The sequence below is a fragment of the Colias eurytheme genome, chromosome 9, assembly GCF_061535395.1.
Source record: "Colias eurytheme isolate Ceu_HAF_F1 chromosome 9, ilColEury1 Martin Lab GWU primary, whole genome shotgun sequence".
In the NCBI taxonomy this organism is placed as follows: domain Eukaryota; kingdom Metazoa; phylum Arthropoda; class Insecta; order Lepidoptera; family Pieridae; genus Colias; species Colias eurytheme.
Window position 1 is genome coordinate 3989253 of NC_142988.1, and position 288358 is coordinate 4277610.

At 34.1% G+C, this 288358-nt stretch overlaps 8 protein-coding genes across 10 annotated transcripts; 3 read left to right on the top strand and 5 right to left on the bottom strand.

Moving 5' to 3' along the window:
• Positions 1–2379: 2379 nt before the first annotated feature.
• LOC149905729 (uncharacterized) lies at positions 2380–4997 on the bottom strand. Of its 2 annotated transcripts, XM_090105608.1 has the most exons (6): positions 4396–4997; positions 4139–4231; positions 3737–3802; positions 3466–3534; positions 2786–2916; positions 2380–2710 (listed from the first exon to the last, which is right to left on the bottom strand). In XM_090105608.1, exons 1-6 carry the CDS (start codon positions 4688–4690, stop codon positions 2687–2689), a joined length of 678 nt encoding a protein of 225 aa, XP_089961734.1. In that variant the 5' UTR covers positions 4691–4997; the 3' UTR covers positions 2380–2686. The 2 variants fall into 2 exon arrangements, with proteins under 2 accessions (XP_089961734.1, XP_089961735.1); XM_090105609.1 differs by lacking the exons at positions 2380–2710; positions 2786–2916 and adding an exon at positions 2956–3121.
• A 2154-nt stretch (positions 4998–7151) lies between these two features.
• On the top strand, positions 7152–9035 carry LOC149905730 (uncharacterized). 2 transcript variants are annotated; one of them, XM_090105723.1, is made up of 5 exons: positions 7160–7217; positions 7281–7346; positions 7438–7548; positions 7718–7854; positions 7937–9035. In XM_090105723.1, exons 2-5 carry the CDS (start codon positions 7292–7294, stop codon positions 8441–8443), a joined length of 810 nt encoding a protein of 269 aa, XP_089961849.1. In that variant the 5' UTR covers positions 7160–7217; positions 7281–7291; the 3' UTR covers positions 8444–9035. The 2 variants fall into 2 exon arrangements, with proteins under 2 accessions (XP_089961848.1, XP_089961849.1); XM_090105722.1 differs by having other exon boundaries at positions 7152–7346.
• Positions 9036–11002: 1967 nt separating this feature from the next.
• Positions 11003–13760, top strand: E2f2 (E2F transcription factor 2). Its single transcript, XM_090105667.1, has 7 exons — positions 11003–11217; positions 11300–11409; positions 11499–11600; positions 11981–12152; positions 13025–13105; positions 13319–13394; positions 13509–13760. Exons 1-7 carry the CDS (start codon positions 11101–11103, stop codon positions 13607–13609), a joined length of 759 nt encoding a protein of 252 aa, XP_089961793.1. The 5' UTR covers positions 11003–11100; the 3' UTR covers positions 13610–13760.
• Positions 13761–13764: 4 nt separating this feature from the next.
• Positions 13765–17791, bottom strand: LOC149905732 (WD repeat-containing protein 46). The gene is made up of 11 exons (XM_090105666.1): positions 17675–17791; positions 17498–17596; positions 17075–17310; positions 16658–16909; positions 16277–16427; positions 15904–16139; positions 15452–15616; positions 15156–15295; positions 14257–14447; positions 14032–14130; positions 13765–13906 (listed from the first exon to the last, which is right to left on the bottom strand). Exons 1-11 carry the CDS (start codon positions 17702–17704, stop codon positions 13784–13786), a joined length of 1722 nt encoding a protein of 573 aa, XP_089961792.1. The 5' UTR covers positions 17705–17791; the 3' UTR covers positions 13765–13783.
• Positions 17792–20150: 2359 nt separating this feature from the next.
• Positions 20151–31740, bottom strand: LOC149905733 (uncharacterized). Its single transcript, XM_090105901.1, has 15 exons — positions 30710–31740; positions 30070–30142; positions 29893–29933; positions 29360–29518; positions 28628–28898; positions 28038–28235; positions 27699–27924; positions 27467–27630; positions 27274–27371; positions 25779–25992; positions 22861–23070; positions 22445–22507; positions 21796–22085; positions 21549–21709; positions 20151–21283 (listed from the first exon to the last, which is right to left on the bottom strand). Exons 1-15 carry the CDS (start codon positions 31728–31730, stop codon positions 20963–20965), a joined length of 3510 nt encoding a protein of 1169 aa, XP_089962027.1. The 5' UTR covers positions 31731–31740; the 3' UTR covers positions 20151–20962.
• A 10280-nt stretch (positions 31741–42020) lies between these two features.
• LOC149905734 (uncharacterized) lies at positions 42021–204886 on the bottom strand. The gene is made up of 5 exons (XM_090105306.1): positions 204785–204886; positions 91496–91535; positions 64605–64611; positions 57723–57759; positions 42021–42101 (listed from the first exon to the last, which is right to left on the bottom strand). The coding sequence occupies exons 1-5, from the start codon at positions 204884–204886 to the stop codon at positions 42021–42023; spliced, it is 267 nt and encodes an 88-aa protein (XP_089961432.1).
• Positions 204887–234573: 29687 nt separating this feature from the next.
• Positions 234574–248137, bottom strand: arm (armadillo). The gene is made up of 14 exons (XM_090105028.1): positions 248074–248137; positions 246774–246898; positions 245348–245453; positions 244890–245100; positions 244026–244608; positions 243599–243745; positions 243296–243418; positions 242501–242671; positions 241997–242167; positions 240952–241149; positions 240512–240626; positions 239725–239879; positions 239071–239137; positions 234574–237679 (listed from the first exon to the last, which is right to left on the bottom strand). Exons 1-14 carry the CDS (start codon positions 248108–248110, stop codon positions 237510–237512), a joined length of 2379 nt encoding a protein of 792 aa, XP_089961154.1. The 5' UTR covers positions 248111–248137; the 3' UTR covers positions 234574–237509.
• A 1942-nt stretch (positions 248138–250079) lies between these two features.
• Positions 250080–262099, top strand: LOC149905736 (uncharacterized). The gene is made up of 9 exons (XM_090105307.1): positions 250080–250424; positions 251639–251794; positions 252335–252458; positions 252911–253014; positions 255627–255776; positions 257212–257292; positions 260041–260199; positions 260967–261309; positions 261771–262099. The coding sequence occupies exons 1-9, from the start codon at positions 250080–250082 to the stop codon at positions 262097–262099; spliced, it is 1791 nt and encodes a 596-aa protein (XP_089961433.1).
• The last annotated feature ends 26259 nt before the right edge of the window (positions 262100–288358 follow it).

Sequence of the window (288358 nt, forward strand, 5' to 3'; positions counted from 1 at the left end):
ATTGGTCAAGTGCGAGTCGGATTCGAGAACCAAGAGTTCCGTACAAACATTTTTATATGTTTTAATATTATGCTCTTTGCAATTTTTCCTTTATCTGTGCTATAATACGTAAGTTTCTATTAAATAAAGATTAAATATCAAGATTCTGTGTTCACGGGAAGTACCCTCTAGGTTTTGATTCCTGGCAATACTTGCGAATGTTGATAAGCATGAAATGTATGTTTTAGCAACTTTTCCTCCATCTGTGCTGACATTGCTTTTAACCAAATTTCAGAACTCTGTGTTCACGGGAAGTAGTACAATACCTATAGATTTTGATTCCCTTGCGATAATGTCGAAATTTGCGATAATTTACAGCATAAAGGTCTGTATCTTTTGATTGCGTTGGCTTATAAATTTGATTTTTTCACAGCTTTAAGGAACCGTAGATTTGAGTATTCGGTATGAATTTCAGATTGATACCTCCACGCGTTCCTGAGAAAAAGGGTCTTCACAGGCAGACAAACTTGAAAAATATATATTTTTTGCAATTATTCCTGTATCTGTACTATAAGATGTTGCTTTGTACCGAATTTCAAGATTCTGAGTTTACGGAAAGTACCCTGTAGGTTTTGAGTTTTGATTCCCTTGCGAATGTCGAAATTTGCGAAATTTTTCGGCATTTTCGGCTGTATCTTCTGATTCGTTGACATAGAAGTTTGATTTTATTCTAGCGTTAAGGTATTATAGACTTGAGTTTTTGGTATGAATATCAAGTTAATACATGCCAGTTAATACAGCGTTCATGAGTAACAGGGTTGTACCTAAGTTAAAAAATTTTAAAAATATTTTTTTATATTATAACTAGCGGTCCGCCCCGGCTTCGCCCGTGGTACATATTTACGTTTTCTCTACATAAAAACCATCCTCGTACTTCAAGTAATATAATAAAAAAAGAATTATCGAAATCGGTTCAGCCGTTCTCGAGTTATGCGCTTACCAACACATTTTGCGATTCATTTTTATATATAAGATCTAAGGAAAAATTCATGCTTTTCGCAATTAGTAAACAAAGTCGTTGTCTCTGTGCCTATGTCCCTATAATGTATGATTAAATCTTTAAAACTACGCAACGAATTTCGATGCAGTTTTTTTTAAAGATAGAGTGATTCAAGGGGAATAGTATATAATTTATAAGGATTTAGAGAAAGCGGGCGAAGCCGCGGGTGGTAAGCTAGTCTGCGTTATAAGACGTTTGATTGTACTAAATTTCATGACTCTGTGTACTCGGGAACTACCCTGTAGGTTTTGATTTCTTAGGGAGTGTCAAATTTTGCGAAAAATTTCAGCATTTACAGCTGCATATTTTGATCACGTTGGCTAAAACGTTTGAATTTTTCACAGCATCAAGGGACAGTAGACCGTAGGATTACGACATTAACAAGGGAATCAATACCTGCAGGGTATTGTCCCTGTCCCGTAAACACAGTCTTGAAATTGAGTAAAAAGTATCGTGTTATAGCACAGATGTAGTAATAACTGCGAAAACCCTAATTATTTAATTAAATTAAATAAAAATATACATTTATTTAATTGATATTCACATCAGAACTCAGGTCTATAATAACTTAAATCTGTTATTTAATTCAAATTCTATGTCAACGCAATCTGAAGAAAAAGCAATTAGAGCCGCATATTCTGTAATTCGCAACTATACTTGCAAGGGAATCATCAAACAAAACCTACACTACCTACCTACCTACTTTAAACAAAATTGTAAGATACAACATAATGAAAAAATATGTTTGCTCGGAGTCCTCGGTGCGCGAGTCCGACGCGCATTTGGCCGATTTTTTGTTGTAATTTGACTGTATTTTCTATTGTTCATTTAAAAAAAATTTTGCTATTTTATGTCTTATCCACGAACTGGGATATTTCGATATTTGAGGTTTTGTGTGAAGTGTAACAGCAAAAGTTGTAGAAAAAAAATTAATTACATACAACTTTACCATTACACTTTATTCCGCAGTTATAGATTTTTTCAAAAATCGAAAAACCTGTATTTTGTCCTTTAATTACGACCACAGGTCGACCCTAATAAATTTTTTCTATAATTTTTGTTATATTCTCTTCCATTACCGTTTGTAATTGATTTCATTGTTCTATATTACTTTTATGTCTCAAAATTCAATAAAAACATCATTTTGAACAGTATTAATTTGTTAATTTAAAAAAGTTAATATTAAATTAGTGGTCCACTTAGGTCGTGGACCTAGCCCAGGGGGGGGGTCATGACCCCGTGACCCCCCCCCTGGATCCGCGCTTGGCACAGACTAAGTACTAGATATTAAGTAAGCTCCAAGCGTTATTATTGCGAATAGGTATTAAAAATAAAACAGATTTCGTTTTCAATGTTTATTTATTTAATGCTCTTTTTCTTAATTTATTTGTTTTATATTTCATTAAAGCAATTTTATGGATTCCTGCCATTTTTTGCACATATCTCTCCTCTATAGCTCCCTTTAAAATTGTATTTATAATATTGCTCCAGTTATGGACATGAAGCCTAACAATATATGTTAAAAACATTTTTTTTAAACACATATTGTGTGTTTTCTGACACCCTAACCAGGAAAACTCCAAATCTTGAATTTTTTCTCTTATATTTGCCCCAATTTTGTTTTGGTTACAGTTATCGTTTAAATAATTATGTATTATACAACTTGCTTCCCTGTAAAACACTAGAAGTTTGGAACTTGGATAAACTAAATTACTATTTTTTAAAATAGTAATTTAGTTACAATACTTCATTATTTCCATAGGCAGCAGCCGGTTTAAGATTTTGTGTGGTTGTTTTACCCAAACTATCAGCAGATATTTTGGTTATTTGCTTCATAAATTTTCTTTTCTTTCCAGGGCAATTTTTTTTCATAAAATCTGAAAACAAAATTTATGTTACAATTTATTTTGATGATTCATTGTGGTGGTGTGGTTAATAATAATAATTTTATCACTGAAAGAGATGTGAAAAGCACTTGTAATGTACATTATATTACTAATAATAAATTACCTTTACGCTTTTGTATGATACTCTTATTTTCATGAGTAGTTTTTTCTTCTACTGAGGGTTCAGTTATATTTCCTGAAAATAAAAGTTATTTTAGTATTTGTAGTGAGCCCATCCATACAAAGACAATTCCACAGTTCCTATTCAAATGTTGTAAGCCCCAGATTTAAACAATGGCAGTTTAACTGTGAGATTGATAAGTCACATACAATAAACATATCTAAGTAACCACAAACTTAAAGATAGTGCAAGTGCACACTATACATATTGTGTGATCCTACATGTGTTATATAATTTATGAACACCACATTTTTTAGCATCTGTCAACCTTAAAAAAAAACCTTTTTCTAAATCCCATGTCTCTTGCAATCTGCACTAATAAAATCAAAGTTAACCAGTAAATAAAACCAAATACTAACCTGCATCTTCACAAAGAGTATGAAATTCTATTTCTTTGCTTAAGGAACATGAAGTTTGGTCTGCCATATCTGTAAATCGGTAACAAAACAATTACTTTTAAATATAAAGTACCTACAAACATTACATACATATGAAACTTTGAATCTAATAACAGCTAATGGAATTCTCTTAAAAACAGCTTTATAGTAAAATCTGAGAACATGAATAAAAAACTTACTAAAATTTACAAACATGGATTTATCAACCTATAAACTATCATAAATCATATACCTGTAGGTCTTTTCATAACAACTGGAATAGCTGGAATGCATGATGGATGTTCATGATAATCATCACCTAAAATCAAAGAACTTATATAAATCTATACTATAATATATTATACTAATATTATAAAGCTAAAGAGTTTGTTTGTTTGTTTGAACACGCTAATCTCAGGAACTACTGGTCCAATTTTAAAAATTCTTTCGGTGTTAGATAGCCCATTCATCGAGGAAGATATAGGCTATATATCACCACGCTAAGACCAAAAGGAGCGGAGCCACGCTGGTGAAACCGTGGAGCACAGCTCGTAACTTATAAAATCCTGTCCTGATTACTATATTATAATTTATGTTAAATATAATACCATATTATAGGATAGCTTAAATAAAAATTTGAGTGCATAATACATACCTGCCCTTCCAATGACCAACATATTATCTGTAACATTTTCATTCTCATCTGATTCCACTTTGTGATAATTGTGATCACTCAGAGCATTTTGTACTGTAACAAGTAAATACATATGTAACATTTAAAAATATAATTCAAACACAAATAGAAGGTATGTAAAGTATGTCAAAGTATTTGTTTGGAGCCATGAAACCTGTCTTACCAAGCTATTTACATAATTTTTAATCATGTTATTTATAGCTCCAGGTAGAACTCACCAGTTTCACTGGAAGACAGGGGCACGCCGTGCGCTATTTCGTCATCCGTAAATAGGCATGGGTATGAATGCCTAAGCCTCTTGCCTTCTTCATCGAACTGATATCTATCGAAGTGTTTCTCACAAACGCGTTTGTGTCGAAGTTGATCTTTCGACAATCCGATGAGGGAGGAATTAGTGGGCACCAGAAAGGACATCCACAGGTTCCTCAAATAATCTTTCTGCGGAAAACAAAAAAGCCGATTCGTCGCATTGGTTGCGGTGCAACCACCGACACAGCACTTTAATAGTCCCATGGCAAATTTAGCACTTCTTTACAGTAGAACACTATAAAGACTAGTAGAAGGTATCGTATCAAAAAACTAAGGAGTAATTGGATATTTTGGATCTCAACTCAAGCAAAAAGCGAGGAAATACACAAAACACCAGTACACTCAACTCAGTTATTCGACTGATAATAAACCTGTCCACTTATTAGTTTTATTTCGCGCGTTATTAATAAAACGTAATACATAAGCAGCTGCGCGTTTAAGTCTATTATATTGTGAAAATCGAGAAAAAATAATTAAATTATAGACACAATGGTCGTTTCATTTAAATAAATGTCAATTATTGTCAATTGTCATAACATGGCTTCTCAAAATGGCGCCGTAGCCGGAAACAAGTAGAAAAAAAAATACAGGAAGTAATGCAGCGCCACAACTAGCCATTTTGAAACTAGGCTGTCAGGGCCCTGTTTCTGATTACTTTTTTTTTTTCAATTTAATTGCTGGTTGCGGTCGTAGCGCACAGATAACATGCTTTATTCCTTATCTATGATTGGGAGCAGCCATTCAAGAAGAAGTATATGTTAATTTTAAAAAGGACTTTCTGTGAGATAAAAATAAGGATAAAACCTTGATAAAAAATTTGTTTTAAAAGAAAGAATAAGTTTATCATTACTTATCACTTGTTATCACTACATAAAGTATCAGTAGTAGAAGAACTTGAAAAAAGGGTAAAGTATCAGTAGAAGAAGTTTCACTTTTGACACGTATGCTCGTGCTCGGCACTCACTTTCTTTTTTTTCAAGTTCTTTTCCTACTTATACTATAATTATAAACAGCAACTTAAACAGATTTTACAATAAACGAACAATCTCTCTCTCAACCGTATCCTCGGCACATGCCCTTTTTTTAATGTAGCATTGCGGTAACATTAATCTGTATCCATCATTGAGGTATTATTACTAGAGAGGGCACCACGAACAAAATCTGTGCGACAAGCGCGGTGGCGCGTGGTGGTTAGTGAGTCGTACACATAGATGTAAAGCCGGTTATTAACTATTTTAACCGTGCGGTTAAAAATGCTTTTTTCGTTATTAACGGTTAATTAACCGTTTTTTTTGCTTTTTACGGTTAATAAGCACCATTAGATGGCGCTAGTGGCTTGAAATGCGCGTTGCGTGTTACGCGGTGATGCCAATTGCCAGCTAGCCGATTTCAATCTATAGTGATTTAAAGTTAACTCAAAAATGGAGCATTTTTGTAAATTTTCTTAAAAAATCTTAGAGAAAGTGTAAGAAATGTTATAGTATGCTATATATTCGTGATCTACTCAATAAGATCTTTCATTTGATAGCCCACACGGCATGTTTTGGAAATTTTTATTTTTTTCTTTGTATGCCATATTTACCTAATTACCGGGGTGGGGGGAGGGGGACCACAAAACTGGTTGGCAACATCTGTCTATAGGATGTCTGGGATCTATACAATATATATCAGAAGTCAGATTTAGGTCCGCTATTTTTGCAAACGAAACTCCACTGAGAGTCCGGTCTATTATAGGTATAGGTTTGTAGTATGAATATTTAAGATACTTAAATTGTGTTTAGTTTACGTTAAGTGACTTACAAAAAAACAAAACACAGTACCATTTTTATAGGTCGCAGTCGGATAACTAACCGTTATTTATCGCACTTTATGGGTAGCTAACCAAAAATTTAGTTAAATAACGGTAGCTAACGGGTTTTTTACAACTATAGACTCGTACACTTTGTAGATATTCTGCCTCTTATTATTTATAAATAATTAAAACCAATCAATGTAACAGATAAATATTGTTTATCTTATTAAAAAAAATGTGAATAAACTTATCAATTAAAACCAATCAATGAAACAAATAAATATTGTTTATCTTATTAAAAAAATGTGAATAAACTTATCAATTATTAAAACCAATCAATGTAACAAAAAAAATTGAATTTGAGACGATTGACTCTAGCTCGTGTTAAAAATAGTGTAGTACCTACCGATGTCCTCTCTAATACGTAGTACATATAACTCAATGGTCAGCAGTGGTGGCTCAGTGGTGAGACCTCGGACTTCGAATCGATAAGTCCGGGGTTCGAGACCGGGCGAGCGCGCAGGAAATAAATTGATTTTTCAATTTATCTGCGCATGTTGTAACATCACCACTGCTCGAACGGTGAAGGAAAACATCGTGAGGAAACCGACATGTCGAAGAATCAAAAGTTCGACGATATGTCATCCGCCAACCCGCACTTGGCCAGCGTGGTGGATTATGGCCTGTACCCTCATAGGAGGCCCGTGTCCCAGCAGTGGGAACATATATGGGCTGATGATGATGATGATGATAACCCACAGAGCTTACCACAGAGTATTCATTCTGTATCATTGTGTCATTGTCATCTAAAAACTGTCAGAAGTTAATTGTCAGTCGTGAGCTATATTACTTGCTCTGTGGTCGTGAGTCGACTGTCGACCCGTTTTGTATACAAATCAATGTTTATAAGTTTTAAACATTTTAAACCCTTATAAAATAGTAAGATACAAACAAAATATTGAAGATATTGAAGAATAGCGCCAACATAATTAATAAATACAGTTGTTGCAGAGATGGATGAAAACATAGATAATAACGTTGCGGTATTAGCTATACTCGACAATCAATGTAAGTTGTTAGATAAATAAAAACTATTTCCATTATTTTATTCAAGTTATGTAATAATGAGGATATTAACTATATATTTCTTCATTTTTAGGCGGTGGCACATTAGAATCTCCTTTTAAACAAACTGTAAATATTACAAATTATAGTCATGCACATACTATTAATCAAGAAGAGACTGATTCACATGAAACAAACAAACAAAGTAAGCAAAAATTATCAACCAGAAGTTTATATACCTACTGACTTACTTATATTGCCAGGCATACACTGAATTTTTTCATTAGTATAGGTACTGTAAAATTTCTTATTGTGCAAAAAATGGATGCGTTGAAAAACGTGTTAACACTTTGTTTTTAATGCCTACATTACAGATGTTATTTGGACTAAAAATGCTACATTGATGCTCCTAAATTTATATGAAACCAAATTAAGTACTTTAGATAATCCTAAGAAAAAATCGAAAATGTGGTCAACAATGGCAGAAGAATTAAAATCATTTAACATTGAGGTATAATTCATATGTCTATTTGGAAACATATAAAACAATTTTTAACTAACAATAGATTTAGTAATATTAAAGGCTTTTTTAGGTAACGCCAGACCAAGTAAGATGGAAAATAAATGCTCTAACAAAAAAGTATAAAGATTGTCTTGATAATGGACAAGTCTCAGGATTTAAATATTACAATGAAATGCATCAAATACTCGGAAAATACAATGAAGATAATGACACATATAGGATATCATCTGGTGTACAAGAACAAATGAGTAAGGACAGTTTATTAAGCAGAAAGCTCCCATATAAAAATGGTACGTCATTTAGAAAATTAAAAATGGAGCGCAGAGCTAAAATTGAACTGGACAAGCAATGGCTACAATATTTAAGAAGGCAAGAAGAACAAAAGCAAACAAGAGATGAGAGATACGAAAGATCTTTGCGATTGAGGGAAGAGGAGATTGCATTGAGAAAGAAAGAATTAGATATTAAACAGACTATAGCCTTGAAAAAGTTACAATTAAAGGAGAAACATCAAGAAGAAATGCTCAAAATTGAAAGGGAGAAGTGCTTTTTGTTGCGCAAGTTATTGGGTGAATGACCAAGTAAAAATAGGGTCTATCAATAGAGAAACCAAAGGGATTGCATAATAATAAATGATAGTGCTAAAAGGTTCTAGATATAATGTGATGAAACTTAAACCAAGTTTTATTTAATTATAAACAGACAAAAATGAGGGAATAATAAAGGAAGGGTTTCAAATAAAATGCAAATATGTAAATAAATTAAATGAAGATTATAATAAAGTTAATATTTTTTTATTTCTTAAAGCTAGTTCTACTTGGTAAAAAATAAATGAAAAACTATTTTAACAATTCTTGACTAGTATAAAATTTTATCTTACCAAAAGTTATGTTATTCTTATTTAAGTAGATTTTAGACATTAAAAATCTAAATACATTTAGTTATAATCCAACATCATCTGAGATCTGGAGTTTAGTTTAGTTCTAATTCACCTGTAGTAGTATTGATCTTGTGAATTTATTTTTAAATCACTCTTCTAACTGATCATTTTCATTGACACAATAATTGTGTAATATACATGCTGCTACAATTGTATCAGTTATAAAAGCAATATTTCTGTACACACCAAACAGCTTTATCCTTTTAAACCTAGATTTTAATAAAGCAAATGCCTTTTCACTTATTTTCCTTGCCGATACATGTAGAGAGTTAAACTCTCTCTGTGTCAATGTTAATCTTTTATTTTCCCTATATGGTGGCACCAGCCAAGACAAAGAAGGATATCCCGAATGTCCAATAAGATATACATTGTATGGGAATAACAAGTTTTTATCCTTCAATGTTGTATTGTACAATGGTGATTTCTTCAATGTTCTAAAACAATTCGACGAACCTGGTTCTCCACAGTAAATATTTGTGAACCTTAAATTAGCATCCACTGTTGCTTGAAGAACTATAGAAAAGTACCCTTTTGCATTACAATATTCTCTTGCATTCTTGGGCTTTTCAATTTTCACATGCAGACAGTCAATAACTCCTATCACATTTGAGATTCCAGTTTTTTCGTAAAATGTGTTACTAATGTCTTTTATATTTTCAATCTCTGTTGGCCATTTAATGGTATCATTTAATTTGGTTAACAACCAAGCAACCACTCGTCTGATTACTCGAAAAGTTGATGATATAGATATATCAAACCTAGTTGCAATTGGTGTTAATGATTCAATACTTGAAATAAACGTTAAGAAGATATAAAAACAAAGTTTTGGTTCTAATGGCTTTAGTCCAAATTTGTGGGTAGCTATAAATCCTGATTTTTCCAAGTCATCTGTAAATATTATTATGATTAATTGGTAAAAAATAACATTAAAATTACTAACATAATTCAAATTTATTACCGATAAGTCTATTTGCTGTTTCTCTTGATAATCGTAGGCGATTCTTAAATTCTACATCAGTCCAAGACTCAATACAATGCAAGTAATCATCAACTCTTTTTTTCTTAGATCTTAATAGATACTGCATTAAGGGGAAAAATAATGTATCCTCACTAGTATCATCATCATCGCTTAATTCAGTAATGCTTTGTGTATCACTCCAATCACTAGATTTGCTGCTATAACTCTTGTCTATACATGACTCTGATAAAAATACAGCGAGTGTTCTCTTTTCCATCAGTAGCACTAATTAAATAATATGTAATCTGTATTTATTATTTCGAAATTCCCACACCATAAAAGTTTGTATTGAATTTTTATTCATATGCTATGTTTATACAAATAATACATTTATTATGATGATATCTGCTTGCTTTTGATGATCGAGTATTACACTATATAAAATTAAATGTTTTCAACTTTTTATTCATGGTACCTACATAATTTTTTTGTTTTGTTTTGGAATTTCGGCTCTAAAATTAGGATTCTGAACACCTGTCTGAACACAGAACAAATCCTGACAATTGACATCAGAGTAGTCTCAGAGGAATAAACCTAATAATGCTTCAATGCTTGAGACTTGAGAGCTCACTTGAGAGAGTAGTACAATTGACATTAACTATTTGACGTTTCGTTCACAGAAAGAATACAAAATATAATTAATAAAGCTAAATGAAAAATACACAGTATAAAAAATGTATACGATTTTTTTGAATAAATTTCACACGTTTGAGAAACGTGTTTTGGATGAAGTTTCCTACAAGTTTCCGGATGCTGTCGCTCCCCAACACAGCTCCCCAACTATTTGTTACTTATTAAATATTAAGTATATAATCTGTGCTATTGGGCCTTTATTTGGCTTTGGTTGATGTCTAGGCTTTTTTCTCGTTTTCAGTCTTTTCAGAATATATTATAATATAATGCTCTCTGTGCCTATTTGAGCATTTACCTCTCTATTATTAATTTTATTGTTTAAATTAATATTGTTTTTATCATAGCTTATATTAAATTAATTTATATACATTAATTAATAAAATTATTTGAAAATTATTTTCAATCCCACAGTTCAATCCACATTTCTTGTTTGTGGTCTAAATAACAAAATTCTATTCTGCCTGTGGTATGGAAAGTTTCGTTATTGGTGATCTGTGGCCTAACCATTGACAACAGGTAAAAAAAAGTAACGGTTCTACCAACATTAGAAAAATAATTCTATGGTCCCGCCGCAACGCAAAATTGTGCTTCGTTTGATAAAAAACGATTATTTTATGAAATTTATTTAATAAACACTACAAATATGACCGAAATAGGTGGATACAGTTACAAAAGATATGAGAAATCGTTAGGTTTATTGACTACAAGATTTGTATCACTATTGCAAAAAGCGAAGGACGGTGTTTTGGACCTGAAAGTTGTAAGTAAACGCCTTGTCAAATGGCACCAAAAAACGACGATTTGAAAATATTTTCATACCGTTGTTGAAATTATCGTTACAGGCTACAGAACTATTAGCTGTTCGTCAGAAACGAAGAATCTATGATATTACCAACGTTTTGGAAGGTATTGGTCTCATAGAAAAGCGAAGTAAAAATAGTATACAGTGGATGTAAGTGATAAAAATAAAAAAGTTTGTTTATTTTGCAAGCTTTGAAACTTGTGTTTAAAAATTTTAAATGTTGAAAATAAATATTTCAGAGGAGCATCTCCTGATGGCACTTCAAGTGAATTTTGTGCAAAAGTAAGCACATTGAGAAATCAAGTCCATCGCTTAGAAGAGCATGAAAATTTATTAGATAAGTATGTTTAGTTATCCTCATAATGTTTGTTGTTAATATTCTCTTAATCAAATAAACATATGCTTGAAATTCAAGTTCCCCTTGGCTTTGTAGGTATATTTGGATTTATATGGCATATTAGTTGGAGTTGCATTTGAATAAATTAATGCCATGCCATAATATATACGTGTGCCATATAATAATTAAATTGTATTTAAATAATCACAAATTAATTATTAAACCTTCACTATTACGCTGATTACTCTGACCTGCAATTTCACACACATCATACAATAGCCTATATTTGTTAAATGAATTACAACCAAAAGTAATAATTCAATTTGAGCCAAACATATCTTTATATTATCTTTTTCTATAAACAATTAATTTTTGACATTTCAGACAAATGCATTACATTGAGCAAAGCATTAAAAATGTACTTGACGATAAAGACAATAAGGCACTCTCATATGTTACCGAGAGAGATATCAAGAAGTGCTTTGAACATGAACAAGTATTGGTGTTGGAATGTCAGCTTGGTACCAAGCTGGCCTTTGGTTGTGACCCGTTTGAGGTATGGAGTTTTGTATTTATACTAATATTATAAAGCTTTAAAGTTTGTTTGTTTGAACTCGTTAATCTCAGGAACTACTGGTCCGTTTAGAAAAATTACTTCAGTGTTAGATAGCCCATTTCTCGAGGAAGGCTATAGGCTATATATCAACAGGTACGGAGCTACGGGGGTGAAACCACAAAGCGCAGCTATTTAAAAATACAAGGATATGTTAAGACGTTGAATGAATTGAAATGCGTTTTTTTCTTTGTATTGTACTTACGTCAATTCAAACAAGAATAATATATAGGAATTTGGTTGGTTATAAGACAATTCTGTTTATCGGCAGTTGATGATATGAAATAATATTTATATCCAATATAAATTTTTGTGAAAATGTTTGCAACTCTGTATACATAACTAGTTTCCGCCCACGACTTTGTACGTGCATCCCCGTTTTTCCCTGTTCCCGCAAGAATTTCGGGAAATCCTTTCTTAGCGGATGCCTACGTCCTAACATCTACCTGCATGCCAAATTTCAGCCCGATACGTCCAGTGGTTTGGGCTGTGCATTGATAGATCACTATATCAGTCACCTATGAGTTTTATATATATATAGATTACAAAGAAATAAACTCATTTAGATCTTTAAAGTATTTTAGACCCTAATTCAAATATTTCATTAGACACTTATTCTGGCTTGATGGATTTAAGAAGCCTTATTTTATAAAGATGTAGCATCCTTTTAATACAAACGTAAAATATTAGTAGAAATTTTTATAAACAATGATTGAGAAAGCATATAATCTGTTATTCTTTAGTTTCACATAAACAAAAATATACCAAATCTTTATCTTGTTGTTTTAATGATAATAAATATAATGAAATTTCAGGATGAAAAACACTGCCTCCTTCATTTAAAGTCCCATGATCCAGTGGGAGTCATCCTTTTATGTGACGCTGACAAGGAAAAGGTAATTAAATTGTAAATTAATAAAATAAGTCATAAAAGTGAATGAAAAATTTTGCTGTTAAAATAAGAGTGTGTGTGGACTTCTTTGGCCAGATGCAAAGATACCAAACTTGTGCCTTACTCCATGACGTGACGGTATTGCCATGACGCGACCTTTAAATTATTATAATTTACATAAGATGTTTAAAAATGACTGTGATTTTTATTATTATAGGATATGGATGAAGACAGTACTGACAAAGAAGTTGAGGGTTATACAGAAGGGTCAAGCAATATTACAAATAATTCAAGTAAGTTGTATATATTATTACAATTGTAAAATTTAAAGAAAAAGTATTATCAAATCATAAAGTAAAACAAGGTTTCCTACTGTGATATTCATCTTTTTATATTTCTTGTTTCAGATTATCTTTTAAGATTAAGTCCACCGATAACAAAGCATGATTTTTCGTTTTCATTGCGTGGATCAGAGGGTTTGTGCGATTTATTTGACATACCTTGTTAACTATCAATTTTACAGTATTTTGTGACAATTTTCTTTTAAAGAATGTTTTTACATATTATTTTGTGATCATGTTGACTTTGTAAATAAATCATGTAAATATGAAACAATCAAAAGTATACACTAATAAAGAAAGTTTATTGTGAATAAAAGAAATATTTCTTGTACAAAGTGATTTTATTTCTTTGTTTTTGGTTTTGAAACAAATCTGTCTAATACACCAAATGATTGTTTCGGCGCCTCTTGCTTTTCTGGTTCATTCAGCATCTTCTTTACTTCAATTGCCTGATTAATGAGTTCCTGCAAAGAAAAAAGTGTAAGTTGAGTTCTAAGATTGTAAGATCTTAATATAATAAATTTATAACAATTATACATAAAATAATATAATAAATATACAGACATCCTTGAAACTATATATATCTCACCTTTCTTGCTACTTCCTTGATTATTTTCTTTCTTGCAATATCAGTAATACCTTTCTTTTTATGTCTTGGTTTAATATCAATCTTCTTATTTTTGACATGCTGAAAAAAAATATAAAGAACACTAAAAATTATGATTTAAAGAGATTTATGCTTTAATTGAGAATTTAAAAGTAGTGACTTCAACTCAAACTGAATTTTAATTAAAAAAATTATGAGTAGTTTTACCAGTAATTTAGATTTAGCTTCAATTTTGTCCTTCATAGTTGGTACATCCACTTCGACAACTTCAAACGGATTAAGTGTAATAAGTTCCGCAGGTATTTTCTCAAGTAAAGCTTTAACTTCCGCTTCTTTCCGTTGCGTCTTCGTCTGGTAGGGATTACTTTCATACGCGTCGAAGTTGGGCTCACCACTGCCTATAGAAATTGATTAAAAATTAATTATCTTAATTCTTAATATCTTATATATAAAATTCTTGTGTCACAATGTTAGTCTGCATACTCCTCCGAAACGGGTGGGCCGATTCTCATGAAATTTTCTGTGCATATCGGGTAAGTCTGAGAATCGGCCAACATCTATTTTTCATATGTACCACGGGCGAAGCCGGGGCGGACCGCTAGTTATATTATAAAGGCGAAAGTTTGTAAGTATGGATGTATGGATGTTTGTAACTCTTTCACGTAAAAACTCCTGAATGGATTTGAATGAAACTTTACCACAATATAGCTTATACATCAGAATAACACATAGGATAGGTTTTATCCCGGAAGTCCCACGGGAACGGGAACTATGCGGGTTTTCCTTTGAAAACGCGGGCGAAGCCGCGGGCGGAAATCTAGTATAAAGATAAAAGAGCGTGCGTGCCGAGCACACGTGTCAGAAGTGAAACTTCCTTGGCCAGATTAAAAGATACCAAAATCGTCGCTCTACTCCATGACGTGACGGTGTTGCCATGACTCGACCTTGAAATTTTCTCAACGAACTAAAGAAGTTTCACTTCAAATAAATACTCTATTTTGATTATCATTATATTACTGGATAATTCAATACATAGGTTTTATAGATTATCTCAATAAAATTAACAAAAGAAAAGCACTTAATTCAATATGAAAATCAATTTTTACCTGGTACAATGATGCTAGTGAATCCTTTAGAAGTACCGATTCCTAACACATCTTCATATGGACAAAACTTGAAATTGCTAATTGTTCTGGCCATTTTGTGTCTCATATAAGCTTTATCCGAGGTTTGTGTACAACAATTACTGTAATAAAAATAAAATTAATGGACAATCCAAATATAGTGTCTGAATTTTGAAGAAAAATCACCAAGTATAAACATATTATTTGAAGTGTCATTCATTAAAATGTAAAAAATATTCGGTTATTTCATAAGAAAAGTTCATAAAAAAACTACTTACTCATAAATTTCAACAATATCACCAAGTCCAACAGCTAACATATCTTTCTGGGAGAAATCCAAATCAACTGCTGGTGACATTAATTTGTAATGTTGCAGGGGTCCGTCTAAATTTCGAATGTCCCATATTTTTAAACTTTTGTCTACACCAGTGGTTGCCATATAACTAAAAAAACAGTATTTGATTTATTACTTAAATAGGTATTGCATATTTGTCATTATTAAATAATAAATTAATCTGGAAGAGTTATGGTCATTAGTTAATTACAATAAACAATTTATTTAAAATTCAAATGGATTCTTAAAAAGGCTGTTTCTGTTTGTATAAAATTTCCATTTTGCAATGAACATCTTTGTATTTTACCTTCTTTAACAATGCAATAGCAATGCTTGACTTAATTTATTTCAACATCTAATCTTATAAATTAATATAGATCTAAAAGTTTTATTTACCTTCCCCTTTTATCAACCGCAATAGCTGTCAATGGCGTTTTATGACATAATATTTTCGCTAATGGCTTCTTGACCATGGGCGACCAGAGAGATACAACCCCTTTAGAATTACCTAAACATATTGTTGCATTGTATGGATTCTGTGTCATAACAGCTGTTCTCCCTAACTGATTGTTGTAGTGACCAACTATTTCTCCTATTGATATATCTAGCCATGTCATGAAGCCAAATTCATTCTGTAAAATAAGTTATTAATATTCACTTATAGAAAAAGGTAAAGAAATAAAGAAAATTTGGAGGAAATATTAGTAAAATATGCTATTAGACCTATTTAGTTTTAATAATCTAAATTACATAAAAAAAAATCACTTACCACTGCTGCAAGTAAGAAGTGGTATGGAAGGAATTCCATCCTTAATATTTTATCCATTTTCTTAATACAATGGATTTCTGTCCCTGTATTGTCATAAATATATAGCCATTCCTTTTGTGCTGCTGCTAGCATTGTTTCTACATGTAACCAACTGTAATTTTTATGAGTACAATATGAAAACAATAAAAGAATTATTGAAAAAAAGTGAAAAGAAAAATCAAACCAACTCGCTATATAAGAGGTCTCTTAGGATGTTGAAAATAGATTAGATCAAAAAATTTAACAACTTTGTAACAGTCACAAAAATTATTAATAGCTAATAAGTAACTTTCTAAAGCATAAGCTGAGTTGTAATGTTTTAAAATTAAATTCAGGGATTACCTTATGTCATGAATAGATTCCATAACATTGATTTCACAATGCAATCTCTTAGTAACCCAATCAAACGCAGCCAAGTGACCTTTACTACTCCCCAAAAGGAGATGTCTGCCATTCTTAGAATATTTAGCTCGGTAAGGACCAAAATCCAAATTTAGATCAAATATTTTTGTTGCAGCTGTGATGTCTACATTTTCAGCAATCATTGACTGAGTTATACTTGTAGTTCTGTGGCCTTCATCTACCTCCAAATAACTGAAATTTGTATAAATCAACTGTTATGAATTTTTACTTTTATAGAGTATATATTTGATGAAATAGGGTTGAAAGTTAAAAATTCAATAATATCAGAATAAAAAATGTACTACGTTAAAATCTTTTGAGTTTAAGAACAATAAAATAAAATATAGGTATACATACCCTGCATTTTCTGTGAGTAGGATATCTGCTCTAGCCGCCTGTTCTTGAGCATATTTATACTTATTTTCTTTCTTCTTTAATTTTAATGCATACAGGGGATGCTTAACACCTTTCCCTTCAAAGCCTTCACCACGGGAATGTTTTTCTAATTTTTTTTTATCAATTGGTGCCTTTCCAGATAATGCTTTATTTTTATCACTTTTAAATTTTTTTGTATTATTATTGTAATTCAGTTTCTATAAAAAATAAACATTATATACTTAACTTATAATAATTTAATATAAGTGAATTTTAATAATTATCGCAGTGAAAACAGAGCGGCTAAACTGTACATTATAGGGCGTGGAGTTGAGAGCGAGCGCGAAAACACAAAAATGTTTAATGTTTTTTGTAATATACTTGTATGAAATATATATGTCTTACTTGTATATGATGTTTAGAAAGAGGTTTCATTTTTACATGAAATACTTCCATTTCATTTTTATTTTCTTCATCTTCTCCCGTATTGTGGAAGTAGCGTTTCTGAAAATATGGTTATGTTATTATTTACCTTGCAATAGTAAAATAAAAAGTAAGGCAATGATAAAGTAGTATACATACATTTTTCCCTGTGCCTTCATTCGTGTCCATTTTAGTATACTTAAATCAACGTTGATATTAAAAAACAGCTTTATTTTAAGTTAATTTTGCGATTAACCATGCTGATGATTTACATTTTACAATTGAATTCACTGTCAAGTGTCAAATGTCAATTGTCAAATTATGTCAACAGTCAAAGTCAATCTGTCCCTTAACCCTTCAGTGGGATCAGAAGTTGCTACTAAAAAAAAAGAAGAAGAAGACGCCATGGGGTGCGTTCACATGTGTGTTCAATGCTTAGAAGAATCATGGACGTTATAATTACCTACTTCGTTTATTTGTAAGATTTAAAACTTCTTATCTAAGTGTACCTATATTATAAGGTTATTACACTATTTTCTAATAGCTCGTGGTAAATTATTTTTTATGTATGATATTACCAAAAGACCACGACCTGAAACCAAGCTTATACAGGGTGTAATCGTTATGTGTGCACAGGCGATTATTCCGTAACTATTACAGATATCAAAAAACTTTAAACTGATAACATAACAATATTTTTCAAAATCTGTTCAGTAGCATGATAATTACAGTGCCACAAACTTATCTGACCCGGTGGCAAAAACTGGAACTACGTGCCGCCATTTTGAAATGTCACATTTTCACAGACTTTTCATAGGGCGTATTCAGAAAGAAAGCTTGAAACTTATAAGCGCTTATAAGCGCTTATCGGCGCTTATAAGCGCTGGTAACCCGCGCAGGAAAATATATAAACATGCGCTTATAAGCGCCGACAAGTTTGTTGAAACTTGTTGAAACTTGTCGGCGCCTATCAGCGCTTATAAGCGCATGTTCATATATTTTCCTGCTCGGGTTACCAGCGCTTATAAGCGCCGATAAGCGCTTATAAGCGCTTATAAGTTTCAAGCTTTCTTTCTGAATACGCCCATACGGAATATTTTGTTTATATAAAAGAAAGCGACATCAGTGACACTGTCACCGGGTCAGATAAGTTTGTGGCACTATATATTATAATGGATGTATTCCGTTATGCACTGCGACCACTGTAAGGTGTGACGTCAATTCAGTATACTGTGAAGCCGTTCCTTTATAGCCAGTTATACTGGTTACAATTTAAAACGGAACGCAATCCAGTATACTGTCAGCCGCATTTTTTGACGCAGCATTCAAATGAGTGTATTAAAGTTTTCTAGAACATAAAAATAAACTGTTTTGGAGTACTGTCCAATTAAAAAATTGAATTTATAATATAATAAAAGTAAGTACTTTTTCATAAAAAAGAATAAAAAAGAACTTTCAGCTCGTATTGAACATTTTCAACACAGTCTAATAAAGTTAATTTTTGCAATTCTTCCATTGTTTTATTTATTAATCCAAACTAATTACTTACAGAACTTTAAAATTTTCTGATTATACTGTAGCTTTGTTTATAAGACGTTAGGCACTCGAGTGGTTTTGACTGATCATATTAACTACTTGCTCTGTGGACTGATCACGTGATCAAAGTACTTTCAGATACTAGATAGTAGATCAGAGTACCTTACCTCGAAAACGCCAGTGCTCACAGTAGAATATGGCGGCGATTAATGACGTCATAAATTTCCCTAGGGTACTGCGGCAGTATACTGGCAGTCCATAACGGAACGAATTTTTCTACAGTGATAGCACTGTGCAGTGGTTGCAGTGCATAACGGAAGACACCCAATATAATAATGTCGATTGATATTAAAAAAAAAAGACGTGTGGCACTCGGGGACTGCCGAGTGCCGCGGTAAAAGCTATTACATGTTCTGTGCTATTACACATGCTCTGTGGCTATTACATAGCATGCCTTCAAGCCACACCTCCGTGTCCGTCGGAGTGGGGAGCGTGAGGTTTTTTCGTTACGGAATTTCTCGATTCGGTCCCCGCGCTCAAGGCCTGCGATAGAAGCTATGCAATAGCTTAAAAATAATAAGGCAATTTTACAAATGAAAAAGGAACATTAACTAGGTACTTTTTTTATCAATGCGGCGACGCCTTGCGTTTAATAATAGAGGAATGATAATCAAAACTACGATAATCTCGGTATTTATTATTTTTATTCTCTTTAACAACACATACTCAATATTTTACAGAAACATATATGACGATCAGAGTAGTAACATAGTAATAGGTATTATTTAAATGCGTATAATATTTTACTGTTTTGTCCAATTTTATGGAACTTCTTTCAAATAATTCAATCACATATAATAATTACATAACATAAAAAGTTAGCAGTGCGCTGTTTAAAAGTTAAAACAATAAAACATTTTTGACAAAGCACAATAAATAATATTGCAAAATAACATCAACCCGCCTCAATTTGAACTATCACATTCCGCAAAGGTAACAATAAATAAATAACATTAACATAATCACAGCGAAGTGAACATTGGCTAACAAATATTACCCCTAATTGGTTATCAATTAATGACTGAAATAACTTAGATCTCATTATTATCTAATATAAATAAAATCGTCGAAACGACGCAATAACTATATTTACAACATTTATTTACAAAACTGACTAGTGTCCTCTAAGGAGTTTATTATTTTCGATAGTTTTTACATATCTATACCATAAATTAATTTCTATCACTTTAGAACTTCTGCGCTTGTATTTGGCACAATCCCAGTAAATCCGGTAATTTCAACAAAACGCGAAGAAATCTAGTACTGTCTTATTCTTATAGCCTATTTTCGATGAGACATCTTTATAATTTAGCTAAACGTGAGCACACATGAATCCAAAATCTTCTGATATTGTATAGGTACTTAGTAAGAATTAGATAATACACAATATTTACAAATAACCAATAAAGATGTGTTCATGGGGCTAAAATCGTTCACATTACAAGTATAAACTTCTTCTTATCATTTAGGTACATTAATTTTTAAGCATACATACGAATAACAGTGTTAAAATTCATTTTAGACTAAAATTAAGTTGACCTTAATGATATTAGTCAATCGTTTTGAATGGTAATGTGATGTCTTATAGAATTCACACATCGTATACAACGGTTTATAAAACAGACATCTCTATGTAGAACACAATGTCTTTAACATCTACATTGAACACTGTACACAGTCAGGATCTTTGCAAATCGTTAGATTTGATTACCAACAGTCTTTTTTTATCTTTGGTGAGATTGGTAATATCACTTCACTAGGAATGTCACTCGCACTAGACGCTTAAGCGCCGCCGATCGCAGTCGGTGTAATAGTTCATTGGCGATTACTATCGGCGGTGCTGGGTGAGCCTTAAATCGGCGTCGGGAGCACTGTGAAGTCCTGAAGCGCGTTTTTAACTGTTTCGTAAATTGGCCGGTTTTCATCTGGGCAGTAACCATCGGGCGAGCAGAGGGTCTGTAGTTTCGTCAAGTACGAGTCGAAATTATCATGCGCTGGTTTCTCTCCAACACCAGGAGGAGGCGGGGCTCCAGGTGTCCCGGGTGCAGAGGCGACGTGAGCGGTTCCACCGCCCGGTATTTTTACGTGCTCCAATAACGTAATAACATTATTACGGAGACTCTCATAATATTCATTCAGATTATTATTCCGCTGTGACATCAGTTGGTTCTCCTGTTGACAAAAATAATGGCTTAACAATAAGCAATTTTAACCACGAATATGGGCTCATTTTGAGTAGCTACTGAATTGAATAGTATTTAAGTAGTACTCACTAAGTAATATGATGTTAGGAGCACTCAAAGTTGGATGTTTGGAGCCATGACAGTACCATCTACGTTATGAGACAAAAATATCCACTTTGAGTGTTACAATAGATTCTAAATATTCAATATTTAGTAGTAGTAAGTAGTTTAGTTTAGTAATAATCCCAACTTACCCTTTCACCAGAGCTGAGATGCGATTCCATCGCATTTATATCCGATTTCAGACGCAGCATTTGGGATTCTACGCGTGCATTTTCACGCTGTAATTCGGTAATTTCTTGTTCCAGTGTCATTAGATCCTCTCCATTGCCAGTTTGCATGTTGATATCCATGCCTATGGAAAAATTTAGAAGTTATTAAATATAGCACCAGAATTTTATTTTAATACAAATAATATGTTAACTGTCTTTTAATACTTACTAGAATATGGTTTGGGATAAAGAGGAGTTATATCATCTGGATATTTGGCTTTCTTTGGCTGAGGTGTGGGGGTCGCGGCGCCAGCAACTGGACACCCGGATAGAGAGCGGTGTGTTAGGAAGGATCCATTTATATGTCCAGATCCATCACAACCAGGGGTCGGGCAGTTCACACCGTCGAACTTGATCGCTGACGCTGCTGCAGCAACTGCTGCTTTGTGCTGTTCTACAGTTCCACCACTCTCTAGCACACGCATCTTGTTTCGATTCGCTATTGGACATCCGGATGCACTGATGAGGAAAGATGTATGGTAAGTACTTATTTTATGATGCTTTAATGGAATTATTTTAAATGCAATGCAATAACTTTTGGTGTATGATAATGGTGTCGATACAAGTGTGAATATAGGAAGCTAATCTCTGTTCGAGAGAGTGTCCTGTGTCATTTTTAGTGAGTACATTTACATCTGTAGTATCAAAATTGATTTTTGATACTACAGATGTAATTGATTGATTGATTTGATTCCTCTTTTTAAAACGTAGAAAAATAAAATACATAAAATACACAACCACATTCTAAATTAATTGCTCTAACATGCTTTAAAAGTGGTCAAAACACTCTTAATTTCCATCCTACAACATAGTCTCACCTTCGATGTGACAAAAATTTCCCCGTAGCGTGTCCAGATCCATCACAGCCCGGTATAGGGCATCTAAGCAGCGTGTAACGAACAAACTCATTGCAAAACGTTTACAAAATAAAGAGGTGATTTCGCCATACGAATAGTTCAAGGATACGCACATTGGTTAGTGGTTACGTATTTTGGAATATTTTTACGAGTAATTTATTGTAATATATTTCTTTTAGCGTCATAAGTATACAAATAATTTATAAGCATCCTTTATTTTTGGCATAGGTACAATAAGAGGATGTAAATGAAATTCTTATTATTCCCTATGTTACAAAGATATTAACGTTAGTTTCATAATTATTAAAATACAACACATCGAAGATGTGAGACAATTCCACCACCACATCGATAAAACGTAAAGGTAAAGCAATTACCTGAGAGGTTCCGAGTCCTGTCCGTCCCTTGGTTTGCTCTTCGGCTTGTTCGCTCTCGGACACCCAGAGAGTGACCGGTGCGAGGAGTAGTTGCCGGTGACGTGTCCGGAGCCGTCGCAGCCCGGTGTCGGACACTTCAGCTCCTGAGAGTGCGGTTGCAGCTGCGAGCGGTCGGCGCGCGGACACCCCGACAGACTGCACATATACAAACTGCTTACAATGGTGTGTTACTGTATCTTAGCTTACGAAACTTTGGTTTTCGTAAAAATGTTACGCCGTGTAGGAAATTTGAGCGTTTTTGAAATATTTAAACTATGTTTTTGTAGTACTGACAGTCAAGGTCAAATTAAAATGGACTGGTAAGTTTGATAAAGTTTTATAGCTTTTTTATTCTTCGTTTGTTATATCGTATAAAAGTAACTTGTGGTGTTATGTAAATATTTCAGAAAATTGTAGTAGTTGCTTCTTATGAAAATTCAATATCATAGATTTCGTAGGTATGTAATATTTAAGTTTACAAAGGTGTACCTAACCATAAAATGTCAGTGTACTCTATCTTACTCTATGTTATTTCTATCTTATAGACCCATCTAGATTTTGATAATGGATATAATTTAATAATTAATCCACTTGATTTCTCTATTTGAATGTAATTTACTTAATAAATACTACAACGAATGTTATTCATTAATTAAACAATCACAAATAAAACCATGCAATTTCATAACATTAATTGTAGAGCAACATCTATGAAAACTGCAGCCAAACTTGTTCGGAATATTGGTTAACAATAAGTACTGACGTAATTGTTTTAAAACGTATTGTTTATTTTTAGTACCGTATAAAGCGTAGACTTCGTATAGGAATTCAATTCATTTAATAAACAAAATGATAACGAAAATATTGTATGTATAAGTAATTTCCTCTATAATTTCCTGTAGAGACTAATAATGCCAATAGTAATAAGTACGGTTACGAAAATATGTATGACCTAAATATAATAATAAACCACAATTCTCTACATAGAGCGTATTAAATTCACACATTGTAACTCTTCAATGAATGCGTTTTAGCTATCTTCAGTTTCAAATTTTCAATCTATTTTTGATCGGGATTTTTATAGACTACGAAGATTTAAAATAAGTCGTATGGAAGACGTCTTTAATGTGTTTTAAACAAGAGTGCATCGTGATTCGTGTTATATTCTTTTAATGCGTAAACGCGTCTATTTATGAAACATATAGCAGGCGGCCTAGGTAATTAATTATTAGAAAGCGTGTAACTATTTATGGATTCATTGGAAAAAAATATTTCACTGCTATCAATAGTACGCATGTATAAAGTTTTAAAGTTAACGTATAAAAGGAAACTAAATATTATTGTCATTAGAAAAGTTCCAAGCTCTTCTATGCAATAGAAGCACATCGTAGTCACATCGTTTTATACACAATCATGCGGTTAGTCAAATCAAACACAACGGGATGCGGAAATGCACAACTAGGGCGCCAATTATTATTTTTGTTTAGTTAGACAATGCTGTCGCGAACACGTGTGATAGACTTCCAATTTGACGAATATCTAGTGCATTATAATGCCGCTTGCCTGCGATGAGTGGCGAAATGACCACTTATGTGCCCGGAACCGTCGCAGCTTTCGACCGGGCAATGTATCAGCTCTCTCGATTCTCGTATGCGGTAACCCAGTTTCCCATAAAAGTCGTCACGATGATAGCTATATTAATAACAATTAGACAACCATTCATTATTTAATATAGCCATTACTATTTGCGTACTCAATGCGCAAATATACAACTTACCGCAATACCCCGCCTACATTCCAATTTAACACGTTTTATAATAATTAATGAATATTTTCGTGGGTAAAGTCATGAACCTAGAGTGCTCTAACAAAAAGTAGCGCAAAGTAAATGATTCTCGCACGGTTGTTTACGTAAAATCTTTAAAAGTCTGTTATTGTTATATTATCGTGTTTGTCTTTGCGAGGAATAAAGTGTTATTACAGAGTCGTTATTGCTCGATAGTTTTATCCGTATTGAGTGGAGTCTCACCTGTTTCTTCGCATGTTTTTTGTGTGATATCCGTACATATATCTTATCTCTATTTATCTGGCACGCTCGAAGTGCGCGGTGAACACGCGCTGCGCGGACGCCGGTATATTTAGACTGATCCGTCAAGTGTGACTTACCGACTTATTTCAAATTCTGTATGACGCTACAAGTGTGTCACTATTATAACGTGCCGTTTGCGTGTTTGTTTGCATTTTGTTAACTGTTACATATTTATGTTGTCACTAAGGTCGTTAACTCATTGTTATTATGTAAGAACATTGTTAATAGCAACGTATGTTTATGACTGATGTAGTTTAATGTTTTATAATATTTTAAGCGAATTTAATTGATATGTTTTACGTGAAAATTTATTATTATTTATCTTAAGATCCCCCAGCGCGCTCTGTTCATTTCATTTCATTTAATCAAAATATTTTTCTTAAATGTAACTAAATAACTAGGTCTTATTTGAACAATTTAAATGTTCCTCCTCTATATCCTTGATGATAATATAATATGACCGTGAGAATTAGCCGTGAGATAGGTGCGACTCTTATCGTAACAATAATTATTAATAATGTGATAATAGAACATTTAATTAAATGTGATATAAGATCGAGTTAAATGAGTTGTGCTCTATTTCTCTACACGAATTCATTTAACTGCAGATGAATACAAACCATTGCGTTCTCTACATACCTCATTATCCCATAAATAGACAATTAGTTCAATTGCTTATTTCATATTTGCATATACCTGGCATGGCATATATAGGTACCTTATATATTGACTTGGCATGGGATCTGGGATACAATAAAAATATGTACTTATCATAACATAGAATATTCACCTGCTGTCCTTAGGTTTGTCGTGCGGCGCGTGCGGCGGGGGCATGTAGCACGGCGGCGAGTAGGGCGGCGCGTGCGGCGGGTACGCGGGCGGCGGCGGGTAGGCGCCGCACTGGTACTGGTAGCCGCCGTACCCGGCTGCGGCGGCGGCTGCTGCGTAGTCCGGCTGCGCGAGGCCGTAGCCAGCTACTGGGTGTGGGCTGACGCCGCCGTAGCCTGTGATGGGATTGCGTTTAGTACCTGCTTTATATATTGTTGTAGGTAATAGGTATCCGAAAACTATTTTATAAACCTCAGAACCAGTAGCGTATTTTATTAGAGATTAAGTTTAGGATATCTGCTCTACATATTGACATTTGACGGTATACTCTAATTATAACAAGTTCGCAAAACCAATGTAAATTCGTAATAAGTATGTATTATATTATTGTATGAGTGCACATTCGTAGGATATTGGTATATGGTAGAAATTTGAGGATGAAAGAAAATTGAGTGAAATAAGATAACGATAACTAACATTACAATTAGATAAGTTGATTTAGAAATAGAAAAAAGAGGCTGTAAATAAATCATTGATTCGTAAAATAAAATTTTATGAATGCCCCAGATGAATACGTAAGATGTAATATTAGGTATCAGTTTAATAGTCATACAATATTACAAACATAATTACAAACATAATTACAATGATTTTTTATTTAGAGAAGCCAATTTCCGTTGCAAACGTAGGTATCCATTATGTAGAGTTAACAAAACACGGAGACAAAATACACTTTAAAGTGTAAGCTAGGTCACGGAGACTTTCTATATAGGTACATTTTTGTTTAGAATCAATTCATATTATATTGTAACTTCAATTTCAATACGAATTATGGTATTGTTGGATTTTCTATTTAAATTATCTAATATTAGTTAATTACCTTAAAACAGTCTCCATATATTTCTAGTTTATAGTGTACACATGTATGTATTTTATGTAATGAAGTAGTTCAAACTTAATTAACTCTTTGCTAATGTATTATGTGAAACAGTGTGACCGTATAATTTAAAGACGCCTGCTCAGCAGGATTAGCAATGTAGCGTATGTTCGTGTTGTGGCGACGATGCCAGCAGGGGCGATAGAGTGGTCGTGTTTTAATTTGTACCGTATTTTACGACTCTCCTGGCGAACTTTACACGGTCTTTTGAATTTGGGCTTGTAGATTGCAAAATGTGTTTGCGTGTTAACATAGAAAACAAGCTTTGTTAATTGACGTTTCATGTTAATGCGCGAGTGTATATTTTTTTTATTGAAAATAAAATAGTAAAAAGAAGTATGACGAAACATTATGCATTTTTTAATTAAATTTGAAATAACCTGTTTTTGTTTTTTATAGATAAACTTTGATCTTACTTATCAATGTTCAAATTCAAATTTAACTACGTTTGAGTTAAATACGATGCATGTTATTTTGTTCAAAGACTGTTGAATAATATTATTTTATAAACATAACTTACCCGCTGTATCTCGATGGTATGCTTCTAGGTAAGGATGGCTTCCACCACTATCTGGTGTTGATTCTCGACTGTACGAGACTCCTCCAGGGAAAGCTCTACTGCGGGAAAACAGAACATATTAGTTTACATAAAATTAACTACTACAAGTGAAAGGATTGTTAAACATTCAATGACCTAACAATAAATGCCTCACCTATGTGGTAAACGCGTCACACTAAGGTCGAGGGTCTGGCCCTGCGGACTGGGCACCTGGGGACTGGCTGTCAGCTGGGGCGAAGCGCCCGGCTGCGGGCTGCCTCGGGCTCCGCCCCCGCTGCCACCACCGGCGCTCGTGTAAACCGGTGATGCATATGGACCCTGTCATAACAATGGGTTTTAATTCATAGCCATTAATTAATTTAAGTTCTCGTGTTGCGACTTCTCACCTGTGGACTGCCACTAGATGTGGATAGGTCTATGGCGGGGCGGGGGTCGCGAGGGTCGCGGGGGTCGCGGGGGTCGCGGGGTGTCGGGGTGCGCGGGCGCTGCGCCTGCGCCGCGGCTATCTTCACGGAGAGATTGATCGCGGAGAAGCCGGGCGGCACCCCGGGCGCCATCGCCCCAACCCCTCCCACGCCTACCCCACTCCCGGCCTCGTAGTGGTACATTGGCCTGGATGGATACGAATTTCAGACTTTAGACCGTGACCCAGAACTATCGTAACGTCGAGGCATTTAGGTGAGCGTTTACCACATTTGTTCGGCATTTAAAAGACGTCAACGTACCTAGGGTAAATTGGTCCGGAATTGGTCTCCTGCTCGGACTGGTCGGTTTTCATTGGAGTGGGTAAGTGCGGATCGTGGTAGCGCTCCTCCTCCCAGCTGTACGGCCGCTGCGGACACTGCGCGGGGTCGTACCGCTCGAAGGCTGTCGCGCCCTCGTAGCACCGCGCCTCATAGCCGTACCGCGTTTCGTTCATTTGGCTATGTGTAAAATATCATGTTGAACGAAAGCGGCAACAAATAGACTCTATCAAATATAATTGCTTTGATCGATAACAAGTAGCTGCCAATTCATGCCATGTACGAAATCATCGACTTTTTACTTTGTATCTATTTCTTTACACGTACTTATCAGCGTATGACAAATTGAAGTTTTTTTAATCAATGGTTGATTGTTTTTAAATATTTACAATAAATGCCACTTTAAACAAAACACTAAAGTTACTCTGCAAATTGTCGAAGCTCTACATAAAAATACGAAATTGTTTTAATATTTGAAGCCTCTATCTTATATCTCTTTTAACTATTATTCGAAATCATCAATCTTCACTGGTTTGTACACTAATGAGATGATAAGTAACAGTAGTATTTACCTGTATGAGCGCACGTGGTCGTCCGGCGGGCGCTCGTAGGGCGAGCGCTGGTCTGGCGGCGCGCCGTACCCGGCGTGGCGCGTCTCCATGCCGGGAGACTCGCGCTCGGGCTCGGCGGCCTCTCGCTTTGGCACCAGCAGCTCGGGCGCTTCCCGCTTCACCTCGGGACTCGGCGGCGACGCCGCTTCTGGCTCGCGCTTTTGGGGCGTCACTTCACTGGACGCGCTCGATGGTGGCGGGGCGGATATCGATGCTATTGGTGCTGTTAATACTGAATGGATATTGAACTTGTTAGTATGTGACTATGGTTACTTTGTACGATAAGTGGTTTTAAAATTGATCATAGTTGCGTGAAGTGAAGGTAGAGCAAACACCGAATTTTATGTGCATCAGAGCTTTAAATTCCTTCTGAATTCATTGCGGTTATACCCATTTGCAAAAATTCATTATTTGGAACATAAATAAAGATATTATATGTTTTTTACGATATTTAATCGATCCACGTTATGTAAAAGTATGCAAATACCAAACACTTACTCAAGTTAACAAAAGGTTATAAATTTATGAATACAGGAATGTGCTTCCTAAAGAATAATCTTTATCAACAGACGAATATAACTTGCAACAACCGTGTTTTTCAGTACATAACTCTATAAGACTCTACATTACTAACATGACTAATTTCACTTGAAAAGAAAGGATTCACTAACCCATATAATTAAAATACAATACCTATAGGTCTAGCTCGTTGTGTTCTAGCAGCAGCTTTCCTTGCAGCAGCCGTGGGGCAGCCAGAAAGGGATCTGTGTGTACTTCGGTTGGAACTGACGTGGCCACGACCGTTGCACCCGGGCGTCGGGCACTTTAGGATTGTTTCGTGCAACGCCAAGACTATAATTATATTGAACATGTTAGTTATAAGGCAAGAGCACATTGTTATATGTTAACAACTTCACAACTTAACTTTCAACTTATAACACAAACGGCTACATTAGTGCATGTAATAAAAATAAAGAAGTTGAAATTATATAAAATATTAATTAGATACGAAAAAAACAATCTAAACTATTTAAATGAATTATTTGCTCAGCTTAAACTTAAAAAGAAATCAAATAAACATCTACTGTAAAGAGTACATAAAATAATACAAAACAAATACTGGAAAAGCCTTTGGGCGTCCTCTAATTTCCTGCTATACAAATAAATGCAAATAAAACAATAGGTACGTTGCAATAATAAGCGAATGTAGTTTTTATATTACTCACTCTCTGGTGTAACTTTATCCTTTCTTGGGCATCCTGACAGACTGATGGACAAAGCATAGACGATTTAGTTTAAATGCGATTTCAATAAAATAATATTTACATAACGATTGTTATAAGTGTTTGACTTGTTTTGATCGAGTAGATTGAAGTGATTCAGCTGAAAGACATGGCACTCACCTTCGATGGTGCGAATAAAGGCCGGTGACGTGGCCCTGCCCATTGCAACCAGGAGTTGGACACTTGTTGCCTTCTGTGGACAAATCGATGGATAAATTATTATTTTGTTAATCATTGAGCGGGGGCGTGGGAGAGCGATCGATAGCGACGGGCGTGTCGCTGGGCGTACCTGCGCAGCGCCGCCCATCGCACGAAACCCATCCCCTCACAAACTCAAAAGAAAAAATAAAGAACGCCAGGCGACTGCGCGGTCCGACTATCAATTTTTCTTTTACGTCGAGCGGGGCGGTACTACGACGCCCCGCCCATTACTCTGACCCGTTTTTATTGCATGACGTAAACTCAAATTACGAGGAAAATCTTTATATACATTTTACATGATATCGTAGGTGGAGCTCTCGTGTAGGTTCTAATGTGAAGGTCTTTTGAAGGATAACATTATATATGTACATTGTAAATTGTTATTTATAGTGTGGGTACAATCGAATTTCTATTATCATTGGATCAAACAGTAAAAACTAAAAACATTACGAGAACGTTCAACCGAAAGGCCTACTCTGAGTTATATTCAGTGACTTTGAAACAAAGTTCTCCAAAGTACTGTAGTTAGAAAGTTTGTTAATGGCTGACGTAGGAGTACCTCTGGAGGCCGGCGGCGACAGTGCGTTCAGAGGCCGAGAGTCTCTTGTTGGTTGCGCGGAAGGCACGGCTCGCGCCTCATGCAAAGCTGTGGCAGCTCGTGAGCCTATCCCTGCTGGCTGTAGAATCGTGTATTGCTTGGAAGCCTTGGAGCTCTTGTCATGGTCATTCGAGTAACCACCGAAAGGTTCGCTTGGAAATGATGTAGTATGAATTTTGTGTTTTACTTCAGCAGGTGGCTTAAATGCGGACTGTGTTGAATAAGGTAATGCCGCCGTAGCTGCTTTATATACGTTGTACAAAGTTTGTTTGTTAACCGTCATTATTTCCTTCCGCTTAGATTTTGAATCTCTATCATCGTCGTATTGGTCGTCATTTCTATCTGACATGTCGATTTCAAGATCGTTGGACGAAGAGTCTATGATTTCGTCAAAATGTGTTCCGTCATAATGGTTGGAATTTTTACTTTCTCGGTGTTCTTCATCATTGCTGTCTGGTTCTACTTTTTCAATTACAACATTTTCAACGTTTTCTTGTTCATTTTCATTCATTTCCTGTTCAGTGACTGGGTTATCTATTGAGAAGCTTCTTTGTGAGCCATCCGCACTATCTGATGATTGCGACGGCGAGGATGGCAACATTTTATCCGATCGTTTATCATTGAACATGTTGTCGAAGTCATTATCCTCATTTTCATCACTATGAGTGGATTGTTGATCTCGTGGCCAAGTACTTGAAATCGACTTTAAAGATACTTGTGTCCTTTGAAGATAGCTCTTGTGTTCCTCATTTGTCTGTAGAAATGGGTGAGGTGTAGTGTAAACTCGACAGCGCTGCTCATTTTCTTCTCGTCGTTCATCATCAATGAGTCGCCGTCGTCGTTTTCCCCCACTTTCGTCATCCATTGATTCTTCACCGTTTCCCTGACTGTGCTGTCTGTCAAGTATTCGAAAGGCCTCTACATCTACGCCAAATTCAAATCTTCTCTTGTTTATTTGCGGGAGTGATGAGAACGTATTCATCGGCGACGTCCTGCAAACAAAACCTGCATTTAGACATGAGTTACTTCGTGCAATATCCTAATAAAGACGCATAAAAACAAGTAAAAACATACTTGCGATTCGAATTTCCATCCACAATCAGAATTTTTACGCGGAAATGATTCTCGGCGTTTCCAATCGACGTATTCACATTAAATTCACTTGGCTAATATTTATTGGCACAAAAATCGTTCCCACGTAAAAACCATTTCACTCAAGAGCTTTCAGACCAATTAATGTTTTAAAAAATAGTACCAATAGGGTTCTAAGTATTATAAAATAAATCTTAAGACGAGTGTACAATTGTATATTTGTAGAACGATTTCCGAGTACGGTACCTAAATAAAAAATAAAAATTGTAATAAGTTCAAACGCATTGATTTACTCGTGCCATACAGATAAGCGCTTTTTATCTCAAATTGGCTCTGAAAATACTAACCAGAAAATTATGTACCGAATAGAAAAAGTTTCAGAAAAGTTTTGAGACAAGTTGTTATTGACGTGAACGTTCATTGTCATGAGACGTGACTATTTTTGTCATAAATCGATAAAGAGATTTGTTATATTAATTTCACTTTTTAAATATTCAAAAATTATTCTGTACATTGTATGGTTTATTTTTGCGTAAATTTTTAAATCAATCGTTGTAAACAATAAATGAATACTATAACAATTTTTTACATAAAAGTTCTGCTAAATTGAATAGAAGTTAATTATAAATAGTTGATATCCTATCTATCCGTGTAAAGGAAATATTCCAGAAAGGTTAGAGCGATAGTGGTGCAAACATTTACGTACGTGACGCGCCCGCAGGCAATACCAATGTAAGCCGAGATTACACGAAACGTGGCCAGTTTTCCAATGGCCCCAAAGGGTTGTAACGTGCTACTACGTTTGCGAGAACGTTCGTGTGTTGGCGTACAGTAATTAGATAAACTCCGAGGGTGGGTTTACCGGTTTAAACTAGTAAAAGCGACCTTTATCAACGGGTGGCGAGTGGCGGGTTATCTCGGGCCGCGTTAATTGTAATGCCTGGAGATTAAGCGCGATATAAGATCCTCCGTTACATGCCAAGACGCTGAATACGTGTGGGCTTTGAGATAATGTGTCTGCTTGGAAGTGGTCTTTTCGTTACTTTTATGTTAATATCGCTGCTATGTGGGATTTTCGGAGACATTCGTTTTTTTTAAAGCTATCTTGAAAATTTATATAGCGTATAGTTGGTATTGGTGTATGATTAGATTTTAGTAAAATTATGTTATTACAATCTAAATTATTGTACTACTTCATCAAAACCTAAAATATAAAAGTTTCAAATACCGCAGCGACGCATACATAAATGAAGCTTACAATTTATTCATAGCGGCCGTGATATGAGCCGTAATTTCATAATTTACTGTAATTCCATGAAATTCCAACATAATTCCGGCGAAAATGAAAGGTGAGCCGTTTGTCGCGCGACCCTTTCTCGCCCTTGGCAATAACAAACACGCGGCCTCCCGCGGGTCCCCAGATCGCGTCTTAAATTCAAATTGCACCTTAGAATTCTTAATTATTGAAATCATAAATCAAAACGTGCCGTCTGGGCGCGCGACCATAAAATTGGAGGGAGGTATCTCGAGTGTGGTAGGATTAAGACATTATCACTTTTCTTTCGAGTAGTCGCGCCCTCGTCGGCTCGGCTCGACTGTAAATCAGAGGCTAAATCCTCTGGATTAGATTCATAGAGTTGCCGCGGCCTGCGGATCGGGAGCCTGCGATAATGGCGTCGTGTGCTTGCGTGATTCTGCTTTTAAATCGACTCCCCGAGATAAATACGCTCCCAATTTTGTGAAGCGATATAGAGTTCTCAGTTTAAACGGATTTGTTAAGTTTGCCCAAGAACTGGAGCTGCCTGATAAGTGGCCGGTTTAGAACACGATGTTAACGTTCAATTTATTTCGGGTTGGATTAATTTTATACTTTAGGGACAGTCAAAAGTAGAGTCAAAAATATTCGCGCCTTGTTACCATAGTTATCGTTGGCACGATAACAAAAGAACTGTAGACACAGTACCACAAGTTTGATTTTATTTTGTTGTTTAAGTAATTTGTATATTATTCTTATTTATTTTATCTTTAAGCAAAATTCGTATTTAATTCGTGATAAGTTGTGAAAATAGATCACTTACAAGAGAAAGTTATTAAGTTTTAAAATCCAATTTCAATAAGTTGGTTACAATAGAGCGAAGAAAACAAAAACGTAAAAATAAATAAATAGACATTTACGGAATTTCGTCACGTATTAAGTCAATAAGTCGTTTTTTAATATTCTTTTAAAATTCAGCAATATTTAATCCTTTTAAAGAATAAAAATAATAATTGAATAAAAATGATGCGTAATTTTTCGTGGAAGCCTCGGGTCCTCCTAAAGAAATAGGAAGTCAGTGAGGAAATATAAAATTCTCAATACACTAGTTATTCTGTAATTATTATTGTTTTAAAATAATAAAAAAAATACTATAACATTCCGTCTTCATTTCCCAACACATTGTGGACGTGGCTAATATAAAGGTATTTTTTAAAGAAGCTGGGTTAAATTATTAAATGCGGGTATCGAAATTCTAACGTTCACATTTTTTTTAATATAAAATTAAGAACTAAAAATATATTGATATTTTGCTCTAACTCCTATTCGTATTAATTTTTACTTATTTAACGCTCCTAGTCTAAGCCGATACTAATTTACGGAAATATAAGCAGGGCACTAAATTCAATTGTAATTTTATTCAACTGTTCATAAAAAATAATTTCCGCATATACAAAACGCAAAATGGAAACAATTTTTTGTATTCCCGTTTAAATAAATTTATTTGACCTAAGTTTGTTCATCAATTACCATAGAAACAAAAAAGGGACAGATCATATGATTGCGAAAATCAATATCGCGATAGTTTAACTGAGTTTAAATAAGTGGGGTAATGGTATCGAGCGATGCATTGTAGCTCGCGGTCCTAGGCGCCCTTACCCTTGCATTTCGTTTGGGGTTCATAGGGTTGGCACTTTGGATTTTTTTTCCTTTTAAAAAGATATACAAGATATTTTCCTACAATTAGCAACTATTATAAGTTATGACATATTCTCAGTACCATAACTATTAAAAGTCACTACGTTATTCGATTTATATATTTGTTATTTAGTATTTAGTATTTACACGTACGAAAATTAAATAAAGACATTGTTACTTTGTTGTTACTAAAGGTAAGAATCGTATGATGAATAATGTACCTATATATCTTTTTGAAACGAAGAAGTTTAGTGAAAAAAAAATATTGTAGTTATTCTTTTTTTAACTGTGAAAATTAAAGCCGTCGTGAAAGAAAAGCAAGCTGATTTGACGCTGTTTTTCCGATGTTATTTCAATCAACGGGATTAATAAATTTTTATCATTATACCAAAAATAGTATCAATGAATGTACAAAAATTATAAGCACCATTTTTATATTTAGCTAGAGGTTACGTTTAAGCTAGAGATTGTACAGCACTGCAGATAGAATAAGCACTTAATTATTTACTCCTTTTGGTAAAAATTTTAGTATCCATAAATGACCTTATTTTTTAAATTTAATAAAATTTAATAAATTTAAAACATAAGGTCTTTTATGTTTATTTTTTATTTTAAAAATATAAAAATTCCTGTGTACAACCCTATTCGTAGGGCGCACTTGTAGCGAGGGTTAACGCATAGAGACCCTCGCGTCCCGCCGCCGGTACCTTTGTTTGTGTGTGTTTTACTCGAGCCTTTCGCTTCCTTATTTACAAAATTGTATAAAAAACTTAATTTTCGACATTTCATTTCAATAAGCACTTAATTCTATTGTTTATTGTCTTTAAATATTTTTAATAGAGCGATATATCATGATATTTTCTTGATTAGAATTTTAAAATTGGACGATACGGAAAAGCTTTGTATTGTATGATGTTTTTTATTTGGGTTTCATTTAAATACACTATGATCTTAATATTTTTGTTTTTATTTGAGTGAACTGTAATTTTAAAGAACATTATTTAAATAATAAAATATTTTATCTTAATTAGTTATAGTATCTTTTGCTAGTCACACATGATGCTAAAGTTGATCGTTTTATCGAAGAACAGAAGAACCAGTTATTTCTTCGAAAAAACTTCTTTATTCAATTTGGTCTCGTATCAATTGTGTTTATCGAATTGTTTATAAAACATTGAATGCTTTTACACTTTAATACCTTTTAGTTAAAATATCGACAACAGATACCTACTTTGTATTGTTACTAAAACTACGACCCCGTAGTCGAAGAGCTCCTAGTTTTTAAAATAAAAGTAAAAAAGTGGAACAAGAGAATCGTGTGTTTCTTTTAAAAGATCTAAACTACATTATAGTCTCTGTATCGCGTACTATAAACTCCATATTCATTAAACGATTTATTCCTAAACGATTCATTACACACAAAAAATTAAAACCACATGTAAAATAGCATCTACAATGAACTCAGGCAGGTTGCCCATCAGATAGCTTCAGAGAAACAATTTGATTCCCTTATCTGGATCGGCCCGGGGCGTCACACGTGAAATCCGTTTAGCAACCCTACCTGAACTGTATGTACGGGAATAACGCAAATTTTACCACTGCTAATTGTCTTTAAATGGAAACGGGTATACGTTTTTCGTATCATAATTTCGTTTGGTTTATAGTTTTATTGCCTTTAAATGGATCGGGTGTGTACATTTTTCGTGCCATGATTTTGTTTTGGTGTATGCTAGTAATTGTAGTTAAAGGTACATTTTTGTAGTGTTCTTGTTTTAGTATGGTTTTAAGTAGTTGTTAATTTGTATTGTAGTGTGGTGTTGGGTTAAGTAGGAAATTCGAATATATATTTTAATGATTGGTGTTTTGTTCTTAATTGGCGTTAAGAAATATAACAGTACATTGATTACCTAATAAAAGTTTCATTAAATTTTATTACAAATTTTTCTTAGTATTATGAAATTAAATGCTTTGTTCTTTTATTTAATTTGAGATTATTTTCAGATGAATATTTAAATGTTAATTATTGTTATGTAATTAATATAATAAATATCCCATTAAAATATAATATTGCAAACTTTTTATTGCAATTTATTAGTTAAACTAACTTTAGTTGTTAACAGAACAAGAGACTAAAACATAGCTAACTTATTTTATTTTAATTTCTGACAAATTATACATATTAACAAAAGACTATTACGCAGTTTAGTTTTTTTTATATCCGAAATATTGTATGAATTTTACAACATTTTTTTGTTGAAATTATGTAGAGAAGTTTAAGTGTTAATTTATTATTTCTAAGAAAGTATTTTACGAAAGGATCTTATAAAATGAATGTAATTCTATTATTCAACTTATATTTACAAGATTTGATCTAACTTTAAAATAAAATGAAACTATAAGTTTTTCTTCATGTTATTATCATTTGCTTCGTCTTTTGTAGTGTTGCAAAATAAATAATTTTTTTAAGGATAATTTTTTAAAAACTAAGTTCTTGTATAATAAGTTGTATTCTTATTCTTTGTTTTTGAAAAACTTTTTGCAGAACAAGGTTAATTCCTTTGTTCTGTCTGTCATTAAATTTTAACGGTACCTACTTAATCCGAAAATAATTTATATATCATATAAAACTAATAAAAAAAGAATTTTACTGACAAACGCATCTTAAATGTATTTCTCTATATATTGTTAGATCATAATTTATCGTCATATAATTTGCTAAAAGGTTAAACGGTACGCATTACGTATTCCGTGTGCTGCCTAATGATTCGCGGTACATGACGATTCGCTTAACATAACCGATTTAATTATACGCATATATGTCAACCACGAGCAGAATAATTAATGAGATTAACTTGAATATTGCTTATAAGATAAATATATTCACATATATTCGGAACTAATTAATTCAATTTCAATTCAAGAAAATGTATCGAAAGCATTTCGTGAAATGGTTTTACTAGCGTGGGATTTGTGCGTGAACGATTTTAAACATTTTAAATCTTCTTCACTATAATCCGGCGATAGCACTGCTGAAATAAACCGCAATGAATTTCGGAAACCGTAAAACAACAACGATATAATATGTTCAAAAAGTGACAAAAGTCGACGCGTTAAATTTTCGGAAAAATATTATCGGACTTACCAAACAGGTCGGACGAGGGCCGACATCACTAAACGAAACGCACTATCATAACGTGAAAACAATAGTTTGAAAAGTATTTGAGCACGAGTTCACTGAGGACAACTTAGAGCACAACACAGCGCGGCGGTAAACGCTACGCCGTAGCAGAGCGTAGCCACGGAAAGTTTGTCCGCGCTGCGTCCCGACGAGCCAGGAGCGATATTCGTGACGCGGGTGTTTGTCGAAGCGCGATTCGCGAACTATGCGGAGGCAGAGTGCGGGCCGGCAAAGGACGAGAGAGCCGTAGGCCTGCGCGCGCACGCCGCGCCCACACCGCCCCGCCCCACACACCCGCAACCTATTTATTTCTAGTTACGTAAAATTTACGCGCAATACAATATATGTACCTGCATTTTAACCTATTGTATAATACATAGCCCGAGAAAAACCTGTCAGTTACATAACCCCTACGAGCTATTGCCAACCGAATATATCGTTTATAGATTGTAATTACTAAAAGCTCACACGTTTTAGAAAGTGGATACAATATTATAAAAGCATTTCAGTCAAAATCTGTATCAGTGTAATGAAAGGCGCCACTTTTGATTAAAAGCCAATCAATGCTTGTCTCGTCACTTCGACGGGCCCTCGGCAGGTGAGGCGTAAAATGCAAAAAAAGCCTCCGGTCATTGGGGCTCAAACAAATTTAGCAGACGAGTTTTTCGACCACAGTTGTGCTATCAGTGTCACTTAAATAAATTGAATAAAAGGCGTCGGAGGGCGCCGCCTGATTTTCGATAGCTTTAATGCTTTCAGTCGTGTGGTTTAATTTTTATTTGCAAATGCTTTCGCTATAAATTCTCGGAAGCTTAAATGTAAAATGAGTACCCATAAGGAAATACACATTAAGTTACTATTTATTACTGAAACTTGAAAACATTGTAGAAAATCAATACGAGAAGTAAGATAAAGTGTGACGTCACAATCAGCTGTTCCCGCCGCTAGCGCAACAGACAATACGATTAAGATCTACGCAGGACAACTTTCGCGCGCCGAGCGGCAGTTAGTTGTTATGAAAGAGAGAAATTTGTAAATTGTTGGCGCCCGAGTTCACGAACTCCGTCGAACCGGAGTTTGTTTTAAGAGTTCAACCTTGAAACAAGAAGAAAAGTAGTCCTGTAAAACAAAGTTTTGCGGCCGCCGTCGCCGGCGCAAGCGGTTCAAGGATTGTGCCCGAACTGTCTGTCTGTACAACTTTACCGATTAAAAGCTCAAAAGCTTCCAAAGTCATTTTAAAAGTTTATCTACACGCGGCGAGCGAGGCGGGAGGGAGTGTAGGCGCTTCGTTATCAGCCTCTGCAATACTTTGTTAAACCTAGTTTAACTTATTTATGAATCGGTCGCGGTCGTCGACCGCGCTTCCCGAATTAAACTGTCAAAGTTGCGAAGTAGTGATGGGACGGCGGCGCGGCAGCTCCGGCGGCCCACGTCGCAGGAGGACACGTGTTCCCGAACACTCGCTAACGTACACACTAAGTTCCTAGACCCTTCGCTACTTTGTTTTACAGCTGTTCCACTTAGCGAACTATGCCTAGAGTCGGGCGCGAGTTCTTGCATGTGTATCGGCACACACCCGGATCCGAATAGTTTCATAAACATAACCCAACTTAGTTTTGGACAACTTTTCAAAGTCAATGCATACTAACTTTCGATGTCTGGAAGTGCGATATTACGATTGGATCAGTTTGCGGGTGACTTTAATGCATTCGTTTGTTGGAAACTTTGTTTTATTGGATCAAACTTCGGAACAAGGTTAAGTATCTTCATTTACTTTGTTCGAACGTAGCCTAACTAACTTTTAGGATTATTATAAAGTCAATGGATTATTGTCCTAATAATTGTGTCACACCTTCCAAAGTTTTTAAATATTATTTCGTTGTTAATGTACCTTTATCACGGTATTGCGCCACAAGTAGGTAGAGGTTACTACTGCCACTATCCTGGTATATTATGTTATAAATTCAGTGCTCTAACAATTTTTTTTCAATCAAAAGCATTTTATTATATTTCTAATAATAAACGCTTTAATATAATTAGTACCTACTGTTAAACATAATAAACATCGATCTTAATTCTGCAAGATAATAATAAAATCATTAGTAAAACCTGTTCATAAAAGGAATATGGGTTTTATGGAGTGACAGTTTAGTTTCTTTCACCTTAGAATATTATTTAATCTCATAATTCAATATAATTTCACTTATATAACATTGATTTAAGTTATGTTTTGTTTTATTTACCCACTTAAAGAATATAAGCTTTTTTATTGGTTTAAGGTCATTGGTTACATAGAGACTACATAATAATATAGTACATATGGTTGCACTATATAAAGCGCTAGATATCAAACCGCTTAGGTATTAGATAAATAGCAAAGCTAGGTTAGACTAATCACAAGCTAAATCACGCTAGCTTCCGCTTGTAGCATTGCTACGGGACTGCAAGATTACCGCATAGTCCTTGAGTTATTTCATGATTAACCATGAAGTTTCCGAATACTGCAGTGCAATGATTAATAAACAATGTTCGGAGTTTCGTGAGACATTTATTTATTTATTTTTTACTAGTATTCTGCACGGGTTGCTAATTTTGGAATAACCTGGATTGCGATGTTGAAAGATTGATGATGACGGAATTTAATTTTTTAACTAATTTAGGTTTAAACTATTTTTATGTTTGTCTTTATTATGTTTTAGTTATTTTTCATTTTTGTATTTTAATTTCAATTGTATAGTTGTTTGTTGGTTATGATTTGGTTAATATTATGATTTTGAAAAAAAGTAAATTGTGTATGTTGTAGTTTTTTCACTAAATCAAAACTACGTTTGATTTAGCGTTTTACGGGAAGGTTTGTCTATTTAAAAAGTGTCTTAATGACATCTTATGGAGGTAAAGTAATTTAATCTTAGCATCCATCATTAAATCTAATTATTTGCATTGCGCCATCGCCGCAGGCACTTGAAAAACGGTAAAGCACGATTCGTTCTCAAAACCAGTTTAATTACCCAAATCTCTTTCTGAAAGTCACGATCTCAGGCAAGTAGATAAAGCTGCAAGCCTCCGAGCGATACACCCACCATTATCACATGACCTCCCCCATTAACCTTCATATTTGCAAAGCGAAGAGTTAAGTGAGATTTCAGGGATCATAATAATTTGGTCGCGATTTATGTGTTATCTTCTCTCACCAATAAGTCACGCAATAATTAGCGGGACTCGGAATCACGCTTCCCCACGCATATTTATGCAAGTTACATAAATAAACAACATATGCGACAATTATAGAGGGCGCTGCTGTTTGCTCTGTGGTGTTTACTGTTATAAATTATTGCTTAAGACGTAAAGGTTAAACAATTAAAGTCTGTTTACAAAATTAAACATTTTAAAAGATTACATTTATAAGTAATTAAATATAAATCTCATATTTGATATGTATTGAAATACATAGTACCTATTCGATTATCTTAATTACAACTTATATAGGGTGTCCCACTATTGGTATACTAAGCGCGAAGGGACTTGTAGTTTTGCATACACTGATCACGAAAATAATACTTAAACAACAAAATTACATCAAAAAATTTTTGCTAAATTTTTCCTGAAAATCCATGTTCTCTTCTCTAGCTTCGCGCAGCCGGCATATACCGCTTCGCTAATGTGAGCATTTTGTCTATGAAAACATAATCTTATACGATAGGTCACGTGCTGCTAGCAAATCTGGGCGGGTTGCTTGTTATGGGTGTACACATAGAGTTTTAGAATTCATCTATTTGAAAAATAACTGTGTCTGGAATTTTATAAGTATTTTTAACGTACTCAGAGTATGCAAAACTACAACCTCCTTTGAGCTTAGTATACCAACAGTGGGACACCCTGTATAATAGATTACAACACGTTATTAGTTTCTATTCTTACTTTCTCTCTTACTTAGAATGCGTGATAGAATTTTAGTGGATTATTGGTATTATTAAATGGTAATTGGTCTGAAATCTCTAAGTACCTACTATTTGATATTATGTATAGAAATTTTGTATGGAAATAATTAACTATTTATCGAATACATACGTAGAAGATACAGATGTAGCAGGTCGAAATAGCTTGTGTATCACCAATGGTTCATCTGGATTCTGTAACAAACATACATTTTACTTTAATATGTGATAAAAAATATTTCGTAACATTCTTTAAATCGAAATTCAAATTAATATAGTAAATAAATAAATAAATATTTCAAGACAATTTTCACACACAGCACAATCTGATCCCATACTAAGCTTTCGCTTGTGTTATGGAAACCAGATGGCTGATAAACATACTTATATAATTTTTAAATATATACTTATATAGATAATTAACACCCAGACACACAGCAAACATCTTTGTTCATCACACAAATATTTGCCCCGGGTGGGAATCGAACCCACGACCTCTGGCTTGGAAGGCAGGGCCACTACCAACCAAGCTAACCGGTCAGTCATAGTGTATAACTAAAATGCAAGTTTTACTTAAATATCCATCAACGTAGGTACCATATTTTATAAAACTATGAAGTTAAGGCTCATTCGAGCATTTACCCTTTTGTACTAATTTTCAATCAACTTTAAAGCGTATTGCATAACTATAATTATTTTCAAGGTATAAACATGAAACATCTCTACCTACATATAAGGTACTCTGTACGTATTTTCATAAAGAAACCTACGCATTTGGGTGGAAATATAAGGTGGAAAATGTGATTTTAATTGAGGTTACGCAATGTTTTCCAAACAAAATGAGTAAGGACAGCAGGTGACGAAATATCGTAAAAGTAAATTCGACGCTAATTATATTTCTTACAATTACGTATTTCTCAATGTTGCCAAATAATCGTTTCCAGAGTTGTTTTGTTTCGTATTCTTTCTCGCAAGAAAAGCGACAACTACGCAATTTCTTTAATTGGCTTTTTTGAAGCATGATTCATGATTTAAATTCTAAGTTTTTCATCGTATTTTTTATGGAATGTAATAATGGCTAATATTACGTAATAGTTATATTATATAATAATCAAGTCATATAAAGAAAGAATGATTAAAATTTGTTTTGGTAAAGACGTTTATCAGAAATAGTAGTCTGCAATACATATTATTTATTATATAAAATCTAAGTATAAAATACATTATAGTCCATAAACACGGATAAAATATTTTTTTTTGTTATCTGTACATGTACATGTTACACGTGAAAGTGTGGTGACATTTCCTATCGATGGCCGGGCGATTTACTGAAAGGGGTGTTCCGTAAATTTGATTTTAATATTAAGCGCATAATGCCTGTTTGCTTACCGACAGTAATTGATACAGCACTCTTAGCACGCCTAATACCCGTAATTATTTTCCAATTCATCAGATTTTACCGTCTAATAACGGATTATTCAAATGTTCCGTGTTTGTAAATAGTTTATGATGTTTATAGGCTTTGTTGTATGTTAGCTGGTTGGTATGTGGAAAAGATAAATGTTTAAAACATTAGCATGTCTGCGTAAAAAAGGAAACACAAATATAATTTACAAATGTTTATATAGTTTACTTCGAAGTCGAATGTCATCTAATATCTCATTCAAAGAAAAGTCGCTAAATAATGGAGTATTAAAATATGTTTGTGATACTTTAAATAAATGTTAATGCAAGGGATAATAAGTTGACTTCTTTGTATCAAAATGTACTGGAAATAAAACAACAATAAAAGCTCTACGATTTACAAAAAAAAATAGTTTCAATCCTACGCGATTACACCAATTCGCGCAATTCATTATTTTGCACCTTCAAGATCGCCAAAAATCTTCACAATGACTTATTACATACAGACTTATAATCTCAAGGCATTCACAGAAGAACAATTCATAACCAATGTAGGCGAAGCTCCCCTCACCGCACAGATTATGGCGGGTGCCATCAAATATGCATAAAAGCCGTAAAATGCCACACTTAACCGCTCCCCGTTGTCACCTGCCTCTCCTCGCGGCTCCAGACGGATTCTCAGACGCTACTAATTAAAAATTGCCACTAGAGCATGTGTAATTAAGAATCGTCTTAAGAATTAATGTTAAGTGTGAAATACGTGTGACATAAAATTAGGCATTTTAAATTGTAACAGACATTTTGAAATCTAATGTAATATGTAAATTTTAATCCTTATACGAAACAGGAATATACTAGCAAGTATCTTTAGCACGTTTTGCTATCAGCTCTATGTTGAAAATTTTACACAGTATTTATTTTCAATTTGATAAACCCTTATTTCAAAATCTTTAACTAGCTCTTAATTCCTATAGTTTCCACACAATAACACTCTCATATCAATAGATATTGAGGAATACTTGACTCGTTTCAACAAATACACATATAACAAGATACTTACGACTGCGCGACACGAAATCTACAATCCCATTATAACAATCATCTTCCCGTTCATTACTTGGAGCTAAGATAGTAAATTTAAATTAACAGCCCCTTGTTAGTTAAACTATGTACATCTGCAACGAAATGAATGTTCATTTGGTAAGCGAAAATCGGAATTCAGAACGTTACCCTCTTACTTGCAGTAGTTTCAATTTAATTTGGTTTAATTTTTAATTCGATTTCGTTGCTCACGTACGCAAGCATTAGGAGCGACAAACTTTGATTTTTTTGTCACGTCAATGATGATGTTACACCAATTTACACCAATTTTTTAAACTTGATTAAAAATATTGCCAAATAGATACATACGAGAATCTAGCATTAACTAATCTAGAGATTTGGTAATAAATTATCTACTCTTTAGTCTGGACAATAAGTTAATACTTTTAAGTTTCACCTACCTATATTTACTTTTTTGTTTCTTAATACGCTTAATGAAATAATAGGTATGATTATTACGAACGTCTATTACTATACAATACTACCACAACACAAACTAAAAATGCAAAGCCACCCTTGTAGCCTCTTTAACTATGTCTTAGTTGAACAGTTAAGAGCTTTTCGCATATAATATTTTCATTTGCGAATAGTGTCACCGCATTCCACGATATTCAGAACAGCCAATTTAGCCGGCGTCGTCTCCGCCGTCTTTATAGTATCTCTAATGAACACTCATAAACGTACACTACTTAACGTATTGTCTCGGTTAGATTACCTAGACGCTAAGAGACTGACTTTGGGACGTTTGAAATACCTTTTCGTATTATAATCCTTTGTATGAATCATCGGTTTTTGAACCAAATGGTCTGTGGGTAGAAATTATATCAGAATATTACAAAATACATGTTATATGAAATTTTAATAAAGTACATAATACGGGTAAAACAATTTTATCACTGCTATTTTAATTATAGTCATATTATCAAGTACGTAAAACTACAAATTGAATGAAATTATACATACCGAAAATTTCGTACCTCAATGGCTTTTTAAAAATAAATGAGAAAACTCAGCTTTGCGGGATCTTAGAGGGAAGTCATCTTTGTTAAATTAATCCCTTTGTTTTTATCTAACCATATTGTAAGGAGCGTTTAAATATACTCAATAAAATTATATTTCCAAACCCACGATCATTCATACCCATTGAAGCGTAAGTTACACGAAAAATTTCCATAATGATTTGGAACTAACAAAGAAATTCCCCTGAAACAATGTAGGCCCAGGGTATGGTAATACGCTCGTTCAGTACAAATTGATACTCGATCGTCGCTCATATAAAACACTCTGAGAGATCGCCCCATGAATAATAAAGAATTGTACGACGCGGTGGTGCGAGGTGCTTTAATGTGCTTTTTTTCATGATTTTGTGAGGGAATATTGAGATTTCTTATAGTTTTACGTGGAATATTATTAATGAGTAAGTATTATGACAGTAAGAATGAAAAGTGTAAAAAAATAAAGTGCTGCATCAATCAAAATAAATTAAAATTAAATTACATAATATAATGAATGTAGAGTTATTTAAGTAAAATTATCACTATATTATGTCTTTCTCCATTATCTCTAAACATTTTCTTTAATTTTAAAACTTATGTCATACAAATAATATCTGAAATGAAATTTAAAGATCATAGACTGGCTTAAGATTTGTTATTTTATTCAATAAACGTATGTTTTCATACAAAAAATGTCTCTACTGGTGTGAATATTTCTCTTCTATTTCAAGCAAATATTTCCCCTTCCCATAAAACGCCTCGAAATAGCCATAAAGATCACGACATAACTCGTATGTAGGCTTAAATTTATAGTGTCAGAAGCACGTTGTAAAATCACTGAAATATTTGTAAATCTTCTTTTAAATCTTTTAGTATTTTTAACTTTATTGCGGGAATCATTTTAGTACCTAGTCTAGTAGATTTCGGTTGTAGGTGTCGTATCTTTTCTGTGAAATATATTATGAAAAGATATATTTGTTTACTATTGAATTTACATATCAAACAAATAAGAAATCTAAACATTTCATATATGTACCGTAATATAATTTACAGAACTGTTGCTTTTCACTCTATAAAGGGATTGTAAAATAGCTTTTAAATGTGGTAATTTCGAGGCTTTACGGGTAATAAATATCAGTGAAATTAAATCACTCCATGTCGAATGAGGTTGTACATGATCGACGATTAGTGCGATAGTGCGAGTTGGATCATGGATGACGAATATTAACACATTGGATGCGGTAATATGAATATTGTTATTTGTTAATTTATATTATGTACTTTAAATGGTATTTATATTCTACTTAATAGCTATTTACAGTCATCAGTAATATTTAATCATTTATTTTATTCATCTGACCTGTGACACTATTTATATAAATTCTAAACTGAAGAAATTATACCTCGTAATATTAATTTGTTAAACCTTCTCGAATATTTTTAGTTCTTTAAAATGTATTTATTAAAGAGAGTAATAAAAATCCTTTCGAAAGAAAATTATCGACATAAAAACTGACTGATCGTTGACAAATAAGGTACAATGAGGTTACAAAAGATTAACACTCAACAAAGATCAAAAATTCTAAAACCTATTTTATTATCAAAACCCAGTTAATGTTTCGTCATTCGTAGCTCGCATTTGCGGTGTTGAAATACGCGAGTGTTTACCTGTGGCATCCTACAGACAATTAGCTATTTAAGCGATTTAACCGATCCAACCAGGTGTCACGTTTGTATGATGTACGCGTCACTGAGTGAAACAGCGGTTTAATTTAAAACCGTGTTTAAATTAATCCATCGTTTTGTTTGTTCAAAATAGTTCACCTGGTTTGAACGTTTGGTAGATTAAGCTTCGAATTGTAGGGTTTACTTTAATTTTATTCTTATTTTTATATTTAGAGTTCAAAAGTCGTTATTAATCTGCAAGTACGGAAAAGCTCTAGTACTTACTATAGAGCTTTCCTTTCAGCATCTATCGTATGTCAATTTGCTTACTTGCAGTTTGATAACGAAATATTAAAATTTAATATGAAGATGGACACAATTGTATAAGAATATAAAAGGGCATTTCAAAATATATTGTGCTTTCAACTGGAAATAGCAAGAGACGTCGGGAGGCGAGAGGAAGTGAGAACAAAGCGATGCCTTCGAGGTGTCTCACTGTGACCATAGATAAGTGAAAGATAGACTAAACAGGAATAACGTATAAATAACTATTATTAATATAAAAAAGCCACATGTATTGTGTGATGTCGCTATAAGCTACACATCTAAGATCTAACTAATTCGACGACATTCCCTCTCATTGTCGTGTAACTGAAAACCAATTGAGACTTTTGCAAACAATTTTTATGACACATTCATGAATTTGAAGTTCTAGATCTTCTTTCAGATAAAAATGTTTTGAACTCTTAATATAGGTAATATAAAATATAAACTGCATAAATTATAAGTGAATTTATTTTCAGTGATTATTTCAAATCTTAAATATGTAGCTAAGCTTGCCGAATGCTGCCCAACCCAGACGAATTCTTCTGTTGGCTTCCACCTCGAAGTTGTGTTTGCCTAGCTGGATATTTAAGTCGTCAATCCCTCAGAGTTTAAAAACGCGAGCATTTAACCAGTGCATCCTACCTGTAATGACGTACGGAGCCGAAACGTGGACTCTCACATGCGGATTCATCCATAAGTTCAACGTTGCGCAGCGAGCTATGGAGCGAGCTATGTTAGGAGTTTCTTTGTCTGATAAAATTCGTAACGAGGTTATCCGACAAAGAACCAAAGTAATCGACATAGCTCGCAAAATAAGCACGTTGAAGTGGCGGTGGGCTGGCCATGTCTGTAGGAGAACAGACGGTCGATGGAGTCGGCATGTGCTCGAATGGAGACCACGCACAGGCAAGCGTAGTGTAGGACGCCCTGCGGCGCGATGGACTGACGACTTGAAGAAGGTGGCCGGCATTGGGTGGATGCGGTATGCCGAAGAAAGAGAAAACTGGCGCGATCTGGGAGAGGCCTACGTCCAGCAGTGGACGGGAATAGGCTGATGTGATGATGATGATGATGATGATGTGATGATTTCAAATCTGTATAACAGCAGCTGTATAGCTGCGAAACCCAATAAATATATTGTTGATTAAATAATATTAAATTACTTTGCATTGTCTGTTGCCTAATTATGATTAGTCTATGGTAACCTTAAACGAACCGCAATGGAGTCTGATTATACAAGCGAGTGCATCGGCCTTCAAAAGGAAGCATAAAGATATTGCGCATGTATTGTCACGGCCACATTGTGCTGCCATCAGCTGCGATAACACCACTCGCAACCGGCCCCATTGTACACCTAATTGTTATATTCTAAACAAAGACTTAGAAACGAACGTCTCGATGCTAGCATCCAGGCTACAAGCACGTAATAACATGTCTTCAAACAATTGTTCGATACTTTGATACGAGAGGAAATTGGCTACATTCAAATACGTGGATCGTCTTTGTTTACTCTGTGCATTTCGAATTAAACGTTCGAACCGATCAGAGCAGTCGGGAAAACTGGGGTCGAGTAAAAATTTGAAATTCGATCGAGCAACAATGAATTGGCGAGGTTGGCTCCGCGAATATAGCGCTAATGATGTTCATTTTCAAATTGGCTGTTCGACGTTTATTCGTTTTAAAATGCTTAGTCTTGAGCGACGGTGCGCTGAGCGATCACCCCGGCAGGCGAAGGCATCAATCATTTTTAGAGGGTTTCGCTTATCCAAGTTTTCTTCCTGCCTCCGTCGTGCGCCTCCAACTTTTACATCGAGTGATCTCCGCTAAACCAACAGAGCGCGTTTCGCAACCGCGTTTTGTATTATTTTTTGTGAATAAATAATATTATTTCTCAAGGGAAAAGGGGATTGGATTTCGTTAAATATGGTTTAGTAATTGAATTGAAATCTCTCAATGTCGACGTTCAATTAAGCTTTAGATTTTATGCTTGATGAAGGCACTTTCCTTTGTTTTGGAAATAATACTGTAATTAAATCCCTCTATTTTAAACTAAGTAATCATTAATGTTGACTGTTATGAATCTAATATTACACACCAAAAATAGCGGGTTCTTATACAAAATATTTATCAGAAAAGTGTGTATAGACACTAACGTTTTATCACCACAATATTGATATGTGAATATATTTTGAGAGAAAGAAGAAACGTTCATAAGCATGTCTCACATGCGTCGATACTAATTTTTTTAAGAAGTGTACTAATAATGATAATATAAACAAAGATAACATATTCTAATGTATTGTCAAGTCAGGGTACCCTAAATGAATTAATCCAAAGACACTGCATTTCCCGCATTACCCACTATCCCACTAATTACAATAAAATCCCATTATATACTCTAATTACAGCATATCCATAACAGAGGCTGTCAAAAGTGATTAATGTTAATGTTGGACGCAAGATTTTTAACTAAGTTAAGATTAAAATGGCTTACGGTATAATCGCGAGCTCCGGGCGTCGTTCGTCATCCCCCGGTAAATTACAATGACACATCCGCCGGGAGGTTTTAAGCCAATTCAACTTGAGTCGATACCTTAGGCAAAATCTTAAAGATGTTAAAAATATTCCCTGGGTTGTGCGGGTGACACTTTTGTGCAGGCATCTAGGTATAAAACTTCACGGAAAAGTAATTCTTGGTAGTAAATTAAAGTTTGCAAGCAGTAAATAATCTGTTTTAGATAAAATAACACAGAAGTGTCGGTCAATTCAAAGCTAATAATAATATTGTAAGCAATTTTGGATACCATAAGATAAATTTAACTTTTAATTCTAAGAAATAAGTCTCAGTATTCAGGAAAACAGGTGAATATATCATAATGGATTCAAATACCAGTATAACAGAATGACTTAAAATCAATGAAGCCATTTACAAAACTCGATACCAAGAGTGCGCGGAATGGTCGGAATTAGCATTTGTATATTTTCAATGCGTTTTGTGATTACTTCCGGAGTAAACAATATCGATTCGAGGGCTCCGTTTGGAAACAATTTGTGGAAAAATCCGCATTGATAGACGGCGAGTATGAGCAATGAGGGTGATTTTTATATTTTCACTCGCGGGGGATCGCGGTCTGATCTTTGTTTTATGAGAACGATTAAGAAAAGCATATTTGAAGTGTGTACTTGGGTTTTATTTGCGTCCCAAGAGGGAAGGTGCGCTTCATTGATCTGTAATCGTTTTTTCGCATTTTATTGCTGCCTTATTTATTCGAGGGTTATAAGTGTGTCGGGGATATGAAGCCGATTTGTTTCGTCATAATTAATCGAAGTAAGCTACTTCATTATTTGTGTATGCATCGGCTAATCATGTGTGGTTAATTGCTGCGTTGCAAAGATGTTGATTTCGTGAGCCTTTATAAGTAACAAACAGAAAGGTTTTCATAATCGAGTTCAAAATAAACGTATGTTTCAAAGCGTAAAAGTGTGAAGACATTTAAAAATTTTACGTAAATTGTGTGTTATATTTTACACTCAGTTCCCGTTGTAGAGGCTGTTTTCTCACTTAATTTCGCGGCATAAAGAGTGTGGGCGTGATGCCTCCGTTCACCAAGTGATTTGAATGCTAACCAGGCTCCAGGAAGGGTTGTCTTAATTGTGCGGTGTTCGACCGCGTACAAACCCTGTGGATTTGAAAAGCTCACGTGCGATTGTGTTGTTCTTTTCACCTAGTGGTTAGTGGGAAGCGTGGGTTACCAATGTTCGTCATAGTTTTATTGCTGAACCGAGGGTTACACTAAAACCGACATGATATTTGGAGAGTGGTCTTTTTGTAAAGAATAAATTGTTAGGTGCTCGCATACTCGTCGAAGGGATTATTTAAAATGATTTTTCATATTACTTTTGAATGAAATTATTTGGTATGAGTAATTTGTTGATATATTTATTCCTTTAATACGATTACGAAACCTATTCCTTTTATGTTTACCCTGGATGGTAATATCACTAACTTGTTTCACTGTTTGGCATAAAGTCAATGTTTATTTTCTCTTTCAAATATAAATTTGTTCGAATGGCGTGCCTCCAGTCATCTGACTGGAACGTTTAATAGTCAAAAAATTAATTGCAAGTGGCGTGGCCGTGATTTAGACGACCGAAATGTGGTCGTTAGTGCGAATTGAACGAAGGGGTTGTTCTCCCAACCCCATATAATTAAACTTTACTCGTCGTGATATTTTTGATAATGGCTATCATGTTTTACATTGGAACGATCGTATTTTCTGTGTTCACGGGTCTGTGTAGTTTTTGGAGTGTCTCGAAAGAGGTAAATCTCGATAGTCGGCTTTAGACCGCGTGACACGATCTAGTGAAGTTATGGTTATGCGATGCAATAAACGCAGAGTGTTGATATTTGTTAAGCTTTTACACTTAATTAAAGTTAAAAGCTTTTTACACACTCTACAGAAACAAAAGATTAATAAATAATACCTAATATAATTAACGTTCAGGATATTGAAGTAGGGTGTTATGAAACAATGCCGACTTCTTGTATTTCAATTAATCCAGTAATATAAAAGCAGAACGAATCCAGTTGATTTCAACCGTCACAATTCATAAATTAACACGACACTGCTTTTGTTTCGTTGGAGAATAACGCGAAATAAAGGCGTATTAATTATTCAGCGCCACACTCGACGCAATCAGAATAAGTGCTGATGTTTCTGTCAGCCTCTGCGGCGCTGCGGTATACATGATTAGAATTCTTAAGCCCCGCCAAAGGCTTGATTAGAGGAAATTAAAATCATTATACTGTGCGCCGCAGCCGCGCCACAATACCTCTAACCGTCTGACGTAAAAATAAGGGAAACGTACATAAAGAAGGCGGCCGCCGGAATCGGAAGCGGCACCATCTTGGAGCCGCCGGGCGGGAAAACAATGGATTCGTTAATTAACATTTTCTTACGCCTCGCGGCTGTCGAACGAACGGTTAATCGGACAAAATATTTACGACGCAGACGCTATGAAAATTCCGTGATGGAATTGAACGACTGAAATTGAAGGGGGACGTACGGATTATGAAAATTGCGAGCGATGCGCGAGCGCTAATGACTGAATGTATGCATAATTTTAGTAATTTTATAAGTATCACATTATTATGTACCTGAAAATAAAACAAAAAGCTGAGAAAGCTACTGTCCTACCTGCTCTACACATTCTTTAAAAATGCAAATGTTAATCTTAAATTAAATAATAAATAATTGAAAATATTACGATAGTACAATTTGCGATGCCAATAAAATATTTGTGTGCATCAAGTGATCCATATGTATAAAGCTGCAGGCAGTTGTAACTGAAAAATTACGATCATTAATAACGCGTGATAAGCTGGAACCTAATATCACATGCGTTATCATTTGATTGTGACGAATATAGGTGCATTTGAAAATTGCAAAAATATTGGTTTTCATGTAAAAAATGCTACTTGAATGATTAATTGTAAATGATTATTTCGCTTATAAATCACGTTTATCATGATCATACAAATCCTTACAAAGCTTAACAAGCCTAGTTAAAAATATAGCTAGCAGTCTGCAATTAGCTCATTTTAATGTATCATTTTTCAATTTTCCAACGGATTTTTTAAGTTTCCAATTTGCGACCTAAACAACTGTCCGCCAATGTATTGACGTCAATTTACTAAAACATTGCACCTGTCCCTATCAATTAAAGTGCATTCCCTAAATCGTTCATCTAACAGACAACTATGTATTTTTATTCCACTTACATGGAGATTTTACGAGCGGCCATAACAGCATGTTGACAAATGGCTTCGCCTAGTAGGTATCGGACTTTCATTGACCTATGATGGAGTGGGATCATTTGTTAAGCTGAACGCATCGGATGCAGAGATTGTATTATGTGACGTATTGTGGATGAATAATGGGTACGTTTGAATTTAGGTTGAATTGTTGCGTTTTTTGCGTTGGTATATTTTTGGTTGTAGGACTACCATGTAATAAAAAAATATACCAATATAATTTGTATTTTCGTAATAAGTTAGGTACGAATCACATGACATAATTTCGTTTATTTACTTTACAAATTTATCCATTAATAAAATTGGCTTAATCATATCCATAATCTTTCAGTAATCCCAGAAGAAACTTTCGATCATCATTTAATCGTTCTTTATAAAACTTTCCACTATATATAAAAACATCGTTAATACCCCTATGTGTGTAGTATGTATATTGGCAAGCAGTGGAGTGCAGTAAAACAGTGGATTACCGCCATTAATCGCTATCCGGGCTATAAACCGCGTAATCGCTCCTCCCCGATGTTTTCTGTCCGTCATAATGGACAGCTCGGAACATTGACGTAATTAGTCATTGCGTTTTATTTGCATTTTTACGATTTGTAAGCTCTTATCAACGTCTATGTGGCGATAACGTTAATCGAAACTTTGATATAAAAATGTGGACATACATGATAAGCCATTTCATTGCATTTTTGGTCATCTTCGAAAATCGATTATCCTAGTAAATATAACATTAAGTTTGACAACTGAATAAAGAATTTAAGCCCAAAACAAACAAAATTTATATTAGTTCAAGTCAACTGCAATTCGCGTGTTTGTTTTGAAATTACAAGAATCATGGCAAGACCATAAAAAGACAATATGACAACTTTATAGCTTCCCACAAAGAGAAAAGCGCCTTGCATTAACAGTCACGGCAGTGCAGCGCGGTCTCAATTATTAATTGTAATTTTTGACAGGCACCTGTCAATTTCGTAACGCTCAACCCTTCCCTAATCCTCCCCAAGACGAGAGGTGCTGGAACGTCTCCTTGGATTCCCCCGGAATAAATTAGCTCACTCCCGGCCACATTGGGATATAAAATTTTGAATATGAATGGAAAATTTTGCATTTGTAATAAACCGCTTTTCCCTGTAACGCTGCAGATGTGCTCTCAAGTACTGGATAAAATCCGAATCCCGGCCGTGTCGTTCCTCAGGTGGCTCGCCATAAATATTTATTAATTATTTTTTCAATAATCTCTCCTCTCTTGTATCCTCTAAGGACGGAGGGATATCTCCTCCGTTAATTGCTTTTTGTTTCATTTGAATAAGTATTGTTTTTGACTGCTGGAGCGTGACGGCGAGTTTTATAAAATCTCAGAGATGAATAATTTCCTTCAGTGATTATATAAAGTTAATTGAATTCGTATTATTAACTTAAAATATACTGGAAATTTTATAGAACGCTGTTTTGTATTGATTATAAATAGGTAAAGATCCTGAATACAAATACATATTACTTTATTAATTCATTTTTAAATATTTTTATAACATGACAGAAGACATTCATATTCTATAAATATGAGAAATTTTGATTAAAATCAAAAAGTTATTGGATTTTTTTCAAGAAGATTATCTACACATTAAAGATTTATCGTATCTTAAATCTATTATAGAAGGAACGTTCCTTCAAATAAGTTTCAGTAACATGAATACGTAAGTACATACTTTTATTTAGACCTTATTCTACAAACTATAAATACCCTTGGAAGTATCGTTGACCGATTGGGCCAATTTGTCCACGTAACGTCCACCCTCGTCTCATTAATTTTTTATTTGATCAAGATAGTTACCGAAGACGAATTCTTTTATAATACAGCCAATTTTTTTGATAATACCATATCGTTACGGTTACAGCGTTTTTCTTTATAACCAAGTGGAAAATTATATGAGCAGACGTGTTATTTGGCGAGCAATTTGTGACGTTCAATTCCAATTTATCTCATTTTCGTATTAAAACAATTTAAACGTAGCTCGTGGTGTGTGTGAATTTTATTATAATCGTTTTTTCAGAGTTTTTTATTCTAGGAAATGCTGACTTCGATTGAAGTATTATATGTGTTATGAATGATAATTTTTTTAATACGGTGGACTGTAAATGATACGTATTAATTTTTTTATGTAGAAAGTAGACACCATAAAAATTCCTAATAAGCAATAAATATTAAGTTTTCACCCGATGTTTAACCCACGCCGAGTTTGATGACTGTCATATTCCACCTTGTTCTAAATTTGTCTAAAAGTTATTGTAATCGTCTAATTGATAATCGATGCGGTTACAATAGGCTAACGAGCGTCATATCAATCTTGGCTTAGACATTAATGAGATTGTCACTGAGGTATAGCTGATGAAAGTGACGCACTAGTGAAGGCCACGTAATACTAATAATTAATTAGCTTCTTGGTGATCAGTTGGAAAGAAACCATTTATTTCGACATACACGATATTTCTAAATTTTGTTTATTTTTATTCCAATAATATAGTGATACCAGTTACGAACTGCTATTTTTAATACATTAAAAATAGCATGTAGTTGTGATATTTGGCGTGAACTAAATAGTCATAGATTGAACGAACTCGGATAAACATCACAGTAACAAATTAACCCATTCAGCGTCATACGCGTTTGATAGCAGTTATCTGTACGACATTGATTAAAATGATGCGATTTGTTGCAATATTTTGGGCAAAATAAATATATAGGAAATAATTTTTTTAAACCAACCATCGAGCTCTATATTTTTTTTTTGCGTAGGCATAAATGGTAATGAACAGGTATACCTTCTAGGGAAGCGCGTACCATCTTAGACCACATCTCAGCTTAACAGCAGGCGAGATTGTGATCAAGCCTTTCCCTATCGACATAAAAAAATGGTATATATCTTTAAACTTAAAAGATGCCAAGAAAAAATCGTACGAAAACTTACACTTAAACAAGTACTCCTATAAAAAAAAACATGATGAGAAGCTTTCAGTTTCAGTCTGCTTCTAATTGTCATACATTATAACACAACAACAGCTTAAAATGCACTCAAACATTTGTTCCGTACACGTATCTATTCCACATTAATGTTCGGATTGCGTGAAATTGAACAATATCAGTGCCACGATTGACTCCTGCGAGGAAATGAATAGATTTCATTTTAGTGTCATTTGTAGGGTTAATAGCGCCGCCCGTTAATGTCGCGATGAAAACGGAAGCCATGTAAACACGGGGCTTCGTAACTGCTAAATTACTAGTTGACAGATGTTAATGTTCATTGGCTGAAGTGATTTGCTTACAAGGATTGTATTTAATTTGTATCGAAATTAGGTTGGTGTGGCAGTGCGGTTACGCTTTGATATATTAAGGTTCATATTTATTCAGGTAAATTTATTAGTTTAAATATTAGAAATTGATAGGACGCAAAAATGTAACCAGCTCTTTTTAAAAACAGATTGTCGTCTAAAAGAAGGCTTCTAAAATAGAGACTACTGTCATAGTATAAAGAGACTACTGTGATAATATTTTGTTACTAATTTTGTGTCATCTAGTGTGAGTCATTAAACATATATTATAAAAGTAACGGCAAGGTATGATTATTAAAATTAACATATTCGATACGAAAAAAAAATAAAACGAAACGAATGCATTTTTTTCGAGACAGGCAACGTTCATAATAACTTGATATTATAAAGACATCAAGACATTTAGTTGTCATATGTCAGCAAAACGTTGACGTTTCTTTTAACACGGAAAATCGTCGTCAACCGTGTAGCGTGCCCCGATAAAACGTAGCTCAATTACATCACAATGTCTTCTTTGTATTTTCCCCGAAAAAACACGGCGTAATAAATAATACCGTATGTCATTTCTCAGCACGTATGAAATTTATAACACGGACCGATTTCGATCGGCAATTTATTTGTAATAGAGCACGGTTGTTCCGTTATAATAGCGTACGTATTATTTGTGGAAGTTAATGTGGAACTCATTTGTCTTTAATCAAATGTAACTAATATTTTATACGCGATTCTCTTAATATTTGTTAACTTTTTATGACAGCTATGTATGCAATCGTAGATGTTAACTATATCCTTGGTAATTTTATCTAACCATTTTTGTATAATAATCGTTTTCCAAAGCACTGCCCTAAACACTATTTGTTTCAGATTACGATAAACTCCCACATGTGTAGAACAGAACGAGTATCGCGACGTCGATATATCACGGAGAGAGCAAAGGCGGCGTCGAACCGATTTGCGACTTAATCACTTTATTGGCAGCGGGGGAGTGGGCTTATCACAAAGAAATGTCGCTGTAATTCCACTGATATATGAGTAAACAAGCTTGCACTTTTCCTCGGCGAATTTAGCGGTCACAGAGGCCATAAAGTCGACGCCGAAGTTTGTATTGCGTTTGGGGAGACTCAAGTGGATATGGACGTCGTTTTTTTGGTTAAAACGGTTTTAAAGTTATCTACTTACCTTGTCTGAGCTGTTCTCATCGCAGTCCCGTGCATCTGTAAAGATATAATGCATTTTTAAGAACAAAGTCAGCTGAAAGTTTACATTTTATAACTGTTATAATATAGAGCTATTAACTTGAAATGTGAAAATAATGGTTGTATACTTTGCTTGCATTTAAAAGAAAAGTGCATACGTTACACTATGATATATTAACTAAATTATTTATGAAATTGATTTATTATATATCATGAATATAAAATTGTATCTAGAGTTAATAACCAAAATAAATTTTAAATTTTAGTTTATAGCTCTACATTCTTACGTGTATCTACAACCGGCTAGGGAAACCAAAGCCTCTACGAACACAATTCATATTGGAATTAATAACAATAAGAAAGGGGTATACGGCAATATGTACATAGGCATCTTTACCCGCTCGGTGATTAGCTTCAACGAACACCACGCACCGGACCTAAATATGTTTGTGCTACGGATTTCCCTGTACCCAATATCGGTCCCTACTGAGGATCAGCCATTACGTAGCCTCTTAACGGCGGACGGTTTTAATTAAAAACTTCTTGCATTAGCATGTGTCCGTCCGATCGCGGTACAAAATATTATTTAATTTGCAAAGTTTGCGATTGCAGCTCCAAAAGATCGATCTAATTATAGAGACGTCACTGTCAGTGATTTGGGTTTTGTTGTATGTGAAAGACGCTTAATTGTGGTATGTTATGATTCCATGTGCAAATTAAGATTTTAATTCACTTACATGTACAAGAATTAAGAATCTGTATCCAATGAGAATTGTCCCTTGAAGAAAGATAATAGATTTTGTATGATTGGTAAGAAAAAAACAGTATCTCAAGGAGCGACTGCTATAGTCGTGTAATCTAAAATGATTGTCTAACTACATTAGAATATCTTATGATCTTATACAATTTAAATATAATATCAAGGAAGTCGAAGCAAACATAATCACTCATAAAATATGCATCACCCAGCTTGATTACCTCGTATATATCGATTATAAATCGAATATTATTCGTGTATTCTAAGTGGGTCAGGCTCTCCTAAACAAACAGCGTTCAAGTGGCTCAGTCTTAGTAATAAACATGAGCAGGTGCACCCTCAACCGCTGGTCGGGACTTGGAAAGTATTCGCAAGCGTTCAAACATTCTCTCGTTATGTATGCCTCGGCGATTTTAATCATGGGCCGAAACGCCCCAAGTGCACCTAATGTTTTCACAATGTATTTTTTACGTACCTGTACCGTGGCTGTTGTTCGGTTTGTTATTACGCGTTTTCAAGCATCAAATTATGTATTGAGTGCTTTAATTAATTTTTTAGCTGTGAAATCAAATCAAAGAAACCCTTTGCTTAAAGTTATTCTAGATTGACACATGTAGAGTCGATGCAGAGTTTCTTCCGTCTCTTCTTTCTAAAACGTTTCAATAATAGCTGTTATATAGGCATTAATATCAGACAGTAAACCCGCAGCAGGATTGTACATGTAAACAACTAGTCTACGTACCCACATCCAAATCTTGGGCTATTATGCGACCTGTACAATATTGACACAGTGTCCAATTGTACGGCTGACAGCGGTCCCATGTCACTATTTGTGTCTGTTCATCGCTTTCTATCGAAGATATCTGGGTACAATCGTTTGTATGGCATTCAGACTTACGACTTGGTGTGATCTTAAATTGTAATGCCTTGGAATCAATGCGTATAGTGTTAACAATACAATTAACATGAATTGAACGAGCTCAAACAATTATGAAGTTATACATTATTGTAATTTATGGACACGTGCTGGATTCCCATAGAGGGCCAATGATTGTCCAAAACATTAGAGATACGTTTTTGTTTTTATTAAAAGCAACTATCGTTAAAAACGTGACCAAAAAGCTAATAAATCACACAATATCCAGCAACGTTAGCTAACGTCAAATTTGTTTGACTTGGCGGAAAGTTGTGCGGGCTTATTTATTTTTTATCAATTTCATCCGGCCGGCCTTAAAAGCGTCGCTCCGTTTTATTGTAGGGACGTGAATTAGCAAAAACAGAATGGATTTTGGCTGTGATTATGTCAAAAATAATTAATTATTATCGATTTGGTCGGGGGAGCGGATTGATGGGAGGCACCGAGCGTTGAGCGGCTCTTTAAAATTGGTAAGCTAATTACTTGCTTCTAAAGGCGGCCTGCGACGGGGACACGACGAAGATTAACGAGAAATTTAATTTTCTTTCTTTAAATATAAGATCAACGTCTCATAATCAAGGATAAGAATAAATAGTGTGGCCGCTGTTCAATCTATGTGGGGAGATTTGAAAAGGGGGATGTGTGAAGGGTGGATTGGAATTTCTTCATTCATTAAGACCAGACAGTTTCGTGATCGGCTTGCCCAAGCAGTAACTATATTGTAAACATCTTGTTGATACTAGGCTTTTAATTTAATATCGTAAACCTCATTAAAAAATCTCCACCGTGTAAAGCCTTAACATACTTCAAACGAATATACAAAACATAAACCGCCCTAATGAAAGCGTTTTTGTACCATCAATAAATCAAGAGCTGAAAAGTTCATGGCGAGAAAAATCACAGTCATCGGCCTCTTTTAAATTAACTCCATTAGCTTCAAGATTTCCTCTTCGAAATAAAGTGCAAAGATTACCTCTCTTCGTTCAAACGGACCCAGTAATTAGTAACGCTCGAGTTTTATTTGTTGACGTTCATTATTCGTTGATTTTGAGAGTCGTGTGTGAGCGAGACGGGAAGCTTTTTATTCAGTATAGAAAGGGAGGTCGAAACTTCAATCGTGAAGCTGCACCTGCCACCGCACGAATTTGCAATTTAAATTCCAAACGAATATTGTGAGAGGACCTCCTTAACACGACATCTGTTTAAATCGTCGAAGATAAAGTAACTCTTGTGGTTTCCAACTCTTTACGATTGAGATTTAATTGAAATAAAACAAAACCCTTCGATAGCTGGCAGCGATTTGAAATGATTTCTCGTATTTAAGTTTTAGACCGAGAACATCGCGTCAAAACGGTGTATTTATTGACGTTAGATGTAATATTAAAGGGTTGATAAATTGTGTGTCGGGTTGTAATTTGGTAAATTGATTGATACGATTCTGGATGATATATTGTGTAAGGTAGTGTATCGGACGAGGTCTGCTAATAGGTGTTAGTGGGTAAATAAAGAAGTGCGGGCGGAGCCTTGCGTCATTAATAACTATCACCCTCGGCTACTTCATTTACAATCAATCACATGTGCCTAACTGTTTCGGATAGGCTTATCGCGATTATTTTGCGGCCATATTTAATAAAGGATGGAAGAATAAACAAATATACGATTGTGTTATATGTAGGTATATATTTTTTGTAGGAAATTTTCACGAATTTTCCTTTGCATTGGAGGAATCTTAGGTATTTATCATGTAGAAACTTTTAGTTTCTGTTTTTCTTCCATTTCATCCCTTTCTGTAGAGAAGTTTTTTGCTCATCAATATAAAATTGTATGAAATGAGTTAAAGCCAGTGCTTTTACTGTAAAATGCTGAACGCTAATCCTTTTAATAGCATGTAGTAAAGTAGTTTTAAGTTTGTTGAAGTGTGATAGGTAGTGCCTGCATGTTAATTAAGCGATTTTTATTTATCGAAGTGAAACTTCTTAAGGCGTGTTGAGAGTAAAATTTCAAGGTCGTGTCATGGCAATAGCGTCACATCATGGAATAAGGCGACGATTTTGGTATATTTGAATCTTGCCTTCTAAGTTTCAATTCTCTTGCTTTCTAAGTTTCAATTCTGACACGTGTGCTCGGCACACACGCTCTTTTTATCATCAAACAGCTATAAGATAATTGTCAAAACTATTATATTTCTTCAGTGTCTCATTTATAATATCCGCGAAGCAAACAAACCTAACTACTTACTAATTAGCTAAAACTTTGCTCACACAATCGCTTTTCCACACACGCTGGGAAAGAATGACTTGTCGGAAGGAGTTTATAATCTTATTAATTTGTTAGCGAGTAACCCGCGGCAACCCGCTGGTCTCGACGTTCTTTGTTATTAATGAGAACACCTCATCTATTACATTAGCTGAAGGGCCTGTGAAAATCCTAACATATTATACTCCGCCAGAATATCGTGACACGTTACATGCGTAGGATCTGTATTGAGACAACAGCTCCTTATTAAATGGTCGGATATCTCACGGAGTTAACACAATAAATAAATTGCGCGAGAAGAAAATGAACCAAGATATTTCATTAATCAAATGAGTGTAGCCAAATGATTGATTCGTATTTTAAAAGTAAAAGGCATTCTATTTATTTTTATTTGAAAGATTATCTTTTAATTGATTTGCTTAGCTAATAAATCTCTATATTGGATATCTATTTATTGAATTTGATAAGAAACTAAATTTCAATAGTGTTATTTCATATTTCATGACGAAGGATAATAGCGAATAAATAGGAGGTTATCAAGGAGGCACATAAATTATCGTCAAACTATCCGCTTTGATCAATTAAATTTTATTACATGCGTTAATTAAAGGGTGGGTTAAGTGAAAGATTTATTGGAGGTTTATCCTCATAACCGTAGATTACTCAATACTAGGCCCGGCCAAGTCTTGGACGATTAAGGGACTATTCAGCTTTACGATATTTCACTAATTATACACACGTTTCTGTGTATGCCCTAATATAAGATATTAACAATTTTATCAGTAGGTTTACGCGTTAAAGAGTACTTGAGTGTGGTATTATAATGTAGATGAAGTAAATCATAATTCATTCGGACGTAGCAACAATACAATTTCAAGCTATGATATATGCGCCATTAATTCTAATGCGAATGTCTGACTTGCGAGGCGTCGGGACAAATGTAGTCTCATAATAAAGTATGATTTCTTAGCCCAGGACGCGGCCTACGCGGATAATCACTCCTCAGGCGTACCCATATAATTCCTTAGTGCATAATGAAAGTTGATTAACATTATACCCGTGTCGTATGTGCGTGTGTGTGTCCGCCGCAGATTCCGAGTCCTAATTAAGAGCGAGGGAAGGAGGGTCGCGGCCGGCGGCGGGGAGAAGTATCGATCATCGCCCGCCAAGGAATCGACGCAGGGACCCGCAAAAAGGGGATGCCCTCATCTCAAAATCAGCGGCCGACTAAACCCGCTCTCAGCACATGTGTTTTGATTTAAGCGCACGCTAAGGGTCAGTTTAATTCGCGTGTGCGGAAACGGAACGCTCCGGGCGCGATTTGCAAATCCGATGTGAATAATTACACGGCTTACGAACGCTTACCTACTGCCTTATTGCGATTTGCATATTTTCTCGTGGCTTAACAGCCACGTCCACGTGTCCACTTTGAGTGATGGGAACGTGACAATGTCTCGTTTCAAAATATAATATAACAAAAATAAAGGTTGTATTCTAAATTGTTTGTCAACTGCTTTTTGAAATCTCATTAAGGAAACGCAAACAAATTTGATACAAAATGTTCGAAAACACTTATCACGCTCTCGTGCAAATCGCCGACTGTCACTTCAAATCCCGCCGGCGCCGGGACGAAATCAGAAAAAGTAACAAAAATAACAATCAAATAGAGCATCCGCGGAAATGAGATCTGAAGGAATGATCACGCCCGACCCCGGGGAGCGGTTGCCTCTTCAAAAAGGACTTAATCTCTCAATTCGCTAAGGAGTTAAGCTTTAAAAAATATTTCGACAAGCAACAAAGAACCCTCGCCTCGCGGTGTCTTTGACACGTCACCGCAGGATTTTTTCGCGAGATCTTTTCAGGCGGGATGTCACTCCGTTTGTATCAGCTTTGTTGTGAGAGGTTAAGCGGCGGTTTATTAGGCTCAGCTTTCTATTCGCAAATAGAGGGGTGACGCGACATGATTTTTATTTTAACAGCTTCACAATTGACGCTGAGTTGTGGTGATATGGAAATTATTCGAGAAATAATTATCGCCCAAAGACTACATGTAGGCGAAGCCCTCTTACAATCGATATGAAAATGTGACGAGTGGGGTCGCTTGGCAGCCGGCGGTCCTTAATTAAGAATACGTGACAAAAGACGAGACGTGCACACAAACACAAGTCGCAAAAAGGTCCGGATTACGTAAACGTAACCCTTTACGGCTTTTGATTTTAAACGCGTGAAGTGCCAATGCCGGCCAGTGGAGTCTAATTTGGAAGGAGACTTGTCAAATCTGGCTTCGGTTTCCCCTCATTTAATCGAGCCACTGTTGCACGTGATGTCGATATGAATGTTGATACAATGGAATAATAGCGTAGGCGGTCACTATGGTTACCCGGGGTTGGACGGAAACCGTACTTGAATAGAGCCGTGAAACGGTTTGAGCTGCGTTTGACCATTACGGTCGGGTCAGCGTTTTGTGCGCTGATTCGGCGCAGTTCAGATAATTAGCAGGCAAACACGGAGTCTGAACAACTTTCGCGGACCGTTCAGGTGCTCTGCAAACACTGCTTGCAAGAAGTTTAACAGCAGTTTAATTGCGGTATGAAAACAGAAGTGCACTGAAAACACTTTAGTTTTCTAAAGAACCAGTCGGTTACAGGGGTTAATATAAGCATAATTAAATTTATTGAAAGTTTATAATTATCCGACGGTGATTGTAGCATAATGTGGAAAACCTTCATAATTTTTTGTTCACATACAAAGCACTCATTACTGTTGGTTCAACGTAAGTTGTGTAAGTCCATAAATCTAGGACGTCATCAGCAGAGAGGCGTAAAGGTGCGGACACACGGGGGCCATAAATTAACCGCTGTTGCTACCGTGGTGGTGCTGTGGTCTATACCCAACCACATGTGATTTAAATATACATGAAAATAACATTACAATATTGATCTACTGTCTAAGTATGATATCGTTTGCATAGTTGGTGATAAAGTATTTTTTTTCAAATGCAATAAATTTTTAAAATCATTGGAATTTTTGGAGAACTTTAGTCTATTTGTAAACTGGTCTAATATGAGTATCAATATATTCTGCTCGTTTCTTGGAAATCGTTACATTACTACCAAAACTATAAATTTAATCTGAAGCCATTAACATTTCAGAAAAAGTAAAGCTTAGTATCGACGCACCAATACAATACTTATCTATGTCTCTTGTTTAATATTTGTTGGCTAAAGCCAATGTGGATTTCTTTATATAATTTATTATGGTTTGTGTTCCGTATTTTCTCATATAATTCACGTCGTACCGGTTAATTTCATTAATTTCCCCTTGAACACGCACTAAGAAACCTGTCCCTCTATATTCGGATCCAATAGGGATTTGGTCCCAATTATGTATTAACCAAAACTTGGCTATATCGGATCGCACGCGAGATCGCCAGGGATTATAGACTTTGTTGGAGAAAGATCTACATCTTTGGAATGAAAGCGCAATTTCAGTACGCACTCTCAATAATTATGTGTGGAACAATGAAACATCTATTTACCTTCCCAAAATAGCAACACTTTACAGGAGGCGAAATTTGCTAACTGATTTTGTAATGCGGTCTTCATTTAAACCCATAATGTATTTTTCTAAGCATAACCATAACCATAAGCAATAGTAAACAATATATAATAGGCTGATTCTATTAATGTATAACCAACCACATAATCATTGCATAGATATTTATGATCTGTTAAAGATAATTCTTTTAAAAATATTAAGGAGACAAAAGCCTAAAAAATCATAAATTTATAGATACGATATAAAACAATTATTAGGAAGCAATATATCTGCTACCGAATATCATAAAAGCCAATAATGACATGAGAAATTTCTATTGTTTCCATTTTAACAGGCATATTTTACACCAATGAAAAATCCCCAATTCCCCAGCAATCCGATCTCACATTAACAAACATTAAAAGCCTAACGCCCGTGAACAAATGACATAATAACCCAAATTAACCAGCAACTAGCTGTTGTTCATTACCCAGTATAATTCCCTACCCACCTCGGCGGTATCGATCGTTTGCCCGCGACAGAAACTTTCTAGACAGCTTTTATATGCACCGACTCTTTAATGCTGTATATTAGTATACTGCGCTCGATCAAACACGATGCGTATTGTTGGAACGGGTCATTTGTTACCCAAGTACGTAAGAAATTCGAGTGGTGTATTGGCGGTACTTCATCATCAGATTTGAAGCACGTTAATTGGTTTACGTTTAATGTTTTTATGCACTTTTGCATCTTCGAGAGCTAAAATCGCTTTGATAATGATGCCATCCAAATAATTATACACGTACTGTTGACAAAATTTTACATTAAAAGCTTGAAGGGCTACATCATCTATATGCTTATTTTTAATGTAGTCTGCACATAGTCTGTATCTCTATTACTTTTGTAAAACCTAAAAATATCCTATCCTCTACAATGTAGACTACATAATAGTAGGTACTATTATTATGTAGAGAGTAAGGTATATTATGTAGTGAGTAAGGTGGCGGTTTTAAAAATCGTAGACAAATCTTATATTGATGTTTATTTTTTTTGATTTCGTGGTCACATAATAATTATTTATTCTTATTAAATTTATTTCTTCATATATATTATATTTTATGATTATACTATCAGTTATGCCAAAGTAGAAATCAGGAATGGCTTGGCGTGGAAAATATATTTCAAACTTACATAAAATAACATTTACTAGGTCATAAGACACCCGTAATCCTATTTTGTGTCCGCGAATTCTACGTATCTAACATTTTATTGAGCAACCCTTCACTCGTTAAAGTTTATTTAGATTGATGTCAGAACAAGGGCTGTGACGTAATCATGCGATCCCATGTGGGGTAGTCTAATCAGCTATGAAAATTAGGTTCCGCTCATATCTTCTGCTTTGTACTGAGGAATTTAATTACTATTTGGAAATAACGTTACGTTGCCTCACAAGTTATATTCTTGATGTTTAATTTACATTTGGATGATTAGGATGAGATGGAATCGATAATGATTTGGGTTTTGAGAATTTGCTCGTGTTATTTGCCTTTAAAACAATATTGTATCAGATTGATTGATGCATCATATTTGTTAACAAACTATACGGCAAGTATTAAATGTTAAAAAATATGATACAAAATGTTGTAAGTTTCGTGGAAAGTGGAGGATAGAAAGTAGGATTGAAGGATGAAGTTTAGGTTTGATCATTGTCATGTTTTTTCTGGAATTTTCGTCTTTGTGTGGAAATCAGCGGTTATAAAATTTCTTTTATTTTTTAGTAAGGAAGAAAACTTCCTATCAAAACTTTATCTGTAGATGTTCATGAAATTGCTTATTATTTATATAATCATAATAATAGGAAAAATGTTACAGTACTTCAAAAGAGCAAGAGAAGTACCTACATATGTCATTTCGAAACATAACATACTTTTTAAATAATCGTTTATCAGTCTTAGAAGATGAACTTTCAAACATCACATAATCAGGATATACTAACACCACTAGCAGTACGTTAATCGTACCACAACCTTGAAATTGTACCAAAAATTTCCATCCAAGACACCCATGGCTTACGAGATGTATGTAGTAAACGTTCAGGTCGAACCACACCATCCATCAACCAATTAGAGGTGTGATCAATCATCGGCCCGATCACTCCCTTGGCCGCACCTCGATGATTTTTTCCCACTTTTGTAGCCAAACCGCTGGGGCCTTGTTAATCACGTGTGATGGGCACACAGTACCCTAAGTGAAAATTTAATTTTAGTGTTATTTTTCATTGATTGATATTATATGTGTTTGTGGAAAGAAATATAAGAAGTTAAGTTTTTATCAAATTTTAATTGTCACCAGCACTCACTTATTTTTATAATTGTTTCTGTTAAGTAGCTAAAGGCAAGAGCAGCATAATATTATCAAAATCTGATAATATTACAAATATGGTAAGGAAATATTGCGATAAAAACATTTCAATAAAAACAAATGTGAATCTAAAAACAGTTATTTAAAACAAAATAAAAATCCCTCACACTTTCAATCTTCATAATACGAAATCCAGCAAAACGGCACGCTATAAAAAGATGAACAATAATTCTTTTTTATTACGCGCCAAAGTGGGAATCTCATTGTCGGCGAGGAAATAAATATTATCAGGAAGGAAAAAGAAAAGGAATAACACAACATAAAATATTAAGATTCAGCCGCGATTGGCATCATTGCGGTCGTGGATTTCTTAGGGGAAGTACGTACACGTCTTTGAATCTTAATGGAATTTGCATAGCCGAAGTCATGAAATAAATCAGCCGAGACGGACAACGGGGACGCTGATTCATTATGTTCTCTTTGTCTACGCGACTAGCAATTAATGCAGAAATATCCCCTGTTATTGAATTTCTTTGGGGAACCTCATTTGGATTCAGACATCAATACTATTGTAAGGGAATCAAATTGGAAATATCTGGCTGCTTTAATTTTTATCGTTTTAATTTATACTGAAATGCTAATATGGATTTATGCATGATGCAACAATATTTTTTAGAATAAACTTTTTTGTGAAAGATATTGTATTTATGTAATAATTTTTAAGCTATTGCTTCCACTGGGATTTTTAGTTACCTGGAATATCTAAACTGTTATGAATTACCTGAAAAATATAAGCCTTCAATAAATAAACAGTAAGTAAAGGTATCCAAGATCAGGAAAATAAGCTCCAAATCACTTTTTCGATTTAGAAATGTGTGTCGAAAGGGCTCACCTATGCGGATAATGTCGGGATCTCGCATCAAATTGCACTGTATTGTGCGGCAAATGCGAGAAAAACGAAGAAAGTGTTAGGGCATTTACATAACTTGAGACAGAGGGTCGCTGATACATACAAAAATATTCAGGACCGAGGTGATGAAAGCCCTCGGGGTGACTTGCATGCATGCCTTTATGATAGGGAAAATATTTACAGTCTTCGAAATTTTTCATATTTATACAGAGGATAAGTACGTACAGCCATATGTTGCCCTCTTCAAATATAGTTTACTTAGACCTCCCCAGGAAAAAGTGCATTTACCATACACAACGAGTGACTAGGCCAGTTTTGTTTACAAACGGTCGACGAGTCGATAATGTCATCGACTGTGGTGGCGGGAAAGTTTTTATGAATTAACCGTCAAACAAGTAAAGAAGAACAATGAAAAACAAACTCTTCAAACAAAAATCGATGACAATCTGGGCCAAAAACTTTCTGAAACTTTGCCGGCAAAAAGATTTATATACTTATAAAAAACTGTGGAAGGGAAGTTTTCGAAAAACTTTAAATTGCGACCTTGAACCGGCGAACTTTGTTTCGGATTACTATTAGTAAAGTTCAAGTCGGGAAGTTTTTAATGGAACGGGGTTGATATGCCGCGGAGTTGTGTCATTGGCTTCAAAATTAATAAGGGTCGTTGATGTAGTATTGCAATCCGCGCTCAGAACAGTCCCTCAGTCGAGATTAGTATAATATGTGGCGGGTCATTGACCGGAATAATACGAATATAAAGAGCTATCGGTAATGACGGAAAAATTAAGTTGAAATTATTTGAGTATAAATTGAGAGTTGCAAAATAATCGTAACGTTTTGAAATTGAGAGGAGAAGGAAAATATGGCTTCAAAAAGTGCAATACTACGCAATGCGAATATTTTTAATAAATAGCTGGTATGTAGATAATTAATATAATGTAAATTACATACAACATTGAAAAAGAAGAATTAATTGACTTGGACGAATGTTAATTATTTTTAAAGCAATTTATTTTTAATTCAATGTCACAAAGAAAGACTAAAATGTATCTTGCACGTAATAATCGTAAAAACAAATCGTCCAATCTAATTAAGCCATTCCATCAACAACGGGGACCAACAAAAAAGTGTCTTGTAAAACAATGTATCTCAGCATTTCCATCTAAAAGGCATTTAAGAAACAACAGCGTCAATTGCGACATCGTTTCCTTTATTAACTGTTAACTAGGACCGGGTGTTTATGTAAATTGTTATTGCTTTTTTAAGAAAAATCGCGTTTGACACGTCGCTCGAGAGCCTGCCTCATTATTGCTGGAGATCGTTCGTCCCGTTTGGGCACAATGGGATTTTGAAGGTAAATAAGTCTTTAAAAGAGGAATAAGTAAATTAGAAGCGACAAGATAAGAATCTCCCCTATTTTTTCGAAGGTTGGGGTGAGAAAAATGCGATCGCCTTTGCTGCGGGCGGTAGGTGCAGGTTCGACAAGTGTGGAAACGATGTTGTACCTAGTTGAATAGTTGAAAGTACTTGAAAAATTGTATAAAATTTTTAAGGAAATGTATCTCGTAACATAATTACTCATATAAAACGAGCCTAATATGTCTTAGTTTTAGTATACAGTTGTATCATATTACCTAAAATTTAACTGCTTTATTTGTATCAGTTGTTATAATATGTTTTGTCTGTTCCTGTTAGTATTTTACTTTTGTGAAATGTTTATATAATTTAAGTTAGGATTCATAAATATACTTAATACATTATTCACTATACGAATTAACTAAATTCAGGAAATAGGTACTTTAAGCAAGTCTCACTAGTAAACGAATGAAATGATTAAAAAGAGTGCTCTCCATACTACGAAGCATTTAAAAATCTTTTAAGGGTGAGTGCGGCGACACTCTTGGCCGGTATCATAACAGCTGCTTCCAGTGATACCTTTCCATTAAGCCATCTGATATATATACTTATGCTTATACATAGACATCGTTATACACGCTCATGTTTTTAAATTGTAATTTTAAGACGCTTTGTTGAATAAATTTATAAGTATTTACTTAAGATTCAGGATAGGATCTTTGTATGGTATCTGTTTAATTGTAATTTTGATATTTAATTTGGAGTGGGGTAATTTTGATAGATTCCGAAATTTTGTTTATTAACAGAGTAATCAAGCAATAAAGCAAGTACGTTTAATAAGTAAAAACTGTCATTTCAATTAATTCAATTCCATTATTTAAAAAAAATAGATTCCGTAGTTACTCGTAATTCGTCTTTTAAAAAAGCTTTATACTAAGTAAGATATAGAGTTCTTGTAAAATTAATCATGCCAAATAAATACCAAGTGAATTATTATAAAATATCCCGGGTCCACACAAATCCCCAAACGATTCCTTTATTACCTTACCGTCGAAACGTCAAATTAGCTTCGTTTGCCGAAGGGCACATTGAATCTGACAGACGTCAAAATAGACTTGCTTGGATTAATGTGCTAATTTTTCTCCCATTTATATTTTAAATACGGTTTTTGTTTGGTAGTAGGTATTAAACTAATATTTTCTCAAGTATTTAATTTTTGCTTTTGCTAAACATGATAATTTAATAACAATTTATGCTTCAATTGATCTTCATAAATAATACGCTTTTATGATTGGTACCATTATTGATGATGAAAAGAGAGAATTTGCATTTAAAAACCCATTAAATATTATCAGGAAAACAATAAATATTTTGTTTATACGTTATACAATCCAAAATAGAAGATTTATTTTACACATAATGTTTAAGCCCTGAGGAACACTCACATATCAGTACGTAAAATCAACCACGCACATTCAGTTACCACGCGCTGGCAATTTACAAATTACTCCATTTTACAGTTCCCAAAAGACGAGAGAGTTTCGTAAAGTCTGAAAATGATCTTACAAAGTATAGGCCGCCATTTTCTTTGGCCTCGGGGCTTCGAGGCGTGCTGCGTCGATAGAGTTTTAGAGTTATGCAAATGTTATGGACAACAAAAAAGTTAATGTCAATGATAAGTGTTGTCCCCGGGGGACGATCGCGACGTTCTCTCGCGAAACATTGAGAGTTGCAGTATTTTGCCTCCCTTTTTTCCCGCTTCTTGTTTGTTTAATGATTCCGATAATCATGAAGTTAAACATGATATAAACATTCTATTCTTAACGCTCAGATTGTTATTTGAAAGTAGGTGTGGAGCATATCAAAATGAGCAATAATAAAGCTTTTGTAATGGAAGAACTAATAGGTATATGACATAATCATCAGTATTACAAAATAAATTAAGGAAACTTACTTTAATCACTGTGAATCTAAACCTTATCAGCAGGTAATATTACAAAAGATTCCTTCAGATTTCACCTAAATTCAATAGGGTCCTCTCATCTCTGACAAATTGAAGCTTCCATTTTGCATCCGATTGTCCTCAAGAGGCGCGAAATGACTCTAAAAAGTGCTCCTTGAACGAAGTACGTGGAATTAGTAAGAGGTCTCGGATGAGAGGGGACGGATCCTATTAAAAATACTACGTGGCTTGCAGGTGCGTCTACCAGTGGTTTGTTGAAACTTTTATTCATTATTTCTCCGAGACTGCTTCAGATTATAATATATTAATTATTGTATGCTTTGATTCTGACGAGTCGTGTCGTGATTTATGTTTAGTAAGATGAGGATGATTGATTTAATAATAATATAACTTCATACTTAATTAGCTAGAATGTAACTTATGACTAGCACTGCGACTTTATTACTGAAATTTAAAGACAATTCACACACCGATGATGCTAATATGAAGCAGCGCTTTCATCGATCCTGTCTCACATCTAATCTTAAGACTGCCGTGGGTGAAGTTTTACATGCAAATGAATTAATTCTTCTGAGCAGAGTTTGCGGTGCATCGGCGGAGTACAGCTCGTTGCATTTATAATGTGAGTTCATTACCTAGGTAGGGACTCGTCTACGATCCCACGGTAATGGCTTCGGAAGAACGTTCACTTCAATTATGAGTGGGATATTAAATTCGTAGATATCTATCGGCGGGTATGTAGCGTACACTTGTTTTGGTAGGGAAATTTGAATTCAATTAGCTATCTTTTGCGTATAATTTATACCTTGTTATCATGCTGGTAAGATAATTTTAGAGTTATAGATCTTGGTCATATTATTAGAAAATCAGAATTGGTATGGAATGTTTGTAAATATAAGATTGTAGAGAAAGACAACATAAAATACGTAAGAGCTGTTTCCGTCAATTTCGCTGTTAAAAACTTTTACATTTAAGAGACCGTCTTAAAAATAATGAAATATCAGACTGCTTTTAAGGAAAACTCATTCCGCTTAACATGTTTTCCTTGAGGCATTAACCGCCTCGTGTGCATATTTAATTTTTATACCCACTGTAGATGACGTGATGAATTTTTAGTAAAGTGAGCTCTTTCTATCTTATTAACGGGAGGGTTAATTGGCAAACAAGCTTATTCACGACGGCAGCGTACTCGAGTATTTATTTAATAATAAAGTGGAAAAGTTGGTAACATAAAAACGTGTTGTTTTTATCTCGTTTCGAGCCATAGTTCATTTTAGACAGCATCTAATTCTATCCTAGTTTTGAAGTATAAAGTTCTTGACAAAATAATTAAACAATATAAAACGCTGTTCAAAAAATTTAATATTTTAAATTCAAACACTATATCATGAAATCCGCAGCTATATATCCACCCCCGCGCTGGTAACAATCTACAAATTGGTGCTCACATAGCCTGTCAAAATATTTCCTCGCACGAAATAAAATATCTCAGTTCCAATAAAACATAAACCCTTCCGATGTTTATCGCTGCCCGCTCGTGATTTAGCGTGACAGGCCCATTTCACGGTGTTCCGAGGAGCGATTTCCAAATTGAATTGATATGTTTCCGCTAACGCAGTCGCGGCATTTTTCAGCCCGTATCGCGTATGATGTGCTCGGTAAAGCGTCCGGAAAGAGGTAGGGATAGCAACGAAGGATATATTATGCTACATCATTGTTTTTATGAATAAGATAAAAGGTGTCTGGAAAAAAAATCTGTTAAGCATTAGGGTATGGATACTAAATTTATCTTTAATACTTGATAGTTAACACATAAATATAAGTTTTAATATCGTCATATTAAAACTACGACACAAAATTAACTTTAAAGATACCGATATGATACCTACTGCTACATTATAGTTATCATAATATTTGTATGACTGTGCTATTATAAAAAAAAAACATCGTTAAAAAAGAGGATAAATAATATTGTGAAATGCTTTATTTGCCGACCATTCTTACATGATGTGTGAGAACGGGGGTGTAGTAAAGAGTGCAAACGATCGGGTCGCAGTGTCAGACGCTTCTTCTCGAACACCAAATCTTGCATATTTTACATTTATATACGTGTACTTACTATTATTATACCAGAATCTGTTTTCGTCTAGAATATACTTTTTAACAAAAAAGTTTAATTGATTAAATAGCCTGTACAAAGGAAAAGTATAAATGCAAATCGTTATAATATCGTCAAAGTACAGATTATCCAGACGTATCAAAACTAACCCATCCTTAAAAGCCCAAAGCAAAATAATAAAAAATATGTAATATTAACTCAACACGCTCAAAATTCAAAGCAATATATGACCACCTATTTATACACCACCACAAAAAACAATTTAAATCAAATTTAAAAACCATTTCAAACTGTAAACACCAACGACCAAATCTCGCAAATCTACTAGTGCGACTGTATGGATATGATAAAGATGTAAAGAACCAATAACCATTCATCCATCAAGTGTCAAGATATAATCTGGGCTGGTGCGACTCACTTAGCCCTTCGGGGAGGAATATAAAAATGGCGTAAGATTTACAGGTTCACTTGATATCGCGAGCAGATTTCGGCTGCATTGTGGTCGCTTAACTCGATGATATACAGCCTCCTGGATAAGTCGGATTGTGAACTTTGAGTTGTATTTTGAATGATTTTTATAGCGTTTTGCGATGGAATGTGTTCCCGTGCATCGTTAATATATTAAAAAGGAGATAGATGTAAGCAAAGTAACATATTAAGTTTTAGTCTGAAGGTTGAACTAAATCGAAAATATTATAAATACAAGTGATAACTGCGTTAAAAACAACCGTCTTCAAACTTGTACTTGCAACATTTACAAATACAGACAAAAATGCTCATAAAATAAAAACTACTGGGCCTATCCGAATCAAATTTTTATGGGACCAATTCGACACCATCCCGCATCGAACAAAAAAAGAATCACGTAAATCGATTCAGAAACCTCGGAGTAATCGGTGTACATACATAAAAAAAAAAACATACCGGCCGAATTGATAACCTCCTCCTTTTTTTTGAAGTCGGTTAAAAATATTAAGATCCTTAACTGGTCGAAAGTCCCAGTGTCACTTCTAAGACAAATCTTTTTGTATCCGCCATTCCAGTCGGTTGGGCGATTTAAATCTCTTAAGCTCGGACTACACTCGAAACTCACAAATCTTTTATAATCTTATCAGATCTGGGGTATGTGTCATACACTTGTTTCACGGAATTTGAGAATGGATTTTAATACTATCTGTTAACTCTATATTGTGTGGACAAATAGTTTAAATATTGTTTTTATTTCTGACTAGAGCCTAAATTTTGTTGATTTTTGTTTTATCCGTAGGTTGAAAAAAAATCAAATTAATTAATTTACTGATGATAACCGGCGTAATGTAACCGGTTATAACGGCACAAAAAGAGATGTTCATACTGTTCATCTAAGCAAAAACAAATATTTGATTATTGAAGATTTAAAAAAATGAAAGAAATAATTGTTTTCTGATTTAAAACACGTTCATATTTAAGTGATCGAGTGGTTTCCATGCTACTCCGGAAATATGTCCCTATGTTTCGCACACATAATATTTAGCTATACATCACAATGCGGGCAGGTACGAGCGGTATTCATAAGCAAATACAAGGAGGGACCCCATAATTTTCGGTTTGAATTTTTCCATCGCGACCGCGAACTCGATTTTCACTCCCAAGGGCGAGCGGACGGTCGGCCTCAAAAATATTAATGAAAATTTTTACATAAATTTATTCGACAGAGGGGCCTTATATCGCTCGATGGGCTCCGCTTCTGTTTTTTATTTATTAATTTAATGGTATTTTCGGTCTAATTACCTGCCTGAGGTATAATTCATTGGCTTCGGTTTAACGAGTATTTGTGGTCATGTGTGGACAATGGATTCGTTTTTTGGTTGAGAATAATAAAAATATTTTACTTTTCTCTAGGCCGAACGTTTTATTGCCTATTTTTGTATTTGTTTTTCTTTTTATAAGCAATTATTCATGTGTAAGTAAGTAGGTATATAGAAATAGGTACCTCATCCTGAAATAACATTTAAGTATCAATTGAATGCTTCTAATAAACGGTCTATGTACATGTGTGGTATCTTTCCATCGGATATTTGACTTTCTGTAAAAAGCATTCTTGGTTTAACCCTTCACTGGCGGCTTCAAAAGAACAAACGCAATATATCGGGGTTGGGCTTAATTTGCTCGCTACCAAAATTAAAGCCAGTGGCCCGACCGAATGCTCCAAATTACTCCGCGATATTTTTAACGTGCGGAATGCGTCCGATTTTGGGTTACTCGAGCAATATTAGCTTGATTACCTACCAACTGAACTAATAAAAGATTAACTTTGCTGTTTTGTTTTTCTTGTTTCCGACAAAAGAATGAAACAGTCAATATATCCGCGCAAAAAAGACGTGCTACTGCTTTAAAAACTGTAGCTGCTTCATTTCTAATTTTACTTTGTAATGATATTGCTTTTCGTTTCTATGTTTTGTTTCTAATTAATTTACGGAAACCTCTCTGAGATTCAAATGTTTTTTACAAACAGAGCGGGGGCTGAGGATTCTTAATTTGCCGCGATGCGCTCGGACTTAAATTTTTTCTTCAAATGAATTTCCCATCTTAGGGGACATTGGCTTCTTGCCGTGTTTACAGAGCTGCCGACGAGTCCCACTTTGTTGTTTAATGAAATTATCGGTTTACCGAGCAAATGAACAAAGCCAGATTTCGCTTTCGACGATTCGGTCAAAAAGGGAGGAATCTTGTTTTTGTTTTCCGCGGAGGTGCTCCGAATGGACTCCTTTGTGGTATTCCTTGCCTCGGCGCGGTACTTAATCAATTATGATCGATTCGTTAATTCGAAATGCAAAGGGGATTAATGAGAATTCTTGCAGTATAGTACAACAAATAAATTTTAAAGCGCAGGGCTTTATTAAGCCGGGTTATTATAATGTAATTGGATTTGCTTCAGTTTTTTATTTTGATTTAGGCTAGTGTTCTTTGTAAAGTAAAACCTCTACTTTCATAGATTTTATTCGTTAATTCAGTTTTCGTGGAAATTAATCAATTTATTCGTATTTGTAATGGGGGAGGTAATTTTAAGTATATAATTTAGACTATTGTATGATTAGAAATATCGATGGTTCTTTTTCATGTATCAATCCTAAAATCTACGAGTATATTTTACCTTATTTTTAATATGCATCATAATTCACGGTTTTATTTAGCAAAAAGTCCCAAAAGGGCTGAAAGAAAATAATTATAGAAAACATACTTAAACAAAATAATAAATACAACGTTGGACTGATAGGTAGATAGACTCATCTAGCACTAAATTAAAAGAAACAAAAGATAAAAAACTGGCAAAAGCGTGAACTATTAAAAAATCTCAAACTAGTTTTCTTAATTCCGTTAATTAAAGGGAGCATCAAATATATCACGATACAAACTGAACAACAACCGTTATAAGCACAATTAGAGACAGTCGCAAAGAAACTCGACCCCCGGCGTCAGTAATGGCTGTCCTTAATTATATAAGTGCTTAAGTAAATGATAGCTAATTCCTGTGCTCCCGCTAACACGAGGTGTGAGTCCATTGTCGGCAATCTGTCACTTCCACATCCGGACCTTTTTCCAACAGTCCCGTATTGTTGCCTTTTCAAAGTGAAAAGAATTCTTTCTTTTCGCTTTTTCATCCGGCGCCTGCAATTGTCACCCTCCTAGTGTTTGTTGCGAGTCTGATTAAACACTGCTGTCAAATTAGTTAATTTTTCATCCGTATACTATTTTGGTTTTGTGGGGGAGGTTTTTATTGTTATTCTTTTATTCTTAAGCGTTTTTAAAAAACATTTTCATGTTATGTTACTTAAATCAAATTTCATGAGATATTGTCGAAATTGTGAATCTGAATTTTTTGTCAAAAATTTTCAGAGGAATTATATTCTTAAACATAGCAAAGTCTGCTTGTCGGTATAATGGTCGTTCATTATTTTACCAAAATTCTTAATTTTATTTAAAATACAATAAGGCACGTTGACGAGCCTGTTAAATTTGGATTTTTTCCGTGTCGTCGGCATGTCGAAGTGAATTTACATTTAAATAGAACATCTGTGGGTTGGCTCGACCCTCTCAAGGCCTACATACCATTTTTCTTACCCGCTAATTTGTAAATCGTTCCGTAATATTGAAAAATTAAAATGCTGATGCCATATTTTACTCTCTATTTATATGCTAATAATGTCTTGAAATCGGCGAGGGATGAGTCTTGATTAAAATATCAATAGGTAATTTAGGCGTAGTCATACTAGAAACTGTCTACAAAACGTGTGGGAAATATTAATACGAATAATATTTAGCTGCAGAATGTTAATTCGCGACATTACTATACAAATTGTACAACTGTAATGAGTTTTAATCTCGACGTTTAACCCATTCCTCAAGACGTAACATCACTGCAATTATTTGTAAGAAGGGTTGAGATGAACCTAATGCTGTAATATTCGTAAATTAAGAGCTTCAGCAGCTCCAGTACTGGTAAATATTATTTTTTTATGTTAATTATGACCCGATTGCGTTAATAAACCTTTACATCTCGTAATTATCTTCACCATTGTCTATGGAAGCGTTGGAGTGGAATTTTCTTGATGAATTAAGGTAGCTTCATGAAATTTATTATGAGGAATTAGATAGAGCATTGTTCAATCTATTGCTTGATTAATTATTATCAATAAAAACATATTACTATTTAACGAGGTTATGTAAATTGCAGATGTTTTTTTATGAACATGAAGTACAGTAGGAAATATTGTAGATGTTTTAACGTAAAACGAGACGGAAAACGTGAATAAAAATTCCTCTTCCCAATCATGTTTATGATAATTCATCAACTTTTTAGGTAAAAAAGCTTTGAATATGTATAATGTAAAAAAGTGACAGTTCTGTGTGTATTTTCGCGATGCAATCGTAACGCTCACAAATTTTAAATCCAAATTAAAATCTTATTAATATAACGCTGAGCCGTCATCATCACCGCAACAGCGGGTCCATTAATTAATAAATTAAACAATGCCGTTCTTAATTCTGAAGCGGCTTGCTTGAGCCGCAGTGAAAATATTTGCCATGTATAAATTCTCGCTCCATGATGAAGACAACCCTTCAACGGCGGGCCTGCTTTATAGCTCTATTTGTGTATTTTAATTACTGTCATTATATGCTAATGACTACCATCCCTTTTTCTTATCCTCCTAAATGGGTTATTGCTGAGTTATATCTATATCGCACAGTTACGTCGAGTCGTCGTAAGATTTAAATAATAATAATGGCCCTGGCTCAGAAGGATTATTATATTTTTTTACCGAGGGCCAAATGTTTTGATTAATTGTTACCGTGTTGCACGGAGATCTCTTTGGTAATTTGTTTTGTGTTATTAACTTGACGGGAAGTCGTTTACTGAGCTGGAAAATTTTGCTCGTTTGGTGATAATAATCATGTTAGACATATTTCTTGAATAATACGAATTCTATTTAAATAAAATATAAATAATTGATAAAGGAAGTGAGCATATTTATCAAATACTTATTCATTTTGAAGAATAATAAAGAAACTAATAACAACAAATTGTAAATGCAAAACTTTAAGTCAAAATCACATGCAAATCGCTTCTTAACGACACGCATTTCTTTACCCCATACATTGAAACAGTGGAATTCTTTTACATAATCATGTGTTGAAAATATAGCCTTTTAGCGAGGGGACTCTTAAAGTACTAGTTATGTATGCGCTGTACGTCGTAGAATATAATACCTACAAGTATTTAGCATAATCTTCGGTTGATTTGGAAACGTGTGGAGAAAATACTTTGTCTTGAGTGCATTAAGCTTAATAAAATCACAATGAATAAACAGGGGTACGAAGTATATAAAATGCATACGATTTTCCTTCTTTTGAGGAGGATTTGGAATTTTAATAGAATAAATTGGGAAAATTTTTACATTTGTAATAATGCGTCGCATTTTAAACAATACTAGAAATAAATTATTTTCGGGTAAATGTATATTAAAAATATAGTTGCGTGATTCTACACATTTCAGTAAATTTTAAAATTTTAAATTTACAAAATACGCGCGCTCCAGCAGTACTTAGTGTGTCTCGTAAAAATTAGGTTTTCACAAGTTTCCGTGACGTTAAAAGCATCTTCGCCGTCATTCCATCGAGAACATTGCCTGTCCATATTTACCGGCGTCGTTCCTTTTTACGGAACATAATACCACGGTGTTTATGAGCGCGTCACCGCTTTATTGTTATGTTAGAAGGAACGGGTTAATGTCGTTTTTTATGCCTGGGGAACTCGACTGCTGTAAGTATACAGTTTGTTTCAGCTGATTTATTTACGGTGTTATGGAATTGCTTAAGGTATGCTTGGATCACAGTAAATACATACATATTATATAATACACATTTAAATATGTTGTTAATGATTAGATATTTAATAATTAATTTTCATAACAAATAGTTGTAAATATACCTACTTACCCGCGGATCTATGTAGTACTTACAGTAACACGAATTCTTTTTTATTTTCAAACATGAATTGGAAAACCGTAGCAAATCAAATGATTATGCACAGCCAAAACGTCATAAGAAAGAGCTTGGCTCGGTTTGCTCACATATTTATTGCCATTGAAAATCCAGTTCTGAAAATGTATTCGAGCGTACGAGCATAGCATGTTTCCTTGTCGCATTAGGCATAAGTAGTGCTCTCTCCTCACCCTATTAACTGTGATATATGCGACAATTCTTTTCCCAAATCCTTGAAACAGAAGGGAAGTGGTGTCATATCGCGCGCTCCGCTTACGATCGGCATTTTGCATGTGTGACTCGCTAATTCTGTCTGATAAATGATTTTCGCGGTATTTGGAACGAGTCTTGAGGTATTCGTCACGATTTTACATCTTATCGGGTTGACGCCGGTAATTGTACGTATAATAGAGGATGATTGATGATGAATAGGTGGTGATGTATAAAACGCAGTATAAATGAATTAATTAAACTGGGCTTTGTTTGATGTCTTATAGGTTTGTGTTGACTGTTGTTCTTGATATTATTGAAAAAATAATAATGTAAAATAATAGATCAATCAGTTTATATGTGTTAGCTCAGGTTATTGATGAAAAATAAGTAGCTTAGCTTGCAAATTCCTTTCCTTTCTCGAAAATTTTATGAAAATGTTTAAAGCGGGTCTCCAACGAAAAGCTTTACAAATTTTCGATAAATACGCAAGAAATCAGATAGCCCTGCAGACAAACCATGAACATATACGCAATCCAGACTAATAAGATGATAACACGGGTCTCAAACGCGATTCCCGTGTTCTCCCCTCGAAGACACCGTGTGTGATGTATGCAAAAAGGGAATTGAATAAGGTGATTTCGTTCCGCGGGTCGCTCCCGTAGGAAAAGAATCCGGTAATGGCGAATACAATAAATTTTCATAAACAAATTGCGATTTGATGGCTGCATATCGGCGCGTGTGCGGAACCCAATAAGGATTGATAGGGAAACAATGTCTCCGCACTGATTGAATGTCAATTTTGCGGCGCGTGTTACGGTCGCGCCTTGCTGAGCGGTCGGTGGTACGCTTCGCGAATTATTATTGCTTTGTTTGCGTTCCTTTTTAATACTTTTTAGCCTCTTATACCTATGTTGAAATCTGTAGGAATGGCTACCTGTTTTAGTGAATTTTATTCATGTTACAAAATCTTTGTTCCTACTGTTCAATATTCAAAACTACTTACCTATAAGTTAACTATTTTTGATCTTTGGTGCACAATTTTAAGGGAGACATTTAGCCATTTTTGTATTGTTTTTGATGAAAACCTTCAAAGCTTTCTTCTTTCAAACTACTTATTGTAATGTCTTCTAAATAAATACTTGTCTGAACAAATTTCACTAAAATATTTTAAAGTGAAACTTTTATTACATCATCTCAAACTTTTTGGTCTGTGTAGCGCATGTCGCGTGTATCGCGGCTGCCGAGTAGGTATACCTACTCCGTCACGCGACATGCGCTACACAAAGCAGTGTTCGGAACCGTTCGAACAGTTTCACTTTTACCGTGGTTTCATAAAACCACACAACATTTTTTTTTACTTCATTTTTCTTACTTTCATATAATTTTTATATACATATCCACAAAAAATATTGATAAGTTACAAAACAGTGATCGAATATCAATTTGCGGCACGTTGTGGAAAATCGTTGAATTATTTCGGCGACGTTCCTGCTAATGTGCTCACGTCGACGTGCCGAATCTTCATCATATCGATTTTAGAACATCATTTATCATGGAAAACTTATGACATGACACTCGTAATGCAATTTTGAAATTAAATTTTCTGTAATAATTTCCTTAGAATATAATATAACACAGTTACTAATGTACCTAATAAAAAAAGAAAACTTTGTAGGTGGCAGATTCTCTTTTATACCTACTTGTTTGTCTATACTAATATTATAAAGAGGAAAAGTTTGTAATTATGTAATTATGTATGTATGTATGGTTTTCACGCATAAACCTCTCAACCGATTTTGATGAAATTTGGCACAGACAATCTTTAGACCCTGAGAAAGAACATAGGCTACTTTTTATTGCGAAATATGTACCACGGGCGAAGCCGGGGCGGACCGCTAGTTGTGATTTAAATAATAAAATATATTTTAAAATATAACTTATTAATGATGTAATTATTAAAAAAAAACTTTATTAGTGTTGAGTGATCAATACAATTTTACTTTAAAATATATTTTATTATAAATAATTCAAGATTTACTATAATTGTATACGTAGTATATTATTATTAGTCTGTGCTATAATATAATCGTGATAAATGAAGGAAGCTTTCGCTACACTTGTGTTAAGTTTAACATTACGTATCAAACACATGTGTTACCTTCCGACCCCATGTCATAAACCGATATCATTATTGAAGAAGCACCATGTTAACGGGTTTACCGCTTAATATATTATTTTTCGACCAATTTTTAAGCTTATATAATTTGTGGTTGCAATGTTAATTATTATTGAGAACGGCGTTTATGTTTATGTGAGTTTAATTTTCGACTTTTTATTCTATTGTTTATTAGGTATTACGATGAAAGATTGAATTAGTAAAAAATGATTAATACCGAATTTAACGTAAATTACTCTATACTTGAGAAAAATTGCAATACAAATTGTTGATTGGGATATCTTTCGTCAATAATGAGATTCATCAGAAGGGGTTGAAAGCGCCTACCTAACACGTGATTACAAAGACAATATAAAGACTTCAATCAAAGCTGGAAATAATGAAACCCTTCTTTTCTCAAAGGCGTTTAACATAAACAATTAACTGTTCACAATTTACCCATACATAATGCGAGATCACTTCGACCTTTCACTCAGGCGGTGGGAGTGACACACGTGAAAGATTTTGACTTGCAAAGCAGCCTCCGTGAGATTTTTCAGGAGGGCGGTAATGACTGCTTGATGTGTTCCCTGCCTACATTCCATGGAACCAGACTTTCTTCATATTTAAATACTAATTCAATTTAAGAATTACAAAATAAAGAAGATTAGTGATAGGTAGTTAACAATTAAATACATGAAATATTATAGAAGGAGAAATACGTAATTCACTTTGAAACGTGTTTATAATATACAAACGAGGATGTCTTATTAAACATTCAAATAGAACGTATGCTCATACGAAGGAAATGGGATTGAAACAATCCGTATTGTTCCAGATCTCATAACGCGTTGCCCTTTGACTGTATTTCCATACAGAAAGCTCGTACAAAACGACGTGACATAAAGACCTTTCCACACTTGGCTAGCTCGCAGGCGCGCCACCTTTGATGCGCGTATGATTGCCCGCGCCCGCGACACATTGGTTCTATATTGTTGTCTTTTTCAAGTTTCGTAATAAGGGATGAGGGTGTATTAAAGCCTTTTATCCGGCTCGTCACGCTGCCACGTGGGGTCGGGAAGGGGTTTAAGGTGAGCAAACATTAGCTCTTTTACATTTTTGCAATTTCATCGACGACGCCTGACGGCTGTTTACAGTAGCAACTTTCCAGGGATTGTTGAAGAACGCTTTCGGGGCGTAGCCATTAAAAAGGTTTCGGTTATGTAAACGAGTTCTAACATTCGCTTACGAGTGCGCCGAGTCGTACGGGGAGAGTATAATGTTTAATACGAAGTATCAAGGAGGTCGTAGTAATCCGGCGGTTTAGCTAGGCCCGAGGCCAAGTCTCCGAACCGCAGACTGCCTGCAAATCTTGGCTGCGTTCTCGAACATTCCAGAAGATGTAGCGTGGATTAAACGATGCAGTATATTCAACAATTACAGTACATTCGCCGACTCCCGCAGGTAAGATTGCATATTTCAAGAGCGAGACAATATTAGCCGCAGCACTCGAGTGGAAAATGAGACCGTTTTTGGTGCCTAATTTACAGTGGTTGTTATGTGGGGAACATGTTCATTGTACTAAAGCGCTAGTACATATCGTTTCCTGAATAACGTTGGAGACGTTTTAAAATGTATTAACTGAGCAGTTGGTGAATTTGAATAGACAATGCCGTAGTGTGGAAATGTTTATCTGTATTTGATGTACTTAAGATTTGCTTCGATATTAAATATTCAGTATTTACAAATATTAATTTGTAATCTTACTTAAACTAATTAAATTTATCGCTCTACTGTATAATAATATCTTTCATATTTATGCGATGGCAATATTAATTGATCATAATTCAGGCGTATCTGCAGCACGGCGACGTTGCACCCACAAGATAAGGGCCGATAATTTTCCTTGTTTTGTTTACAAAATTATTAAGCATGTTTTATTTGAATTCAGGAGAATAGGAGAAAAGACAACAAAATAACAAAAATAATATCGTCATGTATTATTTTATAGAAACGTGATCGTAAATTGTATTATAAAAAATATCATACATAATTTGAATAAAATTAAATTATCATTGCTGTTCATATTCACATTGAATATTTTATTCCAAAAACACGCACGTCGATCCCTTAAAATTACACACGATACAGTGCGCTTAGCAACTTTCCCATAAGAGCCCATTATTTACAAAGCCACCGTACCATTAAGATTCTCCACATATCTTCGAAAGGCGCTATGGTAATTACGGGTCCGCCATTTTATCTCGCAACTCTTCGCGATTAGAAGTCGCGCGCTCGCTCCGTTGCACGTAGAAATAACAGGTCCGCGAACTAACTTCGTTTCTGAGAAGCGTTCTGAAATTAATTCGGATGGAAGATATCGGGCTGCGCGATAGCGGGCTCTTCCGCGCCATTTATTGCTCGTGTGGTGCTCGGTATCGGTGAAGGGGTAAAGAATATCAAGATGTAACGAGCGGCAGCCGGAAGGCCCGCAAATGAGCTCACCGACTTATCTACTTTAATGCGAGCGAGGGTTAATTTCGCCTTACATGGGTAATTTGAAGATATCGCCCCGAACTCACGATTGTATCGAGTGTGACCTCGAAAGCGACGAATTATAACTATTTAAATCCGAAGAAATAGTCTAGACAAAAGGAAAATAGTGCGCGTCTAGAGAAAATGAATGCGGTTGAGCGCAAACATGATGGATGGTGAGCAAATACGTGGAGCGTATTAGGAAATGAAATTAAGTCTCAAATGCAATCTCGTCAGTGCACATGTCGGCGTATAATGAATATAATGTGGCTTCACCTACAAAGCGAGTCTGCTAAAGGGTAGACTATGATCTATGTTCGGACAGCCTCCGGCGTTACAGATACCGCGGGGAAACTTGGACAGTTTCTAGATTATTTTCTATTTATGTACTTTATGTTAATGTTGAGTTATAATGTTGCAAGGCGAGCATTTAAAATATATTATTGTAAAAGATTTACATTACCTAGTTGTGTCTTACTTCAGCTGTACATGGGAAAGTTTTTAATTTTAATTCTTAGAGCATTTTCTGTTTCTTGGTATATATTATTTTAATTTAGTAGTAAAGATTATTTTAAGTTAGTAGTATAGTCGAATGAATAGTAAGAAGTATATAATTTTATAAATTCACAATAATTTCTATTTAGTACCTATATTACATTTTGTCGACACATAAAGTAACAGATGTTTGTTTTCGTAATTAAATCTGTATTGTTTTCATAAGATATTCAAAGAACAAGCATCTAAAACTGAAGCCAACGGGAGCAAACATAGCGCGATGTAAGCCAAAGAATTTCCCACGGTGAAATATTAAAGAAATACGTAAAGTTATTCTCATGTAATATGCAGCTCGGAGGCGCCCCGGGCTCGCCGGCCGCACCCACCGCGAGCGTTGCATAATTATTTCGAGAAAAACCGCGCTCCGGATGTAGAGAATTTCAACTTTTCTAGATGCTTCCATTTTTATTGAATTCCGATTTTAAATCTGGGTTAGCGACAAGATGTGCGGTGCGGCAACGTCGCTGGCTTTGTGAAGAGGTTGCGCCTGCTAAAACTTCTCATGACTGCTAAAGACTTCAACATTATTATTTCAAAAACTATTTATTTCTGAAATTGTAACTTAAATGTATTAAAATTGTGTTTATAAGTGATTATAAAAAGTAAATAATCACTCCTTTTAATTAAGACTTTGCTTTATTGCTCTTTCTTTTTTAAACCAGTTTCTCTACTACAATTATTATCCATGAGTACGTAAACATTTGCTGCTGTAACCTGCATTGATATCACAAGCTTCTAAAACCCATAAAACGTCTAGCATTTCCTGGAGTTTTCCGAAATCCCAATATACCCTGTTTACAAACGTTTGCGGTGGAAGGTGCTCAAAGGGCCGGTTCACACGGCACAGGTCGCGTCAAACGGATTGACTGGGACGTGTCTACACTAACCGCAGTCTACATTTAGTAAATGTTTTAGTGTTTGTAGCGCTGGACACGCGATTGCCTCATTAGAATAATTTGATTTATCTTGTCTTGAAAGAGGAAAGATGTAGAGAAAATTTAGGCAACTGATTATTTTAAGAAGAATTTTCAAGGACTATTTCAGTTAATTTTTTAATTTCTGCAATAATTTTTACACGATATTTACAACTACATTTATTTTATACAGTTATAGATGAAAATGATCTCTATGATTCAAGTATACATGAAATACGTCGTAAAGTGTTTAACCTATAGGCCCTAGATTATTTGTTTTATTACGAACATATAAATATCTGAATACAATACAGATGAGCACAACAACACCTCTTAATATATGAAAATAATTTTAGTACAGATTGTCTCTACATATGATATTTCATTTCAAACAATTTCTCTACATTGAAAGTTGTTCGAAAATGTAGCGCAAATTAGATGCTAAAAGACCATGATGTACAACAGTACATTGTACCGTAGACAAGGCCATAAGGACGGAACTATTACACTCGTACAAAAGGAAGTGCAAACCGTTGTGTACGTGAGGGCCCTTAGCAAACACCTGTACGGTCTTGTTTATCCTGCCCTATACCATTGTGCAATTAGCCGCAAACGTCTCACCTGGCTATCAAATGCAGTGCTTTGTGAATGCTCACTAAATGCTTGCTAGTTCGTATTGTTTGAATATTTGCTTACATTGTTTTATTTTAGGTAAGCGGTTTACTATTTTGGGAGTTTTGATTTTAAACGTTCATTTGTATGTTACTCAACATAGCTTAGCTGGCTTAGCTAATTGAATTAAAATTACTTACCTACATGATGTTTAGAATAGTACATAATATTTTAATACAAATCTTTTATACTTCACCATTTGTATTTGGTAGCCATAAAAAGAGCCATGGATAAAAAATAAACGCAGCAACAGACTCGAAAACTCTAAATTCATAATGCATAAAATGAGATTTACCATTTCCATGTTCTTATACTGCCCTCGAAAGTACTCCATCGCGTTCGCAATGTTGACTTCTGGATACGGCACGACTCCACTCGACATGATCATAATACCGCATCTAACAACCCTTCTACATCCATAAACCGCCTACAAATCTTGCCTCGGCATCTTTATATTGCGATAGGGCGATCTTTTAACCCAACCTAATGGCCAGGTTTACTGGAGACCCGTCGTAAAGTGTCCCGTTCCCGCACGGCAGGACCCTTCGAATTTCACGAACTATTTCTCCGCACTAGCCCTCGCTCAGCTTTTTTGTCGACTTTATTGTCCGGATTTTCTGCTCACCTTTATCGTTATTGTGTCCGCTCGACTTCATAAAGGCTTCACTATTAAGACCTCATAACCGTGGGAAAATTTTACTCGGCTACTTGACGTACAAGTTTTCTACACGAATAAAAAGTACCTTTATAGTTGTGGGAATAAAAACTACTGGAGAGCTTTAGATGTTCAGTATTTTAAATATTACCGTATACTATTTTTGCAACCATAATATATTGTAGTTTAAATCTACAGTTTGCAATTAAAACTCAACCTACTAAAAATAGAAACGATGAACGATCAAAAAGACTGGTGTGAACGTGATTGCAAAACAGAGCAATTCCGCAAAGATCGGCACTGGCAATACATCTGTAGTGGCAATCGAGCGGAATGCGATAGGCGTGTTAATTGCCGGGCGTGCTGTGGCTCGGCAGTCCCTGTCCATTGCGTGAATGATAATTGCGAGCGTACATTCAGCCTATCGATGTGGAATTGATGCGGCCCGTTCGTGAAAAACATTGATGTGTGATTCTGGAAGGTATTCATGCTTTATAATGCGGTTTAATAATAAATTCCTTCAAATTATTTAGGACTAGCGGTCCGCCCCGGCTTCGCCCGTGGTACATATTTACGTTTTCTCTACGTAAAAACCATCCTCGTACTTCAAGGAATATAATAAAAAAAGAATTATCGAAATCGGTTCAGCCGTTCTCGAGTTATGCGCTTACCAACACATTTTGCGATTCATTTTTATATATAAGACTAGCGGTCCGCCCCGGCTTCGCCCGTGGTACATATTTACGTTTTCTCTACATAAAAACCATCCTCGTACTTCAAGGAATATAATAAAAAAAGAATTATCGAAATCGGTTCAGCCGTTCTCGAGTTATGCGCTTACCAACACATTTTGCGATTCATTTTTATATATAAGAAGAAGAAGAAGATTTGGGCTGTTTGATTAATGGTCTTTTCAGTGGTTTTAAAAGACTGTCTAAAAAGGCATAGATGGGCTTTATGTCTCGTAGGTTTCGTTCTTTCGCTGTATTTTTCTAATTCCTGAAATAATGCAAACGTAAAGGATATTGTAAAGAATGATGTGAGGAGTAAAGTAAAGTAAAGTATGTTAAGGCATTCACAGGTATAATTATCTATTTAATAGATGTAGGTAACGTATCTTTAAATATAATGAGTAAAACTACTCTTACACACAACAACAGATTCTGTTCCAAATAATAGTTTGCGATATTTCAATATCACTGGCGAGGCTTTCCAACCGAACTATATATCCATGTAACGAGAGGATCCTGCATTCATGGGCCGCAGATAAACGCATACGTTTACGCGCCACAGGTGGCGTATAACATTTTTTAGTCTGGGCCGGAGCAGTGAATGGCTCTGATAGCCGCACGGCTTAATTCGAAGCCATCCGAACGATCGCAGTTTGTTTTTATTGAAAGCCGTGGGAAACGGGACTGCAGATGTTTATTATTTAAACGGTATTTTGGGGCTTTTCTAGATGGGAAATGCTTTTTTGTATGGCTTGCGAACTTGGGGATAAATTCACTTTAGATGATGGAAAAGTATGTGAAATGCATGGTAATAACTTCTGGGTATTTAGTGTTCAAATTTAATAGTAAATTTTTAATGAAAAGTGTGTATGCATCCAGCTCCGCTAGTTACATTTGGGTTATATTCCTTAGAAGTACATATTTTCTCCGTATTACAATATTTCTCAGTTCCAGCCTAAAATTTACATGATAACTGTATCAATTCTCTTGCGAATTTCTATAAACTAAGAGCAAGCATTAAATTATAAATTATTAAATTTTAACATATTCAAAACATAACTAACAATGTCCACAAACGATTGTAGCTGCGTGAATATGAAATCAGATTTTTCCATACGCTCTTTAAAATTCCTAAACGGTGCCTAATTCACAGCAGGGTGGGGCTCAAAATAATTATAGCTCGCTTGACAAATTGTCGGCAAAGCCTACGTGTCGTAACAATTTGATAGAATTTCCACCGCTTTTCACGTACGGCCCGATTTGCATATGCAGGGTGTGCTAATGCAAATATTTTTTTACGAACTGTTTACTCTACAGGAAAAGGAAACATTCGGGGTGAGCGTTTAAAAAGATTTACGCTCTTTGTCGGATCATTAAGTGCGGTACTAATTTGCTTACCTTTGAAATGTGTTAAACCTTCGTACCGGATAATTACTACCGGGTAAATGTCCCCGTAACGTGATATGCAGATTTTTCACGGCTCTTGTTGACTTTCCGTTACATTACTTTGGGGTATTTTGTTTGGGGGGTAAGATTTAGCATATAATTGTTCAGTGTTTATATTAGGCTTGAGAATGTTACTTTTATGTGTTAGGTTTATTGATCACAGTTTATTGGTCAAAATTTTTAGTTTTGCCTATAAAATTTAGCTGGATAATTGGTGAATTAGGAATATGAACAAATTTATTCGAGATTTATTTTTAATTTTCTCTAGCGGGGGAGCTCGTCAGCGATATTGAGCATGTGGGAATCGTCGAAATTAAATTTTCTTTGTTTTCTCTTAGGCTGTGGGATGGCGTTATTAAATTTCCTTGTGTTTTTTAACACAGGCGTAACATTAGATTGAGGGTTTCCGTCAAGAGGATATCGCGGTGAGGGGAGCGAACCGAGCACCTAAACATATTGGAAAAATAAAAATTGTGGCTACTTATTGACTTTGGGTTGAAAGTCACTTCGTTATTAATTTTTTTTTTCAAAATATGCTTTGTTTTTATATTAATTAATATTTACTATCAGGCTATTAATTTTTGAGCACACTGCCATTTTTTTTAGTTGCATACTTTAATTTCATCACTATTTGTACTATTTTCTGTAAAGCAGTTTTCGTTTTGTTTTATTTGTCAAACAATCAGAATGATTGAATTGTTATAAGGTCCAACGAAAACAACGAAGTAGACGGTTAAATAAAATACAAACAAAACATTAATTTATTTATCAAACAAAATAAAACAGATTATGAAAGCCCGCAAAGTCAAAATAAAGTAGAGACACTTCCACCGCAGAAAGATGTTTGAAGTGGCGCATCGGAGTCGCCGCGACAAAATTCGACGGCGGCTTTCCACCTTAAATATACATATTACATTACGTGAAATTGCCCATTTTTTCCACTCTCCACCCTAGCAATTAGGGTTGCTTGTGTATAAATATTGCACGGTGCTCATTAAAGTGCGTGTTCGTTTTATACATTTTTATCGTCGCACGGACGTTTATAAGAACGTCGTGATGTCGTGAATAATTAAGTTATGTTGTACAAGGGAAGTGGCTGTTTATAGGATAAGCCGCGGACTGGATTACTTCATTTTGGGGTTTATTTTGGCCGAGTTAATGTCTAGCTGGAATGGATACTTACTTTGATCAGTCGGCGATGGCACGCGCTGTCGCAGCGAGGCCTGTAACAAATTGTACATTTTATTTATCGAATAATATGTAAAGGTCTCTTAAATATAGCCTTAAATTAAAATCTGAAATTGTTTACTTTGATTTTCTTTACATATTATACTTTTTATTTCTACTCTTCTTTACGGTAGAGCAAGCAAAAGGGCAGGTGGGCCACCTGATGTTAAGTGGTCACAACCGCCTGTGTACAGATGCTTTGCTTATCACCTACATTAATATTTCTACAACAATATTATATCCGAATAATGGAATAATATTATGTAAGACTACTATTGTTATATTGTAAAAATTTGTTCATATATAATTTCCAACACACATTTTGCAACACCAGAAGCATTTTTAATACTTTTTCTAAAACAATTAAAAGCTATTTTAATAAAAAGTTAATAATTAATCAAAGCACCCGGCGTGTTTTCGAAAAATTAATAAAATTAAATGAAAACGAAACATAAATCTGTTGTCACGGCTCAAAAATTCGATTCAATTAAGCTAAAATGAAAGTATGAGACATTCGAATGATTAAGAGCCGTCTTCGAGATTGCATTTCAACAATTAACGCATTAAGGCTCCTCCGCCAATAAAGAGCGACTCTTAATTAACAGTCCCTGTTAAAAATTGAGTACAAATTCAAGTAGCGACCCTCCTAGGGGATCTAGTGAATGGCCCGTAATATTTTAGTTTGCTAGAAACAAACGTCGCAGCGGCCGAGGGTAGGGCTGTCACGTAGACACAATAAGCCTTTTAATTCGATTCGTCAAGACGGACAAGACAAAGGCGCGGAGTTATCATTCAATGGGGCACTCTTACCTTTTCTTATTACTTCACTACGGTTCTATTGAGGTGTGCTACACACGGCCGTTGCGGTTGATCGTGGAAATAAATGGATGTTTACATACTCGATAGAGAATATCGTACATATGAAAATTTATCACCGACAAATAGACATATTGTCTATTAATCATATGTATGAAAAAATAATATGTATGTACCTTCATTAGTTGATAATACATTATGTAATGTGATCCAACGTAGTGTTTGATTTTTGATTCTCAATTAAGATATGATTATTTCAACGTATTTTTTTAGAAATATTTCTACATTAAAATCTGTACGAAATTAGATAGGTAGGTACAGGATTAAAATACAAAAGTTAAAAATTTATTCAAGGGGTTGATTGTATAAAAAATTGGTTTTATAGAGAAGGATCTATGTTTTTCCTATAAAATAAAAACGATTCAGAACGACAACAGCCAATAAACAAACAAGAAAAATCACAATAAACATCGTTTCTTCAAATATATTTCGATCTCTAGCCGTGTGTATCAACCGAAGAGTGCACTTGATCCCCCGCGCCGTGACCCGACTACCGATTGTCAACTAACAGTTTTATTTGTTGCCAGCTTTAAAAATCCCAATGGAAACACCCTTTAAAAGGCTCTATTAATAGAAATAAAGTAAAAGATTTTTCTATGTTTCTTTTCATTGTACGTATTTACACACAATAAAAAGTATTATCATTCTCTTTGTTTACTTCCGAAGTACATCTTCTTTTATCAAAAAAAGGGTGTGTGAGCTGAGCATACATGTCAGAAGTGAAACTTCTTTGGCAAGGTTCAAAGATACCAACATCGTCGCCTTATTTCATGACGTGACGGTATTGCTATGACACGACCATGTTATTTTACTCTCAAAGTTTCAATTAAATAATATAAATGAATACAGATTCTAAATCGAGATTTTATTTATCATAGTTAATATTCTAGCACGTATAGAGTAGCCAAAAATTTTAAACTAATTATTAATAGATAAGTAAATAAGGCGATATACCTAAATTATTTTATACATTCATTATGCATTCAGTGAATATAATCAAATATTCTATAACAATATAAAACATCATATTGGCTAGTAATAAAACAATAAAACGTCACGTCTATGAAATATACCTTCATACAGTCTCAGTAACATTAATATCCACAGTTAATTCAACAAAGCTGTAATCCGAAGTCTCCAAGCCAGTGACAAAAGAGAGCACTTTAATTAAACTAATGGTGTACTAATGTTAATTATGATAGAGATTTACGCCGCGATGACTGCTCACTAAAATTAAGATGAATGATGTATTATGCCTGTTTTATTATGCAATTTGAATATTAAATATTGTTCCGCGATGGGAGTGTGTGCTTAATGTATTAAGTATGTAACTAATATTATGTTTTAATTGTTATTTTTAATTATTATTATAAGTGTAGGTTTATATAATTGTTGCATGTTGTGTTCGCTCTTAGAAGGCCGTCCAACTAAAAGTCACAAAGATTATGATTGTATTTTCACTATTTCTTAATGTTGGAACGTCCAGTTAGCGGACCAAATATAAAAAAAAGTAATGTTGTATTTGAGATAGTACCTAGTAAAGGATAGGTTGTTGTACAAACATTAAAAAAAACACTTTGATTGTAAAAGTGTAGGTTGAGGCGTGTAAAATGTTACTTATATTTTTAGTGAGATGTTTTGTATGCTATGTATGTGTATATTTTTATATAAAATTAAAAGTTTATGTTACATTTTTTATAGAATAATAAAGTCGTTTTTACAGAGTCATGTAACATACTCACAAATCGTCACAACTTTTATATTTATATAAAACAAAATATCACTCTTAAATAACATAAAATAGGGTAACCAAACAATTATAAAATTAATCAAAGTCTTATTAAACGGCCGTTAAATCACGCTAATTGCCCACCCATAGCTCTTTTGTTTTATATTTGCGGCCAAATTTTTTGTTGTTCACAAATGCCTCTCTGTGAATGGAATTCCTTTATTTGCACACAGCCTGTTTACTAACAAACGACAAAGGATGTTTAAAAATTATAACCGCGATAAATTAAAAGAACCGGGAAATATCTAAAGGCGGAAAGGTCTATATTTTTTATTAATTTATCCTTTGTAAAGTTTGTTGAACGGTTATAAAATTGCAATTAAATACACGTTTAAAAAGAGCACAAGCAAACGAATTTTTTGTCATTTTTGCATTAACAATTTGCTATGTTTTAAACAAGAGCAACTAATACACATAATGTTTATAAAAGAGGTTTTTATTATTAGAATAATACTAAAAATGCTAGTCCTTTAATCATTTAATGGCGTATCTAAAAAGCAGCTTTGATACTGCAGGAAGTGACGTCTCAGCGGCATTGTGCGCGTCACACTGTGGTCACCCCACGGCTCATCTTCTTAATTGTTTTCTTTCAAAGCGACAATGGACACTATTTGCTTTGATCTCCATTGCAGTAGCTAATGGGCAAGGATTTAGATTTGTATGAGTCTGGAATGTATTACTTAAATGTACGCTTAGTCGAGTATTCGGAATAAATATTTTCTCCAATAAAGTAATAAAATACTATCGCATAAACACAACTTAGAAATCAGGTTTAAATTGGCCATGCCTATTGATAGCATAAATGAAAATAGAAACTATAAATAGGTTAAAGCAAACATAACAAATGCAAATCTCACAGTCGTCTATTTTGGATACACTAAAATACTATTTTAACCGTACTATTACGTTCATTCATTATGTTACTGTCGTACTAAGATACTACATATTTACTTTAAAAATAGTGTGTTGGCGATCGTTCTCTGAACAGTCGTGACTCAGCGTTTAAAAGGCAATATTTCAAACGCCAGTGTCTGAGCATGTAGAGTTAAAATTGACTCTAAATTGAACAACGTTTTTCAGATTCAGGAAAATTGCCATACTTTCAAAAACGATAACATGTGAGCATCACTGTTCATAGCCAAAATTGTTCATATAAGCAAAATCAGTTTAACTCCTTTGACTTGGTAATTTCCTTGTATTTATTGTTAACACTATGATAATTATGTCCTTGTTATGAGTATAAATTACGCCATAAATATGTAGAAGAATATCCATCTGAAACAAGATAGTAGGTACAACAAAGATTACTCGATATCTGTATTTGTAATTAAACTTGTTATATTATAAATACAGCTATCGAGTAATCTTTTCTGTTATTATTTTTCAAACCGAAAAATAAAATCGATACAAAATGAAGGATGACATTTGAAACAGGTACACATAAATTACAGCTATGTTTGTGTTAAGCTCGCGCGGGTGTGTGCGTGCGCCTGAATTAGACGTGAAACTTTCAAAGTTTTCCCAAATTTCTGCCTCCCGCCTCTCCCACCGGATCGATACGAGTGTTCCTCTGCTCCATGGAAATATCCGACAGGATTCCACGGTGTACCATGACGCTTTGTGGTGCTAATTATGTGGTTTGTGAATATTATTGAGCATTCTGTGTTAGTGTGCTTTTTTGTTGGACTATTAGTGTAGTGATGCATTTTTTATGTGACTGTTGTGAGCTACTGCAATCGGTTGTTTTTGTTGATAACGTGATCGATTACAATTCTGATATTAGGAGTTTGCGAAATATGTATTTGCTATTTGTTTGCGAATTATCCATCTGTTAAAAATTTATTTTTAACGTTTTGGATATCTGCAAGGTGTATATAATTTTATGAAAAAAACAAGGCAACAACCACTTAAAATTGTCGTTAATAAGAATGAATATGACTGAATTATATTAAGGGTTCTGAAAAAAGTCATATATTGTATTTTTAATGTTCTGTGAGATTATATGTGTAACATATCTCGATTTTGATGAAATTACGTTAATGTTTTTTTTGTAATATAATTAACTTCATTGGAAAGCTTTTCCTGTAACAAATAACCAATAAAACGAACCAACTGACCCATACCAACTGTCACAGCTTAAAATGAAAGCGACAACTGAAAATTGGAAGCGAGATAGCCACGGCATTGTTTGTCATTAATTGAGGGCTTTGCGATGATCTTCAGTTGTCTCACAAAGGGCCAGAGGGCGACACTCTTGGGAGATATCGGCTGGTCAATCGCGTTGACAGCGCCCCTCGGCTTCTAGTGGCTCCGCGAGGTGGGAAAAACTACCGGCCGACACTACTTAACGAACGGGAATTTTCTTGAGTGCTTGTTAATGTTTTATGGGCGGAACTTTTTTCAAACTAGCGCGTGAATTGACGCGCTAAGTGTACCTATATAATTCAATAGCGTTCCCTTGACGTGCCGACAATTTTTTCATCATTACCAATAAGTGGCAGTCACTGACACCCGACGATGGACGCTAATTTCATAAAATACATTTCAATTCCGGAGACAGCTATAAAGGGCGAAACGGTAAAAAGTTTCTTGATTTATAACAATTAATATTTGAAATATTGACAATATTAGGGAAACGGCCGGCAGCCGACAAATCACATAAACCGCCCCGGGAAGAGGAAGCACTGGCCCGTTGCTTTGGGACTTTATTTGGAAATGGAAAGTCTAAAAAATAAGCGACAGGCGAGCGGGGGAATGATTTATACCGAGCGACTAGTGCGCGGGCTTCGATTACCGAGATGATATTTCTCGATATTAAAGTGTTGCCAAGAGGACTGTGGACAATATGACCCGGGGAAGATTTATTGGGCAATTCAATGTGACGTCAACGGCCGTTACGATTATTTCATTATATTGTTGGCGCCGTAAAAACGGTTAGCGTTTTATTTTATTGCCGGTTCGCGAATTTTTATTTCGATATTTTATTGGGTTGTTAAATTAGGATGCAGTGGGTTTACCTTCTATTCTATGGATGCAGATCATAACATGAAACTTATAATACAAATTTCTACGACGCCATTTTTAATTTTACTATAAGCAATGTAGGTTATGTATTTAAATTAGCTGCTCTAAAATGAACGATGGGCTTATAATTTATAAGATATTTCGCCTGTGAAGATAAATAATATCAAAAACTATACAAATAAATTTGTAAGATTTATGAAATTCCGAAAGTATTGACTATATAGGATTGCGAGGTGTGTCACATGATTTGTGAGACTCGTCGCCAGCGGGTCTGGGGGTCGAGACCCGTGTCGATAGCACGTGTTATACTCGCACGGGTTAAAAAACAATAAAAAATATTAAAAACCCTTTAATTCATCGTATGAGCCAATTAATAATTGATTCCTGGATCGGTACAAAGACTCAAACACAGCGTTGAGTTTTACGCAGAGGTAAAATCGTTGACAAAAGTGAGACGTTTTTAGCAACCTAGGGTCCACTAAAGTTTCTAATTTCTATATAGCATGAATTAAATATTTATATAGCATCTTTGTAGACATATTATATTGATTTAGAAGTCCATTTATTACACCAGTTTCAAAGTACACTAATAAATAGAATGAAAGCGACTCGGATGCATTTGGTCTTTCACGGTGTTGTAAATCCGGACAAGTAAAGCTGGGTTATTGAATAACTGCGTGACTCAGTGCATGCTTCGCTGCATCCCCCATACGGTTTGACAATCAGTTACCAAACTTATAGCAATAATAACTTCGCACAATTCTACCCCTTACTGCGTTCGCATTAAGATTCAATGTTCCATCACGCATTTGGCTCATAACTGTATCGGTTCGGACAGGATAAGATCGAATATTTCAATGTTGTTACGGTCGGTGGTTTGACTTTTTATCTGATGCGATTGGCGACATGTCCGTGGATGCTTTTGTTATAATTTTTAGAGATATGATATTATTGCTAAAAAAATATGGGAAATGTTTCCTAATAAAATAGGGGTAGGTTTATGTAATGGATGCTTAATTTTTGATATACTCGTTTATAGATAAAAGATTCTTACACTTTTCGACACATATATTACTGTTTATAATACTTTTAATGTAAAGAAAAGTAAAGAATCTCTTTCGATCGACATGTACCTTTAATAATTGATATTGTATTATTTTCAGATTTAAATCATCGTCGTGCTACCTTCGTACACCTTAAACCTCAACAATAGAGCGTAGAATCAACTCATCTCATTGTAAAGTCCTAACGACTTATCACAGTCAGTTGGTCGCACACTGAACAAAACTTATCCGCCATATGAATGGTCCACGTCAGCGCTGAATTTGTAAAGAGTGGACGTGCATAGCATGCATATGGACTTTATCTTACGGTCTTACTGAAGTTTTCATACGTGTAAATTGTGAAACGTAATGGTAGGACGTTATTGTTACTGTTCACAGATTACATGTGCCGTTGTGGCACCTGTTTTGGGAGTCGTTTCCGCTTGTGGTGGATGTATTAGCTGTATGTATGAGATGTTAAAGGCAAGTAATTAGCTGTAAGAACTGATAGATATAAGAGATAATGTAAATGTGTTTTATAACATTTTTAAATTATTCCTATTTAAAACAATAACAACATACAAATTCATTACTTAGAATTTTACATTAAAGTTATGGTTTCAATTTTAACAATCAATCTTATAATAATTTTAGACAGTAAAATACATGTAGAGATATCACCAAAATAAATTCTATATCACATTAATTTCATTTCTACTATTTCCCCCGATTTGACGAGCAAAGATGCGGGCAGAACGTTTTCATAAAATATTTGAGAATTCAAAATATCTATTGTCCATATTAAAGTTGATCAACTTCTACATTAAGGCGAGTGCGAAACAAAGGGACGGATTTAACCCTGCTTATTATTTAATTATCCAGTGGGAATCAAGTGAGGAGTGTAAGTCGGTGCCAACTCCTCGGCGAGGGACGTCTGCTGGCTCAAGGGGTGGCCTGTCTTACCTCGGCCACGTGATGCGCCAATTAATTAGGCATAGATCCGGCCTCGACTTAGAATTTCAATCAGCAATAGATACAGTATACATAGAGGTAATACAGCCACTAGCCCATGCAGACTTTCTCGATATAGTTGAAGTTCTGAAGTAGCGACTTGAATAAAGTTTCGATATTGGTTACGGAAACGTATGCTTCGAATTATGTTCCATGCACTTGTGCGGTATCTTTATAGCTACGAATAAAGAATTCAATACACTTCCTAGAAATACAAATTAAATGTTAAATTCTGAATATGTTGCAGTCGTTATTCTTAACAAATACGTTTCAATTTACTAAGGTCCCAATTAATCATGGGCGCACAAAAGAGGTTCGACTCTAGCGGTACCTCCTGCGAATGTCCGCAAAAACAGGATGGCGAAATAATTTGAATACGTAACGAATCAGAGGGTAACGCACGGTCGGGCCATTCTTTAACTTACTCTCCACCGGATAAAGAGCTAAACTTGTTTTTAAGGGATGACCGATCGTCGGAATTTATGTATCGCCAACACTGCCGCCGGCCGGGCGAACAAAAAGAGGTTTCGCAAGGGTAGATACAGGAAGACGACAGATGGAAGGAAGAATTATGCGTCCCGCAGGCTGATGAGGAAAATCTGATTGTGCGAACTTTTCCGTGCCATGCAAATCGGACAAGGCGGTGTATGGTTCCGTTGGCTTGCCTGATATGTTCATCTGTCCGATTGGGGAACTATCTTTTCGGAAGCGGCGTATATTTATGAGCTTGGTATTGATAGTCTATTTGTTTGGGTATGAATAAAGGAAAGTATATGTAAGTGCAGTTTAAGACTCATGATAAAACCTATATGGAATTAAAGTAATATAGGTTATAATAATGAAAGCTTCAAAGCTTTTATGAATTTAATATTAAACATTTATGCAAATGTGATTTTATCTATTGTATAAATTATTGTATTTTAGCCGTATCATATATTGTTCTATCGTTGTAGAGCGAACCAGCCAATATTTAGATAGGGTTAGTGTTTTATTGAAATACAAATGAGTGTTGGAACAGCGTTGCGACCCGTACGCGAAGTGTGCCTCGAATAAAAGGGCCACATTAGAATAATTTGCCTACGAAACGAACACAATTCTTCACATGGAGAGGCCTTAAATTTCACTATTTTACATACTCGGGATTATCATATCTACGAGTGTCGGCCCCAGGCCGGCAAGCCCCACTTTTTGCTACCCGACCTCTATCGGCCCGTCTCAAATATTTAGTTGTTACTTTTTGTTACGCGCTACGTGAGCGGATTCTTAAATACAGCTTTCTATTTCACTTTTGAGAACTATATTTCTATTTTGAGGCTATTTGAATTTCGTGAAAGAGGTGATAAATATGTATATTTTTTATCACAAAATTCATGAAAATAAAAGAAAACTTGAGATAGTGTTTTTATAAAAAGGACGGATAAAAGCCGTATTTTTTTATTCTTTGAATTGGTTGGTTCATAATAATTGGTTTCTAGTCTAAATTTTTAGTTATTCATTCATATATGTTTTAAGTTTTTTATAAATTTAAATATAAAACGTATATCAAAATAATATTTCCACCCGCAAAAGTTTTTACATGATATATTCCATACAATAATTATAATTTTACAAACCAAAGAAACTTACCTCACACAAGCACATACCGAATTAATCTCCGCATAATCGTTGGAAACAAAACACCTCTACTTAACCTCGGTCCGCAGTTATTGTAGGCAACCGCCAGAAGCCCTTCAGAGGTCTGGGGAGGCAAGACTGATCGGAGGTTCGAATTAGCCTCTGAAACCTCAATTAAGTCTCGTCTCGTGTGCATTCGGAACGGCCACGTCCAATTATCGCAGGTACTATTGTTTCTATCCGTTTCTACCAGTTTCTACCGCTATGTATCGAGTGTTGAAATATCGACAATAGGCGAGGTATAGTTTGTAATTATAGGCGCGTTCAACTGATTCTAATTTTAGTTTTGGGTGGTACACGTGTCTTGAGGTAAGTTCGGTTTTGTAGGAGATATTTAGATTAGAATATTTAGAATTTGTCTCTATTCTAATCTAGAATTATAATATCGTGTTCGTTTTATTATATTTAAATAAACAGTATTAATTCATTCATTAATTCATTCATTCACATACGAAAACTATGGCTACACAGGAAAGAAGGCGAGAAAATCATCATTAAGGGCTTGGTCTAGTAGTGCAAACAAATGCATCCTGTCATCCTATATGTAAATAATACAAATGTACTAAGGGAAAGTTGCTCCACTTAATTTTTAAAAATTAAATCATTCGTATAATTTAATATTCGTAATAAGTACCAAAAATGACAATTTGAAACAATTTTCGTGAAAATTACACCGGGTGATTTTTTTTTATCAGTACACAAAATTTGCGAATACTTTCTATTGATATCTTCAACTTCATGTTTATATAACTGATCAACTTTTACAAAGAAATTTGGACGAAATATAAAAAAAATAAGCTTTCCATACAAAATGCATAACTCTATACATTTTTTTCGACCTAAGTTTCTTAGTGAAAGTTGTTCAGTTTAACTAATAAAACGGATAAACAAATTTTGTTGTATCAAAATGTAATGTTTGTGTTAAAAAATTATAAAATAGAAAAATACGCAAATGAAAACAAAAGATATTTATTTCTGACTAGCTTCCGCCCGCGACTCCGTCCGCGCGGATGTCAGTCTTCGCGTCTTCTATAGATTTATTATATTATGTTTAATATATAGATTTATATTGATAAACCTAATAAATCTTTTGCTAGCATTCTGATGCTTTATCGGTTGCACTGGATTTATCTCTTTTTTTTCAATCGCTTGAATGATATAGGATGGGTCCTTGATGGGCATCGAATGCTGAAGTCTCGAATCAATCAATTCTGACAGTAGGCAATTTATGTAAAATCCAATAATGGTCCATCATTTTATTTTGCATACTTTTACGTTACATACTTTTTTATATATTCTATTTTTAACGAATGATTCACTCCAGTCCAAACAGCAAATAAGCAGACTTCTGCTTCTGCAACGTTTAGTTGTCCCTGAATTTGGAAAAAATAGTCATGATTCTTATCTATGACAAAAGTGTTATTTTTTGCATTGTATTTCAAATATTAAATTTTTTTTTAACCGCATCTTCCGCATTCATGTCTTTTGCCGGAATTAGACATTTAACTTCTACTAGTCCCATTTTCCCTTTTTGATATGGGAGTGTATAAAGTAAATTTTTTAGATATTTCTCGTTATACTTTTAAAAAGTTATTATTGTCATTTTGCTCATTAGGTAAAGTAATTTCGATATCAGTTTTAAGTTTTTTGATACCTGCAATAATAACGTCATAATCGCCTGCACATACTTATCGATTACATTTACACCCTGTATACAATCCACCATCCACATTCATAATGTTTTCCTGTCCTCCTCTCCTTTACGCTGTTCACCGATACATTTTAAATGAGTAAATCTGCTACCACTGAAGGATGTTTCATTGTGATCAGCAAATTTTCACCACTGTTGTCGATTATTTGTTTTTCATTTTTAATCAGCAATTGGGAATCATCAGTTTTGTTTTTTGCAGATTGGTGATGTACCCTAACAATACGTCGAAAAGGGAAAGCATCAACGAATTATCGTTTTCGTCCTCTTTTTTTATTCTTCGCGTCTCTGTTACTTCTGTTTGTTTAGTTCTCAACCCCACTGAATTTTGATGATGTGATGATAATCCATTCGTTTTAATATTGGTACTTAGAGTTTTTTGGTAGTTTTGTAGTTAGACTAAACTAGAAATGGTGGACTAAATTTGTCAGCGCGTCTGTAAGATCAGAATATAAAACCAACATCCTGTATTTAAGTTACAAAATTAATAATCAAACAACATGCCGCTACGTTGAAAATGACTAGAAGAAAAAATTAAAACACCTCGGATCAATTTTGGAGTAAACAAATCATTTTCCCCGTATGGGGATTTCCCCGGATGAACTTGGGAAGTTCAAGTTCTCAATACAAGTTTATATTATATTTCGTATTTCTCAAACGAAAAATAAACATTTTTGGAACTTCAAAAAAATTATATTAAAAGAAAATTTATGAGCTTACTTTAGTTTTAAAGAAATATATATACATCCCTTTACTGACACCCCGTAAAATAAATAAATTGTTGCCAATCACCTTTGCAATCTATTTGGTTTCATTAACTTTATGTTCGAAGATAATTTTTTTTCTAGTAGTTACACGCGTATTTTTTTCGTTTATTTTCCATATCGAAATCAAATGTTTAAAAATACGAATATTTGCACAAAACTAAGATAAAAATAATCAATTAACAAAAATATTAAATTTAATGAAGTAGAGCAACTTTCACTTCGGTATGAAGGAAAATCGAGCGTAGAGCACACGTCAGAACGCTCCGGCCCAAGGAGCGCGACTAAAGAAATTCGCTAGGATTTTTCCTTATTATTTTAAATATTTTTTTAATATTTAAAGAATTATCAAAATTCAAAAAAAAATTTTTTTAAAGGATTAATACTCATTGGTCTTCAACCAACTCGAATAAATTAATGGAAAAAATAACTTTTAGCAGTATTTATCAATCGATTTTGTAAGGCAAAAAATGGGAAATTTAATGAATTTATAACGCTCTAATTAAGAAAATCATAAGTTTTTCGGCAATTGTATTCAGCAGTTTTTAATAACGACTATATAAGGATAATAATGCGCTGATCAGATTATGTAAATTGTAATCGGTTGCAACGTAGTGAGTGCACAAACTTAGCTCGAAATGATTTTGGGGGAAAGAGACTTATCTTGAAGGCCTGATTAAGGTAACATAAAGTAACTTTATAAATGTGAAAAAATTCACGCGCATTGCGTATATAACACTAGTTGATAAACAAGAAAAAAAAATTCAGTTTATCATTTCATTAGCCGGGAAAAAATTGTCAAATAACTTGTTGAAAACGCAATTTTGCTAGACTGCAGCCTTAACACCCAGTACTATTCAATGATTCCAACAGCTTGAATGCTAGGGTTCAAAAATAGCTAGTCATGTCCTCATAATAATTTAACCCTTCTTACAATTACGTCATGAAGACGTGTCGCAACGGTGACTGATGGTACTCATTCAAATTAACACTGCTAAGTGCGGTTGTATGTACGCAATATAATGCGTTTTTGTTTTAGTATAGTGCAATAATTAATGATTGATGAGGAGGATGAGCATTTCATTTTTTTATGAATGGAATGTTTCAATCATCGTATTCATTTGATGCCTGTTTTATGTTATGTTATAAAAACTTTACATGTTCTCGAAAGAAAGAAATAAATTTATTATTTACTAGCTATATTTACGTTTTCTCTACATAAAAACCATCCTCGTACTTCAAGGAATATAATAAAAAAAGAATTATCGAAATCGGTTCAGCCGTTCTCGAGTTATGCGCTTACCAACACATTTTGCGATTTATTTTAATATATATGATTATATCGTAGCCAATTGCATGTGGTACTGTAGAGTTCCTAACTCCTAAGGTTTATTCCTTTTTAAACTATTATTATAGGCATTACCGTTCTTATAGTTAAATGTTGCCAAAAGACATATGTTATGATGTTTTGAATGATTGAAATTCAGTAAATTAAAATAAATTTATTAGCTTTATTCTTATTAGAGTTAATAAATAAGTTGTACATAGAATACAAAACCAAAAAAATACTAATTACTTTCTAGGAAAATTCCAGGCTAAACAACGATAACCTAAAAGTAATTAATTTAATTTGCTTACGAGCAATACTCCCCTGGTGTTGCCATCGGAATTCTCTTAGTAATTGGAAAATTTATTGCAAGGTGTGCACCCAGGGCCGTGATGTTTCACTTTCTCGAATGATTTATTGTCCTCCAAAACAATTTTAATTGCTATCAGTGACACAGTGTAAACAACTATTCGATTAAGTTAATTCCATTATGCTGAACCGGTAATTAATTTAAGAGCATATTTATCTTATTCCGTGGATGTAGCTGGTTTGCGTTGCGAATTATCAGAATTTTCTAATTACAGTAAGGGAAGGATGAGTTTTAATACTTTGGTTTTGTTGGTTGGTACTCGTATTCGTTGTGGGTTACCACTTACCGATTTTGTTAACTTATTTAAAAGGATAGAATTTTAGAGGATAATTTTATAAAAGCATGTAAACATATGTAAAATATATAACCTCCAAAATCACTAAATCTTGTTTTGAATTTCATCAACAGGAAGATACCTTGACATAATATTATAATAATGTATGCTATTTTTTTTATTTCTGAAAAACCACACGGCACCAGGACGATCCACTAGTACATTACCATAACCCATGCACGCAAAAACACCAAAAACATTGGACGCATATTTTGAACAGATTTAATATGCGGACATAGTAAAAACAACTTTGAGCGCACAAGCATTAGTAATTGTAATTAGAGCGACCTCCGGCTATAAGATGTTCTGTGGAGCATGAAATAAGGCCGCACACTAGCTTGAGCTTGTGTGTAATATCGCCCATGCAAATTCAGTCATGCATCACACTTATGAGATTTCATCTAGAGACGTTAACGGTTAATCTCGGCAGTTGTTTTTGCGATAGTTATGTCTCTATATGTGTAAAGTAGTTCTAGTGTAGTATGAATATTGAAAACATTTGTAATCAAGGATAAATATATCTAGTAGGTTAGGTTATTAGAATAAATGATTTGTATTTTAAGACGCCAATTATTAATTTAAAAGTTTCAGTCCTAAATAGTCATACATTTTAAATACTACAGTTTAGTTTATTTTTTTTCGAAATTGCGAGAGCTTTTATAAAGTCGTATACATTTCAATGTTTCAAAAACTTTTTAAATATACTTTCTTGCTGTTTTATTTGTGCATACGCCTCGTGTGCCCCGACTCATGCTTGACCTATTTCTGTAATAACTAGTAGTTGAATTTTTAAATTAAATGAAAAGTGTATAGCTTAATGCATTTAATTTCGTTTTATTACTTTGAAAGTTTTTGACTTAGTTCGCGTGGTATCTACTGCGAGTATCTTACTTATCCATATAATAATGATAATTGGAGGCTCGTTTACCGAAAATTAGCCATATTTTTTAGTCATAGATATTTTCTTATAACTAAACTAATTTTTTTATATACATCGAATCATTCCTGCTACGAAGAGGCTTATTATTGTGTATATTGAAAAAAAAAGCTTTATAAATAGCAAAAAGTGTGATACATAATATTTTATGATTTCAATTATTCATTAATAAACATGGTTATAATCTGTTCGTATGGGTCACGAAATTTTAACATAAAAATACACAATTTTTTCGATACACTAAACAAACATGTGCTCATGTATAAAATATAAAGACCCGAACCAGAAACTTCTAGAGCATTACTGATTATAACATTTACTATCATATAACCATAGAGTATAAAACCAAAATTCACACACGCTTATTAACTGAACGGGTTCGTAAAAGAGCACTGACAAACTATCTCATATCCGCCGGCTCGTGCATTAGTGCCGCGCTCCTGACTTTTGTTGCCCACATTACTGCGTCATCACTTTGAGTGTGCTTTGGCTAAATTAAACATGTGTTCGCTTTGTCTTTAATGTTTGATACAGACTTCGATAGTTATTTAAATTGTATATTATAATATAATATTATTTAATTCTGAAATATCTGAATACAATATTCTTGAAATTTAATTGCTTTTATGATGAAGAGCAATAAATAAATATAAATGACTGCAGAAAAAGTTGATTTAAATAACCAGATATGTATGTTATACCTATGTTAGAAATATTATAATAGTATAACACCACTCCAGACAGTTTTAGTAAAGAGAAGGCGTCACATTCCGATGAGATAGAAAAAAGGCTCAATAACACGGAAAAAACTAGCTATCTTGTCTCACCGTATTAGATTCTGATTTATACGTGAGCGAACTGGGGTGGACGCGATCCGGGGCATTCAACCAGTATCACTTGACCTCCGCTCAACAAACATTCAGGGAAGAAGAGAATGCATCAATAGTGATCTGGGTATCAAACATCGGTAGATAACCTTAGGAAACAAAGATTGCTCCATTCGGCCGATTGAACTCCCTGTACTAACTTCCTTCCCATTTAACGCGAATCCATGCAACAATAGGATCTCCCGCGCGAAATAACAAAACTACCAATCCTTCGATTTCCGATGTACGAATCGAATCTATCGTATAGCCAATATGAATCAGTTCCAAGGATATTTTGTAAACGGAACTTCGACGAAATCGCTGTGATACTGGGAATTCTGTTGTTCGTAATGTTTTTGTTCATACGGAAATTGTGGATCCAATTTTCAAAAATAACTTTCAAATTTCGCATAACCATAGCAAAATTTTCGTAGTTCAAATAACTATAAATATATATCTAGCCAAGGAAATTTCACTTGATTTGGTGGTTCGTTCAATAACAATTTATGCAAATTTAGTTCAATTACTTTATAAAGTACAAAATTATAATTTTGTCAACATATCTTATATATAAAAATGAATCGCAAAATGTGTTGGTAAGCGCATAACTCGAGAACGGCTGACCCGATTTCGATAATTCTTTTTTTATTATATTCCTTGAAGTACGAGGATGGTTCTTACGTAGAGAAAACGTAAATATGTACCACGGGCGAAGCCGGGGCGGACTGCTAGTTATCAATAATTGGGCTATTAAGATGGTCATCATAATTCTCGTGTAAGTAAACTTGTAAGAAAAAATATTGATGATAACATTTATACTTTCGTCTCTTACTTACTTACTTTATATACTCTTCTCCTTTTAAAATAGCCATCTTGTTTCTTGAAAACTAAATAGTATTGAGCAAAAATAAATCACAAAATTAAAAATTCAAGACCATTGACTTCGGGAGTTTCCAAATTGCACAAAATGTCTAATAAAGTTGTCCGAAGCCCTCTATTTGCTGTATTCTTAATAATTACTTCTTCCGATTTGTTTACCTCGACGAGACGAGGGGATGTGAAAAGTGAATTGGGGGTAGAGAGTCAATAAATAATAATGCTAAATGCCCATCGGGTGACCGGGGGCCTACATTTTCAATACTCATGTTTTTCTGTACGAGTTATTCACGCCATGCCTTAGGCTTTACAGGATGTACATAATACGTGATATTTTATGATTTGAAACCGTATCTGTAATGATGAATTATTTCTTCTAAAAGTTAAGAAATAAAAGATACATCCTACTAATTAATATTATGTATAAATGCGAAAGTTTGTGAGGATTGATGTGTATGTGTGTGTGTGTTTGTTTCTTTTTCACGCAAATACTACCGAACTGATGACAATGAAATTTAGCATATATAGAGGGTAACTTGGATTAACACATAGGATAGGTTTTATCCCGGAAATACCATGGAAACGGGAACTTTGCGGGTTTTTCTTTGAAAATGCGGGCGAAGCCGCGGGTGGAAAGCTAGTTTTGTATAATTATATTAGCTGGTAAATAAGAATAAGTAATACTGCACATAATAAGACTCGTAATAGTAACATTTTAAACTTCTAACACATTCTATCAATATATTCCCCTAATGTTGTATTGGGTGGTCACTGGTCATCTCAGATGCTAATTATTTAGGATTTATTTTGTTAGGACGCAGACCCTCACTCTTTAGCGACGGGTCAGTCGATTTCCATTCAATTTGATTTTCATGTTTTATTAGACAACGTTTGGAATACTATTTAAACTAACTTTACATCAACATACTGCCATTCGTGCGTTATCTCTGAATAGGTTAATGATAATTAAATAGTCTTCCTTCTAAAATATGTGAAGTTTTGGTTACATTGTACATATTGAAATAATACTTTTTTTACACTTTGCTCCTTTTCTGTTTAGGGAAATGGCAAATGTATTTAAAATTGTGTCTACTTCTTTTGGAAACACTTAATTCCTTTTATTAAGCGTTTGTCTATAACAAAATAAATCCCACCTTCCATTGCAATGCCATTAACCGCTAGACGCAAACAAAAGAGCATATTCAGTGAAATATAAAAAATTTCAATCAATACTTTCGAATACGGGCATGAAGATGTCCCGTAAAGAATAGGCAGAACTTTTCCCATGGAGGGCATAAATTGGATTCGGAAGCAGATCACGTAACGGTTAAGAGTTCACAAAACTGGGCCATAAATTGAACGTAGAGGTGCGCTTGAGACAAACGGCGCCGGCCAAGGACAGGGGTGTATCTGACATCTATTGAGTTTTTATATTGAACTATCTGAAAGGGTCGTTAATACGTCATATATGGGTACGGTGATTCAGAATTCAGATTAATGTTTGAATTCTGTAATGGTCCCACTGTGTATTTACTTATTTTTATTGGTCAATTGGCCAGAAGATACATTTTAGTCCACAAGTACGCGCGAAAATACTTGTGAACTTCCAATTACAGCTTAAAACGATTTTCTGATTGTATTAACAAACGGTCAATCAGTTCAAGAGTTACCACTTAGGTTACCACTTTGAAATGTATCAAAAAGGTTTTGAAGACATCGAAAATAGCACCTAGACCAGCTAGAAAATGGGACCATACACTATATACGTCTGGCCAGCCTGAAATTGACACTGTCCATACCGCAACTTAAAGAAGACTCAGCAGCTCAAATGCATAATTCTCGGTGTCAATCCTTAATCAGTTTAGAGATTCAATAAAACGTAAGGTATAAAAGCTATCAAAGAGAGCAGAGGCGGTGGAGCGGGTAACGAGCGTATAATTCTCCCGCTGCCAGGTGGCGTCGCTGCGGTTTGTCTCGACGGAGGCATAAATGTCGACTAATTCATGTAAATAGCTTCTGTTACGTTTTGACGTTCGATCTTTGATTAATTTTATTAATGGCTCTGTTTCGTGAGCCGTGTGATTGGCGGTTGAAAGGCTTTAGTGGCTTAGACAACGACAAATTGTAATTTTTGACAATACTATATGTAGAGTCGGCTTGCTTAACTAAACTAGGTGTGAAATGTATGCTTTTAAATTATTTTTTTGTTTATAGAATTAATTGCTTGATCTGATATTATTGTTCCTATTAAATTTTTAATTCAATATTTTTATTGTAAGTTACGAAGTTTTACGTCATAACAATATATAAATAAATTACCTACCTTATCAAATGTAATACCTAACAGCTTTCCATGAATCGTACAGAATATAATCGAGTTGCAATTAGTCAGCCATTGTGAATTTGCAACGTCAATAAATCCACAAGATATAATAATCTGAGGGCAACTCTATTAAGATCCCTAACGTAAGCGTATCGCATGTTATTTGTTGCATTGACGTCAATGTTGTAGCCACTATATGGAAATGTTCGAAATTTATTTAGTTCGTATGGCTACATTTAAATATGAAGTGAGAAGAATATTTTAATGATTATAAAATTCATTGTAATTATTTCTATTTAATGCGAATCAAAGCAATATAAATCAATAAATAGATATTATTAAGTCATCTTTGTTGGTTGAATAATTAATTTTTAGAAGTCAAATTGGCCTATAGCTTGGAAAATGTCAATACGTGTAGAATAATTCCAAACTTATTTATGAAAATCTCAAGAACTACTGGTCCGATTTGAAAATTATTTCGGTGTTGGATAGCTCATTTATCGAGGAAGGCATCATCACGCTAAGACCAACACAAGCGGAGCAACGCGGGTGAAATCGCGGAGCGCAGCTAGTAGTAAATAAAAATATATATTGAAAACTCTTTAATAAATGATATTTAAAAATTCAGTTTAAGATTAAGTTTATTGAAATATACCTAGTTTCATGTTTCATGAAATGCCGTTTCATTTAATATAAATCATGATATCGTATTAACTGTAACATTATCCAAGGAAAATCTAGTCGTCGTCTTATCCTCCTTGTTTGTAAGACTAGCTATATTTAGAAGGTCAGAGGCAACGTCAGAGGCAATCTAAGAGGTATTCAGCCTTCAGTGTATAGGCCACAGTAGCTCCTAGCTTTCTCAAGGGACCGATACGAAGAAAATCGGATAAGGCATGTGCGTACTAATTTATTTATTTTCTGTAAATATTTTTGTTTATAATGTTGCATGAAGCATTAAGAATCTATTTTACTTAAGACAACATCAATGAATACCTACCATATATTAATACCTAGTATAGTATTATTATTTAATCGTGTTAATACTTTTCACAAAGCCAGGTCAACACAGACCGAGCTGTTTCGCGCGCAGAATGTTTCGTGACTTCGTGAGGCTGCTCGCACTGTGTAAACCTGCCTAATGACACGTTAAAACCTAAAATTAAAATGATGAAATAAATAGTGATGTTCCTTTTTCGATTTACATATTTTAAATCACACATTGTTTTATTTCTTTAAAATTGTCTATGTCATCTCCACATGACATTGTAATCAACTTGATTTAAGATTTAAGATATACAAAAATAATAGCGGTCCGCCCTGGCTTCGCCCGTGGTAATCAATCTCTCATCAATCAATAATCAATCCTATCTCTCAAGTTGGATCGAACCATGGTGTGCGAATCTAATCTAATTATCTAATATCTAATATATATTATAAAGGCGAAAGTTTGTATGGATGTATGGATGTTTGTTACTCTTTCACGTAAAAACTACTGAACCGATTACAATGAAATTTAGCACACATATAGAGGGTAACTTGGATTAACACATAGGATAGTTTTTATCCCGGAAATCCCACGGGAACGGGAACTATGCGGGTATTCCTTTGCAAACGCGGGCGAAGCCGCGGGCGGAAATCTAGTTTTATTATAATCGGTTAAGTGGTTTAGGAGTCCATTGAGGACAAACATTGTGACACGAGATTTATATATTATATATTAAGATAGTTATTACTGTCAGTAATAATACATACCTTATCCATTCCTTATCACATCTCGCGTGACCCTCTCATTATTTACGAAGGGCCGATGGGTTGAAGTGTGTGACGAGGCACGTACGGTCACTAACGAGACGTTTGTGACCATCTCCACTGTTCAAGTGTGGTCACTTGTATTTTTTAATGGACAAATTATATACGAAATCTCTAGAGATCGCGTGCTTAAAGCGGTTAGCCTTAGCAAGGGGTGTTACGAGTTGGGAATCGAAGGTCCTTTTGGAGAGCTTTGAAAGTTTTAAAGACGCGACTCGTAATAGTGTTAGCGTAGTGGAAAATGTTTGGCCATTCTTTTGTGGATGCAAGATTGTTGTTATGCGTCTTACCTTGTGTAGCGATGGTGATGCATAATAATTGGGAAAGTGACTGTATAGCGTTTGAGATTTCATGCCTCAATTGCTACATGGAAGTCGAAAAATAAAGATATTATGCTGACTCTATAATAATAGATTAAAATAGATTACCTAATTTGAACCAAAACAAACATTATAAGACATTCCAGCTGTTTTATATAATTTTGCATTATAGTTAAAAAATTTATTCCGCGATGTACCTAAAACCGAAAACTAATTTCTTAAGCACAGAGCAGTAAGAACATACTAACAAAAATAAACCTGAAAGCACTTCATAAACAAATATTTTGCAGCCATAAATCTCGAGAGCACAAATGCACTATCTATTGTCGGAATACTAAATATCGTAGACGGCAAGGAACCATTTATAGCACGGTTTACTCTCACAATAGCTCATTTGTTATAACCAACCTGATATATTACCAACCGTTATTACCAAACAAATTGAGTCGAGCCTTCGCCACCTCAGACTAATGTAATTCCACAGAGCGTGCACCCAAGAATAGATATTTAGAGTGGATTGTTTTCGACAGACCGTAATGAAACTCTGATGCCGAAATCGGTTTCGGAGGCACCGCGCCGCAGGGGAGGCCGGCTACATTGTAATAAGACGAGGAATAACGTAAAATAAACCGAACGAACGTACAAAGATGGACACGGTGCCGGCCCCTTACTGCTTAATTTGCCTACCGTAATTACTGTCCTCTCGGGTTTGAGAAAGACCCGGGGGCCGACCTCGTCTTGCTATATTGCGTGCGGGCGCCTCGTGTGTGCTTAGCAAATACTACCCCAGTCGTTAAGTATGAATACGGGTGTGGACAAAATGTATTAGCTTAGGCTGAGATTCGGACCGTGTTTGCTCAGCGATGATAGATTTATAGTAATTGTGTTATTAACGTTATGGGATAAGGGTTTTACGGACTTAAGTAATGAAGGCTTTTACCTAATACTTGGATTTATAGTTAGTTTGCACACGTGGTGCGTTTATGAGTTTATTTGAATATTAGTTCCTATTTCAGTCTTTACCTTTAGTTATTTCATACATATTATTCCGTTGCTCGCTGTCGCAGATGAGAGTATCGCTACGATTTTAGCTTTGCTTATTCCATATGAGGCAGTCATAGGATTCTGTCCTAGACTATTTATAATGTTCGATGAAGATTATTAATTTAAGAAAGTTCTTTCCATGCAAAACTGTGATTAACTTTATGTTTCACAGCAGTTTTGTAACTATATTTTAATGCATAAAAATTTACTTTTATTAAATTAAAAATTAAAATATAGTACTTTATGTGGCACTATGGTAAATTTACTCGTATTTTTACAACCTACAGAAATATTGATATTATTTAAATATTGATAAAATCATTTCATTTTGAACTGAATTCAAACAATGTTTTTGTTGTGGTGGTAATTTGATTTGAATAAAACATTTTACCAAGGATAACATTAGGATTCTTCGTCGATTCAAACTTTTATATTGTCTGCGTTTGCTAACTCTATACCTATAGTCTACAGTCTAGATGTTTTATTGTAAATATATTATTTGGTTATATATCTAATATAGGTTTTATTGGTGATAAAAATAGCTGTTCACAAAACGTGATTAACACTTTTCCAGCGGCGGTTGGTCCGGCTGATCCCATAATAACCTTGTTAACCCTGGCGCGCTGAGTGAGTCGGCTAGCCTTTTAACGTCCCTGTACATGGTCCTTAATCCGAAAGCTATCGGCCTTTGTCCTCTTCCCGCTACGGTGTAACACGGCTTTATTTCTCACGTCTCCACGGGGACCGGTGCCTTTTAGTGTGAGGTTTTCGCTCGCCTTAACGAAGGGAAGAGCAAAGGTCGTCATTAGGGCAAGCGTGGTGTAAACAAGGTCCGAAGCGCCCGCTAATGGCTAATTCGTGCGTCCTTCTCGAGGTGACCCCAGGTCCGTCTCGGGTTGTCGTAAATGGGCTTTTAATTGCAATTTTGATAGAGCCCGCCCGGATTAGTTTTGCCATGGCTTTAGTTTACACGTGTTATTTGTAATGCGTAAGTATTATGATGGACAGTACTAGCAATATCAAGGATCGATTCTCAATCGACTGCAGCGATGGATGGAGACCTCATAAATATGAATTATAGCGTTATAATTATTATCCAATATGCTCAGTTTTTTAGTGTATTATGTTCTTAAACATGAACGCTTGAAAGCGATGCTATTATAACTCACAAATACATATACAATGATTCAAACAAGTTTCCATGCAGCTTGTAGACACTGTCTTTTTCAAGTGTTAAGCGTTGTCCCTCCATATTATGCTCGTACTCTTACCATCATGGGCATGGTTTGTTTTCCTATCAATCTGTATAGGGCACGCGTCGACCGCGCCGCGGCACCGCAACATGTCGCGCGTTGTCGCGGCGCGGCTCTCTTGTTCGGATGTGAAATTTAATTTCCGCTATGCGGGAATCTGTCAGTGGGGCGCGGGGTGGCGGGCGCCCGCGAAGAAATATGCCCCGCTCTAAACTTTGTCAATTTGTTTGTGGAGCGAAATTAACTTGATCCAATCTGCGGGCGTGTCACGACAAACCGCGAGCCGATACCGTATTGGAACTCGTCATATTTCCTTTTCACGAAAATAATAGCTGGAGGTGAGCTGTCAACTCTTTATGAACGAATCGGAATGTTAAAGGTAAATATTTATAAAAATTTCTAAAAATAACGAACAACAGCACTTCATCCTTTGCTAAAAGTGATCCTGGTAGCTACGTATATTTTTTACGTATAATTATAAACATAATTCGACATTTTAACTGAAAAATAAGCTAAATAGAAGGTATCCAGAAGCTGTTGAACTGGACCCAATACTTTTATTTTTTAGTAACGCAACGATATTCCCTTAACAATAACCGTCCTTAAATTTATTTTCACAATAAGCATGAAACTTGTTTAATATATTTATATTAAAAATTTCCTTTATAAATTAGAGAGGTAACGCGTGGAAAAGTAAAAACGCGTATCCAACTTCGCATGGATGTGCGGGGCGAGTCTCCCGAGAGTGCGTTATTAAAATATATTGTGCACGCACCTTCATTTTCGCATATTCTGCCCGCGGAATAAGAGCAAATAAATTAGTTATGCCCAATATTTTCACCCTAAATGTTATTCGAAGGCGTGTGTATGAACACGAGGAAATTGGTAGGGCGCATTATCAGATGAACGGTATCAAGGAATCAAATATTTTCTTATTCTTATAATAAGGTGCAGACGTGAACCATGATCTATTTGCGTAAGGTGGCGTCGAACCAACAACCGTTAAATTTGATTCCTAATTCGTTCAAGTACATGACATGGCAATTTATTTTTAAAAACAGGTAGAAGTTTATTTACCTTCTCTTTTGTAAGATTTTATTAGTCAATAAAGTTAAACGTTTTACCACGCTAGTACTTATCAAATTATCTTAAAATCTAATTTATGCTAACAATTAACCTTAGAAAGGACTTTCAATATAACATCTCATATAATAATGCCAAACAGCCTTCATCGTGGAATCTGTAATACTAATTCTTACATAAACCGTCTCTTAATTATGTAACATCAAAATACCCGAGTGAGTATCAAAGGATGTCTAATAAGTTTTCACGTAAATTTATTAGAAGCAAATATTGACTGTCAAATTAATAAATACAGCAGCTTCTTTTGAGGACGCGAACGCAGTCGTATCTTTAATTACGTCTTATACAAATAACGAAAGGCGTGTTTAATCATGAACGTATCTTAGCATGCGACTAAATGAAAGCTGAAGAAGTCTTTTAGATAGCTTTATATACTTGCTGTTTGTTTGTGCGAGAATTAGACGGAGATCTCGAGGGCTCTTTTAAAATGTAGTGTCGGTGAGTACATCGCGTTATTAGATGTGTTTGGTTAATCGTATGCATTGAAATGAAACTAAAGCTGGTTTGAAATTCATTAAAAGGAATATAAAAAAAATACTGTTCGAATCTAAAAACTGACCCTGTCCAATAACTGTTTACTTTTTTACCTGTAAATTTTACAATACACTTTAATTATTATTCTTTACTTTATAGTTCAGTAGCACACGTGTGAGAACCAAATAACTATTGGTAATGGAACCTATTGTTAATTATTTCTAGATTGTATAATAGCGGTACCACAGAGCGGTACAGTCTTGAACCCTGAAATGCTTGATGAAAAACTGGAATTTGAATGTTTGATGCTACTCGTTTTCAAAGATTCTGCTACTGTTATCCTATGTGGTTATATGCTATGGTCTGTCTTAACTGTGTCCTTATTCAACTGTCTACTCTATAAATTTAGATACGTTGTTATTCTATATCGGAGATGAACCGCTTGCGGCCGGCACACGCTCTACGTCACTTCTAGTTACCGCCTTAAGAGTTGCAAAGTTGTCTTGACAAAGGCCTGGAGAGGAAGCCATTATGGCACTCGACGTCAGCCGCGACTTCATTAGTCTCGCGTACTCGCTTCCTTGCGTAATGATAACCTTAATGAATACAAATAATTGTGATGATTTAGCTCAAGATGTTAATGCATTCGGTTATTCCAAAATTGGTTATGATATTTCAAGGATTTTTTTTGAGGTTTTGAGGCATCTGAATCCAACGTGTAACTTATATATTTTCTAATAATTATTGAAAATAAATCAGTTGTAAAATTAGATAACCAAATGAAATTATTTGATACTACATCTCCGTAGCAGTTGCGTAGACTGCAAGTGCTACGAAGTGCGTAGCACCCCAGGCAACGTTTTTTTTTCAAAAATAAATATGAATTCTTATAATACATTAAACTATGATTTTTAACGCTTAAGATAAAAGTGATATAATGAGCATAGTGATCATGTGACTATAAGGCACCCTCCAGACGGATGTGCGGCGCGACGTTAATTGCGCCGCGTTTGGCAATGAGCGGCCACAGAGCGTCTTATTAGTCACGTAGCGGGGCGTGCCTCCGGTTAGCGTCTTGTCGTCAAATGTGAGCAGACGTGGGAATTACCAAGACGTGGATAAAAGTTAGCTTTGTACGAATACTGACATAAATTAGCCACATAATTAATACGATTCGTTAGTCTACTTTGTTGGAAGCGTTCTGCACAGGTGAATGTGGGAGCTTGGTTTGTTATGCAATTGTTTATTGTGTTATTTTCCTAAAACTATGTAATTACTTTACATTAGAAGTTATTATTTATGGATTAATTTTCAAGTAAGTAGGGTAAAAGTGGGATAGATGCCCCACTTTTTGAAATAGCCTCATAATTTAAAAAACATGAATCTTATACGAACACTTTGTATGAATATAGCTAGGTTAATTATCTGTTTTGAATTACTATATATATTTTTAATCCTATCATTTATAGATAATGTGTAATAAATATTTTTGTAGAACACCTTTTTTGAGGATAGATGCCTACCTAGTTGGATAGTTGCCCCACCATGAAAATACTAAGGAGGATAGATGCCTGCAGAGTGGGATAGATGCCTGACATACTCTATAAACGCGAAATCTAATAAAATTAATATGATAAACCAGCAAATGTCAAGTTCACATAGTTGTTCTGTTGTCCAAGAATATACTTGCGCTCGCACTCCTTCTTTTCTTTTGTATTTTCGTGGCGTGGTTCTCCTACAATCAGTATAAGGGCAGATCATTAATAAGTAAGTAAACATAACAAAAAAAAAGCAAATTAAACGAGTAAAATCGGTTAACATAGAGAAAACCTCTGACGCAATCAGGTAAAAATATAAACAGTACCTGTGATTATCGATACTAACATGTACATATGTATTGAGGGATAGATGCCCTTAGAGGCCCCTAAGGGCATCTATCCCTCGAAAAAAAAGGGGCAACTATCCTTTTTGATAAGGATAGCTGCCCCAGTAGTTTTTTTATTAAATAAAAACAAAAGAGCCACTATTTTCACTTAGATTTGTACTTAATGAACCAGTGTATAGACATAATAAGAAATATAGTGAAATTTATTAATACTTATAAAGTTATGCAAAGGCAAATATCAACCTTTTTAAATTTTAACGTGTTCGTGAAGTTCGCCGCCGATATTATAACACGCACTAGCGAAACACGTCTTTACCAAACAACAGCTCATGCGTACACGAGGTGCGGGGTGATAGGAGCTCCTATTTAAATCATTAATTCGTAGTCAGGACTCTGGGAAGTGAGGTTTTTTGAAAATGGGGCATCTATCCTAGTGCGGCATCTATCCCACTTTTACCCTAATTAAACGCATCTGCATAACAAAAATTTATGTATCTTATCCATATTATTGACAAGAATATCTTGAAATGTAGAGAGTAAATCGATGTCATAATGACAGATGATCCTTTATAGACATGTGCTGATTGGCTTTGTTAGCGATGCCCTTTCTCTGCCTCTAAGGGTACTCAGATACAAGCGACTAATTTGATAGATCGATGGTCAGGCACCGATATCGGATTGTGTGAAATGACCTTAATAATACGACTTGGAAGCTTCAGTGCTTTGGAAACTATAGCTGACTCTGTTTTTAATATTCATCGATAAATAGAATATATTATATGATTTATGAAAATAAAAATAGATCCAAATTTTCTGTAAAAGGTGCTGCATTTTTTTATTTGTCTATTTTACCAAAAAAGAGTGCAGTTTTTACAAGGTTCAAAATGGTAGGTAACTTTTTATCTCTACTTATGGTCTTGGTCCGTTTTTTTTTGTACTTTTAGAAATATTTAGAACAAAATTACTATTACTACGAAGCGAAGCGCAGGCGTGAGACTACAACATACTACAGAGTACAGGGGACCTCAACGCATGCTCTTTCGTAACGAGTATGCAAATTAAACGTGTTTCATCTTGGCATTTGCACCGGAGCCTGTCACTGTCAAGCTCGTGTGTCTGTTTATTAACTTTTTGCTAATTAGACAGGCCCCGGGCCCGCCTGAGCATGTTGGCATTTTTAATTACGCGTGATAATTTGTGACGTACGCCGTGTGTATGCCAATTGCTACATGCTCTTCAAGCTAGCGTTTTTTATGTTATAGTATCTACTCAGGTGCATTTAGGATGTTAGGAGTAGTGGAACTACGTTACGATAGAATGAACAACTATAGTTACGATAATATCGTATGAATGACTGAATAATATACCTGAATATAAACACTGAAGTTTTCTTATATTTTCATGTAGAGTAAATCTTTACTAGTCTGCCTTCACTGTGAGCAAGACGACGTACGTTTTTCGTTCAAATAAATACGTATAATTAATTATTCTTACTCTATACCAAAACAACCAGTAACCACATTGTTTCACGCTCCCGCGAAAAATGTCACGGATCGAATTGAGCCGAATCAAATGCAAAACGCGGCACAATGTAATCACTTGGACTGTCAAACACACGGCCAGGTAAGCTCACGAGCGCATTTAACTTAAAATTTTCACTCCCCAGTAGCTTTTTACTAATTCGCCAAGTGAAAAGGGTTCGACGAAGTAATACAGTTTACTGCTTATTCAGTATTTATGTGGAGGGGCTGCCACTCGCTTCTAGACGTCGGATGTAAGGAAAATTTGTAAAATTTGCACCAATTAGTAACGTTTGCTCGGGCTAATAAATAAAGCACTCGTAACGGAGGCTGGGTATAAGTCGAATTGGTTTTATGATCGATACGATATACTGGGCAAATGTTTGTTATTTTTTGTTTGAAATTATGAACAATGTCATTTACAAAAAAATATGATATTTAAAAACACGTTTACAAAATAACGTTTCCCAAACGATGCGAACAGTTAGTGTATATTAATCTTTTTATTTTTCTCTGAAATAAATAACCATATTATTTCTACTAAGTAGTAAATCAGTGTATATTCGAGTCCATCAAAGTTAGATAGGCAATAAAAAACTGTAAGTACACTTGGTGACGTAGAAATTTGATCATCTGCCAGATATATCAGAGCAAATTGAATCTTAAATCAATAGACGTAAGCGATACAGTTGCTTGTTATATATTTTTATCAGCGAGATCCTGGCAGCTAGGTGCGTTGTTTACGAACTGGCTCACATACCCAATCGGGCGTAATGTATTTATGATTATTGTTTGTAGCTGGTGTAAGAAAGTAAAATAGAGTACGGTTTAGGTGCCTCGTAACTACGGGAGTTGAAAGGATTTAGTATCAATTTACTTTGAAAGTAATGTACGTTACAAAAAATAAACGTTGAAATGTCTTGAATACAAAGGTGCGTCTGATATTTTTGAGTTTTTAATAATGAAACACAAGTATTAAGTAATTATATATTCCTATACAATTAAGGAAGTTATTTATAGCCGTTTTTACATCTCATAATGAACGAGCACACCACGTAGCGGCCACGTTCAGCCATAAATACGGGAAGAAATCGAGACCATCCTCATAAATTCGTATCGTAAAAGGCTCTGCGATTATGTTAGGGGGTGGTATTAGCAAAGTTTGTCCGATCGTGGGGTGTACTCCCTCTAATACATTTTTCGTTGATGTAACGCGATTTCTCGACGGTTCCCGGTTACGTGACGGATTAAGAGCCTCGGTCGCACCAGAGGATTATGAAGAGCTAATGCTTAAGGTATTGGTGTAACGTTTACTTGTCAATGCTTTTAGCTGAATAACCGTAGATAGCGTGTAGCCAAGCTCTTATACTAATGTTATTGCAGCGGCCGGCGAGTTAGGCAAAGTATTACATTTATTTGTATTTTAGTTCGTCCCTATGGCTATATCAATTTTTATAAGTACATATCTTTTTATATACTATAAGTACGTGATGATTTCAATAATATTATTTATGTAATAAGAACGTAATAAACCGAAAACTTTAGCAATACTGGAAATATCAAATTACATATATTACATGAAAGTTCTTCTAAAAGCTTCAATAATAATGGAATATGTATTATTATCTTGATTCCATATAAAATTATAACGAGTTTTATAATTGTTCAGTCTTAATAATACTAATATCTATGATGTTCGCTTTATTTTATCTGCCTTTATTAATTCTGTAAGTAATTAGTTTCTAGATTTTGATGAATTTATATTATCGATTAAAAATAATATAAATATTTCACGCTTTATAAAAACCTTTTTAATACAACTTTAATATGAAAATTAATAAAATATACAGCCATGAAAATATATGCTACGAGAATTGATAGCGATCTACGATAAATATGGGCTTTGGAAATTGATTAATATTCTTGAAGGTAAAACCATAAATCTATTGTTTGTGAATCTCAACTGTAGCCTCCCCTGGCACCCATATATTGCAATACTGCGGTCGCATCCACTGAGATTTCTCACATCTTGCCTTCTATTTAAATTAAAACCTTTAGTTGTGATATATAGAAGACAATGACCTTTGTAGAATTTAAGTATAATTTCTTGAAGTTTTAATGATACCACGTACAATGTATATCTTACTAGTCATAAATAAGTCATAGTGAGTAAATGAACTCATAAACAAACCTTAAAAATCCTACGCAACACAGCACTACAGAATAAATAACAAAGGAGTCAGTCTTAAAAAGATTCAAATTAAATAATAAATCCACAGTTTAATCGATATTCAAAACCAGTTAATGTAAAGACACATTCATTATTTCATTTATTTATTATATTTAATTCAGGTAACAGACAATAAATTGTACAGACCCATAGAATAAATACCTTACAGACTAACATACATATAATAATTTTAAACTAAAACTAAGAATATATTAAGCATTAATAGCACATATAAGTACTGACTTGACAATAGCCACGAAATTTTTCAAAACCAGTTAATGAAAAGACACAATTATTAATAGCACATAATATAATTACTGACTTGACAATAGCCACGAAATTCTGAGTCTTCTCTACCCGTGTTCACACCCCGTTTTACGCTCACTAATTTTCTTGTTCGGACACAATTTCCTTGCGGACCCCTCACAACAATAATATAGGGAAACTATAATAGTCGATCCTCAGCCAGTAATTAATTTTCCTATAAACTGGATCAATTGAAGCGTAATGATTTCGTGTAGGCCTCGCCTCTAAGACTTTTGTGAATGATAATTAAATTCCAATTAACTCTTGTATTTTTAACGGAAACTTGCTCTTGAAGTTTGAAACGCGAAAATATTATGAAGTATTTCTGGAGAAGTATGAGTTGTTCTAAGAAGTTTCTAGAATGTATTTTCATAAGATTTTGGTTGAATAATTAAGAAACTGTGTGTAAAAATAGTACATTAGTAGTAGTTGATATGTTTACAGTGTAAAGGATTATTATTTTTTACTCAAGGTGCGGTATAACAAATCATTTTAAAGATCAGGTGTACATTTTTATGCGTATCAAAAGCTAGCATCTTATAAACTAGGCAGAGGTTTGAGCCGCAAAGAATTAAGTATGAAATATGCGCACCTCGGGTGCACTTTGATTTATGGAGCGGCGATCTTCTTTAAATATTGTTTTGTGAGACTTAGAAGATGTTCGTGGTACAGGAAAATGTAAATATGGGGAGATATTGTAATGCCGAGACTACATTAAGGAGACAAATTATGAAATATGGCTGGAGACACTGTGATTAGATATAAATTGTATATTTTTTTCGAAATTGCTTTTCTATTGCGTCTATATTGAACGTATTATTTGTGCTTTGATTTGAAAAAAACTAAACAAGTATTTATTTATTTATTTATTTATTTATTTTGAAAACTACACAGCTTACAGTTTGACTTACTCTACTTATATCTATGATACAATACGCCAATTACGAGTTTAATTTAATTACTAAAAATCAACATTAAACAGGCAAACTGTGTTGGAATTATTATTATTTAAGCTTAAATTACTATGTATTATTTACAAATTACAGTTTACATTTGGTTATTATTAAGAAAAATTTCTAATTATTTTCTGTATCAATGGTTCATGAAAGATAGCGACTACGTATAAATTACATTAAATCAAGTCAAGTGACCCATTTACTGAGTATATTAAAATTACGTAAAATAATTTGGCTATGTGGTAAGCGCGGTTTTTGTGGAGCGACAACGCCAGACCGCACAAAGCAACTGGCGCAGCGGAACCGTAGCCACGATGCTGAAATTTATATAGTACATTATATTCCCTTTTATCCTCCAAATATTTTGACACAAGAGTAGAAAATTGTGTATCTCATAGATGTAGAAATGTTAAGTAAATACTACTTGTTTTGTAGACTAAGAAACGTATCTGATAACTGGATTAGGGCGATAGTTTCACCACATAGTTTCTACACTCATTAGATAGTTATATCTTTAGTTAGAGACTGCAATCTCGTGATGTCAGTATAAATCAAGCAAACAATAAAACTAGCAACAAAATCCGCGTTCTCGTTGCATAAGTTAATTTCGGTATCTTACCGCTCGAATAACGGCCGGCAGTAAATCCCAGCAGACAATGCCGGCTCACCTGCACTCATTATATTTACGCCGCAATAATAAAACTTTCCGACTCTCTCTGAATATTGAATTCGTTGCGCAGAGTGAGGTCGCCTTAGTTATTGCCGTCAGTTATGCAATATGCTCCGTAGGTTTTAATAAAGGCCTGAGCAGGGTATTTCGAAAAGTTTTCGTTCCGCGAAGGCGGCTATTGCGCCGACAATGAGCGCCTCCAAAACTTCACTCGGAGCATTTTTGCTTTGGTTACAGGCTACAGCTGCATGTAATAACTGCCATTTGAGAATATTCGACTACACATAGAAAGTGTGGGGTGATATTGCCTGACTGTGCGTGAAATAGTTTTAGCTCTAGAACTCTATGCTCTAATACATAAAATTAAATTATTCGATTTTTCACGCAACGTCATCATCATCATGTAGGTATAACAACATGATGTTTGTGATACTATTTAGATGAATTATTAAGACTGTTGACTGCACGACCATAGAAACTAATCTCATAAAACTTGTACCCTAATTACATTTCTATTACATACACACGTCACATATTTGACCAAATATATTCAATACAAAGGCTTTCAACCCTTTCACGCTACGCTAGACTCAGCACTTACAAATTACCTTCAAAATCCTGTACGTATTAAGTTATTGATTAGACAAAGCCCTTCATGATGTAGATTGCAAAGTGAAAAGTTACTCCGCCGTGTTCGAGTCAAAATGCTCCCGTCTAGCGCTTGTCAGACAAATAGGATATAGAGTCCGCGCACCCAGGTTTCTATTAAAATAAAGCTTGTATTATCTCATATTTCTAGAGAGAATATGAATATCGCAAGAAGTACATAGAAATTAATATATTGTAATATTTTGAATAGCTCTATATTTAGTACCAGGCATTACCTCTTATCAAAAACTAGATAGTGTGTCGTATTTTTTATTGTTTTATATGTAATTAATTGAAAAATCATTCCTACTACTCGTTTCAGACCGCGTCACTAGCGGCGTAGTCGTAAGTGCTAAATTAAATGATTTCAAATCCATCCAACCTAACATACTTTTGCATTTATCCGAACTATCAATTATTTAGCGCGAGCTTATCAAGCGCTCAAGAAATATATAATGAATGCAATGACGCGTGCACATTAGCGTACACCTGTGGCGGAAATTGCATTAGATGCAGCCACCGTACACTCCCCAACCTCTTCTATTTGTTCGTATAACATCCGTGCTGTGTAGACGAGCGGTTTTATCACGGTTATAATGAGACTAAGAATATATTTAACAAGTTCTAAGAAAATAAAACGAAGTTACTCCCTGTTTTTGTTGTTTTATAAAAGTTACAAGAATGGTCAGTAAAATATTTTTAGTAAATTATTGATACGTGTTTCAGAGCCAGGCTATACAGTGTGTCCGGACATGACATACCGATATTTGAAGGGGCTATTCTCCAGGTATTTTTATCGACAATTCAACCCCTCTACAGTCCCCTACCTCACCCCCCTCAAAATGGCAAACCTATCAATTCGGATAGTGAATTTATGAAAATTGTAATAACTTCGAAAGTGAGTGTCACAAAATACTAAATTTGGTTTTATTTGAACAATAACAAGTTATTCTAGGGACCACTAAACAAATTTAATTGATAAGAGTGATGAAACATACTTTAAAAAATTCGAAAATCATTTTGAAGGGGGTGAGGTAGGGGACTGTAGAGGGGTTGAATTGTCGATAAAAATACCTGGAGAATAGCCCCTTCAAATATCGGTATGTCATGTCCGGACACACTGTATATAGCTTTGTCGTATACTCGTTTGTTTAGATATAAATAACATGAAAAGAATGCGTCCGACTTACAGCGTATGTATAAATAGGTTCTAGATATAGAAGATCTAAAGTAGCCCATACAAATAAGAAAAGTTTCAAACTCAAACTCAAACTCAAACATTTATTTATTCAATTAGACTTCTTCCAGAAGCACTTTTGAATCGTCATTACATTCTTTAAATTTACCACCGATTCGGAAAGCAGTATCTATGGAGAAGAACCGGCAAGAAACTCCATAGTTGCTCTTTTAAAGTCATGTCCATATACAATATAATTTTACATTACATGTTACTTACATCTAACTACATAATATTATATATTATCATAATATGCCAAAGAACTGTCCTGTTATTCTTACGCGACAACCCTCCATGGATTTTCATCTTCCATATATTCCTTAATGCTGTAGTAGGCTCTTTGAACTAATACATTTTTTAAATAAGTTTTAAATTTAACACTACTAAACTCTTTAATACTATGAGGAATTCTATTGTAAAAACGTATACCTTGGCCCATAAATGAATTTTTAACTTTAGCTAACCTATAAAATGGCATTTCAATTTTATTTCTATTCCTTGTGCCATAACAGTGTCTATCTCCTACTTTTGTGTGTAAGTCCGCGTTTTTGTGTACATGTAAAACATTATTAAATATATACTGTGATGGTACAGTGAGGATACCAATATTCTTAAAGAGATCTCTTAGTGAGTCCCGAGCACGTAAATTATATATAGAGCGTATGGCTCTTTTCTGTAATATAAATATAGTTTCTATATCTGCAGCCCTGCCCCATAGTAGAATTCCATAGGACATAATGCTATGAAAGTAACTAAAATAAACCAATCTAGCCGTATCTTCATCGGTGAGATGCCTTATTCTTCGAACTGCATATGCAGCTGAGCTGAGCTTAGCAGCGGTGGTGGCAACATGGGTCCCCCATTGTAGCTTCTCATCTAGTGTCAAACCAAGAAAAACAGTAGACTCGACAGGGTATAATACCTCCCCGTTTAAAATGATATCCCTTTTGACCTTTTTTACATTTGGAAGGATGAACTCTACACAATTTGTTTTTTTTGCATTCAATAATAAATTATTAGCATTAAACCAATTAGATATGCGTAAAAGAGCAGAGTTTACTTCGTCAACATTTGTGTCATATCTATCCACATTAAATATTAATGAGGTATCATCTGCAAACAGTACTATTTCACACATATCCTGCAAATAATAAGGTAGGTCATTAATATACACTAAGAACAAAAACGGTCCTAAGATAGATCCCTGCGGAACACCAACGTTAATCGGCGCACCGCAAGATTTCTCTCCATTAACAACAACGGTCTGTACCCTGTTCTGAAGATATGAAGCTATGAGGTCCTGAGATAAACCTTTGATACCATAAAAATTTAGTTTCCGTAATAGAGTGGAATGTTCTACACAGTCGAAAGCCTTAGAAAGGTCGCAGAATATCCCCAAAGCATTCTTTGAATTTTCCCATGCTTTATATATATGTGACAAAAGAGCTATTCCAGCATCAGTGGTAGAGCGCCCCCTTGTAAAACCAAACTGTTTGGCGTGCAGTAAACCATTTGAAACAAAATGACTACATAATTGGTTTAAAATCAATTTCTCGAAGACTTTGCTCAAAGTTGGTAAAATAGAAATAGGCCTATAGTTATTACAGTCTTCTTGGTCACCGCTTTTGAATAAAGGAATAACTTTACTAAACTTTAAGTTAGTTAGTTACTTTAACTTTAACTTAGTTTTTATAGTATTTGTAGCAATCTATAACTGCCTTAAAATATCAGATAAGAAATGATCACATTTTGAACCTTTTCACCGCGCGCTTGCAACGGCACAAAACGATAGCCTATTTACTTACGAGCGTGTAAGTACAAAGGTGCATAGGTGCATCGGAATCCATGACGAGCTACAGCCTTCAAAAGTTTCGCGTTTGACGCCGGGGCCGCGGAAGCTACGCCGCTCTCAGGAAATTGAAGTCACTCCTTGCATTCAACGTACAATGCTTTGTTAAAGAACATCTAATTTATCTGTTCCACTTGTTTTGCGGATACCGTTTTAAATTGAATATCGATTTTTCATATTCGTTTGTGTACGCAAATAGAGTTGTAACAAACTATCGCTACGTCCAACATAGTTGTGTTTTTTTTGGGACATCGATGCGGATCAATTTGTTAAAACTTTTATAACTGGTATAGTCAAACAATCGGATTCGGGCGATACAATTTTGATGTAAAAGTTGAAATATTTTTCTGTATACATATAGTAATCACACAATACATCTGAATAATACAAAAAAGTTAAGCATCAATAAACCTGTAATACATTTTAGCGAAGCCTACCTTTTATCTTATCAAACACGTGGACTATCTTAAGATGTAAAAACACAGGTTCCTTGACCTGAAAATCATTATTAATTACGTCGAAAATAATTTTAATTATAACTTCCCAAATTCAATATAAACAAAGAGCATGTGAGTAACAAGCGACGTATGAAACCGCGTCAGGTACTGTCGACGTGCGCTATTGTAAATATTAGTTCGAAACTCATCAATTCCACGTTCAAACTTAATAAAATACTTGGCGCTTAATTGAAAATGAATACTGGCTGGATCGGATCGATAAAATATTCCACAGCCTTAATCCACGATAATGAAGCGCCGCGAAGGGTTACTTCGAGAGCCCCACTAATAAATGTTCCGTCCCAAATTTAAAATCAAAGTGCGGAATAAATTTTGATTAAGCGATTAGCCAGGCCCTATAAGGTGTTTGTGTTACTTGGAACTTGTATTATGTTGGGCGGAGTGGTGGGAGATATAATTGAGTCGCAGTGTTTACGCACTTACTGGAATTTAATTCGAATTTTTCGTAATCAAATCATACTTGAAACAAAAATGGAATATATTTTCTGGAAATTTCTAATATATTTATAAAAAAAAATTGAAATTAAAATTATTTGAAACATTTATAATACTTTCAGTAAGCGTTTTCGTAGTACAATACTTTTAAGTGGGAGCGTTCACAGCTCTAATGCTCAAGTCGTCTTAAAAAACATAGGTACAGTTTCTTATTTGAATTTTCAGTACATATGCTATAATGGAATAGAAATTTAAATGAAATGATTTATATTTTATTCCAAATTGAAATGTAAAATGTATAATTTTTAAACCAGATTGAAGGAATATCATTTGGCATGCAATAAAACTTGTTACACTAATAATTCACACACGAGAACGGAACTCAAATCAAAGTTATAGTAAGTGCAGTTAAAATGAATAATTCCTTCCAGACTTCCTTTCAGCTCTGAGCATGCATATGCAACGCCACGTTTCATTTACGTAGCGATAACGATCTAATGAATTTCATTATTTGCCTTTTGCTGAATTGAAATCGATGACATGTTTCAGAATAGTCTAATTTTAGAATGAGTTCTTGTTATATGCATACTAGTTTCATTTCATAGAATGGAATAAACATGTTGATATTAGTAAATGTTGATCTGGGTGAGATTATACAAAAGCAAGACTTTCATGAGAAATATAATACCTTTTAATATTTCCGTAAGACTAAAAAGCTTCCATGTGGTTTTTTATTATTATTTTTTACATTGATTAATACAATTGTGGTGATACTGTTGTGGAGGTTTAGTTGTATTGATATTTTTTAGAAATTAATACAAAAATGGAGCAAATAGATATTCCTAGAGCTTCACTTATCACTGATATACAGAGTAGAACATAACTATACATTTTAGCTCTCGCGGAGACAATTTACGATGAAATACGAATTATCTCCGTGCTAAGGAAGTGAACACGGTTAATTGCGCGACGATTGTATGATCAACGACGTCTGCCTGGAGACGGGATGGTGTTAACTAAACAATGCATGGAGTGACTGATAAGGGTGTGGTAGTTGGTATCTGTAAGGGTAACTTGAAATTTTTAGATTGTACAAAGAATAAAATTATTTTTCCCAGTAGTGTAGTAAATCTCTCTGCCTGTGAATTCACTCATGGATTCAGTGACTAATTATTCTCGGTATCATAACTCTTGAACAAATTATTATTTATTAGTACTCATGTTTAATATCTTTCCTTATTACGTAAGCGTAAGTGGTGAGAAAAATACGGTTGATTTTAAATTCAAGTGCAATCTCAGTGTATTTTAAAAATGTTTGTAGAGTTGCTGATTAACAATAGTATGGAAATTGATATTATTTTAAGAGGGAAGACCTAGTTCTGGTTCTTCAGTTTGATATGCTAATTTAGTAATAAGCATGCTGCAACATTTTTTTATATGCAATTCACAGAATTTCTTGGTTAAAATATTCGGCACATCACAAGTGACGGCTCCACTAATAAGCTCCTGCACTCCAGTTAATGAGTTTACTGAATCCAGCGCAAGTTTTTAAAAGTGTTAAAGTTCTCGCCCGCTTACCTTTGCAACTCGGCAATTAAGTTACTTGCATTCGACTAGCAGTAATTAAATATTTTTATTTATTTTACCATTACATCGCTACGCTTTGCCGTGATTTGAAATACTGACAGCGGTATTTATTGAAAGTATATTTAAATGAAGATACGAGTCGCAGCCAACTCTTGTAGAAATACTTAAGTATGCTCGCTTATACTGTCCAAGCTTATACAATTCTCTTCTCAATATCCTTATCAAGGTAAGTATTAAGATGCAATGTAGCAATCGAAGGGAGCATTTACCTTATATACTTATTTATCATTGCCGTTTCTTATCTACATAAAAAAGCAAGAACCAATAAATTCCACGCATTGGATCGAAAAAACAAAACATTTTTCATTCAACCCGATCGCTCAGTAATCCGGTGGCACAAGAGGGTTGTAACAATGTTAACCGGTCCATTTCTCAATTTTCCCCGGTACAACAGGCCCCTTACAAGATGGACGCACAAAAGATACACCTAACCCTTCAACGGCCTCCGGCTAGAAGTCATGCCATCGGTGTACGCTATTGCTATTCTGATCTTATAGGTGAATGCAAATTTGTGATGTATTTCAATCTTGAGAAGAATTTTATACGAGTATCCTGAACATCCTAGAATAAAACAACATTAGGTAGGTAGGTACATGTAGAAAAATAAATTTGACAACAATTTAAGAAGCAGTAAGTACATTAAGTTAGAATCAAATACAGAGAAATAATAAATGTGTATTTCTATGACATAATATTTGCATTTGCGTTAGTTATGGTAAAGTTTATCACGTTCGTATAATACGTGGAATAAAATAACACCGCATAATATCCACAGATGATAAAACATAGCATATAATATAAGAAACTTATTTTAAATGTAACCCCGAGGCTGATTGGCGCGTACGCTGGATTCTCAGCCATTGTGGCCGCATCCGTTTCCTCGCGGCATTATATTAAATTTTATTATCGCCCTGGACTAAGTAATGGGAATATCGTGTAAGGAGCGGTCGTCCAGGCCCCAGGCGTTAGGAGGCGGGCGGGGGTTGGGTGATTAAAATTTCGGCTACCGTTGATGACACAACAGTACTGCAGAGTGGAAGGATTAATAGAGGTTTTATGAGTGGATTACATTACTTTGTGTCGCTCCAGCGGAGTGAATATTGTGATTTTATTTGTAACGTTCACAATAAAGATGCTTAAGAGCGCTTTTAGTGCTGTTATTGGGGTTATAGTTGCGTTGTGTTTATTAATTTTGTCCATTTCTTTTTTGTACACTGATATCTATACCTAGTAGAAATATTACAAAAATAAGATAACTAAATTCCTTTTTATTTTTATGTCAGATCTCAGAGATTGGGATATTATGATAATTTTGGACGCTAAAGCTTCTAAACAATAAAGATGCCACCGCAAATACTGAAATTATTGCCATAACAATAAACATACAACGGTCTTATTGAAAAAAGCGAAAAAGTTTCGCCAATAAAAAGCTAAGAAGCTTTCAAGGAGAGATAAAGCTGAAAAACGAAGATATTAACCGTAACGAGCGCAAATAGTTCGTTGGGAACGCTATAAACACAACTAATGGGTATAAAAACAATGTTGGACTTTATTTATGGTAGAATTTTGTATTGGAGAAAGATACATAGTTGTTGAAATAAATATAAAATAGTTTAAGTTAACTAAACGATTTGATTGGCGAGGTGTTTAGTGACCACATTTTTTTTCAGACAATTACTGTATTTTTAGTACTATATCTACCTTTAACGATTCCTCAATTAATATTGGGATCCCAAAACCAACAAGCATTAACAACAACTACTTACCAAACTTAAGCGCACATCTTTAATTACAATTTTAAGGAGCATAATAATTTCCCGATAAATCTTGTACGCGCCAGTTGTCGCGTTGATCTTTCAAGTGTGAAGGTTTATTTAAGGGCAGCGATATTTTTTCTCCCCCGAGCGGTTCACTTCGTTATATTTATTAAAACATCGCCCGAGATTACAAAGAACACGATATTTTTTACACTAGAAGATGTGAAAACCAATTAAGGAGATAAAAAGGGAATCCAGTGAGGTGCCTGCATTAATTTCTTTTTTGCGCGGATTATTTTAAAATTGCATTATATTCTTGTTAAGACGGCGGCGTTCTTGGTTAATGATAGCACTACCCCTTCCTTTTTAATTGCCCGGGGCTATTGCGAAATGAGTAATCCGGAGGTGCTCGGCCGTTCCTCTGATAAAACTTTCGACAATCCTGAAATCTTAAGCGCATTCCGTACCATTAATTGGAATTCAGAAAAATAAAATTTGAATACCTTTAATTAATTTACGTTTATACAGTAAGCATTTAGCGAGATATCACTGAGGCATGTGGAATGATTATTTATTACTTTAATACAATTCAAATTAAATATCCAAATAGTAGAGGACTGTTTGAAAACTTTTTTGAAGCCTAGTTTCCTTGGAATGTATCATTTATTTCCACAAATTATCATAATTATTATTGTAATGACAAATGAATTTCATTTTTCATGCTACATTGTGATATATTGAAAGACAACAAATAAATAAAATTATTGAATCGTAGCCCCAAAATGAAGAAATCATTATCACGCACAAATAAATTGCGACTCGATAGTGCATGTAAATTTTGACAGGGACCGCTCAATTCGTGGGTGGAACCATAGTTTAAGTGTCTGATAGAAGTGGAAGCCATTACGGCTGAAACCAATTTCCTTTCACAGTATCACACGAAAATTATCCCTAATCCTCTTATCTTACGATATAAATCGGACGCATTTATAACTTCGAAGAAAAAGGTCACGATTACATTTTCATAATTGTTGTTGGGGGGTTTTGGGCTTTATTTCTAGGGAGTAAGTGTGGTTTTGCTGTGAGTCAATTTGGTTAGATATAGTTTCAGTTTATTAGTCATCGATGGTGGTGCGATAGGCCGGTGCCAGGCGCGAGCGGCGCGCACGCATGTTCTGTCAACACTACCCTAATGAACGGCAGTTATACAACGCACGTGATTCTTGTCGCTTTGCTTCCTGCTGTAATTTTACTGTAATTTGTGCGTATTTATCATGTGAGAAGAATTATTGCTCTATCATGGCAAGGAATCACTTGCATGTTGTTTTGAACGCCTTTAAATTTCTATAATTTACGTTCATGCTTGCCCGTTAATAATAATCTTTTAATTATTGTGAATACGAATGTTGCAAATAAATCACAGAAAATCTTTAAATTTTCAAATTTTTGTATTAACATTGCAAAGTTGAAGGTTTTTGATGCGCAGTTAAAACAGATTTTTCTATATTTAAAACGTTACACATACAATATTTATTGCAATTTTATCGCAAACATTAAAACAGTATTCTGTTTAAATGTATAACATAGTAAACTATCTCGAATGCAATAAAAATTATTAACTTTATCAAACACACACACACACTCCCATTTTGCTGATGTCCGTTATTACCTTTAAGCTAACTTACAATTAGCCACTGTTTCCGTCTTTACCTGAAAGAAAAAAATTGTTAAGTTAGACAATTAGTATCTATCTACCTAAATGTGGTAAATAAAAATGCATCGTCATCGTCCGTACAAAAATTTACAGATCAATTTTCCAAATAATTTACACTTTTTCAAGTTTTGGGAGAAGTAGGTGTTTACAAATTGCATCGATAATTTAAGTAGGTAGAGCTTAAAATAATAAAAGACAGTCTGTAATTTACAAATAATAACAACCAAAGCGCAGCTTACAATAAATTATGCTACAAACGCTCTACATAAAAATAGGTAAAAGCCCTCAACACACTCGATTACGGCTCTAGAAGCCGTGGCACATCCGTGCCGGCCCGTACCTACCGGCAAGCCCCATTAATTGATTCCCAGATAAACCAGGAATGTCACTATCGTACTAGCATTTTGTTAATTATGTAATTTTCCGCTAAATTACCGGGTTGCGTGCGCGGGAATGCATGTCGCGACTTGTAGAATTGTTTTAAAGTATATAGAGTAATGCGGTATTATTTATTTGGGGGTAGATTTGAGACAGTGTAATCAAGGCGAAATCGTTTTATAATATCACGATTGAGAAAGTAGGTAAGGTATGTTTTTATCGAGACTTGATTATGTGTACCGTCTCTAAGTTTGAAAAATCATAACCTTAATAATCTTCATGAATGTTTTAAAGCGCATATTATAACGCATTTCTAAAATATTTATTTTGGACAGTAATTTATAATACAAATACATCTGTTACAAGAAAATCGTACCGAAGGCGTTACGTGTAAATCATTATAATTTTAATATTCCCGCCCTCAAAAGCAATTCATGTAATGAGAGTATAAAACAATGGCCGGATAATTTACGAGTTACGCCACGAAGGAAAGTCGGACCTCTTGCAATTTAACATCGACTTCTATTTGATAATGCCAGAGCTTTTAAAATGAGAATAAAGATTAGGGATAAAATGGTGAGATAATATAAATGGAACATTACTTAATACTTTCCGGTAGTCCTCTCTGTTGCACAATAACGCCGCTTTTAAATAAAGTGCCCGTTTCGTTTGAAATTATTTTAATAAAATATTTACTGCGTTTTTTGCAATAGAGTAAAACTTATTTGAAAATATATATAACTAAAACAACAAATAAGAAAAAAATGAATATTTGCCTTCAAAGTATTCTCCGTTCGTTCTGAACTTGAATATAAATAGAGCAATAAAATTGCATCTACTTATTTCAAAACTTTTGTACAGCGCTCGTAAAACAATAAAAAGTGTACGAAGCCAGATTCAATTTTCCAATACTCCATACAAAATATAAATTAAAATTTGAATGGGCGCGTAATTCGACAATAAAACGCAGCTGAGTCGCGCCCCAATCAAACGGCGATCTTGATAAACGACCACCGTGAGACTGCACTCTGCCCTTCACCAGCTCCAAGAAACGCCAGAACGCTGCTGTGCGAAATTTATTACCTGCCAAGATGTGGAACAAAAAACGTATTAACCATTATCTACAAACCTTTATCTATACATTCATACAAACCAGTATTTTAGAACCAATGTTACTCATCATCGCTAGATGTTTTACAGATTAAAAACATCACGCTCATTTTTGTCGGACATTGTCCCCAAAATTTTGCTACAAAAATGACTATCAGAACTGCAATTGCGTTGAGTTATTATGTTTTACTTGTTTCATGCATTCATTGACGCGAAATTTTGGCCGAATTGTGACGTACGGGATGAAGACATAAAAAATACAGCAATGACAAAATACAAATAATTACTCTCAGTATCCCGGGCAAGCCATGTTTAGCTGAAGGCTCATGTCGTAAAAAACATGTCTGTCCCTTTCTGTGTGGTACAACACTTGATGGCGTAGAAAGAGACGGTTTATCGCAGCCTAAATAAAACATAACGGCTGAGAACACGAGCCATATTGCCTCGCTGGAAAAGTTTTAAAAAGTTTTCTTTGCGGACCCATTACAAGTACGTCGACTTTGTATGTGTGCGACGCTCGATACATCCGCTCGATACCATGATGTCAGAACACAAAACCAGTATTTTTGCTTATAAACAAAGAAAAGTTACTTCCATATTCCATACAGGCTCTAACATAACATAATACATTTAACGTAGCAATGAGGAGATGCTCATTTTTTTCATGGACCAAGTTCTATTAAATTGTTTATTGACTGATATAATATTTGATGAACAGTTTACGACTTCGACTTCGAAATATGTAGTTGTGATCGCATGCTTTTCTTTTTTAACAAGAAACGCTTCAAATAAGCTGACTGTTTTAAATAAAAATGACATTTTTATGCACATGCGCCAAAAAGAAAAGGTAGAATATTCTGCATTTCATAATTATTTCATAACGAATTTTGTAAATTAACAACACATTATAATGACGTCGCATGACCTCAATTGTATTTGTGCGAGTGAGCCCATCACGCTCACAGCAACGAACCACGAACACAAGGAAAGTAGGTTTATTTCCATGAAAAAGTTTTGAAAATCGATGGCTTTAGCTCCGACGCTCGAAAACTTTTCCGTCATATAGCCATAAATACCGCTACCGTCCATGTTTTGCTCGCTTCCACGGCTACAGCGCGAGTTGCGAAATTTTCTCTCGTATTTTTCGTATTTTGTTAATAAAAATCGTAAAAATACCGCGTATGTAATGCAATACAAGGGTTTCTCTTTTTATACATTGAATATACGGTTTAAATTTTATATATTTATTGCCTGCACCTTTTTAATTTCGTGGTTATTAAAACTGAATTGTTCTGATTCGTTATTATATATTTCGCTAGTAACGTAGGTACATTACCTTGTGGAAGACTAATTAAATAACTTACAATGCGCTGCTGTAACTATCAATATAAATTATTATATCTTCTAGTTCTTTACAAACTTATTCTATTCATTTTTATTTCCTCAAGAAATTAATTGTTGAAGATTAAGATATCACAGAATGTATTGCAGGTACATTCTAAGCACCGGTTGGTTTGCGGTGCGCGCCATCTTGAAAATATCTGTTTGATATATTATTGTTTATAAATAATGACTTCTCGACCCTCCCAATTTAATTGTGGCGTATCCTCGAGAATGGCTTATTAAGCGGCCGGTTAATATTTCCTTATTGGGCTGTAATTAATTTTGTTAGTCAGGTGCTACGCCCACGGCGGTTGTTAGGTCGCTGTCTAAACGGCTATTATCTCCCGCATTATTTTGTCGTGGCCAATTTGTTTGAAGCCTTTGACGGCTAGATGGAGATTGAGTTAATTAACTCCTCTCGATACGGCACCGGCCCGCGGATGATACGATTTCGTTCTTGTTTTCCGCGGCTATAAATTGTGCTTAAATATTAATTAAATCTCATAATGATGATGTCAAGGTAATATAGCCATTTAAGGGATATTTGAAATTGATAAATAGAGATGGCAAATAAAAGCTCATAACATGGTAGGTATGTTATAATTCCCCAATTAGACCCAAAGTTCGCGAACAGAGCCGTGCAGAAGTTGTAGGCAAGGTCGAATTGGCGCCATGACCTTCCAACTGCAGCCCTCTGCCCGTTGGTCCAAGTAGTTTGCAAACAACTGCCATAACTCCGTAGGTACTCTGAAACTGGGTGACGGTCTAACCGGCCGTTGACTCCGAGAAAAAGTTCTCTTTAAATATCCACAACTTTAGTATAACAACTCAAATTTAGTTAGTTGCTAACAAACAGTAACAACAAGTCGCGAAAGTGGCGCGCGAGTCGTTCAAGTTCAGCTTTGTTTCGTGACGCTGCTGTCGGCGACGGTGACTGACGTGTGGCGTAAATAAACACCAGACATGAGCATGTCACTCTACATTTAAATATAGTTTTTTGTTAAAATAATCATGATTATTTGTAATTTTCTGTTACAAATATCTGACTGACACAATACTACAAAAATTGTTATGAATTTTACGATTATGTGGTACCTTTATATTCATGTTTATTTATTTGTTCGATCTTTATCAAACAGATAATATTAAATAAGCTATAAGAAAGAAAAACTTAATAGAACTTTAAAGAGTGTTATTGTTAACGATGGTATGCTTAATGAAATCTTTCTAATAATAAAACGAATAAACCGAAAGGAAGGTATTACAGTTTGTAGTAAAATTTAGTTATAGATAGTGCAGGCTGTGCACCGTGATATCGATTAAGTAGTTCAACTTTGTCCTAGATTTGACCTGAGATCGTATAAAGAGCCTCAATATTATAAAGCTAATGAAATCTCGCTTTCATGATAATCAGTATAATCAGGATTTTTCATCTATCAAATAAAATTAATCGCTGTTTCATAAATAATCATTTATGCCATAGATTTAAGCAAACTTTCTCAATATACCTACAATATTTATGAACCCAGCCCGCAGTAAATAGTTGCAGAACAATGCATTCGATTACGTAAATTGCGCAATTTCGTAAAATAAACGAGTAAACCCCTGCGTCGGTTGTAAAGTCCTGTATAGGACTGTCACGTCAGCTCTGCGGCGGATAAGAGGCGCATGCGTCCCCCTCCCCCCTTCTACCCGCAACACGGAAAACTTTTCCCCGACATAGGTATAAATACAAGCGCTCACCCGTCGGCAACACTTTTTGCCCCCCTCTGTGGGGTGGGATGGCAAAAGTTTTGCCAGCCCGCCTCGGTACTACGTACACAGTGCTCTTCCACTTTTTCCTGTATATTGAAATGGAGGTGCGGAGAAAAGAGTAGAATTTAGAAGCTGTCGTACAAATTTTAATGAGGATTGAGAATGTGACTGCCATGCCGTAACGAGCATGCAGGTTTTACAATCGACGCTTATAATTGCGCACAATAATGAAGCCCTTTTTTGTTATGATCCAATATTCAAACGAGATGTTTAACATTGTTATCCTCTAGTCTATAGTGAATTGTGGTCACTTCTAATTAAATTTTGTGAAGGTCCGCTCGTACTTGCATTATAAATGACTGGTCAGCGAGGTCAACACCTTGTTAGCGATAATCACGATTAGGCAAACCACTACTTCATCACGGTCCTGCTATTTAATAAGATCTATGTAGTGAATGATTAATTTAGGCTTGTTTACATTTCCTAGAGTTCCGCTGAATTAATGAATAAATAGAGGATGCTAACATTCTATTCCAATTAACCAATGCATATTATACAATAAATTAATTAGTAAATGGCATTTAGATTTTAAACATGGTAGGCAAGAAAAGATACGTGATTCTAATAAAAGAGTTGAGAGCATATAAATCATCTCGAAACCTCTTTATTTGGTCTGCAAATATTCGCTCAAGTAAGGATTTTGTTTAACGATACGGGTTAGTCAAACACTTAGCCGGGTGCTGTCATCGGGGGCATATTTGAGGTCTGTTAAGGGTACATTCATCACGGCTACGGGTATTTAGTGCAGTCTGACCCTACCTTATCTTCTCGGCGCAGTGACACGGCTTCGGTCCGTCTAGTGACTGATGACTTGCCTTAATTAAATTTAATGAAACTTAATAATTGCGAGGTAAACATTAGTTTGAATTTCTCTGCTAATTACTTATTCGATTACACGGCTGCTTGAACTTAAGACTTAACTGATAACCATAATTTTACTACTTCTTCAGCTGATTTTACGCGTATACTACTCAGATAAAATTTTCTGTAAAGCACAACAACTGTTTTGCAACACAAATCTCTATATTTATGTGTTCTTTGTCACACAAATAATGTGTTATTATTTTATGCATTTTATATCAATACTACTTAATAACTACTCATTTTATATTCTCCATCATTCTGCGTACCAAAAAATGCCTTAAATACCTAGACTGGTGGACAAAATTAGACACAAATGCGATATCAGTCATTCAAAGGACGGTTAGCATTATCTAAAGCAACTCCGCTGTAATGTAGTTGCTGTCCAACTTAAGCCGGCTAACTCCGACGTTCATCCAAAATTCAAGGAATAAAGACAAGCAGGAAATCAGCGTGTCAGACGAATGTAGTGTGGAGTTTAACGGATTGAGTTCTGAAATTATACGGAATTAAAATAGCTAAGTAGATTTGAATTTTTGATGTTTTAGGGATTGAAATATTTATTATACTTATTATTTTTAGGTGGAGTGATCTTATTCGCGCTGGAATGCTTATAGTTTGAACTATTTAACTGTAATTTTGTTTAGGATTTATTGAAATTTTCAATTTATTTTATGTTCAGGTCATAAATTAATACTGTCCTAAATTGATATTGTTTACGTTACAAAAAATCCTATACGAATTAATATATCTAAAATGTCCGAATTATTTACTTTGGCTGGAAAGGTCTTCGAACAGGTACAGGAAGTTATATTATTTTACCATTTTACGACACATACTAGACAGAAAAAACTAAAAAGACTCCATTATTAATTAGGTTTTAAATAAACTTTTTCTAAAAAATCCCAATTTCAACACCATTCAAAACTTGATTTAGCACTGAGACCGAGTATAGTCTACGGTTTTAACTTTGCACTCAGCCGGTCGGAGTGAAAAGCCATTTGTTAGAAAGATAGAGTGGAACCGAAGCGCGGCAATAAAATTATTTTAATCGATGTTTTCGATTGGATTCTAATTAAAATTTATAGTACGCCAACTTTGCTCACATGGCATTTTTAATGTATAGACATGGGATTGCTTTTATTGTCTATTTAGATCCTTTCCTTTTATTCAAGCGGTACATACTGCTATGTCGGTTACCTATTTTTTTATCTCAAAAAGCGGCATTTAAGCTTTTAAACTTGGAAGGTAGGTACTTGCTAGCATTTCAAACATTAATATCCTGCATTCTATTTAACAATTATCGAGCCTGATAGCTTACCTTAAACCCAGAGGAAGGGAAAAGCTATATTTATAGAGGTATATAGAACAAAGTTTGGACTAATTATAAACAGTTTCGACGCGTGGTCTATAATTTGAGGCCTGGGCAGCCTGGGCGGGACTTCCGTGAACTTCTTCATTTATTCAGAACTTCCAATTCTGATGTCAAATAATTACTGTTGAATTGTCAACACGTGTTTTGTGTTAATTATCGTATCCATGATTTATAATTACAGTTATGTTAAATTCGTTTATGGAAATATTATAGGTAATTTAAAACGATTGAATCATATTTAATATCAAGTAGGTACCAGGAGGTAAAAATTAAGGGACGTTTCCTTGCAAGTAAAATTTTTGAAATATTATTTTGTCGCTGATACTATTCGTCCGTTAAGTTTAATTTATAAGATGTTGATTTAACACTATCTAACAAACTTTTATAATTCCTTTTTATGGTGTTGCATGTACTTGTACGATAAGGTTACGTTAGTCCTAATTGAAGTAACGTTTCAATTTATACTTTTATCAGTGACATATCTCACAAGGATCACAATTTGTTACACACTCCGCACCTCTGTTAAGCCATCCATCGCTTTGATTTCTCACCGTGTAATACATAAATCTGAGTAAAAACAAAAGAATGTCGCGACGTTTAATACAAGACAGGAGCTATAACTCAGCGAACGCAGTGGCCCGCACAGATTTATTGGAGCAATTGACAAAGTGGCAAATGGGCCATTAGAAATTAGGAGTTTCAAGACGCTACGGAAAAATGTACCGCAATATTTTCCGGTGTGAGCGAAATTGTGAGTCGTAAATAATAACGTTTGGAAGTTACTGATCTTGTGCTGTTTTGGTTATACGCTATGCTAAATAACTGAATGCAAAGTTGGTTTTGGACGATAAGTTTGTGATAAAGTATCACGAATATTATATTGTTTAGTGGTAAATTGTGTGAGATACACGCAAAGTTTTTGAGCAAAATATTCCGCACATTTTCAATATAATAAACCGCCTAAAATAAAATCAAAACACGCAAAATATCGCATACATATTCTTAGGTATAACATTAGTTTCGTATAAAGCAATAATCGTAATAATCGAATGGAATAAGATAGGGAACTAATTCTATAAATGTTTTCAGTCGATAGCTTACGACATGTTTATTATCATTGGGCAATAAAAATGCGCCTAATGACTCGGGAAACGGTAAATATACGGGATTCGCTCACTACTTCATATGGCTCTATAAAATTTTATGATTTGTTAAACTTAGTTAAACGCTTCCTATTTTCGGAAGGAATAAGACGCGATTGGATATATTACCTGAGGAAAATAATATTGTTTTAAATGAGAAACATGAAAAAAAATACCTATTTTTTCTAGTTCTTCGTTTTTAAAGGGCCTTAAGGATGTTTTTAGGTACATATAAAAGTATAGAAAAGTTAAATATTTTTAAATAACTATAGGCTATGTACCTAGATATATAAAACTAGATCGATCAATGGATTGATCGATACAAATGGAATCAACCCTTTCTAAAAATCAGTCACAAGACATTAACAAAAACAAAAACATCTATATAAAATAAGTAAAACAATAGATTTTCCTTAAAAATCTCTTTTTGTGCACTAACACAGCTGTCCCGCGGGTGCAATGCGTCTTACCCCCCGCCCCCTCCCCGCGCACTCGTGCGTACAGATAAAAAATAATTGCTTCCGTCACCCAGGATTGGGAAAATAAATATTCCAAGAAACATTGAGTGGGTGTAAAGATTTTAAGACGATAAAGCGGTATTTCTTCATTACACTTTTTTGTTGGTATACTTTTCAGAATTTCTAAGAATAAATATTAGCACGTTTTTTAACACAGCTATTTATAGATACGTTACCACATTAATATTGAGTAACATGACTAAAATTAAGAATTCTGTTCACGAATATAACTAAAATTATATTTAATTAGCTGTGCCCTCGATTTTACCAGCTCTATTCCTTGCTGTGATATATACAGATAAATCTCGATAAATGAACCATCTAATACTGTTAATTTATCAAATGAATCCCATAGTTCCTGATATTAGCCCGTTCAACCAAACAAACAAACTCTTCAGCTTTATTATAGTGTAGTTCAATTTGGGTAAAGGTACCAAGCTTGTATCCAAACTTTTAATTTCACTGGCAGACAATAGATAGCGCCCATTCTGAACTGCATTGTTCTGTTCCTAGACATAGTAAAATCTATTCTCCAAAATGAATGGTAGCAGTTAGACGTATCGATACCAACATCTTAAAGCGAGTTTCCAATTGTTAATCTTCATTGTCGATTTGCTTCCAGTGCGCTGAATATCTGAATTTCCACAATATGTGCATTCGATTGAGACCAATTTGATGTTGTAATATTCATGCGCACTTTGCGATAATATTGTCGGTTCAGCTTAATATTATAGTACCTACAGAGTACTCCATGTTTTCACAGCATTTACTTACGTTATATATAATATTTTTTATTTATAATATATTGTTTTTGTGTTTTTAGCAGGTATAAAATTATACAATACATAGTTTCATGATTTTAATTTCTTGTAACGGTGTAAATACAAAATTACACGCTAATTTCCATGCCCATTCTATATAGATTAATTACTCCGGTCCATACAGTCTATCATTTTAATCACTCATTAATACGAATCGCGCGTTTTCATCATCTAAATGCTCTCGCAAAACTCGAAGTAATCATCTAAAGTGTTAGTACAAAGTTTGTAACAAATAAGGGAGTGCACACGTGAGGGCTCCATTCAACAAGTCAAGTAAACGTATTGTGTGAAAGCACGATCGATCATAATCACGGCCTCTTTCACCTCAACTAATGGCCCACGAAATGGCGGCATGCGTTTAAAATCTGCGAGAGAACGTGCATTGGGAGGCAACCGTTCGGAAATTGTGCACAATGCGACCCGCGCTGACAGATCCATCATGTGTCTGTCTGTGGCCGCGCGGTTACACTATTCCCGCTTTTGACGTTCTATTTTCAAATTTGAAATAATGTCTTTGGTTTTTTTTTGCTGGTGTTATTTTCTTTGAAAGAACATTCCAGATGTAATAAACGATTTGAGTTAAAAAATAGATATGATATCAAAATATTGTCACTCCTGTACACTTTAAAAAATAATTTGGAAAATCCAAAAGTGCACGCCTCATAATTTTTTTTTAATAAATATTTATTAATTATTATTTTTGTTTATTTAATAACAATTAAACCACATCGAATCAGACCCTGAAAAATGAAAGGGTTCTATTCCTGAGCATACTCAAGCGTAAGAGAAAAAAAAAAGACTCAATTAGTAAAGTATTTCGGTCGCTATCGTGTTAACAAGAAAAAGGATCCGCACATACAGACACACGGACGTCCAAGACAGAACTTTTTTAAACTGTTTTTTAACTAGTTTAAATAACAAAAAATGACATCAAAAATATCATGAACGTTAAAAATAGTGTTTTTTCTTAATATGTGTGTGTATGCATTATCTTACAAGTGCAATGTATGATACATAAAGACATTTTAAGTTTGAAAAATCAGATGTTTTGCGCGTGACAGTAGTACCCACCTCAACGCTTCGCTTATGAGGCGTGCAATATGAACCATACATAGGTAATGTTAATATTAAATAAGAATGTGCATTAAAATTCAAATGTCCCTGAAGAATTTTTTAATTTGATCATCTTCAGTATACGCACAGCGCATGTGAGTAGGAATCATCCCACGCCATCAGCGGTTCCATTGTTGTTATTTTAATTTTTTCCCCTGGAATGTCTTTGAGACTGTTCAAATGACGCGTGTAATATCAAGGTTTGGTATCGTTTGATGTAGAAGATTAGGGTATTTTGTGATGAACGTTGTATTTTTCACGTAAATAATAAAAGGGAACAATAAAGAGTCGATTCACCTCTCTGATCCCTTTGCGGTGTACCGAATCGGTCGGTTTGTTGGCAAATGTTAGATTATTGTTTTATTTATTTACATTTTATTATTTAAACGAAGGAAGTCCGAAAGCTTATAAGTCTCTTAATTAGAAATAATATTACGCCTACTACTAAATATTATTTCCATATATTAATATTTCCAACATTTTAAACTAAAAATCGTTTAAAATTCTAAATTAATAGCAGCTCATGAAGTAATTCAAGATTCTTGGGCCAACGTAGAGCTGTCCGCAGCAATAGTCGGACGTTAAGCAGAAAATTCCATTCTGGGAAAGTTTTGATTGTCCAACGCAGATGGCATTCTTGGCCAACACATCCCAAATGCTGAAGATTGCCGCGTTTTATTGTGTTCATATCACCAAGTTTATACTCGTAAACTCATTGGCAACTATTGTTTGGGATACGTTATATCATTAGCGTTGTTTTGTATTATATTGTAAAAGTATTACGAAAAAATTGTGCATAGGAAGAACTCATAATAATTTTATTTTCCCAAATAGTATAAGTATTACTTATGTTCATTCTATAGGATGACGTCAGATAAGATTAGTATATGCTCTATCATAATTAAACTGTTTCAATCCCCATAACAAATACATTCTCAACATTATTAAACGAATAAAATATCAAAGGCAACGCGAACATAATTTCCATATCCCGTTAGTAAACAAGCAAATGCAACTTCCGACCCCATCCATTTTTATCCCCGCACTAATTGTAATTTCATTGATAACACAGTTTACAGTTGACCGGTCCATTAGTGCGAAACAAGGTGGCGTCCGCTCGGGCCTTTCAGGGGTATTTATAACCTTTACTATAGTTGTGGCAATAATTTCATTAGCAGGGCACAACTAGAGGCCGGACAAGACAAATGGTAGCCATTAGGAGCCTAACGACGGCCCTCGTCAGCTCCCTAAACTTTTAACGATGAGAATCAAAGTAAATACGGAGCATTATCTTGCGAAATCGGCACAATCATAGTGCTAGAAGGGTTGCTGAGGTGGGCAGGTGGACCGAATTAATGCAGGTTGCATAGTGACCGGTGGATAAAGGTTAATTAAATGAGATTGGTCAGCGTTTTAAGTATTGATGAAATATATGGTAAGTCGTTTGGAAGGCCGATGTTGTTGTGATGTTTAATAATAAATAACTGAGTTAATTGGCTGGGATCTTAACGCAACGTTTTAGTTATATTGTGATTAATATTAATTAATATGGTAAGCTTATCTAATATCAGGAATATTTTTATACACAAGTACACAACTCATTTTTCCAGAATTAATATGAAACTATACACACTTCATTCATGCCTTTTTAATATTTTAGAACAATGTTAATATGACTTATATACAGACACATTATATAAGAACATCTTAAATCCAATCCCAGCTTGAAGGACCTAAAAGTACATAACTTCATATAAAACGTGTTGGCCATACAGTCTCTCGGGAAATGCGAATCAGTCGCATATTCTAGTGCTGTTGGCTCGCTCATTAAGCCCCATTCGTGGCTAGTAACTTCTTTCGACCCTTCTCTGTGGGCAGACAAAGACGATGTATGTGGCTTTGACAAATAAATGGAGGGAATGTTTAAAATCGATCTCGCGTTGTTTTATTTAAAATCGTGTTTGGGTAAACACAATAAAAAAATAATTACCTAATAAAAATTAGGTAATTATTTTTTTTATATAATTGAAATTCTAATACAATTTTAAACTTGGATGTAAATATTTATTATCTACTAGCGGTCCGCCCCGGCTTCGCCCGTGGTACATGTTTACGTTTTCTCTACATAAGAACCATCCTCGTACTTCAAGGAATATAATAAAAAAAGAATTATCGAAATCGGTTCAGCCGTTCTCGAGTTATGCGCTTACCAACACATTTTGCGATTCATTTTTAGGGTTCCGTAGCCAAAATGGCAAAAACGGAACCCTTATAGTTTCGTCATGTCCGTCTGTCCGTCTGTCCGTCTGTCCGTCTGTCACAGCCGATTTACTCGGAAACTATAAGTACTACAGTGATGAAATTTGATGGGAATATGTGTTGTATGAACCGCTACAAAAATATGACACTAAATAGTAAAAAAAAGAATTGGGGGTGGGGCCCCCCATACATGTAACTGAGGGATGAAATTTTTTTTTTCGATGTACATACCCGTGTGGGGTATCAATGGAAAGGTCTTTTAAAATGATATAAAGTTTTCTAAAAAACATTTTTCTTAAAGTGAACGGTTTTTGAGATATCAGCTCTCAAAGTCGTAAAAAGTATGTCCCCCCCCCTCTATTTTTATAACTACGGGGTATAAAATTCTAAAAAAAATAGAGGTGATGCATGCTAATTAACTCTTTCAACGATTTTTGGTTTGATCAAAGTATCTCTTATAGTTTTTGAGATAGGTTGATTTAACTGTAATTTATTATATTTGCTGCTACGGAACCCTTTGTGCGCGAGCCCGACTCGCACTTGGCCGGTTTTTATATATAAGAAGATTAGGTATTAATTAGAACGAGTTGGATTTTCATGTTATTTTTTTTAGACTGCAAATTAAATAAACTGAATTGATTAAACAGCTCGATTGACATAGCTTTTAAAATGCACTGAATTTCAACATACATAAAGAACAAGAAGAGAATTCCTCACATGAAGATTAACTAATAAACTAGATGCCCGACGTTATATATTTTAATAAATAGTAAGTAATATTCCACTTTAACATGGAGCAAAGTTACTAATCCCGAGATTACACACGAGGACTGACGCTTGAGATATTTGAACTCATTACGCTTATTGCATCAAGACGCTGCGAAGGGTGCCGAAGTTATGACTTATACAAACAAAAATACAGAAAAAACATAATTATTGTATGAATTAATTAGGTAGTTTTATAAAACCAAAAATTTATTTTACTTAATATATTTAACATGAATTTTACTCATATAGAAATAAAGGAAAGTATTTGTAACTTCAACTTTACTAAAGGCGAGAAACAAGACGTAGGCGAACCGTACTCATTGAAAAAAATGTAAGAACTAGCAATGCCTAGTGGTTTTACCCGCATTGCTCTGGTCTTAGAGTGATGCTACGAATAGCACCTATTGCTTTTTCGATAATTGGTCTATCTAACAGAATTTTGCAAATCGGACCCGTTGTTCCTTATTTTAGCGCGGTCAACCAAACTCTTCAGCTTTATGCTATCAAGTCAAGTCTATCTGCAAAAATAATATGTGAGATGAAAATTTTCATACAAAACATCGGCTTTGCCGTACCAACAATAACGTATTAAGTTAATGAGAGCGTCGCTTCACTCAAGTGTGGGGGAAATATTGGACGAGTGTTAGTTCATACACGGAATACCAATTTATTGTTTCATTAACACGGATTACATGACATGTGTGTACCAGGGGCGTGCACAGAGTTTTTGGACAGGGTAGGCAGAAATATTGTAATGATATTAAGTCATAAAAACTAATATTTCATATTGCAGTACTGATATTTGATTGGAGATACATAGTATTTCCGCAAAATAATGGAAAACATATCACGAACATAGGTCATATTATCTACTAGCTGCTCCGCGCGGTTTCACCCCCGTGGCTCCACCCCTGTTGGTCGTAGCGTGATGATATAAAGCCTATAACCTTCCTCGATAAATGGGCTATCTAACACCGAAAGAATTTTTCAAATCGGACCAGTAGTTCCCGAGATTAGCGCGTTCAAACAAACAAACAAACTCTTCAGCTTTATAATATTAGTATAGAATAGTATAGTATAAGAAAAAAAAAAGCGAGGCCGGTTTAAATATTAGTTTTGAATGTAATAAGAATGTACTGCGATTCTACACAGCTACCTAATTGATGTAGGTAGTTGATAACAAAACGCAGCTAGTCAACGACTATTAGTAAAGTGAGGGTAGTTGGGTCGAACGTCGTATAAACAACGTCCGAGCCCCTAGGCACGATTCGTACGAATGCGCGCCGAGTCAAAGGAAAGCGGCAATTTATAGTATTCGACAGCTAAGCATGTTCGGACAGGAAACAGTGACAACTATATTGACAACTATTTATCCACAAAAATATTAAATCAAAAGTGACGTCTAACACGGCCATACTGACAATCGTACGTCCTCGTACGCCTATTCTCGTATTACAACACTACGGTAGTTCATCTCGGGATTACACAACCATCCTGCCTCGGCCAGACTGACCTGACAGAACAATAACCACGTCCACATGACATAGGCACTCCGTTCGCGTATCTTGGTATATCTACGCTCGTACGACTAGTGAAATACATCACTACGATACGTCAGCGACTAGACAATACCTCAACGCCAGAGTTCAACTAGCGATTTGGATCACTACACACAATTCCTTCGATGAACTACATTCCCGTTACAATAATCCACGTAACAAACTTTTACTTCACACAACGAACGAAAAAACACAAACGCCAGTATGCCGTTACAAAACTCAAAACAATTAACAAGTGTAGGCTTGAATTCTATCCCGCTTCTGATATAAGAAAAAAAAAAGCGAGGCCGGTTTAAATATTAGTTTTGAATGTAATAAGAATGTACTGCGATTCTACACAGCTACCTAATTGATGTAGGTAGTTGATAACAAAACGCAGCTAGTCAACGACTATTAGTAAAGTGAGGGTAGTTGGGTCGAACGTCGTATAAACAACGTCCGAGCCCCTAGGCACGATTCGTACGAATGCGCGCCGAGTCAAAGGAAAGCGGCAATTTATAGTATTCGACAGCTAAGCATGTTCGGACAGGAAACAGTGACAACTATATTGACAACTATTTATCCACAAAAATATTAAATCAAAAGTGACGTCTAACAATAGATAAAATAATTGTCAAAGTAGGTATTCTATATTATGTAATTAATGATTAACTTTACCTTTGTGTATTACAAATTCCGGTATAGATCCATTTATAGATCGGCCTTTTTCCTATCACTCTCTGTTTGATAAAAGTTTATTCATAAAACAAAAATAAGAATTTTTTGTTAAATTTGGTATGCCTTATTATCTTACAAAATACACTGATGATATACATAATCTATTTAGTTACTCTCAAAACACTTCACTTGCAAATTGTCGTAGTAAACATTATTAATTTTCTCAAAAAACAAATTTAACCTCAAAGTAAACGTTTGTTATTTCCAAAACAAAACAAACGAATAATGATACTATTTGCAGATGGTCTTTACCGCTACAAAATTGTATACATTATCACACTTCTTAAATTGGTCGCATATTCAACTTCAGTTTCGACTTTCGATGTAGTTCCGAATTCGGTTCGTACCTAATTCGTATATCTTCGTAAAAAGACACTGCCTACCTTGTGTGTTTGTGTGCGTGGTTTTATTACATCAGTGTGCCGTGTTTATAGGCACGCACACATATAAAATATGCGTAGACACGCAGAGCACACATATAAAAACTTAGACACGGATAGTTTGTGTCTTTGCCGTCCCGTGACGTACTGGGTTCTGTGGCGGCGCTAGTGCAGCGCATGAATAGTGACTTGAGCCGAGCCGGTGTTATAGAAATTAGATAATAATGCTACCAAAATACCGATAGATGGATCTAAAATATATTTGAAATATATTTTTATTTCATAACTACATTGCGCAATTAATAAAATTTAATGACGCTGTGAATTTCATTTATGCATATTAAATATTGATCAGAGTTTGGTAAATGGTAGGGTAGGCAGTGTCTTTATGTCTTTATGGAATGCACGCCACTGGTGTGTACATATTCTGTCACGTGTCACGGCTCGTCTGTGGTGATGGAGTCATTTTGCGGAAGATAATTTATTGAGTTAATTTAGCGATTTTGTTTATTGTTTGCGCACTACTAGTTTGAAATTATCTTGTATTTTAAATCCTTCTCTTTTTGATGAAATAAATAATAAAGGCATATAAGTACCTATACTATGATGACATGCGAAATTTATCAGTATAAAAGGAGATACAAAAATATTTATAGAACTTTCCAGAACTTTCCATATCTGATATAAAAACATTCAATTGTTAATTTCAGTTAAAATTTCAAAACAAACGAAGAATGAAACATCCGTGTATCATTGACGTTAATATCACTTGAAAGGGAACTGGGGTGAAATGTAACACACGGCTCGCTACTTTTTATTAATTTACGAAATAAAGTTATAATCTTGTTAGCGGCCCGACTCCATTGTGACGTCACGTTACCTGGACATTGTAATAGGATCAACTTATTAAATACTAAGTACGCAGACATCAAACGTTTCCATACAATGAAAGATTTTTCTCTGTTAAGAGGCTTTTAATTTTTTTGTTTCTATTATTCAGTTTAACAGCGAAACATTGTTAAGATCAATCGTGTATAAGTTCGTGAGTTTTGTTTGAATAAATAATTTCTGTATTGAAATATAATATTTATCACTACATAGTATAAAACAAAGTCGCTTTCCCTGTCCCTATGTCCCTATGTCCCTATGTCCCTTTGTACGCTTAAATCTTTGAAACTACGCAACGGATTTTGATGCGGTTTTTTTTAATAGATAGAGTGATTCAAGAGGAAGGTTTATATGTATAATAACATCCATTAAATAGTGGAGAAGTACTGTTATTTTTGAGGTTTCTAATGTGATGTCGTAAAAAATTACATTGTTTCCGCTTATATTGCAAACGCAGGCTGAACCCTACGAGTCTTATCAAAATAATGTACTAAGTATTATACACATTGAAAAGGTCTACAGAAAAGTCCGCGATGGTATATGTCTATCTCTTATGGATAACCCACAATAACATTTTTTTGTCATTTACTTTTTACGACAAATAATAGCTAATTTTCGAAGCGATTTTCACCAATACAGCATTAATCCTTAACCAATTAAATACCTTGAATACATTGTTCATTTAATATAGATCTATATGGCACTTTACACCGTATGATTTAAGTGAATATTTTCGAAGATATGACAGATTTAAAAATTGCGGGACGTAGCGTTTGCGGCGGTACCGGCCGGCCGGCCGCTATGTTTTTAACTTTTTAGTTTTTATATACAACGTTCACAGTTTTTCTGTAGTGTATAGAGTATCAGCATTGCACCCGTGCGAAGCCGGGGCGGGTCGCTAGTAAAATTCTAATTTAAGCATGTTGTAGTAGGTATATGCGCAAGTATATGGGAGATGAGATTAAGATGAGAGATTATATGAAAGTTGATTAATCGAAAATTATACATGGTGTCACTAAGAACGTGCGTATGTAGTCTATAAGGTGTATTATAGTTGATAAGTATTAATCGTAATAAATATATTAATATAAATTGAATAGAAATAATTCATCCATCATTTTTCCATTAATTAGAAAGGTGTGTTTAATTTTGATTTAGAAAATAATAAACGAAGATAAGATATTGTTAATCATAATTATAATGTTTTGTTCGTAAATAAAAGCAATGACAAAATGCTTATTATGTAGGACAAATGTTCAATAATACATAAACCAATTTCTATAATCGAAAATCATCTTATAAAAGCACTCAGACAGATAGTTTTGATATTGCGCAGAGCTTATTTAATAAATCCCGGCGAACATCTTGATAGTGTACCGGAAAGCAATAAACATGATATCGTTTGCCCCAACGGTTATGAGACAAAATATTTGAGATCCATTTACCAAGGATATTAGCAGTTAAAGAGGTGCTTGAAAAGCCTTTACCTCCGGACCCTTTGGGAGGCGTTTTCTCAAGGAGCCAAAGGTGTTGTACCCCGTCCTAAATACGATCTAATTACGAAATAGTTTCTGTTCTTGATTTATAGATTAAGTTTATCCGAGGCCGGGTCGCACACGCGGTGCTACGGTACACCGCCGACATATTAAAATCCTTTCTTGGCTCTGAATCGATATAAAGCCTTAACCATGTGCTTGAATTTGTGTGTTTTATGTAGTACATGGTGACTAATGGAGTGTTGATGGTCCAGTTACTATGTGGTACTGTATCAATTGAATGATTACTTATATATAACTGATAACAAATACTGAGCCTATTTAAAAATTCATTAATTAATTGAATAATATTAATTTCGATTTACGCAAGTGATAGCAGATATTTTAAAAATAATTTTAAAAAATATTTTAACTTACGTAGTACTTACGTAATATTAAAAATAAGTTTAGTTTGTGTCTTTTTTCTATGCATTGTAGCTGACAAGTAATATACTACAAATATTTCAATAAACACAATGGAAAACTTTGTATACGAATTGTATTAAAATTTTTAAATTTCTGGACACATTGATATTATCGATAGTATATACCTGAGCTTCTTCGCAAAATTATCAATACAAGCTCACTGAATAAATCAGTCGGGAGAGGTGTTAAAGCAAAGACGGTACAATCTCCAGGCATTATCGGATTCTAAGGGTATCCAGCCCACAATAGATGTTCCTGGCCGAACACAGCTTACGACGTGGGCCCAGTGCTTTGTACCAAATCACTTCCCGTAGATTTATTGCCAAGTGTCCCCATTACCCCACTCTCCCTTGATATAAATCGTGGAATAAGTGTTGCCATATTTACGGTGACGTATCGCTAATCACGGACGCCTTCTGCGCTCGCCAGTTGCGAATAGTAATTATTAATCTGGGAATCTGGTGACGAATCTGAATAATTTATATTACAAATTTATTGCTCTGAGGTCCGCGAGTCAAGTTGGCGCGGTTGCCACATGTGGCTGAAGTTTTAGTGTAATTACTGGATCGTTTTATCTATGCCGCTCCGCTAAGTCCGCGAAGGGACTGTCCGCGACATCGTCAGAGTGGATAAGGGGAAGTATACATATTTCTTATTAAAGAATTTTACATGAAAGACTTGCCGATGGATAGCCGCATTTAACAAAATTTTAAGTGACCGGTGTAGAATTATTGTACAACATAATATCTATAATGTAAGTTGGTTAGAAATTATAGATATGTACTTGGAATATATCAAAAATGACTTTTGACAGTTGACACTTCTACAATTAGTCTCCGTATTTTTTTAATTTAAAAATAGAATACCTAAGTTTTGTTGAAGCACAAGTGCGAAATATAGTAAAATAGTCAGCAATTAACAAGTGTAAACGTTATCTTAACGCTACGTACAGTCTATCGATCATAAAGTGATTGGAAATAATCGTCTTTAGTGTTGAACATATGTTCCGTAAACAAGTAACATAAAGAAGATTAAAGTGATTGTTGAAGTGTTTTAAGTGAATTTGGTTTCCATTGTTATAACTAGGAACCAATATTAATAATTTTTAACGTGATGAAATAGTGTTTTGTGATTAAACTTTTGATATCGTAAAGAAAAAATTATCACGGGGGTAATACAAAAACTTTGTTTCGTTACTTCGATCGATCGTCGAATAAGACTAATAATTTCGCAGAAGTGTGTAACCGTGCTCGTAGCTATTAGAAGTAACTGTCCAATAGATGCTGGTTCAAACCCTAGCCGTACTCGATATATTTTTTTTTTTTTGTGTTTTCATTATTATATTTTTTTTTAATTAACCTATACACTTATTAGTTAATTTTCCAGACTAAGTATTACAATTAATTTTATACAAGAAATTAAAACTTTTTTTTTTTTTTTTTAACAATGTCTAACGTTTGTGCTGGGTGTCATAATACTGTTAAGGGTACGCATTCACTGAGATGTTCTCTATGTTCCTCGGTCTACGACTTACAATGTGCAGGGACCAGTGATAAAAGGTTTATTGCTATGCTACCCGAAAAAAAGTCCTCATGGAAATGTCCTGCGTGTCTTAATCTACGACCCAAGCTTGACAATACAAATACGCCTATCAGGAATATACTAAAAGAGCCAGTTTGCGACGATTTGAGCTCACACGTAGCTGATAGCAATATAACGCTTAGAAATAAAATGGGAGGCTCAAGCCGGTCGCGACCTAACGCTAGTGATGATTCCAACCCTGTGACTGAAGCGAGCTTGCAAAAAATACTGGATTCCTTTAAAAGCGACATGACCGAAGTGATACAAAATGCTGTCACCAAAGCAGTGTGTGACAAGTTTAGTACGTTAACAAAACAAATTTCGGACTTTCATGAATCACTTACTTTTTTAAACGACCAGTACGAAGCTCTTAAACTGCACGTAAAGGAAAATGATAACATAATGACTAATCTAACGAAAGAAAATGCTACCTTAGTGATTACTGTTAAAGATCTCACAAGTCGTCTAGCCTACACTGAGCAACATCTACGTGAAAGTAATTTGGAAATTAATGGCATTCCTGAAAACCGTAGTGAAAATCTTTCGAATTGTTTGAACCAACTGGCTAAAGTAGTGAATGCCGATATTAAGGACGATGATATAATGCAAGTAACTCGCATAGCCAAAATAAATAAAGATGATGGTCGGCCGCGTGCTGTTGTTGCCAAATTAAGAAGCCCCCGCCATCGCGACATCCTACTTGCAGCTGTGCAAAAATATAATAAATGTAATAGTGATGATAAATTAAGTACACATCATCTGGGGATTGGTGGTACTAATAAGCCAGTTTATGTTGCTGAGCATTTAACTCCTGCTAACAAAATTCTTCATGCTACTGCTAGATTAAAGGCAAAAGAAACGAACTATAAATTTGTTTGGGTCCGAAATGGAAAAATATTTGTGCGCAAAAATGAAACCAGTCAGGCATTGCAGATCCGTTGCTTAGATAGTATTAAGAAAATGGTTTAACTTTGTATTAATATTATTGTTTAATGTATGAATGTGACGGTTTTTATTATCTTCCTAATGGTTAACATATACTATCAAAATGTTAGAGGACTTAGGACAAAAACTAACGAAGTATTTAAGAATATAGCATTAAGCTCATATGATATAATTGTTTTTTGTGAAACGTGGCTGAAATGTAATATTTCTAGCAGTGAGATATTTGATTCCCGGTACACTGTATATCGTAGAGATCGCAATTGTAATAGGAATGCTAAGTTGGATGGAGGTGGAGTTCTAATCGCTGTTTCCCGAAAATTTCAGTCTTCTAGACTATTGAAATACGAAACCGAATACGAGGATCTTTGGGTAAATGTTAAAATCGAAATTGACGGTGTTGTAAAAAATGTTCCTATCTGTACTATTTACCTCCCACCTCCAACCAATCACAAAGCTCTTCAAAGATTTATTTTAAATGCTAATAATGTTATAGAGGAAATGGGAAACGTAATAATTCTTGGTGATTTTAATTTGGGTAATATAAAATGGGTCAATATCTGTACTAATCGTAAAGTAATGGTTCCAGTTGAGTATCACGGTAATGTGGAATGTGCTCTTGTTGATTTTATAAACATTAATAATCTTGATCAAATTAATAATGTTCTTAATCACAATGATAAAATGTTGGACTTAGCCCTGACAAATATCTCTTGTTGTAACGTATCCTCGGCGATTGATATATTGACTAAGCCAGATCCTCATCATCCTAGTCTTTTGTTGTGTGTCGAATCTAACGTACCTTCTACTTTGCGATGTAATAACTTTGTTAGCTATAACTTTTTTAAGGCTAATTATGATGATATTGTGCGAGAGCTGGAAAATATTGATTGGTACTCTAAATTCCTACATGTTAATGATATCAATAAGAAGGTGGAGCTGTTTTATGATGTTTTGCGAGGCGTAATTGATCATCATGTACCGAAAAGTTACATTAAAAAAAGCAAATATCCTCCCTGGTTTTCTCCCGCTTTAATTCGTATCATTAAAGAGAAGGATAAAATAAGGCGTAAGTATAAACAGTTCCAAAACCCCCGCGATCTGTTTGAGTTTAATGTATTGCGAGAAAGATGCAAAAAAATAAGTTCACGTTGTCATCAAAACTACAAACAAAAAATTGAAGAAGCCATCAAAAGGGATAGTAAAGCATTTTGGAAATATGTTAATAGTAAGCGAAATAATTGCCTATCATCAATACCGTCTGTTATGTGTCTCAACAATCTTACCGCAGAAAGCGGTCCTGACATTGCGAACCTCTTTGCCTCTCATTTTTCATCCATATATTCTAATCCAATAATAAAAGCGCTTCCAATTTGTTCGAGTAAAATGACTTGCTATAATGATTCTTGTTCCAAATTCAATGTTACCAAAAAAGAGGTTCTTGCAAAGTTAAAACAACTCGATGTTAACAAAGGTGCTGGTCCGGATCTTATCCCACCCATTTTTCTTAAGCGTGTAGCCGTCACGATAGCTTCTCCTCTAGCTAATATTTTCAATGAGTCTCTCGAACAAGGTATATTCCCCGAGCGTTGGAAGTTTTCCAAGATTGTGCCAGTATATAAAAAGGGTGACCAAACCATTGTTAGTAATTATAGACCTATCACTATTTTATCAACCTTATCAAAGGTTTTTGAATCTCTTGTTTGTCCTATAGTTACTCGTTACTTGGATAAATTTATATCACCACATCAACATGGTTTTCGTAAAGGTCATTCTATCCAAACAAATCTTGTGAAATTCTTGTCTGACATAACGAATGTACTGGATAACGGAGGCCAAGTTGACGCGATCTACACGGACTTCAGCAGCGCTTTTGATAAGGTTGATCATGAAACACTGCTCATAAAATTAAAGAATTACGGTGTATCAGGTTCCATTTTGAAATGGTTCGCATCTTACCTTTATAATTGATCGCAGGAAGTGGTTGTGAGGGGTTTTAAGTCGAGTATGTTTACTGCAACATCTGGAGTCCCACAGGGGTCCCACTTGGGTCCACTGCTATTTCTTACTTATATTAATGATATTTCTGACTGCATCAAACATTGCCACTATGCTCTCTTTGCTGACGACTTAAAAATCTATAAATCGATCGAAAATTTATCAGACGTAAATGCTATTCAGGATGATTTAGACAACATAGCAATCTGGTGTAAAGCTAACTATATGATTTCGTTACGTGACCGTCGCAAATTACACGATTTACTATTTCTCCATAAATGTGTAAACGGTGCTATTGTCTGCGAGGACATTATTTCTAACATCGCTTTTCAGATACCGTATCGCCTTCCCAGAAAACCGATAAAACACCTTTTTTGTGTTCCAGTTTGCAAAACTAACCTAGGCAAACATGCTCCATTATCGAGAATATGTGCTACTTATAACCAACAAATAATGCTCTTACCAGATCTTGATATATTTTTCGGATCCCTCGCACAGTATAAGCATCAAATTATTCACAGTTTTTCCAGTAGCGTTTAGTATATTGATTATGTTTTTCTTTCTATTATGTTTAATTGTATAAGTGTTATTAATGTGAATGTTGTGTACACCTATAATTGATAATTACATAAGATACAATTAGGTAATTAGATAATGTCATCCTATATATAATGTAATGTGTATTTATTGTTGTGTGTTCCATAAATAAATAAATAAATAAATAAATATAAATATTTTGTTTGTAATTGCAAACAAATGATATTGTGTTCTAACTTCTAAAGAACTTAAGAGTTAACAACATTTTATGTTCCCATAATTATGATGTAAACTGATCTAATTACATTAGATATATACTTCCATATGTCACCTTCCAATAATACATCTTCAACAAACAAGTTAACATAATAACGCGTGCGACGATTACCCAATCAAGTAATGTTCCCATATCCTTTGTCCTAACATAAAATTAATCATATTCGGGATTCAATTTACATAACGAAATTTGCACAAAACCCAATTTTGATGATCAAATTAAAACGGACGGAGCGAGATGGCGGAACAGATAAGAAAATTACATAAAAGATCCTTATTAGAGTGTTTAATGTGTTGAGTGTTAAGTAAATTTGAGTGTAATCGCTCTAAGCCTTTTCCGGGTCGGGAATGCCGGGGCTGAGAAAAATGTGCACGGATTTATTGGCTTGTTACCGGGATTTAAAAAAGGAGGCCCGGGACGCGGCGGAATGCGACCCCGCTGTCGGCGCGTTTGATGCTCGGCACGGAAGGGCCACTCTAGACGATGTTCATTTTTGTAATCGGCCCGATTTTTAAATTGACTTCATAGGTTTTATGGAAATGATATTTAGAGGGAGCCTTCGGATATGATTTTAAATGGATCAACGGTGACGGATTTTCGTGCTATGACATTATTGTAGTAGGTAAATAGATGTTATTCCACTGAAAATATTTATACTTACCTAATAAGAAATTAATTTATAACATTGTTAAAGCAAATAAAACATAAATTAAATATTACGATTTTTTCATTGATGATGAATCATGGAATTTTGATACAACAGTAGGTATTTATTTCTCTATCCAATAAATTATAGCAAATAAGTATTTGATTGCTACCACGACCTCACTAACTTGATTGCTCATCAGGCATTTTAAGTGACTCTTACTGGCCCCTTGAGACTCGATGCTTGAATATTCAAAGATCTCGATCGCATCTTTCCGTTTCTAGAAATTTCTTAAATTGGACCTTTAATATCATTAGTTGATTTGATTGAATGTTTGAAGATATGTCTCGTATGTTTAATATTAATATTAGTCATAATAATATATTAGTTGGGTTCTGCGTTGTGATTTGCTTCTAGTTGCGTTAAAAACGTTGCTAAATAGATATCCCGTGAAATTTCTTGATTTTACCGGAGTTAAATGAGATTTCTTATACTATACTACTTTATTAAAATTTTATCTAGTTACCTCTGTGTCAGTGTTTTGGAGACAAACGTGACAAACATATTATTATTATACTCCTTTATAAACTGTTCACAATCTTTGTTAGTTAATAATTAATAATACTTATGTAAGTATTATGAAGGGTTAAATTTATAAATAAACATCAATAAATCTACAAGTGATCTTCAACACGTTTTAATTTAAAACAATTAAAAAATATTTCTCCAATCCTTCTCACTTCAGCAAAGCAAATTCGCAGTATCATGAATATTTTAAGGCTTTTTTTGTAGCGTGACGTGAAGGGAATGACAGGAATAAACGAGGTAAATTAATAAAGGGGGCGGTTAGTTACAATTACGTTTTTAAATGTAAGCAAGCCGGTTCCTTGTTACGCTTTGATTTTTCTTTTGCGACACGCCATTTGTCGGCTTCGGTTGTGAAACAGTTGTACGTAAGTGAAATTTTTTTGAACAGGAAGCTTTTGGGCGGAAAGTTTGTGAGGTTGGTGTGTTTTGTAAGATGTTTATAAATTATTTTTAAATATTTATTTGTAAAGAGTACTTACAATAACATCTATAAATACATTTTGTGGAAAGTGAAGTTTACTTTAAAGTAGAATCATGTCATTGTTGAAGACAACTTCCAGGTGCACATTCATTAGAAATTAAAGCATGATAATTTCATACAATAGGTTACGAATACGTAAAGTAAATGTTCTCATTCTTAAATTCCAAACAGTTTAAATAGAACAAAAAATTCAGAAGCAACAGTTTCCCAGTCACTCGTCATTAAGCTTTGATTCCGCGGAGAAGCAAAGGGTTTGTAAAAAATCTCCCCGAGAAAAAACCAAGAAGGGTCGGGAAAATATCTAGCCGTTGTTTTCAAAAGACGAGGGTAGCCAGGTAGAGGCAAATGAATTGCAAACAACATTATTATTTCCTCCAGGAAGTCGTATATATTCGCGGCCGCTTTTATTTTAACGTTTTCCGTTTTGCTCATTTTTTCTTACCCCTTTTTATTGCTGTACTCGTAATGTATTGATGTACAGCGGTGATGTAAACAACTATTACAAGTTTATAAAGGGTTTTCTACACTTAATGTGTGAATTAATCACCGTTTGAAAATATTTCTTTTTGTGTTCATTTATTTATTGAAAACGTCTAAAAAAATCTTAAAATGTTTAAAAGCAAGCTGTTAAAAAATTATGCATGTGATGGTATCTAATAAATGACTTAAGGCATAAGTAGTTATTGTATAAATCCATACTTAATATTATAAATGCGAAAGTAACTCTGTCTGTCTGTCTGTTACTCAATCACGCCTTAACTACTGAACCAATTTGCATGAAATTTGGTATAGAGATATTTTGATACCCGAGAAAGGACATAGGATAGGTTTTATCCCGGAAATCCTACGGGAACGGGTTTTTCTTTGAAAACGCGGGCGAAGCCGCGGGCGGAAAGCTAGTTATTAATAACTCACTATAACAGTTAAATGATTAAACTGCTATCAACAGCTATCAGTTCAATAGCAAATCACTATTATCATCATAATACAAGCAACCAGCAGTGATTAGCTCTCACAAAGGTTATAATAGGATAAGAACAAGTATATTTCTTGGGTGAATAGTTTAGATCGTAAAATCCGCTATAAAAGGGCGATAACTGCCGATTATGACCGTCTTAACTGCTCTCTAATAATGAATTGTCTTTAGTATAATGGTTGATCGTGATTACATTCTATACTTACAATAAACATACTAAATTTGAATGTACTTCCGTGTTAACGCCTTGTTTTCATCTTGAGTTTAACACTTTTGGCAAGCTTTATAGTTATGTAGTTACAAATTGGATTGAGAGATCATAACAACAAGTAAAGTAGTTATAATAACACTATGTCGTCGGCCATTTATTAGTGTTATAGTGTAAGAGAAGTCTTTTCTTCCTCGTATCGTCGTCGTCGTCGTAGTATCGTCGTACGATAATAAGCAATTATACATCCAATTAAAACGCCTTTTTCTTAAAATCTGATCATCACCATTGCATTGCAACCATTCTAACCTTTCCTTTTACAAAAACAAAGCGTATACTCCCAACGAGTAACGATATATTTGCAGAGTAATAAAGCAGCGAACGAAGCCAATAAACGTAGATTATCGGGAGTTATGATGCGACTCATTAATGCGACATGACAATGGGCCGCGGGCGGAACGTGTGCAACTAACTGTGGAGACAGATTTTTGTATCATATATTTTTTGTATCGGTATTATTTATGAAAAAAAAAAACGTTATTGTAGACATTTAAAAAAGGTTTACAGATCTTGTGAAAATAAAAACGTTATTGTAGACATTTAAAGAAAGATTTACAGAACACTGAAGAAGAAGAAAAGATATACAGATCAATTTTATAACCCATTAAGCTCATCCACACCACATTCTTATGTAGATTTTAATTAAAATTCTTTTAAATTATGAACATGCTCAACTTTTCAAGATGAAGCAAAAGTAAAGGTATGTCAATCTAACTCTATATTAAACTCTGTAAATCTAAATTACATTTACTCTATTAAAAACAGTCTTCCCAATTTGAATATAATATTTTGTACGTCATTAAGTTGGTTAACTTGATCATTTTCACATCAACAATAAATTACTGAAAACCTATCAAGGTAGCCTATAAAACACTCTTTCCTTATAACCAACCGTGTACCGCGCATCGCTCAAAGCGCACAGACAAAAACTGATCTGCTTCATGTTATGGAGTCGATTTATCATCAGCAAACCGAATAATTGTCCGGGAATGCTTTGATCGTTACGATATTACGTTTGATGTTCGGATCACTTCCATGATTTAGCGTTAGCCCGCCCTCCGTTTAAATACTGCAAAATAAAAACGAGATGTAGATTTTTCCGATTGAATTTGATTAACTTTACATGGCTAGAAATGGTTAAATGGTATAAAATCCAATATTGACATTACTATACAGTATATTTATTGGGAACGACAAAGAAACAAATACGATGCAATGTACTAATCATGTCTAATAGAACTAGAACCATAATATTATATTCGTATAATTTCTCCTATAGTTTTATTAAGAAAATAACAAAAGAGAACAAGAAATAAGATCAGAAACTAGGCGCCCTCCGATTTACACGTGTTATTTGTCAGGTAAATCCCACCATATTTTTAATTTACTTCAATCTATCTATGAGCCAATAAAATTTAATCTTAATATATCAAGCTTTTGACCGAGCGAACAAACGAATTCAATTTGTTTTGTACAACTGATGCTCAGCAATGAACCGCAAATTACAGTAGGAAATAGTCTCAGTAGGTAAACATTTTTATAGCGTTTGTAAAGAACATACCATGGAGCCGATACTGTGCAAACACTTCGACGAGTCAATGTTTGCGCGACCTCCCCCCGGTGAAGCGACAATAATTCGTATAAATAAATTATTACCCTTGTCAATCTCTTATGATCTTTTGGTTGATGCTATTGCGATTCTTTGTTTTGCGTCTATTTTCTTATCTTTTAAATATTTTCTAACCTGCCTTGAACATCTTTGAATAAAATGTGTGAATGAGAACTGAAGAAAACTTCCATAGCTGAAGTGAAAGATTTTTGCTTAATATAGGAATAATCTAGATATAAATATCAAGAACATAACGTATAATAAACCTATCGCATACCAAAGGAAAATTAATTCTAGTTTCGCGGTAGGGGAGTAAAGATATCGGACGCAAACAAAACGATATGTCGGATCCGTGTCGTAAAAAACACGTTAACATCCATATACATTTATATGTCCCCTATTTGCGGACACAGACCACTGCTCGATGCAGAGTAACTGATTGTTATACAAACTGCCTTTTTATCTACTGGTACAAGTTTTGTGCTCTGTGGTAGCGAGTTTACGTAAGGCTGGATTAAAGAATTGGTTATGGAATTGTATCTTAATGTTCACAAGTTATTATAAAATAGTATACTGTTGATTGCCTTCTATTGAAAATCATACCTGATTTTATAGCATAAAAGCTTATTATATTTTACTTAAAATACAAATATATCAATAAATTTAAAATTATCACAAAGGCCGACACGATTTCTATTGGCATAAAACATTAGAATTACTCAAATAACAGTAAATAACTTTCATTCTAATCTCATATTTATTCCATTCGGGCCGTAATATGCCGCTTTTGTTGCAATTTTCAGGCTGGGAAGGTGCTCAAAACAAAAGTTTTGGACAAAGTTTTATCAGGGCATCCCCCTGGGCGAGGGGGTCCCTTGACCTATTTATTCCAGGATGATCCAAGGAGCTGAGGAAAGATTATTCCTTAGATTATTGTTTGGATTAGATATGACGTTGTATAGGGAACAGAGTTAGATATTTGTAAAATAACAACAGTAGACGTTGTATATGTATGTAAATATATTGGTAACTTTATTTTAACACATTAGATATGAGCAATTTTCAAGTAAATATTCTAAAAAGGTACAATCACTTAAAACATCCTTTTAAATATAAACTAAAACATTAATTATTATGCATAATTATAAATGAACATACGTCTAATAAATAGCGAAGCAAGTTCGTAAATACACAATCCACAGCTAGACTAGAACGTTATTGAGTTATCAGTACATTCGAACTTAGCAACTATCGATTTGACTCCGTCTTCAATGAAAATATGAGGCGATGTATGAATATTATTAGTGTACTTAATAAGAGAATAAATGTTTATATTAAATCTATAATTTCGTTCACTTAATTGGTGTTTGGCTGTGTTGTGATAAGTATATTATGATTATGATCTAATTCAAATTGATTAAACAAAAAATTATTAGCAACAGTAGCCCCCCTAGTCAAGTGGCTTTCTGTTAGCGTAGCGTTCAATAGAATAGAGTTTTGTTTATCTATGTATATATTCCTTATTAAAACAAACTCATTACATTAATATTTTTTGTGTTTTGCACAAGACAAACGTACCAATGTAAACACAATACAAATTTTCAGTTGGATTACTTATCTATCCTTTTCGATCGGTTCAATGTTTATTCCATTATATTTCGCCGTTCAACTTTCGAATAATATATATATAACTCGTTACTTCTATTAAGTAATTAGTCAGTATAAAGCGATGCTTAAGTAATGGGGCATAATTATAAGAGAGGACACGTCTTAGAGAAGAATAACACGACTCGACAAAAAAATTTTCGTTCTTTGTCCTAAAGTTTATACTATTATTTTCCAGTTAGTTATGCACAAAAACGAAAAGAAAATACCTTTTTTCGGTGTAAAGTTTGCTTTTGTGATAGTTATAATAATAATACTAATTTTTCAATTTTTTCATAAATTTTAATCGATTTTAATATTTTTAAAAAGACCGCGCGGTGAGAGTGGGATATTAACGTTTACACTGTGCCGCTAGATGGCACCCGAGTGGTAAACAACCATCAGGTATTATTTACAAGCCCAGAATAACTTAAAATGTCGTCACGAAAGTGCAAATACGATGCTGATGCATTTTGTTTTATATGTGGTCAATTTATTAAAGTTCGAGACGTGAAATATGAACTAAAGACATCTCACGTTCTCTGTGAAGCCTATGAAGCATATTTTGACTGTCCTGTACGGAATCAAGATAAGCCATGGGCTCCACATGTTGCTTGTAGATATTGTAAAAGGTGTTTGGAAGGTAAGGCAAATTCCAATTACAAATTTTAAGGCCATGGGCTGCAGGATGTCATTAAAAGTACATATGCTGCATGCTCATTTGGATAAATTTAAAAACAATATGGGAGCCTATTCCGAAGAGCAAGGAGTACGTTTCCATCAGGACATCATGAATTTTGAACAACGCTATCAAGGCCAATACAATGAAAACATGATGGGCGACTATATTTGGGGTTTATTGAGAGAAAGTAGCTATGAACATAAAAGAAAAAGTAAAAGTGTGCACTTTTAAGTTATTTTCCACTTTTCTGTAAGCTAATTTGATAGTAAAACTTAATAAAAATAATAAACATTTTTATTTCAATAGTTTTATTTTCAATCAAAAATTAAAATCCGAGATTTTTAAAAATTTCCTTCAATCAGTCTTCTAAGCACAAAAGCAAAGTTTTTCATGCCATATATTTTTTTTCCGTCTAATTACGACCTAAACTACGAAATTTAATGCTTTGCAATCAAAGTCAAATTTCATGGTGACCCGTTGTAATTAAATCAATCATCCCTTTCCCCGTGGTGTATAATCTTTTCAGTGAAATTAACTTTAAATTGAGTACTCAGAATTTGGACGATTTTACTTACGCTCCGGGGTAGGCGATGGCTAATGACTATAAATAATTAATCGTGTTTCACGAATCATTTATTGTATTGACTGATATTAATAAAGAAATGTGTATTTAAATGTATAACATATACTTAAGTTCTATTAATTTATTGAAGCACAGATAATAATATTATGATTAAAGATACTAAGGACTCAGAAATGAAACTCAAAAAATTTTCTTCATTCAGCTGTTAATTTTTTCATACTTTTGGGCTTACTATATTATTATGAAAGCATAGTTAAAGATATAAGAAAAGTCTATACATGTAGACTTTTCTTATATCTTTAACTATGCTTTATTACTATACTTAATATTATATAATACCATTTTAATCCTTAAAATGATAATCACATAAACTCAACCAATCTATATCCAAAAAGACAAACGTAATACATTTGATTGGAAACAAATTTTAAGAGATCGGTACACCCCCGGGACGAGGGGTGCGGGTGGCAAACTTTTAAAGATATTATCCGCGAAGGGTTGAAGCCGTGCGTTCTACGTGATCTCGCTCGCCATCTGTCTTCGGCGGACTGAAATTTGTTTATCTCTCCAGTGTCTGTATAAATCAATCTGGTTTGTTGTATTTGAGGAAAAATGTCTAGTGTGGTGACTACAATCAATAAAACGTGTAGAATAGATTAGATACTGGAAAAAATAGGAATTTATTTTGACTCTACAATCTACAATTTAAACAGTAAGAAAAAGAGAAGAAAAGAGATGCGTTAGTACACTATATTGAACATTACATCACATTAAAATATAAAAGAAAAACCTAAGTAAGTATACATTGATATAGTTAGGAACTGACAAAATTCATCACGGGTCGCAAGGCAACAACACATAAAATTTGGCATTCATTCATCTCATTCCTTTTTACACCTTCACAATGCCCTTTTTTATTGGACTTCTTTAATTAATACTCGCGATATAAAAGACGCAACAAATAATCCTTAACCTCATTCCTTAGGAAAGCGGTAAAAAGTCATGACAATACCTCCTTTGTTACGAAAAAAACTGAGAACGATAAATTATGCAAACGTGCCGCAGTAACCATAAAAAATCAAGACTTTCTCCTCGGGAGACGTTGAAATGTATTGAAACAGGAACTGGACGCCTATAAATTTATCATTTTCCACTGCATAAAGCATAAATTCGAATCATTGGTCCTTCCTTGAGTTGTGGAGACAACATTCTTGAAGATGTGATTGTATTTCCTGGGAATAAACAAGTTTGGGTTTTTTTATAAGCAAAAAACCCTGTGAATTATAATTTAAACTGGCTATTGATATATATAATTTAAAGTTGCCTTAATACCGCATAATTTGCATACAACTATTAAATCTGTGTACCTTCTTCACTCCTCAAAAATTCTTTTCAAAAGGTGAGTTCACATTCACCTACTTATTGGTTTTATGAAAAGAAAAGGAATGAATGGGCACACTATTTGATCACAATGGAGCCCACATCGCCTCTCTTGTCAGCCGCATAGCCCGAGGGGAATCTACATGAAATATCCATATTTTTAAATTTGATTGAAAACTTACTGGACAAATGTTTGCCATTGAAAATTGTAGGGGGCTGTGACGTGACGAAAATTTCTTGGCTTGTCAATGACCCTCCATAAAAAGAACCACTGAACTCGATTTTTGTACAAAATTGCATTTGTACTCTTTCACAACTATATTCAGATTCTATAATTTTTGGAAGATAATCTTTTCTTCATAGCGTGATCAATTTTAATCTAAACCTTATTTCAACTTCTGCAGTTTGTACCTGAACTGTATATCTAAATCCTTACGTTTAAAATTATCATCCAAAACGTTCAAAAATAGCCAAAGCCCCAGAGGCCTGTAGGGGCGTTTGATAAGTAAATAGTCGTGTCTGAATAGCCACTAATAATTTCGAGATAGGCGCCTTTCGCCTAAAGCACTTTTCCACGCCCGCACTGAACTTTGATCTCGAAGCGTCATGTAGTCCTAGTACAAGTTTAAGATTATTGTATGGAATTGTAGATTACTGGGTGACGTAGTGAAATAGTTTAGTATAATTATTAGATATTATTAATAAGTTATCGGTCACTATAACTTGATAAAATTGGCTTAAACACTTTATATTAATTCTCTTCTAAGCTAACACTTAAATTTGATATTTAGTTTTTATATGTTTAATTAACACCTCTACCTACTGCATATTTAATACAGAAAATGCGGTTTGTGAATCCCCTGTTTTTATGAAAAAATCTACCTACTTATTATTTAATAACCACTATATCCCACAAAATCCATGACCAAGCACACTCATAGAACGGTCGCAATACATTTAATCTATCGCATATCCTGCCACATATCTGCAAAGCAAATAACAGAAACGGAACATATTCAGCGGCATTCCCGATACTCCTCAAAGGAGCTATGTGTTTGATTTGGCCTCGCTGCGGACCGCTAACAAATTGCGTTCTCAACTTCATCGTTTCTAAAAACTTGTTATGCCAAAGTAAATTTGTTAACGGGGTTTTTGTTATTTTGCACGAATTGAAATGGAAACGGATATGTATTTTATAAGAATACATAATTTGAGTTCAACATCAAAAAAAATGTTTGTAAGTGTGTCGCTAGATTTTTAAGAAGTAGGTATGCGATTTTTTTTCTTATTAAATTCACAATTCGCGTGGTTTGCTTTCTGCTGTGTACTAATAAAATTATATATTATATTCTTATCTTAAACTTTAATTCGCCTGATAACTGAATTATATTAGTATTTAATAAATAGGTCTATTCAGACTACAAAGAGCGCCCTTTGAGAAACTTTTCATTACGAACATAATTGCTTATTTCATATAAAACGCAAAAACTTAATTAAAATGAAATCGATCATAAAATAAAGTAATGAGATTTGCAATTACACATGTGAATATAAATTCTCTCGTTCTGAAATCTAGGTTACATCTGGTTTCCACAAACATGTAATGAGTTCCAACTGCGCATTTTCTATTCATTTCGCAATGTACATAGAGCTTGCTGTCGTCCCTGCAATGTTATAGTTTTAATATTATATTGCTATCCTTCAAACATACTATAAGCTGTAGCTAATTGTAATTTGTTTGGAAAATAATGTGAAAATAAAGTAGAGTTTTGATGCAAATAATTTGTAGTTAGTGTATTTTTGTGGTTTATTTTAATACAATTATTTATGTAGAGCAGAATCATACAACATATTATCAAGATTTTAAATTATTGTAGAACATTAGGTATTGTATCCATTTGTTATATAGATCATAGATATATTATGTATCATTATGAAGGTGAAACTAAGAAGCTATAAATAGCTTGAACCATGTGTTAAAACACAAACACCTTCTTTTTAAGCAACTCATTGAAAATTTAAAACCGTCTTCCGTAAAATCCAACATGCATCTAGCAAAAACAAAGTTCTAACCTTTAAATTCTATAATGCGATTTATTGTTCTCCCGGCGATAGCGCCTGATTCCATTAAAATCCATCCCCTGCCACCCTGCATCTTCACTGGAACTAAAGTATCTCTTAATCTCAGTCGGACATCACGATAACGGTATTATAAACCATTGCATTCGACTACAATTCGCTTTTAGAGGGACATCCGAACCCGTCTTGTGAGTGCGTTGTATTAATATATGGTACACTAGTTGGCTATTTAATTGTATTTACTGCTACATTTTCAGAAGATTATTAGATGGTAGAGATATATTTACAGTTAAATGATCAAATTGAGAACATGAAGTGTTATTTTTATAACATACTAGCGATCCGCCCCGGTACATATTTCCGTTTTCTCGCCATAAGAACTATCCTCGTACTTCAAGGAATATAATAAAAAAAGAATTATCGAAATCGGTCCACCCGTTCACGCGTGATGCCGTGACAACGCGAAACGGGTTTCATTTATATATATATATATATATATATATATATATATATATATATATATATATATATATATATATATATATATATATAGAACTAGCGGTCCGCCCCGGCTTCGCCCGTGGTACATATGAAAAATAGATGTTGGCCGATTCTCAGACTTACCCGATATGCACAGAAAATTTCATGAGAATCGGTCCACCCGTTTCGGAGGAGTATGCAGACTAACATTGTGACACGAGAATTTTATATATAAGATATAGATAGGGATAGAGATTGGTGACTTGTGTTTTATATTGTATTTCATTCACTTTTATCTATCAGTAGGAGTATTAATGCTGATAATATACATTTATCATGTAAATATCTAAGGGTATAATAGGTATGAAGAGGGACGTTGGACCGCGGCTTTATAAAGCAATTAATGCTTTACTGTGGTCGCTTTAAAATGTATCCAGGAACATTACACACATTGAACTACCATCTATCTCCCTTACTCTCATGTAGTGTGAGAGAGAAAGAGAAATATATTCAGAAAACATTCACCTAAGAGTTTGTAAGACGTTGTAAGGCGTTGTAAGCTACATTCCTTGACAGACCACTGGAGGCAACCCCGCATTTTGTGAAATCCTGTGAAATATTCAACTTAATAGCAAAGCAAATTCTTCTTGAAGTGAAGGCTTGAATAAATACTTTATATCTTTAGATATATGACCGACGCTGGACAGCGATTTGCTTAGCCATAAGGAGAATATGTACCTATGTAGCATATTTTACTCAACTTCGGCTAATCAAATAGGTACTAATAAGTAATAGTAGTAGGTACGAGATCCCACAGATTAGTAATTATTTATTTGAAAATGCTTGCGGCCAAATTTTTACTGGCAACCTAGTCGATACCTATATATTCTCCTATTTATAAAATATATACCTGTGGGATCTTAGACTATAGGTAATTGTAAATATTGTGATGTCAAAATTGCATATTTTCTAGTTTGGATTTTGTTTACATTATACGAAATAGAAAATTAGTTATTTAAATTAGTTTTATTGCATGAATAAACTCAAAATACTGCAAAATACACAATATTCACTTGGACAGCGTCCCAAGCGCCAACCTATAGTTCCAAATAAGATGAATAAATTAATTATAACACAGCATCGTTTACAAACTACCCACCTCAAGACGATAATTCCTATAGGTATGGATAATTTATTGGATCATTAAACCACTAGACCGTCACTGGAAGCTTATTATTGAGAAGGCACTTCCGTTTCCGTCGATTTCTACCAGTTTCGTACCATATTCCCCTCCATTTTCCATCTATAGTGGCGACACCTGGCGGCCGCGCGCCTTTTTTGTGTTTACGATTTGAGCACCGCGCCATTTTACCTCATTGGCGTTTCGTTTTCCGTCGAGGCAACTTGTGAGCAGAAACTGAGGACTACTCCCAACTGAATCTGCAAAGGTTGCCTTAATAGTATTACTTATAAAGTGTGGTGTTAACAAGTGTTAAATACGAAAAACTGTAAGTAATTTTACACTTTCTTTGTTCAAAGGATATATATTTAACGGTTTTACCGTTCGTATCCTTAGATTGAACGATAATATGGTCATAATATATAAAGATATCCAGTATCCTACTAATATTATAAATGCGTAGTTTTTTTACCTTTCCTTTGTTCAAGGTGTATTTAACGTATTTACCGATTTAACGGATTTACCGTTCGTATTGCTTAGAATAAACAATAATCTGTTCATAATATACAAAGATATTGCTTTATAATAACATTTTTAAAGAAGCACATGCTTAATTATATCTAGTTTAAGATTGAGTTATAAATAGGTCAAGTTATGTCTACCTACATCGAATTAATAAAAATAATATGTTCTTAACCGACCTTTTCTAAGATATTATGAACTTTTAAGTAGTTAGTTATGACCATTATTAATTTGGATTGAAAATTCTACCAGAATAAAATGTACAATAACAGTTTATAGCGGGATAATTTATAAATATTAGATAATTTATATTTATAAATTTGCTTTCTTAGAATGGACAATATTTCGGCTCTGGATTCCGAGCCGCAAGCGGTTGCTGGGCCGAGCAAGCGTAGGCGGAGTGATTCATCGAGCTGCAGCTCTTCAAGCAGCGGCGCAAGCGGTAAACAGCGATCACGCCGTCATCGCCGTAAGAAATCACGGCGTTCCCACCATCACGATCCTAGGATGGATAAGCTAGTTGAGGATATGGGTGAGCTACAAAATATCGTTTCCAATTTTATCAACGAAAGGGGTAATTTTGGTACAACTGGCCGCGATGACGTATCTATTTTCTCTGGAGTTAGTGGAGATCTCTATAACAATCAACCTAAAACCGAAGACGTAGTTTCTGATTGCGGAATTCTGAATCCACGTGGGGATTTTACTTTTAACATTGAAACTAAATTAAAGGACCCAGTTTTACCAAATACACCCGATAATTTTTTGAAAATGTTGGTCGATGTCCAGCAACTAGGTAATACCACGTGGTCGGATGTAAGATATTCTGACACACAAAAGGCATATAATACTACTCCAGGTTTCATAGACCTCGAAACAAATGACGAGGTCAAAAGGTACGATACCTTACGTCACCTAGCCCACTCTGAAAAAGCTTTTGCTGCGGTAACACATTGTGTGTTGAAGCAGAAAGAAACCCTTCAAGAAAGCATCCGTTGCCTTCTGTCCTGGGCTAAGGAGACAGAGGTTAATTTTGTTAATCTGAACTTAAAGATTGAGGAACTTTTTCACAAGGGTGAGTTTCATAAAATATCCTCCGATATCTTACAATTAGTCTGTGGCCATCGAGCTGAGGCTCTTGAAATGCGACGCGAAGCAGTAACGAGTCATGTCCGAGATCCTTTAGTCAAAGCCTCCCTTAATCGGATTCCACCTTCAGTTACACACATCTTCGAGGCTGAGCGCTTTACGTCTACTTTGGAGAGAGCAGGAGGAGTTCAAAAGGTTTTCTGGCCTCCAAAAACTGAGGGCTACTCCCAAAGTAGATCCGACCGTTTTAACAGCCGCCCCTCGCGGGGGCTCGGCATGCGGAAGCAAGCAGTTCCATCGCGTGGAACTCAAAATACCTTTCGAGAATCCGGTGTACCAACAGCCAGAAATGTTGGTAACAACCCACCCTCGCGGGGTGGATATAATCATGCCTACTTTTCAAGTAGAGGACAGTCCACAAATGTGCAACAGCCTTCTAGAGCAAGGAATTCGTTTCACAGCCGAGGCTCGCGGCCGGATCGTGCAGGATACCAAGGACGCACAAAGGCTCCTAAGAATACGAAGTCCCATCAAAAACGGTACAGGCAATGACTCGAAACATTTCCAGGCGGGTCAATTAGCGCACTACCAATCAAAGTGGAAACAAATGGGAGCACCAGAAATAGTTTTAAAGTTAATTCAGGGGTATCGCATACCATTTTTTCGAAAGCCACCCCTTTGCTATCCAAATGTAAACGGAGGCCCATTTCACACTCCGACCTCGAAGGAAATGTCTTTTATCATAAAAAAACATGAAAAAGCAAGGAATTTTAAAAGTAGCGACAAAATCAAAAAGCTTCATATCTCATCTATTTCTGGTGCCAAAGCAGGACGGGTCAGTTCGTCCCATTTTCAACTTGAAGGCGCTAAACGAATATGTATTAACAGAACCGTTCCGATTAATAAATATGAACAAAATATCAGATTTTTTGCAACCCCACGACTGGCTTTGCAAAATAGACTTGTCCCAGGCCTATTTTCATCTGAGCATAAAGAAGTCTCATCGGCGCTTCCTTCGCCTAATATACAACCAAGAGCTACTAGAAATGACATGCCTACCGTTTGGGTTAAGCACAGCTCCCAAAACCTTCGCGACACTTACAAATTGGGTGGCACAAATGTTGCGAGACAGATGGAAGATACGGATAGTAGTGTATCTCGACGATTACCTTCTGGCAAATCAAAACTTAGACGTGCTGCGCGAGCATGTCGATCTCACAGTGGAAGTCTTAAGGAATCTAGGATGGCTAGTAAACTTCAAGAAGTCTGTCTTGAACCCCCAGAAAAGCATAAAATATTTAGGGGTACTATGGGATCCCTGGGACAACTTAAAATCTTTGCCAAGAGAAAAAGCGATCGGAATAATGGGAAAAGTAACCCGGATGCTCGAACAGCGAACCGCGACCCTGAAGGAACTTCAGAAACTGATAGGATTACTAAACTTTGCCAGTTTTGTTGTAACAAGGGGTCGGCTCATGCATCGTCAGCTGTTACAATTCATGAATTCTCTACAGAACCTAACGGCGAAGCCCTATCCACTTCCTCTGGAGGTATTGAAAGAGTTAGAATGGTGGATGGAGAATTGTCATTCTGCAAGCCCGCTACATTACCCTCCTCCGATGCACTTCTTAGTCACAGATGCATCCGATCAAGCTTGGGGAGCACAAATGAACAATGTAACGGTCTCGGGAACCTGGTCGCAGAGGGAACAAAGCCTGCACTGCAACCAGAAGGAAATGTTAGCGATATTATATGCTCTCCAAAGTCAGGTTCAGGTGCTGTATTGCAGTTCGGTTCTCATAAAATGCGACAGCAAGACAACTGTTGCTTACTTACGCAAGGAAGGAGGCATGAGATCAAGAGCGTTGATGGAAATAACGTACAAGATTTTCAATATCTTGGACCAGCACCAGATACACATGAGCATTCACTATATCCCAGGCAAATTCAACAGTCAGGCCGATCATCTGTCCCGTCATCGGTGTCTTCCAGAATGGCACCTCTTGCCAGCCTGTACAAACAAAGTATTTGCCAAGTGGGGGATTCCAATCGTAGACCTGTTTGCATCGGAGACGGCGCATGTAGTCTACAATTATGTGTCTCGAGATTTGAAGGATCAAAAGGCTTGTTTTCACGACGCCTTCAGTGCCCCGTGGAACTTTCCACTCGCATGGGTCTTTCCTCCACCTTTCCTTATGCCAAAAGTCTTGACTCACCTAAACCAGTCGACGGGAATATACTTATTGATAACACCTCGGTGGAAACAGGTGTTTTGGCGCGCAGACCTGAAGGCGCGAGCCTTAGCGCCACCGTTGACTCTAACAGACCTACAGAAGTATCTAGTCGACACGTCGACAGGGCTTCCACCACCGCGAGTAGGGGAAATAATTTTGGAGGTTTGGAAATGTGGGGGTGGACCGAGGAAGTAGAAAATTGGACCACAGATCAAATATCGTTGCTTAAAGGCTCCTGGCGAAAATCCACAATTAAGACTTACGAGGCTGCTTGGAAACGTTGGGTTTCATGGTCTAATTCGAAACAGATTGATTCTAAAAATCCCACGGGGTCACAACTAGCCCAATTTCTATCAGATTTATGTTTGATTCACAAATTATCATATAATACGATTCTTTTACACAAATCGGTAGTCTCAACACTCTGTAACCCTGATTCATCCAGTCATTTAAGTTCGCACAGTCTAGTTAAACATATTTTAAAATCAATTTCACTTAGGGCTACAAAGCCCATCAGACCGCCAGTTTGGGACGTTAGTACACTCTTGAATTACCTAAAGAACTACGAAATAGACTTTAATAGTACATTTCAAATAGCGCGTCATACAGCTATTTTATTATTATTATGTTCAGGCAGGCGCATACATGATTTAACTCTTCTTACAATAGATGCTGATCACTATATTAGATCCCAGGATAGTGTAATATTCTGGCCACAGTTTGGTTCAAAAACAGACAGCTGTAATTATACTCAATCCGGTTGGAGAATATTTTTGAATAACGAAAATCATAAGCTTAATCCAATTTTTTGGATTGAACAGACTATAACAGCTTTGCAGGATAGACGCTCAGCTGCAAAAACAGATAATTTATTTATTACTACTCGGGGGCAAGCGAAACCTGCATCACGCACCGTGATAGCCGGCTGGGTAAAAACTTTGTTTAAGGAAGCGAAGATTATAGCTAGCCCAGGAAGCGTACGAGCCGCTGTTGCTTCAAAAAGTTGGCTGGACAATAATTCCCTGGAGGATATCTTAGCCAGAGGTAATTGGCGATCGGCTAATACATTCCAAAAGTTTTATAGACGGGAAGTAATGAAAAATTCTAATTCTGAAAATATTACACAATTATTTGTTCCTATTAATTAAATAGCAGAGTATGTTTACCTTAAATTGTTTAAATGTTTATGTTATCCAATATGTTAATTAGTATACGGTCAAGTGTTGATTTCTTTTTCTTATGTTTATAACAAACATTCATGTGATTATTATATTAACCTACTTTGTTAAAATTATGAAATAAATTTATTTCTTTATTGAAATAGTTTTTTTCATTGAATCACATTGGCGTTGGTCTTTTTTTTATGTCTTCCCCTTTTTAGTGGCAACACCAGGCGATAACAAACACATCTCAATAATAAGCTTCCAGTGACGGTCTAGTGGTTTAATAGCGGCGTTTTACCTGAAATAAAACGCATATTAAACTACTTACCTCACTGGAAGCTTAGTTTTTACTCCTGCCTGGTGAAATAGAGCCAATGAGGTAAAATGGCGCGGTGCTCAAATCGTAAACACAAAAAAGGCGCGCGGCCGCCAGGTGTCGCCACTATAGATGGAAAATGGAGGGGAATATGGTACGAAACTGGTAGAAATCGACGGAAACGGAAGTGCCTTCTCAATAATAAGCTTCCAGTGAGGTAAGTAGTTTAATATGCGTTTTATTTCAGGTAAAACGCCGCTAATATTGCTTAAGGTCTACCGGCTATAATGGTTATCGGTTTAATTACGCTCTCGATTCAAGACAATGGTTAATAAGAACCGATGCCTCAGCAGTAAACGGTGATTTATCGTCGCATATTCGCAAGTTTCTAGAGATTAGATGAATTACTACCAAACAGTATTTAGCGTAGGAAATTAAACGATTATCAATACTTTTATGATCACAAATAATTATGCATTTATAACTCATGATGAATGTACCTAGTGGTTAATAGTTTTCAATTAAGTAGTAGGTATAAGATTGTATTTTATATTATTTCTGATTCTTTATGTTTAATTTTACACGCGATTATTTGTAATTGTTCAATCACGGTTATGACCAATATTTTATTCCATTTTAAGATCGAATAATTTTGTAGAATAATATTTAAGTATTTTTTCAAATTCAAATTGAAAATTACAAGACAAAAAATATTTGAATTTGAATGTATTTTTTATCAATCTAGAATTTTATTTTCAAATTAGGATGTCTGAAATTAAAATAACATCAAGAATGTTATACCTAGGCGTAGAGTGTAGGTACAAAACAGTAGGTAACTAGTAGGTAATAATTAGTAACGTAAAATTACTATAATTTAAATATAAAAATCATATTACACTAACATTTAGGTACAAACTACTAAATAATGAGCAGACGTTGCATAAATGAATAGTTTTAAATTTGTATAAACTTTGTCAACAAGACGCCAAGAATTCATGAAACACATCAAAGATGTCTATTGAATATTCAAAGAGATCGGACGGTATTATGTTGAAGCCGCAAAGCCCTTGTAATTGATTGAAATTTATTCATACTAATAATTTAAGACGTAAATTGTACAGTACTGACCACGTTGTTAGGACAACTAATTTTCCTTGGGTAGTATGAAACATTTGTGGTAACTTTTCCTCTCATAAGTTAATTGAAAGGATAGCATAAATTTTTACACGTAAACGCATCTTATAATTCGACCAAAAAATTGTTTCCTGGGTTGACATGGGATACAAACAAAAAAAATAAGTACTTACACCTTTCTAATGTTGAAAAAATTAGTATTGAAGTTTTTGAGTAGGTAGGCTGTATTTCTTACAAAAAGAAAAGAAGTTCTTTTGTTATTTTATTTTATTAACTCGGAAAAAGTTTGTAAAAAAAACGAGTGGGGAAATAATTAAAGTATAATTTTCTTTAGGAAAATCCGTTTGAAAAATACCACAACAATTCTACCATACAAAACACACGTCTCTGCTATTCATTTATAAAATTAATCAACTCCACAAACTCTGATAGATGTTTCCAGAAAAAGTTCCCCAATCAAGGCTCTAATGGCACACAATATCACATCACAACATGTGACAGCGTTATGTGGACAGCTGACGCAGACTTGCCTTATCTTGTAGGGATGCACTTGGCCATTATTGGTTATGGCCCTTCAGAGGAAAACGCTTAGTGGCTTATCTGTGGCTTGTTTTTGAAACTTATTTTTTTGATAAAAAGTTTTCTATTTGAGGTAATAATGATTTTATCTCCAAATAAGATAAAGAATGCATGGTATACAAAGTACAAACTTAAACTCAAATACATATTTAAAAATTAAGTCTTTATACGTAAGTGAACTTTTCAATCACCATCTATATGAGATGATGATTCATCGTAATAAGATATCATCGGTTCGAAAAGTAGTTTCTACAGTAAAAAAGTAACTACTTTAAATAATGAGATCTCTTTTTGACTAGGAAATAACAAGACAACCATGTAAAAACAAGCCGTTTACTCCCTCTAATAAAATCGTCTTTAAACTTAGTTAAATCACATTTTTATGGTACAGACTATTTCATTTGTTTACTTGAAAACGTCATTTAAGTGCTTAATTTGCACATCTCTATCTTAAATCCATAATAGTTTAATGACGTCGTTTCCAACGTTAACTATTATTACTGTTGTAAGATTTTTATCAAACTTCTTCTGTGATATTGCACCCTATGCCCTCAGTGATGACATTATTGATAAGTCTAGCTACTTCAAATAAGTGAACAGTAAAAAATCACATATTTGTTTTTATCTGTCCAGAGTTTCACGTGTTCAATCGCAATAATAACAACTTCATCTATTTTTGAAGGAAAATGCAGTGTCTGACTTTAAGTGATTGATAGCGCATAGAGCAGTGAGCAGTCACATTACGTTAATATGAAGATAACAAGATAAGATAAGATAAGATACCTATATTAAAAACGATGAAACGAATATGAGATCTGCTTCAGTAAATAACTTATTCCTTGAAATAGGAAACAGTTTTCCATTAGTTCGTGTTATACGAAAATCTTTTCGCAATTTCCAATGTCTTGCATTGATGAATTTAGGTTTAATGTAGAGAGAGATAGATTTATATTTTTCATCAGTTATTATAGATACTCACAAGAATTTGTTTGGATTCCAGATTATTCTCAACATTATGATTGCATGTTCTATGTTTACTGCTCACCAAAATATTCGTCAGACGCAGTAGCGTCCCTTCTCGTATAAATTTGGTTATTAACCCCGCAAACTTTGATCGTCGGAGTTGACCCCGGCCGGAGTTCATCGATCCGCAGCGACTTTCACCCGGATCATAAACTGAGCCACCCACTTTCAAAACTGAAAAAACAGTTCCCGACTCACTTCAGAACTAAGTCTTCCTAATCACGCGGCGCGAACAAACTTCCTTAAGTTTTTTTCAAGTTCAGTTAAACTTCATCGATGCTAGACCATTCATCCCGGTAAGGACACTTGCATACGATTAAACCTGTTCATGCAGCCATCGAAACAAAATGTGGAGCAAGGTTGGGAGAGAATACCCTCGCAACTTTTTGTAGATCGATACAGAAGTTTCCACTTCGTTACCGCGAAGACTTTACTAAGCGACTGCACGGCCACAGAAATTTTTAATTAACATAGCCCTAAAGGACTTGTGCATGAGTCGTTGACAAGATACCAGATATATTTACCTACGAAAGGCTTCATTATCCGGACACCCCGTAAAGAACCTTTATTTACTTTACATATCAACGTCGGTAACTAACGAGAGAGGATACCTGCTCAGCATTCGTATTCACAAAGGTTCTTCTACCTACGGCGGGCGTAAAATAGGAGGCGAGTCGAGAAGGAGGCATAAGGAGAAAATAAAATAAAGACGGCGCCAGCGAACGGATGCGAGGTCCGCGAAAAAAGTATGAGGAAAGCGGGTTTAAGCGGGCGCAGGTGAGGTGGGCGGGGCGAGTGGGTGGCTCGCGGGGATTGGTCGACGCCGCCCAGCCGCGAGCACGCCCCGCGCCCCCACCCCCTCCCCGCGGCCACCGGCTATCGCCTGGCGACCACCTACCAGCCACCCGACGCCAAGCTATGCCTGTGTCGTGAATTAGTTTGCCAACTTTCTGTCTATGGCGGAGGCTTCGGAGCTGTAAGTATGGACGACGGACTGAATAATCGATAAAGGTGTTTATTGAAAATGGGTAAGGACGAGGCTGTTTATTGCTTCTTTATTATTAATTCAACCCCAATTTATTGATTACGCTATATTTAGTCCTTGTGTTTTCAAACGTACTATTGTCTATGTGGAACTAACCCGTGACCGGTCATATTAACTTACGCTTACAGACATTAAAGTATTTGCTGGAGTTGATAAATATTAGGCTTAATTATGCTTAGATATTAGACTGATAAAGGATACTTATTTATGAAATTTAATTTGAAAATAGAAGTTCAATATAAATGTACTTACGACACCGTTTAAACATTGATGTTATTCTTTTATCCATGGGTAACTTCTGAGGTAGGAAGTAAAGTTAGTAGAGCCGCAGCCCTCATGTAATAAAACATCATATTACCTATAGGTATAAAGAATAACAAAGTTAAACTTTGAAAACGTGAATTGGAAATGCAACTGATTTTATCTCACACCCAACAAATCCAGCAAAACCGGCGCTTGACAAGCCACGTATCAGTTATACAAAACGAAATGAATACGAACACGACTCACGGAAAAGAGCAAAAATCGAAACAAAGAAAAAAATAAACAAATTTACCCGTCTATTGTTCGACAGTCACAATGCCTTTGCGACACCGGGCAAATAGCGTTTGGCAAAATGTAAAAAAAGCACAGTTTGCGGGTTCCGGGTAAACACGTCACCGTGGCCTTATTGAGTTGATCTGGCCATTTGAGCGGCCCCTCGCCCTTTGCAGTGCGAAAAAAAGAAGCCCAGCTTCAATTCAATTCCCGATATCCATTTTTGACGTTTCGTGATTAGAACGCAGCTTTGTCGTTAGCGAGGACGGGGACGTATCGTGTGGACGTCACTTGATTTGCGATCGTTATTGCTTCGAGTGCAAATTCGCTTAGGTACGTGTTGCTAGTGGATTTATGTTGATGTGGATTTACAGCGCTTTCATTGGCTTCACTTTGATAGTGAAATAAGGAATATTATTTGATATGATTTGTCAACACATATACAATATGTTTCCTCGTGTTGGGTAGCATTTTCTTGCTTCTAATTCTACTTCAAATGATTTCAATACTCAGTAATTTATTAAACAATACGCAAATATAAGTAACACAAGTAACCATTGGTAACTAAAGACATCAAGACTTTAAAATTTGACTTTATTTTAAAATTGGAAATTTTTATACATCGTAGTTATATTATTTATTTTTATACATAGTATTTATTTTATACTAAATCCTTCGGTGTGGTACAGTGGTAATATGTACTTTATAATACCAAGTGTTTTTATACTGTACACTACAGAGACAAATATCTAAAAAAGTTATAACTAGGTACACATTAAACACGTAATAGTAATAATATCAAATAAACATTAATGCAATAATACATCTCGTGGGTATCTCCGAATTGTCTTACAGTAATAATAAATATATCATAGTTATCCTCAAGGGGCGAATACAAGGGAAATAAAGCAAATCGGACCCACGGCGGGGTCGTGAAAGAAAAACGATTAATATTAACTGAAATTGTTATAGCCCCTTTATTGCGTCATTTCATATTTTTACTGCCTCTACGAAAGAGTTAGATTTCGGATTCAGTTCTCGTGATAGTTATTGAAATGATATTGGTAGTAGGCTGTTATCGTCGTAGGACAACACGATCATAATATTTATATAGAGTCTAAGTGATTTCATGTATGTGCATAAATTTGTAGATGAAGAATTTCAGGGAATGAGTAATATGGATTTTTTGACTTATTTATTCCACAACGTGGAAGATTATGGCAACACTATTGAGTTATTTATTGTTATTGGAATGACTTTTTCTAGATATTTCCAAAATTATTTTGTGTTTCCAAGGCGGACTGAAGTTTTTAACAAATTGTGGAACACAATTTATTTTGATAATTATAAAATCTCTACCTGAATATGTATCACACAAATTTATTACAATACTAAATTTCGTGTCAAATAATATTTTCTCCAAAAAATGTACCAGGTACTTAATAAATATTAAATGTAAAAAGAGTCATTTAATCAGGTTTTAGAAATTATTCCCTCAAGAAGGGTAGCCCGTAGTACGTATCTTCCATTAAAATGTAAACATACCCCTTCTCGCGGAGTACTTGAACAACCGAATCGTAATTTGTCTGTCACGTTTTATGTGTACAGACGGACGTTTTTTTTCAAGTATTTTAAAATGAAAAATTTAACCTTGTTGTGGATTATTTTACATGTAGGTAGATATTAACTGAATTAATTATTATTTTATGGTAGATTGGGCTTATATCAATCATTATTTAATATTTTCATATATCATTATTTTAGCTCTTTTGCTATTTAAAACATAAACTTAAAAATACGTAGATCGTTTAAATGCAAATGAAATTACGCATATCTATCCTGTAATAATTGTTCCAATCGGTATGCATTTATAATTAGTTGGCAGATTTATTTTGCAGTGCATGAATCTTAAATTGTTTGCGACATTCATATTATTTCATTTATTTAGTAACTCTAAAAATCGCGGCGTTCCAACCGCTTGTCCGCTCAGGATTTGCATTTTCATCCCAACGTTACTACCTCAAGTGCGGTCATCTCTGTCGAAATTAGTCCCTTGGGTCTTGGACCTTAGAAATTTGGATTTATTCCGTTTGAATAATGTCGCGTCAATGACACCTTTGTGATGCAAAGTTTTATAAAGGTACAGCTATAAAACAATTCATGAAATGGCTTTATTAACACTTATATATGGAAACTGTATCTTAAATTAAATTTTAGAACAGAACGTATTGCAAGCACATGTAGGTATGTAACAAAAACAAATGCTCCATAATGGTTCCATATCGTAATCCTACGTTCATTGGGCCTTTCAACACATTGAAAATCATCATGTAGCATCATTGTTTTTGATCTGCTGTGGATTTGAAAAAAATCGCATATATTAAATACTGGGTGTCATCTTGGGTGCAGCTAATATTTTCTTTGTCGCTGCTTAGAATTAGAAAAATAATGAATGCTGATATATTTTTTTTTATTATTGCGTCTGACTAGGTAAAATCTTAGATCATTAAGTAATGATCTAAGGGTAAAATGAAGTAGTGCTACAAAGCATTTAACCATTATTTACCTTCAAATAAAGACTTACAAAATATACATTTTATAACACTATTCATGCACCCAACGTAACGGTAGCGTTATTAAAGAATTTGCATATAAACAGGCCCTTATAACACGTCTAGCCAAATCTTAATAATACGTAGAAGTTGCTAATAGTTTATCGTCTTAGAAGGAAACTATTATTGACAATTTGGGGACCTGGGGTCGTGTTCTTAGAGATATGTAATAGACTGATGTATAACTAATAGACGAATATGTATTTCATTGTATTGTTTGGATTTTTCAGTTCGTATTTTGCGATATGTGGTTGATCATCTATTAAAATTATAATAATATTTACGCTGGATAGCTTATAAGAAGAAAAGCTTCTGGAATTAATCTTATAATAATTTCATTTTTACAAAACTAATGCACATTTTTTTTAGAATACAACGCTTTTTATTTTCACCTCTATGCTCTCTCAATTTGATCTATTGATTCTAAAATTCCAGTAATAATCACACCGCATTATTTGATCTTATTCGTCAAAAGTCCAGTTATAATATTTATTACCGATCTATTTGCATATTTAGAACAGTTACATGGCATAACCATCTACGTAACAACACCAAAACAAGCACGAGGCTCGCGCTATTTATCGATTTTAAACTTTTTTAATTACTCCTAAACTTACAAGCTCCTCTTTACTAGCTAAATCAAAATGACGCAGTTAGCGAGCGGTTTCTTAATACCGTCTAACGACTGAAGACGGTCGAATTCTTTAATTATTTAGCTCTAATGGCAGCCGAGGTTGTCCTTTGACGTCGCCCGCTTTAATTTGAGATTCCTCCCCCAAATTAAAAATATAATGAGACTCAACTGTGCCACTGTTAATTGGAAACCGATACGATATCAGGGACACTGGATTAAAATTCTTTAATGTTTTTGTTTTTTGTTCGCACCTAGCACTGTATGATTATGGTATTAGGGTGGGTGAGATTTTTTGTTCTATTATTATATTATATTTTAAATTTAAGAGAACCTAATTCCACCTATCTATCTTAAAAATCGTGGAGAACTAAAACTTTCAAATACGTTTACGTGAAATGCAACTTGAGCCGTGGTAGGAAGCTTGCATTAAGATATAATATATCTATATTATGTTATATTATGTTTATTCTATTGTCACTGTTACATTATATATCATTCTATTTAACACGAAAAACGTTGAAAAGCGGAATACACTACTGTAATAATAAGTAACCGTCTGACTTAGAACTTCGATATTGAAGATCTTTCAGTTCGTTGTTTGTACAAAAGCTGATTACTAGCAGCTTGAGAATAACTACTTAAAGAACATTTAACGGACAATAAAGGTTTGAAGTTTGATTAATTATAATTTGTTAAATTACAATTTCTTGTAGATATATAACTTTGTCAGTTCAAAAGTGCTTTTTAAATGATAATTTATAGTTCAGTATAATGAATTACGTCTTGTTCAATTAATATTTGTATTTGTTTGAGGTACTTAGATATATCATTTAATTGGGTATTTGAGTTTTTTTACTGTACTAGCTCAGTCTAGGTAATAGTTTCACCCGTGGACAAAAACTGTTATTCTTTATTTGAACCCTTTAGGTTATCTATTTGACGCTAGGTCTTAAACTTTCATGACAAGTTGAAAGTCATGGAATGGTGGAGTATATGCTCTTTTAAATTTAAAAAAGTAAACTCTAGTCTCCAGCATTGCTAGATTCTTAAAAATAACATTTTCACTTTTTATAAAAACATACACTACTTTTAGAGTGAGTATATAGATATTATCTCACATGTGATACATTTCTTTGTGATAGATACGCCTATCCCAATATCTATGTAAATACACTTCTATTTGAGCAATGCGAGTCATTTATATTCATGGCTGGTCACATTGTTAGAGGACGGGACAAATAAAAAACAGTAATAGATTCTAGAACAAAATCCATCAGACTGACATCGCATGACGTTTCACGCATATGGCGGTTATTCGCCTGTATACATGGTGTTCTGGTTATTTTTACAAAATAAATCTAGTTATTTTACAAGAACTAGAAAAATTAACATTTTAGATTGAAAGTTCAAACGAAATACAATTCTAAGAAAAGGTTGGACTTCGTTGTTTGTTGGTTGTTGTCAGTTTGACGTCAACTACCAGAGAAAAATTTCAAAAAATTATCAGTATAATACATGTAGGTTGTACCACGTGACGTCGAATGGTGCAATTCTATTGGTCGATTTTTGGGTCCGAAAAATAATCAGTCTAATACAAAATGATGTGATTATTTTTAATAATCTGTTCAATTATGCCCTTAACAAAAAAATTGAATTCTAAACTAAATTGAATAATGCATTTCTCCACATTAGTAATTTAATAAAATTTGTTCTGTTTTATTTTTTTACATACAATGTATAACAATAAAATAAAACACGCTATGTACACGGCACGGGCCACTGCAATATTTTGCCCACCTTCGGGAACCAACATTATGCATAACAGATAAGGGTCGATTCTGTATGCATGCGATCCTTAGTCTCCGCCATAATGACATGGACGCCCTTGAGAATTGCCGTTTTTACCCCGTCCTGCCATCTTAACGAGCGTGCTATTTAAAATATGTATACTTTTGGTTAATCTACTTTATTAGTTGTGGAAATGATAAAATTTACGTGTGGTAACACTTCAGAATAACAATTTATAAAAGTCTAAAAAAGGGTAAAATAAATAAAATGCTATCAATAGTTGCAATTCTCAATTCAAAACTATGATCCACTATAAATTTAACTGTATTTTCCAATCACAGTAATCAGGTGGCCATCTTTTTTTTTTAAATAAAACTGAATATCGTATTTAACAGCGCTAGTTAAATTACATTTGTTATCCAATCCGAACCAGCACCACAAACCAATTATTCATACTCCAAAAAGGTTACAGCAAAACTATACACGAAGCACGCCAATCAAAGCTGACATGTCCGGATATTCAATTCCCAAACATGTCTGAAGTGACGCGAAACAAATATTTATCAAAACCTGTAAGGAATACGTAAAATGATATAAAACATGTCCGAGCTGCGGCCGGGACAAACAAATAACCAGCCGTGATGGATTATTGCGAGTGACCGCCGTTATTTCCTATTGGAATAAGAAATTACCATATGCGCCTCTTGGACTCGGACCTCGGTGTACAAAGAGTGACCAAATGTGGAGGAGGTATTTTTAAAACATGGTATGTTTATTATATTTCTTGGTATGTAACGAGTAAATTTATTTAAAAACGTGGGTGTAAAGTTTTTTAGTACCTTATAGTTTTATAATATATTCAGAAAAAAATATTTAACGTTACAGCAGATTTAAAATGGTTTTTATATTTAGCTATATTCAATTTATTGAGCTTCTTTTACTAAAGATATAAACTAAAAGGATAGAATGAAATTATATGAAACAAATTGATTTATTTTTGTAGCATTTTAAAATAAATTCGTAATCAACATATATAGTTTAAACGGTAACCTATTAAAAACTCGAATTTCTATTACCCGAATCTTAAAACCCCGAAAACGGTTGTTAGAACTTTTAAAAGACAGATGTAATGAATGACAAATTTTTTAAATTCCTTTTTTAATTTCCCAGATGAATCAATTTCCAGATGCACCAAAACCAGATTTTTAAAAAGTATTTTTTTGTTTCCCGTATTCTCATAATACAGATCTCATTATACCAGATTCTCAGAAAACTTTTTTTTGTTTCCCATCGTACCATTTTCCAAATAAACTATTGCCAAATTTTCATAATCTTTTTATTTGTTTCCCATATAATCGTATAACAGATAAACTATTGCCAGATTTTCATAATCTTTTTATTTGATATCCATACAATCGTGATTATACCTTTACTATCGACTGAAAATAAACATTGTCAGTAAGGAAATTTATTGTTTTACTTGTCCGTTACAGACCGGTTTTAGTGTCAAAGTCGAATCAGTAGGTTAGGTTTGAACTACGACCCCCACGCTAGAACTGACTCGCTATTGTTTTACTTGCCCATTACAGAAAGGTTTAAGTGTCAAATTCGACTCAGTAGGTTAGGTTAGGTTTGAACTGTGACCCCCCATGCACGAGCCGAGCGAGCGAAGCGAGCGTGCCGCGGCAGCGGCCGGCGAGTGCCAGAACCGACTCGCTATTGTTTTACTTGCCCATTACAGAAAGGTTAAAGTGTTAAAATCTATTCAGTAGGTTAGGTTAGGTTCGTGCTGCGACCCCCTGGAAGGATTTCGTTTCGCTGGATATCGTTTATTTGAATTTCAAAAATCTGGACATTGTTTGTCTGGATATCAATTAACTGTATTTCAAAAATTTTTTTCTTAAAAATCTGGCTTTCGTGCATATGGATTACGGTCATCTGGATTTTGTGCATTTAGATTTCGTATGTCTGGGACTCATTCGTCTGGATTGTAAAACGTCGTACAAATAAAGAAATGGGCAAATGAAATTCGGAGTTGCGATTATATGGCAAACAAAACATCGAAATTTTAAAATTCGGGGTTATGAAAAAATGTCCAAACGTTTTCTGGATTATGATATTCGGAATATTAAAATTCGAGATTAAGATAGGTAACCAGTTTAAACATATTCGTAATCCGAATGCATAGATGCAAAAAAAAGGCGTCTCTACATGAACTATCGTCTCAGTGCGGTTGGCGTCGCGCCGGCGACCGGAGACCCTTCAAAAAGTTTGATAATAACACCACCAGCGTCGGGGAGCGATAATGTGACAGCCGATACGTCGCCAGCAGCCTTGCACCGGACAATTTAAATTTCGAACCTTCATTTGTCCAGCCAGTACAATGGCGTCCAAGTTTTCTTTTTCTATTTTCAAATTATAATGTGCTGTGGATTTATTTTTTATCTATTCCAACTTCCAAGCATTGTTAACACTGGCTGTAATAATATACATTATTAAAAAAAAAAAAAAACGAATTGCCGAATGTCATTTAAAAATTTTCATTGTTTCAATAATTAATGTGTGATAATTTATTTTGTATTAAAATAGTAATGTTTAACGCAACTATATTTTGAGTATATTTTGTTTTAAGTTAATTGTGAAAGGTATGTTATTCTGTTTGTTACTTATTATAGTTGGGGAGGCGAGGTAGCTAAATGGCGTAATTCGACGGCGCCGTCGAGACTTATCAAAATCGAAAGATAAAATAATTTCGAAAAGAAAAGCTTCTATGGTAAAAACCATTTTAGCGGTGGGTTTGGCGTGTACCGTTTTTCAAAAATGTAAAAAAAAACAGTTACTTGGGCATTCTCGAGCGCGTCAGATATTCATACTACGTATGCCCCAAGTGCCTCTGATAACAACGGTATACTAATCTGCCGGTTTGCGTGGTGGGGCTAGGCATATAAATTAGTCAATAATGCACAAAAAAAAATTTACTCGAGCGCGTCAGATTTTCGGAAGGGGTGTTAAGTAGGCCCCAAGGAAGCTCCCCTTAAAAAAACTGACGATTTCGGCGTGACGATAAGTTACGATGAATTTTTGAAAATGCAAAAAAAATAAGTCTTTTTGAAATACTCGAGCGCGTCAGATTTTCATAGGGGAGGTTTATCTCGGTATCCTGAAAGCATATTTTCTTAATCTGACAAAAATGTTGGTGGGTTCTCTTAATCTGACCGAAAAAGGTTTTTGGGTTTCTTTTTTTTAAGCATCGTTATTTCATATCAATTTTTTTAACACCCTCAGTTTTCGAGATATACTCAAAAAACCGGGAGTTTAAGTTTTCATGATGCTTCAAGTCAAAAAGTTTTAACTTTGGACAAAAATGTAAAGAGACATTTTTTGTGTAAAATAAAATTACCTTTTTTGTGCATTTATACTTTTTTTTTTGTAAAATGTATTGTTCGCGACTTATATACTGCAACGCGTTTTTCGGAAGACGAAATGGCTCCTCCAGACTTCCGGTCATGCGGAAACCGGCAGATTTAGTATTTTTAGTAAGTTTTAGATTATATTCTTCAAAATAAAAAATAAAAAATTCGCGCTCGAGAATGCCGGATTAACGTTTTTTTTTTACAAGTTCGCGACCCTATAACTCGGCTGCGTCAAGGACTTATCGTCAGATTAGTTAAATTTAGTCTTATAACACTAAAATCAACCCCCAATATCTTAATCTGACGCGCTCGAGTATTTCAGACTATCGATTTTTTTTACTAATCTGATCGTCTATCCTAGGCGCGCGTCACTACATATAGAGCTAAATAGTTTACAAGGTTGTTCTATTAGGTCTAAGGTATCTCTCATATCTTAAACTGCCACGCTCGAGTATTACCGAAAATTCCCCTATTCGCCTCCCTATCTATTATGAAATAGAAAATATTAATTGAAAAGAAAGAAACAAAATTGAGAAAGCACACTTTGAGTATGTATCATATATTTTATTTTAATGAATTTAAAATATATGATATTACATTTTCACAGTTGAAAAGTTGTAGTTTTGGGAATTTGTTCATATTTACAAAAACAAATTAGTACTTATTTTTATTTTTAATATCCAGTAAGTCTCGCGACTTAAGATTATATTTTGTTAAGAATAAGCTTCTACAACGTACCAGCTTAGGTAGGTTTTATATTATGTCATGGTATATTACAACTCTATATTGAACATTGCAGATCAAGTACTAGGATATCATAAAAACTGAAGGCTGATGATAAATGAGACATTCATGAGGTGTCACAGGCCAGCCGTGTGGGGATTACACGTGTCATTACCGCCGTAATACGACAAAAGCAGGGGGTCTTTTAGGCCCGTCAACATGACAATACTGAATTATTTATCTAGAAGAAAATATCACAATAAGGTATATTGGTGAGAATTATTGCCTGGTTTAAATGTTTCTGGATTACATTTCTTGTAATTATTTTATTAATGTATTTACGCATGTAGTATACGCGGCAATTAGTAGATAAGTATATGTAGTTAAAATTCCATAAGTATAGAGTAAACTGTAAAATGTGATTTTTACTGATAGGTAATATTCTTAAATGAAATTGCGGTAAAATTTGGAAAACTTTCATTAAGTAGGTAAGTAACTACCTATGAATGTCAACTTTATTGTTTATACCTGCTATTATAATAATTATCGATATTATGATAATATTCGTACAGTCGTTCCATGTAACATTGACAATAGTATTCTTATAATAGAGTTCCTTTCCTGTTATCTTAATCTTACAATAGACTCCTAAATGTTTATTATAATAATTAGTTACTACTGTTTCCATTATAGTACAACAACGTTTTGTGATAATAATAATTAATATAAGAATCATCCTTCTTAACTAAACAAAGACAACAATTAATTCTATATCAAAAACATACCAATCATTCATCACCATTACCGAAACAGAAAATTACGTAGCATCGAATAGATGTCATTACGTCAACAACAAAGATGATTCAATGCGTTTTGACAAGGCAGATGCTAATCAGTCAACCCTTTAGGTCGACAAATCGGAAATTAGGGACGCATGAGAGCTCGCGGGTTAGCCTCGCCTGCCGGGGCCTTTCCGACCCCACCAACTTGAAATAACCCTGTCCCGAACTCTGAATATTTAACGGGTTACGGGTACAAGTGACGGTTCACATGGCTACTCGTGAAGACAGTGAAATGTGATGTGTAAATGTCACCGTAATTGAATTCTTTTTTCGGAGGTACAAGGGTTTTTGAATTTGCGAACAGGGCTATTTCATGGTGTCTTAGGAATTCCATGGGGGTGGAAAATTTTTTATGTTGGCAGTTGGAACCTATGTTTCAGTTTTAAAATATTTATAACAAATGTTTATATCTTATTAAATAAGATATTTTGTTAAAAACATGTATGACAAAATTAATCATAGTAAATTATTAGGCACATAGATTCGTCCTAAGACAATAACTTAACCTCAGTAGGCAGAACCATTCACAGTACTATACATTTACGCTCCAAATTAAGCGATATTAAAATGGTCTTCTATATACAACTTTTAGCAGAAAACGACTCAATAATATCAGTTCTCAAACAAGGTCTTCGTCATTTGATTACAGGCGTAGAAATTCTTTGATCATGTTACCGTTGCGTTCGTCCTTCGTTGTACATCTTTGTAATTTGACGCTGCTCAAACTTGGCTTATAGTGGTCTGTGAGTGGAGATAAAGTGGATATTTTAGTTATATAGATTTGAGATTATTTATTCAATCATAATATATTATGTGAGTGTAAAGTTTCGGCAAACCCTTAGGCCCTGCGCAGACGACAGACTATCCGTGACGCACTTTTTAGTCTGTGAAAATAGAACCTATGAAATTATATGCAGTAACGCACACGACGCGCAAAAAGTCCGGCGCACAAAAAATCCGTGTAATTCGGGCAGACCGCACCGCGCCGCTCCGCACAAAAGTGTGTGAAAAGAATTGAACGTTTGCTTCAACGCGCGCTAACGCAGACGGCGCACACTTTACACGATTTCCATAGCGTCTACGTCCCTACAGCTCTGCCGACAAAATGATCGAAGATGTGCGTCGTGTGCGTTGAGTCTGTGAAAAATCCGCGACCGACTTTTTGCGCGCCATGCAGACTTTTTGTGCGCCGCAGACTCGATCGCACAAAAAGTGTGCCGTCTGCGCAGGGCCTTAAAAAATAAATTATAAAATTAATGTTTGTCCTACTAACTGTATCACATTTACCTATGAAATTTAAAAAATAATGATTGAATATTGTCATACTTACTAAGTATATATTTTCTTTAATATTTTTATCTTATAATTTTTCAAAGTAAATCTCACAAGGAATTATACGCTTCATTCTTTGTCAATTTAGGGTGCACTCACACACATCAGTCACCGTCACGGCACGTCACCGGACAGGATTAAAAAAAAATATGTATCAATAGTTCTAGTATGACTCTGTTCCCACACGACAGTCGCCGGCACGAAATCTATCAGTGACGTCCCCGGTCAGGCACGTCAAATAATCTTTCCATACATGTATCATACTTTTATCCCCACTCACCCGGTGCCGTCACGTCTCAGTTCAGTCAGCGTCGTGCTACCGTCAATTGCTACATGTTCTCTAGCGTGACACACGTCTAATCACTCACTAACCTGATGTATGTGTTCAATGATTCAGTCAAACCGGCGACGTGACTGACGGACAACATGACGGTGACTGGTGTTTGTGGATACGTACACAAACCGTCACCGATCAGTCATCGGTGACTTGACGGTGACTGATGTGTGTGAGTGCACCCTTAATGCATATCTTTTCTATTAAATGCTGACCTCGAGCTACAGTGATAACTTTTAATGTATTAATCCAGGTTTTACTCATCTTTGGCAATGGGATCCATATCCTATGTAAGTATATTATATATACATTATACATAATATAGTAAGTTGACTTTACATGTAAACAAGCGCGACCGGGTGCTGCCACTAGTAATAAATAATTAAGGCCTGACCCAAACCACACATTCCTGGCCAGATGACGGTGACGTCTTAAAATATGGCCACCCCTTTCTTCAGCTGACTTCTTCCCCTCCCATATAAAGTTCATTATAATTAATAAATGACTTAGCTCGTCCCTAAACCCACGTTTTACGTAACATTCTGTAAAATCTTGCATCATTAATGTTGTGTGATTATTTAAAAATATTAGATTTGTAAATTCCTCGTGAAGATATTTTTTATATGAATAACAAATATTTTTCGTCTTTGCAATGATTAAAATATGATGATAATATTATAAATATTTCCTGTTTCTACCTCTATGTGATCTGATTATCAATAAATTTTATATTATAGGTATCATTCGCCATATGAGCCAGATTTTTAGGAACTCAATATTATATTAAATGGCAAGGAACAGAACGAAACCCACGATCTCGCGATATTAACATTAAATGACAAAATTAAAGTTGAGCCGCGATCAATACGCCACAATCTTCGCAGCGCGGATCTGGGAACCATCTCAAAGCAATAAAATTACAGATCAAAACTCCATCGACCCGATGGCCTTTATTCAGAGCCACCGAGGCGCGCTATCAAAGAAACTCTTCTTAGGAGTTACCGTCTTAGGGATTGCAAGTTCGGCAAGGGTTATGCGGGTAGGGTTTTTGAATGTAAATACTGGTGCGTGGGTCTCGTATGAATTAAATTTAAGTAATTAATGGGAACGGTACTACGGGTCCGTCTTGGATCTTATCAGCTATTTCGTTTTAATTGCTGCAATGCAATCAAATTGTTTCGTCTGTATCTGTGTTATGTCAAGAATGTAGAACATCTAAAAATGCTTACTAAAACACCGATCTGTTTTATAACAGATAATTTTTTTCCAGACATAAGAAATTTTAATAAAAAAATTTAGCAAATCACGACGGCTATTTTCGACACCAGAAATAAAACTAGTAAATAAAATGCCTGAATATATATAGCAGAAAATAAAACGTAGTCCTTTAAATTCGTGAGACCATGCTTAACAAACATCTGACAAAGCTGCTAAAGTATATTTAAAGGTCGTTCACGAAAAGAGAAAAGGATTAGCCCTTATCATGGTGCACGTAAAGCGGTGATACTTATATGAGTGCCCCTTTTATTGCATTATACGGGGAAGGGTTGATCCCGGCCCTAACGTCTTACGAATACAGGAAGAATTTATAAATAAGTTAAGGGAGCCCGCCTTATTCTTCGTCTCGGCGTCGTTTGTTTTATCATATTTAAATTATTGTAGTCAGATGTGGAACGTGTACCTAATTGCTGTACTTTGTTAAGATAATGTACCTTTGGCGCGACTCCACTTTTGTTTTCTTGTTTTCGGCTGTTATAAATTCAAGGAAGGACGTCGCTGGAACGCCCAACTTTCTTGTTCTGTTTTTGTCGGACGCTGTTTCAGAAGGATTTAATTTGTACGTTCGCGATTGGTAGGCATTTGTTACTACTTAATAGGTACTTATTTATATTTTTTTGCCTTATTATGGAGAGACATAAAATCCTTAAAGCTCGCATGTCATGATTTCACAATCTATTCCTTTGGTATGTAGAATTATCGATATAATTCTCTTTAGAAATGAAGAAATCAGAAAGCAAAACATTTTTAATGCTAATTCATTTCGTATTTGCATTAATCACACGCGCACTTGTACGCGCTATATACAGAACAAACGTTTGTCGAAAGCACACCAACAGTTGATTTAAGATTTTAATTTAAACGCAGCACGTTTCCGTTCAGCCACGAGTTAGTTAAGAAAACAATGACTTATTCATAATACAACAATATTTTCAACCATAAATCACATTTAAGTGTTATTTCATTTCCTACGGAACCCTCGCATGCAGCACACGCATCGAACGAATAAGTAATTGAAATTTGAAACGAACTTTTGATTTTAGGAAAATGTTTTCACCCCATTCCTTGGGAATTATTATGGATCCTTTCCTTTTCGGGATCTTAAATTATTACACATACCCTTCATCTGTCGGTAAATTTTCTTATGATTATAATGGCCTGGAATAATTAGAGTGCGTGAAGGTGTGCGTAAATTTTCATGAAACGTTTACAGAATTATAATTCACTGCATTATACAAAATTTAAATAACACAAATGAGCGAATGTTTTATTATTTTAAAAAGATATGTAAGTAAACGACAATTCACACAGTTTCTAAATTAAGGAAATAGTTCTTAAACGCTGCAATAGTCTGCACTATTTCTTCAATTTTATCGCGGAAAATTTTCCCGGACTTATATCAGTTTAAAAGTTCGCAAACTCGGAAACAATTTTTTATCGCGCACACTAACGACTTTACGAGATACATTGTTTAGGTTTACAAAGTACAAGAAGAGCACACGTGTAAACTAATATTGGATACATGTGGAACAAGAAACAAAATGTCATCTGCATTGTGATTACATCTGCTCCTCAAGGATGGCCCGGGGCGGACAAGACAATGTCAACGCTAACCCGTCGCGAACACGATTTGATACTTGTCAACATTGTATTTATACAATTTCAACTGATAGTTTGTGTCTTTAGATCGTAACTTAGTTGGAGACAAGTTCTATGGAAACGATAATAGTCGGAATTCAATGTGACAAATAATTACTTGGTAGTCAAAAAATACTTATGATATTCCATGTAAGGAAAGTTGAACTTTCATTTGCATAGCACTTTAGACATAATATTTAAGTAACTATAAAAATATAATGTGTACCTATCCAAACTAAAGTACTGATACAAATATTGAGGGGAGTATTTTGCACAATTTGAGTAATATTTACAATTACTTCAAACTCTTTACATCTGGAACACCGGCGATAAAATATCAAAGTAACAGCAACATCACGGAGTTTCGAATAACAAACGATTAGAACATCTTTAAAGATCTTTAATTTGACAATTAAAGCCGCGGCAAGACGTTAGCGACGATAAACAACGGCCGAATACGAGCGCAAACGCCCAAAGTTTGGCGCGCGCGGAGAGTGCAGAAGACTCGTAATGAGGGTTAGAAATTTCGGCACATTGCGGCCCAAACCGCACCCGGCTTCTTGGCTTATTATTAATTCCGTAAGATGTGTCCCCGATGTCCGAGACGTGCGCTGAGATTCGAGACAAAAGTCACGAGGCGGAAGGGCCGCCCGACACCCCGCTACGTGTGCCGCGTCGACAACTTGCAATATACACGAGAGGCTTTACAGGTGGTTTTAATAACGGCAGACACTAATGTCGCGAGATGAATACTTAATGGACGGATCGTCGTTGGATTTGCGGGATTATGAGTGAAGACGGTTGACTTGAGTAATATGGGATACCTGGTAGTTGTTGTTGTAAGTTACATTTACTTATCTTTCAAATTTATTTGAGGCAACTTCACTCTGTGCATTTGAGGGGTATACACGCACTATAAAGAGTGTGACAAATAAGAACGAAATGCGTAGAATGTTCATTCTATTTTGTTAGATTTAAGTTGTGTATTAGCTGTATCTCACCTTTACTTCCAGATGAACTCCGAAGCCGAAGCGATTATATCACAAAGCAGTACAATTTAGTGCAGTTCAAATGCGAGTAAGATGGCTTCCTTGTGTCGCTTTCAAAAACTCGTTAGGAGGTTGGCATTTTGCGGTGGAGGGTCACGTTCCGCGATGCTCTGAGCCGAAACCTCAAGACAACATGTAGCACCCAAGTTTCTTAGATATTGAATTTGTAACTCACAAACTTCCAAATTACATCCTTATTTATTTCGTACAGATCGGTATATAATGTTTAATGAATGCTTCATCATTAACAGCCTATGTTTGTCCACTGCTGGACATAGGCCTCAGTCATGGCAATGAATGCTTAATGAAATTTAATTTTTGTACGTTTCAAAATCATCCCAAAGTCACGGAATACCTAAGTAGATAGTACCTAACAAATAAATCTTCCCTTACTTCTATAGCAGTTTAGAAAATTAAAACGGTGTTAAAAATTGTAAATTTTTTCATTCGTTGCTTTTTGTTCCGTTTCTAAAGATGAAAATAAAATAATTTTCACAAGATTTTTATTCATTTTTATAAATGCAAATGCAAGAAAACCAATTTCATCTATACAAAAACGTCTTTTTCCTATACACCTAAAAATTATTGGCAATCACCTTAACCGTGAGTCGCACAGCAAGCTGCGATTATCGGCAAGTACGCATCGGGGAACAATAAACTGCTAAAATGGCGGATCCTAACTTATTGCAAGACACATTGCACGTTTATATCGGTGTAATTGCCTCTTTTACTTGATTTTCACAAGCTTTTCCGTTACTCGAATGTTTATGGCTGTTTTATCTGAGAGGATAGCTACCTTAATCGATATTTATTTATTTATTTATTTAAGTATCTACTACATAGTGTTGAATTTAAAATTTAAATAATTACGTAATACCATAGAATAAAATTAAGTCCATTTTAATCACTAAAAACATTTAGAAAATCTTATGTACGACTAACCTTATACTCCAAGATCTAGGGCGATTGTAAATAATGCAACATATTGAATACAAAAATAATTAAAACATCAACGTAAAAACTAAATTAATGTCTAAGTTATTAATTTAAACCAGTACCTATTATGAAACCCACCGTAAATTATTTGAACGTGTAACTCATAGACATAATAAATAACAATTAGTCTTTATATTTCAATCTGGGGGCAGCACTTTTCCCGTTTGGCCAGTAAATTATAGAAAGGTCCGGGCTTGTCGAAAAGAAATATTACTGACTCGATATATTTGTTCTGCTAGGGATGTATTTCAAATGAATATCGATAATAGTATATTATTTTTCTAAAAGTTGAATAAATTTCAGTTGAAATAAAACATTAGATTATCAAAGAACTAAGTATTATTATCTATAATAAGTTTAAAGTCATTTAAGTATAAAGTCGGTATAGATGCGATACAATTATGATTAAACAAGAAATTACATAACTAAGTAATAAAAAAATATTTCAAATATAATGTAAGGTTTTTTAAGAAAAATGCGTATGTCAACAAAACCTATATAAGCTAAACAATATAATGCCGGGTCCAGACTGGTGAAACGTAACATGCAATGTAACATGCAATGAAAGAATTCACCGTCCACATTGCTGCAATGTATCATGAAAGGTAACACACTTTGTAACAATTTCTCATAGTTTGGACGTCTTGCGCGCGCGAATTGTGCATTACACGCGCATGCTACGAGCATTACAAGCCGCGCGCGGAGCGATCCGAAATTTGTCGGTTTTTCGACGAACACAAAGGGGCGCGTAGTGTGCGCGGAGCAGCCAATGTGGACGGTCGTTTGAGAACGCAACGAACATGGAGGACGAGACTGCGTGGAATGAGCAAAAGAAAGGGTCTTCGGCGTGTTTTCATGAGTTGATGTATTATTAATAATGAAGTACTGATAATCATCATAGCAAGAACGTGGTCTTCGGACTCCATGCTTCGTGTGATCTACCGGTTTGACGCGCACGAAAAAAACGTGTATCGAAGGGCCGTGTTCGTGGCAGAATGGCGGAAACAGACGAACGCGGGATGTTCGTAGTGAATGCGCGTTATGAGCGCGCTATGCGTCCACACCAGCAGCGAACATGCAATGAAAGGCAGAATGTTACATTGCATGTTACGTTTCACCAGTCTGGACCCGGCGTAATAATATTCGCATAAAAAGCCTTATTTCCCTGCCACCAAAATGCCCTGTATAGAATGTCGATAGTATCCCAACACTAGCAAGTGTAACTGTTTAACAAATCGGCGTGTAAGAGACCGGACCACCCGTTGAGTGCTTAATCACTTAACACTTACAGGATTAACGATAAATTTAGTGCCACAAAATTCCTTTTGCCAATTTTTCCTTTCAACGCGCACTCGACACGGAAATAATGGGAAAAATTAATACCTCTAGGTATTAAACTAACCTATTATTTAAAAAGGTTTTTCTCTTCGTTCTACTATTTTTCAAGACAGAAGATGTTGGTTTTGAGATGATCTGCATAAAACTGAAATTAACTAGACTCTCTTTCCGGTTTATAAACCCTCAGTTTGTATTTTAAATATTTTTGAGATCGACTGAGAACGTTAAATGAGTGATGTACGTGCTTAAAATGTTATTCTAATATTAAAATAAAATAAAAATTGCAAAGTGCATAAAAATATCTAGTAGGTAACTGCTTACAACAACACTGTTTGAATAGGTACATATTGAACTACAAATCGTACTTACACGTGAAAAACATAGGTATTATTTTGTACGGTTTACCCCAAACCTATCAATCGTATAATGTTTGAATGGAGACAAAACGGCGCAAGCTTGGACAAGGGTCCGATCAACAGGGCATCGGCAATCCGTGAAAAGAAACCCTTTTTCTGACTGTACACGAAAGAATTGTGTGGACAGACCATGGTTATTTTGGTTCGTATTTTATTGGGTTCTTAAAATATATATTATGTAATATGATGAAGTGTATATTAAAAAAAGAAACTAAATTTTCATGTGTTTCTTACAGGTAAAAATTCTATCAAATTGGAATGAAACAAAAGCATCATTTTGGTGGAAAAAAATACGCAACAAATTGAAATCTCTTTATGGATGATACACCTACACATACGAGCCTCCGGTTACATCGGCTTAAAACAAATATGACGTCAATAATTTAGTTGTATCCTCTCAATTCTGTCCCGATACTTTAATGGAAGGTCAATAATACGTAAGTAGAAGGTCATTGCAGGATCAAAGCAATCGTCCGACAAATAAATAGTTGATTTCGCTTTGTAAATAAATACTAAAAGGCCAATTCGAATAGTTTCTGCAAGAATGCGAGAAAGGGGAGCTTTGCTATGGCTAACTAACGTTAACAAAACTGATTTTGTTTACAAATGGGAATTTATTTTGGTCCGAATTCTGGATAAATTTGTGTCTCTCAAAGATCTTAAATAAATTTCAAGAGTTGTGTGTAAGATCCCTTATATTTTAAGTCAGATTTTAGATGGTTATTATTTCTTAATAATATTATCGTAAATTATCTCCATGATCGCACACTTGTGGGCTTCTATGTAAAATCATCATAATTCATTCGTAATGCATAAAGGGAGCACATATGCATATTTTGAAAAATAAAGTTTTGTATAATACTTACCCGGACTGATCCAGATTATAAGCTATACCTATGAAGTATGTTATTCAGTAATAAATAATTTTATATAGGTAATTATCTTGTGTTAAAATAAAATATTCATAAAAATTTATATTATTTTATGTTTTACTCACTATAATCACCAACGATAGTTACTTAACAAGTTCAAATTATGAAACACGACGAATGCTACAATATTCTACGGGAATTGCTACGAGCCTTGCTACGAGAACAATTTAATAGTCTTCGCTTCTGCTTCGGACTAAAAATTTATATAATAAATGTAATGAAACATAAATATGACTTTATTACATACTTTTAAACAGCTTAACATACAACACAAATATTTGTTTTATCGCCATCTCAATATTATCACAACAAATACGTAGAGCTACCGTAACTTTATGAGCCAATATATTTTATTTAGAAAAGCGCCATCTATTACAAGTACAAGGAACCAAGAACTAAATCAACCCCTACCGAGCGCACTAGCGACGCACAGGGTGAGCAGAGGGTGAGTTTCTAGGTGAACCCACGGACAAAGAAAATAAAATATATAAATAAAATTAATAACTGTTTTATTAAAAAATATAAATAGGTACTTAAATAAGGTCAAAATCAATATGATTCATTAATATTGTAAACATTATACTCTATCACAACTCTATATAATATACCAGAGTTGGAAAAACCTTGGAATGTTTTATTCACTAGAGGCGCTGTAGTCGAACAACCCTTTTATAGCCCGGATCGCGTGCCTGGTGCAACAGTAGGGAGCTAAACTTTATGGAGAGAGGACGGTTTGTCTATTTCATACGAATGCTACCGATTTCTTATGGATTATGAAGAGATTACGTAACTTTGGAATGCTAAAATAAGTTTAATCGCGCTGCCTTACACACAAAGCAATGTTTTTCGAAATTTGAATCTGTTTGTTGAAATTTTATAAAGTTAACTTTAAACAATTTCCTGTAAAGTTAATTGAATATTGATTCACCGTTATGAACTGGGATTGACGTATTAAACGGAATTCTATATTATTGTAAATTTATTTGCGAGGTGCAAAATGTTTTAGCATTTTGGAAATAGCAGACTTTATTGACGTCACACGTTTAAAAAGATGTATTTAGATGTTTCATGATATAGAAATTATTTCAATGAGTAGTTTACTTACTGTACATATTAAAGGCTACCCTCCAGATTGTAATCATAATAATATTTCAATATCAATCACTAGAAAGCAATTTAAGGCGCGGGTCAAACACAAGCGGTGCGGGCGCGGGCGTGCCATAAGCGCGCCTCTTCAATCTGTTTTGCACCACATCCTTCTTATACATTTTGTATGAAAGAATTTTGGACAGGCGTCGAGGCGGCACGCCACCGTTGCGCCGCGGGCGTACCGCAGGCGCGCTTCCCCCATCGCATCCAAATAGAGGTCAATTCACGGTCATACACAATCAAAAACAAATCGGGTGGTAGGAGACGGTAGCCTGTCAGTCAAAAATGTGTTCTCTCTGTGTGGAATTATATAGAGCTGCTATTACATACCCTTCTTCGTTTTGTTTTTAAAGGTGAATTGAATTAATCGATGAAATGATTTACACAGGTGATGGCAGTAGGGAAAGTGAAAATGAAGAAGAGCATAATGAAAGTTCCCATGTATTTACAATGTCAGAAATAAAGATAATCCTGATTTTGATTGTGTTTTTTATTTATTTGTAATTGTAATAATATTGTGGAATGATCAGTACTGTAAATACTTTTGAACTGAGATTTTAATGATAAGATTTATATGGTTTAAATGTAAACCTGTGTTTGAAAACCATATTTTATCTATACTAATATTATAAAGAGGAAAGGTTTGTATGTATTTATCTATGTATGTATGTATGTATGTATGTATGGTTTTCACGCATAAACTAGGTACTGGACCGATTTTGATGAAATTTGGCACAGATAATCTTTAGACCCTGAGAAAGAACATAGGCTACCTTTTATTGCGAAATATGTACCACGGGCGAAGCCGGGGCGGACCGCTAGTACAATATAAATTTTGTGTTATTTTAACCTTCTTTTCTTCCATCATTACACCAGTACTACTTTAAAATTACTTTAAAAGTACTATAAAATTTTCCAAGTAAATTCCAACATTTCCAACAAAGATATATTTGCAATCGTGGGGTTATCCTCGCTATTTACTTACAAGGAATTATCAAAACAAAATCGTTACTTTCAAATTAACGTTACTTTCAAATCTCTTTTAGCACAAAAAACATAATTTTACTAAATTATGCATGAAGAAAATGCATTTAACCACTCTATATAAATATCATTTTCGGACGCCAACAGCGCGCCCGATGCGCGCCGGCAGCGCGCCCGAGGCGCGCCGGCAGCGCGCCCGAGGCGCGCCGGCTGGCGCGCCCGCGGTGCGCCCGATGCGCGCCGCGCCGCTTGTATATGTCCCGCGCCTTAGAGAGATTAAAGTTTATTTCGCTCACAGATACATATTCAATGTTTATTGTTCAATCGCATGCAAAGAATCATTTTTCACTACATATGAATTTCCATTATGTATAATCATAAAACAAAAGTGAAAGAATATAAAGTAAACCGTATTTCTTATCACTTCGCAAACTGGGCACGTTTTCAAACATCATTTAAGTTGACATTTATATGTGTTTCTTTTTGAAAATGAAACGGAAAATTCCTTTTACTCCATTGTAACTAGTTTCTATTTTAAAGTCTTTTCTATGAACGTTGGATGAATTCGAACAAAAATAAACACATAAAGGATCTCTGTTATTGCTAGTGCTTTATTCTCAACACTATTTTAATTAAATCACTTGTTACTGCGTAGCTCGCTCAGTTGGCTTTAAATTCTAATCATATTATATTATACTTCGTTCGCTGCATAGTAGGAATAAAATAGTTTACATTTATATTATGCTTTAGTAATAGCTGTAATCCTTTTTTAATCTGATAATGAAGCTAAAAATAATATTGTTCTGACCTTTCGCATCCTACACTGATATTGTTTTCATTTTAAAACCCGAGGTTATATTTTCTGTTTAAAACAAACAATCTATATTGTTGTAAACATCCTTTTGTAAACGTCTTAATGAGGAGATACATTTTATTGTAAACAAAAACATCCTCTCTTCAATTAAAAATAACATTTATATAAACATCTGAGAGCACAAAGATTATTCACATAAGATAATTATTTTATTTCTATCTCTTATCCCCCTTGTAACCTTTTTTACAATTTTATTATTTTATATAGTGCATTTATGAATAAGCTGAATTAGTTTAGATTCTACGAAACGAAATAAAGAGATTCTAAGAAAACTAACGTATGTGCTGGAGGTTAAATGTTTGTTTTCAAGAAATAATACACATTAATTAAACTTACTTATCTACATAAAGGTTCATATTTTATAAAAATAATTTTTTGGTTGGTATCCTTTTTCTAAACCTATGATGTTGCTAAGGGCTGTTGCTGTTGCAAATAGAAAACCACGAGGTTTTTATTATATAACATACTTACGCTTACTTACGCATCTATTTTAGATATGCTTCGACTTCAATTGGTTTTATAAACTCACACTAGATTATTTTATGAGAACAAAGCAATGTGGGTGTTGTAAATCCATACAAGCATTTATTAGCATGCAATAAACTACTGTAACCTTCTTTCTATCGTACTTATAAATACATTTTTCAAATAATAATTTTGTAAAACAGCTAATAGGTTTTATAAAGAAACTAAACTAGTAGAGTCATACGAGTCATAACTAAAACTCTATCTTTAAGCGGTACGTACTTCTATTTACTTTCAGTTTTTACAGAATTGACCAATTTTGCGCAACTTTCAGTTATTCAGTTTCTAATAACTTAAGTCTTAATACTTACGATAACTAAAAAAAGAAACAATTTCAGCTGTTAATTAAGTACTTTAAAATTTATCACTTCTCGAAAGTTCAGCAAATAATTCATCACTCATTTGTTGAATTAAAAAAATATTATCTCGAATGACCGAGTTTCATATAAACATGCCTTCACATTGAGTATATTTTCTTCCTTCACATTACCTTCGCTTCGTCAGACTTAACCTTGCATGTCACATGCTAATGGATACGATGCATCTTGTAATTTCTTCAGTAAACAACGCATTATTATCACTTTTACATGCTTTCAAGTTTCATATAATGTTCAGACAGGTGTGTTGACATTTTAACAATGATGTGTTGTGATGTGCTTACGGAAAATGGTGTCATGGTATTATTTTCTTGATCTTTATTAGGTCAATGCGGTCACAACTATTTTAGATAGAAAATTAATCTTGGTAAGCACATCACAACTACTGTATATAGGAATAGCAAAAATAACATAATATATTAAATTTAGACTATAAAGACATTGCGCAAATTAGTTTTATAACAACTTCATAATCTCGATTCTGCATGAACTAATTACTACTAACCCACAAACACACTCATGTTCATGTTTTTTTGTCTCATAGCAGAGTTGTTAATATTACTTTAAATTTTAAAACTACTAAATACTGTAAGATTACCTATTTAACTGAGCAAGATATTCAGAATCAATTTAGTTCGTAAGCATTCATTGGTAGAGACATAATAAAGAAAATCGTTCCGAGATGAGAATTCTTCGTTTTAGCATACGTCAGTTAAAAAGAAGACAGCATAATATATTCTCCGTATGCAATATACAATAAGACCCGAAGGCCTTGTTTGGATAGCAACGCGCTGATAAAAACCAATATCGGGAACAGAATGCAATAGGTGCGAATATCGCATTCCATCTAAAAACAAAACAACAGGTATAGATATTACTATCTATTGATTTGTCCCTTGTTTTGTATCCAATCATGTATAACTCTCATTCTCGCTCTTAGTTACAGACGTCTATTTATAATCTGAACATAAAAGAGCTTTAATCCTGTTTAATACTTAAGTTAGTAATAGGCAAACTTTGAAATTCATAAAATTATTATGGTTTACTTACCTTAATGCTCGGGGCGGGTGGGTTGGGGCCAGGAGAGCTGCGGGCGGCGTTCGGCAGCTGCAGGAGGTGCCGTATGCTGTAGCCTTGCCGGCCGCGTGACATACTGTATATATTGGTTAATTAGTATTGTTATATGTAAATAGATGCAGGGCACAAGAAATCTATGACTACAAATAAAGTGTTAAGTAAAAATATTTGATAAAATAATTATTGTTGTAGTTTATTTTGAAACATGAAATACACATTCTCGAGAGTAAAACATTTTTATTTGGATTTTAACAAGAAAATGGATAGATTTTTTTATTTATGATATAATGCTCTACCTATCAGTTTCGAAATTGTAACATTACTAATAGTAAAACTCTTTTAAGGTGAACACGTCCGTAACAGCTTATTTTAGGATTTCATATGCTTTATCGCATATTTTTTGGCCTCATACCTTCCGCTATTCCTATAGGCTGTTTCATTATTACTTGTCCTCAAAAATATGAAATATATTTATGGTAATTTTTAAAAAGTAACTTAGTACCTACGTAGGTAAATTATTTACAAATTATGTACCCTGTGATTAATATTGGGAATTTCAAAATAAATGGTACTTGTATTATACTCAAACTCAAACTCAAACATTTATTTATTCAATTTGACCTCTTTTAGAAGCACTTTCGAATCGTCATTATTTAAAATGTTATAACTTACTTACTTGTGTAGCTTTATAACATTTTTAAGAAATCAAGTATACATCATAATATACCTACTATTCTATCCTTTATAGCAAGTGTTTTAAAATAATCTGCGAGATATTGTTTATGAAATGAAGATATCATCACAAATAATACTCTATTATTCTGAATACAGAGATAAGTTGAGTTTATCACACTGACAATAAAGTTTAAAATAGCTTGCAGCTTCAGCTATCAGCTTACATCGATCAATTACGGATATTTATTATTCATGCCTTTCATACTTTCCAGGTATAGTCGTGGTATTTTTATTTATTAACTGGTAGCCTATCAAAACGGATTTATTATTTTCTCGTAGGCAATATGTATTCGTGTAACTTAACAGGTATGATCTGTAGCAAAAAATGTGGGTATATTTCAGAATAACTACTTATCGTACTAACTCCTAACTAGGAATTAAGATCCGTAGATCGATTTTTTAGACGAAGATAGTGTAGGTACCATCAGTACATGATACTTTAGAAAAGTTACTAAATAATTTATATTTACTTTATCTAACTAGGTCTAATCTTTATGCTACGATTTTTCCTTACATAGAATAATAATTAGGTACATATATAATAAACCTTAGCAATAAACATATATTTTTGTATAAACATTAGAAACATTGTTAGTGAAATCAAGTTAAAATATAAACAAAACAATCATGCATTCAGCTGCCAACGAATATCGTATAACGAGCCATCACTGCCATCAACCAGCTGTACAAAATGTCGGGTCAACATTTTTATTTAATAATATGAAAACATAACATGTTTATATGTCATTTGTTGTTGATTCAGTATTAACTATTAACTCATCAAATGTTATAAGAAAATATAAAGACGAAAGAGTTGATATTATATACGCGATAGGAATTAGACCAAAGAAATACTAAGAAATAACATGCATGTACTTTGTCTTATCACAGCATACTTTATAACTTACTAAAATAATATAAAACAAGAACTTAAAACTAAAACTACTGCAGTTATATAGTAAAGAAGCCTACTTCGGTAGGTGTGAGAATTTGAAACTTCAGAATTACCTACACGTGTTATAATGGCTGCAAATATTTACATAAGCATGTTTGTGAATTGCATTCAAATTAATACACTATAGAAGTTTCCATAAAACTTCTAGAAGTATGAAAGATTTACTTCTCTTACATACTTCTTCAAATTTTTATAAAAATAATGGTAGGTGAAATCCACACCGGTAAACAAATCTACATCGAAATAGGATCCCTAACGCCACCCAAACCCAAGAAGATACAATATAAGGCCCTCGACTATGAAAATTTATGCAAGAGTGCGTCATTAGCGACCTATTGTAATGAAGACAATGACTATTGCTACCTCGAGAATTTTATAAAAGAACAAATAAAAAATAACAAAATAGACAAAACAAAAATTTTGAATTTACCACAAAAAGATTGGATTAGCCGCGAAATAATAGAATCAATTAATTTACGGAATCAATTATGGCAACAAACTAAATCTCAACCAACTGATTATAACTTAAATGAAAATTTTTTAAAGCAACGTGAAAAAACTAAGGACCTTATTAAGACGAAAAAAGAGACCTATTATCTAAATTTATTTCAAAAGAACTCCAATCAACCGAAGAAAATGTGGGAATTAATAAACAACTTAGCTTTAAATAAAATTAAAGAATCGAGTGCTCCTCCAAAGCTGTTATCGGGTTCCAATTTAATAACGGATGGCAATTCTATATGTGAGTTATTTAATTCTTATTTTTCCTCAATAGGCACAGAATTAGCAAACAAAATACCAAGCAGATACCATACGAATACTGACACTACACTTTATTGTACACAACTTTCACGTGAAGACAAACTAGAAGTACTAAAACCATGCACAACACTCGAGATAATAAAAATAATCGATAGCTTAAATAATAACACTAGCACTGGACTGGACGGTATAAGCACAAAAGCCATCAAATGCTTAAAAAGCTCTATTGCTGATCGCTTAACTCATTGTATTAATAAATGTTTGACCTTTGGTGTATTTCCAGATTCTCTAAAAGTGGCTAGAGTCAGTCCAATTTTCAAATCTGGAAGTAGAACTGACCCAAGTAACTACAGGCCGGTGTCGGTTCTACCCGTTATTTCAAAAATATTTGAAAAAATACTGCATAATCGACTCTATCAATACTTAACCGAAAAAAATATATTAATCGATCAACAGTACGGCTTTCGTCCAAAATCTAGTACTCTTACTGCCACCGTAGATTTAATAACAAAAATTAAAACTCAAATAGACCAAAAGAATTTCGGATTAGGCATTTTCATTGACTTAAAAAAAGCTTTCGACACCGTCAGCCACGAAAAGCTCCTTAAAAAGTTAGAAAACCTAGGGGTGACTGGAAATGCCCACAAAATGTTCACATCATTTTTAGATAACAGAAGACAAGTCGTCAAAATTGATAAGTACACAAGCTCAGTTCAAAACTTAACATATGGCTGTCCTCAAGGCTCGATTTTGAGCCCCTTACTTTTTTTGATTTACATAAATGACATCGATAAAATTGGCCTTAAAGGATACTTGACACTATATGCAGACGACACGTGTCTCTTCTACTTCGATAAATCCCTAAATAACATTACATCGTTAGCTCAACAAGATTTAGACTTACTTTCTACATGGCTTAAATACAATCTTCTCACAATCAACACTAAAAAACTTCATTCATGATATTTGCTGCAAAGAATAAACCCCTGCCAAACACTACCCCAATTCTTACTATAGATAAGGAAATCATCCAATACTCAAACTGTGAAAAATACCTAGGGCTGTGGTTAGATGATAAACTCACTTGGACGGTACATATTAACCATATCAAAAGTAAACTAACATCACTACTAAGATCACTCCATAGAGTAACACAGTGTATTCCAAAAAAAGAACGTTTAATGATCTATAATTCTTTAGTAAAGCCTCATCTAGATTATTTAATTGAGATATGGGGATCAGCCGCCAAAACAAATTTAATTTCACTACAAAGAACTCAGAACAAAATTATAAAAACTCTTTTTAACTATCATTACCTTACTTCCACAAAAACACTATACTCAAAAACAAAATTATTTACACTCTCACAAATTTACGCATATTCCACATGTATCCTTATCAAGAAAATAACAACAAATACAACAAAATCAAATTTACAAATAGATAAAAAATCAACAAAATATAACTTGAGAAATCAAAATGATTTGCAACCTATCTCGACTCGAACTAACTATGGGAAAAAAACTATACTCTTTGAAGGAGCACAGATGTTCAATAGACTACCAAAAAAATTAAAAAATTGTAAGAGTCTTAATGTATTCAAAAAATTACTTAAAAATCATATTCACTGTAATTTAGAATAGAAAAGTAGAATACAACCTAAACTTGTTTTGTATAAAGTATAAAAATATGTAAAATTTGTAATGTATGAGTATTACCTTAAACTAGAGATAAATTTAATTTATATATAAGATAGCATGTAACTCATTTTAAGTGAACTATTGTTTTTATGAGTAATAAAGTCTTTAAACCTAAGCCGCAGAGTTCCCAGGGGGTATGTGAAAAATGTTAACATGATCGAAGAGGGCGCCGCCAGCTAACTCGTAAGGATAACAAAGTAAATAAATCTTTCCGGGCATTACGTCTTTAAAATATCCGAGCATTCTTCCTCCGGGGAAAATATATCCTGCGACTTGGTCCGTATTCAATTTATGATCATGTCGCGTATGAATTCTGTTTGCGCTTTCAATTTAATGAACGTTATGAACTGAGATGTTATACGGAAAATTAAATGGTATGCACGGATGTTCGAATCATCGTTTTATTTGCTTAAAGTTCAAGTGAAAACTTGTATTAGGGCTATCTAGTGATAAAAAAGCACTTCCATGGAAGAATGCGCTAGGTTTTTTAAACTTTTGTGCGTGACAGCATTAACAGTCGTGTTATATCGTAGGTAGCTCTACTTCTCTCTTTGTACAAAAACTACAACAAAGAACAACTAACAGTTGAATCACTTTTATAAAAGGTAATAAAAAGCTTCAGATTTCAAGGAAAATTCCACGTTAAATCTATTTATAGTCAAAAATTGTATAACGTATAATAAATATTATATTTTTGATATTGAGATCACGTATCACCTTATCTTTTGAAGGTGTCCGACGTTCGTCTTTTCGAGTAAACAGGTTACTCAACATATTTTATCAACTAGGTGGATTGGTTTTGGTCTTTCATTGAAATTTATGACTGAGTAAAGTTTTTCATCCTTTTATTAGACGATATTTCATTTTCTATCTACTGGCTAATAAAGAAAACTTATTTCGGTTGCCGCTTCAACTTTTTTATTTATTTATTTGACGTGAGTTTACTGTTTTAATAATTGTCTTTTGTGACACTATTGCATTTTATTATAATAGCTGGCCGGGGAAAGAGATTTCTACGAAAGATTTCCCTCATACAGCCTCTGCTTTTCATAGAAACCTTATTATAATATGTACTCACAAACAAAAAATTATTAAGTGTTTCTCTATTAAAGTACTGTAAAATCGTTTTATAAACAAGATTCTATTATTTGTGTCGAACGCCCCGGAAAAATATTTTTCTTTGCAACATTCTTGTATTTTAGCTTAGCTTTATAAATTTATTTGTTGAAATAATATTACTAATATTGTTATGTAGCTTGCCTATTGACATTGATATTTGCTTGGTACATGAGTTTATAATCAACAAGGTTACCTGTTGGAGGCGTGAACGTGACAAATAGTCAGTTGTGATCAAAGGGATTACGTTTTTGGGCTATAATTTTATGTTAACGGATATTTTACCTATGTTCTCTCTATTGATAAATTTAAAAGAATATCGAGAATTTCACTTCTAATATATGCAATCCGGTTTTTAAATTAACAATTGTTACAAAAAATATTGTAACCTACGCACACTCCCATTTTACCACGTTAATGTAACAGGATATAAAAGCATTAGCACTTATAACTTTTTTTATGGGCAAGTAGATTAGTTGTATATAATATTATTTAACTCCATCACAGATAATAGTATGAAGCTCTGGATTATTCACGCGATAATGAATAGAAGCTTAGTTCAAAAAAATCTCATAATCGTAGATCGTAGTCGTCGATTATTTGTAGGAGGTATAAAATAAATTATTAGAAAATTCCACTCTATATACTTATAATTTTCACCCAAAAACATAGATATAATATGTCATAGCGGATATTATTAAGGCTTAAACGGCTGAAATTAGATGTCATTCCTCGTGGCTGCTCCCGCTCAATCGACGATTGAAATGTCAACCATTAGATATACTTACCTATGAGTGAAGTACAAAGAGCTCATCTCTATATTTTTATTTTCTAACGAATACACTTGTGTTTTCCAAGTAATATAGTTTTCTAGCTACTTCTGTGCGATAAAATATACTGACTTAATTCAAATGTAGTTGATTTTAGAAATAAGTCGTGTAACAAATAAGAATTACCTATTATGTATTTATATTTTCAACATACGTGAGAGACTAGTTATGTTACATACTACACACCAAAGTTTTTCTACTTAGTGACGGTGTAAATGACTATGTTGCAGTATAGATACTGAAACTTAAACATTATTCAGCGATTTCCATCCATTAAGAATACGCAAAAATTACAGACCTAAAAACTGTTAAGTAATTATTTATAAAATAAATATAAACAGACGGAATAAAATCAGATCTAAAGTGCAAGATGTTCTTGGAAACATCCATTAAGTTCTCTTTGACCCAACATAGTGCTTCTCGACCCTATTTCAACTGAACGAAACTTATTTCCTATTCATGATTCGTGTCCAATAAAATTGAAGTCTGTTTATAGAGCTTTGTATTGAGAATCATGCTGGTATTAACGCAGGTTGTGTTGCTATTATATAGAAATAAGCTACAATTGTTATATCAGCATATTATATAAATCTTCTTGAATCATTTTCAGTTGTAGATAGTAAATGTCACGAAAAAACTTTTCTTTTGTTTGTGCTTTTGTTTGCAAATAGAAACTGAAAATATATACGACAAAATATGTGTATAGTATGGTCTCTGACTCGAATTTAAAGATCTACATAAATCGGTTATCTAATACTTTAATGACGTGAATCTATAAGACAAGGTCACAGTATAAAGATTAATCGTTTGCGATGCTAAACTTAATTCCAAATCATTTTTATTAAACTTTGTTAGAATATAATCAGTAAAGGTAAAAATAATAGAAACTAGAAAGTTATTACAAACTAAACAAAACACGGGCTCAGTTGGCAGCCGCCATGTTTCGTAGTCACTTTGTACTTCAGAAGAGTGGAATTCTCTACCATATGTCTGGGGCACAGAATTCAAAGCTACTTGTACATTTTAGTCTTTGTTATTGACTGCGAACTTCTTTAACTGTGAATTATTTAAATTTAAATAGCATTTACAAGTCGAAAGCGCATACGTTTGTGCAATTGTTATTAAGTGGGTACATGGACTTTAAAGACACTAATTATAAGTTATAGATATTCAAAACACTTTTAATATTATTTATTCATTAATTCATTCATTTTCTATTTTGTTTTAACCTACATATTTATATGCTAAACCACTACGAAGGCATTATAATATGTAACTTATTAATCAAATTGTTAATAGCTTTAAATTAAAATAGAGAGTCCTGAACTAATCCTTATTTAAAAATTAATACTATTCACCATTTCATATTATTATTTCTAGTAACTGTACACCACTTACAACTGTATGAATTATATTGAATCGAAATTTGCATACCTCGATTGCACTGGAATAACAGATCAATGTTTCTACGTATTAATAACGTTCACTGGATTTTACGGTCACTTTAATTAGTCTGTTTCAAAAGCTTACAACCAAAAGCCTGCCATTTAAATATCGTGTTTATTTGTGAATTTTGTAGTCGTGTTCTTTATTAAAGATAATATAAAAGAATCCTGCTTCACAAAATTCTCTCGTTAAATTTATTACGATACTGAAGATCATTTATTGTTTAAGCATGTAAAAAGAAAACGGGCTAATACAAAGATACAGCCGTAAAACGTTTCATAGCAATATGTTTAAGCTGTTTTATACTTTATTGTTGCGTAATAGAGTTGAAACTCGTTCGAGGATCTAAACGTACGTAAGGCAATTCAAAGTTGCAAAGTTATTACATGTTATGCAGAATGTTGTGAATTCAGGGCGACCGTGTCGTATAAAGAAGAAGTACGTAATGAAATCACTATTACAATCTATACGTAACATATTTTATTTATTTAGCGAGAAATGCTCTATTTGAACGTACCTACGGATTTAATAACTTTATGTATGTACTTTTACATGTTAATAAAGCGATACTATATTACTACTTTTCAATCCATACTAATATTATAAATGCGAAAGTAACTCTGTCTGTCTCTCTGTCTGTTACTCAATCACGCCTAAACTACTGAACCAATTTGCATGTAATTTGGTATGGAGATATTTTGATACCCGAGAAAGGACATAGGCTACCTTTTATTGCGAAATATGTACCACGGGCGAAGCCGGGGCGGACCTCTAGTAATAAATAAATGAAAATGTACCTACTTAATGTGATAAATACAGATTTTTATAAATTCTATATTTTCTCTACATAGAGCATCAACGGCGTGGCAATATCTACTTAAAATATTATCAATAAGTAAAGTTATAATATATTACAAAAGATACCTTAGATTCAATTGCATATTATAGAGACTTATTCATATATACATATTCAAATATATATCAGTATATATTATCAATGAATAAGTCTCTCAGTATTTGCTGGAACAAAAAACATCAGCATATAGCACTGATTTTCAGTTAGCCAGTGGTCAGCCGTTAGGTTAAATAATATTTCATCGAAGTTTTAATAGCGTTCAATAACCCAAGTCACTTTTATAAAAGGCTTAACTTGGTATCAAAAATTGATATTATACAGAACTTTGATGTAATGTAAAAGTTGTAAAATTATCCATTAAAGAAGAATTTACTTTCGCGAAGAGGTCGGAATTATTAATCCCATCCCAAGGAAACTTGAGCTTTGCAATCGAGCTTTATTAAAATACTCTTCAATTAAGAAGTTTTCTTAGAACGAATATATATAAAGTGCTGTTATTTTAATTTCAAGAGAAACCATTTCAATTAAACTATTTTCGTTCTTGTTTAAATAAGTAATCGGATTAAATATGCTTTCATCCCAAAAGCACACAAATAATATAACTAAAGTGAATAAAGAGCAGGAAACGCTGAAAAACCATCGTATTGAAATTAAGTTTGAATGTAAATTGACTATTTGCAAACATTGCTCAATCGATACACACACCTATTAACACAGCTGCAGGCTTCGCCATTTTGAAGTGCTTATTTCCATTATAACATTGTACTAACTACACTGAAATGTTCTACAAAAGTTCCCGTTTTGCTTCGCGAAGTCCACAACTTCCAACTTAACAAAGTACAGTAACTCCCCAATTGGTATTACGCGAAAACAACATTTATTACAAGCGCGCACAGATTGAATTAGCCCGTGGCGGCATTCCGCTTACAACTTTGTTCAAATACGCCGAGTTGAAGTTATCTGAAAAGTTATTTAACAAAGTTTCATAGCTTTCTTGAGTGTTATGCGAGTTTGCACTTTTAGCGGTTCGGATTGGGTTAATTATTGTTTGAAGGGCGAAGTTTACTTAGGTCATTCGGTATCTGAGCATGTTTTGTGTTATCCCATCGAGAACCGTGACTGTAGAAAGATTTTCCATTTCTACAATAGACTGAGACTGGGACCGGTTACAGAAATGACTTTGTAATGGCGTCTTCAATAAACCGATATTAAATAATCTAACATTCTTTATTTTGAGTTCTAGGTCATTTCAATTTAGAAGGCATATCTGCAATATAGTTTTAAATGAAAATAGTCTTTATTGTAAGAAGGTTAAGATAAAATTCAGATTATTTCTATCAAAGATTCTTTGTTTGTTTTGATGATCGTGAAAACACAGTTTTTATTAAAAAAGGTTTACGATAAGTGTGTAATGACATAGATATAAAAATACGTTACTATGTTAGTAATAAGATTACTTATCAAATTCACTTAGATTACATTGTTACAATGCGAGTTATGCTATAAAATTACATAAGACTTCACAACGCAGAGACAAGGTCACATCCTCATAAATATTATTTTAAAACAGTCTCAGCGGAGGTTCATAGCTTACGTTTTCTTTGATCAATTCCCTGAAACTAAACAGAATAACAATTTCCTCGAGCTGAGTGGCTTTTCTCGATGTAATGAATTATGTTTCATTAATATCGGAATATTCCATCTCTTAATACTTTATACCAGGATCTTTGTATATTATATAATAATGTTTAATATTCCTTCTCTTTCATCTTGATTTTATCAACTCTTAGTCAGTGGGTTCATGCATTATAGAATTAGTAATAACATACATTAATTTTTCTCTACACAAACATGCGTAAAAGTTATTGTTTTGTTAATATTGTTGTTTCTCAATAAAAATTATATAATTTTTATAAAGAAAGGACAAAACATGCTATGAATGCATCCACTAACTACTTGTAAGATACTTTTCCAAAACTTTTTCGAACTCAACTTTTAGGTAGAGTAACTGCTATAAAAAGTAACTTAAATGAGTTTATACCTGTCACTCATGTTTGTAATTTTGCCATAAGCAAATTCGACAAGTGTTCAGCGATCCTGACGCTCGGAGAAGTAAACACAAATCATAAGAGCATCCTCCGGGAAATGTCACAAGTGATACACTTCAAAACAATACATTAAATAATTGAAAACACTCGTTAGTACGGTACGCACAGTCACAACACTAATAAAACACTAGTTCTCAGTCACAGCAGCGTATTTCCTCTCTTAGCATAACCTCAAAACATCTTACTGACACTCCGCGGCCCACAGGAATTAATAAAAAGTTTCTTTATAAAACAAGTGGGTTGTGAGCATGTTCCAAAATGGCGGAACTTTGCGTTAACTTCGGAACGTAGAGCGATGTGAAGTTGTAGGGTGCGCGGATCGCGCCGCCCGCGTTACTTCTGCGCAGCCACCGCTAACTTTTCTCATAACAATTCACACGAAAAAAACTTACTGACAGTTACTTTGTGACATGAAAACTTTTTTAACACATCTAGGAACCGACTCTTGGCGATCACCCACTGAAAAAAGTATTTTTATAGGTTTATTTACAAGTTACAAAGTAAGATAGTCTCGTAGAGCTCTCTAAGCGGGCCGCGAGTCGCGTAGTCGACGGGGGTTCGGTCGGGGAAAATCAATAACTTACGGCCGACTCTCTTCGCCGCTCTCCGCGTTTAATCATACACTTTGTGAGCAAAACATTAAAACTTGTCCGTTTGTTTGGCGGAGGGAGACGGATGTCGATCGCGGAGCGGCGGCGACCCATGAGCGGTGGCGGAAAGCGGCGCGGAGCGAGCGGGCGCTCGGGCGGGCGCTCAGGCGGGCTCGCCGGCGCGGACAGACTCCGCGAGTTTACTTAGACAAAGTTTTGCGAGGTGCTCTTACAGAGAAGTACGATTTTGTACTGCAATGTGAGAAAGATTGGCGACGGCCGCGCCCCTTCCTGACTGCCTTCTAACTTTGCTGCATTGTTATCGACGGCCGCAAGCTCAAATTAAAAGTTTGTTTAATAACTTGTAAGGCTGTTTATTAGGTCTGCGTTCCACTTTTAGATTGCTTTTGCGTTGGAAAACAATACTGGAGTTCTTTGTTTTGTTTATTGTTCGCATCCATTACATTACTTCAAATATATTTTTTTAAGTAAAGTAACTTTACATGGCTATATTTTATATTTGATTTATTATTGCTTATCGTGTATTTTGTAATGTATGTAATGTCCTCATTTGTTCAATGTAATTCGATAAAATACAAATTTGTAAACATACAAATACGTAAAAAAAAATAAGAACAAATTTACAATATTATTTTTTTTGGTCAAAATGTAACAATTATTTGAATACCTACCTACCTATTATTCTAATGATGTTTAAGCTGTATTTTAATTAAAAAAATTAAAATATTCTGTTAAATAAATAAAAGAATAATTGTTTTATTTCAACAACCGTTCACACAAAAATATCGACAGTAGCGATTTAATTCTTTAAGTAGATAGTGTAAACAATTTTTGTCTATAAATGTTTCACCACCCGTCACCCGTTTGACCAGCGAATAATCCGTGAATAAATCTGTAAACTAATCCGGGTTTGGTTAAACAATACAGTTCCTGGGCTAGGATTTTGGCAAAATCGAGCAACAAATCGGTCGACTAGTCGAGCTGATGTGCCCCACCTCCCGGGACTGAGCATTAACAAGTACTTTACGAGATAAATAAAGTTAGCTTATAGCTGTTGACGTTTGTTGAGATTTTTGTGAAAGTTTCAGTCACTTTATTCGTTTCTATTATTACAAGTTATTATTGGGGAACGATACAAGTTGTCGTATGATTGGTATTTTTGTGAGTCGTATCCATTTCTATGTACCTAGGTGTATTACTTTTGTAATTCGTATGATAGTAGAATAATTATTTTCTGTAATTATGTTAATGTTATTTGACTGATAAACTTCGTTATTACAGTTGTAATGCTCAATTGTATACCATCACTATAATTTAATAAAACACAATATTAATTTATTTAAGAGCAGTTGAATAATAGCTCCCTCGAGCTATCAGTTTTTAAATAAAAGTAAATGTAAGGTATTTTGTCTTCATTATATCGTGGAGCTAGATTCCACAACAAGCCCGACTTGGCAACTTTAACGACATCGCATTTACAAAATTGTACAACTATTTGGTTGAAATGCAAACCATTTATTTTTTTCTCGTATCACAAGGCATTGTTAATATTATATAATGTTAATACAGATAAAGTAACAAATAAATGTAAGTTTACTTGAATGTAGAGCCTTTAGGCCTATTTTATGTTGATAATAAAACTAAAATGTTTTATTAATGAATCCCTTCTTGACCATACTTACTAAGACAAACTATGTACTTCATTTCACCAATAGCTAAGATCAAAACTAGATAATATAATTTTTATACTCTTTGAACTTTTTAAAGCTTTCGCTACTTACATCAAAACTTTGTTGCAACGTACAAATTTTAATTTTACAAGTACAACTTCAACTTATATAACTTCCAAAAACAACACAATCCATTAAAGTAATAACTACAAGATTCATAAAAGTAACTAATCAAATAAAAATTTGTAAAATTTGTCCTTTTAAATTACTACAAAGTTTTATCAGTCACAACATAGATTCACAACAGATTATAAATAATAAATGTATTATATCAACTTAACCCTACAATCTACGCCATCAACAGCAAAATATGTCCCTTTAATGCATTGTGTTCATTTTATCCAGTCATGCATAATATATACAAGTTGGCCTGAACAGCTACCGTTATATAATACCCAACTCAAACAATGCCAGGCTCTATTTATATAAATGGCAACACGTGCTAGTATATTTGAAATATATTTTCAATATATCGATTTGTGCTCCCTTCACAATCAGTCTGTTCATTTTTGTTTTTTATTCCGTTCAATGCATTTCTCAAACTAGTTAAGATTTTATTTTTATGGTTCTATGAATGCCTTTGAGTGCTGCGAATATGATTCAAGGTAGCAAACTCCCACACTAAAATCAATGCAAAGGTTTAACAAGGTTCATAAAGCTAATCAAAAATGATTGCAATAAATGCTTCGTTGGAATAATAATATTTTGGTAGAAGATATATGTACCTAGTTACTGTATATGTTATGCATAAAATATTATGTAAAAGGTAGATTATATTACAATGATATTATATAAAGAGTGTCGTCGTATTAATTAGTTGTTCCAGCCTCAAGGTTCTATGGAGACACGTCTTATTTTTCTCTCATTAACGTTAAATTACTGCTTGCAATAAAACGTTATACTCAAACAACATATATTTCAATTACATCCGTAGAGCATGATTATTTTATTCAATTTCGAATTCTATTGAGAGTAATAGTGGAAATATTAACCTGAAAATTCATGCAGCAGTGAAAACTCGTGTGTATGGTGTGCTTTATTTGGTCCAATTTCATTTTCTCTCTTGTTGGCCTTTCGTGCTATTTATGTAATATGAAATGTAGACCTCACTGACAATCCGTTCATTTTCTAGGGCACATTCCATCTATAAGTTATGTTATTATATAATTTTCTATTTCAAGGAATAAGGAATCTCGTATTACTAGATCTCAACCTGCACGAAGCTTAGAATATAGCAAATAGAAATAACATTGAGTATAAAATTTATAAGAACACATTTCTAAGTATTTTAATAAAACTGTAAAGAATATTCTCGAGGAAAATCCCGCTTATTTCGCAGTAATAAATTTAATATCATCGAAGTGAAATCATATCATGGCTGGGCTTCGACGTTTATTTTGTAACTCGGCTGAGGTAATCTCATTACAAATTTGAATTGAGATGCCTCACCGACAAATTACGGACAGAAACTCTTGGGTTTCATTTTATGAACTAGGCAAGTCAATTTATAACGAAAATTATAACTTGCAATTAGTTGGTAGTTTATTTTTTAACAAGCTTCAGTGGGTATTAAGATTAGAATCCTTTGTGTTGTTCCGTCGTTAAATTTTGGCATATATTAGTGCAAAACTTTTTTCTAGGTAGTTATTTAGTATCTTATTAAATCTGTAAGTTAATTTTACGTGATATTCATAATTTAATTTTGATTTATCGTTATATTGTTTTTTATCGTTTCGGTTGGACAATTTCCTCTGAAAAGTCGGATTATATAGCTATTATTCTTTGTAAAAAGTTGCATTGAGGTTCTAGTATTCATTGGAAGTTTCTAGAAACATAATAACCTTCGATAGAGTTTATTTTCTTGAACTCGATTTCTTTGAAGTGAGCTATTCATCTATACTACATGTTTATTAAATGTGGGAGGTATGGAATTGCTCGAACGAGGCTTTTAAGGATTTAATCTCCAATATTTCCTTTAAGCTTTTTCATAAGGACATTTAGTTACTACTTTCAGGCACCAATTATTGCGATTATAAATAACTTTTACTTGCTAAATCAGTAAATCTAATAACTTAATAGTCCTTTATTGATCGTTCAGGCAAAAGCTGCTGATCGAATCTGCATGAAATTTGGCTTAAGTTTGATAGAGAGATTAGGTATAGTCTGATTTAGATTTATAGTAGAATTATTGAATATCAAAAGAACTTTATGTATTTAACTATGCCAATCAAGCTGTGGACTCTTACAAGTCTCTTATAAAGAGATAGAGACATTATATATTTTCAATTCGCGTAAAAAATACACAATAATTTAATTCTGTATTCTTTTGCTGTTGTGAATAAATAATGACTACGACATTAATAATTTATTTAAATTAAAACACGTTTTTGCTTTCGACTTGGTTTTATTTCGTGACAACTGTCAGTCTTTAACCCTTAGTCCCTTTTCTATCCGTTTATTTCCCTCTTTATAATATATTCGTAAAAATGTTAATTATAGATACAATTACTGAATAGGGTTTGCAATATTAATTATGTATCTACAAGTTTTGGTGTACATTTGAATTGTCTGCTTACTTTAGGTTATTCTATTCCATTTGCATTAGGTAGTGTCCAGTTAAAGGTCATTAATATTAGTCACACACGGAAGCAGAGGGGAGCAAAAATTGTGTTTGTAGTAACAATAACTTGGATTATACGGATTTTAAAAATCACATATTTTTGGATTCTTAAAAAAGTAATGGTTTGTTGAGACCCTTATAGATAAAGGTTCAAGTTAAAGACACTTAAGGTTTAAGATAAAGACACTTAAGATTCTTAAGATGTTAGATTTTCAGTAATGAAGAAAATATTAAGAAGAATGGCATTTTTCCTGTAGGTATTTGTTTAAGTATACATTTTCAGACGACGCCCACGTCTTTGGCCGTGTTAAATTACATTTTTTTCTCAACAATTCTCTTAATTATTTTTCAAGATAAAAGTATACTTAATTACTCCTTTTGGCATCGGTCATCTGTTAGAGCTAATTCTTTCAGAGACACAGTTGTGCTTTCTTCATGTAGGTACACTTTCATGGGCATATTAGAACACTTTATAAACAATACTGCTTTAATTATGTTTATAATTAAATTATTATACTGAAATAGCGCCTTTTTAAACGTGTTGTTAATTATACATAGATTAGGTAATGTGAGAATGATCTCACATTAATCTCTAAATTTGTTGACCAGGTGCTGGGTGGTGGTAAAAACTGGTAGGAAAATGTTTATTTATAGACTTAAAAAAAAATTGAACTTTATCCCATCTACATTCAGCATAAACCCGAAAACATCCTTCGCTGTGACACTAATAAGTGTAAATTATTTTAAGTATGAAGAATTTCTTCAAAAAAACTAAAACCCAAGGTTATATGCACATTCTCCCTAAGAAAAACCTAAAACATGTTTATACATACGCCATTAAAAACCTTGACACCGCAGCCACTCGACTTTAAGTTTCATATGGAAATTTCATTGCATGTGCAGATATGATGTGTTCTTCATTAAAGAGCTTCATTTATCGTACGTTAGCTCGTCCGTCGGAATCTATTAAGCGGATTACGATGCAGCACAAGACGAGGGTCGTCTCACGTGACCTCATTTACACCGATGTGTAACAGTCAGATAACTACTAATTGATTTACATATTATTGTGTTTTACGTCGCAAACTAAAAGAATGATTCATTACTGTTTAAGGCAATTTTATTTACATATTTTATACCTACTATTATAATAAAAATAAAATAAGTAGTTACAGAAAAACAAGTAATTATTATGCAAAAAGAAAAGAATGTCAAATGAACTGAACTCAATTACAAGTTCCGGTTATCAACTTACAGTTAAGCGATATCGTATACGTGCATGTGTGCGTGCATGCATTTTTTGGCGCCGTTCCATTATAGATTGATTCCAAAGCTTAATTTTATCAGGTTCTGAATAAAGGAATTTTATTGTAAAAGAATGATGGTTTCAATTATATACAAACCAATTATTACTGTCGAATAAAAAACTAAGTAGGTTTGTAAAATAAAAACTGTTTAACGTGCGATCAGTAATCGCCAACAATTATGTTCCTGGCGATAAAAATAAAATCGTACTATTCATCGTAAAGTTAGAAAGTCTTATTATCTAGTAAAAAGTTTCACAAGAAGCGACAATGTGTATAAAGTTTTGCAAAGTGTGTCTGTCGCTACATAGAGCTGAAAACAGTGTGACTACGAACTTTTTACTTCTTGTTTTCACTAAGCCAACATAAAGTCAGGCCATTTCTGCCGAATTATTTATTTATTAATTTATTTATTTCGACATTAAATTATGTATTCAGGGAATTGACATTAAAGAACTCTATTCATAATAACATTAGAATTATTCATTTAGGTACCTACTTTTTAAAAATATTTTTTGTGATTAATTAATAGTCACAGTGAAATAATAATGTACGTAAGTAGGTACTTACTGATAAAGAAGCAATTTAATATACACAAACAAAACGAAGTATAGTATTCAAAACAAGCTTTCACTAAAAAGTGCCTGTTAATAACCAACACATGAAAAGCTGCTAAAAATATTACGCGACAAAAAATAGCGTGCGATTCCACACTATGACCTATTTCCTTTGAAACATAAAGCGCTTACGGGTCGGTCTAAATAATGAACCTCTTAATCCGCGTCAACTAAATTATTTATGCATTTAAAAGGATTTTCTCTTAATATGAGGTGTAGCCGCGCGGTCACGACTTGTCGGCTTTCCGTTGAAAAGTTAATTAGGCTCGCTGTAATTAATGTTTATTCAAGAGTTTGGCATACATTATACCCAAGTACAGATGCCTGCTGAATTGCAAATTTACATTAAAACTTTCGTACAATGTTATTGGGTTTACCTGTATATTGTTCGATACAATATAATCATATTATGTTGCATTAATAACAATTATAATGGCATAAAGGAAATCGTTTATATTGTTTTATTTCCATCATCCACTATATCATCATCCATAAATCAGTACAGACATAAATGTCAAAGGCACAAATAGACTGGGGTAGAAGCCTTTGAAAATAATGAAAAGATAAAAAAAATCGCAGTCGGATGAAACCCATTAGAAAAGGAGGGGAATATGATAAAAATGTAAGGAAAAATAAATTACGGTCAATCCGAGTTCGGGAAGCGGGAGGGGGGAGCTTTAAAGAGAAAAAAATGGTTTCTCTCGATTTCCGACAAAACTACAAGTCTTATAGAAAAAAGTTCAATGGCAAAGGTGTAGGTAATTAAAAGTTCTACAACTTTTGTATTCACAATTTTTTCACATAACCTAAAAATTTAGGTGAAAAATTCAAAAAACCAAGTTTTTGGTCTTTTATTTCTATCTACTTCAAAATTTATTTTTTTTCTACGAAATTTGGTGGAAACTTACTTTATTATGTCCCAAATACACTGTAATTTATTTGATTGAAAATATTTATTTTTTCGCCTTATTTTGAATTAATACCAAAAAAACAACCTAATTTTCAATCGAAAAGTCACCCGTCAAAATATCAGCTTTTTTCAAAAACTTGGGGTGCCTTTTATTCATTGAAATCTCTACTTTCATATGGTGAAAAAAAAATAAACACCACCATAGTAAATGTTCTCAGGAAATGCATACAAACAGTCTGAAAATTAGCTTTTACTAAATCAGGCACACTTCTTGAACTCTATATCTTCTCTTGTATCGGCTTTTCGGTAATATTTCAAAAGAAAAATAATTATCTGTTCTAAGTTTAATATTTTACAGCATATTCAAAAGCAAAATGATGTCGATAAAAACATTTCAGGTAGTTCGAGAAGTGTGCCTGATTTAGTAAAAGCTAATTTTCAGACTGTTTGTATGCATTTCCTGAGAACATTTACTATGGTGGTGTTTATTTTTTTTACACCATATGAAAGTAGAGATTTCAATGAATAAAAGGAACCCCAAGTTTTTGAAAAAAGCTGATATTTTGACGGGTGACTTTTCGATTGAAAATTAGGTTGTTTTTTTGGTATTAATTCAAAATAAGGCGAAAAAATAAATATTTTCAATCAAATAAATTACAGTGTATTTGGGACATAATAAAGTAAGTTTCCACCAAATTTCGTAGAAAAAAAATAAATTTTGAAGTAGATAGAAATAAAAGACCAAAAACTTGGTTTTTTGAATTTTTCACCTAAATTTTTAGGTTATGTGAAAAAATTGTGAATACAAAAGTTGTAGAACTTTTAATTACCTACAACTTTGCGATTGAACTTTTTTCTATAGGACTTGTAGTTTTGTCGGAAATCGAGAGAAACCATTTTTTTCTCTTTAAAGCTCCCCCCTCCCGCTTCCCGAACTCGGATTGACCGTAATTTATTTTTCCTTAAATTTTTATCATATTCCCCTCCTTTTCTAATGGGTTTCATCCGACTGCGATTTTTTTTTGTTTCAAAAATTATCTACTCTAGTCTAAAAGAGTAATTCAATTTATAACCTATTTTTAACTCGATGCAAAATACATCACCCCTACGCTTTATTTTCTATCAAGATTTATAAAATAATGTTGTGGTTAAGCCTTCATTTACTATGTACGATCATAATGTTTTAAAGCTTCATTAATAATTTATAATATTTAAACTTTAAATATCTTACCTTTATGAAAATATAATGTTTTGTTGAAAATTTTGTTTTCACAGGGCTTTTTATTAATAAAGCATTAGGTAATAATAAAAGATATTGCCATCTTTCACTGTGTAGTTGTATACTTACCTACTTAATATACATAATAACATAAATACCTAAGCCTTCCTCTTACTAATAAAACATTATGAACTGATCACCAAACGCCTCTTCAAGAAAACTGTCTACGTGTTTTTAATATATTCAAATTTATTTTCCTTGTAGGTCATTTCGTTATTACGTCAGTACACATAATAACAAGCTCATAGCGTACGTGGGCTTTATAATAAAATGTCTACCTTCGACCTTTACACATTGTTGATATGTTATTTCATCACATATTTTCCGGTAAACCAAATTACATGATAACCGTAACATATACCGCTTGGAGTCTTTATTCAAAGCCGTTTTCCACAGAGCATTGTCCTTTCTCGTTAGCTGCGAACGAGTCGACACCAATTATAAAGTTTGAACACCTTTCAGAATGCTAACCATACAAATTGTCCCACCGTGCTATCCCCGTTCTGTTGTCATTGATTGACGCCGTGAAAATCCCGACAATTGTTAGCAATCGTGACGCGACGCAACGTTGTTACAGCGTCGAATAGCTGTGAAGTGTTTTGTTGTAATCATTGAAAGAAAGGGAATATTAAATTATTACCTAATTGATGCTAGAGTTGAATTTTCCTTAGATAATATATTTTGTAGAGCGTGAGGTATATAATTTTAGATTGTTATTTATTCGATTAGTGTAAATAGACAGTTATGTCGTAAACTCGTTAAGAATCAAAGTGATTCAAGGATCTCTATGTTTTTAATTAATGGCAAAATTATTTATTGTAACAAAATTATTAACAATTTACAAAGAGACTAGAATTACACAAAGTTATGGTAAATTATGCGAGATATAATTGGACTTGAAATAATAGTTTTGACTTGTGGTCGAATAAAACTAATTTTTAACTAAATAAATGACGTAAAAAATTTTGAAGTAGGTAAATTATTCACTAATTAATAATTATTCATCAATTTTTATAAATCTGCTCCATCTGCCTTTACTACACAAGTACATACATAGATTGTTTTCGTGTTAGGTTACTTTATCATAAATGTAACAGCATATCTTATTATGTAGAGTCTATGACTAGAAACTTAACGTTCTCTCAATTTTCCTTGAGATGAATATGCCAGATTTTGTTAATATTATCTTTCTTGTCGTGAAATATACATTTTTGTATCATTTCTAGCTATAAGCATTTCCCATCCTATTCTTAAAAAAGCTCTATAACAAAAACAATATGATTAGAAACTAAACCTTTCCATTTAGCAACCGCGGCAGGAAACAAGCTTTTAACAAATACCTCAAACGATTTAATCACTAACCGCAACAGATTAAGACGTTCGTTTCAAAGGATCGGTGTTCTATACAAAGTATTCTTGATGTGGCCGCGCGACCGCAGCCTTAACTTTCTTTCGTCGAGGGCCTCGGGGGTTTTTCTCTAACGAATAACTTAAAACTTTACCGCACAGCCTTAAGTTCTCTGAACGTGGCTTTGTTTTGCTTCACGTGAAAACAACGACATTGTTTATTGACCTCGTTACAAAGCGCCGCTTTTAGATGAAATAGGTGAAGGAAATCTTTTTCCTTATTTCTTTGCCGTTTTAATTGTTAAATTGTTTCAGTTTATGGACGCTTTTTAGACTTGAATGTGAGGGTTAACTGATTTAAGTGTCTTTTTTTTATTTAATCTGCTTGTATATGATTACGTTTTCTTAAAGTTGATATGTAATGTTATTTGTCTATTATTATTAGCATATCTATATACCTATAGGTATAAAAGAAAGTCGTGTTAGTTACTCCACTTATAACTCAAGAACCGATTTAGCTGAAAAATGGCAGGGAGGTAGTTTAGAGCCAGGAGAAGGACATAGGAAATATGTACCACGGGCGAAGGAAATATGTACCACGGGCGAAGCCGAGGCGGACCACTAGTTAGATATATATTTTTGTGTGGCTTTCCTTTGACTTTTGCTTATTACAAATTTGATTCTGCTGTAAAGTTAAGTGACTGTATTTTTATGTTAATGGTTCAAATAAATGTATTTTCTATCTTTGATTTATCTTATGCCTATGTTCATCGTTATTTTGCAATTTTGACACAAAAATGCCTTAAATTGAGCTACATAGATAATAGATTGTACTGTTGATTAGGCAGAGAAAGAAGCTGATTGTTACTTTGATGAATTCCTGAAAGTTTGTGAAGCATACACAAACGGTTATACAGTTTTGTTGTGGTCAATTTATTATGACTACAGCATCCGTAACTCCAGTCTAGTATATATTGTTCTCTTTTTATGTAAACTATGCATCGTTTTGAACCCAACACGGGGTAAATGGCAATCGTCGTGAATTTCCCAAAAGAGCTATTGTCGGTCACTTCGATTCTTGGCCGGTTCGACAATCATATACTTGTAATTGTTCTTGAGAGATTTATTGGCCTGTCCCGCGTTTACCCTCGCCTGCTTTTATCTAATCTTCCACCTCATTATTCCTTGATTGAGTACTTTGCTTTGTTGTTATTATTTGTTTATTTGATTAGTTTTGTGGAGTGAATTAACGTTCGTGTTTATTAACGAAACAAGACGGTGCTAATTGAGTTACAGAGGTAAGTAAGTTCATTAGTTGTATGTTGTGATTTATAAAGTGTTTATAGCGTGATATTTGTAGTTTTATTTTATAAGTTTACAAACGACGGCTAATGACGTGATAGACTCCTTAATTCGAAATGTTCCTCATGAAATAAGTAGGTATAAGGTAGGTGGTAGGTTTTAAAAATAATACTTTTATCATTATCTACCACTCTGTGTGGTTTTTGGTTAGGCGTATTCATGATTGAATATTAATTATAAGTGATGAAAACAAAATCTCAGTAACTCAAACTGACATATAAAATGTTTAATTAAAACATTTCCCACAGTCAATTTTATTATATGCTTAACAAACTTAAGACATAACTAAAGAAATAACTTACAAACTAAAGCCTATATAATATCGACCCTAATCCTTGTGAATCCGTCAGTAAGTCAAATATAATCACGATTTGTACGGGGAAGTTATGAAGAAAATAAATGAAACCATAATAAATCCGCCCATGGATAAATGAACTACCTAATCAGAGCTGAGGGCACGGTATTTTTTCGAGCACAATAAAAACAACACTTTTCTGTTCGTAAAAAAATCTCATTTTCCTTTATTGCAGTGAGCCTAATTTGAATTGAGTGCTATGCAGTTATGGTTCAAGAGAGTGGATAATTTTAAGTATCGGGCTGGGAGAGGAAAACGTACCTACTTGTTATAATAATTGAGAGTTGAGACCGACTTCGCGTGGGTACTTCGTGCCTATCAAAATACATATTATAAGTACGCACGTTTCATTGTCCATAAAATTTCTGGCGACTATGAGCTACATACCAGACCAGTAGAATATTATATTTTATAGACTTACTATAATAGGCAGCTAAGAGCGTTTCTGTTCATATAGGTAAATTCAAGCATAACAAGTCTAAAAGTTCTAAAAGTACTCGTTTGTCACAATTTATAAATTCATTGGCTTTAACAATGCTTTGTAATTGTTCAATGAATAATATAGTATCATAAAATAAAATAAAAATGTAGGTCTTTTACTCTCATGTAGGTAGAGCATCAATTGATTTTTAAAAAAATCTCTTTATCAACTATGTTGTTAAACGTTGTTACCTACTACATACAATGTTACTACGTTTACATATTGATTAGGTAACATTCCTTAACTAGATACTATTATTCTTAATTTCAACCAGGAACTACATACGCAAATTACTTCAAATGTTTATGTGTCAGCTCCATGAATACAGATGTGCTAGTTTATCTCGCTGTACGTTACAAAAAGCCGTATTTCTCCCTGCTTTTAGAAGTTAAAAATATAAAGAACAAAAGTAAATGGCAAAAGTTTCCGGAGTCCTTTAAGAGGAGGAATTTAATTAACGTTCCAATGTTAAAGCGGGACTCCGGGACTGATCAGTTATGTGGCTATTCATAAGAAAAGAAGTAGCAACTACCTAGTTTTTAACATGTTGAGCGTGTTTAATACAGATTTTAAAGAAGGCATGTTCATTTAACTTTTTAATACCCTATTTATTTGAAGGAAACCTAGCAATGTTATTAATCAGAAAGTTGGTATTTGTATATGAAACGATGTTGATACTTGCTACTTACTCACGCAAAACTACCGTAGGTGATGTAGACATTTAGCTGAAATTTTTTAAGTCGTTGTTGCTACGCAAAGTTAACGTCTCTTCGTTACATTATTATTTATTATACACAATTATGTTTTACATGTGCATTTAATTGTGGCCTAGTTAGCCTTGTAAACCTGAATTCCTCATTGTATTAGGCTAGATAATAATTAATAAAAATTGTGTGCAAAATCTGCTCTACGTAGGAACAAGGCTAGTTTACGCTTACATTTTTAAAGATAAATTAAATTTTAATACTATAAAATACAAAGTAATTTATTTATTTACATGTAGATTTTCATTAAGACAACACACACACAGGCTGGGAGTAATAGCTAGTTCAAATATTGTACGCGGTCTTGTTAATGATGACCATAAAATCTTCCCGCACTCGGTGGCTCTTGAAAAGTAGTAAAAATTTCACATAAACCCTGTAAGTGTTCTCAGGTACAGCCTGATCGATATGATCGTGTTTTCCAACAACTTCGTTATTATGAAACTTTATAACAAGCCAAGAGCGCTCTTGTTGCGTTTAAAATAAATCTTTCAAAGCGATGTAAGTTTTCTTTCCGAGTAATGTTATGAAAGGTATCGTATTTATTTTACAGAATTTGCTTCCATTTCCACTTTCCAGTGTATGTAGGTATAAGGGAAATAACAAGAATCGGGAAATGCTACCTACAGTCTAGAATTTCTATAACCTTCTAGGCAACTTACACGTTTAGGTTTACTAGCTATAGTAAAGTTTGTTTCAATCTATATATTATAAAGAGAAAAACTTTGTATTTTTGTATGTTTGTATTGAATAGGCTCAAAAACTACTGGACCTATTGCAATTACAAAATTTCTTTTACCATTACTTAGAGGGATTCTTCCGAATCCGTACCTATAGGTAGGCTATATTTTATCCCGCAAAACGTAAATATGTACCACGGGCGAAGCCGGGGCGGACCGCTTGTTCTATAATATATTTATTCAGTTATAACGCATAAAGTACTCGGTTTAATGTAGATTACTATCATAAAATATTTTTTAATTTATTCTTACAGATTCACTAATAAACTGGACAGATGCGTTTCCTGTGTTGACCGTAAAAATTATAATGTTATCTACCCTCGGTGGGGTTTATTAAGCAGTCGTAAAGAGCAACTGCAGGGGATGCATCAAATAATGGGGCTCGTAACAGTTAAGTTGTAAAAGCTGAATACAAAAACTTTCATCTTTTAATATGTAGAGCGTTTGATTAAAATATTTAGGTACCTACAATGCAATGAGATTACGAACAACGATAATAAAAAGTAAAATAATATCGTTAATGGCAGGTTCAATTATAAACTCAATGATTTTGAACATATTAGTTAGTAGGTATATATATCGCTTTTCTGACATTCTAAGTACTAACATTCTAATTAATTTACAGATAGCACCTCACAACCTACATTTAATTTTACATATACATATACCAATTGTTATATCTTGCTACATTTTCAAATTTTATAGCCCAGGCCGTTTAACCTACAGAGACCGTTTTATCTTCAGTTCCCTCATTCAAAGTAGTGTTCAGCCAGTTCCATCATTCAAAGTAGAGTTGCCAGTCAATTCAGTTTATTTTATATATAATGTTTATTTCTGTATTCTATAAAATATTATTTGGATTGCAAGGGGTATCTTGTTAAAGTAATTGGCTCTAGGCATGGACGAATAATTATTTGTCTATGCTCTAGGTAATCATAGGTTTATGTGAAAATAATTTGAAATGCCAATAAAATGTTTCGTATAACTATATTATATATTAAAAAATTACATACAAGCATTTATTTATAATGTTTAAGTTTGCCATTTAAAAAGATCCGGCATTTCGGGAAATGGTTGTGAGATACTTTTCGACAGCTCTACATCGTAATAAATTGTACCTATCACTTAAACCGTAATTAAATATACAATCCGTTTTATAAGACACTCTACATTTTAATATTAGGTATGTTAACTTTTCATAATTAAAACATTGGAGCACAAATTCCAAGTACATATTTGAAAATCCAACGTCTGACAGTTCTCTAAATGTTACTCCATCTAAACTCTTAATAAACTTGTGAGCGACTTTGCAGAAAGTTTTGATGAACCGATTTTACAACAATATACCTATTTAGTAGGCATAGTCAATAAATAAGTCTGTTTTTTAGTTTAAAGGATTTTGAAAAATAATGATATCTGCTACATATGAAACTAGGAAAGAAAATCTATTATGGACTCTATATTTTAAATCTATCTTGTTTGATTGATAATTGCAGATAATTATTAATTTGAATTACAATAATTGTAAGAGCACCTATATAAGCGTGAAACTACACACATCATAATTATAATGTTCATGGTACCACAGATTATTTTATAATCGGGAAAAGGATAATCGGCCGTGCCGCTTTTTTGCTCGACTTGGCGGGGGCATTGCCGTGCCCCCAGATACTATGTGAAATCTGTTTTATTTTAAATTAACTTACTCAAATCAAATTTTCTGAATAATCCTATCCGAATTTATAACGTTAATTATACAGTCGTGGTTTTACATTATTTTACCGTAGTGTATACTTTACAGGTCATAATTATCGACAACAGGTCACCCCTCACTAATTATAATTAAAACGTTCAAATATAGGCTTTATTTACTGGTTATAAAGTCGAGACACTTTTAATTACAAGTGTCTCGCGGGAAGGACCGAAAAGCATTTAACCTGAATCAAACATACATGAGTAAATTTCTCGATGATTAGTGGGTTCGGATTGTGATTTGGAAACTCCCCGGCGTAGGGGAGACCGGGTACAAAAGTAACACTTTGTACTTGTACCTTGATTTCTGACTGGGTGTTACTGTTATCATTAAATTAATATAACCATATATAAATTTAGTTTATATTCTTTACACTAGCAACTCAATTTATTATATTATGTAGTGTTTTATATTAATAAAGTAAGTTTAAAAAAAAATCGTCAGTTGTTACTTTCGACCCCGTAAGCAGGTCGAAAGTAACACGTCGTGGGTCGAAAGTAACAAGACAAAGGGGTTGGTAATTAATACAATAATATGATGGTAAATCAACAAATTATTTGTTTAAAGACTTTGTATTAATAACACATATCAACTCTTGTATTTTAAATATAATACTTACAAATAAAATACAAAACAATCGATAAAAAATATTCGAAGTTCAAGTAATGAGATTAATTAAGGGAATCATTCTTTTATAATTAAAAATTCTGCATCCTGCATCCATCCACTAGCATTCCCAGCTCCAGCACAACCAACAGGACCCTCGGCAATAAAAAAAATGGAATGTGTTCTCCTAGACTTCCTAGAGCATTAATGGCAACAGAAACAGTTACTAATTTTCCAGGCTCTGCTAAGGTTATGGCACCTACTTGTTTAATCCCATTTTAATCTACAATTTTGCTAGGTTTTTGGACAATGGTCACCCCTGTGTCGTCCATATTCCAAATATCTTTTGGCTCAAATTGGTACCTTTCCCAATACCTCAGCAAGGTTATAAAAAAAATTATTCACATTATGCTCATTGATGGAGATAACTGAAAATAAACTGCAGAGCACTCGATTTAATAGTCGCGTAGATTACTTTACTTGTTATTAGTAAATATCGATCGACGCAAGTTAGCTGCACTAGTATTACCGGCTTTTGTTTTTTTTATAAATCTATATAATGTTACATGGCAAATATTATATTTTTGCAAGGCCTCTAATTGTTGCACCATCTTTCAAAATGCTCTTCAGCCGTGTCGGTAATTCCTCAATCAGTAGTTCTAATGCGTTGTCGCGGCATTCTGTTGAAGTAAAGATGTACATAAAAATATACATAATCATAATGGGACAAAAATAACATGTTACTTTTGTACCCATAGGGCTATGTTACTTTTGTACCCGTCTATATTTTTGCCAAGAAGTGCAACAAAACTTTAAAACGGAACGTGCTACATAAAAATGATGATGAGCAATGTACAATTACTCTAATCAAGAATGGATATGCAAACATTCAGATTTCTATCATCCTTTTAAGACTACGTAAATGTTTAATAAAAAAATGTCGAAAATCTTACTTTTGATTCATGAAAACACGTAGCGTCCTGTCGCACAGCCTAACAGCGCGTAGCGCACGCGGCGAATGAATACAATTAAGGGGGGCGCTCTCGGCTATCGCCTGACAGAGGCTAAGCGGTATTCACCCATTGGATAAATCTAGAGAGCATTTGTTACTTTCGACCCACCGTTACTTTTGTACCCGGTCTCCCCTATATTGAATAATTCAACATGTTATAATGTAAATACGCCAGCTGACGATTCGATGTGTGAATATGAATTGAAATAAAATTCGGCAATGTAGGTAATTCAACACTGAATTAGGGAGGTGAGTATTTATAGCTGTTCAAGATAATTATAAGTGATTGACATTGATAGGTAATGAGATCATGCATGAAAATTTTAAATATGGTAGGTATTGACTAATAGCTTACGGTGGCGATCAGCGATGGCTGTAAAATAAATTCAATTAACACAGTTCCTACGTCTTACTACTTTAATTATGAAAATGAGTTGACACTGAATTTACTTTTTCATCCTTTCGGAACACAGAAAATTAAATTCGCTTATATCAGACATGGATCCCAAGTTTAAGAAAAATAGTATGTTCTTTCCTGTCTTTACAGTATAGTTAGATCACTAAACATTTATATCGAAATGTATCAAATCTAGCCAAGGATGCAATTAGTCGAGCTAACTATTTCGCACACATCGCCTCAACCACGCCGAAGTTAGTGCAAGATTAGTACCGCGTGCCGCGGTCTAAGTCCTAATTGTACATAATAACTGTCGGGACAAAGGTGGGGTAAGTTCGCTGCGGTCTGCGGTCGTACCTGGCTTTGCGAACAATTTGCGGCCCAGTCGAGTTATGTCGTCGACTTGTATTAGTTATTTTGGATCGGTGGAATACATATTTTATGAGGCGATATTTTGAGTATCCATTTTAATAAATGCCTGTCTGTATTATGTCTGTTCGGATTCACTCTTAAGCTTTACCACCGATTTGGATGCAACTTAGGATGAAAGTAGCTGAACTCGGAAGACGTCAGAAAGTAGAAGTTTCCCATATGATAGAACAATGATCCTAATGTTTGGTCACTGGGTCAAAAAAAGCTTCTTTATTTTCAAAAATCCTACTCTTGTTGAAACAAAGAATGAATTAATTTGCTTGTACTTATTGCAAGCCCCGACTAGGATTATATTTTTCATAATAAAATTCATAGTAATGTGAAGAACTCAGGTGTAATTTTTAAGGCATGATAATATGCATTTGCATGAGCTCAAATTGCATTGCAACTTTTTCTACATTCAATGATATCACATGAGATCCAGCATTTTTACTACTAGCTTTCCGCCCGCGGCTTCGCGTTTTCAAAGAAAAACCCGTTCCCGTAGGATTTCCGGGATAAAACCTATCCTATGTCCTTTCTCGGGTATCAAAATATCTCTATACCAAATTTCATGCAAATTAGTTCAGTAGTTAAGGCGTGATTGAGTAACAGACAGACAGACAGAGTTACTTTCGCATTTATAATATTAGTATGGATGTTATTATTTATTAATTGTAATTTTACACTGTTACGATATTTTCGTTTCATATTACAACTTCCATAAACTGAACAGCAGAATTGAACTGCTCGTGTTTTTATTTTTAACTAATACCTAAACTATAATATAGTTTCTGAAATAATATGCAAAAAATCGTTCTTTTGAACGTTTTAGGCACACACCAAAATTTCCTTATTTTTAATATAACGAGTAATTACATGATGTCAGCAGGCACTATTAAATTATGTAGGTAAAGGACATTGAAAGGAAACAATTCAAATAAAACACCACAAATTTTTCCATATTTAATTTATTATCCATACATAAATGGACACAAAATCTCATACTTCAGCAATGTCTTCATAATATCGAACAAGTATAAAAACATTGGTAAAGGCTTACAATATCGAATAGAAAAATTATATACGAAGATCCTAGAGGAATTACGTAATTACTACTAAACCTTAATTTAGGCGATTACATTAGTCTAATACCTACATTGTGCACTTGTTTATAGTTAGTGCATTTCCTAAATTGAATATATTCAATGTATTAATGTATTTTTGTACGTGTAAATAATAATCTATAGAAAATAGCAATTAAATGAAAGGAAGACGAAACAATGCGGTGCAATACTGTATTTTTGATCATGAAAATATAAATTATTATTCACACGCACATCTATTCCTATCATTACTAAAACCATAAGACAATATACGGCAGTTACTAATTAACGGTATAACTGAGTCGAAACACATTTTTCATTCTTGATACATCTCATATTACCATTACATTATTGTTGATTTTTGCTTGACAAAATTGTTATCTGTATAATTATCTCATTTGGAATAAAATAACCGACACATCATTACTCAAAGTACTGGGGTTTAAATTCCATTTACAAATAAACGAAATTGCATAGATCATTTCAAAAAATCATAATAAAAAGAATGAAAATTGTGTCGCGAAATGGTGGTATTTCTAGTACATTCCTAACTCATTAATTGTAACGATTTTAGCAACGACGCAGTATTATTTTATCGTTTGTCTATTTACTGTTAACATATTACGTTACGGTTCATCTAAGTCTGGCTAATATTCATCTACATAAGCACACTCCAAAATATATTCTAATTACTAGAACATTCCTAGAGTCACGGGTCTAACACTGATCGTGCAAAAAAATATCTCAAAGCGATTTAAAACAGGTTTTATTCTGTATTTGGCATTTTAAAATCAATCTATTTTTGATTTTATATTTCACGATCGGTGTTAGACCGTAGTATTAGCGCAATGATATTATGCTATTAAGCATACGATTAAAAAATATTCAAAAACATCCGTATCGGTCTCGGCACATCATCCTATATTCAACGCGAAGTATTCATCCTATTAATAAAATAATAATGGCAGTCAAACATTAAATACTCCTTACACAATCAAACAGTCTTATGCGTTATTTAAATAAAAAAAAAGTCATTCAGCCGATGGATATAACAAAAATCACACTACAGACGTAAATGCACGTAAAATAATTAATCGAATCATCGCCGCGCCCAGTGTCAGTTTCATACATAGTTTAGTATTCATATATTTTTAGAGGGAATACGGCGCGGCAGCTAAAATTATAAAATATATTAAAGCCTAGAAAAATCTTAGTACTAATTACCCTATTCTCCGATTACACGCATTTCATACGTCGATGTACAAAACCGATATAATCAACGCAGGGTCGAGCGAGCGCTAAAAAGACATGCCTATACGAAAATTACATTATATAATTTCGATTCATAATTGAAATAATTTTCACACATAATAAACACATCTTCCGATGCATTGAATAATGAAATTTGAAACATAGCACCAAATGAATTTTAAGAAAATTATATAAAATTGTGATTTTGTCAGTTAATTCAAGCTGCCTTTGTAAATATATCACAGGTATATCGCTTGGATGTTGTACTATTTATTGTAATTGCATAATATATGACACTGATTAAAATAATAATTAATACAATATTATAATGTCAACGATATAAAAGGGTATTAAAGGAAAACAATATTAAAAAATAGGCGTAAACTTAAAACATAATTAAATTTAAGTAATTGTTGACCCACACAAATACATTTATAAATCTGCGATGTCTTCAAAGAATGAGGAAGATAAAGTTCTAAGCAATAAAATAATTGCAAATAGCAAGTTGAATTGTGGCGAAAAAATGCTACCAATCTCCAGGATTACATTGTTTTTACTGCGCTCTACTTATAAAACATCTCATAGTAAATGTTATAGGTTTACTTGACAATATGAGTGTGGGTCTTTACTTTGGTGCGACTGGCTATAAAATGAAATTTTGAAACTAGATTGTAAGGCTTCTTTACCATAGTAGGGAAAGGAAAGTCATCTTATTAATATCATTTCGATTTAGGACACATAGTATAATATCTATGTTATATCCTCACAATCAAGTTTCAAAAGCTCACCTTATATACTGGTTAATACGCTGTAGTTACAGGTTATAATGGCAAGTGTATTCATTGTATTCATTACCAGCCAGTGTATTCGAAGTCAATGCACTCGCTAGCTAGTGCACTTGCTAGCCAATGCATCCACTGGCCAGTACACTTACTTGCCACTATCCTACAATAGTGTACTCACTAGTACAAGCCCCAAAGTGTAACGAACAATCGAAGTGTACCGCGTGTACACAATACATGTTAGTGTACATACTACGAGTCAGTGTGCACACTACAAGTCATCGCAAAACTCAAGTCAATGTACACATTACAAGTCTGCGCGCACACTACTTGTCAGTGTACATATACAAGTATATATTCACACTACAAGTCAACGAACAGTACAACTGACTTGTTCAATGGTTCTAACTGGTCAGTATGCACACTACCCCATAACCACAGAGCACACTACCAGTCAGTATGCGAACTAACTCGTACTCATAGCGCACAGTACATGTCAGTATGCACACTACAAGGCAGTGTGCACACTACCCCTTACCCACACCACACTAACCAGTCAGTGTGCACTCAACCCCATACCTACAGCACACTAACCAGTCAGTATGCACACAATCCCGTAACCGACAGCTCGCACTAACCAGTCAGTGTGCACTCTACCCCATACCTACAGCGCACTTAACTCAGTGTGCACACTACCCCATACCTACAGCACACTAACCAGCCAGTATGCACACTCCCTACTACACGTCGCCCTACAAATCGGTATCATACCACGCAGCCACATTATTATTATCATGCGGCGGCTCCGGGAACGCCAACTCAGCAGCAGCGGCCCCTTCACCGTCCCCGATGTCCATGTCCATGCCGAACCCGCTGCCGATCTCCAGCCCCTGCATCGAGTCTATCGGTATTTGGTCGTAGCCTGCAAGTTTGTACACATTATTTGAGTATTGTATTGTTAATTTGTGAACATAAGTGCCATATAATGTATACACATTATATGAGTATTGTATTATAATGCAAGACACACCTTTAACTTAGTAAAGTATCGATACGACCCATTATACGAGCAATCACTAAGACGAACTGTCATAGGGATCAAGGATCGCCGTGCCGAGTATAGTTAATGGGTATCAAGTGTCATATGAACATAAAAACTGTAAGAAACTGTTATACTATTTTACTCCGTTTATTTCATACATCTGTTTGAAATAACTGGCAGAAAAAGCAAAAAGAACATATCTAGAAGAAGTGATACCAGCCATAATTTTCTTGATTGCAAAACGAAGTTTGTGTTTAAATAATTCGCTATAAAAAAGAAACGACACGAAAAATCATTAAAAACAATGGAGAAAACCGTGATACAATAAAGAATAGTATATCTTAAACTTCAGAAATAAGCAAATAATACATGATAGGGTGTATAATATTAGAAGGCTATGTTAATAAGAAATACCAATTACATCAAATCTCAATTATGCATCATTTTTTACTCATACATATATTTAGAGAAAACATACTTAATTTGGAGATTTTAATTATTTATTTTTTGGGAGTTTTTTTTTTTTTATTTTTAAAGCGGTATGTATTGTCACAAACCAATGACTTTACAATATCAATAATCATGAACACACTGAATATTGTAGTCTTGAATTTGATATTTTGTGTTTTATGGCTTACAAATGCCTTTAAAAATTTATGTAGTTTTGCTATAGTTAAATTTAAATAATCAATTTACAAATTTGTTATTCCTCTAAATATATCTACCAGTATTTTAGTAAACAAAACACAAAATCAAAACCAAATCACACAACGGGTTAAAAATTCTACACTAAAGCAAAAACACACAAAATATAAAATTAGTAATTATTTTGTTCAGAAATCACTTAAAAAGTAACAATGTTCCCATCACCTGAGTTTAGTGATAAATAGGTCCCGGATTAGGCTGCGTGTAAAGAAGAGACACATATTTATAAAGATATACACATTCTCATAACTCTATAATAAGAGCACAATATACAATACAATGAACAATATTCCATACATGTTACAATTGTGTTAGGAGATTAACAAATATGAGAAATACTTGAGTTTAAATACATAAAAATTATACTTCATATAATATTAAAAAAAGTAAACATAATTGTTTCTTCTCTATGAATACACTAAATGAAATGATTCCTGTAAAACTACTTTAAACTATATTTTATTCCTGAACAATATTATGCATAAAATATTGTTTCTAATATATGTTAATCTACTCACTATATCTACAAGTTAGTATCTATGCATGTAAAGATGGTAGAATCTTACCTTGTTGATGGAATGATGGCCTCGTACCATACAATCCTTCATAGCCTTGCTCAGGCCCGAGCATGTCCTGGAAATTCAAGCCTCCAATTAATTTTGGACATATAGGAAATATGGGATACTAGCGGTCCGCCCCGGCTTCGCCCGTGGTACATAATTACGTTTTCTCTACATAAGAACCCTCCTCGTACTTCAAGGAATATAATAAAAAAAGAATTATCGAAATCGGTTCAGCCGTTCTCGAGTTATGCGCTTACCAACACATTTTGCGATTCATTTTTATATATAAAGATAATTATTATAATATACCGATTTAAATAAATGAAGTACAAATTAAAGTTTCTAAATAACTTATTTCATCAAAAAAAGATCAACATAATATACAAGTGGAATAGAATTACGTTAGTCATTTCATAACATGACTCATAATTATGGGCAGCATGTGTTACACATTTTTTGTCAAACCATTAGGAATTAGACTATCAAATAAACCTAACTTACTATGTTAATTTTCAAATCTATCATCCAATTAGAAGTCTATTACTTATAATTCATTTACAAATTCATGTCAAGTTTAATCATTTTTGTCGCTGTTCTCTACGCTGCTGCGGCTGTGATAAAAAGAAATGGGGATACATAAGAGACAATGATAATGACCTGCAAATCGGGCTGCATGGCGAGATCGTTGGGCCACATCTGGTGGTCGTCGCGGAACAGCGAGTTGGTGAGCTCCATGGAGAGCCGCTTCTTGTAGTCGTGCGGCTTGTCCTCCGACATGCGGAACAGCACCGCCGCCGCGTACGTCGCTACGCCTGCGTAGTCAGTATCAGTGTGTATTTGTGAGTTTAATATTAACTTTTATAGTCAAATGCTTGATGAGAAATTTTAAAAGAATTAAAAAAAAAAGTGTGGCACTCGGGGACTGCCGCGGTTAAGCTATTGCATGCTATGCCTTCAAGCCACACCTCCGCGCCCGTCGGAGTGGGGAGCGTGAGGTTTTTCGTTACTAAATTTCTGGATTCGGTCCCCGCGCTCAAGGCCCGCGATAGAAGCTATGCAATAGCTTAAAATATCACAAGGCAGTATGACGGGATGGAAACCCAGGTCTTTTGCCATACCGAGGCAACGTCTAGCCTCTCGGCTACCCGTGCGTATAATATAACTGGGACTGCGATAAGTAACAGTATGATTTGTTACTTTGTATTTGTAAGTAGTGATCCTGGAAGTTATTGTCCGATTTGTTTAGTGCAAGCTTATTGCAAGTGGGCAAATCTTGTAGATAATCTTTCATGACATAATTTTACTAACATCAATGCAAATGTCAAAAAGATAATGAGTTACAAAGAAAATACAATTTATTATAATCATAATTTTCTACCTACTTTACTCATAGTTACAATTATTTAGTCAGAATAACAAAAAGTTCTTGGGATATAGTGCATACCTTCATTTCGAGAATGCAACAGTTCTGTGAGCGGAGCAGTGGCACCTTCAGCTTCTATCATCTCAGCACCTTCCTTATCTGCAGCCAGCTCGCAAAGCACTCCTGCCGCCACACGCTGTAATAATAAAAACATATTTTATTATTATTTTGTCACTAAGGGATGATATAATAGGCAAATTACACTATAAGTTCACATATAACATAAAACATATAACTTAGTCACAATTGAATCATAAGGTAAAAAAAAAACATTTTTTCTAAATTTTTAAAACATATTGGTCAAAATTGCTTTATAACGATAAAGTCAACATTTAGCACGACAAAACAGTATTGCGTTGCAAGTTCTATTTCTTCAATCAAAGCCTTATTCACTTTTATTCCCATTACACTACCTCTTCCATCACACGTACATTTCAGATCTATACCATAATTTAAATCACCTGTATATTCTCAATCTCGTTGAACAGCAGCTGCACGAATATCGGTATAACGTTCTGCTGACGAATCAGCGCACGGTTGAGGCTCTCACGGGCCAGTATATGCAGAGCTCCCACAGCCCCCTCCACTATCTCCTCCATACGCACGCCGTCTGCGTACGCGCCGCCTGTACCCCCACCGCCCGATACTGATGAGCGTTGCTGTAAATTGATGATTTTTGGATTTTATTTTTATTTTATTAGTATAACGGTATAGTTAATAGGATAACAATTGCTATTTGAAAATTTCAACAGCTGATTGAAGTTAAAATTCGGTAGATATACAATAAGAAATTGTTATGTTTCTTCTTTTATTTTCTAGAATTGGTTGCGTATTAGACAGAAACGATTGGTGTAATAAAATACCGTTGATCCTTAGTCAACAATTTTTTTTCTTCACAAATCTCATGATGCTTTTGAATTTTGATGATTAATATTATCATCAATCATCATACATCAATATTGACCTGATCACTTCATTAAGCTAATTTTGATATTCCTAATAGTTTCGCATTTCGCCTACCGTGTCCAGTAGAGCTTTTTTCGATTTTGACACTTTCGAATTTCACCCACCACGCCCAGTTGAATCATTCACCCTGTAAACACGTGCTCGCGCAGCGGCGCGTGGTTGGCCGGGCACATATACACACATATACACACGTACCCGCTGCGTGTCGTTGAAGGCGCGCAGCAGCAGGCGCACGAGGTGGTGCACGGCGCCGTGCTCGCGCAGCGGCGCGTGGTTGGCCGGGCACATATACACACATATACACACGTACCCGCTGCGTGTCGTTGAAGGCGCGCAGCAGCAGGCGCACGAGGTGGTGCACGGCGCCGTGCTCGCGCAGCGGCGCGTGGTTGGCCGGGCACATATACACACATATACACACGTACCCGCTGCGTGTCGTTGAAGGCGCGCAGCAGCAGGCGCACGAGGTGGTGCACGGCGCCGTGCTCGCGCAGCGGCGCGTGGTTGGCCGGGCACATATACACACATATACACACGTACCCGCTGCGTGTCGTTGAAGGCGCGCAGCAGCAGGCGCACGAGGTGGTGCACGGCGCCGTGCTCGCGCAGCGGCGCGTGGTTGGCCGGGCACAGCGCCAGATTGCGCACCAACCCCACCACCGCCTTCACCAGCGGCCAGCGCGACGGCGGCTGCAGCAGCTTCACTATCACCTGCACAACAACAAAACATTCATTTTGAGTTACGCAAAACAAAAAGTTTAATCTTTCTATGTAACAGCCAGTTTCACAACTTCATGATAATAGTAAAAGTATGCAAAATAAAAAGTTAAATATTGAATAATACATTGCCCAGATAATTAATACATAATTATTTAACCTGCATTTTTTAACTAAAATATGGTACATATTTATATTTCATAGTATTATTATATTCCTACTAGTAATCGATAAGCGTTTATCGATGTGACGCAACGCACGCGGCCATCCCTAGTGTATGGAAAATGTATGACGTCACCGCCAAATTTGACATTAACTGTCACTCACCGGCAGCCCGTAGTGCAGGCGCACCGCGTTCTGCGCCATCTCGCTCTCCACGTGGCGCGAGGTGAGGTGCCGCAGCGCGCACACCGCCGGCTCAGTGATCTCCTCGCGGTCGCCGGCAGATACCACGGTACGCACTAGAGCGTCCACGCCGCCTGCTTGGCATACTGTCACCTGGAATTGACAATAGTTTATGTAATTATGAGTTCACATTAAAAAAAAAATTGGTTGTCTGTTAAGACGGTTTACTGACGATAGTTGAACGTGACAATGTCCGATTGTGCTTCTTTCTCGCTCGTTCCGCACTCTTGCTCGCACTTCAAGCCTTACATGGAATGCCTCAGATGAGTCAGAGCGAGGTAACGCCGCATGAGTCATGTTTTTTCGTGCGTGCAGCCGGCTTTATCGAATTATAAGACGTTGTCACGTCAATAAAACATCATTTGGAGAATGTAAAAAATGTTTATAAGTTTATTTACATTCATTACAATAATTGTGGAACTACAACCAATCAGTTGAGATAGTAAATGATATGACTGCAATAATGAGTGAAATTCTATCAGTACCTTTCATATGCAAATACCAAATGCAACATTTCGTTTTGAAATTACGAAAAATCAATGAACATTAGAATAAAATATTCTATAACATAATGTTATGCATAATTTTAAAGGTTTTAAAAATTAAATACATATTTATATTTAACACTTCCATTAACAAAAGCGAAGCCTGCAAGTCATACAATTAAACAATTGCATTTGCATAGATAAAAAAATACAAATAAAAAAAACAGCATACCTTATTACGTTGGTTGTTGCAAGTCAAGTTAGAAAGTATGCCAGCAGCACAAGTAACAATGTTAACATCAGTTGAAGCCAACACTTGCACAAGGCTTTGGAGCAGATTTTCAAGACCATCCACCTGCAACATTTTTAATTTTTTTGTCAGTTTATTTGTTTCAACATTGGAAAATGCGAAATCTAATATGATCCAAAATCTATAAATTTTATAAAGAACACAGATATACCAACTTATTTCTTATCTGTAATTTAAAAATAGTTATAATACACATGATTCATAATAAAAACTATTAATATTTACCTTGGTAGCAGCATCAGAGAGATTCCTCAGAGTCCAGAGGCAGTTCTGAACGAGACGGCCACTTGGGTTACCAAGATGCATAGCAAGAGCCTGCATACCGCCGGCTTCCACAATAGCTGGCTTGTTGCTTGAGCACACTGACAACACCTATAAATAATTGATATAGTTTAAAAAAAATGGTGAAATTATTGTATTCCCACTGATCCATGATAAGTATACAAAGTTTGAAAGGCTTTTCGTTTAAAGTGGGTCAAAATTGAATCTAGACATGTTGTTTACATACAAATATACAGGTGAAGCATACAAAAGCGCGTTAAAAGATTTTTAAATAACCAATAATGCTCTGTTTATTTAGTAAGTAATTTTTTTTTATTAGATATAGTCAATCATGTGAGGCATTCATAATATTTAATATGAACAATATTACCTTAAGTACACGAGATGTAGTCCACAACAACTTTTCGTAATCATACGAGCGCATGATTCGCACCAATTCGATCGGACCTTGAGACGCGAGGATGATCAGTTTCGACTCTTGATTTCCATACGCGAGGATCTGAAGACAATCAGTGACAATTGCGAGGAACTTCACATTGTTTCTCTGCAATAGTGCGACCATTTTCTGTAGGCCTCCAGCTAGACGAACGGCCATTTTCGATCCGTCTTGATGCAGCAATAAATTATGGAGAGTTGTGATCGCATAGAAAAGCACAGACTCAACAGGAGAGCTCAGTAGTTTCACCAGAGCGGGAATGCCTCCACTCTTGAAAATAGCGAGTAAACCTTGTCTGTGGTGAGACAAGTTATGCAAAGTTCCCACAGCTCCTTTAGTGGTTTCGAGATCATTGCTATTAGAGATCGCTCTCACTAAAGCGGCAACCATTTGTGGCGAATTCATGATCGCATGACGGGAAGCTTCCTTCTTGGACAGCTGATGCACCATCATAGCTGCTTGAGAGACTACTACTTGGTCTTCATCGTTCAAGAGCTTGATCAACTCAGGAATAGCCCTAAAGACAAGAAAATCAACTTTTATAATTATACAGTTTTTACAAGATTATAAATTGAAAACTGTACATATTCAGCCATTATTCAGGTCATCTTTATTTTTTAAGTTTTCCTCCACTTTTAATAGTGATTGTACTGAGTGAATATAATATGCATTATATGGATATTTTAATATAAGAAGTGAGTAAATAATAAATTAAAATATAAAACCTATCAAATTACGAACAACATAATTAAACAGCACTTCATATTAATTTATAACGAAGATTTATCATCAACTTACCTGGTAGCAAGATCAGCATCGTCTTGATAATTAATCAAGTTCACAACAGCATGTTTGAGCATCTGCGAGGGCTCAGCCAAGCGCTGCACAGCGGTGGGTTGAGCCGGGTCCAGCTGTGTGGAGGGGATCTCGATGCCCTCCTCCAGTGTCTCGGGGAACATCGCCGCGCGCACACGCTGCGAGCGCGTTTGCGAGAGCTGCTGGTTCATGTCTATAGAAATAAAGTTATTTATTGACTGCTATAATATAAGGCTTGAAAAAAGTATTAGGAACTCAATATCAAGAAGACAACATTGGAGTTGAATTATTTTCAGAAATTGACTATTTATAAAGGAGAACATTAAGAACTATCATAAAATAGATAAATAATGGAAAAATTTATCAAAAAACAACTTTGAAATTTTATACAAGTAGCTAACAATTGCACATTATGTACTTCAAATGAAGTTAATACCCACCATCAACTTGTTCCTGGGTAAAACCTTGGGCAAAGCCCTGGTCAAGATCAAACATGAGTTGATCGCCTTCCATCTCGTCATCTTCCTTGCCAGTAAGAGATGGCACCTGAACAATAAAACATTTTTAGTATATGTATAGACAAATATTACAAAACTATAAAATCCTTATAAATATTTTACAAGACAAAACAAGTTGCAAGTAGCACAATAGGCACAAATGACACATGTCGAACATGTGATGCATATTGCACAGGACTGAGTGGTCTTGTGTTACGTTTAACCATTTACTCCATCAAAATACATATTTGACCAACAACAACTCATACTCCTTATGCCGGCTGTACACACTCGCCGAGACACACCGAGACAGGCCGAGAACGAGTATGTACATGGTGCATTCGTCTTGTCTCGCACTCTCGTGTCTCGCCTCGGCTGTCTCGGTCGCTGGTCGGTTTTTTGCGCCCGAGTCAAAGGGTCTCGTTGAGTCTCGCGAGGAAAACGAGAGCGAGCATGTACACACTCGTTCAGTTAGTTGCTCGCTGACGTTATTTATGAACGCACATGTTTCACTATGTGGTCTAATGAACGAGAATTACAGTTTTTGGAGTGCTATCAAACAGAACCTTTTTTATGGAACTTATTTTTTATGGATTTATTTTAAACTAGCTTTCCGCCCGCGGCTTCGCCCGCGTTTTCAAAGAAAAACCCGTTCCCGTAGGTTTCCGGGATAAAACTATCCTATGTCCTTTCTCGGGTATCAAAATATCTCTATACCAAATTTCATGCAAATTGGTTCAGTAGTTAAGGCGTGATCGAGTAACAGACAGACAGACAGAGTTACTTTCGCATTTATAATATTAGTATGGATTGGCCAGAAGGTTCTGCCACCAACTCAGCCAATTGATTTTCCATTTTACTTCTGAAACAAAGAAGTGTTTCTATTGATTCCTTAAAAATACAATAAAATACATTAACTATTCAGGAAGTTTTTATATTTATTTCCCTGTTTCTACTGCGGTGCATAGTAATCATCCACCATCTTCTTTTTCTCCATGGTTTGAGATTTTTTTTTATAGTAAATGTTTAAAAAATTATAATAGCTCACGGCACAAAGACAAATAGCAGCAGCTATTTCTACGTCCATTCTCGTGTAAGTCTTCAGTTCAAATGTTAGAACGAGTGTGTACAGGCATGCTCTCGACAAAAGTCTTTTCGGCCGAGGCTCTCCACGAGAGGCTCTCGACGAGTGTGTACAGCCGCGGTTAAAAGGACATTGGAATTCACACTTAGCATTTAATTTAACTTCTAGTATTGTTATTTAACTATTTACTTAAACTTTCAATGTATGTAAAAGCCTTATTGTGTTATCCTTTTTAGACATAGAAAGATAAACATAATACAAAAAGCTTAAAAATTTTATAACAACCTGAGTGGCAGCACCAGAGTTGATGCCAGAATCCACCAAGTAGGAGTTCTGCTGCCACATGAGGGTCTGCTGCTCCTTGCTGGGAGCCATTGGCACATCAGATCCACCATAGTTGCTATGCGACACTGGAATATCATTGTGATAACATTAGAAACAAAAATTTAAGTACTGAATCATATAGGCAGGAGTGAAACACAGTCATAGATTTCAAATAATTTGGAAAATCCAAAAGTGCACGCCTCATAATTTTTTTTTAATAAATTTATTAATTATTATTTTTGTTTATTTAATAACAATTAAACCACATCGAATCAGACCCTGAAAAATGAAAGGGTTCTATTCCTGAGCATACTCAAGCGTAAGAGAAAAAAAAAGACTCGATTAGTAAAGTATTTCGGTCGCTATCGTGTAAACAAGAAAAAAGATCCGCACATACAGACACACGGACGTCCAAGACAGAACTTTTTTAAACTGTTTTTTAACTAGTTTAAATAACAATAATGACATCAAAAATATCATGAACGTTAAAAATAGTGTTTTTTCTTAATATGTGTGTGTATGTCTTATCTTACAAGTGCAATGTATGATACATAAAGACATTTTAAGTTTGAAAAATCAGATGTTTTGCGCGAAGTGACAGTAGTACCCACCTCAACGCTTCGCTTATGAGGCGTGCAATAAACAAACAAGTTCTATTTTAAAGTAGTAACTTGTACCCTTTTTTAATTTGATCATTCTCTTTGTAGAAAATCTGTTATATGTTACATATTTTTAGAAGGCTTCAAGTAAACAATACAATACAAAAACTTATTTATAGTTTTTAAAATAGTATTGAAGTTGTTGTTGTTGATATCACTATGCACTTGAACCAGATAATGAATTAAATATTACAAAATATACTTTCTTCTTGGTTAATTTATGAAATTAATAAATTAAAAATATTTTTTACTTTGAGAACAATACTGTATGTTATTGAATATACACATATTTATTATAACTTAACAGCTTTATTTTTTTATTATCATGACACAACAAATATAGAAGTCCAGATTCCTGAGACTTAAACAAAAAAAATAAATGTATAAATGTACTTACATAAATTTAGATTTTATACTATATATTTTTATTTTTTTGAATGTATAGATAGGATTGCTGAAAAGTCATTTCAATGTTGATTTGTATTGGCCTTATTGTTGGTGTTAATAAATCAGGGCAATAGCTAACATATGAGTCATAGTAAATGATATACACATAGCTCAATATCTAAACTATATAATTGAAATTTAAAACGATCACTTACTTGTGCGGCTCTGTGATGATGGTATCTGATAGCTCATGTTTCAACGGATGCAGCGTTGCACCCTGCGCCTATAAAAAGTAAACGATGAAAGAGCTTCACTACGCAGCCATAACTATTGATTTATAGATACGATTTTCAATATCAATTTAAAATTAACATTAACACGAGCAGGTGCAACATGTTATGAATAATAACATAAACAACGTGTAATTAAAACAAAATAAACAAGGTATGTACCAATTCTGTACTAACTAAATACCACACCCGAAGTAATTATCAAATTTTAATGAATGAAATCTATGTAGTTTAACCACAATGTAATCACTGCAATTTATAAATCGATAAGTACCTTAGTATTAAAGACACAGGAGTTTAATTAACACTATCTTCCTTGTTTTAACAATACAATCAAGAAACTGCATTCACTTTTCACCACATTCAATAACCTGACATGACAATATGGCGACGTTGTTTCGGTACTTTCGGAATCTGTCGTCTATTTTCGACTCGTTTATAAAGCTATATACCTATCTCGCTCTTTCTTACGCCAATTCATAATCTTGTCCTTTTCTTACATAGTCAATTTCCCAAGTATTGAAACATCAACGTTTCTTTCAACGCATTTATCTTGAATGAAATCTTGTGAATTATTTACGAAAAAAATAAAATCTTTTGAATTTTTATGAATAATAATAAACGAAATAACTAAAAATTTCTAATCATATTTCTTAATTATTTTTTAATAAATAAATTGTTAGCATTTAATTTTTTCTTTTAGAATAATTATTAGAAAATATAATTATGGCTACTTCCATTTTTATTTGCATATTTTGTGCATAGGTATTTTATAGTATTTTATGCTTATTTTAATGACTTCTGATTTTGTATGTAGTTTTATAATTTCTTGTAACCAGGCCACTAAATCTTCAAAAAAAAATTATACTTAATTTAAAAAAAAATGTTGTGTGGTTTTATGAAACCACGGTAAAAGTGAAACTTACCTAAAACCTTAGCTAAAACCAAGCTAAAACCTAAACCTACTCGGCAGCCAACCGTCACGCACATGCGCTACACAGACCAAAAAGTTTGAGACCACTTTGAGACGATGCAGATGTAAGTAATAAAAGTTTCACTTTAAAAACTGAAAAACGAATTCATTTTAAGCGCGTGCAAGTGCTCATAGTGAAATACCTGAAATACGAAACAAGTGAGTAGGTAAATAATAATTATTGTATCATAAATTACGTACCTACCTAATTAGTGTCGAATAACAAAGTTGCAAAGTTTGAAATTCTTACATTTAAATATTAATCTATGTTTAAACAAATTAACTAACTCAAACATAGATATAATATACTGTAGGTATACACTAAACATAATACTGGTAAGTGGGTTCAAACATTTTGATTATCAGGTGAATAGAATTTATTATTTTTTTGATCACAATTAGTTAAAAAAGATAGGGAGTAGATTTGACTAATAAGAATTCATGATGGGATCGCGGACATTACAAACACTCGTACGTGGCCCCGTGGCCCGTCATTGAATCGGCTGGACGGAACACAGTGGGGTTTTGATCGATAAGAATCCTTAAAATTTGTCTTGGTCTGCCTGCTTCCTTTGTGTAGCCCTATTTTGTCCAGCGCTGTCATATTTTGTCAAGCGCCGGTAAGCGCTTAAAAGTTTTCAGCTTTCTTTCTGAATACGGCCTAATAAGTACTTGTTTTTAGTTTTTACTCCACAGTTTTACTCACATTTTTACTAGTATGTTACACACACAGGTTCTGTGCAGTTACCTACCTGTGATCTCGCTGTGGATCTCGCACTCTCGCCTACTAGCTTTATAAAAAGTATTTATAGCAAATCATGACACACAGCTGCTGTCCATGGCCATGCCATGCAAGTTGCCACAGCAAGTTGTAATGTGGTTGTAATGAAGTTGCAGAATAGAAGATGTCAGTATATATAATGATCTATTGAATTTATTATTCGAGACGTTTTACAACATGGCATCAAGTTTATTTAATATCTCTACGTACAGCCGATTTAATTTATCAGATAGTGAATCAGATATAGCGGTGTTTGTCAAAGAATATGGATATCGAATTAAAAAGCAACTCGACCATGAGCAAATGGGAGGAAGATCATCGTTCACTTCTTTCGTTGAAAAAAATATTAAGCCACCTAACCTAACATGGATTGATGAGAATAATGATAAATTTATAAAAGATACACCAAACGAATGCCTGGCGAGTTTGAGTTATTTATCTGAGTATGGATTTATTACATCGATGGAGTATACGCCGGATGGTGAGGGAATTGTTGTCGGACATTCTTCGGGGCTTATTCAGGTTACTATATCCGTGTCTAATGCCAATATTGAAACTTATAAATATTAGGTAGCTAACTATATGTATATCCTTGATGTAGGGTTTAAATAAAAACCAAACGAAAGAAGAGCTGGAGCTAAAACAAGGCCATTTTTCTTGATCTTTTATGATGTTTTGCGTCCCGTGTACGCAACGAAATCCCGCGTAGGTACCTACGTAACGAAATCCGCACAAACATGAAAACTCGTTTTTAAATTGTACACCGAAATATTAACGACTGGCGTTAATCGGCCTTTATTTCCTATGTGAAATATGTATTATACACTATGTAAAGAAACATTAATGATTAAACACAAGTCATTGACCATGACATAAAAATCCCGCTGGTCGTGTAATGGACCTAATGTAGAACATTCAATAAAATATTAAATATAAATGGATATCCATAAGGAAATCATTGATGAATATGCAAAAAGCATTAAAAGATATTATGAAACGGAAAAGAATCCTACAATATGGTATCCCATGTTCTATCAGCGAATTATCCAACAGCCGAATTTTGGTTGGATAAAAGAAAATAACGATAAATTTATAAAAGGGACACCCAATAAAATTATGTTTAATCGATGGTATGGGACCGAAATGGGGGCAATAACGGCGATGAAATACTCTCCAAATGGCTGTCATTTTATTGTAGGTCACGCGTCGGGAGCTATTCAGGTATATAATTGCGTATATAAACTTGATAGGCTGGCAATTATTCGGTGAAATAAATTTTTCAGGAAAGGCCTTTTTATTAAATAATATCTACTGATTTTGAAGATAACGTACATAGACTTATATGAGTTACGGTACAAAGTATTTTTGCAGAGAAGAAAACAATATACCTAATTAAGGATTTGTCATGTTATCTAGCACTCAAATTCAAAGCTTACGAAGCTTTATTAAAGACTTTTGAAAAGAGAGAGAAACAAAGACATTAGCTGTTATGATCATGTTTGTTTGTTAGTCCTTCACGCAAAACTGCTGAACCGAATGAATTTTTATGAATTTTAGACGCTAATAAGAATTAACACGCTCACCCTAGAGAGGGTAACTAGAGTCAACACATAGAATAAAATCCCAAGGGAACGGGAAATAAGCGGGCTTTCCTTTGACTACGCGGGCGAAGCTGCGGGCGAAAATCTAGTTTGGAAATAAAACTAAACAACTCGTATGAAAATAAATATTTCTAGATGCGACATGGCAGCACTGGCGCGGTTCTATGTACGCTTCGTAACATCCAGTTTCCGCCAAAGCCTGTGTATGCGATTGAATACAGCCGTGTGGAGGAACGCGTTTGCTACGCTGCGTGTACAGATGGCGCTGTTTATAGAATTGAGATTCCGAATGTAAGAAATTAACGTTATATTTGAACTTTATCAGATAATACAAATATATCAAGGAAGAAAAATATTATGAGGGTATCTGTAATTTCTTATTTATAGATAATATCCCAAATATCCAAGTTTAGCTTTGTATACGTAGTATATTATTATTAGTCTGTGGCTTTGAAGTGATTTAAATTCGTTGATCAAAGATTGTTTATAGCAAATCGTAATTACGAGTTGAAATCGACAAGGGACAAAATTTCTCGGAATCCAAGGTAATTTTAACCTTCAACATCGGAAATACCACGTGTAAGTATGAAAATATAAACCGGAAGATAACATTGCAATAAATTGCAATAATCAACCGAATATCTAACCATAAGATCCTAACTATGTAGGTAGCTATGTCACCGTCATCTGGTTCAATCTGCTAGGTATTTGATTGAATGACTAGCGCGTTCATAAAAATGACTACATTTAATCAAATAGCAGATTCAACCCGATGACTGCGACAAAATATATAAATAACAAAACTGCTTATACAATGTTTTCATTCAATAGCTGGTGGCATCCACAGAAGATCCGCCGCAATATTGTATCCGAGCGGACCCCGCTCTCGAGTATTTAAATACACAATATTATGGTGCACCGGGTATTTCTTCCTCCGCCGTGCCTTTTATTACACGTATGTTATCTATTTCTTATATTGTGCTAGGTATTATTATAAGAACCTACATATAAAGGGTAAATTTTCCTAGTTGTAAGTTGTAACTTGTAGTGCATTTTTAAATAAATTGTCTATACCTATGGGTATGAAAACTGCAGGGCTCATATTTATAAATTTTTAAATTATTTCTAACGACATGAAAGGTAGCAAGATCCCATTAGATATTCTTTTTGCTAATGATCGTCACTACATAGTATAAAACAAAGTCGCTTTCCGCCGTCTCTTTGTCTATGCTTAAAATAATTATAAAATTACGCAACAAAAATTGATGTCGTTTTTTTAATATATGTATACAGGTATACAAATTTCGAAGTTGTCCTTTAAATTATAATAAATATGTCGCAGGCAAATTGTATAATTCCAACCTTTCCATTTCACCAACTTCAACAAACATTTGTATAATATAACAGAGAGATCGCCAGCTCTATCGTTGGGGTTATGTGCTGACGAAGCGAAGCTTATTGTCGGATATGCTGACGGATCAATAAAAGTATACGACATGGAGACTCAAGAGGTACGTTAGTTTTTATCTTCGTCTACCCGCAAAGAACAGAAATCCTAGAACACCCCTAGTTTTGTCGTTAGCACGTTTGTGTGATTGAATTTCAATTGGAAAATACCTATAATGTGATACGTAATTTAAAATAAGTGATTTAGTATAGGTAGATTTTTGTTAAACTTTTATTTGTTCAGAAATTATTCAAAAAGCTTAGACATTTTCGATTCCTTCGCAAGTTCGCAAAATTAAGAGCTATTTTGATCTAACAAAGACACAGAAAGTAATTTATAAGTAGTTATCTAAGTTATAGTTGGCAATACTATCTAATAATAGATATCTTAATGTTGATGAATAAATTTATACTTTAGTACTATAACAGAATAGTATCATCTTTTGATATACCAAAATACATTAACGAATAAATTATTATATCGTACACCTAAAATACACTGTGTTGATGATTCAACAAGTTTCATGAGTAAAATTCAATTTATACAGTGAACAATTTCTACCTATTTCATTCGTTTAAATAAACGAATATTAAATTGCTTTAATGTTTATTAAGGACGGTCATGAATAAAGTACGTACCTACACGTGAAATTTATTTTCATTGGTTGTTTTATTAGTTTCACTAGCATTACCTATGGATAAAATACTTCGAATGCGAATAAAACTAGTCAGGTGGCGAATTTATTGTTATTAGCTCTTTAACAATACGGTTTTCTGTTTATCGCTTTTGAATATGCATGAAATACTTAAGTACTGACATTAAAAGCTTTAACGTGATCGTGTTAAAGAGACCGTAGCTTGTGTTTGAAAAATAACGTTTGTAAATTTGTGGTGTCTATAATAACTACAAATTAATCTATCTGGAGACTGTGATAATTTTCACACAAATTTGTGTTTGTGAATAAAAATTGAATCGTGTACGTAGTACTTATACTTGCTCTAAAGTACACACTTTAAATAGCAGATAAAATTATTCAAATAAGTTCATTTCTACGCAATAAGCTTGCAAAAAAAATATTCACATCATTTCATTTCGTCACATAAAAATTTGTTTAGTGAAGAGTAAAATACTAGATAAAAAGGGACAATAATAGTGAAAATTTTCATTGTGATTTATACATAAACCGTCGAAAAAATTAAAAAAGGTTATAATATATGTATAAGGGAGCTCCAATATATCATTTTTGATTTGGATTTTACTTTTTAAACCGTCAACTCCCTTTTGTTTAAAGCAGGCTTTTCACAAAGCATTATTTTATTGGTAACAACTAAGTAATAATGATAGTTTAAATACTGTGGTATCTTATTCACTCTATCTATCATGAGGCGATCTATTAGCCTATTTTCAAACGGTCCGACAACCACAAACATACTAGAAACGTAAGAAATTCGTAGCACCGTAGCACCGGCCTCTACAATGTAGCTGTATGCTAAGGTCGAGGGGCCCTTGTTGAACATATGTTTGAAGTCGGCCCACATCCACATACGTGGGAATTTGGTCGAAACACTTATATTTTGATATAAAAGACCCGTCCCTTGACAATTTTTTCTATCGTGGAAAAACAGCTTAACATTTATTAAGTGGCTCATGACGCTTGCAAATTGTTTGCATAAACCGTAAGTCTCCTTTAATCCTGGCAGTTGTTTTAACAATAGAACTAGAAATGCGAGTGTTTCATTGTGGCTGAGTGCTTTTAACGCTCTCGTTTTTCCCTTACAATTAGCATATTTATATAGAGTTCGTTTGTGCTTTTCTCTTTGGCACCAGTGCATTTGTGGACATTCTAAATATTTGTAATAAAAAGAACATTTAATTAAATGTATAATATTACGTGAGTACATGACGTGGTTTCTATGATAAAGCAATAATAATTATTAAAATGTAGGGTCTGTGTGGCCAACCATTAAAAAAATTGGCCTGCGTCATAAATCCTGACAAATTTTTCGTCGTAATTCGGCGTCAGGCAGCATGTAATATATTTGAAATCATATAAACATCCGCAACAGAAGCCTCCTTTAATACAAACACAAATAAAGAAGACCAGTATTTCATATTATTACTTCATACAGCAGATTTTTTTTACGATGGCAACCAGCAACCGTGGCCATTACATCCCGTGCTTACGATAAAGTGTTGCCTGTCGTAAACCGTCAACCTAATCCCGTTTTATTGGCAATATAAGATTGGTTTACGAGATTTTCGAAAGTCCTCAACCCAGAAAGTAGGTCGCAACTGGCAACTTACTGGTCAAGGATTCCCTTATCGAGTTACGTCAATTTTGACAGGCGAGGTTTAAATGGTCAATATAGATTAGCCACTTAATGATGGATGCGTTTTGTAATACCATGCTGTTTGGGGCCCTTTTTATGTTGTGTCAAGTTTTATTAACACAACATAAAAAGGGTTCCAAAGGGGTAATATTATTGTAGCATTTAGCACTGCGTCAATATTATAATTATTAAGTCATCATTTACTGCATTGCAATTTTTGCATAACTTATAATGTTAACAATAAGAGCATTTTGTTCTTGTGGAAAGATTCTTGATTCGTTACTTTTTTTATTTCTATAAAATATATTGTGCAATTAGCATTTGTATAACATGAGCTCAATTACAGGCTGAAACAACGTACAAAGTGCACAAACTGCGCTTACAGTTCATACCGAAGAAACTGCAACGCATGCACTTTGGCCAAGTGTGTGCGGTGCGGTGCCATGACGAGAGACCGTGTGTCTTCGCTAGTGCAGCCTGGGATAAGACGTTGAGAGTGAGAAATAATTGTACTGTGTTGTATCACTAATATTTATTATTGTTGCCACAGCAACGCAAAGGATATTTCTAGTACATGTGTACTTTAGATATGTATCTACTAAATCTACTAAAATAATCTAGGTTGTGCCTATAATAACTCAAAGTTCCGATGGCTTTGATTCAATAAAAATAAAAAATAAAAACATTTTGTTATAACTGATTTACAATGTTCTATCTCGGTGATATAGGACATGTGGCTAGAGCCCAGGATATTCAAAATTAATATTTCTGTGCTTGACTAAAATATATACGTACAGTTATAATGGTGGTTTAATGCTCTAAGGTTATAATAGTTAAATAATTATTATATGTTAAGTTACCTACTACCATATACACTTAACGACTTTAATCTCTCTTGCATGTTGTTTGTTTATTTTTTACTGTTTTGTTAAACAGAAGTTTAACATGATTCAGAATTTGCAAAGTCTTACAGTTATATCAGTTTAAAAGCTCAATTCTTTCTTGTTTCTTTTAAAGTTGAAGTAAGCAGCTCTCTAACGATCCTGTTCTTAAGAACTACAAAAAGGATTAAATAATCAGGTTTTGTTAACAAGCAACTTATCTGAACATTTTCTGCATTTAGGTACCTATTATATATTAATTGAGGACATGTAGGCGTCAGGAATTTAAATTAATAATTGTTTTTATATTTACAATAAAAATAAAATAAAATAAAAATAAATAAAATAAAGTTAGCTTTTGGTCTGCCGCTTTCTTAATACTTCTCGTTACTATGTGATAATAATTAATTCAGATCGAAGCCGCCTTCAGCAATTCTATGTTCAAGTTTTAATTTTGCAATAATCCTCTATAAACTCGTAATTAAAACTAATCAAAACAAATTTGCCGTTAAAACGTAATAAATTAAAATTATGCAGATTACCGCAGGGATTTATAATATAATTACGGATTTAATAATAATGAACATAAACAAAATGTCCGACTTCCGTTCAACTACGCTTGATGGGATTAAAATATTTCACAAAGTGGTTAACTCATAGGTACTCGTCTAAGCTCTTCTTTTGAGAGTTAAGCTCACGTCACGAGTGATTCTGTAGCTTATTTGTAATACCTACAGGCAAAGGGCTTAATTGTTTTGCTGTAATCTGGTGGTTTAACTAAGTAATTAAAAAATATATAAGTACAATATAATCTTTTTAGCATAACTATATGAGTATAAAGTATAAGTGTATTACGGATACAGCCTATTATCATTTTGTTGTATTTCTACACATTGATAAACCTACCATAGCGGACTCTACACAAACTGACGACACAAATTGATCAAAGAAATAATTCGGAAATATCAAGATATTTCCAAATAACTATCCTAGCTGAAAAACAAATTTTTTTTTTAATTTGTATTTTGTTTACATGGTAATAATCCACAGATTTGGGATACTAGGTGCCAAGTTGGCTGCGTTACAACATTCGAAGGAGTCGATGTGTGCAGCGACAGCATTGATTTGAATGTAAGTGTTCTTAATTAAAATATATTTTTTATCTATGGAAGCAAAGTTATCGCTATTAAAGAACCATCAAAAGATTTAATTCAACAAAGACTCGCTTACGCCATTTATTCCCATTCAATTAATAACATCGAGCTAAGCCTAATTGCGCCGCATTCTGAGATATAATACTCACAAAGGCTCTCATATAAATCGAGACGATTCCCATTTCTGATATTTTCGGTAATAAAATCAAATTTCAAGCTCGTGTAGGCCCAAATCCCAGATACTATAATTTTTCTTGTTATTATAAAATTCTAACTTTCCACGTCAGTTTTCTTAAATTAAAAAGTCTAGAACGTTTATAGGTCACCTTTGAATTTGAAATGAAGAGTTACAGACCAATTTACGTTCTACGTGCAGAATTGTTATTTAAGAATAGAATTGGGTATTATGTTTAAGTTAGTTGTTTTATTATATCGATCTCCGATACGCAGAATCGTTTCATGTTATGATGCTTGTCTTTTGTATACATCGGCATTCGGTAAATAAACGTAAAGACGTTACTGTTATGTAACAATCCTTACTGAAAATGGAACGTTCAAAACCTTTTACGTACAAGAATTTTCCAGCATTATTTACAATTTGTTTTATGGAGATATTATAAGGTAAACACGATCGTTTAGAATTTCGGCTTGTCATCGTGCCCATATATTATCGTGTGTTAAATTCGAGTTGTATAGAAGTTTTAAGATTAATCGAGAAATAAGTTATGCGTGTTACGCAAAACGGATGATAAATGAACCGTGTTATGAATTTGCCGCTGCCGTATTCATGTCGCTCGAACATTTTTATATTGTCAGTAAATATTTCATATATTTTAGGATAAAAAGGTTAATAGTGATTGTACATTTTTAAGAGATTATACGAAGATAAATATCTAGATTAATAGCAGTCTTTTGTGCCATGGTCTATCTTTTTACAATTTCGCAATAAAAACCTATAGAGTATAGATAAGTCTTAACCCAAGTTCAAAGAATAAAATAAGGTATCAAGACCTATGCGAAAAATTCAGATTATTTTATTTAACCTACTAACTATATTACTTAGATAAAACGACTAGTGAAATGTCTTTCAAAACGAGTCGGCTTTTAGATATAAGAAGTTAAGAGGATAAAACCTCTTCAATTAATCAAGTGAAGCTTTCCTTTTAAGATTACGGCATACGTCTAATAAGTTCTCCTCAATGTATAAAATACTTTATCGTTATTCAATGTTTAGAATAAGTTTAATCCCTTTACAATGTGAAGGATTATTTATCTTCTGCCTTAGAGATTATAAGGTTCGGAATAGCACAACGTATAAAATAGATGAAAGTAATAAATTACTGGAAAATGGTGTGTTATTGAAGGCACGGGATCCATTTAATTAATACAAGGTGTAGAGAGCTATCTTATTTAAACATGATTTGTCATTTAAACCCTTTATTACAGTGGGTTTGGAATTGTCCTCGGGGACTTAATTTGTCCTACGTTTTAATTATATAACTCTGAGTATGTTTTCATAATGACTCGTTCATTAACACGAAAAAACTCCACCTCTATGGAAGGTTTGGGATTTAATTGCAAAATAAATGAATTATCATAGGTCATTAATATTCTCTATGCCGCTAATCTGATGGATGTAGGAATACATAGCCATTTATCAGCCGGCCCCAATTAATATGCTAACTTATGCACCATATTATTATTTTGCCATTAATCTCCCTACACATTCAATTGGGTAGGATATTTTGATAAATGGATGGCATATAGGCTTTTTGTTTCAATTGATTGCATTTGTATGAATATATTCCTGGCCTATGGTGTGATCTTAGGATGTTACTGCTAGGTACATATATGATATTTATCATGCATGCTACTGTATTGATGGTATCTATTTAATTATCATTGTTTATTATCGCGTATACCCAGCGCACATATTATGTTTGTGTAATAAGAAATTTTAATTAAAAGTCAGTCTTGGTTACCTCAGGGTGCATGGCAGAGCTTCTGGAGTATTGTCCTCTCGACTCGTTATTAAGTTTGACGCTCTCATAGTTCATACTTTACCTTTGAAGTGTTATATTTTTAATACTTTCCATCAGAGGAGCTCGCGGTGAAGTTTTTCTGTTTTGAAAATTAATTTTGGTTAACTTTGCCGCTGGCTCTGTGTAGGTACTTTTTGTTTTATTTATTCAGGTTTTGCCTCTAATTGCGTTGAATTGCTTATTGTCTGGATGTGGAAATTTTCTCTGAACATTGCGATTTTCGTTGTTAACTTTCGAAGTACTTTTAGTTACGATAATACGAAAATAATCCGATTTATCCTATTCCTTAATCCTTTTAAAAGGTGCTCGATAAAATTAAATGGTTCGGGTCAACCCCTTATTTGTTTTCCCTACATTGTTCTGATCATTATCATCGGTATAAGTTCACAAATACCTACTTTTCATAACTGGTACCTAGACATGACCATCATTTTTAACCGACTTTTGAAGTCGAAAAAGGAGGATTATCAATTCGGCCGGTATATTTTTTTTATGTATGAACACCGATTACGCCGAGGTTTCTGAACCGATTTACATGATTTAAATGAATGTATTTTATGTATTATCCAGATATTAGACATGATAAAATACATTACTTTGATGTACAACTTAAACAAAAATCACATAATATACTTAACTGTATCAATGATTCTAACAATAAGGTCCGAATTTCCATAACACAGAGGGATCACTGCATAGTTGGCAGCTGGCAGCCGACAGAAGCTCTCACAGTATGGGACATTGTAGCAAGGAAACGGCTCAACATAATCCGAGTGCAGAACCGAAGACCAGATATCGATGGTGAATATATTTACGCCTGCCGTTATTGGAGGTCGATGCAGGTATGTATTTTGATTTGTTTTAGAATCTAGTTCAGTATGGTTGTAGATATAATATGGGAAATAAAGATTTCCTTTTTGCAATTAAAATGGCACAATTATAATCGATTGTCGTACCTATTAAGATGTGAAACCACAGATATGTATTGTCTGTGTGTGAAACAATATTTGCTATGGATAAAAAACAACATTTTAAAATAATTCACAATATTTTAAAATTGGTTTAACAAAATTTTCAAAGAAATAAAAAAGGAAAATGCAAAATAATTGCCTGTTGTACCTACACAAATCTTACTTATGTAGTTAAAGGTGAAATTACGCCTGGAACAGTACCTATCTTATTTGTTCTGAAAATATAATTACACAAAATAAACAACGATGTAATTCAAACATTATATATAATGTTCTCGTAAGGGCAAACTTTCTGAGGTTTCGGATGGTTGTTTTCATTTAATTCCCAGGCAAAACAGTTAAGTACGAAATAAGTAGGTATCGCCAAAGTTCGCCGCTTCAAAATGTATTTAGTGGTCGGGTTTTAAAAGTATCCCAAAATTTTGTTAAACCAAAGTTCTCTTTAACAATTTAAATTTGAAACTTAATCTTTGCCGTCCAATGTTCTTCAATTTCAATATTCGATTTGTTAACTTTAACAAGGTTTAGCTCAAATAAATCGGAGCCAAAAGTTGTTTAGTTATTCACAATGTATAGCTTTTAGCACCTCCATTATTTTGTTTCGTTTACGAAAAACTAAATGCATGCACAATTTTCAGTACAATCGCAAGGGTAAATACGGTATTATTGGTGGCAGTGGAACCAACTGCGTCGAAGTAATCAACCTCCACAATCGATACATCACTTGCTCCTACCCAGCTGCCGGCTCGATATTAGCTGTAACTAGCTTCGAGGAACGAATTGCATTCGGCGGGACAGCCCCTGTCTTGAACATTGTCACATTCCACGATCCGAAACACGAGAAACATAAGACTGAGGCTGAAGAAGAATACGAGTATACGAAAACTGAACGGTGGTTTCCAGATACGGATTCTGATACAACTGAATGTATGCCCAACATCGATCCATCCACCATTAGTCGCCCTGCAGTATCATCTATAAGTCAGCACATTGAATAATGTTTCATTTATTTAATAAATTACCTTCAGCGATGACAGTTTATCGATTTAAGCTCAACCAAATGATGTAGCAAAAAATAACGACATGCCCAATTTGAGCGGGCACGCAAATAGCCCATCGCGGGCGAAGTAATCTGTATTAATTTGCCTAAAGAGGAGCTCGTATACATTCGCAATAGCCTTGACGTCATCCGACAGATCGTTTTCGACGCTTTTATAATCTGAAAAGCTTGTTCAGTTTAATTGAATCGCCTCGAAAAACGAATGCGAAGTAACTGTATCGAACATCGCATACTTAATTGCTTTTCAGATGTAAAAGTTAATAAAAATCGGGGCGCTCAAGAGGTGTAAGCGCCGAGAAATAAGTCGGCATCGCAAATGCGGGGCAATACGAGGCAGAACGAGTTGCAACAGAATTTAAATAAAGAAAACCTTCACTAACAGCGCGAACTCGTGTGCGAGGCGTTGGTGAACTTTCAACTTTTACCCGCTCATGTCGCTCGGAACTACGTACTCCCAGCCCACCCGCTCCCCCGGTGGGAGGGGGCGCTTTCCGTACTTGGAGCGAATATTTACAGCGCAACCTAAATATAGCGTGCCGCTGCTCAGCTGGCACGGCCGGGGTGGGGGTGCGGGTGCGGGTAAACATTCCCCGCGCGCGCTGCGACCGCTTTCCAGCGCCGGCCGCCGAGCTGAGCGGACGTCCCGCGCTCGAGCGTGCACGCTGCGACCGTGACCGCCTCGAGTGCGGGGTAGATGCTCGCACTAGCTAAACGCTTTCAAGGTTACGATGCTATAAAAGAGTATATAACTTTACCGTTCCGCCCTGACGCCCTAATAAATATGATATGAATATTTTCACACGCCACGAATGAAATCTAAATGAGGTATACACTAAAATATGCAAACGTCTGGTTAGATATTCATAGCGTATTCCGTTTGATTTGAGATCGTATTTTACGTGAGCCGAGTAGGCATAAGAATTATTCCGATACGTTAGTTCCTTTTAAAAAATGTTGTGTGGTTTTATGAAACCACGGTAAAAGTGAAACTGTTCGAACGGTTCCGAACACTGCTTTGTGTAGCGCATGTCGCGTGTCGGTCGGCTGCCGAGTAGGTATACCTACTCGGCAGCCGCGATACACGCGACATGCGCTACACAGACCAAAAAGTTTGAGACGATGTAATAAAAGTTTCACTTTAATATAATATAGGTAGTTTATTTAAATACGACCGTACTATAAAATGTCCAGATGTTTCCTCCCTAAATTATTTATGTGTCTTCAACGTTTTGTACAATATAACCACAGATATAACTGTATTATGACATCAAACAAAATGTTTGAAGAAAAATAACATTACTTATTACAAAGTAAGAAATTTAATTCTTAAGGCAGATTAGTAAAATAGAATAAAAATATTGCAATATTCCTGCTCTGATTCCTATAAGTACATAAAAGCTTAACAAAGCACATGACAGCTTTGTAAAAGGAGAAATGCACGTTTTTGTGGTACATTTTTAATTCAAAGAGGACCTTAAAATTGTTTCTGTTATATAATTCGCGACCGAAATGAGCGGTTGTCGGGAAACAGTATATTTTTTGTGGTTTTTGTTCCACGTATGTTTTGGAACAGTCATTAGTTACCTACAACTCGTTTATTAAATTTTCGCTCTTGAAATATTGATATTTAAATGGGTTTCCTGGTTTTTTTTTAACAAAACGAATATAATAATATGAATTTATGAAATCTTGTTTTTATAAAATGGATAAAAGCTTTTACAAACAATATAAAGGATTTGGCTTAAAGTAGGTAGATAAATGTTGTAAAAACTGTTTACTTCTGTTTGTGTGAATTTTTAACACAATGAAAATATTATTGTGCATATTAAGATAAATAATTCTTATCTATTCGGATTGAAGATTGCCTTTCGCTTTAGCATTTTATGAAGTAAAAAAGGAAAGCTTTTAAAAGAGTTATCTTTCTTTTTTAATTACCTATCTTGTTCGAGCAAATACGAGGAAGATATGATTATTCATATTAAGGTATGTACGTGAGGTACTAAATAGCACTCATTAGAACCACTAGTATGCAAAGATATACAAATGCGAATTAGAATTCATACGAACGTTACTTATGAGATAATTCGCGGAATTTAATTTACTTCTAAAGCTGTTTTACCAGTGGATAAACAGAGAATATAAATGAACATCTCCATGTACCTATCAACTCCAATGAGCCATTACTCTGAGGGAATTTGGAAAATCATTGAATACTTCGTTTGGTTCGAATGTCTTTGAGAAATTTCGTCGTAATAATTTTATAGTTTGGATCTGTTTTATTTGAATTAAGCAACTAAAACTAAAAATAAGTAAGAATAAAGTAAAAAAAATAAGTTCATATAATAGAGTACATTTTTCAAGTGTAGAATAGATATATCGATAACCGTTGTAAACTAAAAAACTAGGTAGGTATAGAAAGAACTATTAATAAAGTTATGTTTGTATCGTAAATCGTAATTATGAATGGTTATTTTTAGTGCATGGCCACACCCCGGACACTCCATACAAAATGATCGTTTTGACAGTCACACTGTAGAGACTGCAAAATGTGCGTGTTAACGCTTTATGGTTGGCACATTTGTGACTAGCGTAAAAAAAATTCGCGTTTTTCTGATGAAATATCCGTAAACAGCACAATATCTAACCATTTTCTACGAAAAACGATAATCACAATTCCAAAATAATAAAATTACTTTAAGTCAATTTGATTAATGTTGTCAATCTTCGTTGCGTATCGTCCTTGCAGAAAAATATGGCCCATTTTATGTCTGATCGCGCGGGGGTGAGGTAAGTTTAATTTTGGCGGGAGGCGGAGAGTGTCCGTTCTGTAGCGTTTAGCTACTATTATGTATTCTGTGGCATGGCTATAAAAAAGTTGTATTTCCGAATATTACTCGTCAAAAAATATCTTTGTTGAAATTTTCAGCTTAGAATACATACAAAAGATATACATATAATGTTTTTGCTCATTTTTCCCGTAATAGAGGCTGAAAGAAATTTATCAAACAAATACAGCCCATAAATAACGTAATTCCTTTTAAAAAATAAGGGCGTACGCTATATTCGCTCGCGATTTTGTTTTATGCGGCTCGGATAAATAATATTTTATTTTTATCGTTGTAAGATTGGCGATAATTTTATTGTTCAATAAAATACGAAACGGGAAGTATTACGAGGGACAAAGCGTCTTTTGTGTACACGAGACAATAATGCGGTTTCATATTATTCTACGATGAATGGACAATGCCTTCCTGGAAGTTGCTTTTAAAATTTTCTTGTAAATTAAGGTAGATATAGCCGTATAGGTATTACCTATAATTTGAAATCTGGTGTATCAAATGTTGAAGATTTGGTAGCATTTTCATTCCTAATATTTTAAAACATTGTAGCCAATTATGTAAAAGATGACCGCGAATAAATGATTACTTAAACTAATATAATTAATGTTAAAATTATATTCTCAGTCTTAAATATAACCCTCTAGAATGAGAGTAAGATAATCGCTAGTTTTTGTCGCAGAAGTAAACTTAAATGGAAGGAGGAAATAAAGAGGAAAATTTATACAAAGCTGGCATTAGTTTTTGAATATTTCATTTTGATGTAATAAATTGCAAACCTAAATTTCGTTATGAATAGTGGTTTGTTTGATATTAATTAAATGAGCAAGTTCAATAATTTACGACATTTGTAAAGATAAAATACGTTCTCTCCACGAGTACGGTACACAAAACCATTCATCCTCACAATATTTAGTTGAATAGCTTTTAAACTAAATAAAGGCTTTTTTGATTTGTAAATAAAACTGAATCTCGTCTAAAAATAGTAGCCGTAGTGAAATTCGCGAATCGCTGTACAAGCGGGAGGCAGTCGTAGCGGGACGTAGAACGGGCGTAGCACCGTAGCTGCATCGATCCGGGCCGTGACCTTGACCCGGCTTCCCGGATGTGCTCGCCTAGTTGCGCCATTGTCGCTTATACAACCCAGCTTTTATTAGCACGGATTTTATTTCGCACCCTTCTTGATTTAATGTAAGTGATTGCTTGTAGCTTATTGAATGACTTCTACGTATCGGCTACGCGGCAGTAACACGCCTGTCTTTATATTTTATATGGTAGTATGGAAGCACTATTCTAAGAAAAATACAGAAATCATTTTAAAATGTTTGTAATAATGTGTTCGAGTCTTCTTTTAGTTTTATAAAAATACAATTTTCGTGGAATTGCCTTATAAGATTCATTTCTACTATTTTATTGCACTCAAAAAGATCTTTAATAAATCATACCTATTCAAATTGTAAAAGTACATTTAATCACAGATATAACCAAATAACCAAATAAGTTTTAGGCTGATATATTTTTATCTGCTTCAGTGTCCATCTGTTGACTTTTTTCTAAAGTGAATATGAAAATTTGCTCGGATTGTTACAAATCACAACTGCAACTGGATTATATTTATAAATAGCGTGCTCGGCTTATTGTCAACTGACGTGCCTGTATATTTTCTATGTTATAAATAAAACTAAAATTAATATTCATTTCAAAAGAGATTTGTAAGATTAAATACTATTTATATATTTATATTACTTAAAATATATAGAATCTATAATAATTGTAGTATTCTCTAGTTGATCCCAGACTAATCCACAATCACACATAACCTTACATATAACTAATTAACTTAATTTTGTATAACAAACCAGTTTCGAGTGTGTCGGATACACAGGCCTCAAATGTTTGGGCCCCAAGGGTTGTAGGGTCGATGAAACGGATAGAATATATGGTGTTTATGCCGCATAATATTGCAGATGGCTTTCTTGAATCCTCGAAGGTAACATTTTTTTTGTCCAATAAGTTTCTCCCTTTCATAATATTGACAAGGGTCTTATTTACGATATTGATATTATATTTTATTGTCACGAAGATAGATGAGCTCTTACTCTTGTTTGAAATGGATTGTTATTTCTGAATGTCTAACAACTTTAAATATTCTAACTATTAATAAGTATTGATCTGAACTCATCCATTACATCAACAACGGTAACTCACCTTGAAAGCCTTTTAGATAATTTCCGGCTTTTCCGCTGGTTGTCATAAAACAACAACTAATATTATAAATGAGCGAATAGGTCTTTCTAGTGTCATTGGGCAGTATTTTTAGAACTATTGAAATCAGTCGAGCCGTTCACGCGTCATGCCGTGACCAAGGAAACTAGGGATTCATTTTTATACATAGAGATCATTTAAATCCAAAAATAGATATATAGGTACCAAATATGAAATAATATAATATATTTAAATGAATATCGAACATAAGTCCCCCTAGAAATTGAATTTTGTATTCATATGGAATAATGGAAACTCATTTACACTTAATTTGCAGGCTACAATATATATTCTTTTTTCATAAATGCAATGTTACCGGTAAAAGTTTTAATTTTGTAGAATACAAGCGTTGTTAGATTAAAATTTGCCGTTGTTCCTATCAGACATAATCATTAAAGAGCATAACAGGCATATAAAATTGAATGTAATGTTACCAGTCCATGTCATTAACTGTATCTCAAGGTACATAAAAATGAACGGAATAAATAAAATCTATATACGAGAGTGTACCTTATGTAGAGTTATTAAAGCTGGTATTTGAACGCAGTTTTGGGATTAAAGTTATTATTTTATTGGTCCTGTTTCCAGTTTTGGGTTAGACGGTAAGCCTCGGATATTACCTTTGTTTCCTTACCTTTGGAACACAGTTCTGATCGTTCTCGGTCTGCTTAATGTATTTTAAATGAATGAATCAATTATGCACGTACGAGAGAATGAACGAATGTAAAAATGAAAGGGTTGGATTGCTGAAATTTTTATGCCCTGTGGAATCCGGAGCATGTGGTATTTTTCATAGAGATTTTGTTTACAAAATACCCGTTTTGTTCTTTTTAATTTTAGTTTAGAACGTGAAAAATGCTTTTGAGAGATGAATACTGGTGTTTGTTATTTTTAAATATTTTTATTAGCATTCTGTTCTCGTCAGGTAATCGTGAAAATTGCATTTTTGAATATAATATTGATAAGCTTTAAATTTCTAAATGATTTATGCCTCCACTAGTTGGGCTTTTATCTTGTTCTACACGATCATGTATGTACATGGAAAATAACATATAGTATGTGATAAAACTACTCAGTGAGTCATGTTATAAAAAAGCTTTTAGGCGGTGCTTGAAGAAAAAATTACCTGCTTTTATTACATTGTTTCGCAGCGCAGTCAATTTATTACGATAAAAACACGATCCTTTGTCTGTTTACGTTACGTACCCTGCCTATTCTCTTAGCTACCATTTTATTAATGTAACATGAAGTACATTTAATTCAAGGCACGCATTATTACTGTATTCATGTCGTCTTTGCCTAACTAACGTAGGACGAAAGTATTAATGAAATTCGGCGAGCTGGTTTCATATTAACATTCTAATGTTCCCTTTATTTGCATGAATACTGGGTTTTGGTATGTGTGTTTGGTTTAATAGATGTAAGACGTCTCAAAACTAATAAGTCTATTAATAAAGTTCTTTATGAACTAGTCAAAGTAATAATTACATAAATTCTAACTATTTTAATTTTTAATACATTGTGAAAATGTAAACGCACTTATGTGTGAATTACTACTACTAGGCAGTAGCCGAGATGAAAAATGACCTCGGGAACTAGCCATGAGAAATTTAAGGAGAGTATTATCCATCTTTACGATTTTTGCTATATCATCATTAATAGCAGATTGAAATGGTATAAAGTGACATGTTTGAATCCATCCAACGAATAAAACTATTTATAGAATCTGGTAGTTACTGAACTTGAGTTATAGTGCTTAATTTGTACGGTTTTTGCTGTAAATAAAAAGAAAACAAGGAAAAGCGCAAAGGTGGAAGTCCACTTAATACAGAAGGGTGGTTCTGTTGACAAATTCAGTAAAACCAGCACTCAGGGACGTTTGGATTGCCGCCAAGTATGTTATTTAACTAACAACTCGTGCGCTTAATTCATATTGCCTCATATTCAGCCTCGTGGTTCCACTTCGCTGTTAATGGAATGCTGTAACCTGGTTCCGTTGTATTTAGGTTATGTCTAGTATTTATTTTATGGGAATATTTGGCCTTTCCTAAAATTGTTGTGTACTACGGATTATATGGTTGCTCAATTTACGTTATTAGGAGTCATGCTATCTTACTGTAGAGGCATGAAAACAATATATAAGGGCCTTTTTACGATACGTTACGTGTTTCGTTTTGTAGAGCGCGTTGTGACTTAACGTAAATTCGTAGCTGTGTCGTAGCAGTCGGATTTCCTTGATAATATCTCATATCAAGACTTATTTTAAGTTAGTTATTATCTTCTTAGTACTCATATGGTGTTTTATTGCCAGTTTAAGCAGGAGTGATGAAATTTTTACCAGTACCCAGACAAGTTAAGATTTGATCACTATCCGGCATCAAAGCTCTCTCAACTACAAAATTGTAATAAAGATCGATTAAACTGATGGTTGGATTTAGATGATGATTAAATAAAAGGAGGCGAATTAATTAGAAGCCAAAACAAATCGATTGAACAATTTGTTCTGCTTTTCAAAATTCCAGATAAGATTTTTTTAATGAAAAAATAAATTAGTATGTTATTAACAAAAGCAGCAAGTATGAATACATAATATACATATAATGTAATAGTAGAACTCTTCATCAATATGATAAACGTGACGCAGCTATTTGCCATTATTTACTTGTCTCATAAATTAGATCAGGATGTACTATGATAACATACGTATTCCATACAAATTGCTCCCACATTCTAAGGATTTACATTGAATTTGACGTTCGTGGAATCACCACAATCCCGAACGCTAGCAACACCGTTAGATATAATCCTGCACAATTAAAGTTTGCAACCATAGCCAGTACCAATCGATACGCTCTGTATCGTGGATACATTTGGAATATTTCCAACTGTTATTACATCGGGCTGGGATACTGTGCCCTGTTACGAAACGTGTGGAGTCAGGATATTGTGGTGTGTACCTACTTTGGTTGGATATTGATGTTTTAATGCTTTGAGATATTGGATAAAGGCTTTGTCTCTTGTATGTAGATTGTGGATCACCTATCACGAGGAGTTTTTATTTTGCAATCATTTCAGTTACTGCTATAAGATTAACTGTGACAACTCGAAATTTCTTAGTTGATATTCTTGTACAATGAAATCAGCTTAATAAATAAGATGGATTAAAATAAATAACAACATTACCACGATTAATTAGAACACAAAGTAAATATAAAAGAAATAAACGCCGCGCATTGTGCATACATCATTAATCAAGCATACCACATGAATCGTAATAAGTTCGCGATTTTAATATCAAACGAAGCAAAATTAAAAGTCAAAGAAATTATAGTGAAAATGGAAAAACGTTCCTAACGAGCACCTCTGACCTCATAACTATGAATGCTGCAATCAAGCCAACTGATACAATGACGAGCTTTGTATGTCAAACACATACAATCTATCGGCTCATTATGCCAGAATGCAGGTCAATCAGTTCGAGCCGTCGTGGGGATAAATTCAATGATAATAATTAAACGAAACTTCATTTTATAACTCTTCTGTGTAATTATAGACGCTGATTATAGCGAGGATGCATGGTTCAGCGTTAATCGAATTATGTGCTACGGAAATTGTATAAATTCATATACATGAATACTATACAGTACATACATGAAAATACTATACAGTACATACATGAATTTGTTATTGATTAAAACATTTCTTAAGTTCATAGCTATATTATAATAATATATTGTATATGCTTAGGCCTTGATTCTTACCGATATAGTATTATGTCAAAATATTGCTTGGATCGTATGAAATATATTTTCGATATCTACGAATAGCACAGTATTAGCGGGAAATACTTTTTTATCTAGAAAATTCCGTGAAATCCCGCTTTTTATGGATTCTTTTAGAAAGGAATTCTAGGTATTCAATAATCCATTAAGATCTATATTTATTCCTTTATAACTAGGGAAGAGTTGCATCTTTCAACCTATTTTATAATAGGGTTCTAAAGAAATGTACTGATCCTTTTCCACTATCAATGCTGTACAAAAATGCAGTGAAATAAAATATAAAGGAGAAGGAAACGAAGCATCCTTTAGGAATGGTTGTAAAGAGATTCCAATAATATTCAGGTAATGGAATCAATTTGCACTCGTCGACTGCTTATAACTTGCTGTCAGATTGACGCTGTAATACTCCATTGGGGATATGCAATTCGATTGAAATAATATTATTGACGTATATTACCGTAATTTTATTACAAATTGGTAGATAATAGCTAGGTCAGTGTAGTGGTGGCTCAGTAGTGAGACCTCGGACTTTTAATCGGGGTTCAATATTAAGAGAGCGTGCAGGAAATAAATTGATTTTTCAATTTATCGGTGCACGGGTATAACATCACCTCTCCTCGAAACTGTGAAAGAACATCGTGAGGAAACCGACATGTCGAAGAATCAAAAGTTCAATGACATCTGACATCTGCCAACCGGCACTTGGCCATCGTCGTGGATTATGTGGGTACATAATATATGGGTTGATGATGAATAGCTAGGTCAGTAATATTTATACTGAAGACGCATTAAATGTAGATCACTAAATTGTGGAAGTTTACAATATAAATAGAGGGTTCGGACTTTGTAAATTTATAGCGCAAATAGCTACTTGAAGTGATTTATATCGCCATCGAATTCCAAACTCCAAGCCAATATCAGATCTTGATAAGAATTAAAAACTCATCTCGCTAACATTCTGTTTCTATACATATAAAATAGACGTTAGAATCATATCCCACCTAAGTAAGAGCTTAATGTGCCGTTTACACAGGAAAAGTGGCTATTAGTTCTGTGCCATACTAGAGCTCTGGCTGAAAATAATATATGGACCATTAGGAAATATATTCCAGTGTAAGTAATAAAGTTTACACAAAGAACAACCATTAATGGTGAAAATATCACTTTCTATGTAGGAAACTTCTTTAATTAATTACTACGCTCTGTTTGTAAGTGCATTATAAATAAAATGTATTTATATGGTAAACTAGCTGTTGCCCGCGACTTCGTCCGCGATTAGGTCGTTTTTCGTCATTCGTCGTTTAAAAAAAATACGTGACACTTTATTTTTGAATGTTCTTAATTATTGTCTCTTATAAAATTTAACTACTTACATTAAAATTGAACACTCTGATAAGAAAATCTTAAAATCTGAAGAAAACATGAATGAATGTGATTTAAATTCTACATTACTTAGTATCAAGATATAATAATCTAAATTAAATGTAGATTAACAGTTTGAGTACACCATTATAGAATATGTACTTAAGTATTAAATTACGTTAGTTAACATAGTAACTTTACTAAAAACACGATGACTTTCTTTCGCGCTCTGTACCACAAACTAAGCATGTTTGTGGTAAGTGGCCCGCGTGACGCGTCACTTGACCCCCCGCGAGTTCCCCTCCGTTGCTATGCGAAAACACATTCGTTGCTCTATTTTAGGAAAAATTTGTAATACTGTGGCCTGGGCGTTATAACACGTCCAGGGAGTTCCTGAGTGCCGATATCACCATGTTGAGGAAAAGCTTCTAATGTCGATTTAAAACTGCATACATACGAATTAACCTGTTCTAAAATTGTGAAATGAGTTCAGTTTTAAATTTGAGAAATATTCCACTATTCGTTGTCTTAGTCGAATACAAAATATAGGTATTTAAACAAACTTAGGTTGGCCTACAGGCAAAAGGGATCCTATCAAATGGTAAACTTGACCTTGTATCTTAAAAGTAAACATGAACGGACCTTCTGATAATTATTGAGCACCAAAGGATCATTTGAAACGCGCTACTATAAGAGCGAATATTGTCTAATAACAGTTTACATTGCACAGTATGTTCCTCTAAAAGTAGTGATTTCAAAGGTTCCGGTGTATCTTCAAATGAAAGCCGACTCCTTACTACACTTTAAAGCATTACAAAAAGAACATACTACGTTAATATCGCCTATACAGAAGATGATCTGTAATAAATTGTGAGGTTATAAGCAAACCCACTTTTATATTTGTCAGACCACACCACCGAATTCGTAGATTGTTTACCTCAAGTCATTAAGACTATGACGAAATCTGTCTGCAGTAAGACGGGCCTCTCGCTATTCGTCCGTTTCCAGAGACCGAATAGTTTCAATTCTTAATCTTTCATTAAACAAACTTATTAATCGTTCTTGTCTCATATAATTGTAATATTCGCGTCCCTACTCTAGTCATTGCTTATACTCATGTTCATCTTCAAGAGATCGAATAATATTATGATGCACCCTATCATTTGTCAAACGGTCTTCATATTGAGTAAAGTTTCAGATTCTCGAGATAAAATATGACTGTCGTGATCAGACGTAATTCCCTCTCAGTGAGGGTTTCGGTCTCACGGGATAGTACAATATGCCGTTTGCGATCAGCTGTGAGACGTCATACCCTCTCAGTGAAGGTTTCGGTCTCACGGGATAGTAGGGGAGACCGGGTTTGGTTGTCTCACGGGTTGGTTGTCACAGCGGTCTTAACACAAAACTGAACTATCGAATAAGTCTGTTGAACAGCGTGGCAAGAGCGATACAGTGACAACGCTGTCCCCACTTCGCGTCAGACCGCCCCGATCTGCCGTGAGGGCCTCACACGTGTTTATTGTTTTCGCACAGATTTTTTATGATATGAGGACCGAATATGCTCCTCATAACATCACTTTTTGTGAACGAAACGACAGCGCGGTTTAATTTAATGCCAACACCATTAGAAAAAAGGATTATTATTAATTGTGAAAAAATATCATGATTTACACTATTAACACTCTTTTAACATAAAATATAAGTCTGTGAGTGTGTAAAAATAAATCCAGCTAATTACACATCAAACTTATGTTTATAATTAGGTATACGACATGAAAATATATTAATTATTACCAAGCAATAATAATACAGATAAGCAGTGGTGGCTCAGTGGTGAGACCTCGGACTTCGAATCGATAAGTCCGGGGTTCGAGACCAGGCGAGCGCGCAGGAAATAAATTGATTTTTCAATTTATCTGCGCATGTTGTAACATCACCACTGCTCGAACGGTGAAGGAAAACATCGTGAGGAAACCGACATGTCGAAGAATTAAAAAGTTCGATGACATGTGTCATCCGCCAACACGCACTTGGCCAGCGTGGTGGATTATGGCCTGTACCCTCATAGGAGGCCCGTGTCCCAGCAGTGGGAACGTATATGGGCTGATGATGATGAATAATACAGATAAATACTGAACATAAGTAGGTATAATAGATATTAAGTAGTATTAGTTAAAATATACTTTGACTGTTAGTCAAAGTTTATTTTTACTAACAACATGTAAATGAAGAAGAAATAATAATTACCAACGAACTAACCTTTTCTATAATACTTAACACGGCACATTTTTCAAATTATCTTGCTCAACCCTGCTCAAAAATTTGAGGGTTTTGTTGGAACTTTAATATGTCAAAACTATGATATATCTAAACTACGATACAACTTGCTTGCGGAAATGCTCATTACAATTGTGAATCTATAGAATAACTAACAACATACTATTCAATTTTATTGAGCTGATGAATATCTTTTGCCTGGAAGAAATCACCGTCGCCTAATAAATATACCTACTGTGTTTTCTTATAAAACCGTTACATAATTTATTTTATCTACTTAAATAATAAAAATGATATTATATTTATAAAATATAAAACATAATTATTATGTAAAATGATTAAAAATAAATAAATGAAGCAACTACGATTCAAAGAAAACATCTTTTTCAGTGTTAAAATGCTCTTAGCAATCCTGGATGATGAACTGTATCATGTACCCTGATCCCAGTACGGTCGGTACCTCGATAGCCATAACGATAAATATTATAATCACATAACCGCAAAGTCAAAATAAAAACATTACTTGTACAGTTGTGAGTGCAAAATTTACGTTTCATTTGGAATAACATTTTTTTCGGTACTAAAACGTAGTCGTTTGGCTGCCCCTCCTCTCCTTTCTGAAAAATATCCTCCAAAATTTCCCGAGATACTTCCAATGATTGAACCATTGGACGTTGGACATTAACTTCAGTCAAAAATTGACGAAGCGGATGATTACTAATTTCCACTTAATCCTCGCTGCTACTATCTTTACCATCAAATCATCAATTTTCAAGTGGTGTTGTAAAAATATCAGCAGAAATCGTCTTCCAAATCTTAATCTTAATACTATTATAAAGGCGAAAGTTTGTTTGGATGTATGGATGTATGGATGTATGGATGTTTGTTACTCTTTCACGTAAAAACTACTGAACCGATTACAATGAAATTTGGCACACATATAGAGGGTAACTTGGATTAACACATAGGATAGGTTTTATCCTGGAAATCCCACAGGAACGGGAACTATGCGGGTTTTCCTTTGAAAACGCGGGCGAAGCCGCGGGCCGAAATCTAGTTCGATATAATTTTATGAGCATTGAATCTGTAAATAACAAAATCAAAAGTTAACTGTAAATCTATAAAAAAAGCTACTTACAAATAAAATTTTATCAAAAACTACTGTTCCCAATGCACCTCAAAATAATAAAAGAATTCATCATTTTATTATTTCATTCTAAAAGTGTAATATAATACCTACCAACAAAAAACATGAATTGCTATCATTATAAAAAAACAAATACCTATAAGTAACAACTTACTTTTTGTGGGAACGCATGATGGTGAAAATTCACAAAACACGAATATTGCATTTGATATTTTTGGTTTTATGGCATTCAATTGCTTTATAAATATCACTACATAGTATAAAAAAAGTCGCTTTCTCTGTCCCTATGTCCCTTTGTATGCTTAAATCTTTAAAACTTCGCAACGGATTTTGATGCGGTTTTTTTAATAGATAGACTGATTCAAGAGGAAGGTTTTAGTATATAATTTATTAGGTTTTAGACAAAGCGGACGAACCCGCGGGCGGTAAGCTAGTAAATTTATAAAATACGAAGATTTTTAAAATTGTAACTAATGAACGCAATCAATATTAGATTAACTGTAGATAATGGTGTCTAGTTTTACTTAAAATAATAAACATCTACCCTCACTTTAAAAAAATGTAGTATATTTATTATTTACACGAAATATACCTTATAGGGAAGGGAAGATATGGGCTAAAGAGTTAAATAAATAACATAATTATATTTAAATTATTAATTTCCAACTGTGTATTCAGTAGTGTTAACATCTAAATTGATTTGATTTTTACGAAATCTCATAGATGGCGCTGTTACAAAATTAACATTATACAACTTACATTCTTTAAACTATGTTTCTCTTCCCAAGTTACTTAAATGGCATAATTTTTATAGTGTCAATCTAGATATTATTGTCAAACAACATTTATATATGCGTCATTTGATTATTAATTTCCAATAGTTAACGTGTGTTTGATTTTTCTAACACTTCATAGATGGCGCTGTTTCAAATTTGTCTTTATACTGCTAAGATTCATTTAACTGTTTCTCTGCCCAAATTACGTAAATGACATAGTTTTTATTTTGTAAAGCTAGATAATAGCATGGCTTACTCGAAACCAACATTTAAACATGAGTCTTTAGATTGTACGCTGTCGTAGTACACGGAATATGTAAGAAAAATAAAGGCTCACAGCTCCTCCCCCGAAGGTGATATCATGATAATATGTTTAAACTATCCTCACCCGACCTCTTAGGAATATTCATGCAAAATTTGAAGTAAATCTATGCAGTACTTTTCGAGATTAGCTCGGTCAAACATACAGACAAACAGACAAACAGACAAACAGACAAACAGACAAAAATTCTAAAAACTATATTTTTGGCTTCTATATCGATTATAGATCATGGATTATGTATTCTTTTAAAAAAATATTCAATGTACAGTTTTGACTTTCCTACGATTTTATTATATGTATAGAAGATGAGGCTTTTTTATTATTTTTCTTATGATTAATGCGGTAAGTATTCTTACTTATAATTCATTTATTTTTTATGAATTTGTAATGGCAGTTATACATAGCATGTATTTAATAATAAAAAGTGGTTTACGTTTTCTATTCACATATAGATTTAATTTTAAGCGGAATGCCTATAAAGTGTCTAGGTCAATCTAAAGTAAATGATTAAATATAAAAACAAAAAAAAAACAATGCTTTTCGATTTTCTCTCTGCGAAAATTACTAAGGATTTTGTGTTGTGCCCTGCAAGACCGAGACTGCGGTCAGACGGAGGGACAGCTTAGTTTAAACGTTTGACATACGCAAGTAGGCCGTCTAAAACATAAATAACAACTAAAAGTTATGTAACACTGTTTCGTTAGTGAGATGATACAAAAGTAAAGCCTTCTACTTAGAATATCATTTTCTGTTTGAATAAGGTTGTGATACGGAGAGTACACAGAGGCTTTATGGTAAGAATCCTTCGGAAGTCGTCCATGCAACGTTAGCAAAAGTAAGGGCCAAAATTTGATGAATTATTGTAATTTTATTATATGTTTTATTCTATTCAATACGAATATACATATACATTATACAATCTTAGAAGCAGTATGTTAAATAAGTTTTGGATATAATGTTTCAGAACAATTCCCTACACTGAGTGAATGTCTGGCTTGACGCCAAGTATGTTAAAAACTGCACTGGCCTCTTCGTGAAGAAATAAAGGTTTATTTACTTTGTTTCAAGTCAATGTTATGAGAGTTTATATATTATATATTTATATATAGCTATTATATTCTAATCACGAATAAAAAACATTTCCTAAATATCACACTATTACTTTTACGCTTGCTTTTACGTGATATAATTTGATAGAAGGTTACTCACTGAAATTTTCACGGAGTTTATTATTTCATAAATAATAAATCATATTATGACAATTATTTTCTTTTTGATTACATAAAATTCTAACTAGGGAAAGTAAAGGTGTTCCCAAAAATCCGGTAAATAAGATGAGTTTCATATCCTAAATTTCATTAAAGTTGATTAATTTACTCAAAATAACATGCGTAAATATTTTCACAGTACAGTTTACACACATTTCCAAAAATTTTGCCGATATAATTATTTTACACTTCTATTTTAGATACTTACCAGTATAAGATAAATTAACATTTTATACCATCAAGTATTCTACAAAGCAACTTTGTATTCCAATGGCATTATTATTATCAAATGATTAAAGATAAGACGACCTTTGTTCTTATAAACGTTTCAGATAATGAAAATTGCTTCCTGAATTTTAAATGAGCTGGAAATTAAAAATAAAACTTTCACGACTTGATAATTGCGAGGCAATTTTATCTTTATAGTATGCTTTTGTTGTTTTAGAGCGTAAACGCACTATGCGGGTAGCCGCATTGCGGGTAGCCGTCCGGCTGACCGCAAGCACAATTATGTACGTAATATTCATTTCTATGCGCACTGCGATGCGGCTACCGCAGACCGCACAGTGCGCATAGAAATGAATATTACGTACATAATTGTGCTTGTGGTCAGCCGGACGGCTACCCGCAATGCGGCTACCCGCATAGTGCGTATAGGCTCTTAAACGTTAATTGTAATAATAATTATTATTTTCAAGTATCCTTGAGTGCTTTTAAATGTAGTATGTGTTGTGGTGTGTAGCATAATATTATATCTCCTTATTATTTTTGAGTGAACTTCATCGAATTATAATGTTACATTTTAATGATAAGTAAGTATAATATATTATTATCTTGATTCATAACAAAAACAATATTTTAAGCTCATATAATACTATAAAAGTTACCAAAACCTATGGATTCATATATTATGTTAATGATTGCAAATTTTAAATCATTTACGTTAATTTACGAATTCACATGTAAAGTTGAGTTGACCTCTTCATAATCATAGGGATAAATATAATCTGTAAATAAATAAACTTAAATAACCTGGAACTTAGCTTTTACATTGCTACTAAGTAACTCAAACAAGCTAATTTTCTTTTGGAAAATTTGTATTACGAAACTTTTATAATATGTAATTTAGTAACACCAAAACAGTAAAAGAACAATGTCAATCATCATACGATCGATCTAAAGTCTATTTTTACTCCAATAAAAGGTTTCTGTGTGAACCGAAAATATGATTCCTAAAACGAAATCCGCTTATTATCACTTTATTGAATTTCTTGACATCTCACTCTGTGGGGAGAGTGTAGAGGGAAAATCTATTACCTATATTGAAATTATTTATAGGTATATAAATCTAGATGAGACTTTAAGAGGGGGTATAAAGCAAAATTACCAATCTTTTAGATTTGGTCTTGGATATTATACACGTATCATCTAATAGAAGATTGATAATTTTGCTCTATATCCACTCTTAACGGTAAATTTACATCAATGGATGCTCCTATGCTCCTATGTCAAATTATTTTAGTGTAAACAGGCGTAGAGCATTCTTCGGTTTTTCTTCGTGCGTTCAAAAAGATTCTATGCAATGTTCTAATACTGAACAACACTGAGTACGAAAACGAGTTATCGTCTTCACTACACGATCACGAAAGAGTGCTCTAACTCTAGCTCTATGTTCGTTTGATCTAAATGCACCATAAGGGAAATCCTTAAAGTTATAAAACATGTGAATTCAAATGCACCTATCAGCAGATTGTATGTTAATAAAAAATATATTTAACTGGTGAAAAATTATATAATAGATACATGCAAAAATATTTTTGATTCCTCAACATAGTACAACTCTAAATAGGCTGAGGAACGCCAATAAAAAAGATTTATTGCATTACTTTGTACATTCTCTTGTTTCCTTTTTGCTCCATCTAGTTTATTATGTCATCTGTGGTCGTTTTATGCTAATGTGAATCTACTATTCGTAGGAATTTGTATTTCTATGTGTATATCTCTTGATATATTTGACATTTGACTCAAATATATTACTTGGAGCATGGTATAAATGTGGTATAAAGATGAATTTTTTCAAGGACTATAGTAGCTGGTTGAATTATTACTGATACATTTCCAATCATTACTATTATTTCTGTTCAAGTCTATAGTTTTATAAGTCCAAAGATTAAATTAATAATTCGAAAACTTTGCAAATTTTAAGTAAATAAATCTCCAAAGCAGCAGGAAAGAGGACGACGCCTCATTGTAAGAAGCCCGACGGAGTTATCGCCTTAAGAAAGTTTAATCGACCCTAAAGTAATATCTTTTGTTTGAGAAAAACCGCTTTGGTATCTCCGTGAGTCCGCAACAAGGGTATCCATTTTACCGGCCTTATAAAAATGCGAGCCTCAACTTTTATAAAGGGAAATTCAAAACGTGCCTATAATTAGGAATTCAGAAACTGCCTCCGAATTTGTTGATGTTTATCATAATTTGTTATGCTCGGTGTAAAATATTCTTTATGCGTTTTATGCCTGTTGTATCGCTGTCTAATATAATGATGGAGTGTGTAAATAGGGATAATATTTTTTAGATAGGCGCAAAAGCTTAATATAATGGTTGTTTAATTTGCTTTAATATGGAATAGCCTTTAGGTACACCTACTAACGACTGTCCTCGATTTTTGTAATGACATACATTGTTACGTACAAATTGCTACCAAAGGTCAAAGGTATGTTTCCATTTATACATAGCAACATTGTTAATTTGAATACAGACATTACATGCTCAGACATATTAAACATGCAATTAAGATTTATACCGATATATAAACATTAACTTACAGAATTAAAGGCTGTACCTAAGTCTATGTAACTATAGGCGTCCTGAGAACAACAACACCTATTTAGAGAAACTCTTAATTTAATAAGTCAATCACGAAACAAGAAAAGTTAATTACGTAATGTCCCTGTTCGCTAAACTTGTAAAAGCTGTTTCCGAGTGCGATTTATTTGTTTACGACTCTTTGTAATGAGGAACTGGGACGAACTAAATGGAGGAAACTTTAGAATTACTAACTAGGAGGAGGAACGTGAGCATTAACGAGTTTTTATAGTTTAACTATCTTGTATTTGCAAACGGTAGCAGACGGACGTAGCTTGGAGATTCTTTTGTGCATTGTTTTTAAGTTGTACAAGCTCGTGTTACTAATTTAGAAAATTTTTAGTAAAATCGGTTCAAACTTGTTGACTGAAACAACAACCATCCTTAAAATTTTCATTAATATTTAAAGAAAACCACCACTACAACTATCAAATGTATCAAGAATTTACCAAATCTGATTTTGAATATATCTCTTATCTAGGAAAACCTTCAGCGAAGTCCAAAGCGAAAATTAGTCCTCTAAAAATTAATGTAAGTGAAGCAACGTACAAGTGTTTGAAGCATTGCATATACAATTATAATGACATTATCATAATGACCGCATTTTATTATTAAATGTTTAATTTCAAAAAACTAAGCATGCACAATGAAAAAGCAAGCAAGTGTCTTTGCTGATGTTGGTATAATGCTATAAAGCTATAGAAAAACATTATTCTAATACAAACTCAATAGTCTAAAACGCGCTTACCAACCTCATCGTATATTTATGAATCATAAAGAATAAGGGTAAAAGATAAGTGAAATAACTGATGTATTCCTGATAGGAAAGGATCCGTGTTGAATATTGACGATCGGTTACCGGTCGCCGGAAACTAGGTTTCAAGCGAGTCTGTAAAATTATTATCAGGAAGGCTATAAAAATGGCAATAAAGCTATATGAGTGGGCTCTAAAAGATGGAACTTCAAATATCGTTAATGGTTTTACAGACTATTGGAAAGCAATTATTTTAATTGTTATGTTGAATTTAATGCTGAGATAATTAAAGTATACCTAATTGCGTTTTTTGTTATAAATCCATATTGTGATATTATAATATCATATTTGAAGCTAATCTGCATCAAACTTGTGCATTACATCAAAAATTAATTGTGAAATTAATCCCATGCATTGTATGTAGGAAAAATATTGTAAAGGGCGTTACAGACAGATTTACGGATTTACTTCTCTATAGTCTATCAGTTGTTATATTGAATGCGGGTATTCAAAAAATATTACACTACATACCTACTCGATTACATAATATCTGTCCTATACCCATGCATTTAGTGTGTTTGTTGTAATTTAAGCTTATTAAAGTGTAGGCTGTAATTATCGAATTGCTTAATTACAATCTATTGTCACATGTTTACGCCCAATAATTATTATTGGTTACACAGCAAATCAACGTTATCTAAATGGTAACTCTAGCGTACACATGACCTCAATGTTGACCTACATAATTGAATCTCCAAGAAGGCCTGAAGTTCCGACACAAATAAAAAAGCACTTGGCAAACATTCAGAGGTACAAAGCTGAATTAGGCCAAATTCTCGCCTTCACGTCTCCTCTCAAAACCTTTACCAAAACATATGTAGATGAAGTAATTGTATTCAGAGGCTTGAGATGCCTGGAGCGGATTCCTAATTAGAAAGCGCTGGTGGTAGTTGTTAACCCAGTTAGGAACAATGACGGTTATTTTGACAAATTTTTTCTTGTAACGCGTTATAATAATATCTATTTTATATTAATTAGATACTTTGGAATTTAGTTGGTAACTTCTTACTTATATTCTGTTAGCTACGACCATTTGCTACGCGCCTGATTTTGAATTAATTTTAAGGCAACGAAAAGCGAAGGTTAGTTTTGAAATATAAATGGAATATTTTCAGATTTATTCGTCTATATTTTTTTGTACATACTGTATTTAAACTTAAATTAACAATTAATATATGGATAAAACTACATCAATAATTAAAATATACACATTTCACCATTAATGATTATGTGCATTAATAATGGCTAGGATTATTGTCCGTAACTAGTATTAACCGATTGATAATCTATAATTGCAATACGTAGAAATATATATGATCATGGATTAACATGTTTTATTTATACCTAACAGTAAAACATAATCTAAATTGCACAAAAGTACCTCTTTTACGTATGCAAATATGCCGACAGATAAGTATGAAAAAATTGTTGACCTATAATATCAATCCACGTTTAAAGTATAATCGTAAGAATCACAAAAGAGTCCCAAAAACCATAATCAAATAGAAATTGTCTCGCGAAAATTAAAAATACGACGCATTTAACGTGAAAAAAACGTTGAGACTCACAATAAAAGAGCGTGGAGATGAATAATAAAATGCTTTTTATTTGAACTGGAAGGAAATTTTGTCTCGCTTCCGGAGCTTAACTAACATAAAATGAAAAAAGTGTTTGCAGGACAAAGGGTTTTTATGATAACTTTTATATAAAAGGGATTCTGTTACGGCACGGCCCATTTATGTTGGCGATGTGACTTTTGGAAATGTTTTTGACTTGGAAAGATCTATGATTTAGTTCTTGATAATATGATGAGTGTGTTAGTTGAAATATAAACCCAGACACACACACACACACACATTTTATATTAGTTTACTCCCGATGAAAATTTATTCCTAAAATGAAGTGTTGTCGCTGTTGATATATAGTCACTATTATCGATATTTCATGATGAAACTACAAACTAATTTGCCTAGAGTTTATCATGCACATAAATAAAGTTCTGAAACAAAATATAAGCTACTTTTTAATCTGATACATGTTTGACCGTGGGCCGATGACTGATGTTATTTGATTTACAAAAATGTTAAACGTACGAGGAATTAACGTACATTATAAAATCAACAAGGCATTCTTAATGATTGTGACCTTTTTGAACCAACCTTGCCGACCCCTTACCTTTTACGCCTACTGACCTTTAACTATAACTTAGTGGAGCAAAAATGACTTAAACATAATCCCATAAGCTTAATGGAGCTTATATCTCTAGCCATGCATAGGATTTATATAAAATATAGTTTATTTTTATTAACGCCCTAAATATAAAAATACTTGACATGATCAGGCGATTTATAGATCTCGTTAAACTATTTATAGCACAAACTATTTCTCTGAAAAAGTCGCAAAAAGTGGAAGGGTTATAAACACATTCAGATTGCCTTCTTTTCCTTATGTATAAAAAAAACAAAATACATAGGTAATAAATATGTGATAAATATGCCTTCCATGTCCTCCAACAGTTTTAATCCGTTTGGCCGTGTCGGAATCTTATAAAAAAATTGCACAAAAATTTAAACAAAATTGCACTTCCAATATTCCTTCCATTATAAACAACGTAGAGAGCAAAGTTATATTATCTGTGACATATTTTTCTCATACGTTGTTCATACGATAAAAGAAAATTTAAATTCACCTGTGACATTCAAGTTGACATTTTCATTTGTTTAAAGAAAAATCAACGGTCTATGAAAATCTTAGAGTACCTATATTATAAAGCTACGAAAATGCTTTTTTCTCAGATAGAAGATAAATTTTTCTTTTATAGTAAATTTTAATCTGGAAAAATATCGTATAACCAGGTTAAACAATTCCAATTATAAGCCGCTTCTAGCAAAGTACAAACTTTCTTTTCGTGGAATCTTCCAACTTTTCTAATCACTTAGGGAGAGAAGTTTAACGATAATTTTTTCCTTCTCTTATTATTGCTTCCAAGTGATGTTATAATATGCATATTATATATATTTGATCTTTCTACTGTTTGGTTTAAAACAAAGAAATATAAAATTATCAAACTGAGTTTAATCGGACGGAATACTTCTAAAAATCTTCGCCTATAATCCAGGAGGAATATCTATCCATCTGGATATTTTAATTTTAATTTAGAATTTCTATTTTCTGTGTTTATTAGCTGTGAAAATAGAAATTATACATTAATTGTTTAATAAATAGATTAACATATAAAGCGATGCATGTAAACTTATATAAAACCACACATTCTACTTTATCAACCTATTCCAAATTTAAATCAATCGTAGAACAACAACTGACCATAAAATAAATTATACGAACAATTAAATCCATCTAACACAACTAATTGCATAATAAATTTTACTAAATGGACTGTCCAGAATGTTTTATTTAACCGTTAACTTAAACGTCATGAATCGTTCCCATAGAATATAATATTTAATTTGGTTTATAATATTATGAGACAAAACAAAACTTATACAAGCCACATTGTAAAAAAAAATTGGTTGTCTGTAAAGTCGGTTTACTGACGATAGTTGAACGTGACATCGTCCGATTGTGCTTCTTTGTCGCTCGTTCCGCGCTCTCGATTGCACTTCAAGCCTTACATGGAACGCCTCAGAGCGAGGTAACGCCGCATGAGTCATGTTTTTTCGTGCGTGCAGCCGGCTCTATCGAATTATAAGACGTTGTCACGTCAAAAACTTCGAGAAATAGATGTTGGTAAAACATAAAACATTCGGGATAAAGACTAGGTATATTTTTACAAGGAACGGTAGAAAATATTGTATAATAAAAAAGAAAACATTTATATTTACCGTTTTGTAAATAAACTTCGTGTAATAAATAGGTCTGATTGTATTCATTGTACCTACGCATAAACCTCTCCAAAGGTCACAATTTCATTACCTAGTTAACAAGCGTTGTATTGATCTATACTAGGGCAGGTCAGGGGATTTGGAATATCTAATTACTTCAATGAATTTAGCAATTCGTTTGTATTGGGGTTTGGGTTTATAAGGCATACTTACCTGAAAGTATTAACTACTATAGTTGCTTATGTTTCATCGATTAATTTATGGAAAATAATTGATACCTTGATTTTCAAAGTGAAACTTCTTTAGGCGCGTTGAGAGAATCAGAGAAAAATTTTAGGTCACGTCATGGCAATACTGTCACGTCATGGAGTAATGCGACGATTTTGGTATCTTTGAATCTTGCCAAAGAAGTTTCACTTCGGACACGTGTGTTCGGCGCACACGCTCTTTTTTATTATTATCGCCAGTTTTAACTACGCTTAAAGACAGTTTAGCAGTATCTGTCCGCTCTGTCGAATGCAAAATTGATAAAGATACGCTATTTCTACCGCGATTAAAACGGTGTTAACCTATTTATCCGCGAATCATCTCACGCCACAAACACATCTAATATATTCTAGTATCATTAAGCTTTGTGGAGTTTTCGCGGGATGGGAAGCTATTCGCTTATAAATTAAAAGCGATATCGTAGGAACGTAGGCGGGAGCGGCATCGATCGATTGACCTCTGACATTATGACAACGTTCAGGGTGAGGGACGCCGGAGCGCGGGTAGTTTTGTTTTTTATTATTCAATTGTTACAATTACGGTTGAGCGCAGTGGGTAGGCTGGATTACATGGTTGACGGTTGATATATAGGTCGATGTTTTATGTTTAGAATTGCGATCACTGCTCTACGTTAAGTACACATTAGTGGTTAGAAATGTGTTTGAAAAGGCAAATGATATTAATGTATTTTATTACCTTTTTTAGTTGTATGTAGGTATTTATTTTAATCTTGAAATATAGATAAGTACCTAATTGTGTTTATTTTTAGAGTACTTTTCAAAAAAATTTGAAGCAAGTAAAAGCGACGATTATCGAATAATGTAGGTAAGGAAAGTAATACATACCTAGTATATTCATATTTTTATCAAGACTATGGAAAAATATTCGAACGTGTTATAAATTAATATAAAATTGTAAGAAAAGTGGACGAAATATGAAAAAATATTTTTACGTGTCTTATATTTCTTAATTATAATATATGACCTTTACTATTCTGTATTTTTTACGTATGAAATATATTTTGCACGCCTCATAAGCGAAGCGTTGAGGTGGGTACTACTGTCACTTCGCGCAAAACATCTGATTTTTCAAACTTGAAATGTCTTTATGTATCATACATTGCACTTGTAAGATAATACATACACACACATATTAAGAAAAAACACTATTTTTAACGTTCATGATATTTTTGATGTCATTTTTGTTATTTAAACTAGTTAAAAAACAGTTTAAAAAAGTTCTGTCTTGGACGTCCGTGTGTCTGTATGGGCGGATCCTTTTTCTTGTTAACACGATAGCGACCGAAATACTTTACTAATCGAGTCTTTTTTTTTTCTCTTACGCTTGAGTATGCTCAGGAATAGAACCCTTTCATTTTTCAGGGTCTGATTCGATGTGGTTTAATTGTTATTAAATAAACAAAAATAATAATTAATAAATATTTATTAAAAAAAAATTATGAGCCGTGCACTTTTGGATTTTCCAAATTATTTATATCTACATCAATTTGAGAGATTTAGGATGGAGATATTACAATAAAATTTATTTTTGATGTCGTTACGCCTAATGACTATGTAATAAAACAACAGGAAAATTTTGTTCCTCATATTATGAGAAAATCACACAACTATTATTAAAGTCCTTTCATGATAATGTGGTTTCATATTAAATGAAAATGCCTTATTCTGTTATATTATTGTTGGAAGTCCATTGCTATTTTTATATTATACCTCAATCAATATTAATAAATAGAACCTATAAAGAGACTCATTTTCAGAGTGATATTTTAACGGCAAAAGTCTGAAAATAAAGAACCAGCTTATAAAAAACACAGCGCAGCTAGTTACTTCCTGAAAAAGACATCTCAAAACAATTTCTAATTATACTCCTTAATAAAGGTTACAAAAGGCAACTAAATAATGAACACCTCTTCAGAACGCTTGATTCAACCTTAATATAGTCAATTAATATTGTGTCACTCTCTGTCCTGTAACAAATTTACTAAGAAGGAAAGAGAGGATGTAGTTACAAAGTACCTAATATAACACATATATATAAGTAATTTATTTATATTCCCCTCTGTATGATATTGTTGAGATAGCATTGTTCTTTGTTTATCGATTTACAAACAATTTCATACGTCACTAGACGCCTACATTGTTTACTATTATGTCAGTAAAGTATTTATAAACATCTGAAGGCTGGTAAATAAATACGATTATACAGGGTGTCCCGCTTTCGGTATACTAAGCGCGAAGGGACTTGTAGTTTTGCATACACTGATCACATAAAAAATACTTAAATAACAAAATTACGCGAAAAATTTTTTGCTAAATTTTTCCTTAAAATCCATGTATTCGTCTCTAGCTTCGCGCAGCCGGTATATACCGCTTCGCTAATGTGAGTATTTTGTCTAGGAAAACATAATCTTAAACGATAGCTCACATGCGGGTGGCAAAGTTGGGCGGTTTGCTTGTTGGGGGTGTACACATGGAATTTTAAGAATTCCTCTATTTAAAAAAAAATGCGTCTGGAATTTTATAATTATTTTTTACGTACTCAGCGTATGCAAAACTACAAGTCCCTTTGCGCTTAGTATACCGAAAGTGGGACACCCTGTATATTTAGGTGATATAAATAACTTTCTACATTTATTTATAACGTTATCTACTAATTTGTAATAAACAATTGTAAATAATTATTTCATTATATAAACGCCTCCCCGAATCTAATAAATATAGGTACCTGCTTTCAATATAATTTTATTGTAATGGTTTCACATCAAAGTGAATCTCTGTCTGCGAAGAAGAATACAATTAATTAGAATTGTGTATATTTTAATTTTATTTGATCACTTTATTCTGTGAAATATTCTAATAAAGATAATGTTTTTCGTTCCCACACTCCTATTCAATTTAAATTTCTAATATATCGAAGTAAAATCCACATAAGCCAGACGTCTATGTCTATTAAAATAATATCTAACGCTTGTTTACTTTATTACATTTTTATAATCGTTTACGTCACAATCGCTAACGTAATATGAAAGTTACGTAGGTATTCTAAAATAAAGTCCCTCGACAATATTACATACTAATCTAAACTGAATATAAACGACCGCTACTATTATCTCGTTATGTTAT

Excerpts from the sequence above, each read along its gene's own strand:
- LOC149905729 (XM_090105608.1), bottom strand. The coding sequence starts at position 4,690 with ATGGGACTATTAAAGTGCTGTGTCGGTGGTTGCACCGCAACCAATGCG. Across the intron at positions 2,917-3,465 it reads TACTCTTTGTGAAGATGCAG|ATTTTATGAAAAAAAATTGC; the intron begins GTTAGTATTTGG and ends TTTTGTTTTCAG. Across the intron at positions 2,711-2,785 it reads CTGCCTATGGAAATAATGAA|GGAAGCAAGTTGTATAATAC; the intron begins GTATTGTAACTA and ends AGTGTTTTACAG.
- LOC149905730 (XM_090105722.1), top strand. The coding sequence starts at position 7,292 with ATGGATGAAAACATAGATAATAACGTTGCGGTATTAGCTATACTCGAC. Across the intron at positions 7,347-7,437 it reads AGCTATACTCGACAATCAAT|GCGGTGGCACATTAGAATCT; the intron begins GTAAGTTGTTAG and ends CTTCATTTTTAG. Across the intron at positions 7,855-7,936 it reads TAAAATCATTTAACATTGAG|GTAACGCCAGACCAAGTAAG; the intron begins GTATAATTCATA and ends AGGCTTTTTTAG.
- E2f2 (XM_090105667.1), top strand. The coding sequence starts at position 11,101 with ATGACCGAAATAGGTGGATACAGTTACAAAAGATATGAGAAATCGTTA. Across the intron at positions 11,410-11,498 it reads AAAAATAGTATACAGTGGAT|AGGAGCATCTCCTGATGGCA; the intron begins GTAAGTGATAAA and ends TAAATATTTCAG. Across the intron at positions 13,106-13,318 it reads GTGACGCTGACAAGGAAAAG|GATATGGATGAAGACAGTAC; the intron begins GTAATTAAATTG and ends TTATTATTATAG.
- LOC149905732 (XM_090105666.1), bottom strand. The coding sequence starts at position 17,704 with ATGGACACGAATGAAGGCACAGGGAAAAAT. Across the intron at positions 16,428-16,657 it reads GAATCTATTCATGACATAAG|TTGGTTACATGTAGAAACAA; the intron begins GTAATCCCTGAA and ends TAAAAATTACAG. Across the intron at positions 15,296-15,451 it reads GATATTGTTGAAATTTATGA|TAATTGTTGTACACAAACCT; the intron begins GTAAGTAGTTTT and ends TTTTTATTACAG.
- LOC149905733 (XM_090105901.1), bottom strand. The coding sequence starts at position 31,730 with ATGAATACGTTCTCATCACTCCCGCAAATAAACAAGAGAAGATTTGAA. Across the intron at positions 28,899-29,359 it reads ACAACGAGCTAGACCTATAG|TATTAACAGCACCAATAGCA; the intron begins GTATTGTATTTT and ends ATATCCATTCAG. Across the intron at positions 22,508-22,860 it reads CAGGACTCGGAACCTCTCAG|ATGCCCTATACCGGGCTGTG; the intron begins GTAATTGCTTTA and ends CACGCTGCTTAG.
- LOC149905734 (XM_090105306.1), bottom strand. The coding sequence starts at position 204,886 with ATGTCACGCGGCCGGCAAGGCTACAGCATACGGCACCTCCTGCAGCTG. Across the intron at positions 91,536-204,784 it reads CACCCGCCCCGAGCATTAAG|GCCTCGCTGCGACAGCGCGT; the intron begins GTAAGTAAACCA and ends AATTTGTTACAG. Across the intron at positions 42,102-57,722 it reads ATGAGAACAGCTCAGACAAG|AATCCAGATGAACCATTGGT; the intron begins GTAAGTAGATAA and ends TGTTTGTTACAG.
- arm (XM_090105028.1), bottom strand. The coding sequence starts at position 248,110 with ATGAGCTATCAGATACCATCATCACAGAGCCGCACAA. Across the intron at positions 246,899-248,073 it reads ATCATCACAGAGCCGCACAA|TGTCGCATAGCAACTATGGT; the intron begins GTAAGTGATCGT and ends ATGATATTCCAG. Across the intron at positions 244,609-244,889 it reads GATGCTGATCTTGCTACCAG|GGCTATTCCTGAGTTGATCA; the intron begins GTAAGTTGATGA and ends TCTTGTCTTTAG.
- LOC149905736 (XM_090105307.1), top strand. The coding sequence starts at position 250,080 with ATGGCATCAAGTTTATTTAATATCTCTACGTACAGCCGATTTAATTTA. Across the intron at positions 251,795-252,334 it reads ATAGAATTGAGATTCCGAAT|CTGGTGGCATCCACAGAAGA; the intron begins GTAAGAAATTAA and ends TTCATTCAATAG. Across the intron at positions 260,200-260,966 it reads GTTATTGGAGGTCGATGCAG|TACAATCGCAAGGGTAAATA; the intron begins GTATGTATTTTG and ends CACAATTTTCAG.